Genomic DNA, 288,358 nt, shown 5'->3' on the forward strand with positions numbered 1-288,358 from the left:
GATTTATACATAAATGCCATTGAATATAATTGCTTTTTTCCCTCTAATTTATATAATCTCTAAGCACCTGGGCCAAACATGTTCCAAAGTCTTTAGTGCGATTAGACAGAGTTGGCAAAACACCTGCATTTGTACACCTGCCGGCAGTAAAACATAAGTGCAAATTGGACTTTTAAGACTGAGTTAAATCCTTAGTATCCCAGCATTTGAGCAACCATAAAAGTAACTATAAATGGCACGCAAAGGAATCAAGTTGTACAAAAAGCTTATTTTTGCTTCAGTGGGGCCATGAGAAAAGTATACACATAAAAGCAAGTATGATACAGACCTGCCCCTTTCTGTTCTTCTCACCCTTTTAGTTTTTATTTAAGTAAGGTAAGAAAGGGTGGACTAATTATCATAACCGAATCTAGAGAACACATTTCTGTTATTATTATTAAGACAAATAAAGGCATCTGAAGGTATCAATTGCTGTGAGGCCATATGAATAATAAAAATCATCAAAATTTCCGTGTAACTCCAGAAGAATCTCAAAACAAAGAGAAACTAATTTAGTCCTACCTTAATTGGAGGAAATTCAAGTGTAATTTCTTGCAGACTGTATTGAAATCACCGTGGTGTTTGGTGATTACCACATATATAACAGAGTTTCTGGGAAGGCTAATTGCTTCCAGCATTTGCATGCAAATTCAGCAACAGTAGAGCAATATCTGCGGTATCAGATGCAAAATGCTTAACCTGATGCTCAGTCGCCCGTTCATTGGGGAATTGTCATGCCAGATACTTACATTTATAAAGGAGAACACCTAATATATTTAAAGCATTATTCTGTTTCTTCAATGAATACCTCCGTATTCTCTGCTTTCTTTAACAGTGATTGTTTTTTAAGTAGACTTCTACTTTTTACCTCCTCACTTCCTAATCCTATCTTACACCTGCTGCCCTCCTTTGTCAGGAATTTTTCTGACAACAGTCATAAATGACCACCCTATTGACAAATTTTGAAACTATTTGTCCCTTTTGAAAGTTGTTTGTTCCTTTTGCTTTGGCACACCAATTATTCTCCTAGCACATCTCTGTTTCCTTGAAGGTTTGTCTTCTCTCATAATTCTTTAAACATTGTCCTCTTCCACACTTGTTTTGTGCCTCATGGTGACCTTCATCTTTGCTGATCACTCTCAAATGCAATTTTCATCAATAATGTACTAGAATTTTAGGTTTTCATATATGACAGTTTGAAGGTCATAGATCCTGGGAATATCCTCAGATATTTCTATCTCAATAAACATACTGTTATCAGACAGAGGTGGTAGATTATTTTGACCATTGCATTCAAGTGACCAATGCTGAGACACTGGGGTTTCAAAGAGAGAAAAAGTTTATTGGCTAGGCAGGAAGCAAGGATCAGATGGCCTATTGGTCCAAAAATCTCTTTCCCCAGACTGTGTAACTCTGAGAGTTTAATGGTATCAAAAGATGTGCAGAATTTAGGATAATGAGTACAATGGCCCCAGATGATATCATTAGAGGTTATTTAATTACTGAGCACATGCAGATTGATTCCCTACTTAGTCACAGGACACATGTAAGAAAGCAGCAGCCTTAATATGATGATGGGTAAGATTTTTAGTATTATAATGAGGCATAGGTGACTTATAGATTAAAGTCTAAGCTACTGCATCTGTCAGATGGACCTATTTTGGCTAGACTCAGTTTTGGTTATCAAGATAACTTTGGATGCAGGGTGGGTTAGTTCTGGGCTGACCCAAGGCCCTTCATTAATAAATTGTAAGGACTGTTTTTAGTGATCACAAGACTCTAACATAAAAAAAATCTGGATCAACAGAGTGAATGTTAGTCACAAGGTTTTGCAATCACAAGGGCACAAGATAAAGGCTATAAAACAATTATTAAAGATCAAGGCAGCTGGATTACTATTCAAAGATTTCAGGTATTTCCCTCTCTCTACTCCAATATACCAGAAAGTAAAACTGAATATCTATACAATAACTCAGTAATCATAATCATCCCTAAAATTCCAACTTCTCTGTTACAATATGATATAACTCAGCATCTTTTCTCTGAAATGTGTTTCTCTACCTTTGTTCTACTCTCCAGGATGTGGTATAAAACTCCACATACACTCAAAATTCTGAAACTTTGAAGTCACCCTAGATTTCTCTCTCAATCTTATTTCTAAACAGACACGGTCATTTGTTTTATAACCACCATTTCTTACTATATATACCTATATATTTACCTAGATACTGATTGACATTAAACAGGCCTCAATAATTGTGATTGAGTCTGCTAGCTTCATGCTCTTGTCTCTTTCAAATTCATCTTTCACAAATCAACCAAACTGAACTAAATAAGACAAAAATTTTGAACATAGTATTACTAAAAACAAACGAAGCACACACCCACATACACACCCATGAAAACATGTCCTACCATCTACAATGATGTTTCTAAAAGTGGGGTCCAGATCAACAGGACCAGAATCACTTGGGAACTTTGTCTGGAATGCAAATTCTTCAGTCACCCCTAAGAGCTACCAAACCAAAATCACTGGGGGCAGAGTCCAGAAATCTGTTTTACAAGCCTTCATTGTCATTCTAATGCCTTCTTAAGATCAAGAACCATATAAAATCTAAGACGCTGACTTTTGCTTCTTGAACCCAGCTTGTTTATTTTTTCTACCTTGAATAGCTTTCTTTCTTCCTTTAACTCATCTGAATACTGTAACTCAGTCTGTTAGAATTTGAACAGTTGTCCTCACTTCCACAACACCTTTCCTGAAACCCACTCTCTGGCCCCTGTACTCCTTTTAGACTGGGTCTATAGTGCTATAATTTCTTGATCCAAATATTCTGTTATCCATCATTTCTCTGTCCTCTAAATTACATGCTTTCTGGACAGAATGATGGTATGTTATTTATTTTAGCATTTCCGAAGTTCAAACACAGTGAAAATGATAGATGCTCAATAAGCAATTATAATAATATACAAAAAATAAGGAAGAAGAAAAAGAAAAAAGATGGATCTTGCTTCTTGGGACCTTGCATTCTTACCAAGAAAAAATTGCACGTATAATATGTGTATGCAATAGTGTGTATGTATATATTTATGTATAAATACAAGTGTACTAAGCTATTATCTCACAAAATTCATTATTTGTACTTTATAGGCTCTTGGAATAAGATGAACTTTTAGATTTTATTTCTGTACTTTCAAACTTAGATTAACACCAATGAAAATGACAAAAACATATTTAAATTATTAAGAAAGGAGGAATACTAAAGCAGTAACTCTAGGCATAATCTGATGTCAAAATACCTTCACAGACACCATTTCAAATGTAATATGGCCACATATCCTACTTTGTTCAACAGAAGAACACAAAAGATCTTGATATAGGAAAATGTTTGAAAGCTAAAGGAGTTATTCAGTAAAAAGGCAGAGCATTCATGAGAATTTATTGTTTTATTCATAAGAAAATTAGCAATGATCAATGAACATAAGGAGATTTATTGATTGGATAAAAATGGTGGGTATTCAGAGGTTGCTTAGAGGTACTGACTGTTGAAAAGAGGAAGCGTGCTTACAATTGCTCTAGTTTCCAAAGGTGCTTAAAGCAAATATCATGAAATGGTTCGTTTGGAATAATGGAAATTTATAAGATTGCTGTCTGATGCTGAGAAAATGTCTGATCAAGGTATCATCAAGGCAATGTTGCTTTGTTCCTGAAGACCAGCTGCAGGTGGCTCTTGGTTCCTTGCCACATATTAAGGTATGTGGCACTAGTTGGTCTCTCTTCTCTTCCAGGTTTTGTTGTTTGCAGTTTCTTGTTTCCATAGCTTTATCTCCCTCTCTTTGTATCCATTCTGTTTATGATGGACTCCTTTAATAGGACTAAGAATCATTCTAAATGAAGTGGATCACAGTTTAACTGAAGTGTCCTCATTAAAAGGTTCTAGTTACAATGAGTTTACACCCACAGGAATGGGTTAGATTTAGGTACATGCTTTTCTCGGGTGCACACAGCTTCAAACCACTGCACCAATTGACTGAGGTGAGTTAAGAAGAAGATAGGAGAGGAAAAAAAAAGACAGAAATTAATGAAAATTTTGCAACATTATTTTACTGACGGAGAAATTATAAACTGAATTTTTACAACTCAATAAGGAAAAGACACAATAAAATTTTAAAATGTGAGCAGGGAATTTGAATAGGCATTTCACAAAAGATGAAAATTCTAATGGCCTAAGGACTAATGAAAAGTGCCCAGTTTCATTACTAACAATAGAAAGAAAATTGAAACATCATTTGAATGCTAATACATAGACAGCAGTTGAGTAAAAACCCACAAGCCTGTTTCTTCATTGTGATCTGCCAATGTTTGGCAACCACATTGCTGAGGGAGAGTGGTCATGATTTCAATGCAGCACTATCTCTTTCAGTTGAAAGCATGCAATTCCAATTTTGCATATGTATCCTAAACACATTAATAGTAGCTTTATTTTTAGTAGTCCAAAGTGGGAAGAGGATTGCACATGACAATAAACACATAAATAATTTGCAGGATATTGCTTTTTTCTAAAATGAATGAAAAACTGAGAAGACTTCTCCTCACAATCACCATATTTATAAGTAATTCATAAATTATAAATCACATTGCACTAGAATTGTATTAAAATTAAACCAATTACTCCATTTAAAATTATAATTACAAAGAGAGCTGAAGGGAAGGCTCTATGATTAAGACAATGATTGGGAAAATCCCAGTTGGCACTGCGTTCAATCAACTGACACCACAAAGCCTCTTTAAGAGGAAAATAAATGTCAGAGAGGACTGTGTCATAGGCTAATAAGGGAAGTACTATCTGATCAACATAATGAAATAATAGGTGTATTTCCTCTCTCCAATATACCCAAAAGCCCTCATCCCCATTTCGCCCAATAAGTGCAATACAAAATAAAAATAGATTGCACATTAAATTTTATTTTCTCTATTTTATAATAGATTCACAAGATATTTATACTCTCCTTTCTAAAATAAAAGCTTAAATCAAGCATGAGGAACATGTTCTTTCGGAAGAAGGATCAAAAGTCATATAGCACCAGTTCCAAATATTATCCTGGATCCTGGTTTTGGTTTTGAATTAACCATTGTTTTTTAACTAATCATATCACACAGTTCTTATACTGTCAAGGAGATGATCTGTGCTGCCAAAATGTCACTATTTCTAATAAATAGCTTATTTTGGAATCACTTTTCTGTCTTAGAGAGGATGTTTTTAAGACCCAGATAAGGCAAGAAAACAGGGAAAAGAGAGAAAAGCAATTTCTTCTCTGTTCTTAAAAGGAAGCAATTAAAGATTTTTAAATCAATACAATATAGAAGTCACAGAGTCAAACCTCTATTATTGTGTAAGGAGGTTATAGTAAACATTAAGAGAAAAGAAAAAAGAAACTTCTAGGGAAAAAATAATGTTTTCGTCCAACATTTTGAGTTAAATTATCAGAAAATGAGTTTAATTCTTTAATATATTATAGAAGCCGTCTGAAGGTGAAAAGCAGTATTTTAAAAATACTGCTTTGAGTGGGTTTTAAAAGTCAAGGAGCTCTATCAAAGACTTAACAGCTTGAAATGTTAATAAGAAAATAAAATACAATTGAAGTAAATACTTTTTTTATATCACAGATTTCATAGGAAAAGGTGCTTCAAAAACAATTATGATTGCAGCATTCAAATAAAAATGATACAAGTTGGCAGACAGGGAGAACCTGTTAAAGTTGTAAAAAGACCATAAATAACTTTTGACAGCATGAGCAAAATGGCCTGAAATGATTAACAATAACATAAAGAGGTAAAACCTGGAGCAGGTCATTTATGTACTATGTTTGCTTATGCATGTTTGTGATTCTGGTGGGGGAGGACATTTTCCCCTCAAATATTTATGAAGACAAAAATGAACATTCTAATCATCTTAAATTATGCATTTCAACTTTAAATAAGCAGACATCAAGTAAGGTCCTTTCCCTTGGAGCAAAAACCTTTCAGATCCACAATTAGTTTTGGAACACCAGATCACATATTTGTCAGAGCTACCTTGGAAAAGCGGGGATGTGCCAACCCACATTTGGTGCATGAAATATCCATGGTCCATGTCCAGAGTACTTTGTAAACTTCATTTGAATTTTTGTTTTCTATTTCTCTCCTACTTGTCAGAATGAGTGGTTTGACATGGCAAACCTGAGGCATAAGAGATTTTAGGACTTATCCATTCCCCCAAGTTTATCTCTAGATCTAGTCTCTTTTCATTTTCCTAGTGATTTCCTGTACAATGCTTTCCCTATTTTCAAATATTTTAAAACTACAGAATTTTAAGACAAATTATCCAAGGTGAGAAATTTTAATGGCATATCTTTATGTGTATCATAGATTGTGGCACTCATGAAGTAAATGCATAATTTTGGAGCTTTGTTTCAACTTAATGAGGATTTGAATTAATGATAGTGAGAATAATTTTTAAAAATAAAAATGCATATATTTATAATCTAGTAGCTTGGACCTTATTTCTAGAAATATTTATACCTTTTTTTTACTGTACCATATTACAGTAAATGAAACAAAATACATTTTATATAAGCTTTATATATACATGTATGCACACTTACATTTATGTGTGTGTATGTGTTTGTAATTGAATACAGTTCAAGTGTTAATCATTTTGTCTTATTTTTTGAAGTGATTATTAAATTCTTTTGCTCATTTGTGTATTTTCCTCTTGTCTTTTAATTACTCTTATGTAGGTCTTTTTAAAATATATTCAAACAAGTAAAGTTAAAAGTTATACATGGGGTGAGGGAGGTTGCATGAGTATTTCAGTAGTAAAATTCTTAGCAATTGGACAGGTGTGTGGTTCTACTTGTGATCCACAGGGCACCTAAAGAGTGGAGTCCCATTGTTCTCTGAGGATCACGGCATTGACAAGGTAGAATTCTTACCTGCCATACGGCAGACCACAGTTCTATTCCCAGCCCATGCCACGCCCAACAAACAAACAAACATTGGGAACAAAATTGCTTATGACATACATATCACGAATCTCCCTCTGTAGTATATATTCATAGATATAGAAATATATAGATATGTAAAGATACATTTTAAAAAGTTATGCATGGGTTCTTAGGATGCAAGAAATGAGAAGGGAATTTAATACAATGCAGACTACCTTAGGAGGAATACTTCTGAGGAAAAGAGAGGGCTCCCAGGTGAAAGAAAGTATGCACGATAGGGTCTAATAGTCATTAAATAAAAAGGATCATGGTACTTTCTATTCTCCATTCTAAGGTGAATGTGCAAACCATATCATCAAAAGTTGGCCTAAGCCTTACCTCCACCTCCATCCAACAACATATCTAGCAGTTATTTCTGCTACAAAAAGTAAATAGTATTAATAACCATTGCCCAGTCCACTTTCTGCAGGTAACATCTGAGGCTTCATCAGTGTGCAGAATTATATCACATTGAGGCAATTGGACAAGTGTATGGTTTGACTCGTGATCCACGTGGCACCTAAAGAGTAGAGTCCCATTGTTCTCTGAGGATCACATCATTGATGAGCCATGGAATTTCTGGCCCCACTGGTAGCTTCCAGAAATGGGTTCTATGGGAGAAGTCCAACCTTGCTACTGAATCATTTCCCTTCCTCAACTCCAGTTGTGTCACTCAACTGATTTGCCACATCAGTAAAACATCAAATCAAAGCTGTGTGAAAGTGTCTTAGGAACTACATCTTACCATTCTCCACCCTTTATTTAGGTTAGATGTTACACTCAGACCAGTTTCCCTCGCAAATGTGTTCACCTTAGAGAGAGTTGTACACCATGTCTGAAGCTTGCAGAGTCCTACAGCTTAGTCCCATATGACTGTGGCTGTATCTCTTCCTTTTATGAGATAAAAGCTGATCCACGTCTCCTTCTTTAGCACCTGGACTGCCAGGTGCGTGTTTCTTATCTGTAGCCTGGGAGGACCCCCACCTTCACGTCTTTCCTGGTGTCTTTCATCAAGGTCATATTTTCTCCCCTCCTATGCCAACCCTATATATTATGCAGATAAAATATTCTAAATGTATTCCCAGGATCTATGAAACATTCCAAATATTAGAATCAAATAAATTAATCCAAAAGTTAGAATCAAATTTCAATTTTACGCTCACTCTGAACAATCAGTGGTCTAAATGTGGTTAAATGATTCAACAAAGGAAAATTTAGAAACAACTCAATTCCTCTACCATGTGAACAAATTAATAGTTGTCCTAAAATATTTTTTAAAAATGAATTCCAAAACACAATTTAGTACAATGGCCAAATGTCATTTTAAAAACATTAAAATTTTTCTGAGAACTATGAACACCTCATTCGAATGCCTTGTGTATATTTTAATTTAATCTTTAATGTAGATTTTATAATTTCTTAAATAAATTAGCAAATTTTTTGTCATACTCAGCATATCTAAGTCTAGCAACCTTCATTAGTACTTTTGTCATGTTTTTAAAATGTTATTTCTACATATTTTAAAAGAAAATTCCATTTAAAACCCTTAGCACTGTAATGCAATGTAATCATTATATGTATCAGGTATAAAATCAATGTTAATTTTAAAGGTGTGAAAGGTTAGCTTTATTTCCCTCTGGTTATTTATTCAACCTAAACAAGGTTTATTTACCAGTCAGGATGCAGTTTATGAACACTCATTTCAGACAATTTCCCATAGAATGTATGCCTCCTTTAATTTATAGGGTGTTTAAATTGGTATGTTTTCAATATTTTGAGAAATTATACATTTTTAATCCTTTTTCATACATTTTATACATTTTAGGGAATCATTGGTTATATGTGTGTTATTCAAAAAATTGGGGGGTGCATAGGCTGGGAATCATCATTCGAATTTTAATAAACATTTTTAAATGTTCAATAATCCAGTTAATCTTTTCAACTGATAGACATTTACATTCTCATGTTTAGAGAAAAGTCCAAGGGCTATGCATGTCACTATTATTTAAGAGCAATTCTATGTTTTGCAAATGAAATAAGTGGCAATATTGTATAAAGCACAGTACCCCAGTTATTTTATGATAAAAATGCTTTGGCTTGACTTCTGCTTCTGATTCAGATGTATAAAGATGCAACAGACACTTATTCCCATCGTAAGGAGAAGAAAAAATGGATAAAATAAAGATGGTATTTTCATTTGAGGCTACCAAAGACTGGTAGATGAAATAAAACCTTAATTAATTGAATTCCCAAGAAAGGCAAGCCTCTCTGGGTGACCAAAGAGTACCCAGTTTTGACAGCCCATGGCACCAGGACTGTGCCTGCATCCAGGCATAGAGGGGCTGTCAGGTGCCAAGAACCCATGCAAGACAAGAAGGAACAGATTGGGTTTCTCATGCATTGGGCACTGGAAAGACAGATCAGGGTCTGGAAGAGACAAATAAAAATACAAAAGGAAATAACTAAGTCTAACATCCCAAGCCCATTCCCAGAGAGTTTGCTGAGAAAAGACATTAATTTTTTTATAAAAAGGGGGGTTGAAAAGCATCCAAAAAGTCTTATGCTTTTTTTAGTTGTATCTGAAACTGTATACCCATCCCCTCTCAACTAAAACAATGTCAAAGGGCACAGCTACTCAGCAGTGACAAGGAAAGTTGGAATTGGGGCTAATCTGTCTACTCAACCTCACCTCAAATGAACTCTTTGGGGATTTTGAATGATGTTACAAGCTGCCATGCAGAAGGAAGAGCTTATATTCCGTGGGGAAGAAAAAAATTCTCACTTTACTCTCTTTTTATACATGATGTCCCAAATTTGAACAAAAGTTTATGAGAATTATGATGAAGCAGGGAAAAATGGCCTGGCCATAAACTAGAAAAAAATTATTATTAGTAGTAAAGCCACAGGTAACTCAAATATTGAAATTCACAAAGATATCAAAATAACTAACATAAACAGACCAAATAATTTTTAAGAAAAGAAATCTCAAAAAAGAAAAAATAAATTTAGGAGACAAATGATAAGTCTAAAAAATAAAGAAACATAAATACAGAACTGGGGCGGGCCGCGGTGGCTCAGCGGGCAAAGTGCTTGCCTGCTATGCCGGAGGACCTCGGTTCGACTCCCGGCCCCACCCCATGTAACAAAAAACGGAGAAACAGAATACAATAAAACAAGAAAATGTTTAAAAATGTTTCCCTTTCCTCCTTCCTTCCTTCCTTCTATCCTTCCTTCCTTCTCTCTGTCTTTCCTTTAAAAAAAAAAAAAAAAAAAAAAAAATAAATAAATACAGAACTGAAAAATATATAATGCATGACATCAAACAGGAGATTGCATAATGCTGAGAACAGACTGGAAATAATCACTGAACTTGATGACAGATATACAGAAATTATTCAAACTAAAAGTAGATAGGGGGCGGGCCGTGGTGGTTCAGCAGGCAGAGTTCTCACCGGTCATGCCAGAGACCCAGGTTCGATTCCCGGTGTCTGTACATGCAAAAAAAAGCAAATTGAAAAAAATATTTATTGCTTATTAAAATAAGCAGAGTATCAGTGATCTCTGGACAATTTGAATACTATGACATAGGTTTTATATGGGTCCAAGAAGATGTAAAAGAAAATGAGCAGAAAACATATGTAAAGAAATTGAAGTGTTGGAAGAAAAAATAAAGACTATCATCAGAATTTTCTATGGAGCAAAAGATCTCACAAAAAGAAAATTACAAAATATGTTTTCAGAACAATGAGATGATTTCATATACCCACACTACAAAAACAAAAATAAAAAATAAAAAAAAAAACGCACTCAAGGAATGTGAGGGGGAAATTGATACCAAAAGGAAACGCAGATCAATAAGAAGAAATGAAGAGTCCCAGAAATGATAAATGTATGGGTAAATATAAAATACACTTTTCCATTTCATAATTTCCATGAAAGAGGATCGATTCTTTAAATACAATAATTGCAATGTATTATGAGGTTAACATTACAGTAGAAATAAAACTAAGACAAAAATAACACAACAGATTAGAGTAAAAGAAAGAAAATGCAACTTTATGCCATTTATGTTAAGTAGTATAACCAGAGAACACTGTGATTAGCTAAAAATGAATATTGCAATCCCATTAGCAACAGTCAAATGAAAGTATACAAAGATTTATAGCTTAATATTGAATTGACTTTTAGTTGGAGAATGCAGACTGGAACATTTATGTGTTAATTTTTTTTGGTCTTCTTAGGGAACAGTGGTTCTCTTTGCATCCTCAATATTTGCATGATTTTAAAGCATATAAAATATTGATGTTTTGTGAAAAAATAGTGTATTTGATCTTGAAAACTTAATTTTTGTATAGCATTGGATGCTGCCATAATATTCTTTATAAAACAATCATCTAGAACAAGTAACCAATGTGCAGAGATTGAGATTTTATAATAGCTTTTGCATACTTTTCATTTTATATTTTCCACTGAGTTATAATAGTTAACACTTATATTCAAGGCTTTAGTCAACTTATTAGAGGTGTAATTAAAGGTATGCCTTGCTTGAATTACTGTAAGTTTTAAGCAATATTACAAATATCTTATTTTTCAACATATGAAGCAAGGCTGTCAATATTTATGGTGCAATTTATTAAACAAAATAAATTGAAAATAAGGTGAAAAAATCATTTTAAAGCTAAATTTAAGCTTTTCTCCATTGGAACCCTTCTTTTTAATGTGTTCTAAGTTAAAACAAAGTGCATTAATACTTTCTTAATAAAACTTATTAAACTAATGGTTTGTGAATCATGTGTTTTTTTGAAATCAGAGTGAATTTTTATTAGCATACCTCTCTCACTGCTTGCATTCCTACATGTTTTAGTGAATGGATTCAAAATGCTGTGGTTATAGATTTCATGAGCTCCCAGTATAGAATCTGCCTTTTTCTGCTGCAATCAGTAATGCAGGATTGCCTGTGAGGTTTAGGTAATGGTGTGACCATGAATCATTTCCATATTTTCACATCCCTGGTTCGTTTAGGGAATCAAACACTTGTTCTCCCACATATTTAATCCTATGGAGTTGAGCATCGTCGTTAATTGGTATTGTTGTAAAAGAAACAAACTTATTTCAATGTAAACAGAAGTGCCTTAGTGTGCCAGAGCAGCTATGACAAATACTACCCCTGCTTGGCTTTCAGGAATTCATTGACTAGTGGTTTGGGAAGTTCAAAGTCTAAAATTAAGGTGTCTATAAAGCTATGAATTCTCCAAAGCCTGAAATATTCTGATGATGGCAATCCTCAGTCACGTGGTGATCTTACACTCTGTCTTCTCCCACTTCCAATTTTTAGGTTGCCTACCACTGACTTCTGGTTTCTATTCACTGTGTCCCATCTGCTTCTGCCTTATAAGGACTACAGTCCTAGGGATGAAAGCCCAGCCTGATTCCATACGGCCTTGTCTAATAGTATCATTGAAGGTCCTATTCACAAATGAGTCCACACTTTAACTAATAATAACATCCTCATAAGTCCTATTTACAAACGGTTCATGCCCACAGGAGATGGTTTAGGATGTGAACGTGACTTTTTAGGGGATGTGATTCAATCCCCAAGAAAAAGTTAAGGCATTTGTATTAGTGAACATGACTAGTTCATTGATTGTTTATTATCCAAATGCCTACCTTAAAAGAGGTTCATTTAGGGGTAATAATTCATGAAAATTGCTATGGTTTATTCCCCAGGGAGCAATGTACCAATAAACTCAAAGCAAACTAAAATAAAACAGGTGAATATTAGTCACCAAATATTTAAAAAAATGTATTAAAATTCTTTCCCACGGTTTTGATAGCTTTGCAATATCTTCTTTTCTCTATTCTACACTCACAAGGGCAACACTTATTTTTGTTTAATTCTACACAGTTCAATTTCAGCTTTATGGTGTGGTAATATATAAAATAATGTTAAGCATTATAAATATATTATAACTCATGACTTTAAAATAACAATAAGAATTTTGGTAATGAATAGTGGTGAAGGGAGCACAATATGGTGAACATAATTTATAGCATTGAAATATACATCTGCATGTGATTAAAAGGGGAATTTAACATTTCCTTTTTAGATTGTATATATGGTAACTGAAAAAAATTAATATAATATCATGGAACCACACTACACAAATAGTGAGCTCTAAGTTAAATCATGGACTATAGTTAATACAATTATAAAAATCTGCTATCATCAGTTGTAACAAATGTTCCACATCAATGCAAGGTGTTAATAATAAGGTGATATATGAGAATCCTGTATTTTATGCATTATTCTATAAACCCTCAACTTCTCTAATTAAAAAAAAAATGACAGTAAGAAATGCTGGACAAGCAAAACAAACCAAAACAACCCAGACAGAACACTCTCAAGGAATCTAATATATGCGTGAAATATGTTTTCCCACATATTGAAAATGTCAAGCACAAATTGGGAGCATTTTCCTCATAAATACTTTAACATGTGCTAACCTATGTCTTGTGAAAGGGTCATGCTGAATTCGTGACAAGTGCCCTTGAAAGAACAGGATATTCAATGTTACTTTAAGAATGAATTGTGATCTGTTAATAATTCAACTCAAATATATTTTGAACTACCCTAAATACATTATCTGTTTATATCATTGAGATAATACCTGAGCCTCATATATTATTTATCACAGCATTTTTGAGTGGATAATTGCCTGAAGCATGATAAGAGTTTGAATGATAACTAAATATACTTTTGGAATAGTGATAGACAAAAGATTTCTCAGCCCACAGAAGTGTAGTATCAGCCTATTGGTGCAAATGCAGAAGAGTGATGAGACCACGGCAGATAAGAGACAAGGACAGATATTCCAGCTCATTCTGGTACAGCAAATCTATAGAATCTCCATATCTATATAGAAATTAAAATTTATTAATATTTTACATCAATAAATTCAAAAACAGGAAAGATTTCTGTATACATATTTTGCTAAACCTGACTCAAGGAGAAATGGAAAGTATGGATATTCTTATAACCATTAAACTTGAAGTAGATGTTCTTGAAATTGTGGTCTATATTCAAGAATGTGGGTGGGGAAAGGACAAGACATATCATGGTGGGTAATTTTACAGGCTATTCTCAAACTTCAAAAGGACAAATTACTTCAAACATAATATAAAATTTTCTATTGAAAATTTTATGAGCTAAGCTAAGCTAAACTACATGGGGAAAGTAGTAAAGCAACATGTGCCTATTTCACTTTTAAAAGAAATTTTAAAAATCTCTAATGAAAATAATCCCTGGTGATACATAGAATAAATGAAATAGAATGGCAGAATTTGGTTTAATCTCATGGATACAAGAGCGGGTTGACATTACTCGCTCCTGTATATGTAAAGTATATATGATTCACCTGATGGTTAAACAAATATATCAATAAGGGCACTAACAATAAGTGACAAATCAAATGCTCAGTATGTCCTGAGCGGTCTTCTAAAGCACTTTACATGATTTGTGTGATCTGCCAAGATCTGTGAGCAAGTACCAAATGGTCAGAGTTTTCAATGAAAAATACAGAGAACAGAAAGGAAGAAATGTTTGTGGGAATATTTTCAAATTGTGGGAGAATTTTCAAAATTATTGTGATGGTGTTGATCCAAAGATCCATTTAGCTGAGAAAACACTGAGCAAGAAAAAACCAAAACAAAATTAGGCACTAATGGTAAAACTGGAGAAAATGAAGATACCAAAGGTAAAAGAATATCTTAATGGAAGCTACAGGTTGGGTGAGAGGGCAATACCAACAGAGCCAAAGTGTTCCCAGAAGAATTATAAAAGTCTTAAAAAAAAAAAAAAGCACCATATTTAATAATTAATGAAAGAAAAGTGGAGAATACTGTCAAACTAGATTTTGTAACCAGTGAAATTATTTTCCAAAAGCTGGGATAATTAACTTGTAAAAAATCAGAAATAACAAAACAGAGAGAATTAATCCTAGATACAATACCCCTCCAAGTTATACCAAAATAATTTCTTCAGACTAATAGCATTTAAATCCACAAACATTAAAAAACTAGTAAATATCTGGAAAAATCAAGGCAAAATGACAATACATTCCAAGGCAACATAATAATGCATTGAAAAGTGTATAATATATATACACACACACACACACACACTCACAAAGAGTTTATGTAAATGAACTCATACTTTGATACTTTTTCTTCAATGTTTGAGATGTAGAATAATATTATTTGAAAATAGACTTTATTTAAATATGCATATTTTAATCTCTGAAGCAATCACTAAAACTTATGATAAAGAGATATAATTATTTCCAAAAGATGAAATAAATTGAAATAAAAAACAATACATTCACTGACAAACACAAAAAAGACAAACTGAAGAACAAAGATTATTTGGAGCAAGATGCAAGTAGAAAACACACATCAATATAATGAAATTAAACCCAACCATACTAATAATTGCATAAAGCTAAATGTATTAAATGATTTAAATTAAAAAATCCAGAAATTGCAATAACTGATAACAAATCCAAAGGCAACTTTATTCTGTTTATAAGAAATATATCTTAAATATAAAAATATAACAATAAAAGATTTTTAGGAATTCATGTATCAATAGAACTATAAGCATAAGGAAGCTCACTAAGCTATATCAATATCAATGAAGATTCAAAGCAAAGTGTATTGCCAGATTGTATTAGTTAGGGTTCTTCAAAGAAACAGAAGTAATAGAATGCAAATATGTGTGTTTGTGTGTGTGTGTGTGTGTAAAGATATATGTTATATAAGAAAGAGGCTCACATGCCCATGAGCCTGACAAGTCTGAACTCCTTCAAGCTGAGAATACTGATAAATGTGAAGTTGAAGTCCATAGTCTGAATTCCTTAGAGGAAGCTGGCTAGCAGGAAATTGTGGTAAGAGTCAATGCTAAAACTCAGGCAGAAATTCTTGCTTCTGACCTCTGACAACCTCAGTTCTGGCTTTTAAGACCTCCAAGGGATTGGATGAAGAGACTCCCACATATCTGAGGACAACCTCCTTTGTGGATTGTATACGCAACTAGCTGTAGAGGCAATCAACTGACCACTGATGCAGATCCTTTCAAAGAAATATCCTCACAGTAATAGCCAGGTCAATGTTTCCCCAAGCAGCTGGACACCACAACCTAGCCGATCTGACAAGTGAAATTATATATAATCAAGAGCTAAAAGGGATCATTTTATAATGACAAAAGTGCCAATGCTTTTTGACATAGCAGTCCTAAAGGTATGGTTTGTTCTTTTTGTTCCTTTTTAAAGAGCTTCAAAATACATGAATTAAAACAGCAACAAAAGTAGAGGGAACAATAGATATATCCACTATATTTTTATCATACCACAAACTCAGCAGCTTAAAATAGCAAACATTTATTATCACAAAGGTTTTGCATGTCAAGAGACTTGGGATGAACTGGTTAGGTTTTCTGCTTGGAGTAACATAATGGAGCTTAGATCTTTCAAGACAGCAAGAGAAGTCTCTGTCCAGTAAGGTATGACAAAGTCTTGCATGACAATATATAACCACAGAACTAATCATCTCATGAATTTTGTCTCATATAACATGACATAATCTAGAGAGTGAATTTGCCATCATATTCATAAGTCTTGTTTACACTTAAATGGTGGGAGAATGTATAGGATGTGTATACTATGGATGGGAGGGCAGGAGGCAATGTTCCAGTGGGCCATCTTGACCACAGTCAAGAATTAGGGAAGGACTTAACTGAGCAGCTCTCACTTGTGTTCTCACCTGTCGGCTGTGTCCTTGGACTGTGCCAGACACCCAAGATGGTTCACTCGCATAGCTGGATTTGGCACTAGATATTGGCTGGAAGCTCAGTGGGCACTGTAATCACACATGGACCTACCAGCATGGGGTGTCAGATACTTCCATGGGAACTAGCTTCTCTTGTACCAAGCACCTAATTAACTATATAGAGCAGAGTGGTCTCTTCTGACCTGACCTTGGAAATCAAGTGTCCTTTCATTCATAATTTATTGGCTATAGCAGTTCAGACCCATCCAGATTCCAGAGCAGGGGATTCTCATTGGGAGGTATGTTAGAGAGACTGGGGCCATGTTTTAAAATGACAGTAGGACTCTCAGTTATCAGGGCAGTCAGACAAGTTATTCAATCTCTATGAGACTCTCTATAAAGATGGTAATATTTAATAGAGCTCTAAGGAAATGAAAAATATAAAAATAAGTGGGACATACTACATATATATTGTTACATTTTTCATATTTGTCCTTTTCTATTCCACACTAATGGCATTCCGTTAAGTGGCTTAGCCTAGTTATACATCAAAAGAAGGTCTACAGGCTTTCTCTGAGAAGTGATTTGGGTAATGTGATAGTGGGCACTTATTCTTTAAAGAGTTTCAATTTTCAGATAGTTCATGTGCATGTAAGTTGAAAGTTATTTTACCTTGGTCATACAGGACCAGTTTATAAAAAGAAAAAACATTCCATGAGCCTGTGTGTGATGGTTATGTCTTGGTGTCAACTCAGGCAAGTGATGATGCCCAGTTATCTGATCAACAAAGCACTGTCATGACCATTGTTGCAAGAATATTTCATGGCTGGTTGGTAAACCAGAAGGCTGGTATAGTCAGTCATCAGTCAGTTGATTGCAGCTGTGGCTGATTAAATCTGTGATCAACTGATGCATGTCTTCCCAAAACGAGATAATCCAATCAGTTAAGACATTTAAAGAAGAAGAGAGACTTTTTTCACTGTTTCCTCAGCCAGCAAGCCTCTTCCATAGAGTTTGTCCAGATCTTTCATCAGAGCTGCCAACTTCTCATCCTGCCATATTTTTTGACACTTCCATCCCCACAACTGCACAAGACACCTTTATAAATATCATATTTACAGATATCACACGTTGACTCTGTATCTCTAGAGAACCCTGACTAATACAGCTTGGTACTGGGAGTGTTTCTTGAGAAACAGAACCCTAAAAATGCATTTTTTATGATTGATTTTCTACACTGATTAGACACAAAGGCACTATTGACTCTGTTTCCAAGAATCCAGTTGACAGTGAGAGTCCTTGGGGTGAGTTGGTAAAAGAGATATGCAAAACATCGCCATTAAATTTTGCTAATTGTTTACTTATATGAGGCAAGGCTGTGGGTGAGAGTGTTTTTGACATCTTTACAGAGTTTTTGGAATTAAGAGGTATAATGATGTTGGCTGTGTGATAGATACAGTAATGAGGAAAAGGGGTGAGGTGAAGGCTTCAAATTTGCAATTTAATAACTGTATGAATGATGTAAGAATTTCCATATGTGCCTTGAAAGAAAATCTAACTTCCTGTGTTTATAGACTTAAGTCTCTGAAAACCAGACACAGAGCCTTATAGTGCAAGTCACAAATTTACACTGTAAACTAAAATCTTAGCCTTGCAGTGTGTCTGTTATTAAGGTTTTTGATTGGAAAATGATGGGATCCTGAAATGTGGGATGGTAATATATGTCTTGATAAGGATGGTGATGGGGAAATGGAATCCCTGGAATCTGCTGAACTTTTGCTGGATAGACTTGTAATGGATTGCCCTGAGGAATGAGCTTCCCAACCAGCAGCCTGCCTTAAGGAAACAACTTCCTGGCTTCTATTCTCCCCAGAGGAGTCTACCATCCAATCCCCACCTAAAGAGATTAATGAGATTAATTTTTCAGTGCCTGCTAAACCAGTAACCATTTCCCTTGGGGAACAACCCTCATGCCTCTGTCTGGAGTGACTAACCCTGTTTTACCAGATGAAACTGCAACAGAATCCCCTGAGATAATTGACTTGAAAGACACTTCAATTTCTTTTCATGAACCATTACCACCACCCCTTTTTCTTCAAGACCTATAGCAAGACCAAAGTCCCAATAAGCGTTGAAAGGTGAGGTACAAAGTGTGACCCATAAGGAGGCATACTATACTCGAAAATAACTGTATGAGGCAGGCCAGGGCACTGCTTTTTCTATGACCACCTGGCCACCCCAGCCTGGGCTGACTCCTGGGAGCAGCAAGTGGAAAACAACGTGGTTCCCGAAAGACAATTAGCAAAGATGGGAGGCTGATCTCCCCTTTCTGGTGCACAAACACAGCATCATAGGCAGAGCTGAGACAACCTGCACCTGTGTTGTGCACAGTCACCATGAATTCCGTGAGCCCCAAGAGTAGAGTTGTAGGGGGCCGAATACTGTGCATGAGTGCCTGCACCTTGTGTGCATGAACCTACTGCCATGGCCAGTACTGGGGCTGAAAAGTAGTTCTTGAGGACCGGAATTCCAGAAAGGGAAGGCCAGGTCTACCAAGACAGATGTTGCTCAATCAGAGGTTGGTGGTCAGGCTGCTCATGGACACCAAGGGCTCCTATGTACAAATACTTCAGCTCTGTGCCTCCAACATCCAGAGCCATAGCTTCTGCAGGAAGATCTGGATATCCTGTTCTCAAACATCAATGATATCATCAATGTGAACAGAAGATGACAACATGATATGCAAGAGACAGAATCCATGGAAGAGAAACAAGTGTACCTAATTATAATAAGCGGCTACAATAATGAAAGAAGTGTAAAAAACTACAGAGGCAAACAAACAAACAAACAAACAAAACAACCAGAACAGATCAATATTCCTGGGGAAGCAACAGAGGAAGGGAAGTTTTCTCCTGGAAGTGTAACAATTGCTCAAAACGTGCCATTCTGAAAAGTGCACATTCCTAAAAATTGCCTTGCAAATCCAGGGCAAAGATCAGATGAAGAAGAGCTGAAAAAATATCTGGCAAGTTAAACATGAGCTATGATAAAAATATAGAATAAACTGGACTAAGGGTCAAAGAAGAGACTCAGCACAAAGGCAATCAGCAATAAAATCACAAACAAGAGAAAGAAACTGAATTTCAAGAGTAAACTCATCAAGATAATCAGATACTACATAGACATCATTAAAATAATCACAAGCAATACTAAGAAACAGGAAAGTATGGTCATGTCAAGGGAACAAATTAAAACTTGAAAGGAAAAATAACAGTAATAATAACAACAACAAAAAGAAAAGCAAAAAATAATAGAAAAATAATTTTAAAAGAAAATTAAAAAACAAAGCAAAACAAAAAAATGCAGAAGATAGACAGAATTTGGAAAAACTAATCAAAGAGGTTCAAACAAATCTCTTAAATTAATTCAAGGAGATTAAGGAAAATATGACTAATGAGGTAAAGGATATTAAGAAGACAATATTTGAGGATGAAGAAAAGTTTGAAAGTGTGAAAAGAAGCATAACTATAAATTATGGAGATAAAGGCACAATAGAAGAGATGAAAAATACACTGGAGGCATACAACAACAGATTTGAACAGGTGAAAGAAAGAATCAGTGAACTAGAAGAAAGGACAATCAAAATCTTAAAGACTGAAGAACAGATAGAAAAAAATGGAAACAATTGAGCAGTGTCACAAACACATGCATCATGGATACCTGAAAGGAGAAAAGAAGGGAAAGGGGCAGAAAGACTATTTGAGGAAATTATGGCTAAAAATTTCCCAATTCTTATGAAAGACATAAATATACACATAAAGAAGTGCAATGTATTCCAACCAGAATAAATACTAATAGACTTACTTCAAGGCACAACCTAATCAGATTACTAAAAGCCAAAGATAAAAAGAGAATACTGAAAGCAGCAAATGAAAATTATTTATAACCTCCAAGGTATCCTCAATAAGACAAATGAGTCCTCATCAGAAACCATGGACATGAGAAGGCATTTCTCAAATATGATATATTTAATGTACTGAAAGAAAAAATCTTCCAGCCAAAAAATTCTTTATCCAAAAATCTGTCTCTTTAAAAATGAGGGAGAGTGTAAATATTCTCAGATAAATAGAAAGAGTTCATCAACATGAGATCTGCCCTAATGTCAAAGAGGTTCTGCAGGCTGAAAGGAAAAGATAGGGGAAAGTGGCTTCTGGTGAAGTATGAAGAAATGAAGGTTATCAGTAAGGGTAACTAAATGGTTAAAAAAAGAAGTTCAACCCCTCCCAAAAAAAGAGAAAGACATGACATATGAAAACCAAAGGATACAATGGTGGGAGTAAGTACGGCCTTTTCAATAATGACATAGAAGATTAATGGATTAAATACCCCAATCACAAGACACATTGGCAGAATGAATAGCAAAGCATGATCCAACTATGTGCTGTTTACAAAAAATTCATCTGGACTCAAAGACACAAATAGTTTGAAATTTAATTTGGAAAAAGATATTGCTGCAAATAGCAACCAAAAGAGAGCTGGCATGTCTATATCAATATTATACAAAATAGAAATTAAATGCCAAACTGTTATGAGACAAAGAAAAACACTATATATTAATAAAAAGGTCAATCCACCAAGAAGAAATAACTACCACAAATGTTTATGCACCTAACCATGGTGCCCCCCCCCCCCCCCAATATATGAGGAAAACACTGGCCAAACTGAAGAAAGAGACTCAGTCTTGCTGCTGTCATTTCCCAGAGAATACTGAGCCCTGTCCATCTACCACAACCTACTCCAGACATAGAACATCGGGTCATGGATAAAAACGAGCTGGTGCAGAAGGCCAAACTGGCTGAGCAGGCTGAATAATAGGATGGCATGGCAGCCTGCATGATGTCTGTAACTGAGCAAGGAACTGAATTATCCAATGAGGAGCAGAATCTTCTTTCACTTGCTTGTAAAAATGTTGTAGGAGCTTATAGATCCTCTTGGAGGGCCATCTCAAGTATTGAGCAAAAGATGGAAGGTGCTGCAAAAACAACAACAACAAGCAACAACAACAAAAAAACAACAGATGGCTTGAGAATTCAAAGCAGAAGTTGAGACCAAGCTAAGAGATAGCTGCAATGATGTATGGTTACTTTTGGAAAAAGTTCTTGATCTCCAATCCTTCAGAGCAGAGAGCAAATTTTTCTATTTCAAAATGAAAGGAGACTGCTACAGTTCTTCAGCTGAGGTTGCTGATGGAGATTACAAGAAAGGGAATGTGGATCTGTCATGACAAGCCTACCAAGAAGCATTTGAAATCAGCAAAAAGGAAATGCAACCAACAAATCTTATCAGTTTGGGTCTAGCCTTTAACTTTTCTGTGTTCTTAGATTCTGAACTCCTGGGAGAAAACCTGCTCTCTCACAAAGATAGCTTTTAATAAAGCCATTGCTGAGTTTGATAGATTAAGACAGCACACTAATGATGCAATTACTGAGAGACAACTTGACATCGTGGACATGGGATACCCGAGGAGATGAAACAGGAGAAGGAGGGGAAAATTAACCAGCTTTCCAGCTTTTGTCTGCCTCATTCAAAAATTTACACAGTATACCATTTGTATCCATGCTGTCCCACAAATAGGCTTTTTAAAAAATTTATGACAGGTTTATGCTACTTCTACTTTAATTTGTGCATTTCCCATGTGTTTTTGTTTTTTTTTAAATTTTGCTTTTATTATTAGGAGAGTAGAGCCAGTTAACACTTAAAGTTATCTTTTTTTTATTTTGAGGTGGTCAATATAAGGTTGTGGAATTTTTATGCAAGTTATGAATCTTTGGCATAGTATTTCTGTACATTGTGGCTTCACAAAGGCCGGTGATAAAATGATTAACCATTTATAAGCAAAGAAAACTGCCTGCTGTGTATGGTTTGTAATGGTGGGTGATAAAATGGATAATTGGTTTTAGTCACAAGTGCAGTTATTGTAGGTATTTGAGTGATTGGAGCTCATTCAAAGCTGTTGTAGAAATAGATATCCCATGGATATTACATGTTGAACAATGTGTATCTGTGGAATACACAATCTCAGTGTGCACACATTTTAGCTTTGTTTATTATTTATTTTTTTGGTGCATGATCTGGGAATTGATCTCAGATCTCCCACGTGGCAGGTGAGCATTCTGCCACTGTACAACCTTGTACACCCAATGTACGCACCTTTAAATACAGCTGTAAGAGTTTTCCTTTAAACAAAGTCATGGCCCAGTTAACTCTGAAGAAGGGCAGAAATGGTTCACATTCCATTTTTTGTAAGTTACCTGCTGTTTGCTTTCAGTATTTTTGCTGTAGCCATTTTATTTGATTTAAATGTTTTAGGCAACCTAAGAACAAATTTACAAGTAACAACACGGTAAAAATAAGTTGTTTGATATTCATTACTTCATGTATATCAAGCACAGCAGTAAAACAAAAAAGTGCATGCATTTAACTTTAAAAAAAAGAAAAACATGAGTTCTCCAACCTATATAGACAGAAATCAGGGCAATATGTGTGGAAATGGATATTAAGGGTGTGGGATAATGATGGAAGGAATTTAAAGTTGGATCCAGCTGAATTTATTGATATGTACCCACTAGGTAGAGATGCTGCATTCAATATTGTAGCACAAGAGGTTAGAAAGGACATTAACAGTGCGTTTGGATGGTTGACTGAAACATAAATTCAAAGGTGACCATTATTAACTGATGTCAAAGTGCTAGAACAGCCCTGGTATAATGTAGGTGAGGGGAAACATAGGTTTAGAGAGATTGGAATGTTAGTGTTTATTTATGATGGAAGACCTGCTCACACACCCCAGGAATGTCCAGAGGACACATCTTTAACCAGAACTTTGAAAAATAAATTCATAAGACTAGCTTCATCATCCTTGAAGAATTCTGTAATTGACCTTCTCTGTAGGTCAAATATTACTGTAGGAACTGCTGTCACTGAGCTAGAACACAGTGGTGATGATCAAATCCCAAGTTGGGAGAAGCCACATGGTGACAGTTAATCACTGTAGACAAGGTGGGTATGGCTACCATAATGGATAGCAGACTCAAAGCAGCAGTCACAATAATGACTAGCAAAGACTTTTGGCATTGGCTAGTAGATCATTGGGTACCTAGAAGTAAAATAGATGAACAGTCTACTAAATTCTTGTTTGAGCTGCATAAGCAGAATTCCAGGTCAAGTGAACAGAAATCTTAACTTGAATTACAAAAAGAGAGTCATGACTCCTGTTCTAGTTTGCTGGCTGCCAGAATGCAACATACCAGAATGGCTTTTTAAAAAGGAGAATTTAATGAGTTGCTAGTTTACAGTTCTAAGGCCAAGAAAATGTCCCAGTTAAAGCAAGTCTATAGAAATGTCCAGTCTAAAGCATCCAGGAAATGATACCTTGGTCAAGAAGGCCGATGAAGTTCAGGGTTTCTCTCTCATCTGAGAAGACACATGGTGAACACAGTCATGGTTTCTCTCTCAGCTGGAAGGGCACATGGCGAGCAAGGTATCATCTGCTAGCTTCTTCTCCTGGCTTCCTGTTTCATGATGCTCCCTGGGAGACGTTTTCCTTCTTTGTCCCCAAAGGTTGCTGGCTGGTGGACTCTGCTTCTTGTGGCTTCTTGTTCTGCTCTGCGCTCTCTGAATCTCTTTCTCCAAAATGTTTCCTCTTTTATAGGACTCCAGTAAACCAATCAAGACCCACCCAAATGGGTGGAGACGTTATCATTTAATCCAATTTAACAACCACTCTTGACTAAATCATATCATCCAGGGAGAAGATCCAATCACAGTTGCAAACATACAGTATCGAACAGGAACTATTCTACCTTTATGAAATGGGATTTTGGTTAAAACATGGATTTTCTAGGGGCATACTTCCTTTCAAACCAGCACAGCCTCTTAATCAATTCTGAGGTTTGAGACAGTTTATAGACCCAGAGCCCCTTGAAAAAGGAGAGGGCTCAGTATACTCTTACACACCCCAAAATTTAAACTATTTACCTTCCTTTCAGCCTTCCCCAAGGACACTGATGGCCTTTTACTGAGGTGATAGTACATTGGGGAAAATAATTGATCAGATATTTTGCAGGTTATTAGACGCTGGCTCAGAAGTGACACTAATTCCAGAAGACACTAAAATGCACTCTGATCCACCAGTCAGAGTAGGGGCTTATGTAGGTCAGTGACCAATGGAGTTTTAGCTCAGGTTCATCTCACCTGAGCAGTGGGTCCCTGGACCCATTCTGTGGTTATTTCCCCAGTTCCAGAATGCATAATTGGAATCAACATAGTCAACAACTGGAAGAATCCCCATATTGGTTCTCTGACTTATGGAGAGATGGCTATTATGGTAGGAAAGGCCAAGTGGAACTTCCCCTACATAGCAAAATAGTGAAACAGAGGAAAAATCAGATTCCTGGAGGACTAGTAGAGATTAGTGTCACTCTTAAGGACTTGGAAGATGCAGAGGTAGTGATTCCCACCACATCCCTATTCAACTCTCCTATTTGGCCTGTGCAGAAAACAGATGGGACATGGAGGATGACAGTGGATTATTGTAAACTTAACCAGGTGGTGACTCCAATTGCAGCTACTCCATTGCTTGAGTAAATCAACACATTGCCTGGTACCTGGTATGCAGGTACTGATCTGGAAAATGCTTTTTTCTCAATAGGTGTCAGTAAGGAAGAACAAAAACAATTTACATTCAGCTGGCAAGGCCAGCAGTATGCCTTCACTGTCCTGCTTCAGGGCTGTATCAACTCTTCAGCCCTATGTGACAATCTTGTCCACAGTTAACGTGATCATTTCTCCCTCCCACAAGACATCACACCGATGCATTATACTGATGATATCATGTTGACTGGACATAGTGAGTAAGAGGTAGCAATTACTCTAGACTTGTTGGTAAGGTATTTGTGTGTCAGAGGATGGGAGACAAATCCAACAAAAATGCAAGGGACTTCCACCTCAGTGAAATTTCTAGATGTCCAGTGGTGTGGGGCATGTCGAGATATCCCTTCTAAGGTAAAGGATAAGCTGTACTCCAGCACTCCATCACAAAATGTACAGCAGCACTCCATCATAAAATGGATATGGTAAATAAGAGATAGGGCTCGAGCAGGTCCTGAAGGCACAAGTAAGTTACATAAGGAAGTGGCCCAAATACCCATGGCCCACATTCTTGCCATTTTACTTTCTTTTTCCAAAACCAGAGCTATGGCCTCTGGCAGAGTTCCTTACACTCGGACAGCTGCAGCACTACAACTCCTTTCTGAGATGTCCTTAAAGGATAGTGGTGAGGGGAAATCCTCCCAGTAGACAGAACTTTGACCAGTGCATCTGGTTGTCTCTTAGTGTTACCATACCCTGTGATTAAAGTAATGGAAAACTGCAACAATTCAATCCACGCAGGACTACCAATGGCCCAGAAATTTCAGGAATGAAGATTTGGGTCACCACACCTGGAAAAGAACCATGGCTTGCAGAAGGTATTGCTGAAGGCAAAGAGAACATGAAATGGGTAGTAGAAGAAGGTAATGATAAATATTAACTACGACCTTGTGACCCATTACAGAAATGAAGACTGTGAGAGTGTGAATATTTTCTCTCTGTTTTGTTATGAGAATGCTCATATTTCTACATAAGCAAATATCTTTTTTCCTTTTACCATATATGTTGTATTGTTCATGTTATAGCATGTAAGTTATAAAGAGTGAATGTTACCTAAAGACTTGCACCATATTCTGGAAAGATACACACTGTTACTGGCTGTACCCAGGATAGTTGAGTATTGTTAGGCAAAGCATATGTCTGTTATTTTGTTCTTTTTGGAAATTAACCATGTTTAAGGTGATGTGTATAGCTGCCAAATTAACAAGGGGTGGACTCTGATGGTTAGGTTCTGGTGTTAACTTGGCCAAGTAATGATGTCCAGTTGTCTCATCAGGCAAGCACTGGCTTAACCATTGCTGGAAGAATATTTAATGGCTGGTTGGTAAACTGGATGACTTGTGTATTAAATCATCAATCAGTTTATTGTAGCTGTGGCTGAATTATATCTGACATCAACTAACGCATGTCTCCCACAGATGAGGTAATCCAATGAATTGAACACTTTTAAGGAAGAAGAAAGACTTTTTCACTGTTTCTTCAGCCAGTGAGCCTCTCCTGTGGAGTCCGTCCAGGCACTTCATCAGAGATGCTAGCTTCTCAGGCTGACCCACAGATTTTGGATTCTTCCATCACTGTAGTTGCATGAGACACCTTTATAAATCTCATATTTGCAGATATTTTTTGTTGGTCCTGTTTTTCTAGAGAACCCTGAGTAATACACTGTGCAAACTTCAGAGACAATTTTCTAGTTTTCTTCATTGTTATCTACAGTGGAGGCCGGAAGTCACTCCATATCAAAATAATATTAAGCTCCCCTTTTAATACGATCTCATATCAAACAATACATTTCAACACTTATTCAATCATCATAATAAAGTACAAGAGGCTTGGAGTCCGTGCTGGTACAATTCATATATTTGATTGTGTACCGGTAAGAATTTCAAGTTGAAGTATTTAATTTTGTCTTTCTGTCATTTTTAAACTTTGAATCTACGCTTAACAGTGCTTCCTTTTCTCTTTTTTTAACTCTAATGATTTGACTAATATTTAGCCACTTCAATTTTATTACAAGAATAACTATTAGCAACTTAAGTAAGTATCATGTTAAAGAACTCCTTTAGATGTGTAGGCTTCCTTTCATTATTTCAAGTGAGGGACTTTTTTGAATTAAGAATTGATGGTGGCACTTTTATTCAGGGATATATAGTAGCAAGTGAAGTTAGTAATTTACTGCAATATGTATACAACTACAATGTTAATTTAGTTTTAATATTATAGTCCTAGATGTTTATGACCTTAATATGTTAATAAAATAATTCATATACATGTATATATAGTAATTTGAAACATATTTATAATCTACTGGTAGTTTATGAAAGAATATTTAAGTATGAAATGAACACAAATCTTAACATATACATTAACCTGCTTTTACTTGCCAAGTGAGAAAACATCCAAAATTCAAAAACACATTTTACACAACATGACACTTTTTAAGATATATAATTTAATGCTTCACACACAAATGATTTAGAAACTGTGAGTAGCTTAGACTTTATGTTGGGATTAAAAATGTTGTTTTTCTTTATTTCTTTTCAGCTCTATGGTTTTCTCTCAATGCAGCTCAGGTTCTACAAAGCTGTGACTGATAAACTCCTGAGATGGGTCACTCAAGAGAGATTCAGCTAACCTTCCTACAGTTCTTAAGATGTTTACTTTAGATGCTTTCAAGTGAGCACTTATGTGTTAGAACGGATAGAACCCTGGGCTCTAATAACTCAAAAAAGCTTTGACTTTCAGCCAAAGCTTTTTAGAGGATGTGTCTTCCCAAAATGCCAAATTCAGAATTGTCACTGCAAAAATTCATTGTTAAAGTTCAATTTGGTATTCAGAATAGAAAATAAGAATAAGTTTATCAATCTATCACAATGGCAAGAGAGATTTTCGTTATTATGTCTTCTTGGTATGAGCTCAGCTTAACACTTTTTGTAAATCTTCTCCTACCCCCAAGGTTATATAACCTTTTTATTCTGAATGCTAATAAGAATAAAACAAAATGTACCACTACCATTTTTTTTCACAAGTAACAACTGTTGAGAGGACGAATAACACTTAGAAACAATATCTGAGACCAACTAAATGGAATGGCTTAAAATTTTAAAAATCCATTGCAAATTGAAAATTATTACTGTCATATTTCTCATATATACCCATGCATATTTATCCTAGCATACCAGCTCCTGTAAATTAATTTATAAAGTCACCTAGAACAACTTCACTTGTTGCATGATGGAAGTCCACAAGCTAAAGTTATTTCTTTGGCTAATTATATTAGTCCTTGATTGCAATGATGAGTATCTGCTGTTACTTTGCAATGTAAATACTGATCATTCCACCTTACCACCTTAAATAACCTCTATTATCACTGTTCACAGTTAAAAGTCCCAATTCATTTATGTTGCACCAATTTTCTTAACCTGACCCACCACTCTGCATACTATACTACACAATTTACTGTTGTGTCCCACTGGATGTCTTATCTCAATATTGGCCAAAAATATTATCCAAATGTTTCAAAATTTTACTCTTACCCACAATGGCTTAGTTTGGAGGTATAAAAGGCAGATGGCAGTCAACCTACTGAGGAATAGTTTCTCTCGATCTAACGTCACCTTCAATATCCCTACATAACTTAAGTTCTTTTGGAACACAGAATGTCCCTTTTAAAAATCTGGACTTTCTTGACTTAGCAAATAAGGCAGTCAGCAAATTTAGCTGAGTATCTTCTCAGTGAAGATGCAAAAGGCTGGGCAGGCCTCGGTGGTTCAGCAGGCAGAGTTCTTGCCTGCCATGCCAGAGACCCGGGTTCGATTCCCGGTGCCTGCCCGTGCAAAAAATAAAAATAAAAATGCAAGGTGTCTCTAGTTGAGGGTTGACAGTTGGCTGTGGGCTGCAAGGTGCTTGTGACCTAACAAGAAGTCTGCATGATATTCGATGTTCCTGTGCTTGTCCAGTTCACTAATTTGAAATAAAAGATTTTATTGAAATTTTAAAATAGATATCTCACAATATTCTTACTGAACATTACATTTTTCAAATTTTTAAGAGTGCTAGAAGAACTGTATTTTTCAGTCCTTCTCCAGAACTTATTTTAATAAGAAGCTTTCCTCAGTTATATGAAATTGTTTAAATTTTGTTTAAATATATTAAATTTGATTTTTTCACTATTTATTTTATGTTACAAACAACGGACCAATTTTTGGAAAATTAATGATAGATGTCTTAATTTATAGTTGAATGACCATTATTTTATAGGCTAACTTTTCTGACAGTAAGTGTATACTGGTATAATTGGCAGCATTATTTTTTAGACAGTGTTGAATTTTATTTTATTTTAAATGATATTTTAAAGTCAGTGATAGAAAGCATTATTTACCACTACCTTTTACTTAAATACTAATATGTGTAGATAATAAATAAGATTTCAAGGTAACAAAATGAAAATTTGTAGTTGTTAGAAAATCATCTACTGGTTGCGTGATGTTAAAGAAGTAGGAAAATGTGATGCAAAACAATTAATTTTTAAAAAATGAATTTTATTGGATTAATGCTCTGGGACATGGAGTCAAGTCTGAAATAAAAGTTGACTTTATAAAAGTGACCTAAAATTTTTGCATAAAGTTTCATTAATATATTGAAGTTTTCCATAGGATAGATTAAATTATGTTTTCCATTATAATCACTCATTTTATTAGCTTACTCTTGTAAGAAAAGAAAATTATAGACTTATCATTTGAATTTTTCTCCCTCCATTATTAGAACTGGTAAAAGTCACAGTGCTATTGAAAAGCTCATAAAATGAAATGAAAAGTTATGACAAATATTCTCTGAGGAAAAACAAAATCAATTTTTGGGAAAAATTATTTTGTCAAATTGCATGATTGTTTTTGCATGATATTTATATTATAATATGGCAGGAAAAAGTTTATACCAAAAACTTTATATCAAAAATTTATAATTAAATGAAACCATTAACTTGCAATATTTGAACCAATGCTTCAAATGGTGGTTGTAAATTCTTGAGTAAAAATATTTACCAAATATTATCTTTACAAAGAAATTTAGGAGATATGGGATTTTCTTTTCTTTTGTAAGCTGTAATATAGCAATCACTCATTTGTGTGCTGGTATACCAGATACACATAGAACTAAGAGTCATCATTAGAAGAATACATGCATTTCTAGTGAAAACCATACATTATTTCATATAAATTGAGTAGCCAAAGATAAAAACTTATTCTTAGTTCTTGATTCATTTTTTGGCCAATTAAAACATGACTGCTGATTATGTAAGATTTCACTTCACTCTGAAAAAAAAGAAAAAAAGAAAAGAAAAGAAACAGAGTGAGAGTGATACAAATAAATGACTTTGCTCCAAATGAGATCTGCTGGCTTTCAAGGTGAATGCTCATACATGAGCTTTGAAATGATATGCTAAATAAAACTTCTGCTTTAATGACCACTTACTGCCAGTAACAATGTTTTATGTGATTTTAATATCTTCAAAATCTGGTATATCTCAGAGATATACCAGATAAGCATCTTGAGAGGTCTTCTAGGTGGACAATATTCCATGACAAAATTTGACCAGCTTCATACTGTTGGATGGTTAAAAGATAACCTAACTCATGTTTCTATTATAATACAGTTTACTAATATTGAATTCTGCACCCAAAACTTTATACTAAAACCACAGAGTAAATAATGTATACATTTATACAGTTGAGTGATTATTTATAATAAATTCCATTACAACGCAAAAGGTTTCCAAATAATGTACAGGATTCTATTTTCTGTTTTTTTAACTTCATTATTACTCATACATTTGTCATATTAATAAATGTTACTATAGAAAAGATTTTAGAGCCAGTAAAACAGCTCATGTAATAGGATGGAGATGTTCAGACTCGTATGTAGTTTAATGAAAACTCAGTAATCCCAACTCATCTGAAAACAGCCCTAAATTGCTGGAACCATAGAAGAGAGAATCCCTCTAGCTCAGAGTCCTATTATCCTGACATTGTAGATGAGGATAAGTTCATTTCAGTCACTGCTATGAGAGTTAGTCCATGCAAAAAAGGCAAAAATGTAAATACACACTACATCTATATTAATGTCATTTACTTGAGACATGTCCTAGGAACATTTATTTTCCTTATTAGTCAAACAAGTTTGTTAATACCTTAGACAAGTATTATTGAGAGGATACCATAAGAAAACAAATGTCAGCTGCAGGATCCTGCAAAGTGAAAGTATTCAATAGACTTCAGTCCTTTTCCCATTGAACCTCCATTTTCCTAATAAAAAGGAAAAACATCCATTTTAGGCAAAATGATCGTATCTTCTGGTAGAAAATAATGATTTGGGTATAGTGCAAGGATCTTCATTTAAGGATATTTTGATTTATGTACTGCAATGCTATCTAATTTTCTAGTACAAAATATAATTGAATATTATTATTGGATATTTAGAATGATCTTTGTGTAGGAGCACTGAGAATATATTTAACAATCTTTCTGCAGAATTACAGCTAAGTTAATTCTGTATATCCTCCTAGTTAAGTAGTTCAACATCTTATCTTGCATTTATTTATTTATTTTGTTGAACAGGCACTGGGAATCTCTGGCGTGGCAGAGCCATGGTGGCCCACCTGCAACATCTTACTTAGACAACCGGTCTTCAGGATTGGCTCATTATGAATTGTTCCAGGTTGTCATAATTTATTCAGGATCTATGAATATCTCCATATCTTCTTTATCCAGACTGCCCTTTGTTGGAACTGCGAGACACAGTGCTACCTTCATCCTCAGATTGATTCCCCTGTGTTTGTGGAATAGTCACCAGCAGCAAGCAAGGCATGTGGCATCCTTCTTGTCGCCAAGCAAGAAGAAAGTGAATGTTAGGCTTCCAAAATGTTTTTCCTGAGAGTAGGAAGACTTCCTCCCAAATCTCTATCAAACCTGTGTGCCTATAACTAGAATTGTGATACATACCATTTCATGATCGAATTCATGGCAGGGTAAATGATTAGTCATTAGAACAATCAGAACATTTCCTAAGAAGCAATGTTTTTATTCATCTCAACTCCTTAAATGTCTTGCAACTAGATACCAGTAAATAGATAGCTCATTGTTACAGTTCTACAAATTATTAAAATTGAAAAACTCACAATAAAGTGCTCAGAAGCTGTTTTAAAAGTGTGCTTTAGGTAAAGCAACACTCAGACTAAATTCAGAGTACAGATCTGAAAAGAAAATGTCTTTTCTGCATGAACTTAAATGGCAAAGTTACAGGAAAGAGACAAGATTTCAAGATTTCAAATGTTGCCAATCACTGTTTAACTTTCATCGTGATTTGAGTTTTACTGAACTCCTTCCTTGCCATCACCTAGGCAAATTAAACTAATGCACATGCAAAATTTACAGAAGAATTGTGACGGAATATATATTAAATAGTAAGTGGCCCTGGAGTATAACAGACAGGTTTCTCAAAACATGGTAGAATATACATAAATCATAAATGTGTGGTGATAGCTTTGTACACACATGCAAAAATGTCTTTTAGGGGACCAAAGAGCTGACTTTTGGGGTTTTGAATTATGTCTCCTGTAAAACATATGTCTGGTCCTGTATGTGTGATTATATTTTTGACATAACTATCAGTGAATTAAATATTCCTTTTTTCTTTGATCCCATCCTGGGAAATGATCAGGGAGTCTATAATATTTGTGCTGTTGAATATATATATATATATATATATATATATGGAGGGAAAGAGAAAAAAAGATATTAACACAGACACAATTGAATTTCTATTTCTTTCCATTGTAAAGCTAATATAATGACTATAGGAAATCTGTTCAAGTGACGTGAATGAACACTTGCATACTTGTATAGTTTCTTCCATATCAATTTTAAGATCTCTGATTATCTATAAACCATAAAACACTATGGCAGGCCATAATTTTAAATCCAAATTCCACAATGCCATTAAAAATTATGTAGTGAGTGTCCTTTATTCACCTTTACATTATTCTTATGAATATTAAACAACTTATTGTTTAATAACTTGTCTATCTAGAAAAGAGCTTTGGAATCTATTCAGTTGCAAATTGTTGTGAGGGAGACTAATTTTTATTTACAAATGGGTTCAGGGATATTATGTAAATTGCTTAGATACTTTTTAATTTGAAAGAAAAAAACAAGTAACAAAATATCAGGTTGTGGCTAAGTTGAAGGGCTCTAGCAAACGTTGACTGTTTTATTTTGAACTATTTTAATAGATTTTTAATGTGGTTTAGTCCATTTGTGTTTGGCTGAGTGTTTTGTTGGAGTTTTAATGTTTTTGTAGTTGTGGATTCAAAAAAAGAGGAAAAAGAAACCACTCTTATATTCCATTATTGGGGACTGAATCCTGGCCCACAAAAGGTATGTTCATGTCCCACCCCCTGGTCCTGTGGCTGTGAAGTTCTTTGTAAAGAGGTTCTTTGAAGATGCTTCTAGTTAAGGTGTGCCCAAACTGATCAAGGGTGGGCCTTAATCTAATAGCATTTAAGTTCTTAAAAGCAAAGGAAAACAGACAGGGAAGAGAAGCCACAATGGTGCAGCAAGAAACTAGAAATCAACAGAACTGGAAGAACAAGAGAAAATGCTGCATGTGCACTACCGTGTGATGGAAAAGCCAAGGAACCCTACAGAGTGTCACCCAGCCAGAAGATATCAATTTCAGGAGGAAGAAAGCCTTCTAGGCTCTGAAACCAGGAACCAATAAATTATTCTTATTAAGGCAACCCATTGCATAGCATTTGCTTTTGCAGCCTGTAAACTAATGAGTATTTTATCTCATTACCTCACTCTTATGCAAATACTGAGGAGTACAGAGGAGAATTTGGTCAAATATTGCTTTGCAATCATATCCAAATTTCAAATATTGTAGTAGCACTCTTGTGGCTATGTACTATACAATTGACTTTCTGTTGGTGTAACATATAATGCATCCCTTTTGTGTGTATTAACATTAAAGAACATCCTGACCAGCAGAGATTGAAAAAGATAGGTGTGTTTTGTTTTATTTTGTATTGATTTTATGTGGAGAATAAGTTAACACCAAATTGTTCCTAGAAAGAATTTTCAATGTTTCCTAGGAAATCCCATGGAATTAGAAATTAAAAATGCTTTAAAATAGACCAATTTGGGATTGCTTCTGCAATGTATCATATAGCCATAGGTTGTTAGTGTACGAACAATCTTGAGAATGATGATTGCTAAGGGGTTGGGATATGTTTAGAATAATCACAGGTGGCCATTGGTCTAAAGTGACAATGACTAGAGAAAGTGCATTACAACGCAGTTGTTCTTCATAATTCTTCCAGATATTTCACATATGCTATGGCTGTGCAAATTAGGTTTCTGTTCCCTTCTCTGTTGAACTGTTATGGTGAATGTAAAAACAATAGGCTTCAACAGAGGAAAACAGCAAATACGTTTTTATTTTAATTTGGAATTTATTGCTTCAGCTATGTTGACCCATTGTGATTGCATATGTAAAACATTGTCCTAATCATGGCTCACGTAATGCAGAGCTCAGTGGTAAAGAAAGTGTAGTAACCATCCCTCACACAATTTTTTATTTTTCCCAAATGACTTGACGCCATGCCCAGGTATTTAAGAAGAGAAAGAGTGCTGATTAAATCTAGTTGTCTGTATTTACTGGCATAATCTGACCAGTGGGCTAGAGACATTGCAGATACAGAAAGACCAGTTTCTGACCTAGACCAACTGTTGAAAGGTTAAACTATCCCGGTGACATATCTAGAGAAATCCTGGACTCATTCTGCCATTTTGGAACTTCATCAAGAGTGTGTGTTTCCAGATGTTGTGAAAACTTGTTGGAAAGATTAGGTGGGTGAATAACAGTATGATTTTGGTAAAACTATGGGTTGCCCAGTCTGCCAGTTCATGACCTAAGTCACATCTTTTAACTGTGCTACAGCTACCTGCCATAATCAAGCCCAAATGTCTGCTGAAATGGCCCCTATATCTGACTCATGGACCCAAATCCACAATGCAGTTACAGAATGTACTTTTGGTTAGAAAGTTGGAGTCTAGCACTAAAAGAATGATTTGTATGTAAGTTAGGACCTTTATACTATAGTTCAGGCATTGAATACATAGTGAAATACAGAGCTCTTTAGAATCTTTCTCTTTCCCTGTATACTCTCTTTATACCCCATAGTAATGATTCTGGTACTCCTTCATCAAAACCCCCTGACATTATACTAGAATAAAGAAATCCATATAAACAGAGAGTATATTACAGGCTTACCAGAGACTGGAGGGATGAGGGGAAGGGGGAATTATTGCTTGATAGGTGCAGAGTTTTTTGTTCGGAATAATGAAAAATTGGGGTAATGGATGGTAGCATAACATTGTGAATGTAATCACTACCACTGAAATGCGTATGTGAATGTGGTTTAAATGTGAAATTTTGAGTTGCATACATGTGTTCATACAGTTAACAAAAAACTGATAATTTTTTTTCTGCAATCCTGTTCTGTATAAATTTATCCTACTAATTAGCACTTTTTTTTCCCATTATTTATCTCACATGCCCCAGAGACTGTTGTGAAAGAGGGAAGTATGTCTTTGTGGATTGCATAAGATAAGAAATGAGTAAGCCAACCCAGTGTACTTATTAGTGAGGAAGAGAGATGAAAACTCTGAAAGATTCTTAAAATAATAATTTTGTCACAAATATTTTCATGAATGATTACATATTTAAAGTGTGTTACTCACAAACATATAAATTTCTGAATTTCAATATTGTGTTGAAGGTAAAGGAACAATATAATGTCTCAAAGAGGCGATAATGTTACCGATTTCTTAGAACTACCACATTTTATGTAATCAGGAAAATGCAGCTACCATGAAGTAGAGAAAATGTGCAAACCATCCCTCTTGGCAATCTGGAAGACAAAAGGGAGCAAATTGCAAATTTATTGAATATTAAGGCACAAACATTGCTAGTTATTATTCCTCAGGCTGAATAGTTTAATCAAAAATTCTACAAAAAATACATATATCCAAATGAATAATATATTGGATCATGGCTAAATCCAATGTTCCAAAGGAGAGCAGCTGACTGAGAGACTTAAAACACAGTTTTTACAAAATATTTTGTCACTTGGTCAATGAACCAAATCAGTTAGTCTAATGGATTCAATAATCTTAAGAGGGATTAATTAAGTAGGTAACTATTCATTATGAATTTAGAAATTTAACAATGACAAATTATTTTGGTAGCATTTTAATAGTGGTTGACAATTTGTAATAAATTCTCATAGAATTTATTATAGGAACATTAATCATGCACAGCTGTTTTACTCTTCATAGAGTGAAGAGAGTAATTCCATGTAAATTCATTCAAAAACAGTATCTCATATTCACAGGAGTGCTGATTGGATTAGGATACATTTTATAATGAGAAATATGATACTAGTTTTTCATTTGCTCCTAAATTCATTTCAAAATGATGAAACATCTTTCTTAGTGAAGCCCCAAATAAATCTCTGAAATACTAGAATGCTAATTTAAGTAGTATAGCACCAAATTTTACTTGTTATTAAATCATTCCATGCAAATTTTATTAATATGGAAGATCTCTTCGTGAATCATGAATTGGAATGTATTCCAACTTGGAGAAAGAAATGAGATTCACCCATAAGTACACAATTGCATTCTGAGGTTAATTACATGTTTGGCCCTGGGTGGGGATGAGTGGTGGGGAGTAATTCTTCTTCCTACTTAATATTCCTTCCCTAGCTCATAAACAAAGAGACTGTCACTTACCTCCCCAATTCTGGACTACTGGAAGAAACACTCTTAGCTTTCTGTCCCTTAAGCTCAGGCCTTTCTTCTGCACCTTAAATGAGGGGGCAGGTGGACAGTTTGATATGAAACTGACACACTGTGAGATTTGTTTCTCAAATGGATGGAGTTTATGTGCTTCCTGTCCAGGAAATCCTGCACTTTCTTTCAAACTTGCTGCAGTAGGGCTGATCAGTCAAGTAGGGCCACAGTTCCCTATCCACTCCCCCCTCCCTGCTGGTAACCGAACCTGTTAGGGACAAGAGCCTGTACTGGAAAAGCTGGGAAGCAGTTTTCCTGTCCTTGTCTTTTTCTCACTAGTTGTCTTCTACTATGCAGTAAGTGTCATAGAGATGTGGAATTTATAACTTTTGACCTCGAGTTTAAATGGTATCATTTTTTAGATAGTTCCATAATGAACTGGTTTTCCAAAATTAATTTGATATAGTCATAATTTTAGTTTTGAAGTTTTTTGTTTGTTTTTGTTTTTAGTAACATCAGGTTCACTTCCCCTTAAAATTCAGATAAAATTTATTCATGAATTCATCTGATCCACGTGAATTTTAATAGGCTAAAACCTTTTTTGGTTGCTAAATTACCTAATCCAGAGAATTGATAGTAGTGATTTTTATTTTGCTAAGAATATATGTAGTTATTTCCAAGTTTTCAAACATGCTGCCATGGACTTGACTATATTCGCATACAATTATTTATATTACTAAGCTTTATGTGGTTCACCTGCTTTCACATTCTCAATTTTGGTTATTTTCCTTCTTTCTCTCTCTGTCTCTCTCTCTCTTTCCCTCCCTCTTTCTCTCTTTCTCTCTCATGAAGTTTATTAGGAGTTTGATTAAATAATAGGTATATATAAACTAATATTTGTTGAGTGTGTCTATTCTAATATTTACTATTATATTTCATTCATTTCACAAATAGACCACATTAATTACTGTTTTCTTATTTCCTAAGGCAAGTTCTTCCTTTAGTTTCCATTTTTCTATAAGAATAAAAGCAGATAATACCATGCCTTTCTGATGACAAACTTCTGTGCTTAACTATGTTTAATGTGTATTTCTTTGGAAATGAAGGTTATGTAGAAATATGTCTCAACTTTCATATGGTTTAATTTTTGAGGTGTTAAAATTTTATTTTTTTCTAATTTTGTTATCACATTGTCATTTAAGGACATCAGAAAATGTGTAATGCAACTTATTACAATTTTCTTTTTTAGTCAATTACATGATCAATTTTTGTTAAAAATTAAAAATTTAATTCAAATTAATTTTTTAAAAAATTCATCATGTGTATGTATGAATGTGAATTCATAATGTTTATGTATATATATATATATTTGAATTTCAGTAAGTGTATTACTTAATTTCTACATTGTGTTTAGTTTTGTTCCTATTATATATTTTATTTACTGGTGTTTTGTACAATATTTGTAACTTTAGCAAGTCTTTCTTGTGTTCAATAACTTTTGTTTTTGTATTTACCTCTTATATTCAGGCACAAATACAAAGGAGATTTGTTTTTTTGATTTGGGAATTTTTTTTTTTTTTCCTTTTTACATGGGTAGGCTCTGGGAATCGAAACCAGGTCTCTAGAATGGCAGCCAAGAATTCTGCCTCTGCGCTGCCATTGCACCACCCTGGAGCTTTTTTTTTTTTTTTTTAACATAATTGAGAGTCTATTTCTTTAATTGGGATGCATTTTATTTTATTATTTCTATCCTGCTTTATGGTATTTTCTCTTTTAGATCATTGTTTTGTCTCTTTATTTTTCCTTTGTTTTTCCCATATGCTTGATCGGGTAGCTGTTCATTTAGTTTTTCCCCTTGTTTATTTAGAAAGGCTGCTTTATATTTGATTTCATAGTGACTATATTTTCATTCTTTGTTCTCATAATAAGCCAAACATAGCCATTCACTTGTTGGGGAAGAAGATATTCTTTGTTATCATCAAAAGACACGTTATTTATTCCACCAGGAAAGAATAATGCATTCCTAGTCCCCTGCCCCCAACACCGAAAAGGTGATAAATGTACATCAGGTTCATATTCTCCTCTTCACTGTTCTTCCCGGTTAAACTTTTGAAATCTTTTATACTGTCCCCTCCCATCCCTACACCAACGTCCCAGCGTCACTAAAAATTAAGCACTACTTAAAATTTTCCCTATTATATGCCCTGTATGTTTCAGGAAAACAAGTTGACACTTTTACTATGTTTTGCAAGGTAGTCACTGTTTTCAAATAGACATCTTTACTTATATGATCTCTCAACTCCTTCCATAATCTTTGCTATGTCAGTACCTCAAATGTAGACACCTATATCCGTTCAGGTGTTCAGACAAAATTTGGAGTCACCTTTCCATCTCTTTTCCAATATTCCACATCCAGTATGTCAGCCAATATGATTAGTTCTGCTTTAAAATCTATCCAGGTATTGACCATATGTCTCCACCTTCACTATTATCCTAGCCAGTGTTTGACCCCGTCTGTACTTCAGATGACTGTTTAGACTTATAGCACATTGGAGATGTTAGGAAAAATTGAATTTTTGTACTCAAAGATACATCAAAAAATCTATTTTTCTGAAGAAAGAACTGAACAAAAAATTGCACAAGTTTTACTTCCAGCAATGATGTAAAAAAAGGTACTGTATTCACTCTTCTTCTTCAAACAGCTAAAAATCTAAACAAAAATAAATGAATCATTTTAAGACATTGCAAAATCAAAGGCACAGACCACTGATCCCTTAAAAAAGTAGTCCCAAATAACCACCTTAAAAGAGTTTCAGCACTGGGAAAGGGAAGAAAACGAGCCTAATATTTTTGTAGATTTGAAGCGAGAGAATTCAGAGGCCAAATTGACATGACTTTTAATGCCAGAGTACGAGAGGAGTAAGTTGCAGAGAAAGTCATAACCAGAGATCTCTGGAAGGGTAGTATGATTAATTTTACATTTCAACTTAACTAAGTCATGGTACCCAGTTAATGAATCAAATACTAATCTTGAGGTTTCTTTGAGGATATTATGTAGATGTACTTAGCATCTACCATCAGTTTACTTTAAATAAAGTAGCAGATCTACAATATTGTGAGTGCCTCCTTCAATGAGTGCCTTAAGAACGAAAGAGATTTTTTTCTGACTCAAGTCTGCTACATAGATTTCTTCTTGAGTTTCCAGCCTGCTGTCCTGCCCTTTGGATTCAGGACATGTTAGGCTCCACAATTATGTGAGCCAATTCCTTAAAATAAATATATGCATATATTGTATATGTAGATGAGCATATATGCATATAAATGGATGTTTGCATGTGTACTATTTCTCTGAGGACCCTGACTGATACAGGGGGTCTCTAGGGTCTTTGAATAAGAACAGATCTGCACATTCGTATGAAGAAATTACCAACTGGGAGCAAAATAGCCATAAAAAGGGATTGGGCTGAGTAATCCCCTGGAGATGAGGCAGGACTTAGAATAGTCTTGTTCTCAGCAGAAAACAGAAAAGATTTCTTCATATACTTCATAATGGGCAAAGTCTTCACACAATTATTTGCTGAGTCTTCACCTAAAAGCTGCTCAGAACTGTCCTGGAAATTTAAAACAAACTTCAAAGATATCAAAGTGACTCCGAGAAACTTAAACAACTATCAAGAATTTCTACAATGAATGAACCATGTAGCCATATAAAGATCAAAGAGTAAACAACAGCGATAAATTAAAACCAAAGTAAGTGTAAATAAGTAAATACTAAAAGCGGAAATCAACGACATATGTCAGAAAAATAATAGAAAAAAACAGGAAATTGAAGGTCATTTTTGAAAATATCAATAAAACTGGCAAACATTTAGCCAAACTGACCAGGAAAAACAAGGGAGAATCAACAAATTATCAATACAAAGACTGTAAGAATATAAAACTCTAAAGATTACAGAAATGAAAAGAATAACAGTAATACACTGAGAAGTTTTGTAACTAAAATACAATTTAGATTAAATGGGCAAATTAATTGAAAGACATGTACTTTCAAATCTCAAGCTAAAAAACAATAGATGACAAGAATAATCATACACCTAATAAATGAATTAAATGTATAATTCAAAACCTTCCACCAAGAAACTCCAGATACATATAGCTTGCTTACGCAGTGACTTCTGCCTCTTCTATAAAAAAGAAATAATACCAAATTCTGTGTAAACTTTTCCAGAATAGAGGAGTAGAATAGAGTAGGTTAGAAAGAGTAGAAAATAAATGGAATGAAGTGGAATAAAATGAAATTGAAAAAACACTTCTTAAAGTATTCTATGAGGGTGTTTCCCTTTTCCCAAAACCAGATAAAAATACTTTAAGAACAGAAAACCACAAACCAAAGCCCACATACAAATAAGCATAAAAATCCTTAAAACATTTTATAAAATCCATTAATATATAAAATAGGATAGTCCATCATGACTAAATGTTATCCCTAAAATGCAAAAGTGGATTAAACCATATACTTCATGCAGAAAAAGGTTAAGAGAGAGAAAAGTAAACAAATAAGTAAGCACACACACCTACACACATTCAACTCAGTAGATCCAGGAAAACAATCAAAAACAGAAAATTAAATCCAGGAAAACAATCAAGAACAGAAAAAAATCAAAATCTACTCATGATAAAAACTCTGCAAATGTGGAGACAAACACACTTTCTCAACTTGATGTGTCAACTCTGTAAAATATTCAGCTAAACTCCTACCTAAATGGTAGAAGTCCAGATGCTTTTCTTCTTACGTGTGAAACAAGGTAAAGATGGTCACTTGTATATCTTATGTTTAATATTGTGCAAAAGGGTCTAGCTAAGGCAATGAGGCAAGAATGAGAATGAAATGCACACAGATCCAAAAAGAGGAATAAAGACTGTCTTTATTCAGAGATGACATGATCGTCTAGGAAGAAAATCTTCTAGTAGTTAAAAAAAAACTGCTAGAACTGAGAAGTGAGTTCAAATAGATCACAAGATACCTGGTAAATATACAAAAGCCAGTTGCATTTTTTTCTTTATTAGCATTGAACACACAGTGCAATTTTAAAATGATCTTTTCCAATATAATAAAAAAACATGAAACAATGAGAAAAAGTACACAAAATATTTTGTAGAACTATGCACTAATATCTATAATGATTTCCTGAAAAGATAAGGTAAAACCTAAATAATTGATTGGAAATCTGAAATTTTTTAAAGATGATAGCTCTCTCAAATTGAGCTATAGATATAATTCACTCACAATCACAATCACGGCAGTCTTTTCTGTGGAAATTAAAAATTGATTAGAAAATTTACATGGAAAGGCAGAGGGCTTGATATAGCCCAAACAATTAAATTTAAAAAATTAAAATTTGAAGACTTAACTGGCTTATTTCAGGACTTACACAGCTACAGTAACAAAAGAATATGGTATAGGCATAAAGATAGACATTAGATTACTGAAACATAATAAAGATTCTAAATATAGACTCATAGTATTTGAAAAAAAATTTTTAAATAGTTGCAAACACAATTTGATGGAGAAATGATAATCTTTGCAATACATGAGACTGGAATAATTGGATACTTAAACATTAAAAAACAACCTCAACTCTTATCCACACCATATGATAAAATTAATTTGAAATCAATCAAAGATATCAATATAAAAGTTAAAATTTAAAAACAAAAATATGGAGTGTGCAATATATGCTAACAATGAATAGTAGTTCACAATAAATAAGTGTTAATATATAAAATAGCATGAAATTTCCCAATCATTATGATAAATGAAAGAAGTCAGACGTAAAAGAGCATGGAATAATTATTTATGTGAATAAAGCTCTGGAAAAGGAAAATTAATTTCTGATGACATAGAGCAGATAAGTGGTTGTCTGGTGCTAGGTATAGAGGGCCTGGTGAAGCATAAAGAAGCACAGGGAAACTTTTGAGAGAAATGGAATTGTTCTGTATCTTACCTGTGATGATTTCACAGGTGTATATACCTGTCAAAACACATGAAATCTTACTAACAAATGCTTTGAATTGTACATAAATTAAATCTCAAAAATTCTATTAAAATAGATGTGTCAAAATCTTGAGGTATTAAAAAGTAAAAATTAAGAGAATATTTCTAAAATATTGCACATTTTATATATACAATCTGATCTTTTTTTTTGCATGGGCGGGCTCCAGGAATCAAACCTGGGTATCTGGCATGGCAGGTGAGAATTCTGTCACTGAGTCACCATCGCACCACCCAACAATCTTATTCTTAACTACTGATTTAATTAATTGAAGTTAATTTTTACTTTTAGTAAAAAGTCAAAAACTATTGAAAAATAAGAACACATGCATATAAACAAAAGGCAGACTATTCTGAGGGCCTATTTTCTTGATCTTTGAAATATATTACTGTGCATTTATCATGCAGCATGCCAGTGTTTACACTCACTATTCTTTCCTCTGGAATGCTTCTCCTCCCAGAAACCTGTAAACATACTCTTCAACCTGGACTTTGCTCAAACTGCTTCTTCTCTGATGTCCTCCCTCACCACTCTCTAAAAGAACATTCAGAAGCACTAACTGTACCCTTACTTTGCTTAATTTCCTTCATAGCACTCATCGACCCCTGACATGTTACATGATTTTCTAAGTTTTTTTTTTTTTTTTTAATTTCTCTCTCTCCCTCTCTCTCTCTCTCTCTCTCTCTACACTCCAAGAGAGCTGGAATTTTTTTTCTTTTTACTATTTCAGCCCCAGACAAGATTCAACATCCTTTCCTGCTGAAAACACATCAAAAGATAGGAATACAAGGGAACTTCCTTAAAATGATAGAGGGAATATATGAAAAACCCACAGCTAATATCATCCTCAATGGGGAAAAATTGAAAACTTTCCCCCTAAGATCAGGAACAAGACAAGGATGTCCACTATCACCACTATTATTCAACATTGTGTTGGAAGTTCTAGCCAGAGCAATTAGGCAAGAAAAAGAAATATAAGGCATCAAAATTGGAAAGGAAGAAGTAAAACTATCACTGTTTGCAGACGATATGATACTATATGTAGAAAACCCAGAAAAATCCACAACAAAATTACTAGAGCTAATAAATGAGTACAGCAAAGTAGCAGGCTACAAGATCAACATTAAAAAATCTGTAGCTTTTCTATACACTAGTAATGAACAAGCTGAGGCGGAAATCAAGAAACGAATCCCATTTACAATCGCAACTAAAAGAATAAAATATCTAGGAATAAATTTAACCAAAGAGATAAAAAACCTATATAAAGAAAACTACAAAAAACTGTTAAAAGAAATCACAGAAGACCTAAATAGATGGAAGGGCATACCGTGTTCATGGATTGGAAGACTAAATATAGTTAAGATGTCAATCCTACCTAAATTGATTTACAGATTCAATGCAATACCAATCAAAATCCCAACAACTTATTTTTCAGAAATAGAAAAACCAATAAGCAAATTTATCTGGAAGGGCAGGGTACCCCGAATTGCTAAAAACATCTTGAGGAAAAAAAACGAAGCTGGAGGTCTCACCCTGCCTGACTTTAAGGCATATTATGAAGCCACAGTGGTCAAAACAGCATGGTATTGGCATAAAGATAGATATATCGACCAATGGAATCAAATAGAGTGCTCAGATATAGACCCTCTCATCTATGGACATTTGATCTTTGATAAGGCAGTCAAGCCAACTCACCTGGGACAGAACAGTCTCTTCAATAAATGGTGCCTAGAGAACTGGATATCCATATGCAAAAGAATGAAAGAAGACCCATCTCTCACACCCTATACAAAAGTTAACTCAAAATGGATCAAAGATCTAAACATTAGGTCTAAGACCATAAAACAGTTAGAGGAAAATGTTGGGAGATATCTTATGGATCTTACAACTGGAGGTGGTTTTATGGACCTTAAACCTAAAGCAAGAACAATGAAGAAGGAACTAAATAAATGGGAGCTCCTCAAAATTAAACACTTTTGTGCATCAAAGAACTTCATCAAGAAAGTAGAAAGACAGCCTACACAATGGGAGACAATATTTGGAAACGACATATCAGATAAAGGTCTAGTATCCAGAATTTATAAAGAGATTATTCAACTCAACAACAAAAAGACAGCCAACCCAATTACAAAATGGGAAAAAGACTTAAACAGACACCTACCAGAAGAAGAAATACGGATGGCCAAGAGGCACATGAAGAGATGCTCAATGTCCCTGGCCATTAGAGAAATGCAAATCAAAACCACAATGAGATATCATCTCACACCCACCAGAATGACCATTATCAACAAAACAGAAAATGACAAGTGCTGGAGAGGATGCGGAGAAAGAGGCACACTTATCCACTGTTGGTGGGAATGTCAAAGGGTGCAACCACTGTGGAAGGCAGTTTGGCGGTTCCTCAAAAAGCTGAATATAGAATTGCCATACGACCCAGCAATACCATTGCTAGGTATCTACTCAAAGGACTTAAGGGCAAAGACACAAATGGACATTTGCACACCAATGTTTATAGCAGCATTATTTACAATTGCAAAGAGATGGAAACAGCCAAAATCTCCATCAACAGAAGAGTGGCTAAACAAACTGTGGTATATACATACGATGGAATATTATGCAGCTTTAAGACAAGATAAACTTATGAACCATGTAATAACATGGATGGACCTAGAGAATATTATGCTGAGTGAATCCAGCCAAAAACTAAAGGACAAATACTGTATGGTCCCACTGATGTGAACGGACATTCGAGAATAAACTTGAAATATGTCATTGGTAACAGAGTTCAGCAGGAGTTAGAAACAGGGTAAGACAATGGGTAATTGAAGCTGAAGGGATACAGACTGTGTAACAGGACTAGATACAAAAACTCAAAAATGGACAGCACAATAATACCTAATTGTAAAGTAATCATGTTAAAATACTGAATGAAGCTGCATCTGAGCTATAGGGTTTTTTTTGTTTTTGTTTGCTTGTTGGTTTGTTTGTTGTTGTTGTTTTTTACTATTACTACTACTTTTATTTCTTTTCTTTATATTAACATTTTATATCTTTTTCTGTTGTGTTGCTAGTTCCTCTAAACCGATGCAAATGTACTAAGAAACAATGATCATGCATCTATGTGATGATGTTAAGAATTACTGAGTGCATATGTAGAATGGTATGATTTCTAAATGTTGTGTTAATTTCTTTTTTTTTTCTTTCCGTTAATAAAAAAATAAAAAAAAAAAAGCATAGTAAATATTTAAGTACTTAAGAGTGAATACACTGTTTATTTTCTCCCTGTTTTTCCTTTTCTTTTTTCCTTTTCATTATTGTCGCCCAATTAGAAACGTTTTGGAATCATTTTTTGTTTGATTGGATATTCTTCATATAATACAGAGATAGATGAATGCTGAATTTGCTTATTTGTGCATTTGGCAGTCAGGGGTCTCGATAAAAACAGAACCAACAAGAGAGATCTGTAAACATGAGATTTATAAAAGTCTCTCATGCAACCGTAGGAATGAAAGAGTCCAAAATCTGTAGGGCAGGCTGTGAAGCTGGCAGTTCCCATGAAGTGCCCTTATAAACTCCACAGGAGAGGTTCATTGGCTGAAGAAGCACTGAGAGAGTCTCTGTTCTCCTTTAAAAGCCTTTAACTAATTAAATTATCTCATTGTGGGAAATTTGCCTTTGTTGATCGCAGATATAATCAGCCACAGATGCAATCAACTGACTGATGATTTAATACACCAGACCTCTGGTTTATCAACCAGCCATGAAATACCCTTGCAACCATGGCCAGGCCAGTGCTTATCTGACAAGACAACTGGAACTCATCACTTGGCTAAGTTGACACCAAAACCTAAACCACCACAATCCACCCCTTATCAACTTGCAGTTATGTGTCTCACCTAGAAACACGCTTAATCTCTAAATACAACACAATAACAGACATAAATTTTACCTAACAATGCTCAATTGTCCTGTGTACAACTGGAAACACACTACACCTCTCCAGAATAGGGTGCAAGTCCTTAGGTAACATTCACTGTTAATGTCATATCCTATGACTTAAATACTACAAAATGAACAATACAACTTATGTCATATGACAAGAGAAAAAGAAGATATTTCCTTATGGACAAATGCAAGATTCTCATGACAAATTGGAGGAAATAGTCATACAATCAACAGTCCTTATTTCTATAATGGTCATGTGGTCATATTTATCACTACCTTCCTCTACTATCCATTCCATGTTTCCTTTACCTTCAGCAAGCACTTCAGATGAATGTGATTTTTTTGCGAGGTAAGGTGACCAAAGCCTTCATTACTGAAGTTCTGGGCCATTGATAGTCCTGCCTGGATTGTATTGTTGCAATGTTCCATTGACTTTAATCACAGGGCATGATAATAGTAAGAGATGCCCTAGGGGATCTCCTGTATTCCAGGAAAACTCTTCTTTATCCCCATTGTGTAGTTACAGTCTATTTCCATTTTATAGTCAGAATCAATATCCCCAGGCAGAATAGTAATCCCCCTTCATGCCTGTTGATTCAGTGGCATAAGAAGCCCAAAGCGGCCAGGTGGCAGTCTTAATTTCCAGTTCAATGGAATCATTGTTCTGTCTCCTGGAAGGAGCACTCCTTTTGGGACTAAAACCTACAGACCAGCAGAGCTTAAGGTTTCAGAGATAGGAATAAAAAACTTTCCTGGTGGAACACTAAGTGTGATACTGAGTTGTACCACTCCCATTTCTACTCCTTGATTTCTGGACTGGTGACTCCTGACTGTTGGAGAAACAGCACCATAGAATTGACACTGATTCAGAACATACACAGCTTCCTGGAGAACACTGCCTCAGCTCTGCAAGGTATAGCTACCTAGTTGGCACCATAATTGGGTTTTCAAATGGCTATTCCACCAGTCTATCAATCCAGCTGCCTCTGGATGCTGGGGAAATATGGTAAGACCAGAGAATTCCATGAGCATGTGCCCATTCCCAAAATTCATTTGCTGTGAAATGGATTCCTTCATCAGAAGCACTACTGTGTAGAAAACCATGATAGTGGACAAGGCATTCTGTAAGTCCATGGATGTTAGTTTTTGTGGAACCATTCTGTGCAGGGAATGCAAATCCATATCCAGTTAAAACGAATCACTGCCGCTTCCATGTCGGAAATGGTCTAATGTAATCAACCTGTCACCAGGTAGCAGGCTGAGCACCTTGGGAATTGGTGCCATATTGGGAACTGTGTGTGGGTCTCCACTGCTAGCAAATTAGGCACTCAACAGTGGATGCAACCAGGTCAGCCTTGCTGAGTGAAAGTCCATGTTGCTGTGCCTGTGAATAACATCCATCCCTACCACCATACTCACTTTGTTCATGAACCCATTGGGAAATGGCAAGAGAGGCTTAAGAAAGAGGATGACTTGTATCCAGAGGGCAGGTCATCTTATCAATTTGATTATTAAAACCATCCTCTGCTGAAGTCACCTATTGGTGAGCATTCACATGGGACACAGATATCGTCATGTTCTTTCTCCACTCAGAAAGGCCTATCCACATATCTATTTCCCACACATTTTTGGCACCAATTTTCTAATCATGCTCCTTCTAAGTCTGTGACAATACAGCCAAACCATTAGCAACAGCCCAGGAGTCAGTATACAAACACACCTCTGGCCAGTTCTCTTCCAAACAAAATGAACAACCAGGTGCATTGTTTGAAGTTCTGACCACTGGGAAGATTTTCCCTCACCACTCTTCTTTAAGGACAAGCCAGAATGGGGTTGCAATACTGCAGCTCTCAACTTCTGGGTGGTCCCTGCATATCATGCACAACCACCTATAAACGAGGCCTGACTGTAAGGAACTCTCCAAGAAGCCATAACTCTGGTTTGGGAAGGGAAGGTAATGTGGCAAGTGTAGGGACTATGGGCATTTGTGCTACTTCCTCATGTGATTTTACTTGTGCCTTCAGGACCTGTTCGAGTCTTATCTCTAATATACCATTTCTACTTTATGATAGAGTGTTGTGCGTGCCCAATTTTATGGCTTGACGGGTCAGACAATACCCAGCTCATGACAGGCAACTTAGGTCTCATGTTAAACCTGGTGGCACATGGTTAAACATTTAGTCTCTACTAAATCTCAATAGCAGGCTAAAAGCTGTTACTCAAAAGGTGGGTAGTTATTTACAGCAGATGATAAAACTTTGTTCTAAAATCCTAAGGGTCTGCATTGTGATTTTCCTATAAGGACCTGTCAAAGGCTCCAGACAGCATCTCTATTTGCCACTGACACTCCAAGGACCATTGGATCTGCTGGATCACATGGTCCAAGTGGCAGGATAGCTTGCACAGCAGCCTGGAACTTTTGCAGAGCATCCTTTTGTTCTGGTTCCTATTTGAAACTAAAAGCTTTACTGGTCACTGGGTAAATGGGCTAGATGAGCAAGCCCAAATGAGGAATATGTCGTCTCCAAAATCAAAAGAAGCAAACTAGGTGTTGTGCCTGTTTTTCACTCAAAGGAAGGGCCAGATTCAATAACTTATCCTTCACAATATGTCCCACAACACTGGACACCTAGAAATTTCACAGAGGTGGATGACCCCTGTATTTTTGTTAGATTTATTTCCCATCCCCTGACCAATAAGACTACAGTAATTGCTACTCCTTACTCACTAGTTCCAATCAGCATGATATTATAATATAATGCAGCAGTGTGATGTCCTATGGGAGGAATGATCAGGGTCCCTGTGAACAAGATTGTGACTATAGGGTTGGAGAGTTGATATACCCCTGAGGCCAAACAGTGAAGGTAAACCACTGGCCTTACCAGGTGATTGCAAACTGTTTCTGGTGGTCCTGACTGTATTCTCAAAAAAAATACTTTTTTATTGAGAAAAAAATATTTGCCAGATTAGCTACATATCAGGCAGCGGGGGATGTACTGATTGCTCGAGTAATGATACCACATCTGGAACTGCAGCTGCAATTGGAGTCACCACCTGGTGAAGTTTATGATAATCCACTGTCATCCTCCAAGTTCCATCTGTTTTCTGCACAGGCCAAATAGGAGAGTTGAATGGGGATATAGTGGAAATCACCATCCCTGCATCCTTCAAGTCCTTAAGAGTGGCACTGATCTCTGCAATCTCTCCAGGAATCCAGTATTGCCTCTGATTCACTATTTTGCTGGGTAGGGGCAGTTCTAGTGGCTTCCACTTGGCCTTTCCTACCATCTTAGCTCTCATTCCGTGAGTCAGAAAACCAATGTGGGAATTCTGCCAGTTGCTGAGTATGTTGATTCCAATCTGAAACCTGGGAAATGATCACAGAATGGGTCCAGAGACCCATTGGGCCCATTGTGAGATATACCTGAGCTAAAACTCCACTGATCACATGGCCTCCACCAGCCCCTATTCTGACTGGTGGACAGAGTAATATTTTGTGTCTTCTGGAATTAGTGTCACCTCTGAGCCAGTATCTAATAATTCCTGAAATATCTGATCATTTCCTTTTCTCCAGTGCACAGTCATCGGGTAAATTTCCTTAGGTCTCCATGGGGAAGGCTGGAAATAAGGTTAACATTGTAAATTTTGAGCAGTGTAAAAGGGCCTGATTCCAAGCATACACAGCCTTCCCTTCAATTGAGGGGCTCCAGGTCTGTAAACTGTCTTAACTCTGGAAATTGATTAAGGGGCCATGACTCTCTGTTTTTCTAATTCAAGTTATACTTCTGTTCACTTGACCTAGAATTCTGCTTATACAGCTCAAACAAGAATTCAGTAGCCTTCCCATTTTTCTTTTACTTCTTGGTACTCCACGATCTATTAGCCAACACCACAAGTCTCTGAAAGTTAGATTATTTTGACCGCTGCTTTGAATCTGTTGCCCATTATGGTGGCCATGCCCACCTTGTCTATGGTGATTAACTTCCTCCACACAGCTTCTGCCAACTTGAGATCTGATCATCCATATTGTGTTTAAGGATCCCAGCTCAGTGACAGCAGTTTCTACAGTAATATCTGACTTACAGAGAAGGGCAACTACAGGAATGATAGAGCTAGTGCCATGAACTTATTTCACAAGGTTCTGGTGAAAGTTGTGCCCTCTATACATTCCTTGGGTATATGAGTAGGTCTTCCATGATAAATCCATTCTAACATTCCATTTCTCTAACCCTCTGCATCACTTCATCTACACTATATCAGAGCAGTTCAGGCATTTTGACCTCAGCTAACATCAGCCACCTTTTGATTCATGTTTCAGCAAACCATCCAAACAAACTGTCAATGCCCTTTGTAATCACTTGAGCTGCAACACTGAATGCAGAATCTCTGCTTACTGAGCCCATATCAATAAATTCAGTCTGATCAGGATTCTCCTCAGAATCCTCTGAGGAGACTGGAATCTGAGAAGTTGTTTCCTTCAAGGTAGGCCATTACAAGTTTATTTAGCAAATTTGAGCCTTTTCAGTTCATCCCTTTCCCTCATCACTGTATTCAGTTTATCTAACAACAAACAGCCAACACCATTATACTGCTTAATTCAACAAAAGTCCATAAAGATGTCAAAAACACTTTCACCCAGAGTTTTACCTTGTATAAGCAAAAAAATTTAGCAGAATCTAATGGTGATGAACTCCACAGAAGAGGCTCATGGCTGAAGATGCAGAGAAAGTATCTCTCTTATTCTTTAAAAGCTTTGTGCTGATTGGATTATCTGACTGTGGGAGTCCTGCCGAGGTTGATCCTAGATATAATCAGGGACAAATGGAATCAACTGACTGATGATTTAATACACCAGACTTCTGGTTTATCAATCAGTCACAAAATATCCTTGCAGCAATGGTGAGGCCAGGGCTTGCCTGACCAAACAGCTGGGCCTCATCACTTGGACAGGTTGACACCAGAACCTCACCATCACAGTGCATAACCTTGACTAATTTGCTTTTAACCTTCATATGTCAATTATATTTCTTTGGGTTTAAGATTCTTGAGTTACACTCCTTTTTTTCTCAATTGACTGTAGACCTTATTCCACTGTATTCTACTTTCCAGGGATAAAGGCACAAAGTATAATTCCAGTTTAAAATTTTATGTTTGTAAATTTTTATTTCATCTTGGAAACCTATAAAATATTGCCTTAATTCTAATAGTTCAGAATGGGGAAAATAGACATTTTCTTAATATTCAAGAATTTCAAGTACCAAATTTATTATGTCAGTTTATTCTATGAATTTGATTCATTGCCTCTTCTTTTAGCTTATAGTTAAATAAAATAGTGCAAGAAGAATAGTAACAACTTGGAAAATCCTTCAGTCAGGAAAGGTGCATTAGAGGTGAGCTGAGAAGCTTCACGCATTTGACACTTTGATTTTATTATTCCAGCAGTTACACATGGGGAAGGGAGACCATCAAAGTTGGTGCAATATTTTCAAAGATTTAATAAGCAAATTGGATAATTGTACTGGTTTGAGGCTATTTGTACCCTAGAAAAACACATTCATAAATGTAATCCATCATTGTTGGTGTTGCAAATAAGATATCTTCAAGATGTTATATCATTTAACATGCGGCCCCATCAGGATGGGTCTTAATCTTATTACTGGAGGCCTTTATAAGTACAAAGAGGATATCATAGGAAGCATACAGCTTAAACTCAATGGATCACAAAACCTAGAACCCAGAAGAGAAAGGAGAGGCCACCATTGCCATTGTCATGTGACAGAGAAGTCCAGGACTGAGGATTGCAGGCAGTCATCCCCAGAATGGCAGGCTTCATGAAGAAAGCATTGTCTTGAGGATATCTTGATTTGGGCTTTTTCTAGCCTCAAAATCATAAGCTAATAAATTCTTAAGCCAACCCATTGCATGGTATTTGTTTGAGTAGCCTAGGAAACTAAAACAGTGTTTGAGAGAATTCAACTGTCCATGGCAAATAGTTGCTATATCTGAAATCTGTTTTCTTTCTTTGCAGGGGATACAGTTCCAGACCTAGTTAAAAGCATGCCAGACTCATAAAAGAAAATATCTTACATGATTGATATTTGGTGAACATCCTGTGTGCCTGCAAAAATGAACAAAACTGTTCATATTTCATGAATATAAGTTACAATGTTCTCTTTCATTATGAAACAATAAATACACAGCTAAGCTTCCTCATAACTGACCTATTAGGGCCCTTAACTCTACTACTGGAATATAAAACCTCCCAAAAATATATTATTGTGTTATAACTGAGACTTAATATTAGCCCAAACTTGTGCTCAGTCATTCTTGCCAAATTGAAGACATTACTATAAAATTATACTCCTGATTTTAAACACAAGGTTCACAAATGACTTCATGTTCTCACATTTTGGGCTTGGCAGCAATTCCATTAAAGTAACCCTCATGTGGAGGTCAAATGCTGTTCAAATAATTTAATATCATTCTCTTTTCTTATTAGAAACTATAATTGATAAATGTTGAGATCTTCGAATGTATTATCTACTTTACATTTGTGGATCAATGAATATCTTAAATGCATAATTAGTTCTTACAGCAACAAGCATAATGCCAAATATATACTTATTTTTGGCCTAGCAACAAGCATAATGCCAAAAAATATAGACTTATTTTTGGCCCAGCAACAAGCATAATTCCAAAAATACAGACTTATTTTTGGCCTAGTAACAAGCATAATGCCAAATATATACTTATTTTTGGCCCAGCTTAATTCTTCTAATCAAATCCAGAGCTTTTTCCTCTCTAATAGAACATAAAACTTTTATTAATTCTTTTATTTATACATACGTGGTCCCTACATGAGTCTCAATACTCAACATTTCCTTGCCTTGAGAAAATGGGCTTTATATGCTCTCTGTATTTTGATTGCCAAACACAAAATAACAATTTGTACTGTTACCTATATTTTAGAAGATTGTATGCTTGCATTTTAGCTCTAAGAAAACCATTTATTATGAAGAATACCAATTTATTAAATAATTTTTTTCAGCAGAAAATTGAAATTTCTAGGCATTCTTCTGTTCTGAGCACTATTGACTTGCTGCCTTTGGTCTACCAGTCATCTGCAGCATAAGATTAAGAAAGGGAACTCACTGTTGTGATAAAGTTGTGACCACCAGCCTGAGGTTTATGGGGTCCAGTGATTTCATTGTTTTTTCATGTTTTGTTTGTGGCTGTGTTGGTCGGTATATTTGGGGTCATTTTACAGATTATCTAGAAAGAAAAAAATCCATCCTTCAAAAATCCCATCTGGTCAATTTTGCCTTGGTCAGTAAACACAATTCATTTATTTGGAACTCCAGACTTGGCTGCAGGGCATGTCTGTCATGGCATTGTGCTATTGTTACTTTGTCTGGCATCATAATTATGGACAATAGTGAACAGTACTCTAGAGCACTGGAGTGAACTATAAGTTTGGTGGCCCTCAATGAACTCTGAGTTCATACCCCTGAATTGTTACTTCCCACGTCAATTTCGGCCTTGGCATTGTGATTGGCTTTTGCCTTTAGAACACTAACAAAGGTAATATAAGAGGAAGCTTGATAAGCCTTGATGCTTTGGAGCTTGTTCTTTGGGAACATTCTTGATAGCCAGTTGTTTTGACAAAATGCCCATGTTACCACAGGCAGGAACTACAGAAATGATGGAGACAAACAAAGAGAAAAGAGAGACTCCAAGGAGAGAAATTCCAGCCTTCCATTAAAGTGTAAATTTATGAGCACATTTCATGTATTCCAGCAGAAGCCATTGCCTGAGGCTGCATGGAAGACACCAAGCAAGTCCAGTGTAAGGATCAGTCAACCCAAGAAGCATGAGAAAGAATAAAACTCTTCTTGTCTCAAAGCCACCAAACTTTGGAGTAGTTTGTTAAACAGCAATAATCGACTGGAATGAGTGGCATATCTGCAACTTCCAGATGCATATGAACCACCAGGGTATCATGATAAATTTCAGGTTATTATTCAGTGGTCTGGGGTTAAGGTCTGAGATTCTACATTTTTAACAAACTTTCAGATAAAGCCAGTGATGCTGTTCTGCATCACATATTGAGAAACAAGTTTCTAGAAAACAATACTTCATTGTACTTGATCTTTGCTGAAAATTTTTCTGGACATACCTTTGCATTAAGAACCCAAATAAATCTTATTTCAAAATTATCTTTACTATAGCAGTGAGCACTTTGAACATGCCATTCTTACGGAGAAATTTTCCAGTACGTGTTTATGTGTGTGTGTAACCCATGTTCTTGTTGCATAGAGAAATCAGCTGCTGAGGGATCATTTATTTTAAGGTTCAAATGGAATAGTTTGATCCCTAATACTTAACCATATCTGATGGTTCTCGGCAGGATTGAGATAAGGCTTTTTATTATAATCTCCTAGACCATCAATTTTCAGTCTCTGCTATGGAATTGACCTTATGGAAGTTGGCATCTAGTACACTACCTTCTTTACACAAAGCAGTGCTTCTACTCCTTCCTTTACCCATAAGTTTGATTAACACCCTACTTATTGATGCAATGGATTTTTACTGAAGTTTTAGAGTAACAGAGAATTCAGGGAACATCATAATAAATTTTAGCACTTAAAACTGAATATTGTACATTTCATACACAGGGATTTCTTGGTGGCCCTCTTCTCCCAATACCACTCAATTGCTGCTATCTTCATTCATTTCTCCTGGACTATGCACACATAAGCCTCCATCCCATTATTCCTGTTATTTTATTCACAAGATTAATCTTATTTTCTATCTATCAAAATGAGCCTCCTGATCTAAAGGTGTTGATCTGATTAATTTGCTGAAGCAGAGCACTTGTCATACAGATGATGATGATAAAGCCATATCAATAAATTTCACAGTGAATAGGCAACAAGTTTGCTGTTATTACAAAAACTGGAAAAAAATTTTAATGCTGTATGGTGGGGGAAACATTTCATTCTCTTTTCATGTGCACATCCTCTTACAGCAGCATCATCAGTTGAATTTTGTTTGCTTGTTTGTTCTGGTTTTTCATTTGCTTGTTTGCTTGTTTGTTTGTTTGGGAAGTGCATGAGCTGGGAATCGAACCCAGGTCTCCCGCATGGCAGGCAAGAATTCTACCATTGAACTACTCTTGCATCCCCCCTGGAAATGTGTTTTTAAGGATATTAAGTGAAGTAGTTGGACAGGGTAAGGCGGTACAAAGTCAAAGGAAAAAATTTCTGCATCTAAACACCATCTTCTCTCTTGCTTCCTGAATCTGAATAGGTTCCCTAAATATGGCTTTTTCCAGATTCTAAATCTGATGTATATTACAATAAATGACCATTTTATGCTAATTTATTTCAGATTTATTTTTCTCAAGTCATTATTCTGCAGTAATTAAAAGGAGAGGTTGAGGAAGTTACTGCAAGAACCCAGAATTGTTTCGTTCTAAATACTGCATTACATAATATAGTGCTACCTTCTTGTTCTTGAGACATAAGACCAAATTTCTACTCTCATTTGGTGATAAATTCTATTACCTGTAGCTGAGTATTATCTGATATATTAAAGAATGCAATATACCAGAAACCAAGGGTTAGTTTTTATAAAGGGGATGTATTAAGTTACAAGATACACTTCTAAGGCCATGACAATTTTCAAAGACACCAAGAAAAGGAGATCTCTCAAAAAAGGCCAATCATGTCCAGGGTTTCTCTGTCACATGAGAAGTAGATGGCAATGTCTGCGTCCTTCTCTCCAAACTTCTGGTTTCAAACAGCTTTCCCACATTCTGCATCTCCAAAAGTCTGTGTCTTTGTGGCTCGGAGCTCTTTCTCTCTCTGTGAGTTCTTTTAAGAACTCAGTAAACTAATTAAGAGCTACCTTGAATTGGCTGGATCACATTTTCATGTAAATAATCTAATCAAAAGTTCCTACCAACAAAGGGTGTGCCCCATTTCCATGGAAACAGCATAACTAAAACATCCCACCTAAACAATAGGTCTGCCCCCATAAGATTGGATTAGGGTTAAAAGAACGTGGCTTCTTTCTCTGGGGTACATATCTGTTTCAAGCCAGCACATGTACCATTGGCATGGTAATTATTATAATGAAGTGAGTATTACCAGTCAGCCTCAACTCCATACCATTAGTCTACCCATTCAACCTATTATCTAAGTTCTGGTATAAATCTCAAATACATGCATAGAAACAATGAAAATCTATTAATCTTGATCTTCTTCAGAATGTGTAATAATTTATCTTCAAGTTTGTCTAAAAGGTACTTCGGAAGGATATATAGAGAAACATTAGTTTAATACCTAGGTGTATTTATAATTTAAATTATGTACACTTTTAAATTATTTTAGGAATTCTAACCTTACACAGTCATATAAAATAATTATTTATAGCTTTAATAAGAAGACCCATGAATGGTAAAGCTGTGAAACCATTAGCTGTGAAAGGTAGGGCATTTGTTTTAAACAAAATTTTTATGAAAATTATCTGGGTCCAAAATTAGGGCACTTAAATGCTGCCTGAGCATGTTCCTTGCCAACAAAATTTCTGAATTTAAATTACTTATTCTTCCTCTGAACACTAAACAGAGAACAAGTATAACTTACCATAGAATTCATAACTCCTTTGTATTAGAGATGCATAGAACTCATTCATAAATGATACTGATAGAAAAAGAAATAGTTCTAAGATGAAACAGAGCATGGATTAATTCGTGCATATCATATGGACATAAAGCCATAGTAGCATAATCCTATGCCTCCAATTTCCCAGGACAATCCCTGTTTACAATTCTATTTCAAAACTGTCCAGGTTTGGATGATATTTGGCCACTCTATAAATAGTATGCAATTTATGTCTTGGTTTGCCAGACTCCAAAGATTGGGTTGGCTTTGACAACAGAAATTTATTGGCCCAAGGTTTCCAAAGCTGAACATTTTATGTCAAGGCATCTGCTAAACCATTCTTTTCCCCCAAAGTCTGCAGCATTCTGGTGCTGGCTTGATGCAATCCTTGAGATTCCTTGGCTTGCATCTCTGCCTCCTGTTACATGATGATCTCTTTCTTTTCCTGTCAGCTCTTCCAGTTTTCCATTGACTTCTAATTTCCTGCTCTTTACTCCTGTATGTGGCCTTCTCTGCATAAGGCTACTAATAATACGAATTAAGACACACCTTGATTTATTTGGCCACACCTAAAATAGTAATCTTCAAAAGATCCTATTTTGAAATATATTCAAACACACAGGAACACAGCAAAAGATTAAGGGCATTTCTTTCATTGAGGTACATATTTCAAAAAACCACAGTTCACATGAACTTTAATCAAGCTTGTAAACACAAATAATAAAAGGATATTGGGAAATAACCATCCTAGCTCTTTATAGAATGGTAAAAGAATGATGGGGGATTCAGAGAACAAAATCACCAGAACCATACTAAGGTAAGAAAAAGATGACTCCACTGTGGTAGCTATGTGTTTTTTTGTAGGTAAAAGTTACCATCTTTCTATGTACAATTTAAGTCATTTAATTTTCCAGCAATTGTCTGATTTAGGCTGTATTATAATTCTTATTTGGTGGAAGAGGAAACTGAGGCAAAAGACTTTAACCTGTCAGAATGATATAGTCCAAATTTTAGAAGTTTTAATATATACAATTATCTATAAGTTGGTATGCACGTGTGTGTACACTTCGTGTTGGATGGTGTGGAGTTTAAAGAAGAAGCTGTGGAATTTAAAGTGGTGAAAGGGATTTGGAATTAGAGAATGTGGATCTATTAGCTTTACTGAAGTATCTGTATCTCCAGTATCTTCTGCAATTTTATTTTTGTGGTGGAGGGGTGTTGGCATAGAGTAAATTTTATACAAATATCATCTGATTTTCTAATGTAGTTTTCAAAGTGTCTAAATCTAAACCCAAAATTAAGTTATCCACTCAAAGACTCTGAATTAGAGGCATAATGAGAAACAATTATAATTTCAAAATGACCTTTAATAATGATTAAGAATAATAACTTAGTATCTTTATTAGATATTTCACTGGAAACCACATAGACATAGCCATGGGCAATGATGTGAAAAAATAAACTAAATTAACAAGAAGGACTGGAGCATAGGGGAAAAGAGAGAAATACGTAGAATGAAGGGGCCAAGGAAAGCATTAAAAAGTGACCTTGACAGCCTTCAAAGAAAAAGCATGGCGTTAATTCTGCAGTTGGACTTCTCATATTGATCCCTCCAAAGAACACACAGATAATTTACAAACTTATCTATTTATAAATAACCATACTGAATCCTTAATTATTGCCTTGCTCTTTTTATGAAATATGTGTTGATGATCCAGATGATTAGTTACATGCAAATACTTTAACTCTTGCATTTGAAGACAAAACTTTAACATAATCAATTTGTTTATGATCCCTACAGAAACAACTCTTTTAAATATGTTTGTTTCTTTTGAGTATAACTAAATTTTATGTATAGGTATTTGTGTTAGTTTGCAAGCTGCCGGAATGTGGTATACCAGAACTGGAAAGGCTTTTAAAAAGGGGAACTTAATAAGTTACAAGTTGACAGTTCTAAGGAAATGAAAGTGTCCAAATAAAAACAACAACGAGAAGTTACCTTCACTCAACAAAGGCCGATTTGTCTGCAACACCTGTCAGCGAGGAAGCCACGTGGCTGGCATCTGCTGGTCCCTTGCTCTTAGGCTACACCACTTTCAGTCTCTGTCCATGTGCGGGTTCCTCACTTTGTTTCTCTGGAGCTGGCTTTCATCTCTTGGCTTCCCTTGGCTCTCTCCAGGTTGTGGCTTGCTTAACATCTCATGGTGACATCTTGCTGGATCCAACCATCTCCAAATATCTGTGTCTCTGTTCTCCATGTGTCAGAACTCTGTTCTGAAGTTTCTGTCAGCTCGTTCTCTTTGTTGGCTCTGTTGCTTCTGACTCTGTCCAAATATTTCCTCTTTTAAAGGATTCCAGTAAACTAATCAAGACCCACCTGGAATGGATGGAGTCACATCTCCATCTAAACCAAGGTCACACTCACAATTGGGTGTGTCACATCTCCATGGAGATAATCTAAAGTTTCCAACCTACCATATTGAATCAGGATTAAAAGAAACAGCTGCCTCCAAAAAATTGGATCAGGATTAAAATATGGCTTTTCTAGGGTACATGATACTTTCAAACAGGCACATATTGATCTTATCAATACTGGATTCAATGTATTCTAATTTATTTTTCTTCAATGACATTTACCTCTGTTTTTAAATCCAAAGATTTTGTGGAAAATTAAATTATGAATTATTATGAAAATATAAATTATAATTACATTATAATTTTGTATTAACCACAGTCTTCAGTTTCTGTAAACTAATGTTAAACATCCATAGATATCCCCAGGTGTCCAAGCCCCACCTATACAGTTGTTACTCCTAGATAACTTTGACCCCAGGTGCAGAGGTGCCACTTTCAACTATAACCAGCCAATCCCAAGCTGGCATGCCACTGCCCCACAGAAACCCCAACAAAGGCACTTTCTCAGCACCACTTGCTGTCTCTGCTGGAGACTGATCCCAGTATTTCCCCAAGTGGCCTTGAAAGCATGCTGCCCTCTCCCCAGAGAACTGTGTGTTAAATAGAGCTTCAGAACTCTTTCAGCCTTTCTGTCTTGATCTGTGTCTGGCCTTACCCTATCACACACACAAAAGGTAGCATGAACACAGGTATACACTGTTGTACTGAAACCGTCTCTTCAATATTTTATGTTTGATAAAGTATCTTGGAAGTACTAAATATTGTAAAGGTGCATGCTGGAATTTTTATTTGAAAACCATGAATGTAACCAAATGGATGTAGCAATTAGGAATAAACTAATAAAAGGGCTCATCTGACATTCTGCATACTAAGGTACTTATAATCTTATGGGTCATTATACTTCTGGTCATGGAAAGCTGCTATATAGTTTAATTAGATACATAAATCAAATAACATAATTCATTCTCACGGAAAACACAAATTAAATTTATTGCTAAGATGCTCAAGACTTCACCAATATTTTCTGAAATCACAACATATAAAGGACACGAGTTAGTAAGGTATCATCTAACTGTAGTTTTTTCTTTATCACAGATGTTGCTTATTTTCTTCATCACTTAGAAAAGGTATATACAAATAAATAATTAAAGAAGGAGATATTTTAGCACTATTTTTTTTTTTTTGAAAAAACAGCCTAAGTTTTGTTTGGTGGAAGTTTTTCACCTGGTTGCATTTTGTGAAGCAAAAAGTTAACATTAAATGTGTGCAATAGGACAAGAAATGACATAATTTCAGTGGTTAGTCTATCCATGTGAATCAATTTAAACAATTTCAGATTAAAATAGAAAAGATTATAAAATTAGAAATGCACTTTTTAATTTTTTTAAATTGTCTTTCTTATTCAATTATAGCACTTATATAGAAAGTATCCAAGTCATAAATATGCAATTCAGTGCATTTTCCCCAAATAAACTCACCTGTGTTGCCATTTCCTAGATCAAGTACCTGAAGAAGCACTGCTCATGGTCTACTCAAAAGCTAACCACAACCTTCTCCCTAAAGGTAACAACTTTATTTCCTTTGAATGGCACAATTTAATTTTGCTTAATTTTGATTATATTATTTGTCTGGCTTTTCTTTTCTCAGAATTACGTTTGAGAGATTTATATATAGCAGTATTTTGTTCATTTTAATTCTTGTGTAGAAAGAAATCCACTGTAATAACTTACTTTAATTTACTTATCAATTTTTACTTTTTAATGCTGCCATAAACTTATCTTTTAGTACAAATATGTCTTGCATATATATCAAAAATTAGAATTTCAGGACTATAGATACAAATATATTTAACTTTATCATATATGGGATACTATTCTGCCAAGTATCTATACAATTTATGCTTCCCCAACATTAGAGTGAGATTTCCATTTGCTCCACATCTTCACCCAAACTTGATTTTGTCAGTGATTGTTTTAATCAACATACTGAGGTATAATTTACACAACATGCATGCATGTTACAGGTGACGCTCAAAGATTTTTGACCAATTATATACCCAAGTAACCACCGCTGCAATAAGATATAAAAACTTTCCATCAGACATCAAATTCCTTATGACCTTTGCATTTAATCATCCCCTTCTCCTGTCCTAAGTAAGAGATCATTTATTTTCAGAATCCTGATTTTTTTTTTGTTGGATATCAAGCTTCATATATAATGGAACCATACTGTATGTATGTAATCTTCCTGCTTTTGTGACTGACTTGTTTTGCTCAGCATAATGTTTGCATATTATTCCACATTGTTGCATACATGCAATTCTTTCATTTTCACTGCAGAGTAGTATTCCATTGTCTGGGTATACCACAATTTACTCATCCATTTACCTGTGGATGGATAAGTTTAGGTGGCCCTAACAGTTTGGGCTGTTTTTGAGTTCTTGGCTATTATGAAAACCAAAAGCTTCAATAAATTATTGTGTACATGATTCTATGTGGACACAAGATTCTTTCCTCCCTTCCTTCCTCTGTCTCTCATTTCAGTGGTATAGCTAGGAGTAGAACTGCTTGCTGGACATATGGAACTGTAAAAATATAAAATATTGCCAAGCTATTTTGCAAACCGGCTGTGACATTTTATACATTTGCCAGGAAAGTATGAATTTCAGTTGTATAACTCTGAACGTGTCACTAAAGTGATATAGACAGGCTTTGTAATTTTAGCTACCTTGTGGGTAAGAAATGGTATTTTTTTATTATTTAAATTTGTATATGACTGAAGATATTGGACCTTGAAGATTTCAAGGGCATATTGGTTACTCAAATCTTCCTTTGTACAATATCTGTTTAAATCATTTGCCCAGTTTTAAAATATATATATATGTACACAATTCTTCTGTGAGAAACATATAGGAAAATTTTTTCTCCATGTCTGTGGTTTGCTTTTCTTAATGCTGTTTTGAACATCTTAAGCGTTTAATTTTAATGATTCTCCATTTGGTATGTGTTTTTCTTTTATGTTTAAGGCCTTTTGTGGTATAAGTAACTTTTGGGTAGTATACAGTCATGAAAATTTATCTGGTGATTTTTATATGTCTTAAAGGTTTCATTTTAAATTTAGATCTATAATCAATTTCAAATTCACTTTTTTGTGTATGGTTTGAGTTAGGGGGCTAGCTTTATTGTTTATATACCCAAACCTATCTGGCTTCAGCAATTTGCTGAAAAAAACCTTTTTGTCCACTGAATTACTTTGGTTTATAGATGAATTTGTGGATAAGTAATATCCTAAAAATAAATCTTCCAATCCATTACATGCTACATCTCTCCGTTTATTTAAATGGTTTTAAACTTCTCTCCAAAAACTTTTCCAATTTTCAATATCTATGATGGTCACATATTTAATTAATTATCTTCCTAAGCAATTTACATTTTTGATGTCATTGAAAACTGCAATTTCAAAACTAAGATTCTAATTGAATTTAATGGAACTTGGAATTAGAATTTATTTTATACATTCACATTTTATCTTTATTAATTCTAGTAGTTTGAGAGGGGTGATTCTTTAGAGTTTTTAGCACAAATAATCATGTTTTCTGTAAAAAAAGAAGTAATTTTATTTCTGCCTTTCAAGTTTTTTATTGTGTCTTTGCCTTATTGCCATGCTAGCATCTTCAATACTGTCATCCATTGATGATAGAGGACATTCTTTGTCTATGATGCATTCTTCAAAATTAAGTGTGATACCTGGTGTGGAATTGTCATAGATGCCTTTCATCAGACTAAGGTCATTACTTTATATTCCTAATATTCTGAGTATATATATCCTGCATGACAGTCAAACTTAATGAAATGTTTTTTTCCTGCATCTATTGAGAGGATACTTTGATTTGTCTCCTTTATTCTAATAAATAAAATACAGTGATAAATTTTCAAATGTTAGGCCAACATACAGCATTGTTAAACCAACGTTGCATTATTAGATACAATATATTGGTCCCATGAACTATCCTTTTACATGTATTTTTGTGCATGATTTGTGTTAGTTTCTTAAAGTTGTTGTGTTCGTGCTCAAGAAGGGCATGTGTTAGTAACTTGTTTTTTATGAAACTTTGTTTGGTTTTGTGCTAGAATATCTCTGACCCTCATATAATAAGTTAAAAAGCCTTTTTATTTTTCATTACTCTCCTAAAATATGTGTGCAAGATTAGTGCTATTTTTCCCTTAAATGTGTCATAGAATTCATCAGTTAATGTTTAAGTATCTCAAATATACAGATTTAATTTTGAATGAAATATCATTAATAGATACACAGCTGTTCAATTTTTAATGTTTCTTGTCTTAGTTTTGGCAAATTGTGTTTTTTCAAGAATTTTGACCATTTCATGAAAATTTTCAAAAAAATTGTGATGCAGAGTGTTTCATATTTTCATGATTCTATTGTTATCTCGGAAAGCTCTAATGGTGCTCCACCACTCTGATAATAGAGATTTATTTTCCCTTCTCTCTCTCTCTGTTTCCCTTTTTCTCTCTCCCTATGAGTGCATTTACTGGAGATTTAGGAGTTTTATTTTATTACTTAAAGCAATCAGTTTTTAGAATTGAATTTCTCTACTTCTTCATTTCCTATTTCATTGACTATCCCATTTATCTACATTATTTCTTTCCCTACTACTTAATTTGGATTTTATTTGCTTCTTTAAATACAAGCTGAGAATATTAATTTTAAACTTCTATTCTCTGGTAACATAAGGGTTTGAAGATATAATTTCCCTTTAAGAACTACTCCAAATATGGCTCACAAATTTGATGTGATATATACAGTATAAAGTAGTTTATTTTATAATTTTCTTGCTACTGCAGTTTAAATTATTTTATGATTTTCTTATTATTTCTTCTTTTGCCCATGATTATCTATGAAAGTTTTGCTTACTTTTCAGAGATTTGGGGATTTTTCCAATAGTCATTGTCAAATTACATACCCTGAATACATTAAATGCTTTTAAATTTATTGTCTTTTTAAATGGCTATGCATATGGTCTATCTTCCAGAACATTCCACGTGCACTTGAAATAAAATTAAGAAGTTGTTAGATAAAATGTTCTGTAATAGCTTCAATTAGCATATATTCAAGATCATGAATCATTTTTACTCCTGCTGTTAAACCTGCTCCAGGGTTAAGTGTGTATTTGAAGTATTTTAATTTAGTGCTTAAACGTCATTTTCTTATTTTATCCATTTCTCTCCTTATTGTGTTAACGTGTTCTTTAAATCTTTGGACATAATTCGTATTCGAGTCCTTTTCTGCTCGTTCTACTTTCTCTGCCATTTCTGGATCTATTTCAGTTGACTATTTTTTCTCCTTGATATGACTCATGTTTTCCTACTTCTTCTGGTTTACAATAATTTTGGTTTGGATGCTAGATGTTGTGATTATATAATTATTCAGTATCTTGGTTTTGTTAATTTTGTTTAAAGGATATTGGATTTTGCTCTGACAGACAAGTAATTTACTTGCAGACAGACTGATAGTTTTTAATTCTTTTTTCTTTTTTGTAGGTATGTTGTGTCGGATCTAGAGCACCCTTTACTCAAGTGTTTATCTTTACTCCTAAGGCGTGGTCTTTCTTTAGTCACTGGTAAATGTCTCAGCTGTTTAATGAGTTCTCTAGCTTGATTCATTCAAATTTTATACATCCATGACCCACATCAATTCTACTAGTTGTTTTAGGTTATGGTTACCTCTAGTTGTCTTTCCTCATTGGCTTTTGTTTTACTCTATGAAGTCACACCTTGTCCATGTACATCTTAGAAGTTAGCCGAGGACTCAAGCAATGTTAAATGAGAATTTAAGTGGTCCTTTTACTCCATAGTATCTTTCTGGTATTCTAACAAATTCTGGCTGCATCATTTTTAATTTAATACCTTCCTCCGTAATTCTGGATACTGAGCTTTCCTTGAGTTTCCTTACCTTGTTCTGGGTGATCCCATGTTGTATTTCATTTGTAACCTTTCTCTCAGGGACCAGTAGCCTGCACTTACTGTTGGCCAATGTCTGTTTTATATTATATTCTGTTTCTTATTTTGTTTCTTAATTCTAGCCATTGAAGTGAATGCTTTACTGAGGTCATTTTTCAGGGTTATTTTAGTTTGTATCTTCCCTGTGATTCTGTTGATAAGCGTTTTAATTTATTTATTCACCATTAAATATCTTCTTTTGTAAAATGCCTGTTAAAATCTTTTATCTATTTTTCTAGTACATTTTATGATTTCCCTTACTGATTTTAAGTGTTCTTTATGTAATTGGGTAAATATGCTAAAATAATCTACTAGAACTAAAAGTGAATACCAGAATTTTAACGCACGTTATACTGCCTTTTATCATCTGCTTCTGTGGCTTTGTATTCACATTTCTACATATTGAACATCGTCTACTTTAAAGATACTAACAGTCTAAAATAGTATTAAAATGAAATTTTAGTTATTATTGAATCCATCTGAGAGATACAGTAACTCTGTAAAACCCTTCTAATTTGCTTTGTCCTTGTATAGATGTGAGCATTTGAATACTATTGTACAAATATACCACTTATTTTTTATTAAACAATTCAAATATTAATGGAAAATCCTATGATATTACTTTCATTAATATATTCTTCCACAAGTTCCAACAAAATTTACATTATGTTCATACTGCCTTTCCCCTACTTTACTCTGAAAATATTTATCCTTCACACCTATAAATTTGTGCCATTGAATTTCTTCTTTCTTTCTAACTAATAAACCTAAAAAGAGTGACTGCAACTGTAGTCATTCTCAATTTCCTCCTCTAACATTTTAGTAGAAGTTCCACCGTTAATCTAGAACCAATCCTTGATCTCTGTGTTAAAAGATGGCTCTTACCCTTTCTCAACTATTAGACCCAAAATTAAATCATGGCTTCTCTGTATGTTTAACAACTTCCTTTCAACTAGATCTTTTTCAACAATATGTAAATACACCTAGCATGCTTTACTTAAAAATAAATAAATAGAAGAATCAATTTGCCAGAGATGTCTCCCTTTTCTTGAAACCCACAAATCATGACTGCTGTCAGCCCCTAACTCTTATACCCTGGGCAATCCAGTTTCTTGAATTTCTATTGAGTTGTGAAAAACATTATTAATATAAATGTAAATGGCCAGGTATTATAAAGGAAATGAAAATGCTTGTACTTAAACCTATTTTCGCCAAGTGCCAAATTCATTGATAGGATTGGAGAACTACCAGTTCAGTTAAAAATATATATGTTTCAGACATATAGTCAGACTAGAAGCATTTGAAGAAAAAAAACAAATCACCATGAATGAAATAAAGCAAGAAAGACATTTTTCCTATATAACTATTGAGGTCATGGAGGCCAGATTAGGTAGATGAGAAAGAGAACTAATATATTCTTTCCAAAATTACATTGAATGTAGGACAAAGAAAATGTTGGGTCAATTGTCATCATTGTTTCTGGAGGGATTGGCTGGGATCATGGAATTCTAATGAAGGAATAATATTAAAATCACAAAGCAATCTGACAGCATAAAAACTTTTATAAGTATTTGAGAGAAGAATGAAAGATCAATATTGAGTATCTGAGATACCATTATGACATTATGAGGAAGAAACATATAAAGAAAAAATACATATATAATTATTTTAGGCCCAAGGTCAGGTTGCCACATGCCATAAAAGAGCACTCTGATAAAAACAGAGTCAGCTATGGGAGGGAGCCAACCTGAGAATAGGCCTTTGTAACACTTAGGTTAGGTATCCATCCAACTGATAGGAGCATATGATCTAGAGCGAGCTTTCCTATTCAGAAAGAACCTGGAAATGTCACTGAAAAATAGATTAATTTTAGCAGACTCCCATTGCACTCACTTAATATATCTCACTTTGAAAAATCTGATATATTCTAGAATTGGTTATGGGAGGAATGAAGAACTTAAGGGAATACATTTTCCTTGGAAATGTACTCCTTATAAGTGGGTGGCACTCTGCCACAATGCGAAGTATATTCAATTTAACTCTAAAGTGACAGAAACTCATCTATCAAATGATATATGTAAATTAGGAGATTTAAAGTATTTCAGACATTCACTGGGTAGAGGAGAAAAAGACTTAAGTGAGGCATGCTCACTATTGCAGACACCTGAGTCTTTCATGTATAAGCATGTCTTAGATGTCATAGGAAAAAGAGGAAGTATTTATATAGTGGAAAATTCCTTCCAGTTCAATTAGTGCTGCTTTTGAGGACTACTGGATTCTGTACCGCTGAGGAGAGAAAAGGCTGGTATGTTTTTCTTGTCTACTGCTTTTTCCTCTGTTTGCCCACTGTCATGATCAGGTTCATGTGTCAACTTGGCCAAGTGATGTACCTGTTTGTCTGGTTGGGCAAGTGCTGGCCTGTCTGTTGCAATGAGGACATTTCACAGAATTAAATCATGGCCATATCAGCTGCATCCACAGCTGATTCCATCTGTAATCAGCCAACGGAATTGTCTTCTGCAATGAATGATGCTCAATCTAATCACTGGAAGCCTTTTAAGGAGGATTCAGAAGAGACAGGCTCTCTTCCTGCTTTGGCCAGCAAGCCTCTCCTGTGGAGTTCGTCCAGAGCCTCCATCGGAATCATCAGCCTCACAGCCTGCCCTGCAGATTTTGGACTCTGCGTTTCCGCGGTCACCTGAGACACTTATAGAAATTTTATATTTGTGAGTGCTTCCTGTTGATTCTGTTTCTCTAGAGAACCCTATTTAATACACCCACCTTTCCCCAAATATCAATGCTATTTTAATATACTTTTAAAAGTTTCCAGTAATAGGTGTTTGAATTGGTTGGGTTCCATCAGCATGGAGGGATTATTAATTTGATATGAATATATATAATGATAGTTACAGTAATATAATATGTACTTGATGATGATAATGAAGTATGGAAAGAAGAAAGAATGAATATCATGTGATTCTTAAAAACTATTTGGAAAAGCATTATTCTTTTCCATTCTTTCCTAAAAAACAAAGAGAGATTTTGCAATTGGCCTAAAATCAAACATAAAGTAACGGTGAAACTGATTATTAAAGTTTAGATATTCTGTTTTTTTTTTTTTTTTAATGAACATAATACCAGTTGTTAACAGGCAGGGCAACTGGGCAGAATCTGAAACATTTATATCAAACCAACAAGTCCTTCCATCTCTATTTTCATTTCCTCCACCTCCCAACTTTTATTTTTTTAATTTTTTTGTGAATATATTCTGGACCTCCTCAGAGCCTACTTGAATCTTGTATGATATCAGAATGGCACACTTGAGACAAGTTATTCCCAAAGAAAGTAAAATGCTTGTTGACTGCTTCCTACCCATCTAGATATCTTGCAACCTGCAGCTCTATGACATTGACCAGGCTGACTCACCAATTTATAGACTAATAATAACTTCTTTGTCAGGCAAGTCCTCAGCTTTCAGGTGACTTGAATCTTCAAGTTCAGGTCAATAGGAGTATACAAATAGAAATTTAATATGCTCTCTAATTTAAGGGAAGGGGTTTCACTGACTGAGATATGACCTGCAGTTCCCAAAGCAGGAAGAAATAGATGCATATCTATGTGATTCCTTTGTGAGCTGGAAGAGCCTTGAGGAGTCATCTAGGCTGAGAAGTGGTTCTCAACCTTCGAATGCATCAGAATCACTTGGAAGGTTTGTTAAATACAGATTTCTGGGTCCCACTTCAAAGTTTGTGATTCTGTAACTGTAGGGAAGGGCCAGAGATTTTGCATTTCTAACAAATCCAGGAGTTAACACTGATGCTGCAGGTCTGGGGGGCACTCTCTGAGGACCTCCCATCTAGATCCCTGCCCAGGCCACATCTCAGACCAATTAAATCAGAATTTCTGCGGTGGGACCTAGTAGTCATAATTTTCAAGTGATTCCAATATGCAGCCAATTTTGAGAGCCAGTTTATTTTCCAGGTGAGGAAACCGAGATTCCCTTGGTGGTGGCAGGAAAATGCCTAAACCCTGTGTTTTCTCTCTCCCAAAGAGTACTTTTTCATTTCCTTCATAAGACTGATTCTTAGTAAAAGTAAAGAGCTTCTATTTAGCAGACTGGGTTAAGTAAGTGTCACCAACAGGATTTAACAAGACAGCCTTTTATTTCAACACTCATTGTAAACATTGCCATATGTATTAGTTAGGGCTGTCTAGAGAAACAGAATCAACAGGGAACACTTGCAAAAAAAATTTATAAAAGTATCTCATGTGACCACAGGAATGCAGAGTCCAAAATCCACAGGGCAGGCTGTGAAGCTGACGACTCCGATGGATGGTCTGGATGAACTCCACAGGAGAGGCTCACCAGCAGAAGCAGGAATGGGGCCTGTCTCCTCTGAGTCCTCCTTAAAAGGCTTCTGTGTTACACATTCTGTGGCTCAGACTCAGGCCAGGGCTGCTGTCATCTCAAGGCTTGCTTGGGGAAGAATCCACTTCCAAGCTCATTCTCATGGCTGTTGGGAGCCTTCATGTCCTCGCTGACTGCTGGCCACAGATAAAAGTTCCTTGTCATGTGGACCTTTTCACAGGACAGCTCACAGTTTGACATGTGGATTCCTTTGGAATGAGTCAGTGAACAAGACTTAGATGCAGCTTCATTCAGTGTTTTAACCTATTACATTACAATTAGGTAGTATTGTGCTGACCATTTCTGAGTTTTTGTATCCAGTCTTGTTGCACAGTCTAAGTCCCTTCAGCTCCAATTACCCATTATCTTACCCTATTTCTAACTCCTGATGGTCTCTGTTACCAATGACATATTCCAAGTTTATTCTCTAATGTCGGTTCACATACAGTATTTGTCCTTTAGTTTTTGGCTAGTCTCACTCAGCATAATGTTCTCTAGGTCCATCCATGTTATTACATGCTTCATAAGTTTATTCTGTCTTAAAGCTGCATAATATTCCATCGTATGTATATACCACAGTTTGCTTAGCCACTCATCTGTTGATGGACATTTTGGCTGTTTCCATCTCTTTGCAATTGTAAATAATGCTGCTATAAACATTGGTGTGCAAATGTCCGTTTGTGTCTTTGCCCTTAAGTCCTCTGAGTAGATACCTAGCAATGGTATTGCTGGGTCATATGGCAATTCTATATTCAGCTTTTTGAGGAACCGCCAACTGCCTTCCACAGTGGTTGCACCATTTGACATTCCCACCAACAGTGGATAAGTGTGCTTCTTTCTCCACATCCTCTCCAGCACTTGTCATTTTCTGTTTTGTTGATAATGGCCATTCTGGTGGGTGTGAGATGATATCTCATTGTGGTTTTGATTTGGATTTCTCTAATGGCCAGGGACATTGAGCATCTCTTCATGTGCCTTTTGGCCATTTGTATTTCCTCTTCTGAGAGGTGTCTGTTCAAGTCTTTTTCCCATTTTGTAATTGGGTTGGCTGTCTTTTTGTTGTTGAGTTGAACAATCTCTTTATAAATTCTGGATACTAGACCTTTATCTGATATGTCATTTCCAAATATTGTCTCCCATTGTGTAGGCTGTCTTTCTACTTTCTTGATGAAGTTCTTTGATGCACAAAAGTGTTTAATTTTGAGGAGCTCCCATTTATTTCTTTCTTTCTTCAGTGCTCTTGCTTTAGGTGTAAGGTCCATAAAACCGCCTCCAATTGTAAGATTCATAAGATATCTCCCTATATTTTCCTCTCACTGTTTTATGGTCTTAGACCTAATGTTTAGATCTTTGATCCATTTTGAGTTAACTTTTGTATAGGGTGTGAGATACGGGTCCTCTTTCATTCTTTTGCATATGGATATCCAGTTCTCTAGGCACCATTTATTGAAGAGACTGTTCTGTCCCAGGTGAGTTGGCTTGACTGCCTTATCAAAGAACAAATGTCCATAGATGAGAGGGTCTATATCTGAGCACTCTATTTGATTCCATTGGTCGATATATCTATCTTTATGCCAGTACCATGCTGTTTTGACCACTGTGGCTTCATAATATGCCTTAAAGTCAGGCAGTGCAAGACCTCCAGCTTCGTTTTTTTTCCTCAAGATGTTTTTAGCAATTCGGGGCACCCTGCCCTTCCAGATAAATTTGCTTATTGGTTTTTCTATTTCTGAAAAATAAGTTGTTGGGATTTTGATTGGTATTGCGTTGAATCTGTAAATCAATTTAGGTAGAATTGACATCTTAACCATATTTAGTCTTCCAATCCATGAACACAGTATGCCCGTCCATCTATTTAGGTCTTCTGTGATTTCTTTTAACAGTTTTTTGTAGTTTTCTTTGTATAGGTCTTTTGTCTCTTTAGTTAAATTTATTCCTAAGTATTTTATTCTTCTAGTTGCAATTGTAAATGGGATTCGTTTCTTGATTTCCCCCTCAGCTTGTTCATTGCTAGTGTATAGAAACACTGCAGATTTTTGAATATTGATCTTGCAACCTGCTACTTTGCCGTACTCATTTATTAGCTCTAGTAGGTTTGCTGTGGATTTTTCAGGGTTTTTGACGTATAGTATCATATCATCTGCAAACAGTGATAGTTTTACTTCTTCCTTTCCAATTTTGATGCCTTGTATTTCTTTTTCTTGTCTAATTGCTCTGGCTAGAACCTTCAACACGATGTTGAATAACAGTGGTGATAGTGGACATCCTTGTCTTGTTCCTGATCTTAGGGGGAAAGTTTTCAACTTTTCCCCATTGAGGATGATATTAGCTGTGGGTTTTTCATATATTCCCTCTATCATTTTAAGGAGGTTCCCTTGTATTCCTATCCTTTGAAGTGTTTTCAACAGGAAAGGATGTTGAATCTTGTCAAATGCCTTCTCTGCATCAATTGAGATGATCGTGTGATTTTTCTGCTTTGATTTGTTGATATGGTGTATTACATTAATTGATTTTCTTATGTTGAACCATCCTTGCATACCTGGAATGAATCCTACTTGGTCATGATGTATAATTCTTTTAATGTGTTGCCGGATTTGATTTGCTAGATTTTGTTGAGAATTTTTGCATCTATATTCATTAGAGAGATTGGTCTGTACTTTTCTTTTTTTGTAATATCTTTGCCTGGTTTTGGTATGAGGGTGATGTTGGCTTCATAGAATGAATTAGGTAGCTTTCTCTCCACTTCAATTTTTTTGAAGAGTTTGAGCAGGGTTGGTACTAATTCTTTCTGAAATGTTTGGTAGTTTAGATATTCTAATTGCCAGTATGGCATCAACCCAATTAAACAATTTTATCTTTCTTTTTGTAATATCTTCATCATGGTTTTTATCAATTTCTGTCAATCACAATGCAGAAAGATCAGCATTTCTTTAGTGATTGAGCATAATCCAAATTTGTTTTTAAATATATTAAAAGTACCCAGTCTTGATTAGGTTTTGCCATCATAGCATTTCCTTTCCATGCAATAAAATCAATATAACTGCAATTAATTGGACTGTGATATGATTTAAAATATGATTCAGATCATTCTCTCCAGGTTACCTTGTGAGATTGCTATATAAACTAATTCAGCATGGTTAATGCATTATTTTTAATTTCATTCTAACTTTTTATAATAAATGATGTTTCACAATATAGAAGTAGTCTTAACTAGATTCCCAAATTTGAAATCGGACCCGTTTCATTTTCAGGAATAGGAAGGTAACAAAACTGACAATACCAGATTAATAATGTCTAAGCAATAAATATATAAATTATTTATACCTCTATATGATTTTCCATAAATCATAAGCTGGGTTAATTCATGATTGTGTTGTAAACAATATTCTTGTTAAAAGCAGAGCCCTCAGTGTTAATTTGATCTTGCCTTTGAGGAACTCCCTAGCTTCCATGCTTGGTAGCAGGAGGGCAGCAACAGCTGCAAAATCCTTTCTCTCAGGGGCGCGATGGTCAGTGTGCCGGGGTCTGTGCCCCCCAGCCAGTCTGCCTGTGGGTGTGGTGGTGGCCGGACCCCTCCTCACTAGAATGTGCCCATCGTGGTTGTGCTGTGGACCTGGCTTCTCAGCCTCCCACGATAAAGGCATGTTTTCTAGCCAGGTCTCCAGCCATCCCATCTCTTCAATGAGCTGCCAAACGCCCTTTCACTAATTCCTTCCCCAATTAATTCAAAAAGAGTTGATTTTCTATGGTGCACGAGTTTCTTTTGGTTGCCACAACAAATGTCACAAACTGGGGGGCTTCAAACCACAGAAATGTATCTGTGGTGTCCTAGGATCTCTGGAGGCTCTGGGGAGCGGCTGTCCTAGCTTCTTCCCACGTCTCTTGACTGTGGGTGTTCTATGGCCTGCGTATCACTGCACTCCGTATCACAACATGCCTCTGCCTCATGTTGCCTCCCCTGTTTGTTCGTCACTGTCTTCTCCTTACTCTCTTCAATCAGGGCACTTGTCATTGGCTTTAAGGTCTACCCAGATAATCGAGGATGATCTGATTTCAACATCTTTACATTAAATTCACCTGTTTTTTTCCATTTTCCAAATAAAATACTAATTTGGATGTAGACTACCTCTTTGGGGACACCATTCAATCCACTGCAGCTGTTAAAAATCCTTGACCTACAAACATCCTATTAGCAACTCTGTGACATGACATATTTCAAAATCCTTATATAAGGCTCATTTAAAATAGTGCATGCCATCACTGAAAAATTGCATCTCATATCCAACTTAAACACTCACTTTCTTAGCTTCTCATAACTTAAAACCAAGGTTGAAGGCTAAGCAAAAAATATAAAGCACCTGTCTTCAAACCAGCTTGTTTCTTCCACCGATGATTCATCAGTTTAATTTAAGCACTACCCCATAGTCGAGAACGGACTCATGTCACCTTATGGTTTTATAAGAACATTTACTACTTTATGCTAGACATGGGCTCATCAGCTGTCACCTGCGTGACAGATTAGACAGGTGCAAATATTTCTTTTGAGTTATGATCCTGTAAAAGTGAGACTTTATAATTGAAAAGCTGATAACTGTGACATGCAATTCTGGAAGACTGTTTAACATTTTTGGAGACAGCATCATTTGTAAATAAGGGGCATTTATTATTACAGACATCTTCAGGGAATACATTCATTACCCACTGACAAGCATACGTGGGTGGAGACAAAGGCTTAATTTATTAGCATTGTTTGCAAAATGTTATTTTTGTTATGTTATGTTCAAAAGTAGGTTAATGTAAACATATTCAATAAAAGTGCAATGACTGAATTAATTCAATTACTTCCTAACTTAGATTATGATTTTAGATAGAAACAGAGTGCAGGCTTGTAATTTCTTTCCTATGTTCAAAGATTTTAATGGTTTAGATGACTTCAGAAGTAAGATTTGCCAATCAGTAATTCTTTGGGTTGCACTATATTTATGTATTTTACCTTAATAAATGTTCAGACATTGTTCGAATGAATTACTAACATGAAAAAACCAAATATTGTTCAGAATTTGTTAGTTGATTTATTTTTCTGCACTTCAAATTTTCTGACTTTACAATAATTCCCAAATAACATCTGTGTGTTTTTTATCCTATTTTATTGAGATATATTCATACACTAAAGAAACCATCTGAAGTATACAATTACCAGCTCACTGTACCATCACATTATTATGCATACATCCCCATGATCAAATGTAGAACATTTTCATTACTCCAGAAAAGAAATAAAAAGAGAAAAGAAAGCCCTAATCCTCCCATACTCCTTATCTTCCTCTGTTATTGAACCATTTTACTGATGTGGTACGATTTTTACTGTTGATGAAAGAGTATTAAAGTATTATTGTTATTTAAAGTCCATTGTTTGCAATAGGTACATTTTCACATATACCTGTCTATTATTAATTATTTGTAATAGTGTCATACACTTGCTCTAGTTTATGAAAAAAGCTTCTTTTTATTTGTACGGTTAATCACAGGCATTGTCCATCACAAGATTCACTGTTTTATACATTTCCATATGTGTGTTTTAAAGATCCATTGTCTTTTGAATTTAGATCCATACATTCAGTATTTATTTTTAACTATTTTGAAAAATAAATTTTTGACTAGAAAATTAAAATCATCAATAAATACAGAGATATATTTTATGCTTGTGATCTTAGATTTTACTCAATCAAAAAATCAATCAGAAGTATGTTTAAACCTGAACTAGTGCCAGGTATTCTTCAAAGTGATGTGGCTATTCTATGGTATTTTAAAAAGGCAGTGATCCTTGTTTTCAGATAGATTACATCCTAGAGCTAGATGAAAGATAAGAAACACACTTGGAATTGCAAAATATGTATAGAACATTGAATGGAGATAAATGCTATGATGAAATGTGGAAAGGAACAGCAGAAGGGACTGTAGGTGGGAAATTTAAATGTATTAAACTGCATGAGCCTACGTGACAAGGTGTATTTGCTCCAGCCCTTGACGGAGCTAAGGATACCCACTCTGTGTGGGTATCTGAGACCTCCAAGTGTAGACGTCCTGAAAAAGGAGCATTGCTTAGCACATGAGAGGAAAGCAATGAGACTACCAGGGCTGGAGCCAGATGAGGCAGAGGGAGAGTGAGAGGAGAGGTAAGGTTAGAGTGTGAACAGGAAAGGGCAAGGATTGTGTCAAGGATGTAGATGTTACTCTTTGTGTATTGGGAAGGCACAGCTGAATATTCAGGTTAGTGACCTAATCTTTCTACTCTTTTACAGACTTATTTTGGCCACTGTGTAGACTGTAGACTGGGACTGGGGGGGAGTGGAAGGCGGAGAGCAGTGGCAAAGTTGTTTCAATTTACCAGGTAAGGAATGATAACCATATTGACTAAGATATTCAAGGTTGGATGACTGGAAGTGGCTGAATTCTGAATATAATTTTAAAGTATTTATTGACAAGGAGTTTTGCTGACAAGCTAACTGTAAGACGTGAGGGGAAAGAAAATGAGTAAGAAATGACTGCAATATTTTTGGTCCCAAGGACTAGAAAGATGAGTTGTGGTTCTTAATAATGGAAAGCTTGTAGGAGAAACTGTTTTGAGGAGTGTGTTCATGAGTTCATTTTAGATTTAGAATTATACAAGTATGTATGTATAAATCTATCAGTACCCTGCCACTGCATCTATCTTTACCTCTATTTCTACATCTATGAGTGCCTCTATAAATGTCTCTTTTCTCTATTTGCTTCTGTATCTCCAGCTCATAGCATGGTGTACAGACTTAGTGGAAAGCCTATAATTAATTATTTGTTGAACAAATATTGAATGCATAAGCACCATGTGTAATTAAGTTTTATAATAGTCCAAGATCAAATTATATAATCTTTGAGATACAGTTTCTTAATTTATAAAATTATAAATTAATAGTAGCAATGTTGTTTTTCTAAGGTTAGAATAATTGTATGATAAGCATTTGACAGAGCAGATAACCACTGCAATATCGGTATTACAAAATATATGTCATCTGAAGTGTATTATAATTGCATTACTCCATGCAAAAGTTGTGAGGTTACTGGGTCAGTTGTAAATGGGTTATTCTGAGGAAAAAACAAGCATAAAAATCTGGCAGGAAAAGGTACACTGAATTAATGAAAATACTTGTGCTTAAATACTTTGAAAATAGCTAAAAACAATACAATTGTGGTGTAAGCAATACATAAGCTATTACAGTTCATGTTACCAACTCCAATTGCAAGAAATTGAAACACTACACGTCAATTTTTCCTATTTTCAGGTAATATGAATTATAAATGACCAGGGCTTTATTGAAGCTGGATGGCAGCAATGTGGCAACTGAATAGAATAGGATATGTCCATTTATCTAGGAATTTAAAGGTGAAGATAATTTTGTATTTTAAATTATTCTATAGAACAGATCATTAAATCATTCTAACAGTACTTCCTTTACTCTAGTTAGTTCCAGGTTGTTCAATTTTTTATATCATCAAATGTTGCAAAATGAAAATTCACATGCCATTCCTACAAGCAATATTTACGTTTAGACTTTTAATTGTATGATTTATTGTAATTATTTTGAAAAATTTTGTTTGAGAGTTTCACTGCAGTCTATCTAGGCAGCCATCTCTGATGGAAAGGTGCCAAATTAAAAGGTTACTCTTTTTAGTACCTTAAGTTATTAACAACAGATAGTCAAGAGAGAATTCATTCAAATTTAGATAAAAAGATATAGATATTGATATATAGATATTACTGTGGAATAGAGTATTTTCTACTCCAGACGCTAAAGTGAATTGCAAATACATTCATAGTAAAGGAACAACTCTATCTAGCTACTTAGTGCACTTGAACATTTGAAAATGATATACTGTTATTAAATATAATCTTGTCATTTGAACTCATTAAAATACGCATAGTTCATAACCCGGACTTGATAAATCATTAATTTAAAGTGAATCACCGAGATCTTCTGCTACACCTAAATATTTTGATATGTTAAAGAAGAGTGGGGTTCATTAAGTTTTAGACTGCGGATCAAAGGAAAAATCCCATTTTCTTGCGAGAATTATGAGCTTTGCCACCCATGATTCATACCACAAATCTGAATTTGGGTCTACCTAGGTGCACTTTTTTTTACCTTAGATTACCATAAAACCTTAAAAATCACAACATTTTCCAAGATAGAATTTAAAATAAAGCCTTTGTGATAGGCTGAAGCTGTAATGTACCCAGAAAAGATCATGTTATTTTAATCCATTCTGGGGGTCTAGACCTATTGTAGGTAGGACCCTTTGATTAGGTATTTCACTTGAGGTATGACCCACCTCATTCAAGGAGAATCTTAAAGCTTTTACTGGAGTCCCTAATAAGAGGATAAAGGCATACAAAAATACCAGACAATTTCATAGAAAAAGCCCCAGAGAAGCTGAGACACAAGGACACACCCACAGAAGCTGAGAAAGAAAACAGCTAGAAGCTGGAAGCAGTGAAACTCAGAAGGAAAGGACCAGTAGATATTGCCATGGGAGAGAGGAGGGCAAGTTCACTAGTAACTGGTCTTCAGAGAAGTTATTGTCCTGTGATGCTTTAATTTAAACATTTTCATGGTCATAGACTTGTAAACTTGTAAGCTATTAAGTCCCTATTGTTGAAAACCAGTTCATTTCTGGTATTGTATTTTGTCTGTGTTAATAAACTAAAATAGCATCAGTTCTTAGCATTTAGTGAGTGGGTGCTTTTTCTCTCTCTGGTGTGTCCTCACAGCCTCCCTTAGATAATAAATACAATTGCCAAGTATTGCTGTGTCCAAAGAATTTCTAGGTGTTTATGGTAAGCAGAATTCTAATATGGCCCCCAAGTTTCCTGCCCACTGTTGTGCTCTCCATGTTTAACTCTTTCCTTGAGTATGAACATCACATATGAGTATCACTTCCTTGATTAGGTTCTTAGCTAGTCAACTTGAGTTGATCAAAATGAAGATTATCCTGTGTGGGCTTGGACAAAGATAATCTTCAAAACCAAATTATCTTCAAAAACTCAATAAAAATGTCTAATGTACATTCAAAGTATTAGGAAGGAGTTTAGCTAGAACATATAAATGTCATTATTAGCAGAAGGTTTTCAAATGCAAAGGTAATCTTGGAAAGCAGTGAAGGCAGGAAATATTTGCAAGGGCACAGAGCATTGAGCACGTGCTTTGGGAGTAAGGACACTGAGAGAGGGACACTGGTCCCGAATCTGACTGAGGTGCACCTCTGACCATCCTTCTTGGCTCCAAAGGGGAACAGCAAAACTGTCAGGATTCAAAGAATAGGCAATGTCATAACTTCCAAAGCAAGCCTAGTTTTCACTCCCAAGTGGGTGTGTTTCCAGATTTCAGCAAGCCCTCTGCAGAGGGATTTACTTTCAGCCTTGTAGAAGCAAATCAGGAAACTTAAGAGAATAGTGCCTCTGATAGGAAAAAAATCTAGTTTCACCAACGACTTGTGCAGGTATTATTTTCCATTTTAATATCACTTAGATGGGCATCACTGATATAGTACTGCTTCAGCATTTCTCTGACATCAGAGGAGTTCCTACATCTTTAAAGCTCTTCCATGCTTCACCAATATATTCTGCAGCTGCCCCTTTTCTTGAGAATTTCCTGTGAGAAATAGGAGCTGCTGTAGCAGATGTTTGGACTGCCCACCACCCCAAGCAGCCCACAGCCAATGAGGGCCTAACATGGGGGCCAAAGGCCATGGGTTGGCCTTAAGGTGGAGCTAAAGCTGTTGTGCAGTTTGTACTCCAGTGCTCTCTGTGGGATCAGGCTCCATCTGAGACCACATTCTTGCTTATTTGTTCTCCTGAACTAAATCGTGTTTCATACTACCCTCCTTTCTCAATGAAACAATTAAACAAGAATCTCCATCTCAGGCTCTACTAAAAACCCCCAATGCTATGATTTTATTGCATTAGAGCCCCTTTTGTATAAAACAATCCGTGGTTGATTTACCCTAAAGTCCATGGCACTTAAGCATTAGATCCCCTTACACACTTGACCCCTCTCAAAATCCTAAACTGAGTCACAAGACAGTGTTCAAACGGCCACATGGTTTTGTAAAATTTACAAAGGTAAAATATTTTGTGTTCTTCTTTTGAAAAGAGAACATCCCCAAAAAGAGTCAGTCTCCACAAAACATGTACCCTTGTGAAAAGAAAAGCTTGTTTTTCCCTTTAAATTGTAATCATCACATGTTAACATTTAGAATCACAATATAAGCCCTAGTGTCACCAATCTAAAGGAAATGATACTCAAATGCTAAAAAGTTAAGATTCAGATTCCCTTTTTCTAAGACTATTGTAAGTCTAGCTGATTATTTTTAATTTATGACCAGTTGAATAGAATTTTTTCTGTCAGAGGATAAATACTAATTGTTTCACATATGTGTTTCTTTAGACTTCACACAGAGGGGGAAATTGCCAACGAAATGCTATGCTTCCTGGACTAATGAAGCTGGAAGGCAGTGGGCCAGCCATTTCTGAAACCACTGTGAAATTTCTATTGTCACTATCTAATGACTGTCTCACACAAAAAAGATCAGAATCTGTGGTTAAATTGCCATGTGTTCTCCACCCAACTGAGATGGAGTTGTCTCATATCAATTTCTGAACTAAAATCATTGCAAAGTGTGCCTCTTAGTATATTTGGAGTGAAAAACCTTTGATATGGGAATATCACAGTTACATTAAATAATTTATATAATGTGATGTTAAAAACAAAGATAATTTAAATAGTATATGTAACAATTCAAAAATTAACAAGGGTCAATAAAGAGGTATATGTATTAATGCATTTAAGATTTACAGCTCATGGACAGAAAAGTGTATCACTAAAATTATCAAATGAACATGTGTACACACACACATACACACATATACAATCACTCATTCAGCTTATCATTGTAATAGTTAAATCCAATGGAGAAATTTAATTTGTCAAATAACAGTGATACATTATATTAATCTCATTTACTTGATTCCATTTTTCGATCAGGTGTTAAATAACAGGGCAGATTTTTTTCTAAGTTTGGTCATGGGAAAAAAGGATAATTCTGATTTTCTTAAAACTAAACCAGCTTCAAAAGTAAGAACTATAAAGAACTGCTTAAACATTTTATACAATGGTTTGCCTTCCATGTTAATAGATTTTATAAAGAAGCAAAAAAGTTTTCATGGTCAAATGAGTTTTGGAAATGGTAGAATAAAAATGTTAACTACATTCCCTTATTACATGATATCCCAGTAATTTAATCTTTATTGTATAAATCTCTAAAAGAATGAGTTCCATTATGTCATAGTCCTCAACTTGGGGACCATCTGTTGTATGGTGTTTTCTACATTCTATATATTTATTCATATGGAGTACTTCCAAGTCTGGATTATCATATCTAAATGTTGAAAATTTTTACTCTTTGGGTATAGTGTTACAATGTTAATGTCTCCATATTCTAGCTCCATTTTCTTTCTCCCTTCTGAACAAACCACCCTAAAATCTCAAGAGTAAATGCTGAGACCCACACCACTTTTTTTTCTCTTATTCCAGGCCTACTAGTCAGTACTGGGCAAATTATAAAGTTTTGGCATCATCCATGCTCAAAATTAACATTCTCAGTTTCTGTATGGCCACATCCCAATTTAAAAGAGAATTTATATTACCTGCCATAAAGGAAACATTCAAAGCTATTTCTGAAATGAATATAGTCTAGCCTGTGCAGAAAAGCTGGGAAAAAACCGAGTGCATGCCTTATATATTATTAAAATAAGGTTTCTTTCTTCAGTGGTCACTAGGATAACATCAACTACACAACCTCATCTACTGACAAGTTCTGATTTTGTTTTGATTCTTTGCAGGTGAATGCTTTCTAGTCCTATTGTAACTAAATTGCTCACATTACTTTGGAAAGAATGCCATAAAATGATTGGCAGTGAACGCCATCAGGCTGTCAAGGTGGAAACAAATATAATCAAACTATTGCTCAGTATTCCAGGAGCAAATTCCTATATAGGGCACTGGAAAATGGAAAACAACATTGAAGGAAAATAGAGTTATGTGAATGCTAGCTGATAAACTTATGGAGGCTCAAAAAACTTGTCCAGATTAAAAAAATACATATATTTCTCTAAGAAAAAAAAATATATAGAGAGAGAGATGCAGTGATGTAATTGACAAATTAACCTCCGATGATATGGCGTGCCACTTCCTTAAAAGTTACAGTAATTGGAGCCTCTTCATTTTACATATGTTCAATATATTGTCATTGCCCCCAAATATCAATTTTATATTCAATTTTAAGTAAGTTGAATTTTACTTAACACTTTTATAGAGTGATCATTTCAACATAAACATCATTAACAGAAAATATTTTTGTACCATTAGCCAAGGATGTAAACTTATGCATCTGTATAAACTCAAACCTTTTCATCACGAATAGGGGACCTTAATATATGCAAACTAAAAACAAAAATAATTCAGAAAATCAGGTGATGCTAGAGCAGAATTTAGAATGTGAGAATATGACCAAACTGTGTTACAAATGTGTGAATTAGCCTCACTGAAGTGGGTGAGGGAAAAAGTTGTGATTGAAGTGACATTGGAAAATTGTGGAAACTATAATGCTAACATCAAAAAGATCAATTCATAATGCTGTACTCTAGTGGATAGCAGTGTTCTGCATGGTTTTTAGTTTAACAATTCTGACACGGCTATACATGCGTTCTAGAGATAAACAATTAAGTAAATGGATGGCAGAAGGTAGAAGCTATTTTTTTTTTCAATTTTGTAGTGGGAATACAGCCAAGCAAGGGATCAAGGCAAGAATGATCCATGTGGCAATGGATTAGCATTGGGAACATCAAATACAAACTCATTTTTATTATTTTAGTATAGATACAGGTGGATATATATAGAAGTATAAATATATGTGTGTATGTATATAGGTTTATATAAAGTTGAGCATGTACACATGTATTTCCTTGCTCTTTCATCTTAGAAGGTCTGGAATTAATATAAGGAGTCTATGCCTGGATATGTCCATTGAATAAGGCATTATGGAACTGAAGAAAGATCACCGTCTGAAACACACTGAGCCTACTGTGAGAAGCATCCAAGTAAAGAGTTCACTAATCACCTGAATTCCACCAGCCCCTATTTCAATTGGTGGACCACATTGGAGGGTTGAATATATGGAAATTTCCATCCATTTAAACCCAGGATCTAGTAATCTTCCAGATGTCTGTGTACTTGCCTTTCACTAAAACATAATCCCTCTGATAAATGGCCACAGGGCTCTTGGGAAAGGTGAGGAAGAAGAGTTAGAGTTACATTTTTGCCTGTGAAGTGGGGTCTTTATTAAAAAAAACATCACTTTCCATTCATTCAATAAAAAGGTCTACAGATTTTCTCGAATTTGAAGTTAACAGAGGCCATTTTGTTTTCTGTTGTGAAGACTCAATGCAGACCTTGTTCATCAGACATAGAGTTTTGATAGTTTTGTGATTTTTTTTCATCTTAGACAAATCAAGTAAAACTTTAAGACTTCCCTTCTATTTCAGACTCAGGGCACAGAGATTGCCTCCAACAAAGATATCTATGGATTCTTAATATTATTTGTCAACTTCCCATTACTGTAATAATGTTTGCTTTGTCTCTGGTGGTCTCCTATCACCCTAAATGAATCCACTGAGCCCATTTCTCATCTCATTGGTCTACAAAGATCCACCATATGGATGTCTATGAATGCCAATGTTTCCTACTCCAGTGTTTTATTCAAAGCCTTGAAGAAAGGAATGTCTTCCAGAGTTTCTCATGGGACAAAGTAGGGAATGAATGGACAGGATAGATGTAATATATCTCCTCAATATTCCTATCTCAGTAATATTTTGAATTCCCTTCTCTAGAACAGAAGTCAGAAATTTTTCTTCCATAAAGGGGCAGAGGGCAAATGTTTTAAGACTTTAAGGTCACACGCAATTTTTATTGCAACTTTTTAACTCTGAAGGTGTAACATGGAAGCAGTCGTAGCCATTAATGAATGGTTATGGCTCTCTTTAATAAACTTATTTACAGAGGAGAGAATATGCTCATCCTTGCTCTAGACTATACAGGAAATTGATATCTGAATGTTAATTAATTTAGCTCACAATTGGGTCTAAGGTTCAGTCAAGAAGTCAAGTACTATTATAATCTTTTCTGATTGCTTGACCTAATACATGGTGTCCTAAACTTCTGATCAGTGCACCTATTTCAACACATTCATTATATTCCATAATTATGTTTCATATTCCTTTGTTTAAAATCTTTAGAATCGTTCTCCATAAATACCCCTGTTTTCTACTAATATAAGTTGAAAACTTTTGTAAAACTCTTGGGAGTTGGGTGTCATCAGGGGTCAGAATTTATACTTATCCCCCTACAGTTCAATGGGAGGTACTTCTAGTCATGGATATGGAGGTAATAAGAAGTATTAAGGGTATGTCAGGAGGAAACGAGTATTCTTTTTCAAGGACATTGTCCCAGGCAATCCCATCATAGAGACTTGAGGCTAATTTCCTTTAAAAGTGAGTAATTGAGGAACTGAAAATTCTGTTAAAAAGTGAAAGCAAGTAGGATTTGGAGGATCAAATTCATTGGACTTTGCTCATTCCAATTCTCAGGTTTCTAATACTTCCCAATATAATGCACTTAATCTAACAAAAGAAATCCGGGGAAGCTGTGAACTTAATTTTCCTTATAGTTCTTCTATAGTTGGATTGGATTTAATAGTCAGAAATCTTAACCTTGTGGATCAATAAAATAATGGGTTTCATCAGATAGTCATAGAAGCTTTCTAGTTCTTTACATGTCCCATGAGATTGAAACTGACAGCTTTGAGGTTGTTATAGTCTTTCTTTAAGTTTTCCAGTATGCTGAAAAGTCGCCATGCCATCTCAAAGTCCTTGTTCTCTGTTATTATTTTTTGTATGCTGTATGGCAGGGGTCACATTTCATTCTTTTTCCATATGAGCATCCCATTATTGCAGCAGAATTTGTTGGATTTTGTTTGTTTTTTCTTTCTTTTGCTTGCTTGCTTGTTTGTTTTGGGGGAAGTGCATGGGCCAGGGATAGAACCTGGATGTCTCACATGACAGCTGAGAACCACCCTTACATCCCCTCTTCTCTCTTATTATACCATAAAATTCTATTTCTGGAGATATTTCACCTCCCAAATATTGACATGTAAGGCCATTGACTACAGAAAATTACAGGTGATAATTTAAATAACTATGTTGTATTTTATTCCATGGAATACCAGTGTCCCATTTTAAACTAACAATGATGCATGTCCTTGGTACTGGTACTTTCTCATTTGCCATCCAATTTCTTCTGTGTCTTTGTGAGTTATTTAGATGTATTCTCTAAAAAGGAGACACAGTTTGCCCTCTGAGTATAGAGAGGCATGATTCAGTTAAAGAGTAACGGATGCCCTGGTTGGTTACGTAAATGATTGCAGTCCCCAAGAACCTCTGTGCACTAATCCATGGCAAGCTGGTCAGTTTTCCTGCCCCTGTCCATACCACGAAGTTTGTGGAATCAAATCATCATAGAGACAAAATTGCATTTCCTGGGTGGGCCGCGGTGGCTCAGCGGGCAAAGTGCTTGCCTGCCATGCCGGAGGACCTCGGTTCGATTCCCGGCCCCAGCCCATGTAAAAAACAAACAAACAAACAAAAAATACAATAAAAAACAAGAAAATGTTTAAAGATGTTTCCCTTTCTTCCTCCTTTCCTTCCTTCCATCCTTCCTTCCTTCTCTCTGTCTTTCCTTCCTTTAAAAAAAAAAAAAAAAAAAATTGCATTTCCTGTATTTTAAGTCAGCACTGAACACCATTTCTATTTTCCCAGATTCTAAAATAACTCCATTCAACTTTTCTCTCAGTTTTCATACCATCATTACAACTCTAAAATTAACTTTTCCCCGTCCAGCAAGGTGGTCTCTTAACCTAATATTGAGTGAATAATCACCTACTCGTTAATACAAATTATCTTTCAACGTAGAAAACTTGCCTGGAAATATCACCTTTAAACTCTTAATAGATGTTCATCTGATTTTTGATGTAGCAGAAAACATATTTGGGTCCTATAAAACCTTTGTGAGGACAGAAGAACCCATTGCTTACTTTGCTAAGTTTTTGGCAAACTGTCTTTAGTATTATTTCATCTCAGGTTCCCACCCAATTCCCTGGTACTCCACCAACACATTATCGACAAACAGAAGCACATTTCTAACACAAATCTCACACTCCCTCAAAGGACCTTCCTCTCATGTGTGTTTACTTTATACCAAAGATTTTTGAAAAATTAAATCTCTCACAACTCTATTGAATTAAGCTGCTCTTGTGGGAATGAATAGGACTGGGATTGTTGATTTTATACAGAATCTTCCATCTGTATATTTTATAGAGGTTAACTCTACACATATCCTTGAGATTAGCCTTGCCAACAGTGCATCTTTTGCAGTTTGGAAGAAAGTTTGTATAGTCTCAAATAGTTAGATGATCATAAAATTGTTAATTGACAGATAAGTCTAAAAAGGGAGGATGTAATTGTTAATGGTAATTTCCTCCAAACAAGGAACACAAACCTATCAGCCTAATAAAGAACCATTTTGATTTTCATTTTATTAAATAGTTCTCTAATTAGTTGTTTCAAATCGAAACATGTCAGAGAGAATACAATGTGCATGTTCCTAACTTCTCTTTATTATGTCTACACTTTCTTCGCAATTTGAAAATTAGTCATTTTGATTGCCTAACGTGGTTTTAATACCAAAAATAAAGTCAAGCAGCACTGAAGTAAGCTTCTTTGTAGGAAAGCATGATTTGATTGATCACAATTAGCATATATCATTTTGAAATATATGAACACTAAGTTCTTCAATGAATGACCTGGGAGGTAAGCAGCGATTATGGAAGAAACCTATAAGACCGTATTTCCCTATTAAGTCTCTTAATAAATGTCTTATTAATCTTCTACCAGCTTCCACGTAGAAGTGACATAATTTATAGAAGGAAATAAAACAATGTACACAAGAAAAGCGGCAACACATGCAGTGTTTATAATAACATAATTAAAAATAAATATCAATTATGTACTTTATGGCTATAACTTAATAGTAAAAGTAGCAATGCTTAAGAAATGGAGCCAAATTGCAGCCCTGCAAATCATGTAAGGTATTATATTAGAATTAGATTATGAAGAAAATGCAAGTGATAAAAGGTACTCAAATCAGAAATATGCAAAGCAATTTATGAAACACACCAGTAAGTAGGATTGGGTGATTTTTAAATAATACTGCATTATTTTATCTTTAGAGTTATTGTAGCAAGTTAGAAACTAAAGAAACACTACCGTGGTTCATACTCTTGAAAATAACAGAGGAATAATGAAGGTAGATTTTCACTTGAAATGCAAATCTACTTAAATAATAGAAATTTGTATTCCTTTGTATTCAATGTTAAATTATAAATTTTAAATTATGAGAAACATGGAAAAGGAAAAGGAAGAATGGAGACAATGGAGACAATTATTATACTCTAAAAAATATATGACACGAATAATGAAAATGTGGAGCTGTCATCTCACAACTGAGTGTGCTACAATAGACAGGAGCTTAAACCCTTGTCTTCCAGTAGTGTATTCTCTTTTTCCTAAGAATATCTTCAGCTTAATGGAGTTACATTATTTTAACCTCTGCTTATGCTAGTGAATTGAATATGAAATGTATTTTGTGTGTCATTTTCCTCGACACTTGGCAATAATAAATGCAACCACATAGAAGAAGTTGGTAGGTGATATATCCATAATAAACTGTTTAACATAGCATTTAATTTGCAATGGGCTCTTACTTCTCTTATTATTTACTTTAATAGTCAAGTAATATTTAATTTTAATTCGCATTCTTTCAAGCCGGGGTGTCATATGTAGATGTTGAAATTCCTTTAGTAATCTTTTGTGGCTTTTCTTATAAATTATTTCTTAACGAAACAATTGAAGGATATTCTAAAGATATTCAAATATTTCAGTCAAAAAATATCTCAAACCCCTACTCCCTAGTAATAAGTTATTTATTGATGATGTCTATTGAACATCTTTTATATTTAATTAAGTAATGGTCACCTTTAACAAACATTGTATGTTATTCTTTGGTGGGTTTACTATAGAAAGAAAAGATTTGAATGTCTCTTCTTTAAAGATTTTAATTAAGTTGTTCCTTATTTTTAAAATATATTAGAAAATTTCAAAATGTATTATCCAGAATTAACCAATTTCAAGCTGTTATTTGATTAATATTCTTTTCTAAAGGAATGCTAGCCATCTATCATCACCACCTTCTGGTTCTTAATAATTCCACAACTACAGGAGAAGCATCATCACAATCACTACCGCAATGGACTCTAACACCCAGCTTTCAGTTTAGCACACATAAATAAATGTATATATAGGTGGGTGCACCTATGTGCATATATGCATTTACACACATTAACATACATCCATATGCGAATACATATATGTAATGCATGTAGATATAATCTGACCTATAAATGCATGATTTAAGTCAATAGATTCTCTAATTTGAATCTCCTTTTTGCCCTCCAGAAGGCATTTGATAATGTCTTGACATATTTCTGATTGCCATGACTTGTAGGATGCATCTAGCACTACTGGGTCATTCAATGAGCCACCATAATTATGGGCATTAAATTGACATTTTTAATATTTACAGAAGAATTGGGCTCTGTCATTAGTGATGAGTTTGAAAAACCCCGCTCCAAGCTCATCATGGGAATACCCAAATCCCAGTGAAACAATATTGTATAGTCACTGTAAAATGTGAGTTACAATGTCTGAAATTTATAATGAAAACCTGAATGTAAAATTTGTTTGAAATCAACTAGTCTCAGTTTGCAAGGACTGCTGTAGCAAGTTAACACAAACTGGGTGCCTTGAAATAGCAGAAATGTTCCCAGGCCCAAATCAAGGTGCTGAAGGACCTTGGAAGGACCATGCTGCCTTCCAAGTCTGTAGGGAAATATCTGTCCCATGCTTCTTCTCACTTCTGGCAGACCTACGGAGTTCTTTGGTTTGTGACAGCATAACTCCAACTTTGCCTCTGTCATTTGACCATCTCCTCTCTCTGTCTTCAAATTAATTTTTCTAATAAGACACTAGTTTTACTGAATTACATCTACCCTTACTAATAACATCACTAAAGATCCTGTTTCCAAATAGTATCACATTCATGGAACTGGGGGTTAGGGCTTGAATATAGCTTTATGAGGGGCACAGTTCAATTGCTAACAATTAGTCTCCTTAATTTAAGCCTCATTACTATAATCTAGTTTCTTTTCTTCCCATATTTATATGTTTTGTGAGACTATCATATTTTTATTTCTCATAATATTTCTAGAAATGAATTCCAATTTCCTAAATGTCTGTAGGCGCACATATATTACCTTGAGTTGTGCTAGTCCAACTCTTCTGTAAACATTAAAAATGTCAATTTAATGCCCATAATTATGGTGGCTCATTGAATCACTGCTTGCCATTTCCTGTGACTTTAATGTACTAAAATAAATCATGCACTCACCATTCCAGGTGATTTTCAGCTCTTTCCACTAGTGTTGGAGAATGCGGTTCATCTCCACTGATGAAAGGATAATCACATGACTTGTATGGACAATTGACTAAGGGACAATGTAACAATCCTCAGCCAAGAGAGATATCATGTCTTTCTATTCTCTTGTTGTGCTCCTGCCATTTTCCATTAGAAGAGCACACTACAGTTAACTGCTGGGATGAAAGACACATGGAACAGAAATGAACCCAGAGACTGGAGCCCAATTCCTGAGATCTAGCCTGGCCCAGCCAAGCCACAGGATCCTCAACCCATTATCTAGAATTAAACACTTACTGTTTTAAGTTATGGTGTATTGAGTGAATGATATGGGTGAATAATAGATAGAAAGGCATTGGAAATGGGATGTTCTTCATGAACAAATTTTAAATGTTTGCAGTCTCCTTGGGAAGAGAGTGACTAAGGAAATTGAAAAAAGAGGGTAAAAAAATAGCAGTTTGTGTCAAGTAGTGGTAAACCAGTTAGGTAACTCCCATGTGGGGAAACTTTGGATGACCAAAAAATGTACCTGAGAAAATGACAGCATTTGGTAAAGAAATTTTAGCATAGAATGTTGATAGCAAGAGTTGGTTCCCATTAATTACATTTCTTAAATTACTACATGGAATACATGAGCTCAGAAATTTGAGAGGGGAAAAGGGAAATCAGAAATTGCAGTTAGAAAAAGAAAAGTATTTTCCTAAAAATAGAAGGCAAGATTCAAATACAGCCTCAGAAATAAGAGAAAAATCTCAGGCATTTTGATATGCCTTGGGGCAAAGACCAAATCAATATGTCATGTCCACTCCCTTTGTTAAAACTCCTAAAGGATTAAAATGATATCTGACAGATTATTTCAGGTGAGCAGAATGAATTTTAGAAAGATAAAGGATGTTCCCATTAGCTATAATTCCAACTAAAGTGAGTTGCTCTTCCCATATCCTTATCCACTAAATATTTTATTAACATGCATTTGGTTATTAACCATTATGTATACCAGCAAACTCCTGATAACTCTAACATTTCCATTCATATTTTTACAACTACTACTTTTTTTCCAGTTTAAAATAGTACAACTCCAAACTATATATAATTAAAACTATCAGTGCATCTAACCAAAATTTCAAGATGAACTCATCACAAATGAAGGGAAAATTATTTACTATAATCTAAAATTTCATAAAAATGATTTACTGCTGAGCTAATATTTAAATCAAAATAGTGAAAGACATTTTTGAACCAAATTGAGTTAACTTTCTCTAAGTGGTGGGAAAATGGAATATTTATTTTAAACTATATAAATATTAACTTATCAATGGAATCTCTTGAGTATGTCTAAGGCTCCTCCACACTTGGGACATATGTTTTACGGGGTGGATACAACTGCTACATTGGGGTGATTTTCACATAATTCAAAAATGTTTATAATATTACCATAGAACATGCTCAAATTGTGATATATTCTGGGAAATTAAAAAAAAAAATTGACTTCTTGTCTTAAGGATTGGCTACATATGGAGGTAGATGTTTCCTAAAGAGTAAATGAAAATCCTGCTTCAAAATAAAACAAATTAAGGAGTGTGCTAGGGTTGTTTCCATTTTCCTAAACTCCTTTATCCTATGAGGGAGAAAGCAAATAAATTCTCTCCAGTATTAAAGACTGATCTATCTGGGGAAAGAACTCCAAGCCAAGTTAAGGAGTTTTGGAAGCAGGATTTGCTATATTGTTGCCAAATTGCTCATGTCCTAAAATAAAATGCTAGGATTTGTTGATCTTGGATAAGCAATATAGTATCAACCACAGTTCATGTACATCCCATTCCATACTATAGTGGAAGATCTTAAACTCATTGAAGAAATATGTGGTTTTCAATAGACTGAAATATGATTGTCAGTGTTTCTTTATTAAGAAATTAAGGCATTTGAAGTTCATTAAGGTAAATAGCTACTGAAAACACTCCATAACAGCTGGGAATTCTGCCTTTTGTAGTCATACAACGTAGTTTTGCAAATATGTCATATTTTCATCTCTAAGTACATGCAAACATCTTGTGCTGACTGCTCCCAGCAGTCAGTGGATGTATTGTAGGAAGATCCTTTATTGGAATGTATCCAATCCTCCCCTTAGGATCAGACTGCAGTTATGCATGCTTGGAAGGCAGGCAACAAAGGTAGAGTGTCATTCTTATCATGTCACATCAAAGGCACGTGCCATCAACATGTCTTACCACTGAGGACACTTGTGGTGATTATTTTCTGCTGTAAAATTACTTTTTCCCTCTTTCCATTCTGTTCCTATTGGCAGGAAGTCACTACGTGTGGTCCACATTTACAGACTGGGGAGTTATGCTCTACCTCCTTGACAACTAAGTATCGTCACACGTTATCTGGAAATCTGCCCAAGATATTTGCTTTTTGCCCTGAGTTATTTATTTACACAGTCATTATTACATCAGTATGGACACAGAGCTATGTATTTTATACGCCTGGTTATAATATAATACTGCTCTATTTATTATTTCTCCCCAATTGTTCCAGCATTGACCTTTGGGAACTCTTTCATTTGGCTCCTGTTCTCCTGTGTCCCTTTGACAGAACTATCAATATGTTTTTATTTTGCTATTGTTGTTGTTGTTTTTATCACCTCCTTATTTTCTAGTATTGCAAGATGCTCCAGACCATCTTGAAATTTTTAACCCAATTCCAAGGAACCCCAGTTCCTTTTGTTGTAGAGATCTAGTCACTAGGTATTATATTCTTTTTTCATAGAATTTTTCAGAAATGATAGATGTTTATAATTTAATTACTTAATGTATTTATTAAATTTATCTTCACTTTAGAGACAAAGCTTTTACTTCTTCAGTATCCTCTAGTCAAGTTCTTGACATATATTATACTTGAAATTATCTCTCATATTAAAAATTGCAATGTTTATTTTAGACTTTGTTAATTTAAAAAATACAATTATCAGTCATACCATAATGCATATCTGAGTGATTAGTGAAATGCTATATGTGATCATATAAATACTGACGATATATTTAACTGAACAGAAAAATTTATAAAATATAATATGGAAGGCATTAAGTATCTAGAAAAACAGAATATCTTGCTATTTTGTCTTTATTTTTCTGTTTTTAAATGTCTTTTATATTGTGGCTGAAATTAGACAAAATTTGGAATTGTGGCTGAAATTAGAAAAAATTTGGAAATATGTATTTCTGATGTTGCATATATAGTAAATACATTATAAATTTTTAATCAACTCTCTGTTGTGTTTATTGTTGTGAATGATGCTACAAGGAAAATAAGTGAGTGCAGCCTAGCTTAATGGTTTTGAGGAGTTTTCTCTCATGCACTTTTTAAACTTTAGATGTGGAATAAAGAAGAGTGTATGGCTATTAGCTAATATAAACCTAATAAAGTGCTAAACCTTATAGAATATGGATGAGGTCAGTATCTGAAAAGATGGAGGGCCATATAATGCTTAAGGGTTACCTAATTCAATTAATTAATTTAACTATAATTGGTTACAAAATAAAATATATCTTGAAGCTAAAATAAAATTTGTTTAATTATTCAGAGCTATTCATTGGCTTAGAAAGTGCTAAAGAGTAAATATTTCATAAGTCTAGCTCATTGTTTTTTGATTAAATGCTGTATTAGGCATTGAATAGACTGTTACTTTTTAAATAAAATGTATTACATGTTATGGAACCATAGACTTACAGAATTAGATAAAAACAATTTTTGGCAATAATGAAATGCATTTTTAATCATCAAACGAGATATATATGACTCTTAGACACTCATAGGGGTAAATATTTGTTTCCTGTTATGTAATTTGATTATTTTACTGAGTTTCTTATCAAATATGTTAATTTTGTTACTAGAAATTAAGGCATTTGAGGTCCCTCAATTATTACTGATGCCGTTTTGGATTTTTAACTACTTTTACTAGGATCTCTTGTTTATTTTGATAAATGTAAATCTTTTCATTCATAGCAGTAAAACAACTAATCTTATATACTGTAACAAAAAGCAATACATTTTATAATTTAAAAACAGATGGTAATAAAAAACTAAAAGTGCAACATTCTAATTTCTCAGGATTCCCCTTAATGCCTCTCATTTACTTTGATTTTTTATTAAGATAAGTTATAAATAATATGAATTACCCCATAATATTTTGAAGTTCATGTGATTAATATAATAGAACTCGCTCTTTTGTTTTGATTTAACAACTAGTCTTATATTAGGTGAATAAATACACCTATAATTTGGGGGTTATAGTAGGTTAACTAGTTCTTGAGGTAACTGATTAAATTCATTTCTTTGTGAATAGAAACAAGAGTATAGATAGAAATATACATATACAGACACCTAGAAATGGAAGTAATAAAACAATCATTTTCATTATTAGCTTGTAGTAGCACAATATCACACACTTTTTAAACAAATGAACAAGAAATTATAATATAAAATATTATTTATAAATTCTAACTAATCCAATTTCAAAACAGATGACAGTTTCAAATATGTCTTGTACAATTTTTATGCATTATTAGCATAAATTAGGGGTCTGAAAATGTTTTCTTTAAGGGACCAGATAGTAAATATTTTCAACTTTGCAGGCCTTATGAGCTCTTTCACCTATGACTGCACAAGCAACCAGAAACAATGTAAATGAATGTCGAAACACATGATAGACTAGTTTTCTAATATGTTGTTGAAGATCATTATATGTTTCTTCATATTCTATAGGTAATATCCCACATAGGAATAAATAAAAACAATACATTGTCCTTTATTTTGTATTTTCTTTCCTTTTGTTTGATCTGATATCATTCTGTCTCATTGTGTATTTCTTTTCATTAATGCCAACATTTTTTGTGTATGTATGCTGTATGGTGGGGATCACATTTCTTTCTTTTTCCATGGGAGCACCCCATTATTGCAGCACCATTTGTTGAATTTTGTTTATTTGCTTGCTTGTTTTTGGGGGGGAAGTGCATAGGCTGGGAATCAAACCCAGGCGAGAATTCTACCACTGAACTACCCTTGCACCCCTATTAATGCCAACATTTTTAGTATAATGTCTCTTCTGTGAAACTCTCACACAGCATTTCCTTCTTTCTCCACAAGGAAAGTTGATACTTATGCTTTTGCCTTATATGAAGTAATATACAATAAGCATGGTTAAACTTGGAGAAGAGTTATAAAAAGTTCTACTGATCATGTTTATCTTCTTCAATTCTGTCCTTAGCACTAAAATCTATAATAAAATGATTCCACATTTACTTATTAATGTACATGAGTTTTTATTTATGAAATTAAAAAAATAAAATTATATCATATTTGGAAAAAATGAATTACTTGTATCACACTTTAAAACACAACACCTAGTGTCATGTACACCCTCCCCCTATCTAGAGGTAGATACAACAGAAGGACCAGAAGGGAGGGGGATCATCTTATTAGAGTTTGTGGAACATCAAGCATCCTTTCTTCTTAGAGCGCTCTACCCTCCCCTTCTTTAATATTGAGGGAACTCAGATGCTCTCTCCCACTTCTACTAAATCAGGGCCTATTGATCATCTCTTGTCTGAGAGAGCTCATCCATGGTTGTTCAGAATTCTCTATGCTGCAGCGATGAGGCATAGCATAGGGGCAGAGACAAGTAAGAGAGACAGTGGTCCTAGGGCAGCCAGCATTCTCAGTTTGCCAGGGCAAGGATAGAGGATTTCCTCTGAATCAGGCAGATGGCTCCAAGTGATTTTGTCTATAGCTTTCCCAAGAGGAACACTTGATGAGTGAGAATGCACTGAAGAAAGAGGTTGTGGGGTGGGTAGCCTGCCCGTGGAATGGACTGAAGCTGGCAGGAAGAGGTTAAGAGTCAACCAGGCCTCCTATCTTTGGAGGCCGTATAAAGCAAGTGAGAAGGCTCTCCCGTGAGCACCCATGGGATGGAGTCCTTTGGGTACCTGCCATACAGAAGGAAGTGACAGTATAGGAAGCGGTTTCAAGGGCTCTGACAAAGCCTTCAAGAAGCTCTTACTTCAAAACTTCGCTTTGTCTTATAATACATGCAGTTCTAGCAATATCTCATTGAAGAATTTTCAAATATGCTTTTCCACATATAGCTTAAACTGGGGAAAAGTGAAGATTTTCCACATTAACAAATATTATCATGAGTCCCTGACTAAATGCAGCTAACATATATTCTCTTTTTGAGGAATTACATTCAAAACAATTCTCTACAGAAATAAGACATTTTAAAAAAGAGTTTCATCATGTACATTTTTTGAAATCATATTCACTCGCTTCTTGGTATTTTTTTTAAATTTTGTGGAACATATGGCTTTTGAAAGGCAAAAAAAATATTGCTTTAAAAAAATACCATTTTAAAAATCATATGTTTGTGTGTGTGTGGTCCATAGAAAGACCATCAAAATGGTGATAACTTGCTTCTATATTTTAAATTGTGATTGCATGGACAAGTCACTTCACTTTTCAGAGGCTATATTCTCATGAAGGCATTGAAATATAGAAACGATATTTAATCTCTGGGGAAATCCCGTTTACATCTCCTGTCTCCCATTCCAGTGCTCCTGGAAAGTGTCCTGGAATCCACTGTGAAACTCTCTTAAGCACATTTCTTCATTAGGCAAGTGGTGGGTTTACAGAAAAATCATGCATAAAATACAGCATTGTACATTTTAATGACACGTGTATTGGAGTATGACTTTATTCTTATGTTTAATAAATTATTGAGTTTATTATCCATGTAGGATAGTGTCTGAAGCATAAACAGAATATAGTGATACAAGTCCCACTGATGGTTTTTATTCTATCTTAATTATTCTTAGAATGAAAAGAAATCTTTATTCTCCAAAATGAAATAAATATCAAAAAACAGCAAACCAAAGGAAATCCTTTCCTAAACAATTTCATATTTTTCAAACTCTGTCTTCCATAGAATCAGGAACACATAAAATAGAAGCTGTTTTCTACTAACCTGAATATTGTATGAGTATAACTACATATATACATTTATTGATTGCAAAATTAGACAAGTGCAGACCATGAACTACCTTAACCTCTACATTCAAATTTGAGGGAATTTCTGTGTAGTATATAGGTGCATATCACCTAAGGCCTTGCGGGACATAGTACAGAAATGTTTTACTTTGACAGGAATGGGGACCTCTGCTGGAAAGACTCTAAGTTGGTTCCTCCCTTCCCTGCCTTCTGATATATATGATTTTGTGTAATCCCCTCCTCTTTATTGTGAATGGGATTATGTGGCTTGTGAAATTCTTCTAAATAACAGAATACAGAAAATGCTGTCATTTCCATGATTGCACTACGTGGAATTACAGCATCTAATAGGTTCTGACCCTTGTAGATTTTGATGAAGCAGGTGACTGTGTTGAAGAGACCCACTTGGCAAGGAATTGAGAGTCGCCTCCCCCAAGCAGTCAGCTATGAGTTCCGGATGGACTTCTTGCTGATGGACAGCAAGAAACCAGGACTCTTAGTCACACAGGAGGCAAGGAACTTAGTTCTGCCAACAGCCACATAGCCTGGGTCTTTCTTCAATGAGCTTTGAGATGAGTCTGCAACCCCAGGCAACTCCAGGATTGCAGCCCCATGAGATCCTGAGGCAGGGCACCAAGCTAAGTAGCGTCTGGATGCCAGACCTACAGAAACTATGAGATAATAACTGAGTTGTTCACAGCTGATACATGCAAGGCAACCCCCCCCCCCCCCGCCGTGAGGTAACAGATTCTTAGCAAACATTTTAAGTAACTCCCCCCACCCATAACCTCCAGGAGGCCCTTGCAAAACCAAACCTGCCCCAGCTCACACAGCAGTCCCTTGATCATCCTTGCATCCATCCTCTGGCAGCTGCATTTCTATGATTGGTTCCCCTTATCCAATGTTCACCCACTGGTAGTTACAGCCCCGGTAGCTACAAGCTTGCCATAACTCTCCACTTAGCCTGCCAATTTCTCCCTCCCAAGCTAGACAATGAAAATCCACCACCTCTCTTTCCCTACTCTGGCCAACCATTCTATATAAGCTATACCCTTACTCCTGCTTAGAGCTGTTACATCTTAGTCATCAGCCTGCCCGCACATAGCCTCACAATAAAACTCCTTTGATAGACCCTTGGTCTCTTTTCCTTCCTCCCAGTTGAAAAAACAATCAATAAGTTTGTGGTATTTGTGTTGCAATAGACAAATAAATGTTGTAGGGTTTGGGCAGATGATTGTAAAGGATTGACTTATATTTTGAATTGATCACTCTGATTGCTGACTGGACTGTAGGCAGTATAGTGGCATTAGTAAAAAAAGAAATCAGTTCACATACTGATACATTAATTCAGGAATGGATTTTAGCTCAGACAAGTGTAAACAATAGACGTGCTGAGTAACCATCAAATTCTATATGTTTTTGAAGGAAGAGCTGGGAGGATTTTGGAGTGGTTAAGTGAGAGGTGTGAAAGAAAATGAAGAGTCAAAATCTTCATCCCAGGTAAGTATAAAGATGACAGTTGCCATTAATAGAGATGGAAAAAACCATATACAAGGTGTGTCATGATAGATTAGGATTACAGATTTGAGCATATGAAGTGTAAGATGTTTATTAGTCAGCTAGCGCTGTTGCAAATTTCCAGGTATATATACATGTTTGAAATTTAGACAAGAAGTCTAGTTTGGAGATATGAATTTGGGACTTATCAATATATAAATTGTATTTAAAGCATTAGGACTTTATGAGAGATGATCGCAGAAGTGATCAACTGAGAAGAAAGCAAAGGGAAAACAATCTAAGAACTGAGAGCTAGATACTTTAAAACGGTGGTCATTACAGAAAAACAGATAGTAAAGAGGTAAGAGGAATGTCCATGAAGTGAATCGAAAACCAACTATATGCTAATCCGGATGCCAAGAGAAGAAGTTCTACCAGTTGAAGGAATGATCAGCTGGTTAAATAAGACAGAAAGATTTGTTGTTTTGTTTTGTTTTTCTAACCAGATGCCATGTGTCCTCTATAGGGGCAGCCTTGATGGAGTCTGGGGTGAAGCTTAATTGTGCTTATGAGAAAAATGAATGAAGGTGTGGTGGTCTTGAGCTGCATGTACGCCAGAAAAAACTTGTTCTCAAACTTAATCCATTCTTGTGGGTGTGAATCTATGGAAGTAGGGATTTTTTATGAGGTTACTTCAGTCCTGATACAGTTGAGCCTAATCAGGATGGGTCTTAATTCTATTATGGCAGTCCTTTATAAAAGCATGAAATTTGGAAGAAAGAAAAAAAAGAAAAGAGAAAAAGCCACAGAGCTGACAGAAGCAGCACATCAAAATCCAGAAGACAACAGAGAGACCAAGAGATGTCACCATGTGCCTTGCCATCTGATGTGATATGCTAAGGACCAGAGATCTCTAGAAGTCAGTCCCAGAATGCCACAGTCTTTGGGGAAAGAGCATTGCCTTGATGACACCTTGATCTGAACTTTTCCCCATCCTCAAAGCCCATGAACCATTAAATTCCCATTGTTTAACACAGCCAATTGCAATTGTATATTTGCTTGAGCAGCCAAGGAAACCAGAAAGAGAACAGTTTTAGGATTTCAGACAATTTTTTTGAAATGTGCTATAAAAGAGATTAGGAAAAAGAAGTGATAAGTAAAAGGGGAAAGTGGAGTGAAGAGATTATTAGACTTTTTAAAGAATGGATTAGAAAAATAAAATATTTGTATGCTTACGTGAAAATTAAATAAGCAAGAGATAGAGAAAGTATTAACTCATAAGAAGAACTGAACTAATGATCATAATTTCCAGCTGTGGTCTTCCTCCTGCATTTCTAATCTTCTTGATGCATCAGAAATATATTTTTCTTCCCCTCTCTATCGGTTAATTGCTAAATTGCAGCCTTCACTCTTTTTTCTATGGGCTAGAGGGAGACTAACGCAATTATTTAAGAATATGCTTCTACCAGAATATCTGCCACTGAGGTTTCTCAATCATAGCGTGTGGCTGATTTATGTGTGTTTTTAATCTCCATCTACCATGATTATGACCATCACATTTCACTTCCCCATGAAATCTGTTCTTGGGAAAGTGAATCTTTCTCAGTTCTTTGTACAATTTTAATGCAGCAGTATACTATTTGCAGATTTCCCATCATCTAGCAACTTCATGGAGTAAATCAATAGGATAGCAAATTTGAAATGATGCATCATGTAAAGCATGTTAATAAAATATTTTCTGGCATATTTGCTTTACTGACCAAATTTGACTTTGCATTAGTTTATATCGCCCTGCATGTAACCCTATCAGATAGAAAGTAACCTGAATAGTTTTCCCAAGGTCAATAATTTATAGCAAATATATTCTCATAACGTGAAATATATAATGCAAAATGTTCATCTAGTTTTAATTTTATGAAATGGTATTGTTTTTTACTATGTGGGTGTGTGTTCATTTAATTGAGATTAAGGTAACATTTAGGTGTATTCATTGTTGAAGAATCCTTATTGTCTGAGAAAGTTTGGATTCTGAAAGAAAATAAGAACTTGGCTTGCTAAAGATTAATTTCTAGGGCCTTGAAGATAATGAGATGAATGGAATGGATTGATTATATCACCGGAGATGCAGTTTTGCTTAGACCTGTAACATCTGACTGGGCACTTTTGTTTTCACATGAGAAAAGTTTCAGTCAATACATGCTATGCTTTCATTTGCGCATGAGAGTGGCAGGCATTGCTCTAAGCATTTTACACATGTTAAATTATTTAACATTTACATCTATGAGTGTCTATTTGTATCTCCAAGAGGAAACTAAAACAATGCTGGTGGGTATTTAACCCCAAATCAATACAAACAGTAAATGCTGTCATTTGGGATTATAATTTAGGGAGTCTGTTTCTATATCACCCTGTATAATAATTTAAACACTTCTGCTTCCTAGCAGTCAACAATCAAATAACAGAATCTTTTCTTTCAGTCTCTCTCTCCTTCAACCCCTATCTAAAAGGGCTTCTTCTTTTTGAGTAGTTGTCTTATTCTGTACTATTGAGGAATACCTTCTCCAAGTTATTCCATAGAAAGATAGTTATTCTATTAAAATATTATCCTAGAGATGGAACCTTTTGGTATAGCTTGGGTCGTTACTGTTGCCAGGGAAATTCAGTCATGCACATATTTTATTCTGGGTTCTATAGTCGCTGTTATGACTAGGGAAAAAATAAATTTCGACTAACTTTCCACCCCACATGTACACATTAAAGTGGGACAGCAGCTGTTCTTCTAAAGAAGAGGGACAGACGAGAGAGAGAAATTAGAGAATAAACCCTAAGCATGTGAAACCTTTCCTATAAAATTTCAGATAGTTGCCAAAAGTGATTTAGTAGGTAATTTTTATGCAAATTAGTATTCTAACTCTAATTCCATGGTTCTTAGCTCTTTGAGCTTTTAGTGTTAGTGAAAGTCCATATTCTAAACAATTTCTTTCTGCCAGTCTATTTACACACTCAGAGGCCTTCCTTGATTTATTTTTCTTCTCCCTGCCGTTAGGGGATAATGGGGTTGGGTACTGTGTAATTTTCCATTTGTTATTCAACCCCAAAGGGTTAGGTAGAAATTGTTGCAACATATATCACTTGTAGCTGCTCCCTCTGGCCACAGGGACCTTTTCTTCCAGTTTTATCCAATGGACATTGTCTCTCCCAGTGAGGGGTCTGAGTCCAGAGTAACAGAAAAAAAAATGGCCATCCCCTGACTGTTTATTCTGATTAATTCTGAGATGTATTACTTTGTAAATATAGAAAAGTTACTATATTCCTTCTGACAACTCAAAGGGCATTTTTCTTTAAATTATATATATATATATATATAAAATTTTTTTATATATATAAAATTTTGTTTTGTTTTGTTTTCTTTACATGGGCAGGCTGCAGGAATCAAACCCAGGTCTCTGGCATGGCAGGTGAGAATTCTGCCACTGAGCCACCATTGCACCACCCTCTTTAATGTATTTTTAAAATTAAAGTTCCCAATTTAAGAATAATCTTCATTGGCAATTTCTTTTTCTTCATTCAGTTTTTTTAAAGTTGTTTTTTTTCTTTATCACCATAAAAATAATTCAGCATTATATTAAAAAGCACATAATAATTTCATTATCTATCTTAATCTACAGATATATTTCCAGAAGTTTACAGATAATTACTTGACCTGCAGTTATTTTCAAAATTCATTCCACTGGACTGAGCCCTTCGCACCATCCCCACTGCAGGAAGTTAACCACTCCTGACCATTTTGCTTTATTTTCTGAAATTTTAGCACCAAGACCTCAGTCTTCTTTCCAGCTCATATCTTAAAATCATTACCAGTGTTTCAAACTCCTTCTATGCAAACGGGGCTTACACCACCAAACCCATTCATTTCCTTGAATTATGTATCTCCATTTAAAATTCACTGTACTCTACCTTAGCTGCAAACTTTTATAGTTATTCTCAGAAGTATTACACACCAGAAACAGTGCTGCTTCCAAAATTCATTATTTGCTACCTTAATATAATCTATCAGCTTCCTATAACATTCCATGATATAATCCTATCAGAACAATTATTTAACTTCACTCTTTAAATTTTGTTTTGATTTCACCCATGACTTAGATCCTTAAAATAATAATCATTTATTTAGTGCACAAGGTTGAGAGCTGGCTGGTGTCCCTGGCCTCAGCTCAACCAGTTTGACTCTGCTGCATATGGCCTTTTACCTTCTAAACTTTTCACAAGACATCTGGAAAGGATTCTAAGTGCAGAAGCAGATACTGTCTTTTGGGATCAAAGTTTGGATGTGCCACAATGTCACTAACGCTGAATTTGTTTTTTCAAAGCCAGTCACAATATTGATGGGGGGGGGAGGTGCTAAAAAGTAGCATTGCAAAGGGATGTGAATGCAGGGAAGAAATTTGTGGTCATTCCTTTTTTTTTTTTTTCAGAAAACAAAAAACTATTGCCAGTCTTCTGACTACAATTTTCACATGTCTACCAGTGAGTTTTTCAGATACCTGAATCTCCTCTTATCAATGGCATTGTGTTTGAAGAAAATCATCTGATGATGTAGACCACCTCTAGATGTGGCTCTTCTCAATGTAGAAGCCTCTGATCAAAAATGACAAGTCATCACTCCTTGATCTTCAAAAGAAAACAAGGGCAGGATACGCAAGTGTCACCCCCATTCACAGAGGAAAAAAAGGGGAGGCATGAAACAGTGATTGGCACATAGCATTTCTGAAATTCCACTTGGCAAATGTCGCCTAGTCCTCTAACTAAAGAACATAATGGACCTTCATTAGAGCCCATTTGTGCTCCTGAGAATAGCTCCCCAGGCTATTAATATCTGGAGCTTTCTGGGACTAGCTCTGGCTTCATTGTTCTGTTATACTTCCTGGAAGGGATTACCTAATCCATTGCTTCTGAGCTGTTTTTTTTTCCCTTAAGAAATGGTTTGTGTGTGTATATAAACAACTTCTCTGTGTGCTTCCTTTTTAAATAAAGTTGGATCCCTGAAAACTTTTTGCATTTTGAGCTATTTCAGTCATTTCTAGTCTAAGTAAGTAGTGATTTTACTTCTATGCTTTTATAAAATCTTTGAATATGTGTGACTTAATTTGAGTGTATTTCACTTGTCAAAAGCCACATTAATAATTTATTTCTACATGGACTTCTCCATGCTTTAGGCATCCAAGCTTATGGAATATACACCTTAGAACTGAGAATATTTGTTGTCCAGTCTTGAATGTCTTACTCATTGCAAATAAGCACATCACCATACCTGTGATTTTATCTTTCTCTTCAAGTCTTGTTCCACTTCAAAATCTTTTATTGACTGAGCAAACTATATATGAAAACAATAGTTTGATCTCACAGTCTACAAAAAGGCCCTGTATATTCTATTGAAATTCAACCTTAAATCTCTAATTATTTCTTTAGCTCATGTTTCTCTTGCAATTCCTTATAAAACTCAGCTAAGTGCACTTAGCTGTTACTTTCAACATTCCACCTAGATTGATCATTAGCCAAAACCAATTACCTTAGTACATTTTATATCTTCTAAGTAAACACAAACCATAGTTTTGGGAGCTATTTCACTACTATAGGTACAATTTTTCCAGACTCCGATTACACTATCTTCACCAATTTTGCAGCCTTTGCTAATAATTTATTCATCATTTTTTCAGTCTCTACATACTATTTGATCTCAAAGCCAATTTCACATTTTTAGGATTTCTAATACTGATTTAGGTATCACCTAGATTTTGATGCATAACACACCACTCCAGAACTTAGTAACTTTAAACAAGGCCTTCAGATTTTGCTCACAGTTCTGTAGGTTGTCAATTTAGGGTGGGATCAGAAGATTTCTTCTGGACTAGCTTGATGCATTAGTTGCTAGAGCTGCTATGTTGAATGCTGTTAACCTGGTTGGCTTAGCAATAGGAACTTATTGGCTCACAGCTTTGAAGACCAGAAATCCAAAATTAAAGTATTAAAAATGCCCTGCTTTCTCTGAATTCTACAGCATTCTGATGGCAATCCTCTGTTTTATGGTGTTCTGTCTTGTAGGAGCCAAAGGTTAAAACAAGACCTGCAGAATTTGTTGGGAGCAGCTGGTGTTAAAGTGGTGGCAAGAAATTGAGGAGACAGTTACTTGCTTAATGGAGAAGAGTCTGGGAGACAGAGAATGTTTGTTTTGTCTTAGCCCCAGGTTCTTTGTGGTCATCTTAAGTAAGCACCCTGTATTCTCACCAGGCGCATGCATACTCTTTGTCACGTGAACCTTGCAGTATATAAGCAGGAACCAGTTAAGAATAAAGTTGTCTGATGTCTCTGGTCTGTTATCGCTGAGCTTCAGACCCCCTGAACCCATCTGTGTCTGCCTTTCATTCTGTCTTTCATTCTTTCCTTAATATCCTTCGAACTCCGTTTCATAGGAAGCAACACTCTCCTGGTTTCTCTGGCTTTTTGGGTCTACTGGCTTTCAGTTTGTATAGCAGGGTTAGAATTTGGCTTCCATAATAAAATTAGAATTGAACTCTATTACACATGTATGGAACTTTCTCACTGAAGAGGGTGGAGGGCGATGGTTCTGACCTAAATAAGTTTGGGAGTGAGTGGAGTCTATAAGGCCAAAGGCAAAAGTAAATCCACAAAAGCACTGTACTCTCTTTGATAAAGATTTTGTCCCTTAAAGTATGTGCTGATTATTCTCATACCTCTATACATGTATAAGAGAATTGTAAGTATTAGGTAAATAGATGGTAGATGGTGAGAACCAGGCTTCTCAATGTTGGAGTGGGTACTTACTGATGGAAGGGGCACTAAAATCACCCTTTTAATGGATTAGAGTTGGAGATATCAATATGAGCCCATATTTAACTTATTATAGATATAGATGGTGATATACAGAAAGGTTTATTGATATGTATATATATATAGGTTAGTTTACTCACATGCTTTTTTTGACACTATCAAATAAGAGGGCCTACAACCAGTGGCACTCCATTAGCAATGAGCACACCTACTACTCTCAATAAAAGGAAGCAGTGATCATTAGAGAAATGGCTGATTCTAGGACTGGGGAAAGATATATTCAAGATGACCCTGAAGTATCTAGCAATGTTAGATGGTAAGGAAATAGAAAACAATAAAATTTATAAATTAAATGATAGGGTATGTCAAATGCAGGAATCCCTGGAAGTGTACCCAAATGCCAAAGCTGGAATAATTTGAAAATCAATATAAATAAAAGAGCATTTGATTATAATCCAAAGTATAAAATACAATCCCATAATCATTGCTGATGTAAAAAAATATTATGCAAATAAATAAATTGGGGAGAAGCACTAGATCACCCATGCAAAAGAATGCCAAATAATTTATGTAGACACAGCTCCCTCAATAAGGGATAGAAAAATCTCCAGTCTTTCAATGCCAGCTATGATAAGGACTTCCTTCCTTAGATTACAATATAAATAGGGAATGGGAGTGAAGAATAACTTTAAGGGGGAGAAATCTGACAAACATTATCTCAGCCAGTTGATCAAATTCAATATATATATATTTTTAGCTTTATAAGATAAAATACCCGTATTTATTGTTCAGATAGCTCCCCCTACACATTGAGGAGCTTCATTAAGGGTAGCTGCCATCAGGGCTGCTACAAGGACACGTTTTTTATGGGGGTAATGAAAGATAGCTTCATAGACAGCACATCAAGCATAAGCCTAAAATGGTATTTTCCTGTTATGGAGGCTCCTGGTGCAGAGAACATGTTGGTGTGGCGCACAAGAGCCTTGCTTCTTAAATACAAGAAAAAATCATGAATGAATTTACTGGTTCTTCTCTGATACAGCCCGACAGTGTTCAATGAAGCATCCCTTTCCATTCCTGCCACAATTCTGGGTGAGGGGAGAAGAAAGGGATAGAAAGGTGCTAATATTTGGAAAAGCAAGCCTAGTTGTGCTGCAGTCTCCCCTTCCATTCTGCTGCTGGTTGTCGGTGTCTTCTTGGGAGCTGAGGCAGCTTTATGGGGGCAGGAAAGAGCCACCCACTAATCACCTCTTCTTGAAGCCATACTTTTTTGCATTCATAGAAGAGGTCAGTCTTGGAGCTCTCCAAATTGGCAGTCTTTGGGCAACCATCTCTATCCTGAATGGTGCACTCCTGACAATGATAAGCATCAGAGACTCGGGGACCCCCAAAGATCACATAGCACCCCTGGTAAAACTCTCGTTACACTCACCACATCTGCGCTACCTGGTGCAGGAATGCATGTAAGAATCACAGGTCACACACTCGCCATCACATTTTTCACACCGTCTTCCAATGGCAACACCAGCCTGATTATGGCAAAAGATCAAATCAGCAAATGCTTAGCTGTAGCATCCACTCAAGCCGCCAAATTCAATATTAACAGTCAAAAAATAGAATTTGATATGAAGCAATGGAAAGGCACTTTACTTTTGTGGTCTTCCTCCCCAAATCTGTAACCCCTTTTAATCACTATAAAAACATACGACAAATCCCAATAGAGGGACTAAGTATTTGGCCAGTGCTCCTCCAACTCTCAGGTCATCAAAAACCTGTAAAGTCTGCGGAACTGTCACAGCCCAAAGGAAGCTAAGAAGTCATGAGAAGTAAATATAATGTGGTTTTTTGAGAGCGCCTGGAAGAGTAAAAGACATAAGGTAAATCCAATGAAATATGAATAAACTGCGGGCTTTAATTAATAATAATGTATCAATTTTAACTCATCAAGTATAACAAATGGGCCATACTAGTATAAGATGGCAATAACTGGGTGAGGGTATATTAGGAACTCTACCATCTTCTCAATTTGTCTGCAAATTTTAGACTGTTCTAAAAATTAAGTCCATTAAAAAGACACAATGTGTCAGATGCCTGAGAGAAGCATCCTTACCATTTGCACATATGCATTATTATTAACATAATTTTTATGATCTTTCGTCTCAAAGTGCCCACAATGTCTCAAATAGCTCCAAAATGTACAGCAAGTGCAGACATAAAGATTTGTTGTAAGTCTATTCGATGCAAAGAAACAACCTTCCAATGTGTCTGTTCTGCTATGATGACCACGAGCAATACAAAGTAACTGGAACATTTTATCAGAGATGCTTAAGTATAATTTTCTGATAAAAGAAAAATAACCTGTGAAAATGCATATTAGTAAAACATTTTATTTCTTTCTAGCTTACTAAGGTCTTTGACACACCAAGTGGCCTCATAGTAGCCATAAATGCTTTTCAGATTAGAAATAAGAAACCCATTGTCCCTATAATGATTGGATGTTATTGTTAAATTTGAAATACAATAATGCTCTAAAGCAAAATACATGCTTAATTCCAGTACTTGCTATAGAGATTTCTAAAATATGCAGACACAATTAAATATAAAATGCTTTCAAACCACTTGTTCTCCACAGGAAAACACATCTGATAAATAACTAAAACCAGGCTCTAGCTCAAACTGATTTCGATTATATGTATTTATGTCTGTTTTTGTCCCATTTTGAACCTGAAATAAGTGTATATCCCCCCTTGCACTGCATTCCCATGTCTCAGACCTTATACCTCCATTGTCCTCTTTGACTTAAGAATTCAATAAATGTCCAATTTCCGCAAACTGTGTGGTTTATGATTTCACTTCTCGCCCTCAAAAGCCTGATACCAAGCTCCACTTTCTGATGACATTTTCACTAGAGATTTTGAGCCCACCTCCACTGAAGCATAGTTTAATGGACAAATACATGTTCTGAGGTTAAATAGCTCTGAGTTAAATCCTGATTTGCTATTCAAAGGACCTGTGTTTTAGAAAAAGTTAGTCAACTTTTTACAATAGTTTATTTTTTAAGTAAAAGTGAAGCTTTGCTTGATAATAATCTATCCATGCTGCCATCAACAAGCATTTCCTTTCCTTTTTTCCACTTCTTTTTTCACATGGACAGGCATCAGGAATCAAACCCAGGTCCTCGAGCATGGCAGGTAAGCATTCCTACCTGCTGAGCCACCATGGCCCACCCTTCTTTTCTCCACTTTCAATCTGTATCTTTCAATCCCAGAGCCTGAGTTGATCGCGCATTCACGTGTCATCGCTTTTGTTGCTGTTACTGCTCACAAGGTGTTAAGGATTGCCTAAGGGAACCACTGTGGTATTAAAAACACATAATTTCCAACCCAACCTTGTCTCTTTCCTTCAGGACCCCTTTAACTATCTCTCATTGTCCATCCAGCATATTCCAGGCATTTCCTATTATTGTCAATTTTCGAACATTTTGCTTATACTTTCTTTTTGGAGATGACCCTGCATTGCACTTTACTGGAAATTTAGAGGTCACCTAATGGGAAATCTTACAATTTGCTGCCTCTTTATCTAAAAATGTGTTTTAACCCATAATCAACTACATTAAAAAAGGCTGAGTGAGGAGAGGGAAGGGAACTCCAAAGTTTTCCGTATAAGCTTACCTCTACCGCTTATGGAACCTAACTCCAATATTTATTCTTTACCATGGAATCTGTTTGAAGATGTGAGTGTTTTCTAAATTTTATTCCTATATTCTTATGTTTAGAAGAGTGCTGGACACATAGCCACAATCTGATTTTTTAATGATACATGTAATTTTATTAATAATTAAACAGCTATGAAAATTATTTATGAAATTTTAGTGACAGGCCTGTAACTTTTTCTCTGTTCAGTCAAGAGTTAAATAATAAAAGGCTTGTTTTGCATATTCTGCTTTATCTCTTTCTTCATTAATAAGCTCCTTGAAATTACATTGTATAATCATTTCTGTTTAAACCTTAATATAGTAAGAATTTTTAATCTGTATTTTGTTTTTCCTATTCTATAAGAACTTCTTTCTCATAATGTTCTAAATAATAAATAATAAAGGGTTTTAAATATTTATATACTTTAACCTCTGCAGTTTCAAAAACATTTAATCTGAGTATACTACATATATTAACTAATAAGTATATCAATATCTGTCCATCTATCTATTATGGAAACATTTGAAAATATCATGTAGTGAAATTTATCTATCTTTTCATCTATAATTCTGTCTTTAAATATTTGAAAAGTGGTATGCATTAAATATCTACCAATATGATTTTTAAAAATTTTACATTACAGTGAAATTTTGAATTCACTAGGAATTTTTTTGTAGTTACAAATGATGCAGATGTAATTTTACTTTTGTCCAACTAGTTTAAATAGTTGTTTTTAAGATTAATTTTAAAAATTTCCAAAAATTATTGCATTATATATTATATAAAAGCATTTATATAATAATAATTTGGAAATTCTTCTATATTAATTCGCATCTAATACTGAGTTGGAGTACCTTCTTTCCATCATCATTAGGATGTAATAGAATATAAGATCTCATTGCTTCAATAGAGAGAAGCTGGACATTTAATTTCAATTCCAATGGGCAATCACAAACCACAAAATTTCATCTTTGACATATTAAAAACAGCTTCTTTAGTGGGTTGTATGTCTGACCACTAGATTCTTGCTATTTCTCAAACCACATTGCCAGGCTTTTCAAGCAGGTGCCATTAATTGTAGATAAGGATAAAATTGAAAGCCACAATAGCAGCAGGAAAGATAATTTCCATAAAAAAAAAATTAGCGTAATTAAGCAATCAAAATGCTATCAAAATACTATCAGAATATTTTGTTTGTACCTCTAAAATATTTTTCATGTTTTGATATTATACTCCTTGTCCAAATATTTGTAAGTGAATTGAATTTTCTGTTCCTGAGATGAAATATTGATTTGAGAGTTTTTCTATGCCTCATTATATTTTTATTTCATATTTTAAGAAAAGTGACATTTTTTAAAAAGTTTAAATATAAATTATATAAGCATATTATTAGAAAATAAAGTGCCAAATACCGATGCTTTACATTAACCAGATAAATAAAAGTCATAAAATATTAGGAATGCTAAAATAATCAAAACATCATATCTTTACCAGCTTCATTATATCTTGTTATTATAATCTGATGATATGCAAAGTTCATACATAACTACATAAAAAATAATGGAAGTATCTTGGACAAATGAACATTCATTAACTTTTTACTCAAACACATAAAATATACATAATCTTTTACTTTTTCCAGTTCCAATGAGTTAAGTGTACTCTAAACATATATCATTTAAGCACCTAGAAACAAATGCATGTTCCTTCTTCTTTCTTTATTGGAAATCGTCATAACTGTTTGTAATCATAGTAGCATATGAACAGAACACAGCATTTCTATTCTGAAACTTGAGTGTGTATATTGACTCTGTGTTTAGTACCTGTCTTTCATATTACATATGTGAGTTGTTGCATAGATATGTACTAATTTAATACTAAAATTATTTACTGGCCCCTGACTAATCTACAAGTCTCCTGATTCTATAGAATTGAGATTTTGCTGAGGTTGAGACCAAGTATCCCACAGAATGTGCATGTGGAGTAATAAAATGTTCAGCAATACAATTTAGTGTGCTTTTCTTTATTCAATGTTTGATGTTTCATTGCTGAACTAGAGAAATGAAATTTCCATAAAGCTTGTGAAATGCAATCTTATTTCAAAATCATTTGAAATGGGCACTACTACTCATATTAGGGCTGTTCACTTGAGAAGTAGAGGTCCCCACACAATGTTCTTTGGAGCACTATAAGTGTGAACACAGCAAAAATACCTGAAAGGCTTGGTTGTTATAAAAATTCTATCTCCACTCAAACAAAGCTCTGGAATCAAAATATTTGAGAGTAACAATAATGTATTCTTTTAGAAGAGTTTCTTTAAGACACACTCCACCAATCTAGGTAGCTATACTATACTCTTAGTTGTTACAGTGCTGGAATGCAATAGTCTAGAAACGGAATGACTTATTAAAAGGGAATTTATTAAGTTGCAAGTTTACAGTTCTAAGGCTATAAAAATGTCCAAACTAAGGCATCAAGGGAAAGATACCTTCACTCAAGAAAGGGCCAATGATGTTAGGGCCCTGTCAGCTGGGAAGACACATTGCAACATCTGGTAGCTTTCTCTCCAAGCTTCTTCAAATGGCTTCCCCAGGGGCTGTTTTCTTTCTACATCTCTAAAAGTCTCTGGGTGTGTCAACTCTGAAGCTTTTTCCAAAATGGTTCTTACTTAAGGAACTCTAGTCAGAGACCCACCTTGAATGGATAAGGACACATGTCCATGGAAACCATCTCATCAAAAGGTCCCACCCACATCTCCATGGAAACAACTTTGTCTGAAAGATCCCACCCAATAATATTGAATGAGAATTAAAGAACATGGCTTTTCTGGAGTACACAACAGTTTCAAACCAGCACATACTATACTATACTATACTATACTGTACTGTACTGTACTATACTACACTATACCATATTGTGTTTTATTATACTATACTGTACATTATACTATACCATAAACTACTATACTACACTACACTAAACTGCACTATACTATATTAACATCTCTGTTATATTTCAATATAAATGTTCCCCAAATGTCTATAAATTATAGTATGCTACATCTTAGTCATCATGTAACCTAATATTCAGAAGAAAGATGAAGAAAATGTACACAATATGCTTTCTGAGTATCTCTCATTTTCTTGATGAAATCATTGATGGTTAGGTTTTTGCTGCTTTAAAAAATCAACTGCTGGAGGTGCAAGAGTAGTTCAGTGGTAGAATTCTCACCTGCCATGCAGGGAACTGGGATTCAATTCCTGGCCCTTGAACTTCCCAAAAAACAAACAAAGAAAAAACCCACAAACAAAAATTCAACAAATGTGGCTGCGATAACAGGATACTTACATAGAAAAAGAATGAAATGTGACCCCAGGCATATAGCATACAAAAAAAAAAAAAAAACACTACTTATTTGGCTTTTGCTTTCTCTTTTAAAAGTTTTCAGTAAACTAATCAAGACCCACCTGAATGGGTGGAATCATACCTTCTTCTAATCAAAATTTAATACCCACAATTGAGCGAGTCACATCTCTGTGGAGATAATCTAATCAAGTCTCCAAACCAGAGTACTGAATAGAAATTAGAAGAAATGGCTGCCTTTACAAAATGCATCAGGATTAACACATGGCTTTTCTAGGCTACATAATCTTTTCAAACCAGCAAATCATTCGTTCTTTCTCTCTTTCTCTCTATCTCTCTATCCCTCTATCTATCTATCATCTTTCTATCTGTCATTTGTCATCTATCTATTTTGTAAACACTTGGATGTGGGTGGTACGCATCATGCTCCTAGAATACTTATTACTGATATGTACTTTTCCAAAGAAAAAAGATATTAATTTATGTAACCATCTGTTGATATTCACTTATGTAACCATTTATTGATGCCTTGATTTGGATACCTTCATGGCCACAGAATTGTAACCTTCTAAGTTAATAAATCCCCACTGTAAAAGCCATCCCTATTCTGGTATATTACATTTCATCAGCTTTAGCAAACTAAAACACCTTATACCCATGAGTATTGATTTTGCATTGTTTTGATTGTTATCAGAATAAAAATATTTGTACAATCAAAAGGAAAGACACATGCCTCAAATTATGCAACTCATTTTTTAATGCTCTTAAATATCAAAATGAGCATATATGTTTAACCGACCCCTGTATTCAAGGTTATATAATCTTATTATTCTACTGCATTAAGCAAAATGAAGTAAGGGGGTGTTCTCTTGCTTATTTACTGGTTTTAATGCAAAAGTAAAAGAAAAAGAAGGAGAGAGAGAGAGAAAATGAGAGAATGAGAAAAGCAGGAAGAAGTATTCAAACATACTAGTGAGCTGCAGATTTCCAAGAATCTAGAAGTAAAACTGAATTGTTATTAATGATAAAATAAAATGCAATTATTCCTCAATTTAAACTACTCTTGGGGAATCTGGAATCTTAGTATTTTAAATAGGCAAGTGAATCAGCCATTATTGCCTATATCCCTAAACATTCTCATCTTTTAAAAGTTCATGTATTCTGCAACTTTCCCTGGTTTTTTCCACTCTTTTATTTCTGGATCAGCTTCACAGCTCATTTACCTGCAATACGACATAATTGGCTTTCTCCTTGACATGTTCTGAACAATAAGATAGATATCTCTGCTTGTCCATTACACCAATTTTATGGCAGAAAAGCTCAATGTTTAAATTCTCATAGACAGGGAGAGCAATATATCTTTTGCTTTCAATAAATTTATTTTACATATTGGGGAAATCTGCTTTGGATTTAAAAAAAAGCTTTTCTCACCCACTTCCCTTGGGTATTGTTTCATCAATCATTTTGTGTTTTTCCTTCGCAATCCTAGGGTCTCATTCTAAGATTTTGGCCCTTCTGAAATGGCAAATCAAGCCCCAAATATCTGTCTTTTACTACTGGCTCCTAATTTCATTTTGCTTTCATTGCCCATTTCCTGTTCAAAGTAGTAGTCAATAAATGTCTCCAATTCCTTACTTCCATTCAATACACTCTTATAATGAAGGGGAGTTATGAGTTGGGAACCTCAGCACCTTTACCTCCTTGCTGCCATTCAGTATTTGATAGTCATGACTATGACCTCAGACTGTGAAATGTTCTTTTCAAATCCAATCTTTACATAGGCTCTAATCCTGGGTCATTCATGTCAAATTGAATCTTAAGCTATAAGTCTATCTCTGATTCCTATCCACCACAAATCACAACTTCATTTTTTTTCCATATATGCACCTCTTAGTATCACCTTCCATTTGCTAATTGATTGCTAACTCCAAAATCTCCACTTTCTGAGCTTCAGAGCTGAATTTTCAACCACCAACTGGAAATTTCTCTTCAAGTCCCTGCTATCACTAAATTATCATTTTGGGGGGAAGGGGGACATGATTTTGCACAAATTCTTTCTCCTGACTTCCCACCATGGTAAATAACACAGAGATGGTTACTTTTCTGTGGATGATCCCATATATCAGATACAAGTACTACCCCAATGATATCTCCCACATCTTGGCCTATCTGACATCCTTTGAGCACTCACCTATACTCATTCATTCAGCCATTCATTAATTTATTCACTTAGTAGGTCACTTATAAAATGTCTTTTCCCTCTTATGAGTTTATAATCTCTTTGTTATCAGTGTCTATTTTTTAACTCAATTTTTTAAAATGTAGCCTAATAGCTACTACCTCATTTAACAAAGGCAATTAATAAATATATTTGCATCTTCTACAATTTTAATCACAGAAACTTCCTTCCCTCCATTGGAAGACATTTTGTTTGTCTTTCTTTTAAGGTTAATATGACAAACTGAAAGCTCCATAAGAACGGAATACAAGAATCCACTGTTATGAGCCTTGAATAAATATTTAATTTATACATTGATGTAAATTTGATTTAATTTTTGTTAAACTATGCTATGGGTCTGTTCTAATGATAATACCAATTTTAACTCATTTAGCCTTCAAACCAATCTAATCATATAGTTATTATATTTCCTGAAATCAAGGTGAAGAAGCCCAGGCCCAGAGAGTCTAAGTATCTTGCCCCAAGTCACACAAGTGGTAAGGGGAGAAGCAGGTTGCAAACACTAGTAATTTAATTCCAGAGTCCTTGTCTTGGCCATTCTGACAAGGAATCTCATTCAGTCCAACCTTCTTCCTTCAAGTCTAGAATTTTTAAACATTAGAGAAGTTCATCGTTTTTCTCAACAAATTTAGAAAATCATTACAAGAATGATAGCTAATCCACTCAAGCTGATGAACAAAAATTATGTATGATGAAAAAGAACTGTTCATGTGTGTTTTGTAAGTCCTGTGTTTCTTACATCATTTCTTTCTCATTGCAATTTTAATGCTATTAAGTAAAATTAAATTCCAGTACTCTATACTCACATTTTAATCACAGTTATAAATATAACCAAAATAGTTACATTGTCAGTAACAATTTTAACAGCTTAAAATGAAACAGAAACAGGAATGAAAGAATGAAATGATTATTTCATTCACCAATATCATAATTAAAAGAGTCTATATGTCATTCATTATTCTCAGAATTGGACCAATCATGCTCTGGGAAAAAAACTTCAAATACACACATACACCGTCTTTGTTTTAATGATATTTCAGTTTCTTAGAACATAACCAAAAGCAGAATAGACTAATGAGTGAAAGTGCAGGTCACATGGAGAACCAGAATAATTTGCAGGTGTGTTTTAAAATTACACATGAAGGGGGTGGCGCAACAGTGGCCCGTTGGCAGAATTCTTGCCTGCCATGCCGGAGACCTAGGTTCAATTCCCGAAGGTTGCCCATGCCAAAAAAAAAAAAAAAATTACATGTGAAGTGTGTGCTTGAATCTACTTTATTCCTCATAAATAATAATAAAAGGATTAGGACTAGAAGAAGAAATTTAGCCATGGTAGAAATCACAAAGCAATTTCCATCTACACCTAAAAAATTTGTAAACTGGCATTTAGAATATTGGCCTTATTTTAATCAGAGAAATTTAAACTCAGTGTAATTTTAATGAATAGCTCACAGAAATATAGAGGATTTAAAGGCTTTCTCCCCATAAATCTTTCTATACCTCCATCCATCAATACTAATCTGTATAAATTATTCCTGCTACAAAGACCTGAAGCAAAAAACATGTTTTAATCAAGAATATTAAAGAAGAAGAAAAATATTCCTGATTTTAAACGATGATTATATTTATTGGAACTATTGTGTCCAAATTGGAATTGGACCTTTTTTTCAGGTGTAATCCCTTGATTACATAAAAGTATTGACTAAGTGAAATGTGTAAAATCAGTTATAGAGATTCATATTTAGATTTAAGTATATTAAATTTAATGAATAATGTATAATCTTTTAACTTCTTATAATTATCATATAGTTTCTCTGAGTAATGCATTCATAATTTACATCTGTGTGAAGCCACAAAGTCAAATATGCTGTTCTCTTCATTTGAAGGTGGCAGAATTGATAAAAATTATCAAAATATTTAGGACAAAATTATATGATCTGTCCATATCCGTTGAAATGGTAATTTAACAACCTCACCTACCTAAGCAATAAATATTTTTCAGAATTACAGACAGCAATAAAATTTGCTCATTTCTTCATTTATTCTGTTAAGAAATACTTCTTTATTAACTCTGTCTATGAAATATCTGTTGAAACAATCTCTTCCAAATAATAATATACATGTTAAATTTCCATGTCCAAAGCGTACACACTATATGCCTAATCTGTCCATTTCAAATATGACGTTTTTCCAATGTGAGTGTGTATGCAGGTGTTTGTGTTTATGTGTGTGTGTTACTGTTATATGCTCAATGTCAAAAAAATCAAGGCAATGAAAAGGGTACTACATTTGTTGTAATGACTGCCTATATATGAATCAATATGCACATAAAAACTGTTTTATGAGAAAAAAGTGATCATACTATACGTACAAGCTATGTGTAACTACTCCCTTACTCGTGAACATTTAGTTTATTTCGTAATTATTACTCTAAAAATTATTGCTGTAAGTAAAACACTGTATTATCAAGTTGTTCTTCAAAAGGAAGAAACCAACTTACTTTTCTAGCTACACCTTGCCTCTCCATACACCTTGCGCAATGCTAGATAGTTTCACCATTTTTCACTTTTAAGTATGCACACCTTTTCTTTACTATATTTAAAGTTCTTTGTCAAGTTTTCTCTTATAATGTTTCTATTTTTTGGTCTACTTTCTATATTAATAATCAATAGTTTTTAGTGTTTGTGAGATCTTTATAAGGACAACAGCAAAAAAATAAACATTGGGAAAGAAGCTCTTATTATGCAATAATTAATCCAGTAGCCAATTAATCACGTAAACACAAAACATAGAACCTATAAATACTATAAGATAGAGAGCTCACATTCTTTCTCTTTGCTAGGGTATTGGTGTGGCTACATAATAGTCATTTTTGAATCCTTCTCCATTTTTGTCACCCACGGCAGACTTGCTTCTCTACCCTACACTGCTCTTTTCTCATTCATGCCAATATTGTCCATTTTTGTATCAAGTGCTGGAATGATAAGTGTAAATTATTCTGATTCACCAATTTGTATCGTACATAGGCTTCATCATCTTTATGACTAATACATGCATTTTCCTTTAGTTCTAGATATATAAAATAATAACAATTGCAATGCTCTGAGTAGTCTTTCCTCGACTTTGAAAGAAATTTTGAGAAAGATTGGTTATTCCCTGAAACTTTCATGGAAAAAGACAAGGTAGATGTGCAATGAGAACTTAGAGTCTCACTGAATATAGAACAATCATTGACTGTATATTGTTTTCTGTCTCATTGTCTAAAACATTATCCACATCTGAACCTCCAGGGATTTTGTACTTAGTCTTTCAGTATCTACTTATATAAATACAGTGGAACTGCTCCCAACAGATTGGAGTTTATGAATAGGATTCAAAGAGGGTATTTAACACAGCCAGGACTCTTCCATGGCTAACATTGTTTGCATGACCTAAAAATAGTTAGATAGTTTTCATATTATCATTCTTTTTAATACACATTTCCATGCAATGGGGCGGGGCTAGAGGACAGACTGGGCTTTTCAGGGCTGGAAGAAGGAAAGGGGATCAGTGTGAGAGTTAGATCAGTGAGGTGATGGGGTAAAGTAATCCAGAGATTAAAATGCACTGATATTTCTTACCAATTTGTCCAAGTTAATTAAAACTGAAGATTCTGAGCTACATAATATACAAAAATAACAAAATTCTTTTTGTATAAAACACAAAATGACACTTAGTTGACAAATGATTATGTACACATCCTGCTCAGTTTTGGCAGTAAACAAATGGTGAGGAGAGTTAAATGAAGGAAGTTTTTCAAAGGTGTGAGAAAAGTCAACGTAAGACAGCAAGAAATAGTGAAGCAGGCAGCAGGAAGAAACCATTCTCCCTGTCTGAGAAGGCATAGGAGGCCTCGGTTTCCAGATAGAGAGCTGTAGCAGGGTGGGGGGAGCTGTCCCATAAGAACTGTGGTGACTCCCAACACAGGGTCCTGAGGGAGAGGGAACCAGGAGTAAATACCCTCCCTTATCTCATCTGCTGTCCATCTACCATCCCTCCCGTGGTGGTGTCTCCCATGGAGACCTGGAAAAAACTCAGAATTCAGTTCATGTAAACTTGAAAGATAAACCTCTAGGGGTACTGCATAGGGTGAAGAGAGGAGAAGGATACATCAGTAGAGACAAATGGAGCATATAAAATACAAGGGGGTTCTGGTTTACTGACAGTGAGGGTAGAACTAAACAGAGGGTCAAATGAGGTTGTATACCTCTATAGGCTCTTAAACTGACTCTTAGGTATACATACATACATATATATATTATATATATATATAATACTATATGAATTTATCATTACAATAAATAAAAAATCAGATGTCCCATGTTTCATGGTGAAGTTCTGGTGTGTTGGAAGATAAAAGTGTATTACGGTAAAAAATAATGAATAAAGAAATTGTTACATACATATTGTATGTCAATAAATGAATATTAGGATCTTAGAATTCATTGGCTAACTGCAGTGGGTGGCACAGTTACTATCTGTACTTAAATCATTCCAGAAATACTTTAAATGGCATGATTCTGCTCTCTGCTACCTCCTCCATAGAAGGAGCTATTGTGTCCAACAAAGGAATACGTGTGTGTGTTATATCTGATCTAAGAAAAGCTTAGTTCATAAACATGTGAACAACATCATTGAGAAGTACCCTAGAAGAGAACAAAGATTTATGTCGTTTCACCCAATAATAGACATCTAACTTAAGAGTCTGCAAGAACACCAATATGTTAGGAAAGATGTGAAACTCAACAATATGAAAGCTTTATATTTTCTCTGTCCTCAGCCATAACCAGGTTCAGTAACTAGGTCCACATAAATTCAGGGATAATTAGTCGTAAATGATAATTAGGCAATAGTGATCACAGATATGCAAATACACATAATTAAATTTCATGATGGAGAAACAAATGGGTTGTTTTAGAATGTGAATAATTTGGTCTATATCGAGAGCTACATTTCAATGAAAAGGAAAAGAAAACATAGCGTACATGGTGGTAAGAGGAGAGAAAGGAGAAAAAAATTACAATTCTTTCATCCCTTCACTTCTGAATGAAATCTTTACTGAGCCTTTGCCATGTATGTAGACCTATGGATTCTGCGAATATAAACAGAGACTAAAACAAGTCAAGGACTGCACTATGCTCTCATACCCGCAAATCTATACCTCATCACATGAGCACAAGTGTCTATAAACTTGGCACAGTGATAATTGGCTCTGGAGAACAAAGCTACAAGCATATCATTGTCAGTAGCATGGTTTTCTTGAAGAATTCTTGAAGAGGATGTAATTAATTAAGAAACTTCCAAGAAATTAGAGTTTCTTTGGTAAGAAGTCTTGTTAAGTAAGGAACAACAGCATTTGGGCATTTTCCCAGGTATGCTCACTCTGGGAAGAGAAGAAAGAGAATGCCATTCCTACACATCGTTCTCATCAGATACCTCCAGAACACCCTCTTTGTGGGGAAAAGGAGAGAGTGATGGAGAAGCCATAAGACTGGGTGTCCCTTATTACCAGAGTTGCTGTACCAAATCACCACAGACTCGTTGGCTTACAAAAGAGCAGGAATTTTTTGTCCCACCTTTTGGAGGTTTGAAGCTCCATCAGGAGGATCACACTTTCTCTGAAGTCTGTTGCATCCAGGTGAAGGCTTGCTGATATTCCATAACTCAATATTTACCTCCTTCACATGGCCATCTGTCTCCTGCCATCTCCTACTTCTGTGTCCACATTTTCCTTAGCTTATTAGGACACCAGTTATATTGGATTTGGTTTGACCTCACCTTAACTAATAAGATCTTCAAAGATTCCATTTCTAAATTCATTAATATTCACAGGACCAGGGGTTAGGACTTGAACATGTCCTTGGGGGGGGCATGATTTAATCCTCTTGAAAACATCCATCCCAAATACACTTGGAAACTGTTTATAAATACATCATAATCTCCATATTTTTATAAACATATGTTAGGATTGATGATTTTGGTTACAATTGAAATGAAATGTTGTGAATATCTTAACCAGTTATCTGAAATAGAAAATCTTTACCGTAAAAAGGAAATAAAATGGAATCCAGAAAATAATAGTTTTTAATGTATCACTACTTGATCCAAAAACCCAAAGACCAAAGACATGTCCTATACATGTTTTTCAAAAATTCCTGCCTTGTTTCATCTCTCTTTCATCTATTTTTTGGGGGGTTAAAGGTCTTAGCTACAGTTCAGAATACTCAATAAAGATTCATTATTTAATGAGACTATTTCAGGAAGCCACATATTATTAAAAGTATAAATCAAGTCTTAAAAATCCAGTTAAAGGGCGGTCACAGTGGCTCAGTAGGTAGAGTTCTTGCCTGTCGTGCCGGGGACCTGGGTTCAATTTCCAGTTTCTGTCCATGAGAAAAAAAAAAAAAAAAGAGAAAACAGCTAAAAGGATTTCTCTCCTAAAAGCACAATCAATTTATGCAATAATGTTAAACTAGAGTTTAACACTTTTGGAGTTAAAAAAAATACAGAAAGTGCTCATAGTCAAACTTGTAGTAATGAAAAAAAAATGGATAGGGGACTTATCCTATGAAAAATGGTTTTCATATGCTTTCTCTACTGTTGTTGCTTATTTTAACATTTCAGTATTGGAAATTTCCAAAACTCTAACACAAAAATTTGTAAGCTGAATTTCTGAAACAGAGGTTTCTCTGACACGGGTATGGTCCTTTGTATCAGGAATAGGGTGGTCTCCATGTGAGATAAATCAACTACAAATCCAAAAATGCCTGTGAGATAAACATGGACAAACTATCATTCTCTGCTCCAAAGTATCAGCTGCAAAATGCTGTGAGGCAGAGGATTCTCATGCAAATTAATCTAGCCAAGAAGATTGACTATAGATTCTTCACTTGCCTACCTCCTGTGGGGTTTCTCATTTTCTCCCTCTCTCTGTCCCTCCATTCCTTTCTTCCTTCTCTCCCTCCCTTCCCTTTCCTTCTTTCCTTGCTTTCTTGCTTCCTTCCTTCCATCCTTCCTTCCTCATCCTTCCTTTCCCTTTTCATCTTTCTTTCTTCCTTTCCTCTATCCTTCATTCATCCATCCTTCCTTCCTTTGCTTCTCTCTCCTCCTTTCTCCTCTCTTCTCTAATTTTTTTCTCTCTTTCTTGCTTGCTTTCTTTCTTGCTTGCTTTCTCTCTCTCTTTCTTTTTCTTAATTTTTAACTATTTTCTCTTCTTAAAATGCTGCTTTAGTTTCCTTTTATATCACAATATTTTATAGACATTTTGCTTTGCAACGATATCTTCCTTCAACTTGTTGCCTGAGGTGTTTTTCATTTATTTTTTTCCACATTTATTAAAAGGTATATTTCTTTTTGGTTTGACTCCTACCTCCCTAATATTTAAGATTTTGTTCAATATTGCTAAAAGTTTTCCAATTCTTTCTCTATTTGAAACTGTTAAATCATGTTTTCAATACTTGTACCTCTTTAACCATTTCTTTAAAATCTTTGGCCAAGATTTATGCAAATAGATTTTTTAAAAAATAGTGAACTCAATAAATGTTTCCCTGTCAGTATGAACATTATAAAAACTTTTCTGGCACAGAAACCACATATGCATGCACTTTGGCCTTATGGTTATAGGTGACTGGAATTAGTTTCTCTTCCTAGAGAGTTTGGGATTTGTATACTGAGAGATAGTTTTACTGAACTATGATATGCTCTAAATACAAACAGTCACAAATTCATTCAAGTTCCTTGAAGCATATTGTGGTATATACTAAGAGAGGAGTATTTTTCTTGCTTATTTACATCTTTTTCGACATTTCTTAACATTCTATTGTGTTTTTTTATCATCACAATCGACTTTTTTTTTTTCTTTTTTGTGAAAAATAGCATATACACAGAAAGCATTTTTTGACTTTTTCATTTACGGTTTTCGGCCTCTGGTATGCATCACACAGCTGAATGCAAGGCCACAAGCAAAATATCACCAAGGCAATAAAATTGTAATCTCAAAAGTAACAATCAAATAATCAATGCTTTCTTGAGCAACATTTGCTTTATTATAATTTTATATTATCATACTTATAGTATAAATTAAAACAGAAAGCCTGGAAGGTTTGAGAGTGTAATTCCTGGAGAAGAAAATAGGAAAATATTTGGATTGGCTCAGCTCTCTTTACATTTTGCTGTTTTTGTAGCAGCTTGATCATAGATTGTTCTGTGACACTCTTGCATAAGGAATTTTTTTTGTTTTCTGTCCTTTAAGTTTGTTTGTTGTTGTTGTTGTTTGTTTGTTTACATCTGGACCTAATTACCTTTTATTTAATTTATATCTAAATCTTTCTTTTTGCTACCACTATAACCTTTTTTCTCCCCTCTGGTCTCAATGTTCAATTCAATTCAATTCAAGTAAAGCAAAATAATCTTCAATAGCCATCATGTCCTGCCCAGACTTTTCTGCTGGTCTTCCCCAACTTCAGAATCTCACTTTCATCTCACTGCTCATAATGTTTTAACCTCTACAACCTCCTTCTTTTTCTTTGGGCTCAACTATGCACTTTCCTACCAGCTTTTTTTCTGGCTGTTCTCTCTGCCTTGAATGTCCTATGCCCAGATACCTGCGAGAATAACCCATACCTGCATCATAGTTTGAATGATGTCTGTTCCAATTTGAAACTATTATTTACCCCAAAAGCCATGTTTAATCCTGATCCAATCTTATGGGGGCAGCTGTTTCTTTTAAACCTGATTCAATATTGTAGGTCAGAAATTTTTTATTAAATAATATCCACCAGAGATGTGAGAGATGTGATGCGCCCAATTGTGGGTTTGACCTTTGATTAGTTGGATATGTAACTCCACCCATTCAAGGTGGGTCTTGATTAGTTTACTGGAGTTCTTTAATAGGGAAACATTTTGAAGAGACTTCAGATGCTGATGCTTGGAGAACAATTGCTTTGCAGCTGACAGAGATAAGAATGTTTGAAGACGTTTGGAGTGCTGACATAGAGAGCAGATGCCTCAGCACAGGCAGAGCCTAGCAGATGTCACCATGTAGCCTTCCATGAGATGTTAAGCAAGCCAAAACCCAGAGCTCTGTCCCTTAGTGAAGGCCCACAGATGCTTACAGTGGAAACCACTGGCATCAGAAGCTGGAAGCAATGAACAGTGACAAAGGACCAGCAGATGCAGCCACATGCCTTCCCAGTTGACAGAGGTGTTCTGGATAGTGTCAGTCTTTCTTGAATGATGGTAACCTCTTATTGGTGCCTATTGGTTTGGACATTTTCATGGCCTTAGAATATAAACTTGTAACTTATTAAATTCCCTATTTAAGAGCAGTTTCATTTCTCATGTATTGCATTTTGTCAAATTTAACAAATTAATACAAGAACTGACCACCTTAATTAATATTTTAGCTTCCATTGCCTTCTGTCTCTACTTTTTCGTTCCCTGAATAATATTTAATAGCATAGAATTTTGATAGTGATATTTTCTCAAAAGTGTATTGTGGTATCTACTCAAAGGACTTAAGGGCAAAGACACAAATGGACATTTGCATACCAATGTTTATAGCAGCGTTATTTACAATTGCAAAGAGATGGTGTATTAGTTAGGGTTCTCTAGAGAAACAGAATCAACAGGGAACACTTGCAAATATAAAATTTATGAAAGTGTCTCACGTGACCGTAGGAATGCAGAGTCCAAAATCCACAGGGCAGGCTACAAAGCTGATGACTCCAATGGATGGCCTGGATGAACTCCACAGGAGAGGCTTACCAGCCAAAGCAGAAATGCAACCTGTCTCCTCTGAGTCCTCCTTAAAAGGCTTCCCATGATTGGATTTAGCATCACTAATTGCAGAAGACACTCCCCTTTGGCTGATTACAAATGGAATCAGCTGTGGATGTAGCTGACGTGATCATGACCTAATCCTATGAAATGTCCTCATTGCAACAGACAGGCCAGCGCTTGCCCAATCAGATGAACAGGTACCACAACTTGGCCAAGTTGACACCTGTCCCTAACCATGACAGTCCACCCCTTGTCAACTTGGCACATATATATATATATATATATATATATATATATATATATCACCTTAGACCATACTTAATTTCCAAATGAAAACAAATAAGCACACATTTTTTCTTTTACCTGACAATACTCAACTGTCCTGCATATAACTGGAAACACATTAAATCTCTCCAGAATAGTGTGCAAATCCTTGGGCAACATTCATTCTTAAACTTGATATCTTACAACTTAAATAGTATAACACAAACAAAACAGCATTACAGTCCTCTTTTCTGTAACTGATCACGTGGTCGAAGTTCATATTTATCACTACCTTCTTCCACTACCCATTCCATGTTCCCTTGACCTAGAACTCTTTTGTTTATACAGCTCCAACAAGAATTTAGTAGGCTGCCCTTCTATTGTATTTCTAGGCACCCCATGATTTACTAGCCAATGCCACAAATCTCTGTGTGTCATATAATTTTGATGCCTCCTTTGAGTTTGTTGTCTATTATAATACCCACGTCTACCCTGTCTTTGGTGATTAAGTGCTGCCACCTGACTTCTGCCAACTCGGGATCCTGTCATCCCCATTGTGTTTAAGGATTCCAGCTCAGTGACAGCAGTTCCTACAGTAATATCTGACCTACAGAGAAGTGCAACCACAGAGCTCTTGAGGGATGATGGTGCTAGTCTCACAAATTTATTTCTCACTGTTCTGGTAAAAGGTGCATCCTCTGGACATTCCTGGGGTGTAAGAGTACGCTTTGCATGATAAATCCACTCTAACATCCCAATCTTTCTAAGCCTCTGGATCCCCTCATCTACATTATACCAGGGCAGTTCTGGCATTTCAACCTCAGGTAATGTTGGCCACCTTTTGATCCATGTTTCAACCAACCACCCAAACAAACTGTTAACACCTTTTCTAACTGCTCTAGCTATAACATTGAATGCAGAATCTCTGCTTAGTGGGCCCATATCAATAAATTCAGCCTGATCCAGCCTTATATTCCTCCCACCATTATCCCACACTCTTAAAATCCATTGCCACACATATTCCCCTGATTTTTGTCTATATAAATTGGAAAACTCACACAGTTCTTTTGGAGTATAACGTACCTCCTCATGTGTGATACTTTGTACCTCACCTTTAGGGGCCTGTTGGGACTTTAGTCTACTTATAGGTCTAGAAGAAATGAGGGGTGGTGGGGGTGGGTCATGAAAAGAATTAGAAATATCTTCCAAGCCATTTGCTTCAGGGCTTTCATTTGCAGTTTCATTTGGTGAAACAGGATTAATAACTCTAGGGCTAATCCCTTCAGGAGGAGGTTGGGTGGCCAATTCCTCAAGGCAGGCTGGAGGTGGGGCAGCTATGTCCTCAGGGCAGACTATTACAGGGTTATCTAAAGAAGGCTCAGCATGGTCTAGGGTTTCAACCTCACCCCCAACATCATTATCAATCCGTATGTCACCATCCCATTTTTCAGGGTCCCACTCCTTTCCAATCAATGCCCTCACTTTAAAGGCAGACACCATGCAAGACTGAGATTTCAGTTTACGTTGCAAAGTTGCTACTCTAACAATAAGATTCTGAGTCTGATTTTCAGAGATCTCAAGTCTACGGCTACAGGAAATAAAATTTTCCTTCAGGATACTCATAGAAACCTCTACATCTTTCAGACGGCACTTAAGCTTCTTGTTTGAAGCCTTAAGCCCATCCCTTTCACCCTTTAATGTAGACAGTGTATCTAACAGCAACCAACCAACATCTCTATAACTCTTATTTCTACAAAACTCTGTAAAGGTGTCAAAAACGTTACCCCCCAGAGTCTGGCTTCGTACAAGCGAAGCATTAGGAGAATCGAATGATGATATTTTGACTATCTCCTTTGCCAACTCAGTCCATGGATTGGGAGTGTCATTCTGATTACGGGAATCAGAGTCCTTAGTGTCTCTGAGCCCAGTCAGAGTAGAAAACCATTCATAAAAACCCATTTTTAAGATTCTGTTCCTTAAGAACCACTCCTGGTACCAAGATGTATTAGTTAGGGTTCTCTAGAGAAACAGAATCAACAGGGAACACTTGCAAATATAAAATTTATGAAAGTGTCTCACATGACCGTAGAAACGCAGAGTCCAAAATCCACAGGGCAGGCTGCGAAGCCGATGACTCCAATGGATGGCCTGGATGAACTCCACAGGAGAGGCTCACCAGCCAAAGCAGGAATGCAACCTGTCTCCTCTGAGTCCTCCTTAAAAGGCTTCCCATGATTGGATTTAGCATCACTAATTGCAGAAGACACTCCCCTTTGGCTGATTACAAATGGAATCAGCTGTGGATGTAGCTGACGTGATCATGACCTAATCCTATGAAATGTCCTCACTGCAACAGACAGGCCAGCGCTTGCCCAATCAGATGAACAGGTACCATAACTTGGCCAAGTTGACACCTGTCCCTAACCATGACAGGAAGAAATAGTCAACTATCAATAGTATAGTTGGATACTTCAATACGCCAATTTTAATTGTGGATAGAACAACAAGGCAGAAGATCAATAAAGAAATAGAATACTTGACCAAACTATAAACCAACTAGACCTAATATATGTCTATATAGCACTTCACCCAACAACAGCACAATATATGTTTTTACCTAGTATGCTAGGCCACAAAACAAACACTCATAAATTTTAAAGGATAGATCATATGCTGGGCCACAAAACAAACATTCATAAATTTTAAAGGATAGAAATAATACATACAACATATATGCGCTAACTACAATGGGATGAAATTAGATATTAGTATAAGAAATTAAAGATTTAAAGAAATTAAAGATTTAAATACACATTACCATATGGCCAATTGGCCAAAGAAATCAAAAGGGAAATTTGAAAATACTTTCAGATGGATGAATGTAAGGACACAGTGTGACAAAACTTATGGGATGCAGCTAAAGCAGTGCTTAAATGAAAATTTATAGCTCTGAATATCTATATTAAAGAAATAGGTTTCAAATCAGTAAGCCCAACCATTCACCTGAAGACACTGGAAAAGAACAGCAAACAAACCCAAGGCCACCAAAAAGGAAGAAATAATAAAGATCAGAGTGGAAATTAATTAAGTAGAGTATTTAAAAATGAGAGAAACTAATTAAACCAAAAGCTGGTTCATTTAAAACATCAACAAAACTGGCAAACTTTCAGTTAAATTGACTAAGAAAAAGAGAGAAAATTCCAAACGCTAGAATCAGAAATTAAAGAGAAGCATTACTACCAACCTTACAGAAATTAAAGTCTTATACAGGAATACTATAAATAACTGTATTACAGTACATCAGACAATTTTGATAAAATGGACAAATTCCTTAAAAAGAATCAACCAGACTCAAGAAGAAATAGACTATTTGCATAGACCTGTAACAAATAAAGAGAGTGAATTGGTAATCAAAGCACTACCCACAAAGAAATGCCTGGGGCCAGAGGGCATCACTGCTGAATTGTATCACACATTTAAAGAAACAGTTTCAATTTTTCAGAAACTCTTCAAAACAAACTCTTCAAAAGAACAGGAGGGAATATTTCCCAACTAATTCTAGGAGGCTGATATTTCTCTGATACCAAACCAGACAAATACATCCCAAGTAAGGAAAACTACAGACTAATATCTCTCATGTATATGAATGCAAAAATCACCAAAAAAAAAAAAATAATAACATGGCAAATTGAATCCAGAAACATGTGAAAAGAGTTATACACTATGACCAAGTGGGATTAATCCCATGTATGGAAGCTTGGTTTCATATTAAAAAATCAATTATTATGAGGTAAAAGTCAATTAATTCAACCATACCAATTGAATAAAAAGCAAAGAATACATGACCATCTAATAGACACATAAAAAAGCATTTGACAAAATCCAACATACTTTCAAGAGGTGATGAAAATGTCCTAATTGACTGTGGTGATGGTTGCACATATCTCTGAATACAGGGAAAAATATTGAATTGTACACTTGAAAAGAGTAAATTGTGTGGTATGTGAATTATATCTTATTAAAGCTGTTATTTTTTAAAAAGGAGGAAGACAAATGCAGTATGTTTCTACCCCAGGATTTCTCTATCATCCTGGAGTCCCTGAGAAGGTTAAGGAAATCTTACTTGTTTGTAGCTCTGAGACATGGTTTTGTGTCTGACATACCCAGCATAGAGCAGGTGCTTTACTTGAACCATTATAGCCAAGCATGCCAAGCATTCATTAAAACTGAAGAAGAAACTTCAAAAAGGCATATTTATATTTTAATATTAATATTCTCCAATTTCAGACGTATTTCCATGCATTTATCCAAAAAATATGACTTGCTACACACCTTTAAATACATTGATGAAATGTAAGCTTCTGAGGTAAGTTACATGCTCTGGCATGGGCAGGCTCCAGGAATCGAGCCCTGGTCTCCAGCTCAGCAGGTGAGAATTCTGCCACTGAACCACCACTGTACCACCCTGGTAAGAGATATTTTCATTCATGCTATTCATCAGTCTATTCCAAGCAAAGTGGACAGTGACTGGCATGGAAAGTATTTAACAAAGCAAAGTTATTTTTGGAAGAATAATTATTATTTGATACTGATTGGCCCAACCCCATTTATTTCGTTGATTTTTGTTCTCTTCTGTTCAAAACATTTATTCTATCCCTTCTCATCTTTTTTCTTCTCCCCTTAAGTCCTAAACTGTCCAACCTTTCTATCACCCTCCCCTGTTGAACTCTCCTCTCCACTTTGAAAGATTTGGTTTTCATATTTTCTTCCACTGAGTTTTGTGACTTCTGGGATTGCAAACCCATGTTTACACACTTTATTGTCCTCAGTCATTTTTGCTTATTTGGCAAATAACTGCTTTAAAAGCATAAGACCAAAGCAACTCTGAAATTTCTAGGTAGGAGGGATTTCTTGAGAAACTAGATATAAGAGGATCTTACAACTACATTTACATAACACCTTACCTAATATTGAGAAAAATAAACTTTTCACATGGAAGAATGAGGGGTCTGGAGATAATATGAAGAGGTCATACTTACTGCAAGCTACTCATTGAGACCCAGACTAGGCACTCTGTATATAAAAGTGATAAAGTCTCAGGAATTTTATTTACGATTCAAGGGAGTTGAGCCAAATGATCAATGATTTGGAGGTATACCATTTTAAAGGCTTAATTTCAAAAGAATTCTGTGCAAACTGTCCCAGGGGAAACAGAAGTAGGAGATTTGTGCAGGGAGATAGGGAAGAGTGCGAAAAATGGGAGAGAAAGATTTGTCCTCCAAGTCTGTTTCCATGGACTTAGTCTGATTTGTAGGACAGAGGGTTTGCTGAGGAAATCCTAGTACAGCTGTTTCCAAAAGGGGCTTTCAGAGAACCTAGACCAAGCATGCCTGCCTCAGGGCCCAAGGAGCAAGGCTGGGAGGAGGCACTGTCCACACTATGCCTCAGACAGCCCATGGCTCCAGCAGTCTGAAAAAGCCAGATGACACACTGTACCTATGTTCTCACAGATGGCACAAACCTGGGCCACGGGGTGCTATGGGGGACCCAGTGCAGGTGGACGAGGAGAACATACAGCACCTTGTACCAAACAGAAACTCTTTACCCATTCTGGCAACCCCAAGAGACTACACAGAGGCTGGAGAACCAACATATTACACTTCTGCAGAAAGTGCCAAAGGGCCATAAAAATTCCTGTTAAAGTTGATGAGATTTTAAATGTAATTCTATTGTGATATTTTCACATATCCTATAATTATCCAGAGTGTACCATCAGTGGTTCACAGTATCATCATATAGTTGTGCATTCATAACCACAATCAATTTCTGAACATTTTCATTACTCCAAAAAAATACATATAAGAATAAAAATAAAAATGAAAAAAAAACAGCGAAGACATCCCATACCCTGTATCTTCCCCTATTATTATTATTTTTTTTGTCCTTATTTTTGTAGCCATCTGTCTATACACTGGATAAAGTGAGTGTCAGTCACAAGGTTTTCACAATCACACGGGCACACTGTGAAACGGTCTTCAAGAATCAAGGCTACTGGAATACTGTTCAACAGCTTCAGGCATTTCCTTCTAGCTATTCTAATTCACTAAAAACTAAAAATGGATATCCATATAAAGTATAAGAATGATCTCCAGAATGACTTCTCAACTCTATTTGAAATCTCTCAGCCACTCATACTTTATCTTGTTTCATTGTTCTTCCCCTTTTTGGTGAAGTGACCTTTCTTAATCACACAATGCTAGGTCCAGGTTCCTCCCTGACAATCCTGTCCCAGGTGGCCAGAGACATTTACATCCCTGTGAGTCATGTCACGTGTAGGGGGGAGGCAGTGAGTTCACATACTGAGTTAGCTTAGAGAGAGAGGCCACATCTGAGCCACAAAAGAGGTTCTCTGGGAGTGACTGTTAGGGATCATTAAAAGTGAGCTTAGCTTCTCTTTTGCAGGAATAAGTTTCATAAGGGTAAGCCCCAAGATTGAGGGCTCAATCTGTTAGACTGCTGGTTCCTAGTGCTTGCAAGAATATCTAGAACTCTACAGGTGGAAAAGGTTAATATCTCCACATTTTTCCTAACTTCCTCAAGGAGACTTTGCAAATATTTTTTATCCATCTGGCTAAGATGTATCAGGGCATCACATTAACCTGTACACAACAACAAAATCTCACTCATAATTACAAGGTTCCATGTAATTAAGGTGCTCAAATAAATTGACAATGCAAGTTAAATTAGAATATAAATAAGTTCCTGAACGAACTACTTCAAAGGTATGAATCTTGTATGGAGTCAATAATAGAGGAGTATTGGGGGAAAAGTGCTATTGCATGAAATGACCTATAATTAACAGGAAGACATCAACAGTGCCACAGCAATATCGGGGATAAATAATTGTGGGGGGGGGGACAAGAGTTAGGGGGAGGTTTTGATTTGCTACTTGGTGACAGTGTGATTATCTGTTATTTTTCTCTTTGGGGCACTACAAATTGTCTAAAATTGGGAGTGTTGATGATTATACAACTAAGTGAGGATCCTGTAAAACACAGATTTTTTATGTTGGACATTATCCATGATGCCTAATGGATGGAGGTGCCTGAAATATTCATTGACTGAGAAGCTAAAAGGCAAACTGCGGTGGATAGATATGTTGGAAAGTTGTGTGGCTACAGAAAGGAGCCAAGTCATGTGGCATGCAATAAAGTGAATGAACCTTGGGGACATTATGTTGTACAAAATAAGCCAGAAACAAAAGAGCAAATATTGGATGGTTGCTTTTAGAGAATACTGATAAGTAAATTAGAGCCTAGATTGTAAGCTCATACAACAGTCACATTTAGTCCGCAGTTGTGTTATTTCTAGATTCTGAGATGCTGTGCTTTATGTGTATAACCTGGTACTTTCCTGGAACTTTGACTACCAGTGTGACACCTACAACTCAGAGTTGGAGTTCTGCAGCTCTGAAACTCAACATTGCTACATACAATAACTGTTAAAGAAACTGTAAAAGAGATCAGTCTTCAATTAGAGATAAGAACAAAGCTGATCTGGTTGGGGCTAAGGTAAATCAGAGTACAGGGCAAAGGAAGATATTGTCTGTATATTAGAGCTCCACCTGCTGTAAAAGACCAAAGGAAGCAAGGTTTCCTTTGGACAAAACTTAAATTTTCTGCAGCACACAGTCTGATTCAACCTGCCTGGATAGCTCATTTAAACAACCCAAAGACATGGAGCCCAGAATGGGAAAGAGGGCATGTAATTCCATATAGTTTAATGTAATACCCAGATACATCCCAGAGGATGGTGGGCAGATAGTTTGAAAGTATTGGCAAAGTCCCTTGAAGGAATAGAGAAAAAATAATGGAACTATTAAAGATTCCCACCTGGGAAACCCCTAATACTGTCTCATACATTGGGGACTCCCAAGTTAATCAGACAAAGCCCCTTGATCTTGAGGCTTGCTCTTAAGAAATTTATTTCTGTAGCAGAAAATCTAAGCCTGCCTGTAGTTATGACTAAGAGTTACTTCCAGAAAAAACTCTTGTTGCTCAGACGTGGTCACTCTCTTCTAAGCCCGACTCTGCAAGGAAAATCTTATCCCTTCCCCACCCTGACGTGGGACATGACATCCAGGGGTGAGAATCTCCATAGCAATGTGAGATATGACTCCCAGGGATGAGCCTGGCCCTGGTATCATGGGATTGACAATACCTTCCTGACCAAAAGGAGGAAAAGAAATGTAATAAAGTAAGGTATCAATGTCTAAGAGAGTTCAAATAGAGTCAAGAGGCTATTCTGGAGGTCACTCTTACACAACTTTAGTTAGATACTGCTGCCTATAATAGCTTGCCAAACCCCAACTAAAACCATCTCTGCCAATCCAAAAGAACATCTCAGGTGTTATATAAGATTTTCGAAAGATTCAATGAACTAAGGTAACTTTCCAGGAACCTACAACCCCCCAGTTCCTTGTATCAGGTAAGTCATGATATGCAGTGAGACCAGCCTCTCCAGAACATCAACTAGTTTCATCCCACCATCCCATGTTATCGACAGCCCCTTCAAACATGAAAAATTACAATGGGCATAGCCTCAATACTCGATAGAATGGGAGAAAAATCAAAGGTGATGGTGGAGTTATACAGAGAAGGTAGGGTCTGACAAATGGAAATGGTTGCTGAACATTATACTGATGTTTCCTTTAGTCCGTGGTATCTTTGAGCAACCAGAAGCAAAAACCTAAAATTGTGGAATTGTAACTCATACCAAACTCTGAAATGTGTTCCACAACTAATTGTTGTGATGTGCTTCACTGAAAAATGAATCTCTTCTGTTTCATATTTCATCCATGAAAAACCTGAAATATGGGCACTTTCACAGAATCAATAAAATTGAAATCTAAAGGAAAAAAGATACAAAAACTGTTCTTCTCTCCTAAACTCAGGATTGATGTCCTATCATTTAAAAACGATATGAAAAGAAGAAACAAACCAAAGAACAAGAAAATCTACTCTATACTTTCTATGTACTTTTACTTATCTGAGGTCTTAAAGTATATAAAAGCAGGCATGACACCACTCTGCCAAAACACACAGTATAATTGGTACAGTGCACTGCTATTAATTTTGAGTTAGGATATGACTGGTTAGTGTGGGGGGCACAAGAATGCTTCCATACCAAATGGAAGCATTTAGAGGACATTTATGAAAGGGATGCCTCTGTCTTTTGTTGGCAGGAGGATACATCCTGATGGAGAAAAGACCATAAGGAGACTCACCATTAGGAGCCAGGGCAAGAAATTCTTCTATGGGTTCCAGGCAGGCAACAGGCAGGGGTGAGGTCAGATGGGGGCCAGTATCACTTGGCATCCTGCAGTGTGGTCCAGCTCCATTTGAAAAGAGAAAATAAAGAAGGTCCAGGAACCCTATTTGAAACATATGAAGGTGAAATGAGATTCCCAGTGCTAAAAAAAACATGAACCAAGTCCATGTCCAAGGTGTTCAAGAAAATCTGAAACATATCTCCTCTTAGATGGATCTCCCCAGTGTTACCAGATCTCAATCATATCATCCTCTAGCCTACATCGGGGAAGAGCCTGTTCAATTCCTTCAATGTCACCTCAACGAAACCTAGAGGAAACCACTGGTTTCCACATAGATGGCTTGGCTAAGAACTGGTAACACACCTGACGTCTTTGTTACTAATCGTTGGGTAACAACACAGCACTAGGGAACCACTCAAGAAGCAGATGGTGGATACTGGGTGTTTGTGGCTCTGAAGGTTTTCTGACCAGGATCTTAGGTGGAATGTATCCTTGTCCACCAGTTGTGCCACAGCACAACTGAATGTGCCCTACATTCTTGCCTGGGAAAGGACTTGAACTACCTAAGCTCATGTCTAGGTAAGAGCCGGATGCCCTGGGATAAACACGCAAAACGTGCAAAAATCTCAACATTCATGGGGAAAAAACACACAACATGTAAAGAAATGAAATGTTCCCAAAGCCTTGAATACAAAGAAATAACCTTGATTTTTTATATAAATACATTGCGCCTTACACTTTCCAAAAACACTGAGCCCCAGCTACACTCAGACAACATACTCATGACTTCTTATCCCCAAATATCCACACCAGCACCACCTATCCACCCCTTTGAATACATATATCACATTTCCACCAACCCACTAAATACACATACGACCCTCAAACTATGAACTCATAGGAACACAATCACAAAAACCTGCACAATATAGGTCGTAGTCTGAATTTTTATATTCCCAAGGGGTCCGCAGATAACACACACAGAATACTGCATGTCCAGGACAACAAACAGCCACCTCTCCTCCACCCGCAATCAAGCACAAAACTTCCTCAGATACGGTCACTGAACCCTTACCCCAAGGAAGAACACACGTGTCTCTCACACTCCAGACACATCCCCCCAGAACCTCCACAGCTCAAGAATACCCCGATCAGACCAGGCCAGAGCCCCAATTCCACACAGGGCAGAGCACAGCAAAACTCAACCTCAACCTCTGCAAGTGAACGCAGAGATTAAATGGACATGCAAACATGCAACAAATTTAATAGCTGTAGCCGCATCTACAAATAATTTAAATATATACATCATTTAAAACAATTAAATATATACATACACACCATTTACCCTCACGCCATAAGCCAGTTCCCGCATGATGCGTTGGATCTTCATGCCTTAGAATGTCACGCAGGTTGCAATGGTGTCAGCCACCCCTTTCTTCGGCAGAACAGCGGTTTTCAAATGCGGAGGGTCTCACATCACTGGCATCAGCAGGAACGAACCTGCCCGGCACAGGGTCCATGCTTTGCCCCATTTCCCAGCGCACTTGAACCCCGGACCCCCCAAACCCCGTCAGCGCCGCGGGTCCGGTTCCCGCGCTCCTCGGGCCCACGGGGCGGCGCACGGCGGGAGCCTGAGGGCAGGACACGGCCTTGGGGAGCAGCTCCCGACGGACACGGAGGACACAGGACCCAAGAGCACATGCGACAGCGAGCTCCGGGCCACATTAGACAGCCTCGGGGCTCAGCAGCCATTCTCTGTCTCACACAAGCGGCATAAAAGCTCGTAGGAGCGACGGGACCGCGGTCAGAGGACGCACCTCGCGCCCCAGCCCCGAGGTCCACCGACGGGGACGCGCCCTCGTATGTGCGCATGCGCCTCTCTGCAGTGCTCTGCGCATGCGCCTCTCTGCAGGGACCGGTTCCCAACCGACTCAAGGGGCGGTTTGAGCGCGGGAGACCACGTGCCTAGAACACTGGAGGCCCCAGGCTGTGCGCATGCGCAGGGCGCAGGGGCGGGGCCTACCGGATATGCAAAAATGGATCTTCAGGAAGGGGCTGCCAGGCCTCTCCAGAGCAGGAGATGCCTTTCTCCAAAATCCTGCCTAGCATCTTTCCCTTTGTGAATGCATGTGTAGGAAGAGACCATTAGCGTTTTTTATAATTATGAAAGTGCAGGGCAATTCCATTCAATTAAAGAGTAAAACATTATTAATAATAATATAACAACTCAGTGAAATATTGTTAGAAGAGACCAGCCCTAAGGCAGTGTCCTCGGACGGGAAGGACTGTGTATGCTCGCCTGGACTGCGTTTATACAGTTCTTACTCCGTCCTTTAAAAACCACAGATACTTTCTTAGACTACCTGTATAGTATGCAATATATTTGGAAGATACTTAGGCTAAAATATTATTTGTTTACTGAGTTTTAAATTTAACTGGGAATGATGTGGGTTATTTTGTTAATTCTGTCAACCTTCTTAGGCACAATTCAAAATTGAAAGGAATTGTAGACCTATTCCTTTTACTAATCTAAGAAAACAATGGTCTTAACCAACCTACCAGTGCAAACACGGTAATTGCAGCAAAAATATGATAATGGAAATACAGAACAACACATTTTAATCATCAGAAATACAAGTCAAAAGTTATTTAAAATGATGTTCTATTGTACTTGCTTTTATTTATGAGAAACGAGGATGATATGCAGATAGCAGTCTAACATGCTGAATCTGTTCAGAAAATCCTGAATTCCAAAGTTGTTACCTTGTCTTCATCAATACACATGCAATACATTTCTCACATTCTATGTTCTAAATTTGATTCAGGAAATGATACTGTGCCCAAAGTGGCAAACCTACCACTACTATTGCAGAGCAGAGTCTGTTGACAGGCACCAAACTAGGTTTACATAAATGACTTGGGATAAATCTTGTGCTGTGTATCTGAGGGAAAAAATCCACAAAATGCTCTAACGAGGTACATGCCAATTGTGAAACCAAATTATTCTTTGAAAGGAACACCCACATTTTGTCCACCTGTAGGAGACCTTCAGTCAGTCTCCCCTCCCCCACTTCAAGCCCACCTGCCCTCTCCCCTCCCCCATTGTAGAATGTCTTGAGTCCTACATTCTAGCCCTGTTTAGATTCAAATTTTCCAACCTTTCCTTGGATTCCTGAGAATCTGCTGGAAGCAGGTCACTCTCTGAGTCCTGGAATTGACTCTGTGAATCGGGAATTGGATCCTGAAATTGAAACAGTGGTCTGTGTTCAAGCACACAGGAGGGATTTCAGAAGGAGGTAAGAATGTAGGATGGAGGCGTGTTATAAGAGTACTTTTTCAACTTCAAGAGCCATTCCTCAACTCTAGGGAAATTTCAAATTAACGCATCTTCTTGGACAAAAATTGAACTAACTAGAGGAAGGAGAAGGCACTTATTCAGTCAAGGACATCTCACCTGTAGAGTGGGGAGCAGGTTGGAAACCTGAGAAGTGCAGTTGAGGGTAGATCTCCTTGGAGGTAGATCTGGATGTGAGAACTACACCGCCTATATAGAAAGGATGGGAGCAGGCAGATTTAATCTCTCTAGAATGAAGAAAAGACACATGAAAAGTATAATAAAGAGCGGTGGAATTATGTTGTGTATTGGCACAGAGGCTTGCCTAGAACCTGTGCTATTTCTTTGGCCACCTGGAAATTCCTCAATGATTTTATTTTAAGGATAAGAAATGGAGTAAATAAGATCTCACAAGGTAGTCAGAAACAATGGTGTAAAATGAAAAGTGTTCAGGAGGTTATCTGTGTCTACATCTGCAGTGAAAGATTCTCATGGTGAGCTAGCCTGGAAGTTACTCTAATTGTCCCAACCCAGAGACTCTAAGCTCTTGCCAGACCAGAGACATCTTCTCTCTCACTCCAGGTACATGTTTTCTTTCATTCAAAAAGTTCAGGTCCATTGGATAGCTTCACCTAATAATAGAAGAAGTTGGGGATCCATAAATTTTTCTGAATTGTTCCCATTATGGAATCTGAGATCTTCAGAACCACATCAGCTGGTTCTTAACCTCATGAGGAACCCACAGGCCTTCATTTTACAGCTGAGATGAAGATGTTGGTTATATTCCATGAGTACTTCATGGTCATGGGTTGGAAATTGGGTGTTGTTGGCTCTTCAACTGAACATTCTATGAAAAAATGACTTATTTTCCACAAGTGAAATAAGAGTAACAAGGAATTAAGTAATGTTTTGTCTATTATTATTATTATCAACAACCCTAGAACAGCTTTGTGAGTCATTGTTCTCTTGTTCTGGCTCTCTTTGAGTACAGTCTGAGTGAGGATCCTGTGCACAGGAACGTTTTACAGACTTCAAAGCCCCCAAATGGTACCTGACTCATGCCTGGTGATGCCCCCAAATGGTACTGTGATCGTCCAGAAAATACAGGTTTCCCACAGACCATCCTCACACACTCAGTTTTCCCTATCATAACATTTGTATCAGTGTGGCAGGCTTGTGCAATGTATGAAACAATATTATTATACAATTAACTATAGTCCAAAGTTTACAAAGTTCATTGTGTTGTACAGTCTGGGGTCCTTACTTCTGTTGTTAAGGGCTCTAAGTAGAACGACAACTTAGTGTGCATAACTCCTTATCAATTTTAAATTGGAAAGTTTAAACCTCTGGAATTCTCTCCTTATACGCTTACTAATCATCTTTTATGGGTTCTGACTGACCCTCTCCAGCAATTGTTGGTTGTTACATGATTGATTCCTGGGGAAATCAAAATTCCCCATCCTGAAACAGAAATTCCTGATGGGTTGAGTTCAGGGAGCCGGCCTTGGCCCTGTGTAACCTGGGTTTGGTGGGAGCCGAGGAGTAACAGGCATATACCTGGGAAGGAGGTGTAAAGGGCATGGACTTCAGAAAGTTTTCCCTAGGCAGACTTCTTTTGTTGTTGAGAGGAAGAAAAGTATGAAAGATGATTAATAATGACAATCAGACAAAGGAAGATTGAGGAAAATATGGAAAACTGCTCTTTGGGAATCTACATTACTTGAACCTCCCATGGCGGACTAGAACTTACCCTATAGAACATCCCTTTATCTGCTCTTGAGTGCACTGAGGGGCATTTTTCCAAATAGCATGTGCCAAATTGGGTCTTCATCCTGCATCAGTCTTCGAAACTAGCCAGATAAGTGGTGGTGATTTCCTCAGTTAGGTGCTGTGATCCAGTGAAGTAAGAGCTCCATTCTTCTTGGCAGTCAGAGGTCTGGGAGTCCTGAACTGGGAAAAAGTTCTCCAATGGAAACACTGTCATCTGGATTTCTGGAACCTAAAATCACTAGGGGGACATTTGCTAACACTGCAGTTTCCCTGTCCACATGCCTGCTCACCTAATGAAGTTCACGCCTCTGATACCTCAAGGAGTAAAGGGGAATCCCTGATAGCATCAACATTTTAGCCTTTTTTTTACTAACCCATTCAAACATTTCCTTGTTTCTACAGAATCTTCAGTGCACTGGCCAGACGTGACCATGAAGCCTGGAGTCTCCCTGTATCCTTTCACTGCACAGCCCATTTCCCTGCCCCCTCCTGCCCCACCACACTCACTTCCCGGGGTGCAGCACCCACTGCCCATCCTGAATCCATCTTTCCCTCCTGGCACCTTTCTAGTGCAGCCTGCTTTACCCGGGACACTACTGGTGACAGGAAATGGGGGCCCTGTCACCAGTGGGCCTGGAGCTGACAGGGCCATTTTCCAAGTCTGGAACCAAGGGGGATCAACTGCAGCTCCACAAACTCAGACCTTTCTCCTTCCTCAGAACCCCCACATTTCGACTGCCTCAGGGATCCTTGCCAGGGGTGGTCAGCATCCGCCTCCCATGATCTTGACAGCTTCTACAGTGCAAACCATTAGACCTGACACTGCTGTGGGGGGCACCCAGGCTGCTGTGGGCGGTTGGTGGCCCAGCATTCCCCCTCAAGCTCCACCACCAGTTTCCCAGCTGACCCCCATTTTTCCTCCAGGAAATGCTTCATCTATGCCACAGGGGTCCTCCAGGGAGGGAGGCCCTGTGTCCACCCACATGAAGCCCTCACAGGATGACTCCCACAACCCGAACAGTGTTTACGAGAACTTCCGACGGTGGCAGCGCTACAAGTCCCTGGCCCGGATGCACTTCTGCCTTAGTCCTGATACTGAAGCTTTTTCCTGCTTTCTAATGTGAGTGTCTTCCACTCAGGGACAGATTGATTTTCTTGGAGTATTCTGATAAAGAGGCTTAGGGAATGGACAATAAGATTAGGGTATTAGGGAATAATTGAAGGAAGGTCATGAGGGAAAATGGACCTATTGAGAGCAGATATATTCTAAATACCTTACACAGGGATCCAAGTTTCACCTAATTGTCTAAATCTTGGGTCAGCTAAGGACTTTCTCAATGACATGGGCTCTGATTTACCTTTGGTTCTGGATATGTAATCCGGCTCCTCACACGTGCTGCTCTGGGTCTGCACTTCCCAAATCCTTTTCTACAGGACCTCCATCTCAGAATCACCTCTGAAGTTTCTTCAATTGCTCATCCTTTGGAACTCTGCAAATGGGTACCCAGGAAAAGCTTTTAATGTACCCTCAGGGGTCATTCCATACAAAAGAAAGTGAAGGCTCAGAGGCAAATCAGAGTCTCAAGCAAATGTCTTCCTTGAGCGTGGTTTTCCCAAACAGAACCCTCATATTGGTATTTTTATACAATCTCTGATAAGGGGAATGTAAGGTAGAAGTACTGAAAATCCTAGAGTAAACATTGGAAGGAGGACATGAAGGGACAGAGGGCAGAGCACAGGTGAGGGGGAAGGCGATGTGTGCAGGGTCTGGGCAGGGAAAGGAGGAGGTACAGGAAGAATATTAATGACATGGAGGATTTTAGCCCAGTGCTTCGATCCCTGGCCCGTCGGAAGCCCAATATGCCCCTGGAGGAGGGACTGCATAGAGCCGTGCAGGAATGGCAACACACGAGCAACTTTGACAGGATGATTTACTACGAGATGGCAGGAAAGTAAGTCAAAGGATCCTCATTATTTTGCAAGGGTTGGGTAGTGGGGTGCAATGGAAAATGATGAGGCAGGTTGTGATCAGGCAGTGTTGGTGGTCATTCGATCGGATGTTCATGGGATGGGGTGTTAAGTGAGGATTCCTGGGATATTGAGGGTACAACTCTTCTCTGCAGTAGCTTCCCCATTCATCTTTACTGCAGGCACTGTCCTCATCTCCATTTCCTAGCATGCTCAAACCTTCTCGGATAGTCATCTGCAGATGCCATGATACTGAAGGTCTAAGGATAAGTTTGGGTATAATTCCTGCAGATTCCTTGATTAAATTCAAGTTGTAGGGACTATTCAGTGGGTGACATGCTCTACCAGCTAGATCTAACTACCTCCATGGATAGGGACACAGATACTAGATGCATAGAACTTACAGGTCACCATCTCTTAGGAAATAGTGACCAGAAATCATTTCCAATATCCCAGAGGAGGCAAACTTGGAAGAGTTTGGTTAGGGGAAGCCAGGGACTCAGGCATCCTGTGCAAGGGTCCTTCAGCCCTTACCTCCATGTCCCATGTTAATCCCTTGGCTAAAACACAAAGCCATAGCAAACACATAAATACCGCCTCATTAACACCGTCCATTACCAATAATTTCCATCCTTCCAATAGGAAACATGTACATTTTACGTGGAAATTAAACCATAATGTTTGAATCCACAGTTCCCAGATCTTCACATATCATTTCTTGGTTTACTGGTCCAAATCTCTACATTCCAGGCTAGGATTCCTAGATCTAGGCACAGATCCTGATTTATGTACCATAATACATCCCAGACCCAACTTTTGAATGACAGCTCTTCACATCTAGGGTGTCAAAGCAGTGTTAGGGGTAAGGTCCACTGGCCTGTTTTAATTCAATATCCTATACAAACATTGTTTTGTCCCATTGGGTCCTAGCTGAGGAAGGTGCAGTGAAAATAATCAAAGCTATGTGTACATCCTTGAGCATCTACCATACCATGGAGGTTCATTTTCTTCATATCCTTCTTAAATTTTGGTGTGTTGTGCTGTAGGTGAAAGGATGACATAGTACCTCATGAGGTTCCCAGAATTGTGACTATTTCCCTGAGAGAATAGCCTTTCTTAAGAAGAACTTAACCATGAACTTGATAATCCATATAAAAAATTCATTGCCCTTTTTGTTTGTGCTGAACTCTGATACTCAGCTGCCAGTGGACTAAATTTCTTAGCAATTTTTGTGCCTTCTTCCATGCTAGGTTTATGGAGTTTGAGATTGAGGAAGAAAGTCAGATTGAGAAAGTGAAGGAGAGAAATCATTCCCATCGACCTCCCGTTCCAGCTCCTCCAAACCTTGATCTTCAGGTGCCCTCGGGCACTGTGGAAAGCCAACAGACAGGTATGGCTCACCTCATCCCAGCAGAAGACGAGGTCCAAATGGGCATAAAGGAGGTTAGGATTCGCATGTGCTACATTCCCTTCAAGATGCTGAATTTCATATTTCAAGCATTTGGGTTTCAAGAAAATCCCACCAGTGTTGCTTGGTTCTCAGCCACATTTTCTCATGAGCTTATCAATTTGGCAGATGTCATAACTACTCTCTCACCTTGACTGCCCATTAGGGGCACTATTTACATATTATGCTTAAGAACTTTGGGATTGATGAGGGGATATATCTTAGAATATTGACAGGCTCACCTTTCCTTGTACACTGACTCCCTCCAAGATATTTCATCACTGGTATCTTCCGTCATGTTTTATGTAGCTTTAGGTAATCTGACTCTCTATGGAGCCTTGCCAATGTCCCTAAAATATTGGTATCATGAACATGTGTTGGAAGATAAAAGATGGAGTCTCATGCAAACTTCTCTTCCTCATTTCTATCCTACTTTTAGTGCCTATTCCAAAGAAGTCAAGCCCTAAGGTGCAGGGTCCAAAAAAACAGCAACACAGGCACCGGCACAGTCTGAAGAAGAAGGCACCTGAGGAGATTCCACTTGAAGCCATAAAAGAGTATATTGACATCATGGATTGGCTGGAGGGAACTTTGCCCTCTGACTCTGAGAAGACAGAAGGGAAATGGGAAGGGGAAGATATGATCAGCACAGGAAGAGCATGAATGTATCCAGACCCAGAACTCCTGAGCTACTTGGACAAGCTGTGGGCAGAGGAAGACTTTATTACAAAGGTGGGCTGTGTCTATGGGTGTGGTGGCTAGCTGATTACCGAGTCTTGGCACTATCATCAAGTTAAGCTCTGTACTTCTGCCACAGGCCATTTTTACTGAGGTCTATTCCTTAGTTCCAGAGCAGTGGGTATGTGTGTATGTATGCGGTTTTTTTTGCATGTGTGTGTGGGTGTCTATGAGTGTGAAAATTTGTAGCTGGGGGTAATGATGGTCCAAAGCAATCACAGATTGTGGTGCTGCATCAGACTTGTTCTTTCAGCCTCCAGATGGAAATGTTATACTTATCAAGGATGCATTTCTTTTTCAGGTAGAGGCTGTCATTCACCCTCGATTCCTGAAGAATGCTTTCCCCTGGAGAAGATATAGATTTCTTGACCTAATAGAGAGCTGCAACAAGAGGAAGGACTCACTGCCACACAGGTAAACCTAGTGTTGAAAGGAACATCACAACATAAAATCCAGAAGACATCATCAATCACGACACTGCCTTGGGCATCATAGCTTCTTTAGAAAAATGGAGCAGATATGTGGGAAATGTGTGAACAATAGGTTGGAGCCTATGGATATAAGTGGAAAGGATGTAAGGGCTGATAATTTGAGAACAATGCACAGGAAGATGGGCATAATGAGCTATAGTCTCTGCACTTGAAATGTAGCTGCCTATTACCAAATGCAATCAGTTCCATAATTCACCCAGCCTCCTTATCTTACAAAATTGTGAGGACATAATTGTCTATTTTCCTTCCTCACAGCTGGCTGAGAAACGTCTTCTGGCCTTGAAAGATGGGGAGGGTGTGAAAGCCACCCCAAGTTATGACATACCCAGAATGGACTCGGTGACTTCCATGGGCGAGAAGAGCCATGGAACAGACTGCAGAGATGACTATGGCTCACTTCTAGGGGATAAAATTAATATTAACACCCCACAGTGTGATGGTAGAGGAGACAACAACCTGGATATCCCTAAGGACCTTGCTGTGTCTCAAAGAAGACAAGAATGTCCTTATATCATGACCACACAATTCATATCTCCTTGCAGTTCCCCTACTTTGGGAAGCAGAGATAAGGAATCTCATCAAGAAACATCCTCTGCAAGGGAAACTTCCAGGCCAGCAGACAGGTCCAGTGGAGATGAGGAAGAGGAGCTCCCAAGCCTTGCCTTTCTCTTGGCGCCTGGGTATCGCCTACTGCCATGGGCAAGTTTCAGGCATACTCACTCTAACTCCGGTCATCTCCCTACTAGAGCTCAAGGGGCCCAGCGAGCATCCCAGAATTTATCTTCTAAGAACAGAGGTCTCAGTCATACTCCATGTACTGCTGCCACTCCTCCAAGGAGAGCTGTTTCTGATAGGCCATCTTCTGCTGAAAAAACACCCCAACTAGTGACTGAGTCTGGGGTCCCTGGGAGGCTACTCTCAGCACTGAGTTTGGTTAGAAACACTCAACCTCAAAAAAGAAAGTGACCTTGTAAGTCATAGAGAGAAGAAGCACCATTGGAGAAAGTAGGAAGCAGTAAGAGCAAACTCTTCACATACCAGTCGTTTCATGTTGGGGTCCAAGAGTAGATTTTTCCTCTGGCCATACCAAAATGACCCACAGTGTTGCTTTCTCATGCCAGTGCTGCTCCCTGGAAATTCTAGAGTGTAAGGGGAGGGCTAGAAAGAGAGCCAAAGTTTTCTAAGATGGAAATGATCTCTTGGGTGGAGGATGAGGTGTGGTCCTTTTAGGTGAGAGGCATATAAATGCAATAAAGGTTGTTTGGGTGGAAAATGCTCTAAGTGCTGTAATATTCCCTAAACATCACTGATATATGTTGTATTCCATGAATATGTAACAGGAAACATGTGGCTGGCCACAGACTCTTTGGTTCCAAAGATGACAGGCTGAGTTATACATGTAGATTCCTCTGAAGACAGATTCACTTTCAGGCTTTCCCTGATAATTTTCAGTCTCCACTGATTTTTCCATCATCTCCTGCTCAGAAATTCTGAGTTATGTCCTGGTGTTTCTTCTGTGCTTTTTGGTAACAGACATGTCTCAAGGTATCCCTTTCTTTTTCCCCACACACAAGTCCTGGCTTAATTGTGTGTGGCCTTCTGTGGTCATCATGAAATTATCTGCGTATCTTAATAATTCATTATTGGGTGGCTGCTTTTTTGCCATTCAGATTCTTGGCCATTCAATAATTTCCTATAATTGGTCTAAACAAAATAAATTTTTTTAGGTTTGTATGTTCAGCTTCTCTGGAAGATGAAGACATCTGAGCTTCTATGATCCTCAGCACATCCAGGCGAACTTCTCTGTGGTGGTTTGAGCACAGATGGAGAAGACTGGCTCCCTGTGGACATGGCTATGTGTTTCAGACGCAGAATAGGAGATGACATCATTAGGATTCAGAGGGATTCCTAAATAAATAGTTGTAGCCAGCTATTTCTACCTTGTAATGAAGATGGACAAAAGAGAATAGGCTGAAAAGAGATTCATGATTTGTCTATCAAAGAAGTGTCTACATTAAACAGGGCATTGGTGGCCAGAGGTAACATTCCTTTGTGCATTTCTGTGGAGGAATGTGTTTTTTCCAGCTAGATGGGGATGGATGCATTTCCAGTGACCAAGGAGACTGATCTCAGGAGCCTATGGGATGTTTGAAGGATCATCCCACCAATACCGCTCCCTCTCTTTAGTAATTAATGATTGAAACTCATATTTTCAATAATTCAGTTAGAGATTTTTTTATTTGTATACTGTATGGCACGGGCCATATTTCATTCTTTTACTATGTGCATATATCCTTACTGCAGCACCATTGGTTGGATTTTTGTTGGGCTGGTTTTTTGGTTGTTTGCTTGCTTATTTGGGAAGTGCGTGAGAGAGGAAACAAATCCAGATCTCCTGCATGGCTGTTGAGAATTCTACCACTGTACTACCCCTTGTACCCCCTACAGATATTCATATGCATACCCTAATAGTTCCTATCACATAAGAGTAATATCAATTAGATTGTAAAAATGCCAAACAGGATCAGAATTGGATTGGACCTAAAGACCAGACTTTAGGTCCCGGTCTTCTCTGCATGTGCAGGATGGATGAGAGCCATGTGGGAGGGGGAGAAGGACTCAGGTGCTCAGTGAGCCCTTGCTTAACTCTTGAGGAGACCCATGGTCAGAGCCATGGGGTGGCCTAGGGATGGGGCCTTTGGCATCCAAGACTTGATTCTGGGGTCTGTGGATGGTCTAGGTGGGTGCTGGGCAGTCATGGTCTGTACCTGACCTCACTCAACAAGTAAAGGCCATATGAGAAAAAAAGAAAAAGTGCTGAGAGTAAGGTGGGACTGTGTACTCACTTGTCCCACTGAATGATCTGGTCCTCACCTTTTAATCTGCGGTTAACTCCTCAACATCAATTGTATGTGGTCCACCTCTCCAAACACTTCCTACCAGCCCTAACTGGCACACACTCATCATCCCTCAACAGAAAATTCCTGACACTCACACTTGTTCCTGCACAGCTAATGATTCCTTCTCCAAATTTAAATTCTGATCCATTCTCTTCTGCTGGTGTGGTTTCAGGAAAGATGAGATTCCCAGCATGTATCCCCTGGCACAGTTCACATGCAGAACTGTGGTCCCAGGGCAGAAGTAAAGTGAAGCTAAACCCATGCTTCTACCAAGAGGCCCCACTGCTTACTCCCAGCAAAGAGCTTGGGAAAGAAATGGCCACATGTCAGGACACACTGATACCACCTATATACTTCACATTTCTGTTCCACAGTTTTTTCTCCCACTATCTTCTTCTTCTGAGGTGAGCAGCATGCAGGAGTTGTCTACTCTTGATGATCTTCTGAGTAGTACAAATTTATACTTGGCCATGCTTTTCCTAGTTGATGACCACTCTCTGTTCCTAGAGGAGCTGTAACAAAGAGAAAGAGGGCTCACATGCTATGCCCCCTCTTAGACACAGTGTGATGCTCAGATGGACACCAAGCACCTGTTGTACAGAAGATTCTGTTGTACAGAAGCACTTGTACATTCGCGGTTCAGTATTCATCAGAAAATGGAGGCAACACAGAGTAGCTTAAGAAATTTCAGATAGAAAATGTATCCTCAAGGGAATTAGGTTCACCCATGTCCTATTCTGCTCTGCATCAAGGATGGGCATCATTGCAGTTACACACTGGGATGCAATGGTTGCTGTCGTATTCTCACACACCTGGCTGTCTCATGGCCCCTTACATCCTTATTTTGCATGAACTGTTGACAGGAGGTGGTCAATCCGTATGCTGCCCCACCCTGGTGCCATCCTGATGTTTAAATTCTTCCCAAGGAACTGCAGAGTTGGAACTGCATGAAGTCCCATCACTGTGTGACTCCACCCTGTCCACGATCTGACAATCAGGTATTGAGGGTGACTTGCAGTGCTGATCTGTCAAGGTCTCCCTGGCATATAATAGGTAAACACTCACTACTGAGATGCTGTTTGTTGGTCAGGTTTTCCAAGTCTTCTCTGGTAACACATGTAAAGTCAGGATTTGTGATGTGAAGGATTGATTATTCTCTTAATATGAACAGCAACTGAGGAAGCCATGGTGGGTGGCCCACTGTTTGCAGTCTGATTTCTGCTTGAGATTTATCAGTTCACACACTCATACACCCTACTGCCCACTAGACACACATCTCACGAGACACACTGTCTTCTTAGGGTTTACATCCAAATATATGCAAAGTTTACTTGGCACTTAGCAATTGTTTACTCCAATGAATTTTGAGGAAATAGCTCTTGGGGTTGGCTTAGGATTTGATATCCCACAGAGCTGATTTGTAAGGCTCCAAATTATGCAATTATGCAACGTTATATGTGTGATGGTGTGAAGCCGTATGTATCCCCAGAGAAGTTATATTCTTAAATTTCATCCATTCCTGTGGTTGTAGAAACATTGTGAGTCTTTTGGTGAGTGGGATCTTTTTTTTTAAGTGAGAAATATTTACACAATTATACTCCAACAATATTATACAATCAATGGCTCATAATATCATCATATAGTTGTGTATTCTTCACCATGATCATTTTAGGAATATTTTTATCACTTCAGAAAAAGAAAGAAAAAAGAAAAAGAAAGGGCCCATAGAGCCCATACTTCTTGGTCCACCTTTTCATTAGCCCACAATATTTCAATCTGACCCATTTTTACCCTTTAACACTCACTATTATTTATTTTTATTCTTATTTATACTCATCTGCCATATCCTGGTTAAAAGGAGCATCAGAAACAAGAGTTTCACAGTCTGACCCTCACATTCTAAAAGCTACATAGCTATGCAGTCTTCTTCAAGGATCAAGGCTACTGGGACACAGTTCAATAGTATTCAGGCACATCCCTCTAGTCATATCAACACACCATAAACTAAAAAGAGATGTCTTGACTCTGTCTGAAATCTCTCAGTCACTGAGACTTTATTTTATCTTATTTATATCTTCCTCAATTCAGTCAAGAAGCCTTTCTCATTCCCATGATGCTGGGTACTGGATCATCCCCAGTAATCATGTCCCAGGTTGCCAGGGAGATTTACACCCCTGAGAATCACATCCCGGAGAAGGGGTGGGCAGCGGGTTCATATGACAAGTTCGCTTAGAGAGCGAGGCCACATCTGAGCAACAAAATAGGTTCTCTGTAGGGTGATTTTTAGGCCTAATTATCAGTAAACTTATCTGCTCTTTTGCAGGAATAAGTTTCATAGGGGTGAGCCCCAAGATTGAGGGCTCAGCCTATTGAATTGGTTGTCCCCATTTCTTGCAACAATATCAGGAATTCCCCAGTTGGGGAAGTTGAATGTTTTTTCCTCTCTCTCCAGTCCTCCAAGGATCATTACACTGAAATACGTTTTTATTCTCTGCCCAAATTACTTTGGGATATACCAGGGCATCACACTATTCTGTACAAAGAAACAATATCTCTTGCCCTATTCTAGAGTCCATGAATTTATGGTGTTTAGCTATACTAACCATACAAGTTAAACTAGATATTATACTATCCAAAATATAAATTTTGCAGCACATAAAACAGCTCTCACTTTGTTCTTGCACAGAGGTTAAAATTTGAAAATAGGGGCCAAATCATCCTTCACCCAGTATACTGATTTACCTTGGTCCTATCAAATCAGCTTCATTCATATCTCTAGATAAAGTCTGATTATTCAGCTTAACAGTTTCTGAAAGGGGTAGGATGCAACTTTCATAGCTTCAGTGCTCTAATTCTGAGTCTCAAGTTTCACCTAAATACAGAAGATTTAGGTAACAACCACATTATATCCAATTGCTCAGTATCTCAGAATTCAGAAACATCAGTTACAATTCTTAAATATATGTGGCTACTGTAAGAGTTTACAATAGGCCCCAACACAATAACCCGTGACCTCAACTCCATTTCTCTGAGTTTGTATATTACAGTTAATCCATATGAGTGAGGCATGGCAATATTTGTCTTTTTCTGACATTTTATTCTACATACTCTTCTTAAGATTCTTTCACCTAGCTGCATGTCAGTAAGTGGGACCTTATGTTGAGACACGAACTACTTCATTTACGGTGGGTCTTAAACCTCTTACTGGAATCCTTTATAAGACACTAAGAGAAGGAAGGTGGGGTAATTGATAATATAATTCAATTCACATAAATAATACCACACTATAAATACAGATATATTATTAAGAGAGACAGAATAGATGTGAAATTGTACCAATTGTAAATTCCACTTACGAAAAATTCAGAATCTCACCTAAAGTGTTAAATGTGATAATGGTAGTTGTGCTTGGGCTTTAGTTATGGGAAGGGGAAAGGAAACAACTACAGAGTTGCCAGTAAACCAATGTCACTATGTGAAAATTTGTCAAGCTACACACTTATGTATTCTTATGTATATACGTCACTCTTCATTAAAAGATTAAAACACAGACTTCCGGAGAAGATGGCGGCTTAGTAAGACGCGCGGATCTTAGTTTCTTCTCCAGGACAGCTACTAGGGGAGTAGAAACGATACAGAACAGCGCCCAAAGCCACAACAGAGATAAAAAAAAGACAGCGTACCCCATCCTGGAACGGCTGGCTGGCTGAGAGAAGCCGCTCGGGTGAGATCGCCGAGGCGCGCGGGCTTCACCGGGCGGGGCGGCAAGCGGCTGGAGTCACTCCCTTCCCCCTTCCCGGGCCGGCTGGGAGAATTGGAGAGGCGGTCCCCTGAAACCGCAGCAGCTGGCGCCCACACCAGGCGCGGCCCCCCGGACCAACTGAGAGAATTGGATCGGAAATCCCCAGGCCGCGGAGAACGGTGACGGGTGGGGGAGGCCCCTTCCAAACCCGTGACTCCCCGGGAATGTGCACTCTCCCGGGCGGGCCGCTGCTGCTGGCGCCCTCCCGCCACGCTTGTCGCCCGGGCGACTAGGAAATTCGGACGGGTGCTTTCCCGGGCTGCGGCGGCCAGCAACCCTCCCTGCATTCGGACCCTGGGTCGACTCGAACTCTTCCAAGCCGCTTCGGCTAGCGAACCTCCCAGCCGGTGAGAGTTTTCCAAAGTTAAAGGTCCCACAGCACCTTTTACTGGTGGGACCCGCAGACAAACGTGTGCCACGAGCGCCACCTACTGGGCAAGATAAGAAAAACAGAACCCAGAGACTTCACAGAAAAATCTTCCAAACTTTTGGATCCAATACCCAGGGAAATCTGTCTAAATGCGCAGACGCCAACAGAAGATAACGGATCACGCTCAAAAAATTGAAAATATGGCCCAGTCAAAGGAACAAACCAATAGTTCAAATGAGATACAGGAGCTGAGACAACTAATGCTGAATATATGAACAGAAATGGAAAACCTCTTCAAAAACGAAATCGATAAATTAAGGGAGGACATGAAGAAGACATGGGCTGAACATAAAGAAGAAATAGAAAAACTGAAAAAACAAATCACAGAACTTATGGAAGTGAAGGACAAAGTAGAAAAGATAGAAAAAACAATGGATACCTACAATGATAGATTCAAAGAGACAGAAGATAGAATTAGTGATTTGGAGGATGGAACATCTGAATTCCAAAAACAAACAGAAACTATCAGGAAAAGAATGGAAAAATTTGAACAGGTTATCAGGGAACTCAAGGACAATATGAACCGCACAAATATACGTGTTGTGGGTGTCCCAGAAGGAGAAGAGAAGGGAAAAGGAGGAGAAAAACTAATGGAAGAAATTTTCACTGAAAATTTCCCAACTCTTATGAAAGACCTAAAATTACAGATCCAAGAAGTGCAGTGCACCCCAAAGAGATTAGACCCAAATAGGCATTCTCCAAGACACTTACTAGTTAGAATGTCAAAGGTCAAAGAGAAAGAGAGGATCTTGAAAGCAGCAAGAGAAAAGCAATCCATCACATACAAGGGAAACCCAATAAGACTATGTGTAGATTTCTCAGCAGAAACCATGGAGGCGAGAAGACAGTGGGATGATATATTTAAATTACTAAAAGAGAAAAACTGCCAACCAAGACTCCTATATCCAGCAAAATTGTCCTTCAAAAATGAGGGAGAAATTAAAACATTCTCAGACATAAAGTCACTGAGAGAATTTGTGACCAAGAGACCAGCTCTGCAAGAAATACTAAAGGGAGCACTAGAGTCAGAACCGAAAAGACAGAAGAGAGAGGTATGGAGAAGAGTGTAGAAAGAAGGAAAGTCAGATATGATATATATAATACAAAAGGCAAAATGGTAGAGGAAAATATTATCCAAACAATAATAACACTAAATGTTAATGGACTGAATTCCCCAATCAAAAGACATAGAATGGCAGAATGGATTAAAAAACAGGATCCTTCTGTATGCTGTCTACAGGAAACACATCTTAGACCCAAAGATAAACATAGGTTGAAAGTGAAAGGTTGGGAAAAGATATTTCATGCAAATAACAACCAGAAAATAGCAGGAGTGGCTATACTAATATCCAACAAGTTAGACTTCAAATGTAAAACAGTTAAAAGAGACAAAGAAGGACACTATATACTAATAAAAGAAACAATTAAACAAGAAGACATAACAATCATAAATATTTACGCACCAAACCAGAATGCCCCAAAATACGTGAGGAATACACTGCAAACACTGAAAAAGGAAATAGACACAAATACCATAATACTTGGAGACTTCAATTCCCCACTCTCATCAATGGACAGAACATCTAGACAGAGGATCAATAAAGAAATAGAGAATCTGAATATTACTATAAAGGAGCTAGACTTAACAGACATTTATAGGACATTACATCCCACAACAGCAGGATACACCTTTTTCTCAAGTGCTCATGGATCATTCTCAAAGATAGACCATATGCTGGGTCACAAAGCAAGTCTTAACAAATTTAAAAAGATTGAAATCATACACAACACTTTCTCAGATAATAAAGGAATGAAGTTGGAAATCAATAATAGGCGGAATGCCAGAAAATTCACAAATACGTGGAGGCTCAACAACACACTCTTAAACAACGAGTGGGTCAAAGAAGAAATTGCAAGAGAAATTAGTAAATACCTCGAGGCAAATGAAAATGAAAACACAACATATCAAAACTTATGGGATGCAGCAAAGGCAGTGCTAAGAGGGAAATTTATTGCCCTAAATGCCTATCTCAGAAAAGAAGAAAAGGCAAAAATGCAGGAATTAACTGTTCACTTGGAAGAACTGGAGAAAGAACAGCAAACTAATCCCAAAGCAAGCAAAAGGAAAGAAATAACAAAGATCAGAGCTGAAATAAATGAAATTGAAAACATGAAAACAATAGAGAAAATCAATAAGACCAGAAGTTGGTTCTATGAGAAAATCAATAAGATTGATGGGCCCTTAGCAAGATTGACAAAAAGAAGAAGAGAGAGTATGCAAATAAATAAGATCAGAAATGGAAGAGGAGACATAACTACTGACCTCACAGAAATAAAGGAGGTAATAACAGGATACTATGAACAACTTTACGCTAATAAATACAACAATTTAGAGGAAATGGACGGGTTCCTGGAAAGACATGAACAACCAACTTTGACTCAAGAAGAAATAGATGACCTCAACAAACCAATCACAAGTAAAGAAATTGAATTAGTCATTCAAAAGTTTCCTAAAAAGAAAAGTCCAGGACCAGATGGCTTCACATGTGAATTCTACCAAACGTTCCCGAAAGAATTAGTAACAACTCTCCTCAAACTCTTCAAAAAAATTGAAGTGGAGGGAAAACTACCTAATTCATTCTATGAAGCCAACATCATAGAACATTCATAGAGAATTCATTAGAATTCTCTAATGAATATAGATGCAAAAATCCTCAATAAAATTCTAGCAAATCGTATCCAACAACACATTAAAAGAATTATACATCATGACCAAGTAGGATTCATCCCAGGTATGCAAGGATGGTTCAACATAAGAAAATCAACTAATGTAATACACCATATCAACAAATCAAAGCAGAAAAATCACATGATCATCTCAATTGATGCAGAGAAGGCATTTGACAAGATTCAACATCCTTTCCTGTTGAAAACACTTCAAAGGATAGGAATACAAGGGAACTTCCTTAAAATGATAGAGGGAATGTATGAAAAACCCACAGCTAATATCATCCTCAATGGGGAAAAATTGAAAACTTTCCCCCTAAGATCAGGAACAAGACAAGGATGTCCACTATCACCACTATTATTCAACATTGTGTTGGAGGTTCTAGCCAGAGCAATTAGACAAGAAAAAGAAATACAAGGCATCAAAATTGGAAAAGAAGAAGTAAAACTATCACTGTTTGCAGATGATATACTATACGTCGAAAACCCGGAAAAATCCACAACAAAACTACTAGAGCTAATAAATGAGTACAGCAAAGTAGCAGGTTACAAGATCAACATTCAAAAATCTGTAGCATTTCTATACACTAGTAATGAACAAGCTGAGGGGGAAATCAAGAAACGAATCCCATTTACAATTGCAACTAAAAGAATAAAATACCTAGGAATAAATTTAACTAAAGAGACAAAAAACCTATATAAAGAAAATTACAAAAAACTGTTAAAAGAAATCACAGAAGACCTAAATAGATGGAAGGGCATACCGTGTTCATGGATTGGAAGACTAAATATAGTTAAGATGTCAATCCTACCTAAATTGATTTACAGATTCAATGCAATACCAATCAAAATCCCAACAACTTATTTTTCAGAAATAGAAAAACCAATAAGCAAATTTATCTGGAAGGGCAGGGTGCCCCGAATTGCTAAAAACATCTTGCGGAAAAAAAACGAAGCTGGAGGTCTCACCCTGCCTGACTTTAAGGCATATTATGAAGCCACAGTGGTCAAAACAGCATGGTATTGGCATAAAGATAGATATATCGACCAATGGAATCAAATAGAGTGCTCAGATATAGACCCTCTCATCTATGGACATTTGATCTTTGATAAGGCAGTCAAGCCAACTTACCTGGGACAGAACAGTCTCTTCAATAAATGGTGCCTAGAGAACTGGATATCCATATGCAAAAGAATGAAAGAGGACCCGTATCTCACACCCTATACAAAAGTTAACTCAAAATGGATCAAAGATCTAAACATTAGGTCTAAGACCATAAAACAGTTAGAGGAAAATGTTGGGAGATATCTTATGGATCTTACAACTGGAGGCGGTGTTATGGACCTTAAACCTAAAGCAAGAGCATTGAAGAAGGAAATAAATAAATGGGAGCTCCTCAAAATTAAACACTTTTGTGCATCAAAGAACTTCATCAAGAAAGTAGAAAGACAGCCTACACAATGGGAGACAATATTTGTAAACGGCATATCAGATAAAGTTCTAGTATCCAGAATTTATAAAGAGATTGTTCATCTCAACAACAAAAAGACAGCCAACCCAATAACAAAATGGGAAAAAGACTTGAACAGACACCTATCAGAAGAGGAAATACAAATGGCCAAGAGGCACATGAAGAGATGCTCAATGTCCCTGGCCATTAGAGAAATGCAAATCAAAACCACAATGAGATATCATCTCACACCCACCAGAACGGCCATTATCAACAAAACAGAAAATGACAAGTGCTGGAGAGGATGCGGAGAAAGAGGCACACTTATCCACTGTTGGTGGGAATGTCAAATGGTGCAACCACTGTGAAAGGCAGTTTGGCGGTTCCTCAAAAAGCTGAATATAGAATTGCCATACGACCCAGCAATACCATTGCTGGGAATATACTCAAAGGACTTAAGGGCAAAGACACAAACGGACATTTGCACACCAATGTTTATAGCAGCGTTATTTACAATTGCAAAGAGATGGAAACAGCCGAAATCTCCATCAACAGAAGAGTGGCTAAACAAACTGTGGTATATACATACGATGGAATACTATGCAGCTTTAAGACAAGATAAACTTATGAAGCATGTAATAACATGGATGGACCTAGAGAACATTATGCTGAGTGAGTCTAGCCAAAAACTAAAGGACAAATACTGTATGGTCCCACTGATGTGAACAGACATTCAAGAATAAATTTGGAATATGTCCTTGATAACAGAGTCCAGCAGGAGGTAGAAATAGGGTAAGATAATGGGCAATTGGACTTGAAGGGATACAGACTGTGCAACAGGACTAGATTCAAAAACTCAAAAATGGACAGCACAATAATACCTAATTGTAAAGTAATCTTGTTAAAACACTGAATGAAGCTGCATCTGAGCTATAGGTTTTTGTTTTGTTTTGTTTTGTTTTGTTTTGACTTTACTATTATTACTTTTATTTTGTCTCTATATTAACATTCTGTATCTTTTTCGGTTATGTTGCTAGTTTTTCTAAACCAATGCAAATGTACTAAGAAATGATGATCATGCATCTATGTGATGATGTTAAGAATTACTGATTGCATATGTAGAATGGTATGATTTCTAAATGTTGGGTTAATTTCTTTTTTTCCATTAATTAAAAAAAAAAAGAGAGAAGGGGTAATTGGAGCTGAAGGGATACAGACTGTACAACGGGACTGGATATAAAAACTCAGAAATGGACAGCACAATACTACCCAATTGTAATGCAATTATGTTAAAACACTGAATGAAGCTGCATGTGAGGTATAGGTTTTTTTTTTCTTTCAATTAATGTTTTAATTCTTATTCTGTTGTCTTTTTATTTTTTTATTTCTTTTTCTAAATCGATGCAAATGTACTAAGAAATGATGAATATGCAACTATGTGATGTTATTAAGAATTACTGATTGTACGTGTAGAATGGAATGATTTCTAATTGTTTTGTTAATTCTTTTTTTAATTAATAAAAAAAAAAAGAAGGAATGGTCGGCAAAACAATAAAAAGTGTTAAATATGTAGGTTTACCTAAACAAACACTGACTGTATTTGGTAAGAACAGTGAGAGTCTGTGGTATTTGAACTAAAATCCATTTAAAGAATTTAAAAATAGATAAATACAGATTATATAATCTAAAGAACAGAGACAAAAAAGATGAACAGCGCCTCAAGAAAATTAGTGTACCAGCATATGTATAACAGGAGTAGCAAAAGGAGAGGAAAAACTATTTTTAAAAAAATGATTGAAAACTCCCCTAAATTCATGAAATATACGAATCTACATGCACAAGAAGTTCAAAAACCCAAGTATAATAAAGGCAAAGAGATCCACAAACAACACATCATAATTAAAAATTTCTCCCTTAATGCTTGTATAATTTCTATATTAAGAGTTGAGAATATTTTACTTTTATTTTCAGTTTTCATTATAACAGTAATAGTTGTTGATAATAGGGAGGAGCAGATTATTCTTCTACAATTAGTAAAAAACAAACAAAAACTCCTTATCTAATTGGAGTATTTCCTGAAACATTTAGCTATTTAGTCCTTTTTTTTTGCTCCTATACATGCTACTTTTTAAAAGCTCTTATAGTATTAGATCTGTAATATTCTAATATACTACAGTTGAGTATAAGAGCAAAATAATCTCTCATTCCTTCACTTATAGGTCAAATATCATTTTCAGAAGTTACTGTCATACCCAAGCCTCCAAGATATGTAGTATTGCATCTGATTTGCTGAACAAACGCCCAAGGAAAGTAATAGCAATTCAAATGTTTAACCTAAACTCTAAATCTGATTTCATGTGTTATCATCTATAGGATGGGTAAGTCTCAAATGATGTAATGATTTAAAAAGTCTCTAGGGGGTGCAAGGGTAGTTCAGTGGTAGAATTCTTACCAGCCATGCCAGAGACTCAGGTGCGATTCCCAGCCCTTGCACTTCCCAAACAAACAGGCAAACCAATAGAAAAAAAAAGAAAGAAACAAACAAACAAAAATCAACAAATAGTGCTACAATATGGGGATACTCACATGGGAAAAGAATGAAATGTGACCCCCACCATACACCATACAAAAAAAAAAAGAATTTATAGAGACTATCATTTGTTTATTAAGGATTAGAAATGCAGTCTCTCTTGGAGAATAGATCATGGAGTCCTTGATATGTTAATTAAACTTTTGCCCCATTATATTTATTTTCAATGGCAAAGAAATTATTCAAAAGTATAACTTCTGAATTAATAAAGAACTTTGCCACTACAAACATTAATATATATCCATCAAAAAATGAATGTTTCAAAGATTATATGATAATTATGGGTGATTGCTTTTAATATCTAACCATTTCCTATAATGCTAATAAAATAATAAAATAAGTTATTTTAGAGAAGTTTGTTTATGTAACATGACATCCATGTCAGAAGGAAAATTTTGAATCACAATACCTCAAGGCAGATCCACAGAAATGATATTTTATTTTGTGGTGATTTTGTTTCTTTCCAGGTCATAATTGGGTAAATGTCAAGAAAGAAAATGCCTCTAAGTAAAATACAATGCACATTAACTCAAGGAATTACATGAAAAATGCCAACTTGCTGTTTTTCTAACTTGGATAACAGGCTTGCTTAAGGGTACTGAAAGCAGAAATGGTATTACATGTTGTCAAGAGGGCAGAACTTGTTGAAACGAGCTGCTTCATAAAAGAGAAACAGTAATATTTTACTTATGAAAATAGCCATATGAACAGGGAAAACAGATTTTTTTTTGTAAACTCAAGTATCACAACATATTTTTACCTTTACAGTTGTATTTTCAGATGTCATAAGAGAATAATTATTTTAAACTTGAGTCATATCAGTACTAGTTTAATTTTATTTTTAGTTCAGAATACTTGTGCTTCCTAATTTTCTTGTTGCCAGAAACTAAGCAATCATGAGTAATTTGTTAATAATTTAACTTTTGAGACCAGGAAGGAAAGGGAAATGTTCTATATTGGGAACTTAAGAAAGACAGATATGAGAGGTACTTGGGAACACCTATTTAAGGCAGTCGATAAATAACTGGATATTGGTCATGAGACTGTCTCGGGACCTAGATTTACTCCCATGCATCCTCCGGAAAAATAAGGAAAATGATTGTCTCTTTCTCTAAGATAGCAAATACGATAAGGTTTTAGGGCAAAGGGTAGGTTAAGGTGTTTACAAAACAAGCAGGGGGGATAATCATACAATACCTCAACATGCAAATCTGGAGCACAAGGAGACAGATATGGGAAGGAAATGATATCAGAGAGTAATTGAAGAGAGTGAGAAAGAGAAAGGGAGAGAGAGAACATTTAGATTGCAATTGGCTCAAAGAAAGAAACAGTTCGAATCTGTATTATAATGTAAGATGTAGTCTTAGATGTCACATAAATTATTCCTTCACAGTAGAGTTGAAGAACCTGAGAAAACAGATATTTGATATAACATCAGGACGGACATACACGATGGATAAGGAAGGTGAGGATGTTGAGAGCACTGGACAAAGGCTGTTGACTATAAAGAATAAAGGGTCCTGGGCTGTATGGGAAAGGTAATAAGTAACTTTGAAATCAGCAGCCCAAGAGAAAATGGAAGGGTAAAGAGATTCTAGTCTTGGCGAGCTTGAAGAATGTTTTAATGGGAAATAAGGACATGTTAGTTGTGGAAAGATAGATCTTGTGAGATGATAACTCTCTCTCTTGTTACATAAAGTGCTAGAGAAAGAGCATTTGATCCCAATTATTAGAAAGTGAGCAGGAACGTTGTATCTGAGTCCATGGTTTGAGGTCATTGCTAACAATTACCTGTTGAAGTAATTTTCAGCAGAGCTGCTGTTGAAAGGCTTTTGCACATTCAACCATCTAAAGGCAGAAAGGATTATCACCTGTTTTTCACTTCCTTCTGGTCTTGCCAGTGAAATGCAGTCAGAAATAATGACGGTGATGGGAGGTGAAAAGCTGAGGGCTTCTCCCTCCAATGAGCAGAGAAGAGGGAATTTGAGGGACCATTCTTCTCATTAGAATATAGACAAGAAAATGTTTTCCTTAGAAGAGTTCAAGAGGTCAAGACATTTGTGGGCATCTTATTATATATGCCAAGGATGTGGAGAGGACGAATGTCAGTCAAATAGTAAACTGCTCAGTGAATGGTAGTGAGTAATCCAGAATTTCTGTTGTGTGTGTGTGTGTGTGTGTGTGTCAACTAGAAAATAAAGAGTGTAGAGTTTGTAACAATATCCATAAACAAAAACAAAAATTAATTTCAAAGGAAAGTGGAAAAATAATCGTTGGGAGAGGGCAAGGCAGAACAACTTTGCCCAGGCTCCGAGGTGAGTAATTTAACGAGAAGCTTGACTGGAGAAATAAAGAGCGCGGCATGAGTAAGAGGCAGTTTTGAGGAGACTGTCCTCAACATTCCAAGTGACATTTTTTTTTTACACGGGCAGGCACCTGGAAGCGAACCCAGGTTCATGGCACGACAGGCGAGAACTCTGCCACTGTGCCACCACTGCCCTCCGAGTGACATCTTTAAGATCTCAGGTGATGTCAAATGCCTGACCAATTAACACACATCAACTTAAGTTCAGTTACCAGGTCAGTAATTGCTGAGTAGCTGCTCACATGTCTCTATGAAGAACTGCCTTTGTCAGTTAAGAGATAGGTTATCTGGCTTATGGAATGAACTCAAGTATTGGACTCACCATCGCTTAGAGAAATCCCCCCCCAACTTCAGACTGAGATGTTGGCATGACTTACAGCACACTGGAAAACTGGCCTTTGAAAGGAATTATTCCCATATAGTTGATACAGCAATTATAGAAATATCTGTGCACTAGGTCACGCTGGGCTGCTTTCTTTCCTTCATTCCCATAATTTCCAATAACGACACCTTTTAAATATTTTGAAACTGTCTTCTCTTCTCCATTTCTACCATATTCCTTCTGTTAGTTTCCTCATGATATCCCACCTGGGTTACTGCAAGGGATTACTGACTATCTCTCACCCCACATTTTCCTGTATTCCAGACAATCCTACTCTACCTCCCCATTATTACGAACCTAGTTAGTAACCCTCTCCTGAGATGAGCAATTCCATAGAAAGAAACAGTGACATGGTAGATTCTGAAAAGAACATGGCTGGATGGATGGCCAGTGACTGCAAAGATGAAAACCTCTTTTCTAACCATTTTAACCCTCCTCATGTCCCTTTGGATCAATTTTCTCATATCTAAATCCTTATCACCAACCCCTACTCTTTAGCAATCCTAATAAAGGATAGGGGAGGTTCATCTGTAACTATCCTAGAATAATTTCTTGAAAAAAAAAGGAAATTCTAAGAATATTCTCCTTGTCTAGTAGTTTATCCCTGAAGAGGCAGATTTAAGAAATACTACTTTTAAAGGAGATAAGAAGATAAATACTTGAGATGGGCAAAACTGCATACATAAAATAAAAATAACATGATGAATAACAAAGCTTTTATTTATTTATTTACTTTTATGTTCCGTCTCTGATCACATGCTTTCTGAAAATAGTTTAATAGCAGGCCAAATAAATGAAGAGAAAGAGTGATAGGAAATAAAATGATAAAATGAAATATGTATATGAGTTGGCTTTTGATCTGTAATAATCTTCCCCCAAATGTAATAGATTAAAACAATAAATATTCATTTATCTTCCAGTTTTTATGGGCAGTTCTGACATGAGCTAAACTCAGCTGATCTCCTCTTGGCTCAACATCTGCAGTAGGTTGACAGGTCAATTGAGGCCAACTGGTCAGTATGATCTCACTCCCGTTGTCAAGAGGTTGGCTGGCTGTCATACAGGGTAAAAGGCATGACTGGACCATGTGTCATTCATCAACCAAAAGAACATCCCGGTCTTTTTCATATAATTGCAAGATCCCAACAGAAGTAGGAAGCTTTCAAAATCCCAGCTTATATCATGTTTGCTTCTGCTTCATTGGCCAAAGCAAGTCCGCAGTCAGTGTGAAGGGGAAGTACCAAAGGTGTACTTTCATTTAAATAGCATCAAATAATATGTTACATAGGAATGCATTTATCTTGTGTAAGTCTTCTACTCTAGAAACTACAAAACATAGATTAGGGAAATTAAAGATTGAAATAAAGGGAGACATGTACTGTGCTGATGGTTAGGAAAGATTCAATGATATAAAATGTAAATTCTCTCTAAAATTATCTACAGAAAAATAATCTATAGAGTTAACATAATCCTAATCAGAAACAGAAAAATAACCATAAAGTTAACATAATCCTAATCATAAACCTAGCATATTATTACTTTGCTGTACTTTGAAAACTGTTAAATTTTTTAACGTGAAATCAAAGATCCTATAACGTCCTAAGCAAACCTGAAAGAACACACTTGTAAAGTTTACATTACCTGACTTCAAGAGTTGTCGTAACTTTATACCAATCAAGAATGTGAAGCATTGACATGAAAAGTGGCTCAATAGAAAGGAATAAAGACTACAGGTTTTGTATGTTATGATCTTATATGATCACTTGTAATTTGATGAAGATTTCAAAGCAATCCAAGAGTCTTTTCAGCAAATGTTGCTGTAAAAACAGGATAGTCATACGTAATAAAATGAAAATTAACCCGTACCTCACAACATACATAAAAACTAATTCAAAATGGCTCAAGCACCTAAACTTAAAAGATACAGCAATAATGTTTTCAGATGAAAATTAGCTTAGAAGAACATCACCATAATTTGGAGTAAACAAAGTTTTCGCAGCCGGATACAGAGTATGGTAAACTAAATAAAGGAAGATAGCTAAGATGTCATCAAAAGTAAACACTTAACTACGGGAACCATGGCTCAGAGATGTCCTGACAGGGGCACTTGCTCTCCCCTTAGTCATAATTTCACAACACCCATTATTCCTTGTATGACTTCTTGACTCACATGCAACCACTCAGTCACTAATTCTGTAAATGATATAACTGAGCATAAAAACCAGCCTGAATGGAACTAAGAAAATCTCTAACTTCAGCTGTGAAAGCAGCAAGGAAACCTGAGGACTTCTACTGGTGAAGAAGAGAACATCTATGGTCAAGCTTTCCTAACTGAAAGAATGCCAAAAAGGAGGGAAATGGATAAAATTACATGGAGAAACCCTCACAGACCCATCAGAGAACAAAAACCCATGCTTAAGCTCCTCTTTGAGCTCCATCTAAATTGCTTTATCTCTTGAAATATGAAATGTTCACAAGGAAGCTGCCCAGCCAGAAAATCAGTCCCCGGTCTTTGATTCGATTCATAATAAAGCCCACCTGCCCTTAACCCACCCCTATAAAAATGAAAACACTCCTCTGATCAATAGGAGTCAAGGTAGCTTCCTGTTTATGTTCATAAAAAATAGTTTGCCATTTCTAGAAGCGTTAATGCTGCTTCCACTTTTGCAACTGCTCAAGCCTCCTTAATGCAGCAAAACATTTTGTGTCCCAAATAAAATGCTATAATCTGCAAAAACAAATACTTTTTCTCATCAAAAGATACCACTAAGAAAATGAGTAGGCAAGCTACATTCTGAGAGGAAATATATTCATAGCAAATATCTAAAAAGGACTATTTTCTAGGATATATAAATTAATTAATTATAAAAAGACATGTAACCTCTCAAAGGGGGCAAACGTGAAGAGGCACCTCACTAAAAATATTAACCAATAAACACTTGAAAAGATGCTCGACACTATTGGCTACCAAGGAAATAAAATTTAAAATGATAACATAAATCTACCGGAAATGCTAAAATTAAAAAAATAATAACTTTGAAAGTACCAAAACCTGAAAAGTGTGGAACAACCAGAACTTTTATCCACTGTTAGTGGAAATGTTAAATGATACATAATTTATGGGGAAAAAATCCTGTCAGTATCTTATAACACTAAATATAAACCTTCCACATGACCCAGAAATCCTACTTCTGAGTTTAATGTTGGCATAGAAACTTGTTTGGGGATGCTTGACCCATCTTTATTTTTTTGTAATTTAAAATTTGGAAACAATCCTAATGTCAATCAATGAATAAATATAGTGAAATATTATTTGACCATAACAATGAACAAATTGCTGATACCTAATAACATGCATAAAATTTAAAATATCATGATGAATTAAGAATCCTCCAACTTTGCAATTAGCATTGTATTTTCTTTTCACATTTCAACATTTGCATACCTGATTTACTAATGGAAACTCCAGTCACGACATAACCTGTGGCTCTGAACTGAGACACCAGTTGCCATTTCAAAAATTTTTAGTGACACTGGAAGCAACAGAACATTTTATTTTTCTTTTCTGAGTGTTACTTTTCTATGCATTAAATTTTCTATCAGAAAAAAACTTAAATTTCATGTCATCAAAGTCTTAGGTCATCCAGGTAAATTGCTGGTAAATGGTCTCTTCATCCCAAAGGTATCTCAGCATTTTCTTTGTATTTAATGGCAGTCTATATGTGTTATTTTTTATACAAGTACTTATCAAGCATCTCCATTTAAACTAAAAGTTGAAGTGCAACAGCCTTATTTACATTTGCATTTATACTATCTCCTCCACAATGATTTCACTTACGAAAGTGTGAGTTTTTAAAATAGTTATACCAAATAGTATGCATCTACCCTAATGCCCTGACATTTTAAGCACATGAATACGTGATATATGAATGGATGGTGAGATTCCAGCAAATATTTGTTGAATGAATGGATTAATGATAAATTCACCAACAATTTATGTCTGGCTCATGTGTATTCTGTATGTTCCTAGTTCATGTATATTCTATAGTCCCATGGCCTATATGGTTAAAAAGCTCTAGAATATGTTTAAAACTAATAAAAATTTTTTAAAAAGAATGAAAGAAATTGAACACATAATTTACATCACATCCATAATGAAGTTAAAGTTCAAAAATAGAAAATGATGCATTTGTTTTTAAATCTTTGAATAACTAGTTTACATTGAGAGTTGCAGTTGTTGAAAAAAATAACTTATGAAAAATTTCTTCCAAAGAGTTGACCACTTTGTATTTTTTTTCTGAGATGCTGGCTTCTGTTTATTGATTTGTTTTACATCATGAGAAGGGAGGTTCTATTCTCTTTTATTTCCAATGTGCATCCCATTTCATAATGTATATCTGTTAAATGTTTACCTGGGGTAGATAGATACTGTGCTTGCTAAATGCTGGGAAAAGGAGATGAACGCAGACACAACATCTTCTCTGTAGGAAATTGTGTTCTTGTTAGTTAGTAAGATATTTAAATAGTGACTCTTCCAAGTATTATATGTAGTATAAGTCCAATATATAAAAGCATATTTGTATATTTGTGGTAGGCAGAATCCTAAAATCTGTCCCCCAGATTCCCACCAAATTTCCTACCCTAATCCCCAGGATTATTAAAAAAAAATATATATATAGTGGACAGCCACGGTGGCTCAGCAGGTTCTCGCCTTCCATGCCGGAGACCCAGGTTCCATTCCCAGTGCCTGTCCATGCGAAAAAAACCAAAAACCACATACTACACATTTCAGGCAGGATCCTACCCACTTGTCACAAAACCAAATGTTTTCAAGATCAAAGAGATAATGTGTGAAATGAAAGGGATAGCCCAATAGGGATATGGGGAGTCTATGCAAGCTGGTGAGTGCAAGACTCCTGCCAAGGCATTTTCAAATCCAATTTTATGAACAAGGGTTTAGCCAAACAAAACACCTTTGAAGGACTCAGCTTTTGGTGGTAATATTCCTTATGAAATGAAGGTGAATTATACCATAGAGTATTACAATATATAATATATTTTCTGATATCAACATTTAATAGTTTATGATAAGCTGTTTTATGATATAATTTATGATAAAGTAATAATTTATATCATAAAATAAATTATGGAATATTAATAATTACCTTTACTTTTCTACCAGCTCAACCTATTGCACCTGTCCACCCTTATTTTGAACTTCATGATACATTGTGAATAAATTTTCAAATAAACGTGTTTAATTAATTTCTTTGGAGGATTAATCTTAACCAGAGACATCAAAACTAGTATATTTCATGATACCTATTGTTTTAGTTCGTAAGCTGCCAGAATGTGATATACCAGAAATGGAACAGCTCTTAAAAACAGAATTTAATAAGTTACAAGTTTACAGTTCTAAGCCTATAAGAATGTCCAAACTAAGGCATTCAGAAAAATATACCTTAATTCAAAGCAGGCAAGTGGGTCAGGAACACTGTGCCAGCTGGGAAGGCATGCTGGTCCCTTGCTTCTGGGACCTGTTGCTTTCAGCCTCTGTTCCTGTGGGGGTTCCTCACTTCACTTCTCCAGGGCTGGATTTTCATTTCTTGGCTTCCCTTGGCTCTCTCTAGGTTCTTGTTTGCTTAACATCTCCTGCTGATGTCTACTGGGCTCCAATTATCTACAAACATCTTTGTCCCTGTTCTCTAAGTGCTGGCATCTGTGTCAGCTCTCTTCTGAAGTTCTGTTGGCTCTGTCATTTCTGAGATTTTTACAAAATGTTTCTCCTTTTAAAGACTCTAGTAAATTAATCAAGACTCTTCTGGAATGGGTGGCATCACATCTCCATCTAATCAGAAGTTTACATCCACAATTGGGCATATCTCATCTCTGTGGAGATAATCTAATCAAATGTTTCTGCTAGGCAGTGTAGAATTAGAATTAAAATAAATGGCTGCTCCCACACGTTTGGGTCAGGTTAAAACATGGCTTTTCTGGAGTATGTAATATTTTCCAACCAGCATACCTATGCATGCACTTTCCTTTTCAGTTTCAAATTTCAATATCTCCATAACATCCTTTTATCTCTGCTACTGCTAACCAGATATCATGAAAATTGCAACAACAAAAAATCCTCAGGATATTGAATAGTGACATGAATACTGTTTCATTGAATGAATATTGAAATGAATGTATTTCCTTATGAAAGCTGATAATTCCACTCACCTACATCCATTGTTTGGGTGCCATTAATGGACTCTTGGAAAACTCCTTTATAATATGTTTCTGGGTGAAACAAATGTTTATGTCTTTTTTTAAATGTGTTTTTATTATACAGAAAGTTGCATAATCTAACACTGAGTGATTGCCTGTCATGGGCCATGGCCAACAAATTTTCTAGGAGCTCCATATGAGGCAATATAGACCATAAAACACATGGAACAATAAAAATTATAAATAAATAAATAAATAAATAACAAAAATGAATAAATTTTATAGCTATGCAACCCAAAGCCATATAATGTGTCTTCTAAGCTTTAGAGTCCAGTGTCTTTGGGGCCTTGCTTAAAACTGAAGCAGAATCTTGCAACTAACAGTCAATATAGCATAGTAATAGCTGGAAAGAGGAACTTCTCTCAGTTGGAACTTAACTATCTGTATAATTAATTCCTTATTGCACATGCTAATCTGATTTATTGGTTAACATTAAAACAAACATCTGTCTAATTCAGAATTTAATTCTTGCAAGTTTGAGTCTCTTCTTTTAAAAAGCCATAAAAAATGTGAGAATGATAGAGGGAGGAGGGCTGGGGACATAAATGAAATCAGAAAGAAAGATAGATGGTAAAGATCAAGATGGTATAATCTAGGAATGCCTAGCATGTATAATAATAGTGAAATGTACAATGTACAAATTTTAAAAATGTTTTTGCATGAGGAAGAACAAAGGAATGTCATTACTGCAATGTGCTGAAAATAGATGGTACTTAGTAGTTTAAAATTTCAATTAATGTATGAGACTAAAGCAAAAAATGTTTATTTGTTACAAAATTTATATTTTGACTAGAGCATTTCCTAATATAACTCATGTAGATAGTTTGATTGAATGTCATAAGTACTTGGAATCTCAGGTAGGACATGAGATTTTGTTAGTTTGTCCAAAGTGATCCCCCGATGAATCCCAGAGTGACTTGATCAGTGACTAGAAAAGTGTTTGCAAGCCCCCTTCGGGGAATGGTGAGAGTGGGGAGAAATTCAAATTCCCCAAGTTGAATAACTGATATTCTCACAAGCAGTGTGGACAACCAAAGCTATAGGCTGAGCCCCCAGTCTTGGGGGTTGTTCATATGAAACTTAACCCCACAAAGGATATGTCAAGTCTACTTAAAATTTAGGCCTAAGAGTCACCCCCAAGAGAGCCTCTTTTGTTGCTCAGATGTGGCCTCTCTCTCCAGCCAACATGACGAGCAGTCTCACCATCCTCCCCTTCTCTGCGTGGGACATGACTCCCAGGGGTGTGGACCTTCCTGGCAATGTGGTACAGAGATCCTGGAATGAGCTGAGACTCAGCAGCAAGGGACTGAGAAAAACCCTAGAATGAGCTGAGAATTAACATCAAGGGATTGAGAGAACCTTCTCGACCAAAGGGAGAAGAGTGAAAGGAGACTAAGTGTCAATGGCTGAGAGATTCCAAACAGAGTTGAGAGGTTATCCTGGAGGTTATTCTTATGCATTAAGTAGATATCACCTTGTTGTTCAAGATGTAGCAGAGAGGCTGGAGGGAACTGCCTGAAAATGTGGAGCTGTGTTCCAGTAGCCATGTTTCTTGATGATGATTGAACAATGATATAGCTTTCACAATGAGACTCTGTGAATGTGAAAACCTTGTGTCTGATGCTCCTTTTAGCTACTATATCAACAGAAGAGTAGAACATACGGAATAAAAATAAATAATAGGGGGAACAAATGTTAAAATAAATTTAGTTTGAAATGCTAGTGGTAAATGAAAGCGAGGGGTAAGGGGTATGGTATGTATAATCTTTTTTTTCTCTGTTATTGTTTTATTTCTTTTTCTGTTGTCTTTTTATTTCTTTTTCTAAATCGATGCAAATGTTCTAAGAAATGATGAATATGCAACTATGTGATGATATTAAGAATTACTGATTGTATATGTAGAATGGAATGATATCTTAATGTTTTGTTTATTTTTTTAATTAATAAAAAAAGTTAAAAAAAAAGTATCTATACATTTAAGAATGCCTATACACTCAAACATGAAAATTCTCAGTTTTACCATTATTGCAATTGTTGCTAAAATTGTGTAAAATATCTCTCTGCAATTCTTCATGATATCATTTTGACTATGGAGTATATTGAATATGGTTATCTAAACCTCCTAAAATAGCAAAGAGTCACCATTTGGTTCTCACTTTATTTGGGGGGAGGAAGGAAGACTATAATTTTCAATAGTTTTCCCCTTGCATGTCTTGAAAATGATTGAAACTATGTTGGAGTATTGAATAAAAGGTTGTGTTATTTTCCTAAGTTCCTCTCCTTTGCCTCAATCTATTTTTCATTGGGGGGGGGATTTTAATTGGTATTGCATTGACTCTGTAAATCAATTTAGGTAGAATTGACATCTTAACTATATTTAGTCTTCCCATCCATGAACACAAACTTTTAATAATTCAAAATTGTTTGGGATGAAAGCAAATGTCCCATCATAGGAAACTTATTTCTCATTACTTAAATACTTATTTAACAAATTGCTTAAATTTATCTTCTGTACAGAGTATACTTTGATTTACCTGGTTCTGTGCTAGATTGCTCATAAATTATCATTGAACTTTCTATTCCATTGTCTTTCCTCCTACTTGTCCATTTCAGGACTGAACTCAATTATCAATACACTAACAACATAGCACTTTGTTTTGACTTCTACAGCACTGAATTGGTAAGACCATAATCAGTGTCTCTTCCACCCCTCTGAATATAGAACCTTATCTGTGGGGGGTTACAAACTTCAAAATAAGTATTCAAACACTAAGGAACTAAATTTTAATCTAGGAAAGTTCTTGTACAGGATCTACTAATGGAAGGTAAACACTATACGCTCTAGCAACTCTGCTAATTACCATCCTAGTTGCATTAAGGATACATAGGATTGATACAGATTCACAAAAGAATAGAATATTAGAAAGTGGGAAGGCCAGTAAAATCATCTATCTCAAGGTATTAATTTTTTTAGAGATTTTCATTGTGAAATACAACACACATAATAAGAGCAATAAATTTCCAAGTACATTTTAACAAGTGGTTATAGAACAAATTACAAAGTCTGTTAGGAGTTACAGTTCCACAATTTCATGTTTTTCCTTACAGCTGCTCCAAGACACTGGAGGCTAAAAGAAATATCAATTTAATGATTCAGTAGTCATGCTTATTTGTTGATCTTATCTTCTCTGTTATAATTCCTCCACCAACTTTGATCTTTCTTCCCGTCTGTTGGGACATTTTGACTATGCCCACTCTAACTTTTTCATGTTGAAAAGGGGTGTCGATGATGTAAGATAAAAGGATGAAACTAGTTAATGTTCTTGGAGAGGCTAGCCCACTGGGTTTCAGGACTTATCTGCCTTAGGAAATATCTGGAGGTTATAGGTCTCTGGAAAGTAAACTTAGATTGTAAAAACCTTTGTAGAATCTTATTTAGAGCCCTACATGTTTGTTAGGGTTAACAGGAATGATGTTGGTTGGGGGTTGTCAAACCATGGCAATTAGTAATATCTAGCTGAAGCCTGTATGAGAGCAGACTCCAGTAGAGCCTCTGGGCTTTAATTGAACTCTCTTAACCACTGATATCTTATTTTGTTACATTTTTCCCCTTTTGGTCAGGAAGACATTGTTGCTCCCTCAGTGCTAGGGTTAGGCTTATCTCTAGGAGTCATGCCCCACATTGCCAGTGAGATTTTAAACCCTGGATGTCAGATCTCATGTACGGGGGTAGATAATGATTTTCCTTGCAGAGTTGGGCTTAGAGAGAGGGAGGCCACATCTGAGCAACAAAAGAGAATCTTTTGTAAGTAACCTAAGGCATAATTATAGGTAGAATTAGTTTCTCTTTTATAAAAATAAGTTTTGTAAGAGCAAGCCTCAAGATCAAGGGCTTGGCCTATTAACTTGGGAGTCCTTAATGTTTGAGAGAGTATCAGGCAGTTCCCAGGTGGGAAGGCTTAATAGTTCATTTTTTTCTCCAGTTCCTCAAGGGATGATGCCAATAATTTTTGATTATCTGCCCAACATACTCTGGGATGTATCTGGGTATTACATTAAGCTATAGAGAATTATAAGCCCTTCCACTCACCCCTGAGGGTTGTCCCCTGAGTCGTGTGCTGTGTGCTCTGTGTCTGTGTGACTGACTCAGTACGGCCGCTTACCCCCAGCCATCAGCTAACCAGCCATCAGCTACCCAACAAGTGTATTATTGGGTATTATTATTACTATTATTGACTCTGAAAAAGATTCAAACATTGAAGCAGCTCATGCACGAACTTATTTATATTTGTGGTGTTAATTTTTTCAATCATATTCACCTTTGATATGGCAATATTATTTTTAACCTCAATTCTGGGCTCCATGTATTCGGATTGTTTAAAGAACTATCCAGGCAGGTTGAGTTAGATTGTATGCTACAAAAAAATTAAGGTTTTCGACAAAATAAACCTTTGTTCCTCTGGTCTCATATAGTAGGTGAAGATCTAAAATACAGACAATATCTTCCTTTGCCCTGCATTCTGATTTATGTTAGACCCAACCATATTGGCTTTATTCTTATCTCTAATTGAAGCCTGATTTCTTTTTTTGGTTTCTTTAATAGTTGTATGTGGCAGTACTGACATTCAGAGCCACAGAACTCCAACTCAGAGTATTAGGTGTCACACAGGTACCCAAGGTTCCTGGGAAATACCAGGTTATCCATATATAATATATAGCACTGCATCTCAGAATATAGAAATAACATAGCTCCAGAATAAAAATGACTGCTATATGATCTTACAATCTCAGCCCAAATTTTCTTAGAAGTATTTTCTAAAAGCAGACCATACAATATTTGTTCTTTTGTTTCTGGCTTATTCTGCACCATATCATGTCCCCAAGGTTCACTGGCTTTGTTGCATGCCTCATGACTTCATTCCTTTCTGTAGCCACCCAAAATCCCATCACATGTATATACCACAGGTTGCCTTTCTGCTCCCAGTCAGTGTGCCCTTTGACCATCTCCATCCATCAGGCATCATGAATAATGTCCGAAATAAGCAATCTGTCTTACTGTATCCTCATTTAGTTTTACAACCATCCAAACTTCCAACTTTAAACAATTTTCATTGCTCCAAAGAGAAAATAGCAGATAAGCACACCCTCACCAAGTGGCAAATCCAAACATCCCCTCCACTCTGTCCCCACTCCCCCCACTCCACAATTACTCTCCATGGTATTGCTGTGGTTCTGTTGATACTTTCTATCAACTGTTGCCCGTATCATGCAATAGTAGCTTTCTCCCCACACCCCTCTATTACTGACTCTGAAAAAGATTCACACATTGAAGCAGCTCATGCACAAACTTATTTATATTTGTGGTGTTAATCTGTGGGATAAATGGCTCGATACAACCTCATTCAATCATATTCACCTTCGATATGGCAATACTATTTTTAACCTCAATAATGAACTACAATCACTTCTATTAGTTCGCTTGCATTTAAGCTCAACCTCATTAAGTAACTTTTCACCCATCTCTAGCTTCTGTTTATCTCTTGGTCTGCTGTATTTTACTTTACAAGCCTCTGAGTTTAACTTTACCAGGTTTATAATAGTGAAATCATATGGTATCTATCCTTTGCTGTCTGGCTTATTTCGCTCAGCATTATGTCCTCAAGGATCAACCATGTTGTTGTATGATTCAGGTCTCATTTCATCTTACTGCCGCATAATATTCCACTGCATGTACAAATCACATTCTCTTTATCCACTCATCTTTTGATGGGCACGTGCATTGTTTCCATCTTTTAGCAATTGCGAGTAATGCCACTATGAACATCAGCGGGTAAGTGTCTGTTTGTGTCACTGTTTTCAGCTCTTCTGGGTATATAGTAGTGATAAAGCCAGATCACAGGCTACTCAATATTTAGCTTTCTCAAGAGCCACCAAACTGTCTTCCACAGTACCGGTAATATTATACACACCCACCAGCAGTGAATAAGTGCTCTAATTTCTCCATGTCTTCTCTAACATTTGAGATTTCATGTTTATTTAATACAAGCCATTCTTATGGGTGTGAGATGATAGGTCATTGTAGTCTTGATTTGCATTTCCCTTATAACTAATGAGGATGAGCATCTTTTCATGTGTTCTTTAGCCATTCATATTTTCTCTTTGGAAAAATGTCTATTCATGTCTTTTGCCCATTTTATAATTAGGTTGTTTGTTCCTCTGATGTTGAATGTGTTATTTCTTTATGGATTCAAGATATCAAACCTTTACCTAATATGTTGTTTCCAAATATTTTCTTCTATTGAATTGGCTGCTTCTTTACCTTTCTAATAAAGTCTTTGAGATGCAGAAGCATTTGATTTTGAGGAGTTCTCATTTATCTACTTTTTTTCCTTGCTTGTGCTTTGGGGGCAAAGTTTAAGAAACTACCTCCTTGAAGATATTTATCTCAACTTTCTTCTAGGAGTTTTATGGTACTGGCTCTTATATTTAGTCTTTGATCCACTTTGAGTTAATTTTTGTGTAGGGTGTAAGATAAGCATCCCCTTTCATTCTTTTGGCTATTGATATCCATTTCTCCCATGCCCATTTATTGAAAAGACTATCCTGTCCCAGATTAGTGGATTTGGGGGCTTGTCAAAGATCAATTGACCATAGATTTGGTGGTCTATCTCTGCGTTCTCAATTTGATTCCATCTATTTTTGTGCCAGTACCATGCTATTTTGTCCACTGTGGCTTTATAATAAACTTTAAAAATCAGAAATTTTTAGGCCTCCTACCTCGTTCTTTTTCTTAAGGATATTTTTAGCAGTTCAAGTTCTCTTTCTCTTCCAAATAAATTTGATAACAAGCTTTTCCAAGCTTTCAAAGTAGGTTGTTAGAATTTTGACTGGCATTGCATTTGAATCTGTAGATCAATTTAGGTAGAACTGACATCTTAACTACATTAAACTTCCTATCCATGAGCAATGTCTTTCCACCTATTTAGATCTTCTTTGATTTCTTTTAGCAATGTTTTGTAGTTTTCTGTGCACAGGTCCTTTACATTTTGATTAAGTTTATTCCTAGATACTTGATTCTTTTAGTTGCTATTTTGAATGGAATTTTTCTCTTAATTGTCTCCTCAGTTCAATCTTTACTTGTATATAGAAACATTACTACTGATTGTGGACATTAATATTATATCCTGCCAGTTTGCCAAATTGTTGATTAGCTCAAGTAGTTTTGTCGAAAATTTCTCAGGATTTTCCAAATATAAGATCATGTTATCTGAAAATAATGTAAGGTTTACTACCTTCTTTCGGATTTGGATGCTTTTATTTCTTTTTCCTTCCAGATTGCTCTCACTAGAACTTCTAGTACAATGTTGAATAATAGTGGTGATAGAGGGCATACTTATCTCGTTCCCAATCTTAGGTGGGAATGCTTTTTATCTCTCACCAATAAACATGATGTAAGCTATGGCTGTTTCATAAATGCCCTTTATGATATTGCTTTCATCAGAAAAGAGTGCTAAATTGTGTTGAATGCTTTCTCAGCATCAGTCATGATGATCATGTGGTTTTTCTCTTTCAATTTTTTTTAATGTGCTGTATCACATTGATTGACTTACGTATGTGAAATCCCCCTTGCATTCCTGGTATAACCCCTCCCCTCCTTTGTAATCATGTTTAATTCTTTTAATGTGTCATTTGATTGGGTTTTCTGGTCTTTTGTTGATAGTTTTTTCATCTACTTTCATTGGGGAAATTGTTTTGTAGTTTTGTTTTCCTGAAGTGTCTTGATCTGGTTTTTGTATTAGAATGATGTTTGCTTCATAAAATGAGTTAGGTAGTGCTCCTTTTTCCTCTCAGCACTGCCTTTCCGCATCTCATAACTTCTGATGTGTTGTATTCTCATTTTCATTCATGTCCAGATATTTACCAATTTTTCTAGCAATTTCTTCTTTGATTAACTGATTGTTAAGAGTGTATTCTTTAATCTCCATATATTTGTGAAAGTTCTGGTTCTTTGGTGATTATTGATTTACAGCTTCAATCTGTTGTGGTAAAAGAAAGTGCTTTAAATAATTTCAATCTTTTTAAATTTATTAAGATCTGTTTTGTGTCCCAGCATATGATCTACCCTGGACAGCATTCCATGTGTGCTAGAGAAGAATGTATATTCTAGTATTTTGGCATGTAACAATCTTTATATGTCTGTTAGGTCTAATTCATTTATCCTTTTGTTTATGTTCTCTATTTTCTCCCTGATCCTCTGTCTTGTTGTTCTATCTATAGAGGAAAGTGGTATATAGAAGTCTTCCACTATTATTGTTGAAACATCTTGCTTCCTTCAGCTTTGCCCATGATTTCCTCATGTACTTTGGAGCTCCTTGATGGGGAGCATAAACATTTATCATTATTATTTCTTCTCGGTGAATTGTCCCTTTTATTCATATATAGTGTCCTTCCTTGCCTCTTATGACATTTTTATATTCAGACTCTATTTTGTTTGATATTGATATAGCTACTCCTGCTTTCTTTTGGTTACAGCTTGAATGGAACATCTATCTCCATTCTTTCGTTTTCAATCTATTTGTTTCCTTGAGTCTGAGGTGAATATTTTGTTAGCAGCATATAGATTGATCATATTTTAAAATCCATTCTGCCCATACGTATCTTTTAATTGGTGGGTTTAGTCCATTAACATTCACAGTTATTAGTGTAATAATGGCAGGTCTTGGACTACCATCCTATCCTTTGGTTTTAGTTGTCAGATCTATATATTCATTTCCCTCTTTTTCTTTTTATTCTTTAAGTTACCCTTACTTTATTCCTCAATTTTGTGCCCTCCTGCAGACCTCCCTCTTCTGTCTTTTTTTTTTCTGCCATCAAGAACTTCCTTTAATATTTTTTGTAGGGCAGCTCTATGTTGATAAATTCTCTCAGCCTTTGTTTGTCTATGAAAATTTTAATCTGTCTCTCATTTTTGTAAGAGAATAAAGAAAATTTTGGCTGCAAGTCTTCATCTTTCCTAATCTTAAATATATCATACCACAGCCTTATTGTCTCCATCATGCCTGCTGTGTAGTCCAAACTCAGTCTTATATGGTTTCCCTTTTATGTGGTGAATGACTTTTATCTTGCTGCTTTCAAGACTTTCTGCTTCTCTTCAGTATTTGACAGTTTGATTAGTATGTGTCTTGGAGTAGGCCTACTTGAATTTATTGTATTTGGAGTTCATTGGGATTCTTTGACTTGCATATTTATGTCTTGTATAAGGGTTGGGAAATTTTCCCCCATTATCTCTTCAACAAATCTTCCTAGCCTTATACTTTTTTCTTCTTTTTCTGGGATACTGATGGTTCTTAAATTTGTACATTTCATGTTGTCCATCATTTCCCTGGGATCCAATTCAAATTTTTCCATCTTTCAAGTCATTTGTTATTTTGTGCACTTAAGTTCAATTTTCCTCTCTTCTAGATCACTAATTATTTCTTCTGCCTCTTCAAATTTTGTGTTATGTGTCTCTAGCATATTTTTAATTTGATCTAGAGTATCTTCCATCTCTGTAAGGTCTGCTATTTTTCTATTTATTTTTTCTAATTCTTCTTTATGCTCTTATAGTGTCTTCTTGAAATCCTTTATGTTATTAGCGAACCCATTGAATTTACTTAGAAGAGTTGTATGAAACTCTTTGATTAATGGATATAAATTCTGTGTCTTCTCTAGTGTTTGAATTTGATCATTTGACTGGGCCATATCTGCCTAAATATTCCTGTGCTTTGCAATTTTTTGCTGCCTTCAAGGCATTTAATTATCTTGATAAGGTTATTTTGAAAGTTGATTTCTTTCACTCATCAAAGGTTTTGTATTTTCTTGGTGTACACTGAAGACCCCCTTTTGCACTTGGTTTGTCAGTAATTCCCCACAAAATCATGGCCCAGACCTCATGCAAGGGATGTAACTGTACTAGAGTACTGTTAAAAGCTTGGTAGACAGGCAGTGTGCCAGACTGCACTTTTAGCTTCTTCATAGCAAATAGAAATCTTGGGCCACCTCTTCCCACAGCCCCACCTCTCCCCAGTTGTAGCAGCCAGCTGAGCTGGATGGAGACCAAGTGCAAACCAAACCCAGGGCTGGGAGGTGGGTAGTGTGCATCTCAGCAGAGACACCACTTATAGGCCCACTGGGTCTGCTGGACTCCAGCCTCCACTTGGAATAATCCCGAGCTGTGAGACTGGGTATTACAGCTGCCTTTGTCCACAATCAACCTGGACATGGCTGAGAGCTCATGGTTCTATGTGGCTCATGGCTCGCAGCTTGGTGTGTGGCTTGCAGTTCAGTGCATGGCTCAGTATGCTTCCTTGTCCCTGCCTTTCTGTTAATACACACCTGAAATCTCCAGGCCTCTGCTGACAAAGGGAAGTGGTTTCAAGACCCAGTGAGTCTCTTTCACCTGTCAGTTGTCAGATAAGCTCTGCTCTGTGTCTCCCCCTCCTCCCAGGGGGAGGGCCCCCAAGTCTATACCACAGACCAGGTGTCCAGAGTGACCTTTCTCCAGAGTTGGGATTATACACTGTGTACTGGCTAAATGGACTCTGTACAGGGAAAGCAAATCTGCTGGCTTCCAGGTTCCACATGGACGCTCCCAACTGTGGAGCTGTGAAGGAAGATCTCCCAAGCTAGCGTGGGGATAGGCTGGAGGGTCAGGGCCTTACACTGCTTTGGTCCTGCACTTTCCTGCTTGCCACCACTTATCCCTGGTGACATCACAGCCGAGTGCACTCACCCCATTATCTCCATCCAGTTCCTCCGATTTTTCATCAATGACGTCCCTAGATAGTATAGAAGATACTGTCTGGTCACTTACACTCTGAATCTGCAATCCTGGTTAATTTTCTACCACTGCTTTCATTGTTCCACAGGGCAGGGGTGAACTCAGCCTATCATATTTTACCATCTGCCTTGAGGCATTAATTTTAAAGAAAATGGAGAAGAGAGAGGAGAGTAAACTGTCAAAGAGAGCAAATAATAAAGAGCCCAAGTCTAGAGTATCAGGTTAGTCCAGAACTCCATTTTTCATAAATAGGCTTTATTAGTCCTGATGATTCTATTTATTTAACCCCTGTGATTCTAGAGACAAAATCATGTCACAATACCTTTTAAAATTTCAATAATAATTGTGTAATAATATATAAGATACATTAATTCAATTAATTTATAATAATGTATTAAACAGGGTTTATTTTTATTGACACATTTTTGGATTTCTTGATATCTAGTTTATACTTTGTTCCAAGATAGCCAGACCTAAAATATTTATTGCCTCAAGAGCATGCAACCTCCTGCTGACATGAATTCTGTCCATGCAAAGATAGAACTAATTAATTCTTATTAAAAATTGCCTAAGGAAAAGAAAATATGTCATGAGTGTTTTCTGAAAAATCCCCAAGAAACAAAAATAATTCTGATGATAGGACATATGCTGCAAAGCAATATTGGGTACATTTTTCTTAGTTTCAAGGCTTCACATGTATATTCCACTTACGAAAACCACCACTTCATCTTATTTTATACACAGTCATCAACGCTTATAAAGAATCATCCTAATATTTCTAGGCAGACACTAAGTAGTCACAAATGAATTTCGTCCATTGTTGGCAATTTTTGTAGATTCTTTCTCTACATTTTGCCTAATAAATTAAGGGCTACTAGTATAAGTGTTGAGGCTTGGAAGATAACCATAGCAGAAATGGGAGGTAAATTTGGAGCCTCTCTATAGGTTCAGACAGAAAATAAAATCAGCGAAAGCCCATTCTGTCTAAGAAGATGTTTTAAGTACAACCTCCAAAACAGAGGGAATTTTTGCCATGTTGGCAATTCCAGCTTCTTAGACCCATTGTCTGCTCTAAGACTACACATAATCAAGAGAGCCTATCCATTTTTCTTATGTGAAATTCCATTCATCTTTCTGATTCACAAACATGGGTGAGCTGTGGATGAAATCTGCAACAGTTATTTATAATGTTCAACACGGTCTTTCATCCAAAATTATCAACTGGCAATTGCTATTATCATGCAGCAGACAAAGAAATGTCAAATATGAATAACTCAGGAAATCACGCACTTAAAATTATTCTAACTCGTTTCATCAGATTCAAGAAAATATAAACCGAGAAAAGCATAACACATTCTCCTAAAAAAAGTATGGAAACGCAAAAGAGGCTGCAGTATTAAAAGTCACATTATTGCCACATTTGCATCACGATAGCAGTTTTAGAACTTGATAACAAAGAATAAGAATGGAAGAATTTCATTTTAAAGGTGGGTGTATTAGTTAGGATTCTCTAGAGAAATAAAATCAACAGGGAACACTCACAAATACAAAATTTATAAAAGTGTCTCACATGACTGTGGGAATGCACAGTCCAAAATCCACAGGACAGGCTGTGAAGCCAACGATTCTGATGGAGGGTCTGGATGAACTCTGCAGGGAGAGGCTTGCCAGCCAAAACAGAAAGAGAGGACTATCTCTTCTGAATCCTCCTTAAAAGGCTTCCACTGATTAGACTGAGCATCACTCATGGCAGAAGACACTCCCCTTGGATGATTACAAGTGGAATCAGCTGTGGATGCTGCTGACGTGGTCATGATTTAATTCTATGCAATGTCCTCATCGCAACAGACAGGCCAGCACTTGCCCAACCAGACAAACAGGTACCATCACAGGCCAAGTTGATGCATGAACCTGACCATGACAGTGGGATACAATTTTTCTGATCTGGTAAAAAGTCTTCATGCTCTAAATGTTCCATGTTCTAAAGGACCAGAGTTACTATGCCATATGAACAAGAAAAGACTGATATTTAGATACATTTCTGTTGAAATTTTCACCCATAATAGTAAAGAGGAAAACCATAGGAGGACTAAGATTTAGGGACATAAATTTCAAAACTACTTTTAGATGACATTTAAAACCATAAGTCTAGATGAGATTACCTAGAGAAATTATACAGAAAAAGAAAAGTAACTAGTCTGTGTTTGGACTCTGAAAATTCAGAGGTTGAAACTCTAAAAGAGAATCATCCAAGAAAACTGATAAATAAAGCGGAAGTAAACCAAGATTAAGTAATTTGGTGGTTTGGAGCTCTGTACTCCAGTTAAAACAAAATCACTTTCTCCAGCTTAATAAATTTCTAAGGGTCTGAAACCTTTGTAAATAGGACCTTTTGTTGAGGTTACTTCAGTCACAGTGTTCTTCTTTCAGGATGGATCTTAATCCTATTACTGGAGTTCTTTATTAGCAGAATGAAATTCAGACAGAGAGAAAGGTACAGAGAAAACAACAAGAGCCAAAAGTCAACAGAATATGAAAGAACAGAAAGAATCGAGCAGAGGCCAATGTGTGCATTATCACATGACAGGAAAAGCAAGGACTAAGGATCCCTGGCAGCCAGCACAAGAATTTGTCTTCAGGGAGAAAGCATCACCTGTTGATGACTTAATTTGCATTTCTAGCCTCAGAACTGTGAGCCAATAAATTCCCATTTTTAAGACAACCCTTTATATGGTATTTGCTTCAGCAACCAGGAAACTAAGACAGTTTTTGGTATTACAATTTCAAATACCAAAACAGGTCAAGTGGCTTTAGAATTGGGTAATGGATAGAGACTGGAAGCATTCTGAGGTGTTTGATAGAAAAAACTTAGATTGCTTACATCTAAAAATATACTAAATAAAAGTTGTGGCATGATAAGCCTAATGTTATTTCTAGTGGTTCTTCATTAAACATTTTGACAAAGATAGTGCTTTATAAATGTTCCTATAATCCCCAGATTTTCTTGTAGATAGGTTGGGATCATGAAATTAATTCTGGCCAATAGACTATACCAATTCATAACAATGTCACTTCTAAGAAGAAGCAGTTAAAAGTCTGTTTATTTTTCATCCCTTTCATTTTCTGCTAATAAATCCTTAGAACCATATTTTGAGATGGCAGTACCAGGAGTTAGAAGGCATGTGAGCATCTGAGCCATCACTTGGAGGAGTATCTTCATGAAGGATGGAAAAGAAAATTCCAACTCTTTTTCTGACTACAAGAGAGACAGTTTAAATGTAGAGATGCAAATAGGATGAGAATTAGTGGATGAAAATATGTAGCATTAATTTTCTATTGCTCTGCCACAAAATATCAAAAACAATATCTTAAAGCAACCCATTTATTATCTCACACTTTCTATGGGTCAGAAGTTCAACCACAACTAAGCTGGGTTTTTCCTTTGTGTCTAACAAAGTTACAATCATAAATGTCATGCTGGAATGGGTTCTTAGCTGGAGGCTGAGGTAGCGAAGCGACCACTTTCCAGTTTGCATGGAGGTGGTAGCATTCTAATTCTCATTGAAATAGAATGGCTTTCATTTCAGCTTCTTTCTTCAAAACCAGGAAGTGGGGAGAGACTGTGAATCTAGCAAAATGGGTGCTACAGTCTCATAAATCATATGTACAAAATAAGGAACAGTCTCACCTTAGCTGCATTCTTTTGGTTGGAAGTTGTTTCAATTTGCTAACATTGTTGGAATTCAATATACCAGAAATGGGTTGACTTTTCTAAAGAGGATTTATTAAGTTACAAGTTTACAGTTCTAAGGACATAGAAATGTCCAAACAAAAGCATCCAGAGAAAGATATCTTGACTCGAGGAAGGCCTACCGCATCCAGAACACCTCTGCTAGCTGGAAGGCCCATGATTAGCATCTACTCACCCTTTGGCTTCTAGTTTTGAACGACATTCCTGGGGTTGTTTTCTTTCTGCGTTTCCGAAGGTCTCTCTCTCTGTTGGTTCTCAGTTTTCACCACAATGGTTCTCTCTTAAAGGACTCCAACAAACAGATTGAGACCCACTTTGAGTGGGAAAAGACACATCTCTGTGGAAATCACCTAATTCAATGTTTCACCCACAATTAGATGGTCACGTCTTCATGGAAACAACTTAATCAAAAAGATCCCACCCTACAATATTGAACTCAGGATTAAAGAGCATGACTTTTCTGGGGTACACAACATTTTCAAAACAGCACAGAAGCCAACGAAAGTATACATCCACATTCAAGTGAAGAGGATTACACAAAGATGTAAATATGTAAAATCTGCTCATCCCAAAGATATAACATCAGAAAAAAATAGACTTCCAGAGAGTGAGTATCACCAGAGTAAAAGAGAGATATATCACAATGATACTCCATGAAATGGTCAAGATTACAGGAAAACCATAAATATATATGTACCTGTCATAGCTTGCCAGGCTGCTGTGAGAAATATGGCACAATGTGTAGGCATAAACGCAAGAACTTATTGGCTTATGGTTTTCAAATTATAAGCAATCCAAAATTAAGATACCAGAAAGACATGCTTGTACTGCAACTTATCTGTCTGTAACAATCCTTGGGGCTCCTTGCTTTGTATCACCTCCTTCCATAGCATGGGGATTTTTTTGTTTGTTTGCTTCTAGCTTTGAATCTTCCATGTTTCCTGTATAAGGCCTACAGTAATGTGGATTAAGGACCATCCTGATTCAATTAGGTACATCTTAACTGAAAATAAGATCTTCAAAAGATCCTGTTTATAAATGGGCTCAGATCCACAGAAATACAGATTAAAATTAAGTTTATATTTTCTTCTGAGTGTGCTGGCTTGAGACTATTATGTATCCCAGAAAAGCTATGTTGTTTTAATCCAATCCTGTGAGCGCAGACATATTGTAGGGGGGACCTTTGGATTAAGTTGTTTCCATGGTGATGTGACACACCCAATTTAAGTGGGTTTTAATACTTTTACTGGAGCCCTGTCTGAAAAGAATAATAGGAAAAAAAACATAGAGATCAGAGCTGACTAAGAGAGCAGAGAGAGGAAACCAAGTGACAGACATTTGGAGATGCAGAGGGAGAGTGGCCCAAAAGATGCCAGAAGGTGAGAGAGCCACTGGAAACCAGAAGCCAGGAGAGAAAGGCCAGTAAATGTTACCCTGTGATTTTTCATTTGACAGGGAAACGCCAAACTTGATTGACCTTTCTTGAGTGAAGGTATCCTGTTGTTAATGCCTTAATTTGGACATTTTTGTGGACTTAAAACTATAAATATGTAACGTAATAAATCCCCCTGTGTTAATTTGTAAGCTGCCAGAATATGATGTACAAGAATTGGAACAGCTTTAAAAAAAAGGAATTCATTAAGTTGCAAGTTTACAATTCTAAGACTGTGAAAACGTCCAAATTGAGGCAAATCTATAAAAATGTCTAAATTAAGGCATCCATGGAAAGGTACCTTCATTCAATAAGGCCAGTGATGTTTGGGGTTTCTCTCTCAGCTGAAAAGGCACATGGTGATGCCTGCCAGCTTTCTCTCTAGGCTTCTTCAACGGCTTCCCAAGGGCTCTGTCTATTTTATTGGCTCTGTCAGTTCTGGTGTCTCTGTTGGTTCTGTCTTTTCCGAAGTTTCTCTCAAAAATGTTTCCTCTTTTAGAGAAGTCCAGTAAGTGAAACAAGACCCACCTGGAATGGGTGGAGTCACATGTCTGTACAACCAGTTTAAGAAGCAAATGGCTTCTTCCAGGCCCCTCCCTCATCCACTACCCTCAGCAATCTGGGCCCACCAGGCACTCCATTTCAGTTTCCTAATGCTACCAGAATGTAATATACCAGAAATGGGTTGGCTTTTCAAAGGGGATTTATTAGGCTACAAATTTACAGTTCTAAGCCCATGAAAATGTCCAAATTACAGCATTCAGAGAAAGATACCTTGATAAAGAAAGACTGCTGGCGTCTGGGATATTTATGTCAGCTGGCATCTGCTGGTCCTTACCCTCAGTTAGTTGCTTTCAGCTTCTGATCCCAGTGACTTTCTAAGCATCTTTGGGTTCTCACTTAGCTTCTCTGAGGCAAACCCTGGATTTCATCTCTTAGCTTAGCATATCCAAATGTCTGTGTCTTCTCCAAAATCTCCTTCTCTTAAAAAATTCCAGTAAGCAGATTAAGACCCACCTTGAATAGGCAGGGCCACTTCTCCATGGAAACAACCTAATAAAAGGTGCTACCCTACCTCACATAATTGGAATAAAAAAGCATGGCTTTTCTGGGGATACATAACAGTTTCAAAAAAGCACACACTCCCTTTGTGGGTCTCCCTGGTCTTTTTCTGTGTGGAAACATTAACTTGGTAAACTCATCTTTTGCATGAGCCTCCCCCTCCCAGAATGTTCCTTCAAAGCAAAAGCTGTTTGAAATAGGGAAAGCAGTGTAAAAAAATATTGAGATCAGTGGCCTAGGGCATATATTTATCTGAATTCATTCAGTCCTCCAGTTAACACTGATTAGGCTAAGTAAACTTCTAAAGCTAAAGATTAAATAGTGAACAAGAAAAAGTTCCTGTTCTCCAGGAGCTTGGATTCCATGCAACTTACCATGTGCTAAGCATAAGTATTTTAATACCCAATCACATGTGTAGCAGCCATCAACCTAGTGAACAATCAATATACATGATAGTTTTTGTGAGGAATTGAGGTTGCCATGATTGCAACCAATTCTCTATCTTTTAGTACCCGTAAATTAGGATTTGTGCTCATTTATTTGAGCAGCAGATTATCTGGATTTAATTTTCCTTGTTCAATTGATTATATGCTTTTCCCTGAAATTGGTGTGGCATTTTCATGGTTATTTTGAGAAATTGGATTGTCTAATGGGAAGAGGCACATTGTAATCATGTTACTGAACTTTTGTCTTAATATTTATTTCCAAAGTGATTTTTACAAAACCACCTGACATACAAATACAGAATCTGATTTTCTTTCATGGCCCTCAAATGCCATGTTATTTCAGGTCTCCTACCCAAAATCATATTCATATTTTGAGCCCAAAATGTGTAATTTTAAAATAGGAAGTTGTCTGCAAAAGAATGTGAACTAAATATGTATATATTTAAATATATAAAGTTTCTTTCTTTGTTTGCCTTTCTTTTCATTCAAAAATTTTTCATTCTGGAGCATCCTAGACAGCTTTCTTTTTCTCAATTGTATTGAGTAGAGAAGAGGAGGACAAGAATCATATGTGGGTCAAGACATACTGAATTAATAAAGACAAAGGGGAGGGTAAGAATTATATATTAGGGTTGGTGGTTAGAAACATTACAGAAATTATATAAAGGGTTTTGAGGTTAGAAAGAGGATGCTTTTAAGGCCAATATATTGTTTTAAGATGAGATTTTATAGACTCTAGAATCAATTTGCTCTCATTTAGCACATAAAAGACATGGCCTAAAGGATGCAGATCAAATGGGTTCAATATGTTAAAGGAACTCACTCATCTGTGGTAGCAGAATCTGAAGGCTTGATCATTAATGGTGGGTCAGAAAGAAGGAAAATGAAGGACTCACCTACAGACAATTGTGAAAAATTGAATAGAGAAAAGAAGCAGGAAAATGTAACTGTCAGAATTTTGCACTAATTTTCCCTATTCCATGTCTTGGTCTAGAGATAAAAATGTTTATTAAATAAGAGAAAGGCATATCAAAAGCAGAGGTGTACCCTTGCTTTGGATTCTGAGTAGGTATTTTTGGAGGAACCCACTGTATAGAGATTCCACATAGATACGGTTTAATCCAACTTAGTGCAGAAATAGAAGAGGCCGAATAGATGAAGAAAGCAATTGTCAGAAAAGCTTCAGGTTCACATGGTATGGGCAATGAGTTGAGCAAGGTTACACACATAAAACTTTACATATGTTCTCCCAGGCCAAGGGCTGAATGAATGGAGAACGTGACCCAGACTCTAAGATCTGAAGCCCAGAAAAAAATTCTTGAGGGACAGCTGAATCTTAAATGGTATACTATCAGTGGTCCTACAGAGTCTTGCTGGACCCCAAAGACAGACCAACAACCCCGGATGCAACTCTAGTCAGGAGGAAATGGGACATTGCCTAGGAAATTAAAGAAACTCAAGACACAATGTAGTCAGTCCAACAGACAAATATGTGACATTTACTTTGCACATTCAAACATTAGTGAAACTTATTTGTCACTCTACCATTTATTTAAGAAAAAAAAATACACTTAGAACCAACAAAAATGGATAGCTTAGTTACCTTAACCATAGACATATTTAATTAAGAATCCATATAATCATTGTAAAACCTGTGTTTGTGCAGTAAGTTTCATAAATCAATTTAAAATTAAGGTAACAAGGAAAAAATAATTCTTCCATAGATAAGTTTTTAAATTCTAAATATTAAACACTAACTTAGATACCATTTGAACAGCTGTCAAAACTGTGAATGTTTCCAAAATACCAAGTAGAAAGTTCTTACAAATATCTGCATTGCCATAGTAATGACCTCTGTTACTAAATATTTTCCTGATTTCAGGAAAATATGAAGATACAAATATTTATTTATGCATTTAACATGTGGAACTCTTAACCACCTACAATGGATATCTTAGTTTATGCATAGGCATATTTAAAAAAATCTAAATTAAATTTTAAAAAAATTTAAAAATTGTGTCTTGAGTTTATTTTAATTTCCTGGGCAATGTCCCATTTCCTCCTGACTAGAGTTGCATCCGTGGTTGTTGGTCTGTCTCTGGGGTCCAGCAAGACTCTGTAGGACCACTGATAGTATACCAATTAAGATTCAGCTATCCGTCAAGAACTTTTTCTGGGCTTCAGACCTTAGAGTCTGGGTCACGTTCTCCATTCATCCAGCCCTTGGCCTGGGAGAACATATGTAAAGTTTTATGTGTGTAACCTTGCTCAACTCATTGCCCATACCATGTGAACCTGAAGCTTTTCTGACAATTGCCTAAGTAATCATCATAAAGCCTGTTTGAGCAATATATTTCATAAACCAATTTAAAACTAAAGCAAGGAAGGAGAAAAATCTATAGATACAGCTACCAGAGTTTCTTAAATTCTAAATATGAAACACTATCTTAAATACCATTTTATTAACTATCAAACTGTATGCATTCTCAAAATATCAAGTAAAAAGTTATTACAACATCAACTTTGCTTTGGTTCCTCATTCATATTTGATTCCATAATCAACCAAAAATATGCTTTTTTTTCTTTAAAAGTATGGAATGCTTCACAAATTTCCATGTCATCCTTGCACAGGGGCCATCTTAATTTTACCTGTATCATTTTAATTCCAGTATACATGCCAACGAAGTAAGCGCTAAAGGAAAAAAAAAATTTAATTACAAGAGGCCAGATATTAGAGTACAATTCATGATAAAAGAAACAATATCATGATTCCCAATTTTGATTAATAAATAATATGAGGTTAAGATGCACAATGGAAACAATCTTTAAAATAAAATGTCTTGGAGATACAGGTGTATATGAGAACCATTGTTTGAGGTATATACACAGTCCTGTCAAAGTAAAGATGCTGGTTTAACTCCTGGGAGGCTCAGAGTGGGGAAACCATTACAGAAGAAATAGGGTATGATTTTGTTATATAATCTGTAGTTCAAAGGGTGTAGAAAAGAGGAATGAAGACTTCAGGAAGAAGAAACTGTAGAACTCTGAGGTGTACAAAAGCATCCAATATTCTTGAACTGGCTGGAAGATGGTGCGGTATCTGTCAGTGTGGTAGAAGAAAAGAGTGGAAAGATTGGGGCAAGGCAGAATAAGATTGTACAATTTTTCAATGCCTTGGGTACTATTGCATTGAGATTATGATAAAAAAACGTGTAGGTCTAATTTAGAGAAACAGATGAGTGAATGTGTGTTTGTGTGTGTGGATATGCATGTTTTAGATAGCTGTGGCAGTTGTGTGCAGTATAAAATGAATAAGAGCGAGCCTGAAGCTGGGATTTGAAGACAGAATGAAAACCAAAATAATTTAGGTAATTTAATAATAGAACATCCCAAAGAAAACCTCAAATTTTAATGTTGCTGGATTAATTTTGTGAATCATATAAATAAAAGGGATCAGATTGGTTTCCCTGTCTCCATATTGCTGTGCTTCTTTTCCTTGCTCTTACTGCCTGTGCATATTTACTACCCTCATATTTGGTCCTTTTTCTGTTTACTCATTTTATATTTAATGCAATAAAATTTTTGTAAAATAATCCGGTTATGCCCAGGTATTTCCACTCTTCATGCTGCAGTGTCAACAATTTATTCAAATGCTGAATGGCACCTGTTCAATTCACTATTACTGAAGCAAGCATAAGATTGCTATCAAGCAAGTTTTGATTTGTAATTCAGAGTCATGGGAAAAAGATAATACAGTTCAGAGAATGGATGCAAGTAAAGAATCACATCTTAAATACATGTTTGTATGCTCAAACCTGAAATGGTTCTCCAAGGAAATTCTTTCATATGAATTCATGATGGAACTTCCTGCTATAAGTTTATTAAGGATTTGCATGATAGTACTGCAAACCTATTACTGCCAACCTCACACACATTTTACAGAATAAGTACACCGTAAACATCCAGGGAGAACATGCTGGCCTAACACTGCATACCACTGATAAATCACATACAGCTGCAATAATGACCAGTCAGACTCATCATTGAAAAAATAGACTATTGTTTTAGAAAATATGATAATTTCCTAATTTATATGATTTAAATAAATAAATATTTAAGTTATTATACCCTACGTTAAATGAATACAAACACACTTCAGCCTATTCTAATTTCTTACCTGATACATAGATTATGCTACTGTTTCTCTGACTGTACTGCAAAGCACTAACAAAAGCACTCAAGAAATATTAAATGAAAAAACAAATACTCAAAAATTTGTTAAATATTCTTACATGTGCCAGTAGTATTGTTCGTTCATCTGTGTACTAATTCATTCATTCAACTAGCAAAAGTATTGAGTGGTACCGTGCTGGAAACTGTATATACAACATTGGACGAAGCAGTAGAAATGCAATTTAACCAGGGAGCAAGCAGTACTCAAATATAATACATATACAGTATATCAGCTGGTGGTCACTACTAAGGAAATGGAAGACAGAGCAGGAAAATGAGATATGGACTGTGTGTGTGTGTGTGTGTGTGTGTTTGGGTGGGGAAGAGCATTACAATTTTAAATAAAGGAAACCTGACTGAAATATGACCTTTAAGTATGACCTTAAGGTGGAGACAGAGCCTTATGAATTTCTGGAAAAGAGCATTCCAGGCAGAGGATAACAAACGCAAAGATCCTGCAGTGAAAGGTTGCCTGGTGAACAGCCAAGACAGCAAAATTGCCAGTACGGTTTGAGCAGAGTAAGGAAGGAAGAGAACAGTGATGTTTTGATAAATCAACTCTCAAAAAATAAATAAATGAATAAATAAATAAATAAACAAATGTATATATTTTTAACCTACCTGATTTTCAGTATTTGCCAGTTTCCATAGTGGTTGATGTTAAGCTTTCAACATGACATGTTGGAATGAGATCCATGTAGTCGGCTCCGATGCTCCCGGGCTGATGGTTCCAGCACCCCTGGAAAAGAGGGTTAAGCGGGAAGACCAAGAAGCAAGGGCCGAGTCAGGCAGGGCATGAGATAATGGAAAGGTTTCTCAGTCATTCAAAGGGTCTTGATTTTTCTTCAACTGGGAATGGCTGGTTAAACGTCTGCATAATTCATCAAATATATATTTTGGAAGTATATAAAGAATAAAAAAACCAGAATCTACACGTGAAAAAATCCCTTCTAATTAAATCTAAAAGAACTTGTGAAAATTGAATAAATTTCAGATATATAATTTTAAATGCCATATGCAGAGCCAGATTAAAGGGTGAGTCATTCAGGGAACAATTATAGGAGACATGAAAATAAGGTGCCAGCTAATGCAAAGTTTTTCAAAAGTAATTTTTATTAGAGAATAGGTGTGTTTACAGATCAATTATGCATAAAATTCAGTTTTTAATTATAACATTTTAAGGAACTCATTTTCCTCCCTTTGTCACCACTAATTTTTTTTCTTTTTTTCGGGGGGGTCCAGGAATCGAACGCGGGTTTCCCTCATGGAAGGAGAGCATTCTACCACTGAATGACCTGCCACCACTAAATTTTTATTGAACTAATATTTAAATGATATTGAATGCAAAAACGAAACAAGGTTTAGCTTGCCTTCCTTGGTAGGAAATGTGTTGTGCTGAATGTCATCTACACGTCATTTTTATATCCTATTCATTTCCAAGAGTGACTAATCTGTATATTTAGCCTTTGATTAAATGTACTTGTCATATTAAACTCCAGATACTCCTCATTATTTGGTAGTAACAGTAAAGGGTATCATCCTAAGTGAGTAACTTTCTCTCTCAGCTCCTCAAATAAACAGACACACCCCCTTGAATTCTGTTTTTTTTTCTTAGAGGAAAATGGTATATTTTTTTCCAAGGTCACATCATCTATTTGTGCTCTGCATTAATTAACTTACCATTTGCCCAGGGACCTTTATCCATCTCTGAGATTAACAATCCACCCTTCAACATGACCCAAATATAACTATTATCAAATCACCATGATATTGATAAAGATTTTTCCCCGTGTTCTATAAATCTAAAACTGTCTCTTTCTCTTCATGACCAAAATAGAGCTTTTGATTCAACGTGTTCATCTCTTATCACTCCCCATATAAATTTCATTTGTCTTCCAGTCCATTATCTGCTTATTCTCTGGACTTAGTTACCAAGTATCTTCTAAATCTCAGATTCACTGAGGAATTTTCATAATCTATCTTAAATTATCACTTGGTAGCATTTCATCCACTTGACTGCCTTCACTTTCTAATTCCTTTCATGATCATGATTTTTTACCTATTTTTATCTTTTTCATCTAGATCATTTCTTTTCTGATTATTTTTCCAAACTCTTTTCCCTTTTCAAACCCTTAAACGCAGTATTCTCTAGGGCTGCATTCACTGTCTTACTCTTCTCATATTGTCCATGAACTCTTGATATAAACAGAACTTTACTTATGCTTAAGCCTATCTAAATATTTAATGTATATATTCATTGCTGATATCTTCTATATATCCTGACCTTATTTTTTTTCTTTTTTTTAAAACTTTTTTTAATTAAAAAAATTCACAAACAAAACATTAAGATATCATTCCATTCTACATATACAATCAATAATTCTTAATATCATCACATAGTTGCATATTCATCATTTCTTAATACATTTGCATCGATTTAGAAAAAAGAAATAAAAAGACAACAGAAAAAAAAATAAAATGATAATAAAGAAAAAAAAGACTATACATACCATACCCCTTACCCCTCGCTTTCATTTACCACTAGCATTTCAAACTGAATTTATTTTAACATTTGTTCCCCCATTATTTATTTTTATTCCGTATGTTCTACTCTTCTGTTGATAAAGTAGCTAAAAGGAGCATCAGACATAAGGTTTTCACATTCACAGAGTCTCATTGTGAAAGCTATATCATTGTTCAATCATCATCAAGAAACATGGCTGCTGGAACACAGCACTACATTTTCAGGCAGTTCCCTCCAGCCTCTCCGCTACATCTTGAACAACAAGGTGATATCTACTTAATGCATAAGAATAACCACCAGGATAACCTCTCAACTCTGTTTGGAATCTTTCAGCCATTGACACTTAGTCTCATTTTACTCTTCCCCCTTTTGGTCGAGAAGTTTCTCTCAATCCCTTGATGTTAATTCTCAGCTCATTCTAGAGTTTTTCTCAGCCCCTTGATGCTGAGTCTCAGCTCATTCCAGGATCTCTGTTACACGTTGCCAGGAAGGTACACACCCCTGGGAGTCATGTCCCATGCAGAGAAGGGGAGGGTGGTGAGACTGCTCATCGTGTTGGCTGGAGAGAGAGGCCACATCTGAGCCACAAAAGAGGCTCTCTTGGGGGTGACTCTTAGGCCTAAATTTTAAGTAGACTTGAACTATCCTTTGTGGGGTTAAGTTTCATATGAACAAACCCCAAGACTGGGGGCTCAGCCTATAGCTTTGGTTGTCCACACCACTTGTGAAAGTATCAAGAATTCAACTTGGGGAAGTTGAATTTCTCCCTGTTCTCACCATTCCCCGAAGGGGGCTTGCAAATACTTTTCCAGTCACTGATCAAATCATTCTGGGATTCATCGGGGGATCACTCTGGACAAACCAACAAAATCTCATGTGCTACCTGAGATTCCAAGCACTTATGACATTCAATCAAACTATCTACATGAGTTATATTAGGAAATGCTCTAGTCAAAATCTAAATTTTGTAACAAATAAACATTTTTTACTTTAGTCTCACACATAAGGTGACATTTTAAAGTATTAATTATCATCTATTTTCAACACCCTGCAATAATGACATTCTTTTGTTCTTCCTCATGCCAAAACATTTTTAAAATTTGTACATTGTACATTTCACTATTATTATACACTCTAGGCATTCCTAGATTATACCATCTCGATCTTTAACATCTATCTTTCTTTCTGATTTCATTTATGTTCCCAGCCCTCCTCCCTCTATCGTTCTCACATGCAGCTTTATTCAGTGTTTTAACATAATTACATTACAGTTAGGTAGTATTGTGCTGTCCATTTCTGAGTTTTTGTAGTCAGTCCTGTTGCACAGTCTGTATCCCTTCAGCTCCAGTTACCCACTATCTTACCCTATTTCTATCTCCTGATGGTCTCTGTTACCAACAACATATTCCAAGTTTATTCACTAATGTCACTTCATATCAGTGAGACCATACAGTATTTGTCCTATCTTTTGAGAATGATCCACGAGCACTTGAGAAAAAGGTGTATCCTGCTGTTGTGGGGTGTAATGTCCTATAAATGTCTGTTAAGTCTAGCTCATTTATTGTAATATTCAAATTCTCTGTTTCTTTATTGATCCTCTGTCTAGATGTTCTGTCCATTGATGAGAGTGGGGAATTGCAGTCTCCAACTATTATGGTAGATGTGTCTATTTCCATTTTCAGTATTTGCAGTGTTTGCCTCACGTATTTTGGGGCATTCTGGTTCAGTGCATAAATAGTTATGATTGTTATGTCTTCTTGTTGAATTGTTCCTTTTATTAGTAGATAGTATCCTTCTTTGTCTCTTTTAACTGTTTTACATTTGAAGTCTAATTTGTTGGATATTAGTATAGCTACTCCTGCTCTTTTCTGGTTGTTATTTGCATGAAATATCTTTTCCCAACCTTTCACTTTCAACCTATGTTTATCTTTGGGTCTAAGATATGTTTCTTGTAGACAGCATATAGAAGGATGTTGTTTTTAAGTCCATTCTGCCAGTCTATGTCTTTTGATTGGGAAGTTCAGTCCATTAACATTTAGTGTTATTACTGTTTGGGTAGTACTTTCCTCTACCATTTTGCCTTTTGTATTTTATATGTCATATCTAAATTTCCATTCTTTCTACACTCTTCTCCACACCTCTCTCTTCTGTCTTTTTGTATCTGTCTCTAGTGCTCCCTTTAGTATTTCTTGCAGAGCTGGTCTCTTGGTCACAAATTCTCTCAGTGACTTTTTGTCTGAAAATGTTTTAATTTATCCCTCATTTTTGAAGGACAATTTTGCTGGATGAAGAATTCTTGGTTGGCAGTTTTTCTCTTTTAGTAATTTAAATATATCATCCCACTGTCTTCTCGCCTCCATGGTTTCTGCTGAGAAATCTACACATAGTCTTATTGGGTTTCCCTTGTATGTAATGGATTGCTTTTCTCTTGCTGCTTTCAAGATCCTCTCTTTCTCTTTGACCTCTGACATTCTAACTAGTAAGTGTCTTGGAGAACGCCTATTTGGGTCTAATCTCTTTGGGGTGCGCTGCACTTCTTGGATCTGTAATTTTAGGTCTTTCATCAGAGTTGGGAAATTTTCAGTGATAATTTCTTCTATTAGTTTTTCTCCTCCTTTTCCCTTCTCTTCTCCTTCTGGGACACCCACAACACATGTATTTGTGCACTTCATATTATCATTCAATTCCCTGAGTCCCTGCTCATAGTTTTCCATTCTTTTCCCTATAGTTTCTGTTTCTTTTTGAATTTCAGATGTTCCATCCTCCAGTTCACTAACACTAACCTCTGTCTTTTGAAATCTACCATCGTAGGTTTCCATTGTTTTTTTCATCTCTTCTACTGTATCTTTCATTCCCATAAGTTCTGTGATTTGTTTTTTCAGACTCTCCATTTCTTCTTTTTGTTCGTTCCTTGCCTTCTTCATGTCCTCCCTCAATTCATTGATTTGGTTTTTGATGAGGTTTTCCATTTCTGTTCATATATTCTGAATTAGTTGTTTCAGTTCCTGTATCTCATTTGAACTATTGGTTTGTTCCTTTGACTGGGCCATATCTTCAATTTTCCTGGTATGATTTGTTATTTTTTGCTGGTGTCTAGACATTTAATTACCTTTATTAGTTTCTTCTGGAGATTGCTTTCACTTATCTTACTTAGGGTTTTCTTGCTAGATGAGTTTGTTGTCTATCTGTTCTTTGACCTTCAGTTCAGCTTTCTCTGGGCCTCTAGCTTAAGTTTTATTTAACAGAGGGTAAATTTTCAGTTCTTGTTTTCTTGTTTCTTATCCTGCTTGTAAGGTGCCTTTTCCTTCCTCACCCTTAGGAGGGTCTACATAGGTATTACAGACTCCAGTCGGGTTTTTCTGAACTAAACTGGCCTCCTTTCGGGGGGGAAGGAGTCACCTGCATCAGTTTTCCCTGAGGGTGAGACCCAGCAGGTTGAAAGACTTTCCTGTGAAGTCTCTGGGCTCTGTTTTTCTTATGCTACCCAGTATGTGGCACTTGTCTGTCTGCGGGTCCCACCAGCAAAAGATGTTGTGGTTCCTTTAACTTTGGAAGGCTCTCCCTGCTGGGGGCATGGTGGAGACAGAGGAGAATTTGTAGGCTGGTTTTAATGGCTTCAAATTGCCAAGCCCTGGGGTCTGAATTCCTTGAGAGAGGAATTCCACCTGAGTTGGGCTTCGCCTCTCCCCTGGGGAACAGGTAGGAGACAGCCCTGAAAGCAGTCTGTTTCTGCCTATGCCTAGGGCAGTTGCAGCCCGACTAGTCCCACCGCTGAATCCAGAGGCAGCCAAGCCTCCATAGAAATGGCCACAAAACTTCCGTTTCATCCCCTTTTCTCTTTTTCAGTTAGCCCAATAAGCGACCTCCGCCTTGACCAGTTTCGCCTGAGCTGGGGGGCCTATTTTTAGTAGTCAGAATTTGTTTATTAATGCCACAATTGGTGTTTGGTTGGACTCAGTCCCTGCTAATGTTAGTGTCTCTTTCCTTTCCCTTTGGGAAGCCGCCTGTGGGGGAGGGTCTCCAGGCGCCGGCCGCCGCAGCTTGGGGAACTCACGGTTCCGGAGACTTGCAGCCGGTCCACCTGGTCCAGACTGGGGTACGCTGTGTGTCTGGTCACTATCATGGCTCTGGGAGCTGTTCTGTACTGTTTCTGGTTATTTAGTAGTTGTTCTGGAGGACGAACTAAAATGCACACATTGCTAAGCCGCCATCTTGGCCCCTCTGAACCTTGTTTTTAATAGCTTACAAAATATACCTACTTGAAAGTCCAATAAGAAACAATACTAAATTTAAAATGTTTTTCTTTAAGTTTATTCTTCCATCTCTACCCCTAATTTTGACCAACAGTTCAAACATTCATTTGGTATGAAAACCTTTAATCTATTTTTATTCTAAAATGTTTCCTCTGTCTCTTTGACACACCAATTAACCCATCAAATATTTTTTATTTCTACTTCAATGTTTGAAATCTATCCTTGCTTTCTCAACATGGCATTGCCTTAATTTGAACCCCATCATTTTTTTCTCTCTTGATGCAAAGAATGGATTCTTGGCTGGAAATAATGGAATCCTAGCTGGTCCTTATTTTTCCAACTTAACCACTATATCCAGTGATTATACATTAAATCTCTTACAATATGACTAGAAAAATATACCAAACAAAAAGAAATGTATTTACAATAAATAAATTCTTCAGCTTAGTAAGCACCACCATTTGTGATATGGATCGAATCTCCTCAGCTCAGATATTAATCATTTCCCACATACCTTCATTCTTAGGAAACTTAACTGCCTGAATTTCTGAAAGGCACTGTTTTATTGCTGTTTCCTTTGTTTAAGGAACACATTCTTCCCCCACTTACCTAAACCTCATTTACATAAGTAAAAGAAAAAAAGAATGGATACTTGAGTACCATATTCAAATAAAGGACTATTCATATTTATAATAGGAGAAATGCAGAATCATTGCTTCATATAAGGAAAATGCTGAAAACTTTGAAAATATATTTAAGAAATTAAATACCATTAGCTTAAACTTGCAGAATGAACGGAAGTGATATAATAGAACATAAAACAAAAGGATAAATGTCTACTTAAAAGAAGAAAATACCTGTATTTTAAGAACAAAGGCTTACTGAGACTAAGATACTAAAACAAAGCCAAACAATTCCTACAAATATTGAGATTAAAATCTTGAACTTCAAAAATGTAAAAAAATAGCCATCCAACAGGAAAAATAAGTTTATCTATACTGAATAAAATAGTGAAAGATTAAGTCTTTTAGTAAATTAAGGAAAAAAATCATGTATATTCTCTTTCTTGAAATTGAAGACACCCCACCTGAAAAACATTCATCAGAAGTTTGTTTCAAAACACAACTTTGAAGGAAAATGGGGAACTTTTTAAACCGAAGCTGGGTTTGATATATGCATTATTGGAGAACTGATCGCAAGCAACAGAGTCATTAACTGGATTGGTTTCTACAATGCAGGCTTAATAGCTCATTTAACAGTAACCTGGGGGGGGGGAAGCTGGAAGTAAAAATTGTCTGATTCAGTTACACATTGATGCTATCTAGTTTCAGAGATGTCATAAATGTCATAATTGTAAGGTAACTGCAGAAGTTCCAGGCATCATAATCCAAGCATGATGACATCAGTGAAGAATAAGGATATTTCTACCTGTGTGTTTTAATTTGTAAGGAACAACTTTCTCAAATGCCCTCCCAAGAGATGAATGCGTAGGGTCCCTTTACCCAAGATTGAGTTGCATGTCAGGTGAAACCAATCATTTGCAACAGGGACACAGCATGATTGACAGTTTGGTGCTAAACAGAAATCACCTTCATTGACTGAATGGGAAAGAATATTCTCAACAAAACTGGAGCTTTGCCAGTCAAGATATGAAGTCTGGGCAAGAGATGAAACAACTGCTCCACAGTGAAAATATCTCAAAAATACAAGTAGGTTAGAAAAACATAAAAGAAAAATGATGTTAGGAAAATAAATGGCAAGGAATTCCCTTCAAAATGTACACATGATTTAATAAATGAATATGATTGCTGAATATCTCTTTTAGTCTCCAGTATCTTGGAACAGCTAGAAGTAAAAACCTAAAATTGTGTAATTATAACCCACGTCAAACTCTAAAATATGTTCTACAACTAAGTGTGGTGCTGTGCTTTGAAATTTATTGCTTTTTTGAAAATAAGTTATTTTACACAAGAAAGAAAGATAAAGAGCAATTGTGATGATAAAAAAATATTTAAGCCCTTTAGCCTCCTACGTTCTGAAGCAGCCAGAAGTAAAAATCTGAGAGGATTGTGTGGTAGCCTGTGGTAGTTAGATTCAGTTGTCAACTTGGCCAGGTGAAGGTGCCTAGTTCTGTTGCTGTGGACATGAGCCAATGGTACATGAACCTCATCTGTTGCTGATTTACACTTGCAGTAGGCTAGGAGGCATTCCTGCTGCAATGAATGATGTTTGACTTAATTGGCTGGTGCTTAAATGAGAGAGTACAATGTAGCACAGCCCAAGCAGCTCAGCATACCTCATCTCAGCAGTCACAGTTCAGCCCAGGCCTTTGGAGATGTAGAAAGGAATCACCCCAGGCAAAGTTGTTGGAACCCAGAGGCCTGGAGAGAAGGCCAGCAGAGACCATCCTGTGCCTTCCCACATAAGAAAGAATCTCCCAGTTGAAAGTTAGCTGCCTTTCTTCTGAAAAACTAACAAAATAAATCCCCTTCTATTAAAAACCAAGCCATCTCTGGTGTGTTGCATTCCAGCAGTTAGCAAACTAGAACAGATTTGGTACCAGAGAGTGGGGTGCTGCTGCGGTTTGCAAATACCAGACATGTTGGAACAGTTTTTGGATGGCTAAGGGGAAGATTTTGGAAGAACGGTGAAGAGAATGATGGAGAAGTCCTGGAGCGCTTGAAGAGACTGTTGGTGTAAATGGAACCACTGCCAGTCTGGACAAAGGGGACACAAAAGGGACAAATTGGAGTTTGCAGAGTGAGAACCATGGAAGTTTGGGTCTGAAGACAAGGAACATCAGCCAGGAGAGTGGACCCACCCATATACATGGAGAGGATGAGTTTACCCTGAAGGGTGAGGATGAGTCTCCCACCTTGTTGCAGTGGAAGAGTCATGCAGCCTCAGGCCTTGAAAAGGTGTAGCATGCTCCTTGGGGGACTGGGGAGAGCCTGGCTGCCACCACATGGAGGTGTTGAGCATGTGCCCTGTAAATGGCAGAGAGCCTGGGGTGGCCCTGATGCCTAGAGAGGATGGAGCTGAGAAAAAGGTGGTCTCCTCAATATTCCCTGAGGTTGATTCGGAAAGAGGTGGGCCACTGCAGAGGCCCTCGGAATGGGTGGGACTGCCACTTTCTAAAGCTGAAGGATGAATGACTTTCAGACTTTGAAATCCAATGGTGTTTGCCCTGCAGGTTTTACATCTGTGTTTCTTCCAATTTCTCCCTATGGAAATGAAAATTGTCCCTCCTTTGCATATTGGCACCAGACAACTTGTTTTGAGATTCACAGGTCCACAGCCTGAAGAGAATTTTTTTGCACCTTAATATTGTTTAAGGTGATGCGAGTAGTTGCCAAGTTGACAAGGGGTGGACATGTGGTAATTAGATTCAGTTGTCAACTTGCCCAGGTGGAGGCGCCTAGTTCTGTTGCTGTGGACATGAGCCAATGGTATGTGAACCTCATCTGTTGCTGATTTACGTCTGCAGTCAGCTAGGAGGCGTGCCTGCTGCAATGAATGATGTTTGACTTAATTGGCTGGTGCTTAAATGAGAGAGCACAACATAGCACAGCCCAAACTGCTTGGCATATCTCATCTCAGCCCTCGCAGTTCAGCCCAGGCCTTTGAAGATGCAGAAAAGAATCATCCTGGGGAGAGTTGTTGGAACCCAGAGGCCTGGAGAGAAGGCCAACAGAGATCATCCTGTGCCTTCCCAAGTAAGAAAGAAACTCAGTTGAAAGTTAGCTGCCTTTCCTCTGAAGAACAAACAAAATAAATCCCCTTTTATTAAACACCAATCCATCCCTGGTGTATTGCATTCCAGCAGCTAGCAAACTAGAACATAGCCCATGACAAACTCTGGGATCTGTCCTGTAACTACTTGTTGAAGAGTGCTTTGAAAGCTATTGCTTTTTTACTTTCTTTGCTTTGTATATATATATATAGTTATATACAATTAAAAAATTAAAAAATAAAAGATAACAACTCTCCCCCTGCCAAAAAAAAAGAGTAAATTTCCAAGGTGAACTCTAAATATAAGTACAGGTAATATTGCAGTGATATGCTTCTACTTCACCAATTGTGAGGACAATGAAAGAAATGACCGAGAAATTCAAATTCCTAACAACAGGAATAAAGGACAAAATGCTAGGGAAAGCATTAATTCAACTAGAAATATATAAACAATCCTAAAATATATTTAAATATATAGGATTTTTAGAAATGAATGAAATCTTCTTGTAAATATTTACATGATTCTTGAGGCAAGGCTTTAGAACATTGCTAAAACTAATTTGTTCCTGGGTTGTGATAATTGTCAACAAGGCAAAAGTTTGTCACCTGTTTAAGCTATTGAAAATTTCCCGACCAATATTTAAAAAAAAAAAAATAAATAAATAAATAAAACAAAAAACATACACATGCACAGAAGAAAAACTACCTAACAGTTACAAGATAAGCAAACGGAATTATGAGTGGAACCACTGGAAAAGAGAAAAATGGTTTGCCCATGATAGTTTTGTCAAAAATACAAAAGATTCAAACTAAATCAAAGTAAAGGTAATAAGAAGCTTCCTTACATGATTAATTATATTATTAGGATATAAAATAGTATACCCGAATTTAACTTGGAACTCTTTATCAACAATTTTAAACATTATAACTATTTAATACGGTGTGTATATATACACAGTCTATGTAAAACCAAAAACTGTGAAACAAAATCAATCATAAAAATCTTTACAGAAAGGAATGAGTGAGATAAAGTTGCTATACTTTAAACAGGGTTAATATTAAAAGCAAAAAACAAATACCTTATTTGGAAGTGTACTATTTTTGTGGGAGGCTGAATAAAAGTTTTCATAGATGTCTACCCAGAACCTGTGAATATGTCACCATAACATGAGAAAAGGGACTTTGTAGATGTGATTATGTTAAGGAGCTCATGATGAGGAAACAATCCTGGATCAATCTGTCCCAGTGTAACCACAAAGGTCCTTTTAGGAAGGATATGGGAAGATTGCAATCAGAGGGAAAAAGTGAGAATGAAAACAGTGGTGAGAGGGGAGGGAAGATGCTATGCTGCTGGCTGTGAAGACCAGGTAAGGGACCTCAAACCAAGTGTGCTGGTTTGAAAGGATTTATGCACCATAGAAAAGCCATGTTTTATTCCTAATCAAGCTTATAGGAGCCGTTATTTCTTCTAATCCTTATTCAGTACTGTAGGTTGGAAACTCGATTAGTTTATTTCCATGGAGATGTGACTCACCCAGCTATGGGTATTAACCATTTGAATAGAGGAAGATGTGACTCCACCCATTCCAGGTGGGTCTTGATTACTTTACTGGAATCTTTTAAAAGAGGAAGCGTTTTGGAGAAACCTTGAGAATGATGGGAGAGCAACAGAGCAGTCAGGAGACACCTGGAGAACTACAGAGGACACCAGCCAGTGACTTTTGGAGATGAAAGAGCTCCCCTGGGGGAACTTCATGAAGCAAGAAGCCTAGAAAGGAAGCTAGAACACGTTGCCATATTCGCCATGTGAACTTTCCATGGAGAGAGAAACTTGGAACTTCATCAGCATTTCTTGGGTGAAGATAACCTCTTGTTGGTGCCTTAATTGGGACATTTTTATAGACTTGCTTTAATTGGGACATTTTATTGGCCTTAGAACTGTGAACGAGCAACTTACTAAATTCCCCTTTTTATTATTAAATTCCCCTTTTTAAAAGCTATTCATTTCAGGTATACTGCATTCTGGTTGCTAGCAAACTAGAACACCAAGGGATGTAGGGAGCCTCTATGAGCTGGAGAAGGACAGAAAATGGATTGTTCCCTCAGAACTTCTGAGATGAACCAGCCCTGCAAAAACCTTGACTGTAGCCCAGGGAGACCTATTATGGACTTCCAACCTCAAAAAAGATACAAAATTGCTGTTGTTTGAAGTCACTAAATTTTTTATAGCAGCAATAGGAGATTAATCCAGACATCATTTTGAATCTGAAATCAGACAGCCACATTTCAAAATTAGAGAGAGACATAGCATTTTTACTTTATGTACAACTTGCTATGGGGGTAGAAGAATTTCTTTATAAAAATGATATATTTGGGTGCTCCTTAAAAAATACATTTGTTGTTTATTGTTAGTTAGCAGAATTTCTACGAATCAATTATGTAGTATTTCACTGTCAGAATTTTGGTGGCAGAAAACTTTCTCCTGTTTTAATGTACTTGTGAGCCTATTGCAGTTAGGTTAAAATAGAAATCGTGATAGTAATGGGAATTTCAGAATGCATTTAGCTTCCTTTGTTGCTTTTTTTTTCAATTTTTTATTCTATTATTATAAAATCTTAGCCTTTAATGCACAAGAGCCCTTTTTCTTACTGAGTTACATCAATGTAATTCTCGCTACCAATTATTAAGAAAAATAAAAGGAAATGAGCCTATATGCGAATTTCCAAAGTGTATTTGGAGATTATGATTGACCTGATTTAGGAAAAGTATATTGCTTAAGTTCACTGTACTCATTCAGACCAAATCTACAGAGAGCAGTTGTTTAATCAACTGTGCTTGGCTGAAGCGCCTGCCCAGGTTTCTAAACAAGGCATTCTCTCATTGTCTTTTAGAGAGCAGGCAGACTCCTTGGTCCTTTGGGGAATTATCTTTTGAAGTGGATGTGGCAGCAGCACTGAGGTATGGAATTAAATGGAGGGAAGGATGACAAGTTAAGAAAAAAAAATGGAAACAGAAAAATGCTCTCAAGATAAAGCAGCTAGAACCATGCCACAGTTGGAATTGAAAGGAGAATGGTGGTGCTAGAATTCTTTGGAGGTTTTTTTTTCTTTGCCCTTTAATGATAGATGGCAATAGGAAAAGCGGTCTTAGGCAATGTACTTTTGCCAAAGTTAAATATCACTAAACGCAATAAATGTAGAAAGCTATCTATTATTTATTTGCAGCATCAGGAATTCATTGACAAATGAACATAACCTGACTGCAGATGTGAAGTTAACAATGTTTCCATTTCAATAAAAAGCTATCTTAGAACAGGTTGGCAGTAGGGTACCCAAGGGTAAGGAGCTATAAATATGTAACCATTGTTTACTTGCAATGCAAATACACTCTTAAAACTTTTAACATCACTTTTTTATGCCATTAAGCTTTGTTCTGGGAAGAAAGATTTCCATCTGGGAGCTCTTCAAACAGATTAAATATACAAACACACACCAAAGCACAGCTATCCTTCTCTTCATTTTATACAAGGAAAGGCAGAGCTTGTTTATAGATCAAAATGGCAATAAAGACAAATAGACAACAATGGACTTCTGAGCTGTGAGGGAGTAGTTAACTAATGAGTACTTATCACTTAGTCTCCAGAGACTACAGGTGAACATCCGGAAATGTTCTAGAGAGATTAAAGTAAATAAATCAGAGTGATAGGATGTTTCTTATCAAAAGCAACTGACATTTAGAATACGTTACAAATTTTCTTACACTTTTAAAGGGAAATTATTTTGTAACCAGAAATCATATGTTCAGGCACAGGAACAATCCCAGTCAAGGCAAAATAAATAATTTCTGAACTATGGAGGGAATCATAAAATTTACCTTAAGGGTATCTTTACTGAGGCAACCAAAAGAAAATTTTAAAAATTGAGAATGTCCTTGTAAATATTTTTTTAATGAAGACAAATTCCTCACTTGTCTAAAATTTATATGACCTTAAAATCCATTTTCCAAGTTCTAAGATCAAATGAAAGGGCTTTTATTTGGTGATTAATATCATAAAGTATAAAATAATAACTGGAAATTTTTATTTATAAGCTAAAGCAACCCCATATATTATTTAAAGGGACTACGAAAGGCATTTAGAAAGTCAAAAAACAGACAAACAAAAACTTAGAAAAAAATTACAGTTTTGAGCACCTGATAGCATACATGGCAAGGAGCCTTATTTAAATTTGAAACTTGGAATTCTCTTACGTTTCTTCTCTACTTGATTTTATAGGAAATAATATGCTGTTAGCAAGTACCATGGCATTTTTACTCCCAGCCTTTGGATTCAGGTTGCCTGAGCTTTTGATACAATTCTGTCATTTAAGTGCATGAATTTTACAAGTCTCTTAAATATTTTGTGGTATTTTCCTCATCTTTAAATCAGTATTAGTTTGAATACTGCTCTATTTCCTAGGTTATAGAGCTTTTTGGGAGGGGCAATTCCAGGCCACCTAGAGTGAGGGAAAAGGGCAAATGAGGCAGGAAATTACGAAATTAAATATAAAAGTTGGTGACTTGAAAACTGATCACATCTCACAGGAAACCATACCTGGTTGCTTGTCCACACCTAGAATTACCAGATAAAACAAGATGGCTAGTTAAATATTAATCAGATGAACAATATATATTTTTTTGTTTTAGTGTAAGTATGGCCAGGTCAACTTTGGGAAATATTTATTTTAAAATATCATCATCATTTATCTGAAATTCAACCTTAATCAACCATCCTGTATTTTTAGTTGTTATTCCTGGTAACCCTAGGCATGTGAAATGTCTTGCAGATTTATTCTATAGAATGTTAAAACTCTTGCACTTCTGTCCGGAATGTTACCAGTTTCCTCTGGTTGAGAAATTCTGGAGGTGTCAGTTGTACTTCATCCAGTCCAGATGTGATAGAAATGAACAGAACCTCCAGGGGTCTGTCAGAGGATCCTGAGTGCTGGAACCTTTCTGATCCTTTTATTGGCAAGCAAAGAGGACGTCAGGCCAGAATCCAAGTTAGAAGAGGTTGAGATTGTTGACAGGTTAGATTAATTGATAGGACAGGCCAGCAATATCTTGGCAAAATAGCTGACATCCCAGAGGTAGTTGGGACCAAATACACCTGGGCAGTGCATAAATTTGCTTGGATTTAAGTAGCTACTTGAGTTTCGTTGTCATGAGTATTAGATGAGAAAAGCATATGAAGCACTGCACATGATGTGTGGCACACAGCTAAGCCAACAAATGTTATTATCGTTACACAGTCATAGTATCATAAGTATAGTGCATGTATTTTTATTTTTCACAAAAAAAATCAATAGGGATTTCTCTGTATATTTGGCTTTAGTTAAGTAACAGAATATAAATATATGAGTAAAAGCAGCATTGGATAGATCAGTAGTCAAGAAATGAAGATGCTGGTTTTGAAGTGTAGAAACTAATATGGTATTGTCAAATCCCTCATAACGAAAAGGCAGAAGATTCTTTAAGGTCATTTATCTCTAAATAAATTCTAAATTAAAATCTAAAATTTAACAGTTAAATAAAACAGACAAGTGTAATTAATTATACAGCATATTGGAAGCAGGAATTAAAGCAAATATAAGTGCCATGATTTCCCCATTAAATATGTCATTTGACATTGTTCAAAATGGACAATCTAGTAATAAAGGAACAGGTATGTCATTTAAAAAAATAGGGGTATATTTGGAGAGTAGATTGGCAAATAAAACATGGCTTTGCATATTACTGTATTTATTTTTTGCTATTCTTTACTAGAGGATTGTTATTTGTTTTATGCTTCTTATATTAATATCTATAAATTGAATAAAATTTAATATTGATTTCAAATTTTAGTGGCATTCAGGAAGGGGTATAATTTATTTTTAAACGTCATCATCATTGCATGGAATACAATGGCACATTGTATTTTTAAGATGGCACATTTTATTTATAATCAACAAATCTCTCTCTCTTATTTCCTACTCTAGAATAATATTATTCAGAAGTTGACCACAAACTATGATTTAGGTATGTCTACCCTTAATCTTTTTTCTCCTAAGTGCAGCGTGGGGTCTGTTACTCTGTTACTTGGCCAAATGAAAAGAAAAGGAGGAAGCATTACCATAGATACATATCCCACACTCTTGCTTGTTTTCTATGTTCTGTGTAATTTCTACAAGCCTACAGCATGAATCAAGCCTGAAATATGTTAGCTAACAAAACATTAGAATCTTTAATTTTATTACATATGTATTTGATCATTGTTTCTATTCATCTCAAGTGTATTATCTAGTTATTACAAATTAATACCTCATTTTAGGAGAGGGTTATGGTTTGAATTGCGTTCCCCCAAAAATGACATGTTCAAACCCTAATCCTTGGTTCTGTAATTATGGAAGGATTTGGAAATAGGGTCTTTGACAATGTCCTTATCTACTGATGAGGCCAAACTGGCTTAGCATGGACCAGAGTCCTTATAAGGAGAGGAAATGTGGACACATTTGGTAGGACATGGAGGGAAAGAAAAGACCATATGATGGAGGCATAGTTGGAGTTATGCTACAAACCAAGGAACCTCATGGACCGTAGGCCACCACCAGAGCTCCTCAGAGTACAGAGGGAATGTGGCACTGCCAACACCTTGATTCATACTTCTGTCCTCCAAAACCATGAGTCAATAAACCTCAGCTGTTTTTTCAGCCATGCAGTGTACTTTGTTAAATACTTTGTTAGGCAGCCGTAGCAAACTAATACAGAGAATCTAAGCTTGAAACTTTAAATTTCTGGTACTTACTGGGCTATTTTCTTTTTTACATGAGGTCTTAATATTTCTGACATATTTTCCCAATTAATTGAAGCATGGGCCAGGCTATTCTGGAAGACAGCCACCCAAATCTTAGAGTTGCCTCCTGGTCTCTCTGTTCTGATTAATGATGAACTTGACAAAAATCTCAACTCATCATTATTTTATCTATTCTAAAATTTGAAGTCCCAGAAAAAAAGATTTGTACTGGACTGGAGGAAGAGATACCTGGAGCCACACCAACAGGTAAAATTCAGCAAGAACTTTTAACAAATTGTAGCAAGAACTTTTAACAAATTGTAGACAGCCGAGTGCTCTGCTTTGTCAAAGCTACTGGAATGCAGTATACCAGAAATAGATAGACTTTTTATAAGAGAATATATTATATTGAAAATTTATAGCCCTAATGCCATAAAAATGTCCAAACTAAGGCATCACAAAAGCATACCCTCAGTGAAGAAAAGCTGATGGTATCTAGGGGTTGCTTTGTTACATGGGAAAGCATATGGCCATATCTGTTGGCCCTCCTCTCCTGGGTTGGTTTCACAATGGCTCTCTCAGCTTCAGTGGGTCCTTCTCGCTTCTCCTGAGGCATTTTCTTTCTCTTGTCTCTCGGCTTTGAGCTCTCCCCAGAATGTCTCTCTCTTAAAGGGCTCCAGCAAGGGAATTATGACCCACTTAGAATGGGCTGTGTCACATCTCAATGGAAACATCTAATCAAAAATTCTCACCCTACAATAGTTCTGCACCCTAAGGATTGGATTAAAATAACATGCCTTTTCTGGGGTATGTAACACATTCAAACCAACAAAATGAGTGTGGCTGAATGGGAAACTACCTCCTGTGGCAAACTACCACCACAAACACCATTAAGACATTATGCCCATGACAAAGCACCACGACCAATCCCCCACTTGTTCCAGGAGATGCTGTCCACAAATGCTCTGTTCCTCACATTGGGCAATCCTTCCATATTCCATATTTGAGATGCCCCAACCCTGCTCACTTGCTCTCCCATAGCCCACTAAGGATGCCAAGGGAGCCTGAAGACCTTTCACGAGAAAGTCTCACCTCTTTCCAAATTCTACCTTAATAGACCATTTGCCATAGACTGTCTCAGTATTTTCTCTTTTCACTATAACACATACCCTCCTTTCTAATACTTTTGAAACCCTGCTGATACCAAGGTAACAAATGGCTCCCTTTGATGCAAGTTTATGAATAAACAGCCTTTTCTCATTTTGTCTCAGACTTAGTTTTATTGTTGACAGTATAGAAGCCCGTGGGAGCCAGACCGTGAGAAAAGTTTAACCCTCTCTGTAGGGTATTCTCCACACACCTGCACAGGATGCTCAAGAGAAAGATTAGGACAGGGAATGAAAGCAGATAAAACCTTCCTCATGGTGCAGGCCCGGGAAAAGGGCACAGCTACTCCTGCAGGCCTGGGAGGGGTGACACTGTTACCGGTGCAGGAAGGACCCAGAGCACCATTGGGCCTGGTCACTATAGAAAAAAGGAGGAGTTACAAAGATGGCTGTGTCAAGGAAGAGGTGAAGACCTATAGGCTTGGAACACGGAAGCAAAAAACTACCAAAGCTTTATGCACAGGAGACAGGCAGAAAGAGTTTTGTGTGCAGAATGTGATGCCATTCTATGTCACTTATTGTGAGGCAGCAACAGGAAATTCTCTCCTGAACAGTCATTTGCCAGAATCACAAGGCAGAGTTTGCTGCCATGGGTGGGGGAGGGGAGTGTCATGTGTGAGTCCCAGAGAAACTTCCAGACCTCGACCCATAGAGACAGGGCCTGAATAAGACTGAGCTCACCACCTCCTTTCCCTCAGAATCTAATACATTTTGAGAGTGAGAAAATATACAGAATTTTTTTTAAAAGAGAAGGGCATATTAATGTTGACTGAAAGAATCTGCAATATCTTCACGCAGAGCATGCATGATATTTGAATATGGCCTGAATACAAGTGATATTTTAGCACTTGTGTGTGGAGGAAAGACATTGCAGTTTAAGAGAAAAGCCAGAAGAAATCATAGGAGGTAAGTTTTAGAAGGATTTTAAGTTAGCACAGTTATATGATTTTATAAAGATATAAAATCTACTGGTAGTAGTGTACTCTGACCCACATAGGTTTTCACTCTCTATGTCCAGAAATAAAAGTAGCTCTAAAGACTGCGTGAAAACACACATGAATAATTCTTTCTTCACGTGTCACCTAATTGACAGACCGGATATCAAGATAAACATTTGACTAAACTATTTCCTAAGTTTTAACATTTGAGAGCAACCAAATCAGTTCATAACGAAGGAAACTTGGCTCCTGGAAAACATAAATTTTCCTGTTCAAACAAAGAAATAATTCTCCAAACATTGTGGGGCAATTAAAGCATCTCAAAGTCAGGAACAATAAAGAGCCACAAAACAGTGACTTTATGTGGCAACACTAGTTAGGTACAGTTAATTTCCTGGAAACTTAAAAGCTTTATCTTGTCACTTGGTGCTAGGGCTCATATAAATCAGGAAAATTCTCCCCTAATGATGACCGTGCCTTCTTTACAATATCATTTTGTCATTCAGGAAATCCATGATCTCTCACTGTCTTTATTTTTTTTCATTTTTTAAATTTTTATCACAAATTCTCTGCTATTGTCCACTATTGTGGTTAGAAAAATGGGGTTTCGCTCAGAACTATGTCATAAGTGTGTGTTGTGCAGCACAGATCCCAAGACACTGAAGAATTGGGCTGGCCAGCAGTGACATAACTGTCTCCAAGGAGGCTTGGGGCTACCTGTGCTATTACTGAAACATTTTCCTAATGTGGTTGTATAAAACTGACCTACAAATAAAGTCAACAAGCACACAAAATTAAGGACCCTACTTAAAAATGTAGAAGCATTATCACATGTTTATTCTTTACAGACATATAAAGTTTCATTATTTTAACTATTTTTAGACACTATTAAGTAATCCTTGTACAATATTCTCAGCAACACATCCTCTTTCTTCCAAGCCCACAATACAATTTCAATAAACAAATTTAGGAGCATATCTTGTGTTTATACTGCTCACATACTTGATTATTGGAAAAATATTAAAACAGTACTAGTGGCAGTAAAAAATTGATAATAGTACTCCGGGTAATTCATGCACGTGTTCAATAATTTTAAATTATTATGTGTTTATTATTCATTTTAGTTATTAGTTGTTAATTTATTACCTTGGGTAAATAAGTAAACAAATTTGATTCTTTATAAAATAATTATCCAAACACTGCAATACTGTAAGTATCATTACCTATCATGCAACTAAAAATAAATTATATATTGGAGAAGTTAATGAATACAATTCATTCCCTATATTGTTCTTTACTCTGCAATATAATTTTTTCCAACTTTTAGAATGCTTTAATCAACAGAATGGAGGTATGCAAATGAATTTTCAAATATAATCAGTGCTTCAAAGAGTGAGATCTAACATGCAAATGTCCACTCCTCACAATGAGAACCAGTCAGATGGAGGAAGGCAAACATTTAAATCAGAGTGTGGAGGCAGGATGCATGTGAGAGAGAAAGAGCTCTGGGACTGAATTATCCAAACAAGGCCCAGGGAATCTGGAAGTTGAAAAATTTTATGTTTCTTTAACATAAAATTATGTTTAAAAACTCAAGTTGTTTGAGGCACTATGGCAATTACTTTATAACCATTCATTTTTTTTCTGTTTTCTGAATTCTGCTTTTGAACTTGACTTTGTTGTTTGAGATATTAGTATGCCATTGTAATTTGCTTTTAAAATTATTGGTGGATAATGTGTTAACGTACTGTAGCATCTCTAAGGGAAATCTCCATTGCCTTTTCTACTGATAATTGTGGGTCTACCTCAATTCAATTACTATTAAATTGCGTTCTGATGATTTAATTAAATTTATGTCCTCTTCAGAGCATCACAAGCCTCCTAGGGAAGGGAATCTGCGTTATATTTTATTTATGTTTTAAAGGTCCTAGCAAACTAAATATTCCATGGCAGTCAAAGGTAATTATTGTTGATGGATATCTATGAGGCAGTATTTTTCAAATGAAATAAATAATTGCCTATATTTTTCATGCATTTTAAATCAAATATGTTATATTTAACTATCCAGTCAAATAGTCCTTGAATTGCTATTGTGTCCCATTAAATATCAGAAGTTCTACCAGATTTTGTAGTGCAAGTGCCATGACAGTTAGACTGTATTATGCTGTTATCATCTTAAGATGTCAACATTGCATAATATTGTGCCTTGAGTAACTTTTTGTGGTACCGTGCTCTGTGTTATGACTGGCGCCTGGCACAAAGGAGGACAGAGCCTCCCCGGGTTTCTCACATCCTCATATCCTACAGCTTAGTATCATAGTGTTATTCATCTCCAATCTCCACAGAATTCTGAGCTCTCTCCCCATTCCAGACATAGCAGACACCCACTGTTGCTCTTTGTGACCAAATACCATGTTTGTCCTAAACCACCAGTTAGGGCCCAGGGAATCTGGAAGTTGGACGTATCAGTTGAGCTTGTTTCCAATTCAAGATCTTGGATTGGATTCTGGAATGGGGGAAATTTTTCTGTGAGAACATTAATCAGATAATGAATAACAATTGGAATGAGGACTGTAGGTGCTATAATAGATTGGCATCAATATTGAATTCCCTAACTTGATAATTTTATCATGGTCTGTAAGTAATACCCTTATTCTTAAGAAATGCACACTGCAATATAGAAAATCAGTTCCCGTCTATAACTTTATCTCAAATTATTTAGAACATAAATTGTGGGTGTCTGCAAGTATGTAGAAAAAGAAAAAATGAAAAGCAAATGAAGCAAAATGGTAAAAATTGGTCAATGTATATATTTTTGAAAATAACTCATGTTTGATTTAAGAAGCAACAAATAAATATGGCAAACTAAAACATTACAAAATTATTTTAAAAATTTGTGTTGCAAAATGCATACTTCATGATACAATTATTTAAAATCTAAGTGCATGCCCATTAAATCTATATTTAGATTTAAATTATTAATTAAAAAGCGTGTAGGATTTTAAAATAAAGTTTACAATTGATTTGCTCTGAAGGAGGACCACAAAATTTTACATTTTATCTTTACTTATATTAAAACTACTTTTGGGTGGGCCATGGTGGCTCAGCAGGCAAGAATTCTTGCCTGCCATGTCAGAAAGCTGGGTTTGATTCCTGGTGCCTGCTCATGCACACAAAATAAAACAATGCAAAACAAAAAAAAAAAAAAAAAAAAAAAACCCCTACTTTTGCTATGCTGTAATCTACCAAAATTGTCTCCAGTTTTCTGCTCTTTAAACCAAATATGAAAAGCAAGAGCGCTGAAGGAAATGAAGACCAGAAATGAAAATTACAGTTTTTAATTATTTTTAAAAAAATCCTCCATTCCCCAAACACAGCACAAATGAAGACGGGCTGCCAAGTTCAATGAATATTAGATCAGACTGAGAATGGATATAATAAGTATTTTGCATCCCAGGCAGAAAAATTTTTTTTTTTCCAAATTAGGAAAATAGCCCAGCCTGGGAGGCAAAATCCCATGTCTGAAAGAAGATTGTCCTGACTCCAGGAGTCTCCCTGTATGAACCTGAACCACACAAATGAATCCTTCCCGTAGGAGACGAATAGGCAAGTTTCAGTCTATTAAGGACAAAGACCCGCTTGAAAAGCAGTAGCTAATTAATTGCGACACCACAAATATACACACATGCACCCATGCACACTACTGGTAAAGACAAAGCTTCTGAATAAACCAATATGATGCCTAAATTATCTGGATCATTCAGTGTCTCTTGCCTACATTCTTTCACCGAAAATTGCTGCTTCTGTATAGGCACACAGAGATGAAGGTAAATTGAACTAACTTTCAAAACATTGAAAAAAATAATGTAGAAGGAACATTAAAAATAAATGAAGAATGTAAGAGTCATTTTTCCTATAAGTAGGTAAAAATTATGTCTAAAAAGAATTCAGAACAAAAATTCAAAGAGTTTGAAAAGAGTTCCGGATGCCAAATCTGATTTATAAGGATAAATGAAGAAAGGTCAACAAAGAAAATGAAAAATAAACTTCATGATCTAAATGAAGATATAAAAGAAAACAATAAAGTCACAAAAAAAGAAATCAGCAAAACAACAATAAAAGGCAACAACACAGTAGAGATACTGTGTAAATCTAAGAAGTAAAAGATTAGGTTTCCTAAATGCTCCCAAAGAATATAAACTTAAGCTACAGGAACAGAGAATAGACATAATTATACCAGAATTATCTGCAGTAACAAAATGATTAGAATTGTAAAATATTTAAGTAATAAAAAGAAAAAGCATTGTATGATTAAATATTAAATTTTAAACATTAAAACTGCTTCAAAATGAATTTTGTGATCAAAGGTACACTAGACAAATAGAATAATAAAAGGAAAGTTTGTATTTTAACAGCAGAGAACCTTAAATTATAGGCAAACTCAATAAATAAGAAAACAAAGGGCCCATAAATGTTGAAATCTAGAATAAATATCCAATAGTAATAAATATGCATGTGCCAAATAACATAGTATGCACATTCAGGAGGGTACAGGCAAAATTAATTCAACACCTTCAGTTCATGGTACATAATATAAAGTAAACATTAAAGAATAATAGCAATATATATCAAACACCAAATTACCGTAGAACCATAGAAAGTAATATTTTCATTCAAGAGCGGAATATATATTTGACTAGCTAACAAGGGAATGTAAAGGAAAACTGCATGAAATATGAAAAGAATGGTGGACAAAGGAACATTGAATGGGTTTCTCAATTATATGTAAATAAATATATCAACCTAAATATAATGGAAGGAGGATTTTAGAGAAATATATTTACCATGAATCTCAAGACAGAAGTATAAAATTTTAACTGACCATTTATGATGCTATAAAATGAGAAAAGTGTAGATGAAATGAAAGAGAAATAGTCAATACATCTCCGAAAAAAACTAAAGAGAATAAAAAATATGGTAGCTGACCTGCTGTGTATATTCTCTATCATATAACAACTTTGTGAAACTTTAACATGTTAAAACACAACTCTTATATAAACTCATAATTTTGTAAGTCAGAAGTCTGGTACTGCAAGCCTTGCTTATTAGTTTTGGTACTGCAAGTCTTGCTTATTAGTTTTCAATCAAGTTGAAATCAAGGCTGGGTTCTTGTCTGGAGGTTCTGGAAAAAAGTCTACTCTCAAACTCATTGGTAGAAGAATTCAATTCTGTGATATTGTAGGAACAATGCCTGTTTTTCTTGCTGGCTCTCAGTTGTCACACTCAGCTCTTGGAGGCTCCTGAAGTCCTCGCCTCATGGCCCCATCTCCAAGTAGGCAATTGTACATTGGGTATTTATTTTGGTCATTCTCTCTCTCTCTTGCTCTGTTTTACTCTCTTTGGCTCCCAGAACCATATTTAAAGAGGTCATGTGATTAGGTCAGGCCTATCCAGATAACCTCCTGATTTTAAGGTAAATGTATTATGTTCCTTAATTACCTCTGCAAATTCCCTAGAGCAATATTAGTTTTTGATTGGATCATTAGAAGATATGTGGCAGGAAACTCGTGTTTTCTTAGAAATCTCCCTAGCATGCCTACAGGATATCAGAACAATTCTTAACTTACAGTAATTAAAAAGTGTTTTATTGGTGATATGAAAAGTATAAAAATCAATGAAAAAGTAGAGCATCTATAACATAATACATATTTTGCATCTGAATAAAAAAACAGAAAACAAAATAGGTATTAAATTTTAGGTGAAAAAGTAAGATCCCAATTTTATTCTATGTACTAAATAAATTCCAGCTTGAATAGCATACAATATAAAATATTAATATCATAATATGTAATAGCATGATAAAAACAGAAGAGAAAGGATGATAGATTTTATTGCATCAACAATTAAGTCTATGGAAAGCTTAAAAGTAACATATTTTTAATTTTAAACTGGGAGAAACTATAAGTAAAACATGTAAAATTACTATCACTAAAATTGAGAGATACCCTAGAAATCAATAAACAAATGGTAAAGTATCCAATGGCAAAAAAGTGTCCAAATTTAAATTTGAAAAATAATGAAATATTTTAACAATCTTATTGCTAGAGGTGAACTTACTGATAATATATGGTACTTGCAAGACTTGGGGGAATCCAACATTCACATACGTTTCTGCAGGAGATATATTTTTAATTAAAATATAAAGAAAACAAAATTTAAAATAAACATTACCATCTATCAAATGATTCATCTTCTAACTCTGTATTTTACAGAACTATTTACACAGGAATTCATGAAAAGTAATGTCCATTTTTGCATTTTTTATAATTGTGAACAAACAAGGAAATCTCAAGAAGTCATTGGGGAAATGTTAAATGAATTATTTTTTATCTGTGTTGATTTGGAACTGCACGTATCCCAGAAAATCATATTCTTAAAACTAATTCATTCTTGTGGGACTAAACCTATGGTAAACCAGATAAGGTTACTTCAATTAAGGCATGGCCCAGGGTGGGTCTTAATCCTCTTACTTGAGTCTTTTTTAAGAGAATGTAATTCAAAGAGAGAGAAAGCCTGGAAGCAAGAAGCTAAAACCAACAAAACTTGGAAGAGAAGGAGACCAGCACTTGCCATGTGGCAGAGGAGCTGAGGTTTTCCAAGAGCCAGTCCTTAGGAAGAAGGCATGGCCTTGATGATGCCTGGATTGGGACATTTTTCTCAGCTTCAAGACTGTAGGCTTGTAAGTTAATGAACTCCCATTGATAAATCCAACCCACTTCATGATACCTGCTTTGAGCAACCTAGGAAACTAAAACACGGTCCATGTTCTGCAATACTAAGAAGTGAAGAAGAAACAATGGTGCCTGCGTAGTTGGATATAAAATCATGTCTACTATATATAAATGAATAAAAGGAGAAGAAATATTTAGAGAATGACCTACATGTGTTTGCGTTTATAAGGATGCATAAAAATGTTTTATCCAGGAGAGCAGAAGTGGAGAAAATGAATACTTTTGTTTTGTCTTTTTCAATTTAGACCTTTGATCCTTTTACAAAAAGAAAACAAAAATGTGCGAAAAAGAAAAGCATGTAAATCAACATTTATTTGCAAACTAGGGCAGAGTAGAAATTTGCAAAATATGGAAAAACATAGCTTACCAGCAGGTTCAGTAAATGCATCATAATAAAAATCTTATTTTCATTACTGTTGGAAAGAATTATTTGCGTGTCTTTAGAATAGGAAAGAGTAGGAAACTTCATGTTAGATGTTTTGGGGAAAAGAGATCAATATAATGTTGAAGTCAGGATTACAAATTATGTATGTTACTAAAACAGTTTAATACTCATTTTCCATACAGAAAAACCCTTATGTCAGGCCACTGTGCAATTAAACATTTTAATATCTTTTAAAATAATTCATCATTTACTTATATATTTTTACAAAATTAAATTTTGTAAATAATGCTTTCTCAGATTTCTACCTGGCATTATAATCCTTCTATCATTTCTCATTAGCTTGATGACTTAAAATAGGTTTTTGTCCTCTGGTATACAACATTCAGGTCACATAAATAAAGATCTTTAAAGAGGGAATTTCATTGTTGTTTGAAATCATTTTAGCTTCAAAATAAAATTGGAAAGCTTTTATTAAAAGCTTCAAAATAAAATTGGAAAGCAAAATAAAATTGAAAATCAACTGATAACAGATGATTAACCTTAATCAAATTCTGGCTCAACATTTGAGATCTAATATGTTCAATTTTAATTAAGGTGTATTTTGAAGTTTGGATGTATTTCATTTCACTAATTTTAACCATCATGCATCAATGGAAACAGTGAGAAGTTAAATTTTGCATACAAAGTGTTCAAGGGAAAATGCAAAGAAAATTGATATTTGCTTTGATTTATTTGTCCTTAAGAATCAATTAGCGGGCGGGCCACGGTGGCTCAACGGGCAATAATACTTGCCTGCCATGCCAGAGGACCCAGGTTTGATTCCCAGTGCCTGCCCATGTTAAAAAAAAAAAAAGAATCAATTAGCAAGTTCTCATATGCTTAATTGTGTTATTTTCAATGAACCAAGCAGAGACTTTTCAATTGATATGGTATACCTAAGAAGGTCATCAGAAAAGATACAATGAAAAGAATCATATTACCATAAAACAAAATTATAGACTGACCATATATTTAATAGGCATTTTCATTGACAGGCTAGGTTTCTAAAGACCAGGCTCATCACTATGGAAAACTATGCTGCAATGTAGGTTTGTTTTCTATGATTGACAAAATATATCTGCTTTATGAACTTTTTAAGATCATCAGAGTTTATATGTAGAAACTTGATTCATATCTATAAAAAATAGTGAAACAATTATCAACTTCCTTTAAGTAAATCTGTAAAAAATAGGATCTATTTGTAATAATTACTAAACATACCAAGTCATGCTTTGAAAAAGTTTGCAAATCTGTTATCTTTCAGGTTCTGGTTATTGGTTTTCTATTCTTTGCATCTCTATGTCAGACTGTGCTCCTATTGAAAAATTCTGATATGTAAATATGATGGCAGTATTACATAATTGTAATGATATTATGATGCCATAAATGTTAGGAAAATCCTGGAATACTCTTTCCATAGGAAATGGAATAACCGATACCAGTTTAGTTTTTGAATTGAAGCTAATATATTTGGGTTGTTTGTTTTATGAACCTACTACTTATTTTCCACCATGATCAGTCACAAGTATTGTATCCAAATAGGATAAGAAGAGATAAGTTACCAGCTTGTGTTGATTTGAAAATACTATGTACCTTGGAAAAGCCATGTTTTATTCCTCATCTAATCTTGTGGGACTGGCCATTTTTTTAATCCTGATTCAATACTGTAGGTTGGAAAATTTGATTAGAGTATCTCTACAGAGGTGTGGCACACACAATGGTGGCTATGACCTGTGATTAGATGGAGATGTGGCTCCACCCATTCCTGGTGGGTTTTGATTGGTTTACTGGAATCCTTGAAAAGAGGATACATTTGGAGAGAGTTAGAAGCAACAGACATGATAGAGCTAAGAGAAGCTTCAGAGCAGAGCTCTGAGAGAAACTTCAGAGGAGACCCAGATGCTGACACTTGGAGAACAGAGACACAGATGTTTGGAGATGGTTAGAGCCCAACAGATATCGCCATGAGATGTTAAGCAAGCCAAAACCTGGAGAGAGCCAAGGGATGAAGGCCAGTCCCAGAGAAGCAAAGTGAGGAACCCCCACAGGAACAGAGACTGAAAGCAAAGGAGCCCAGGGGCAGGGACCAGCAGATGCCAGCTGCATGACTATCCAGCTTACAGAGGTGTTCCTGACCCATCAGCTTTTCTGGATGCCTCAGTGTAGACATTTTTACGGGCTTATAACTGTAAACTGTAACTTACTAAATTCCCCTTTTAAAAAGGTGTTCCATTTCTAATATATCACATTATGGCAAGCAGCTTGTCAACTAAACAGCTTTTGGTGCCAGAGAAATGGGGTGCTGCTGCAGATTGCAAGTACTAAACATGTCAGAAAGGTTTTTTTAAAATAGATAAGGGGAAGATTTTGGAAGAATTTTGAGGAGCTTCATAAAGAGGGCCTAGGAGTGCTTTGAAGTAACTGCTGGTAGAAAGGTGGAATCTGAAGTTAATTCCATTGAAAACTGGGAGGAAGGCATTCTTTGTAAATGAAAGGCAGAATTTGAGAGTAACTAACTTGCATATTTAGCAGAAGAAATTTGCAAACTAAATGTGGAAAATGCAGTCTGGCTGCTCCTTGAAGCTTACAATAAAATGCAAGAGGAAAGAGATAAGTTGAGGACCTAACTGCTGGATACAAAGAAAACAGAAATTGATGTTCTGGAAAATGCGGGGCTTCTAAAAGGTGACACCCCAGTGAATAGGACCCCACATGGATTTATCCAAATAGGGATGTAGTCAGTCATTAAAGAAGAAGTGAAGACGTCAGATCAAGTTATCCCAAAAGGATTTGTGGAAAGTTCTTTTGTCTGATGGGCATGAGCCCAGCATACTGCATAGAAAACCAACAAGAAAACTGTGGGATCTGTATAAATGGAACCACTGCCAGTCTGGACTAAACAGGATAGAAAAGGGACAAATTCAGGAGAAAATGGCTTCAGAGGCAGAACCATGGAAGATATAGTCTGGAGCCAGGAAACCTTGGGCCTGGAGAATGGACCTATCCATACACATGGAGAGGGTGAGTTTGCCCTGAAAACAGAAGGGAGCCCTCCCACATCATTGCTCAGGAAGATTTGTGTGACCTCAGGCCTTGTAGAGGGTGAAATGCATAAAGCAGGGATTAGGGGGAGCCTGGCTGCCATCCCATTGTTCTGGAGTTGTCCCAGAAATGGCAGAGATCTCAGGTGCTGCCTCATTATATGGAGAGGGTGGAGCTGAGAAAATTGTGGTTCCTCCAACAAACTCCAGTGTTACAACACACCCCAGCATTTGTAGAGGGAGCAAGACTACTGTGTAGGCCCTTGGAAAGGATGGGATTGACAGTTTCTAAAGCCTTGAGGATAAATGACTCTCAGCCTTTGAAATCCAATTGAATTTGGCCTTAAAGTTTTTGGAACTGTATGGGTCCAGTGACCTCTGTGTGCCTTCCAATTTCTCCCTATGGAAATGGGTACATGTATCCTATGGTTGTCCTTCCTTTCATGTTGGCAGCAGATAACATATTCTGAGTTTTACAGGTCCAGAGCCAAGGGAGAATTTATTGCCTCAGGACAGACCATGCCTGCAGCTGATGTTGATGAAATTTTGTACTGGTTTTAACTTTGTTTTGTAATTATATTGTTGCTGAAATGTTTTAAGACTTTGTGATATTGTAATATGATGAATGTATTTTTTATATGGAAAAAAACATGTATTTTTCAAGTTCCAGAAGACAGAATGTGCCTGTTTGAAAAATATTATGTATCCCAGAAAAGCCATGATCCTGAAAAAATCTTGATCCAATCTTGTGGAATTAACCCTGATTCAATACTGCAGGTTAGAAACTTTGATTACATTGTCTCCACAGAAATGTGAGATGCCCAATTGTGGGTGTGATTTATGATTAGGCAGAGATGTGACTCTTCCCATTCCAAGTAGGTCTTGATTAATTTATCGGAATTCTTTAAAACAGGCAACATTTGGGTGAGAGTCAGAAATGACAGAAATGAGAAAGCTAACAGAAATTTCAGAGTAGTGCTGACACAGATGGGGATGCTTGTAGAACACAGACACAGATGTTTGGAGATCTTGGAGCCCAGTAGATGATGCTATCAGATGTTAAGCAAGCCAGAACCTGGAGAGAGTCATGGGAAGCTCAGAGATGAAACCCAGCCCCAGTGAAACAAAGTGAGGAACCCCCTCAGAAACAGAGAAAAAGCAACAGAGCCCAGGAGCAAGGAACCAGTAGATGCCACACGTGACTATCCAGCTGACAGAGGTGTTCCTGACCTATCGACCTTCCTTTAGTTAAGTTATTTTTCCCTGGATGCCTTAGTTTGGACATTTTTATAAGCTTACAACTGTAAACTTGCAATTTATTAAACTCCCCTTTAAAAAATTGTTCTAATTCTGGTATATAACATTCTGGCTGCTTGCAAAGCAATGCAAAGCTGATGTAGCAAAGTTATGCTTTCTTTTTAAAATCTAATAAACTCTCTTAGTCTAATGGGCATCATTTTTTCTCATTACTTTAATGAACTAGGCAAGGGTTGTATCATGCTAACAGATATTCTGCTTATTTTAAGGAAAATAAGCCAAAGGAAGTACACAAAGGTAATATAAAAAACGGTTACAAACTATAAAACCCTCTACTCTACTTGACATGTATTTTATTCAAAACTTTTCTATATAAAGCTCTTTAAATTGGTGGTGCTAAGCTTTCCATTTTTCAAATAACTCACAAAACTAATTTAAAGGGTGAGTATTTCTTTCATCAATCTGTTCAAGTTTTATGAATTTTTAAATGTATTAGAGAAAAAAAGAATATGAATAATATTCATGAAATTAAATACATTTTATTTTCCAGGGGGGGAGGGGAAGGGGCATCTTTTATGTACAAGTTTGTATTTCCCCAGTGGAAATATGTAATATGGAAGCAAAATTTTTTGTTTTGGGAAAGGTGGTATAATGATGGAAAAAATAATACTAATTGCAAAAAGAGAACAAAATACAGTGAATATTTTTATTTGCTTATATAATCAGTAATTAAACTATTGAGAAAATAAGTCGTGAGTGACTTATAACTCTTTAAGTAAAATATTCTAAATTCTACCACATGCAGAATAATTTCCATTGCATAAGTACGGTGAGTCACACATATATTGTTTGAATAACTTTATGAACATAGACTTAACTTTTTATGATGTTAGCACATTCTCTTGTTAGATAATTCTTGTTTTAAAGACTATTTATATGTTTTGCCTAAATAAGCCTTCCATTGATCCTAATTTAAAGTTTTTTCTTCCCTATGACTGCCCTTCACATTCATAGAGACATTAGGACCAAACTCATAAACACATTTCTCCAAATATGTCCATTTCCATGATTGATTTCTCTGTAGAATCTAATTATGGCCCCTGTTACCATTCTTCATTTACTCCCATATAATTTACAAGCATTTATCACCAGTTAAATTTAATACCCTAGTTGTGATCCAAGTAAGGTAATTTTGTTTTATTTATTTATTTTTTTGCATGGGCAGGCACTGGGAATCGAACCTGTGAGAACTCTTCCTGCTGTGGCCCCCCTGGTAATTCTCTATTTTTACATGTGTAAAACATCTAGTCCTCTAAGGAGTAACTGTATTACTTAATAAAAGTAACACCTTAATAAAAAAGGTGATTAAAAGTGCTTTTAAGTAACTCAAAATGTTAGATAAATCTATAATATAAACTGTGGCTCATGGCTGTTTTGTAGATAGTTATTGAAAAGAAGATATTTTGGTTCCCTAAAATTTTGCTCCAGTTATAACTTTGGACAACATCTTAATATATTTTTGTTTAAAAGTGGTAAAAACATTCATTAGGAGATGTGGATATTTTGCCATAGGAAGAAATCAACATATGTTAAGTGTAGTCAAGGATGTTTGATTAGAAGAGAAAAACTCGTTATTATCAACTAATAATATGCTCTCATATTTTTCTTTAATATGAATCAAATCAGTGCTTTACCACTAATGAAAGCAACACAGCCACCAGGTAAATATCATTGCTTGTTTTTTGTAAACTATTCAGAGTAAAATCTGGAATGTATTAACTACTCAAAATGGAGGGAGCTATGGTACAGGGGTTCTTAGCCTGGGGCCCAGGGACGCTCAAGGTGGTCATGAATAAAAATCAGGAGGCCCCTTATATGACAAAGAGAAAAAAATGCAACTTTGCTTTTCATGTATTTCTAACTGCAATTTAGCATCCATTTTAATGCAAGCAGCAAGTCACAGTACTATCAGCAGTAATTTTGAATTGCCACTGAAAGAATCACAGGCATTGTTATATCATATATGATGAATTCCAGATATCACAAAATATCATGCATGTACATCACTCCTTCAAAAATTGCACAGGACTATCTATCACCATAATAATGAAAAGCACATATAATCTATGTAGCACAATTTAAAAGGTTATATTTTAGCATAGGTATCATTTGTTTCCTTTAAAATACTATGCATCTTGTGTTGTCCATTTAAAAAGGCTGTTTTGAGTAAAGATCTGTTTCAGTTTCCTGAATGCTAAGACAAACAGCATATAATGGGTTGGCTTAACAACCAGAATTTGCTGGATCATCTGCTGTAAACCAATAAATGTAGATCCAAATTCTAAGAGTCACTCAATAATTAATTGAACAATATTTACTCTGAACAATATTTACTCTGAACCTGGTATCTCTTTCTTTTCTCTAAAACACACACTTTCTTTTCTTGGATTTGTATGATTGCAATATATATATATATATATATATATATATATACACACACAAACACATATATGCATATACACACATATAAACATATATACTATGTAAACTAATATATATGTACATATACATATATAAAAATCTAGGATATATATATATGTATATAATGTGTGTCTAATGTCTACTCTCAGCCTTTTCAAAGACAGGTAATATACTTTTTCTGTGTCAAACATACTTATCAGCAAGTTATTTATATTCAAGTAAACCCAGTAACTGTTTAGTTGACTATTAAAATATGTTGCTGACATGAATCTCTGTTTCCTCTACATCTTGTTTCAGGTTCTCCATTATTAAAGTCCATATGCTCCAGAAGTACTAAACCCTGAGTTATGTGAGACCTGTTATTGTGAAGAGAAAAAGGCATGGGGTAGATACAGAGAAATTGGATTTGCTAAATAATTTAAACTCAGTGCAAAATGTGAAATATTTTAATATTGTTGAATCTTGAAATTAAAAATTAGGAAGTAGAATTTAAGTGCATTTTGGCTGCACATAAAAGAATACCTAGAAAAAAAAAAAGAATACCTAGATTCTAATGGCTTAAATAAATTCCTATTGCACACACACACACATTCAAAGGTATTAGGAGTACAGCATCAACTCTATGCTAGGCAGCCACCTACCGCTGGAAACAATTATCAAGAATTTTCTCTTAATACTCTTCCACTCTTAGTGTTGGAACAGTCACTTCATTTTGACAACGGTATTCTGTAGTTCTAGTCATCATGGCATCAGAATGGGTAGAATGAAGAAGAAATTGGCATGTTATACCAATATCTCTGTCTAGAAATTTAATATTGCTTCAGAGACTTTCAGTAGAATTTATCTTATGACTTACTGCCTACAGTACTGTCATATGGCCAATCTAGCTACTAAGGAGAATGACAAAGCAAGTAATTAATATTTCAGTCTCTGCTGGATCCAGGCCAAAGACAAATGGCTTGGTAATAAAATTGGTATACTTAGTCATAATGTCTGTCAAGTGAGCTTAAACAGTGGTTATGTCACATCGGGCCATTCATTGAGCATCCAGAACTATGGCTACTTTATTTACAAAAGCAATATCCAGGATGCAGTCACTAAGGAAAAATATAAAGCCATTAGTTCTAGAGGTAAACCACACTGAGGTGGATGCAGGCAAGCAACATAATTCAATCGTAGATTGCTTCATTCTCTTCAAAATTATCCCTGGCTTTCACACGTTTGTACTGCCATAGGAAATTTTGTTTTGAATGGTTATTGATAAATGACACAGTATTGGGAATTGAACCATGGTCCTGATAAAAGGCATCCTTAAATCTGAATCTGTGTTCCTGTGGGTGTGACCCTCATTCACAAATAAAACCTTTGAAGATATTTTTATTAGTTAAGATATGGACTCATTTGTGAATAAGCTCTTCAAAGATCGTATTTAGATGATCTTTGAACCAGGGTAGGCCTTAGCCCACGTGGATGGAGCCCTTGTATGCAAAGGAAATTCAGACACAAAAGTTAGCAGAAGCCAGAAGTCAGTGGAAACAGAAGTTTCAGACACAAGGAGAGAGAGTTCTCCATAGAACTGAAGATGATTGGAAAGTTACAGACTCCAGGAGAAAGCAACTCCTGTCAAGACCAGAATACTTTTTCCTTCCAGCCTCCAAAACCATAAGACAATAAATTCCTGTTAAGATAACCCATTGTGTGGTAATTGTCATGGAAACCTTTGTGGACTAAGACACAAAGGAAAAGAATCTTATTAGTCAGCACAGATTTGTCCTTCAATTACTTCTGATTTGGGAAACTAACTTCATATGTGTTTATTCGTGTGAGTATGCATGTGCGGCATATGTGTGTGTGCTTTGGCAGGATGAGAATAAATAAGAATGTATTAATATTCCTCATGTAATAGAAATATAAATGTTGCTCATAGATGCCTTCTTACTTTTTGGGGGGAGTGCATGGTCCAGGAATCAAACCTGGGTCTCCCACATAGATGGCGAGCATTCTACCACTGAGCTGCCAGTGCACCCTAGATGCCCTTTTATAAAACTAAAACATATTTGCTGTCAATTCTAGTTGATATGATATTAAAATAATTTACTGCTTCAACATTTTTTTAAATTTTTATATTTGAAATTTTATTTAATGACGTGTACTTTCCCCTGATCAATTCTCTAAAGTTACATCTATTTATTGTCACATAGCTACAATACACTTTTAATGGAGATGAATTAATTCTGTAATTTGTCTAGTGAAATGATAGTATCCTTAAATTATTACTTTAGGAGACTCCAAGTAAACATTTTTTAGATATGCATAGTCTATTCATGCATGATGTAATGAAATAACAATAAGACATTCTCTCACCGATGCTATTCAAATGACCAGACAGGATGAACTAGTTGGGGCTAAGCCATTTTTAAAGTGCTGATTTAACTGTTGATGTCAGCTCTTAAAACTAGGTCTGGCATATTACAGGCATGCAGTCAATATTTGCTAAATGAATAAAATAAACTCAGATAAGCCAAAAAATATGCACTGAAATATCCTCAATATCATCAAGTAATGCAATGTTTTGAACATAACAATCTACTGTGATTTTATCCCACAGTGATTGAGATGCAATCTGCAAAACCAATTATTCATAGAGAGCCTCTCACCTGTTCTGAGAGTGACCCTACCTAGAGACTATTCAAGCGTAACATTTAAAAATTGTGTTCATCTATTGGTCAGATAATTGTGAAATAAAACTGGATTAAATAGAGGTGTTTCTTCTGTCCTGGGCATAAAATCCATCTGTTTATTGCCAGCCCACAGCTGGCTCTATGGCCATCCCTCATTTGCTCGGTGATTAGTGGCAGGTGGCTTTCATGCTCAAGCAGCTCGCTCACGCTCCTGGCAACAGAAGGTAGAATGGGCAGGGAAAAGAAAGCACCTCCTAAGGGAGTCAGCCCCTTTGAAAGGTATTTCCCTAGAAGCCCCAGGCAATGGCATTCACTCACATTTTACTGGGTACAACTAGAGGAAGATTCCTTAGAAAACGTAGCCTTTCAATGGGATATAAATGCTATTCTAAATAAAATTAGGATTCTATTACTAAAAAGGACAGAAAATAGACATTGGGTGGCAACTAGTCCACTATGCTTTGCACCCCACCTTGAGGAAAAGCGAGCAGGCTGGTAGTAGGATATACATTTTGATGGGGTGGTACTTGAACTGAAAAATCCAGGATGTTTTCCATAGAAAAGTGAACAACATAGGGGGCAGTAAGTTCTTTAGAAGTAGTTAAAACAACTGCTGTACATAAGGCCACCAGATTTGATTGAGCAGATACAGGGGACAAAGAAAATAAACACATTGGTTCATAATGTGGGAATTCATAGTAAAGATTTCACAAAATAAGGTGACTATTGTGGAAATATTGGAGGTGTTCAGATGTATCGATTTCATGGTGAGTTATTAGACTAGAATTCTTTGCCAACCTGTTATATTTGTTAACTTATTATTTACCATGTATGAAATCAATGTCTGGTTAAGAAGAGGGGCCAAGCACTGCCTGCAGTGACTGATTCTTCTTGGTATTCATAGGACAGTATTTTATGGAATTGTTGAATAACTTATCAATCTAATGTTTTGTGAAACTCATCACTTTCATGGAAATATGAAGAACAAATGTAAAAGCAACTGAAATTTCTAATGAAAATGAAATAATTGCTCAATTAACATGATTTCTACCTTATTACACTTCCATTTCAAAGCCATTTCATGTTTGATTCAAATATTTGTAATTAAAACACTATTACATAAACTGAAATTACTTCCATTTTATATTGATTCATTTTAATTACATTGCTTTGCTAGTTTTTTCAGAAAGGGAGAAAAACTTTCCTGAATATGTCGCGGTATCTTGAAATTTGGATTCTGCCAGTAAACATGTCTTGTGCATTTAATTTATTCAAGGCCTCACATCAACGCTGCAAACTTCAGCTACTCCATTAATAATCATTTTATATTGAGGATGATTATTCTAAAAGTTGTGTTATCTATGCATTTGCATTATAGAAGATTTACCAAACTTCATGGTAGTTTCTAGACGAAAAAATATAACTTTATTTTATTATGAAAGTCCAATAACTTCGAACATTTAATTTTTCATGAAATTAGGAAAAATTACATACTTGTGAAAACTTTAAACACCTTTCAAACTTCAAAATTATTTTAAAACCTCAAATGCATCTTTGTAAAGAACAAATATTTCTTAATAAATTTTGGATACATTTAAAAGAATTTAAGTTCATGAATTCCCATGAAAAATAGAATATGCTATTATTGTTTGAGAATATTTTAATCATTTCAATTCTTTGTTTTGTTAGTTTCCAATCCTTTCCTTGCCCTTTTCCTGTTTTGTTTTAGGAAATTATATGCAATGTCTTCACTACTTATGCTATGGATTTTCCCCTCAGGAGCTGAAATATATTTTTAAAAGTTAACAGTACATTATTGCTTTATGGTACCATTGAATTGCTTTTGATTTTCGTCTCGCTAGCATTTTTTCTTTACAATTAGCCCCCAATGCACTGTATTTTATCTTTATTTCTTTTACTTCTACTTGCTTCTTCCATTGGAATTTTATTATGTTTGTTTTCTAACCTATGGGTTCACATAAAAAGAGACATCTTTTATTGAACTTATATTCAGAGTGGCTAAGAGAATGTCAGTAATTCTGAGGGAATGATAATCCAGAGGATACAATGATATACCACTTTAGCATAGAAATAAGGAAATTCAACCTTCTCTACCTTTACCACCATAATGCATTTTTTTTTTTAAAAAGTAAGTCTTATTAGTTCTCTAAAACAAACAAATTTTTACAGGAACTACAAAATCCAGGAGAAAGAAATATTGGTCCCAAGTTATAAACAAATAAAAAATATAGGGTGGGCCACTGTGGCTCAGCAGGAGAGTTTTCACCTGCCATGCCAGAGATCCGGGTTCAATTCCCAGTGCTTGCCCATGAAACACACACACACACACACACATATTCTCTGTATATATATAGAAAGGAACTTTTACATGAAATTTTCAGTAAGATACTTTTATAAAGTATTCGTCAATCTCCAGGGTTTTGTCTAATCATGTCCCGTGTGAGCATGGTCACATATTCTCTGAATCCTTCTCTATGGCAATAGAAATATCCTTCCAGAATTGAATTCTTATTCTGGAATGAATATTAAAATAGAAATCTGATCATATCTCCTTGTTTTTTCCTTACACTAATTGTGTTTTTAGTAAAACTCCAAAAAAGACTGAACAGTAGCCTGTTGTAAAACACCTAAATCATAGTAATGCTCAAGAATATTAGAAGAATCCAATAAAGAATTTTTGAAAAAGATAAGTTAAGGTTTTATTTTTTCCTTCTGAAGACAAAAGGAACCTTTTTAATATCGAAAGTTTCTGGGCTACTCAGTGCACTGAGAGCAGCCTCAATGAGAAAATGCATCTCTTAGAACATAAGTAATATATAAAAGAGCAAAGATTAGAGCCTTGAGTTATTCAGACTGTGAAGCACAGATTTAACAGCCTCCTACTTTAGAAACAATTGAGAGCAAAGTAAAATTTAATGCCCAAAGAGTACATGTTAGATGCCCACAGAAAATGTCCTTCTTGTTATTTTCGTAGACCAAGCACATACTTCAAAATGAAACAGTCATTCTAAGTTACTGATTCCAAAAATTTTAAATCAGTTAAAAAACAAACCACACTCTCAGGATCAAATGTGAAAGAAGAGACATCTCAGATTTCATGTAGCAAAACTCTATCACTGTGTCAACCAGAGACAAAGACAAGAGAATTCTCACCTTTGGAAGGGTTGTTAAAGCAGCCAGTTCAAAATCTTAATGGTCTTGATTCTTATTTTGTTTCTATTTTATTCCAGACATAATACTTATGTTGTGGTTATTTCTATAAATTGAAGAATGTGCTGTTATAGTTCCTTCACTTTTTTCCTGTCAGGCTATTTAGTATTTTATTTTATTACGATAAAGAATTCAGTCTGAAAAGGGAGAGTTCAAAATAATGATGGTTGGTATGTTAATGTAACACTTGTTGTGAATAAATGGAATGTGGGTCTGATTAATGACCTCTTCTATAAAGGATTCATTTTAACTCTTCTTCCATCTCTGCATACTTTTCCTTTGGTTCCAAATTGCACAATAGATTTCATATAGTCATAATATACTTTTGGTAGTTTAAAAGCAAATGAAGACTATAAATTGAGACAAATCTAATCCATTCTATATACATATTTTCCTATCAATATTAATACAGTCTGATGAATTTCAAAATATGAGGTAAGACTTTGCCTATGTTAAGTATTGTACATTGTATAACCACCTTAAGGAGGCTATGGAAGCACATATAATAAATTGTATTGCTATCTCCTAAGCACATGTAATAAATCACATTGCTGTTTCTACCTCTAAACATCTGCATATTTACACTGAATGGAATTTAAAAAAAGTACTTATCCTCATCAATATAGCATTTCAGCAAGATAATTACAAAGCTATTGAGGTTTTGATATTTTATATTAGGAAAGTTATACAGGAGAAAATCTGTAAGTGTTAACATATTCAAAACGGAATTTAAGGCTTTAACCATACCAGTCATCAGCAACATGAGCTTCCCTGTCCTGTGTGTCATCCTTTGGGGAGCACATCTCAGTGTCTCATAGCCTGATATTTGTGGTCAACACTTCTCCTTGGACAATGACTATCCTGTAGGGTATGAATAGGTCACTCATGTGGAGGTGAGAGTCAGAGAGATCCAGGGCAAACTTTCTGCATAACTGTCCAATTTCTATAATCTTTATTGGTTGTATCTGCTTTGTAAATCTCCAGAGAAGCATATATTCTCAAGACTTTCTTAAAATTATCTGATCATCATTTTTTTCCAGGACCTCAATTAGCATTCCAACATTCACTACTGTTGGAAATGTAACTTTTGAAGGCATATCAAATTATTTCTTTTCCTACTAGCATCAACATACATCGAAAGAATATTGAAATTCAGGGGTGTTTCTCTCCTGTAATATCTTGCTCCAAGACTCAAAAAAAAAAATCAGGAACATATTATCAAATAGTCTTCTCAGGATATAGCAACCATTATTATTGGATAACCATTCCATGCCCATTTCTATGTGGCTTACATATTCCATACGTTATCACTCTTATAAGCTATATTATACATAGATATATATATTTTAGCATAGGCAGGCACTGGGAATCAAACCCAGGTCTCCAGCATGGCAGGCTAGAGCTTTGCCACTGAGCCACCATTGCCCTACAAGCTATTGTAGTATACACTTTTATTTTATGAACCTATAGGAAAGAAAAAAAATCTGTTGGATAGAAGTATACATGCATCTCAGGAATCATTCTTGCAGAATCTTGTACAAATCTTTAAGGGAGTCAGTGTTGATAACAATAGCAGTAGATTTGAAGTAACATAAAGGTCTAGGGATGTGAATAAGAAACATGTGGTACATAATGTACAAGGCTGGGCAGAAGAAACAATGAAATAGATGAATCTACAGCAATAAGCATTAATCTTTAAATCATACTGTTGAGTATAATATATAAGGAACAATGTGATCTACAGCATAAAACAACATATGTAAATTTTTTTAAATAGCTGCATGCACAGACTCACATTTCATGTTGAGAAGAATGATTACCTTATGAAGAAAATTAAAACCTTATAACATAAAAATATATGACCTTAATGATTTTTATCAAGCTTTTAAGAATGTTTTCCACTGGGGAAAATTTTGACATTTCATCTCACAAAGAATTAATTTCTTTAAAACATGGGATTCCATAAACTGAAGGTAAAATATCCCCAACTCAATATTAAACTTAGCGAGAAAGAGTTCACAGTAAAAAAAAAAACAAAGAGCTCGGATTCTTATGAACTATTTTAAGCATCCCTCATAAAAAGATAAATTAAAATTTGAAATAAAAAAGAAAAGCACTGCTTTTTTTAAAGATAGCCTTGTAGTATCTCCTAAAATATCACATTACATTAGAAACTCAATGATATTTGCTCATTTCAAAATCTTTTATGATTTTTCCTGACACAAAAAGTGATCTATATCAGAGATTGGTAAGCTTTCCTGTAAACAGCAAATAGAGCGTATTTTAGAATCTTCTGGCCATGTATTCTCTGTTACGGCTATATAGCTCTGCCATTGCAGTGTGAGAGAAGCCATAGACAATACCTATATTAATTGAGCATAGTTGTTTTTCAATAAAATTTTACTCGCATAATACACAGCAAGTGGGATTTGGTCCATAGGTGGTAATTGACTGTCCCCTAAACTATTGTGTTTTCTTCGAACATATTACTAAACAACATGTTAAAGTTAATTCTACACTGGACCACCAAACAAGTCAAATATGATAAATTAAAACATTTGAAAAGTCTTTTATGGGCATCCATCACCAAAATTCAGTACATCTCTACTCAAGACACTAAAACAATTGCAGCAACCTTATGGGGTAGAAAATTCAATCATTTCAGTGATATAGTCAGAATTATGTTATTATTTGAATTAACAAAATGAAAATAAGGATATTCAGTTTAAATTTATCTAATTCAAGTCTTAGGTATTTTATTCAATTATTTAGTTAATTATAATGAAATCACATATTTTTTAGTTATTCCTTAACTTTCTATGAAAACCACTTCAATTTGCAGCTCAATTTGCTAAATTCATTTTAACTTTGCACAATTTCCAGTTATGTTTCAAAGATAATACATAATTTATCCTTCCTCTTAAAGGAGTATAACTTACTTTGACTCTGCTTTTGTTTCATTGGGAAAATATTACTCATTATAGACTCAGTCAAGCGTTCAAATTCAAAGCAAATTTTTAGAACATATACTCATTCAGATAGAAGACGTTTTGAGGACGATAAGACCAGGATTCTGGCTCATTGGTACTCTTAATTTGATTTAGAAAGTGAGACCACTTGACATAGAAATAGGATAATAATAGACGATTTAATGATGAGATAATCCAATGGACTAATTTTTAAAATTATAAACAGAGTGAGCTTAATTTGGAGGAGGCCTGGGTTATGTGCCTTATAGAATTTTTATAATATTCCGATTCAATGCAGATCTGTATCTATTTTTAAATCTTATCGCATTAATACTGAGAGCTAGTCAAAGCCATGTTTTTTAACCCCATGTTTTTTGTTTTTTTTTTTTAACATGGGCATTCACCGGGAAATGAACCCGGGTCCTCTGGCATGGCAAGCGAGCATTCTTGCTTGCTGAACCATGTGGCCCGCCCAATCCCATGTTTTAAAAGATCAAATTCAGATTCACAAAGCCTGAAAATCAAAAACCTAACATGTAGCATATTTATGTCTTCTGCAATATTTCAATGATAGTGTTCTGATTTGATGTCTACCGCAATTCTTATCTGCTTCCTTTCTGGGCTGGAAAAAAATTGAATGATTTGAAGAATGATTCAATGGACAAAGTAATTTTTTGTTGTTTTTATTCTTTTGCTTGGGCAGGCACAGGGACTTGAACCCAGGTTTCCAGCATTGCAGGTGAGAACTCTGCCTGCTAAGCTACGGCGGCCTGCCTTTTTTTTTTTCCAAAGTTCCAAAAAGAATATTAGAACTTAGTTAACTTTCAGGGATGTTTCAGGAAAACATCCCTGCCCAGATTACAAGAATCAAGGCACTTGTTGATTAACTCAGCTTCCAAAGCAATATCCGTGAAGATAAAATCATAGCCTAATTATCCAAAACTGCTTGGGTAAAAGAATTTCTTCACATAGTTTGTGTGACAGGACATAATAATGCTGTTTTTAATAACATGTGTCACACTCCTTAGACAGTCTATCTCATTTCCAGTGAAAATTCCAATGAAACATAGAAGATGAAACTCATGAAATTTTTTTTAAAGAATGAGTACTCATTACCAAAACCACCTTTAATAGAAATAATATTATAATATTAATATATGAAGATGACATTTCAAAAACTACATATAAAAATTGAAAGCAACCAACAAAGTGTAGGGATTATTATTTTAATATCATAAACAGTCCCTAGCAGAGTGTCTGGCCACAGGAACTACTTGATGTATTTAAGTGGAGTGAATAAATAAAATGAGAAATATTTATCATTTAATGTTAATTGGAGACGAAAAGAATATGACATTTTGAATATGATCTTAAATTTGGAAGGAAACAATGTAAGAAAAGGAAGAGGGAGAAGAAAGGAAGGGGAGAAGGGAAAATGGAAGGAGGGAGGGGGGACGGGGGGGAGGAGGGAGGGAAGAGGGAGAAGAGCAAGTTGAAGAAAAGAAAACATGCACAGGAAAGACACAAAGAAATAAAACAAAATACCAAAAATTGAAATTCTCTACCACGGCAATAAAAAGTACTTTCACTTTCTTTCTTATGGTCTTTGGATTTCTCATATTTTCAACAATTATTTTACTTTTAAAATCTAAAACAAAAGTACACCCAACTCTCAAAATCACACGATGATTTTTTTCCATGTTTTAAATGAAAAGCTGATTCAGTGTTGTAAGGAGAATAGTAAATAACTCAGGACCAGCACTAATTATTTGACAGGATTCTAGGTGCTTAGGCACTTCATTCAGTTTAATTTTGAAAATTTCATTAGAAGGGAAGTTTTGACTACAAAAAAAAATGTAAAAGGAATTGGTCTCTACCTCTGTTGTTCAGTAAATAAATGCCATTTTTTATTCCATTTGCTGGCATTTTCCCATGCATTTAAAGGAACACCACAGCGGTTCTTGTTATATTGATTTTATAACCTTGAAGATGTTTTAATGTGGAATAAAGCAAACATTTATTAACCAGTTGTCACTTTCACAGTAGATACGGAGTGTTTAAAATGCTGTTTGTTAAGCCTGGTTGTTTCTGATTTTCTAAAGTATGTCATTTAAGAATTCAATTTGTTTTATTATATCATATTTTAGGGTGTTTATCTGAAACCAATGTTTACCTATGTCTGCACATGGAAGGAAAAATGAAGGACCTTTTACATGAACAGTTACAATGGAAATAAAGGAAGAAAAGGTAGAGTTAGACATACATAAAGGATACATTAAAAGTGAAACTTTGAAGAGACAAGTCAAATAAATTTTTCTGATTTATAAGTGTTCTAACATAATAGTGATCTAAGAAATCCTTTCCTAATCCCATCTTTGCTTTTTTCTTCTTTTATCTTATTTCTGCCTAACTCAAGTAGAAGAGCCCTCTCCCATTCCACAGGTGACATGAGTGAAAGATGTTCTGTGCCTACATTTGAACAGAACCTGATAGGGTGGAAAAAGTATTAAAATCAGTCCTCACATAGTGAAATTGATTAAAAATATATATATTTTTCTACCTTATAAAAAGAAAACGCATACAGGTGAAGCTGTAATTCACCTCTATCATCAAATGTAATTGGGGATACCAAAATAGTTGGCCCTACCCAATTCTATCATAGAACATGGAAAAATTAGATCAGATGTATGGAATTTGACCCTGAAGAACATTTTTGGTGCCCCAAGTAATGATTGAGAGTTGAAAGAGTGAATTTCATTCTTGCTCCATGGACTGGATAATTGAAACTAATTCAAAATTCTGCATGGGAGATAACTTTCTGAAAACATTCAATAAACACATTTTTATCTCTCCCATGTGAACCAGGCACCCAAGCTGGATTTCACAACATTTCACATTGTACCCCAGGGAAAAAGATAGGGCTAATGTCCCTTTGGCAATGCAGAGGATACGTCAGGCCAGAGCAGCTGTGAACATGATGGCAGGGAAATCACAATGGCAGATAGAGCAAACATACAAACAAATTTCTCCAAACTATGGTCCTAGATGGTATAACTATAAGGTTGAAACAAACATGAGGCATAGAGGAGGTGAGAGACTGAGAGTCCCTCTCCTCCTCTACTCCCACCCCTCACTCACACATGCACATTTTCCATCTCCCATCTGCCCTGTACAACTATAGTAATGTCACATGCACCAGAATCCTGGCCATATTCAGGAGAAATAGGCCTTGATTCGGACTCCGAGCACAGAAAATTGTCCATGGATTTGGATTCCCTATGGCTAAGAAAATATCTAGATGCCCTCACCTGACCCCAGGCTTGGTAAAGAGATCCAGAAGATACCTATTATGCTGATTGAGAAACTTACCAGGGAGGTGTCCCTGGCAGGGTTTGAGTGACATTGTAGCTAGGGCGTGAAGGTCAGCATTTAGGACTAGGTCCAAGCCAACGGTGCAGATGGCTCCATGGCGAGAGAGAGATGACAAGAGGAAAACTGGAAGACAACCTTTCCGAAAGGCTCAAGAGTAAATTATTGAAATGGACCGACTTTATTGAACTATATACTTTTCTGTCCTATAACCAGTGAGGTGGGAATATGAGGAGGAGTGCAGACAAGTAACCAAACATTAAAAGCTACATTTGCACACTACAATTGTTTCTCAGGGAAATCCTGGCTGATAATTTTCTTGGAAATAAAATCTCAAATCCTGCCAATGGAGGATGTGATAGAAATGCTGAGGATGGGACAAAATTTAATAATCTTAATTGCGAATGTGATGTAAAGCATGTAGCTATGAACTTCAATTTCTAATACTGTGGATTTAATGAAGCTGTGTTACGAAACGGGTCAAGCCCCTTCTATGGTCACCAACATTTTTCCTAACAGAATAAGGCCAGTTTTCTGAGCAATCTTTGAAGAAGACTAAAAGAAAATGTTTCTTATTGAATCTTAGTGTTCATGAAGTATATTTTCTTGTAACAAATCTCTGGTAGAACACAATGGATAATTTATTTTTCTCAAAAAGACATGACTATCAGCATATAAAACAAAAAGGACTGAAGGAGAAAATAAAAGAGTTGACTTTTTTTTCTCATGAAAGTAAATATAATATCTTTCAGTATCCATACAGAAGAACAATTTCATGGATGATGTTGATTCAGAAAAATCTGCATATATATATATATATATATATATATATATATATATATATATATATTTCTGCACTTTTCAATTGTTTAGAAGACTGAAATGACTATTATGAATATATCAGGATCCCAGAATCTGACCTTACCTATGGTATCATTTCATGAAAACTGTTTTAACTTAATAACCAATGAATCCTTTTTCTTCTAGAATCTTTTGTATGTAGCATTTCATAATGATCATTTAGAATTTTGACATCATTGGAAAATACATAAAAAGAAAACAAAATAATAAGGACTATAGACATTTTATTCATCTGGTGTGTATGTGTTTTCTGGAGATTTTGCAGTCATAAATAAAGGTTAAATGATATATGCCATGCATAATTTTTCTCTGCTCCCCACTATACTTGACCTTCCTAAACTTTTGGATAGTACATGAAGATTGAATATTTGAAAAACTAATACTTTTGTTTCAAGTATGGCAGTAAACAAAAGGTAAAACAGATCAGAGAATCAAACCATAATCCATTAAACTATGTCTGCTTGAAATGAAAGAATTTGCCAGTGTAACTTAATAAACTTTAGCATTTTGTGTTGATAGAGTATTTTGACAAATGTACATATATGGAGATGCATAATGCCTTTAAGCAGAGGGTAAAATGTTGCTTCTGTATATCGTTACCACCTTGTCTCTAACATTCAGTATTTTGTTGAAAATTCTTTTGCCAGAGGTTGTGAAAATTTTGAAGGGACCCCAAAAGCAACATAAAAGAATAAAGCCATAAAGTGAATAAAAATGAAAAGAACATTTTATTGTGCTGAGAGTTTGCAACATACTCTTCAAAATTCATATCAAAAAAGAAGCTGATTTTACATTTATCAGTATGTTCCCAAACTCTACCCCTAAAGAGAAATAATTCCAAAATGTCTGCTTTTTTCCTTTGTTTTCTGTTTGTTGTAGGTACAAATTTGGCAGGGATTGATGATGTGATAAGAACACATAATTTCACACAGGATGCAATGAATTTCAAATCTGGCAATGACAGTTACAGTTTTTGAACTTTGGTACAAACAGTTTCCTCATTATTAATGGAAACAATAATATATTTTTTTGGATTACTGAGAGTTCAAAAGTAAATTATGTACAAATGCTTGCTACTCAAATGCAAATAAATGATTGCTTCTTTTATCTGATTAGATCTCCTCCTTGGGAGAGAGGTGATTTTTGCCTTCTTTCCACATCAGAATCAAAGGAGAGATTTAAACAATTCAGATATCTGGATCCAAACTCTAATTACTGACTCACTTGGTTTTGGGTAGGCTTGGAATGTATATATAAATAATATTAATATGTATGGTTGTGTGTATATAATATAAATGTGTAGGTACATGCATATTTTTGTTATATATTTATACATATGTACATAATTTTATTGAAATAAATTACAGTGAAAAAATCTATGCAACCATGACCAGCATCAAAACACATTACAAAACAGGCACCCCAGAGCTCCACCCTGTGCGTGCCCCTTTCCAGGAGCAGCACCTAGGGACAGCCACTACTCAGATGACAAATAACAGAGAATAGTTTTGCCCACTTTTGAACTTGACATATGTGGAATTATGTTGTATATTCTGTTTTGTGTCTGGAAACCATCACTCAACACTGTCTATGAGATTCATTCATGGGGTCCAGTACAGATGCAGATAATTCAATATAATTGCAAAATAGTAATCTATTTGGGGAATGTATCACAAGTTCTATGTGGTTTATACCTAATGACAATAGGGCTGTGCTGGTTTGAAACTGCCATGTGTGGCAGAAAAGCCATGTTCTTTAATCATTCAGTATTGCTGAGTGGGATCGTATTTATTGTTTCTGTAGAGATGTGACCCACCCAATTCTGAGTGTTAAGTTTTGATTAGATGGTTTTCATGAAGATGTGACTCCACCCATGCAAGGTTGGGTTGCTTACTGGAGCTTTTTAAGAAGGAACCATCTTGGAAAAAGCTCAGTACCAACAGAGCCCACATAGCCAGAAACCTTTGTAGATACAGAAGGAAAACACCCTGGAGGAGCTTCATGAAATGGAGAAAAACAGCAGGCATTGCCATGTGCTGTCTGCTGAGAGAGAAACACTGAACTTCATCAGCCCTTTCTCTGGAGTCAAGGTATCTTTCTCTGCATGCTTTACTTTGGACATTTCTATGGCCTTAGAACTGTAAATTGCAAATTAGTAAATTCTCTCTTTAAAAGTCATTCCATTTCTGGTTTATTGTATTCCATCAACTTTAACAAACTAAAACAAGGGCTAATAGTTATTAGGCTGCCGTACATAGAAGTACATATTTGTTGTCATTGTTTTATTTGTGTGAACATACATCTACCGGGTTTTTCCTAGGAGTGGAATTGGAAGATATAGGATTTATTTAAGATGGGATCTAGTAAGCGCTGACAAGTTACCAAATGAGTTTATCAATTTGCATTCACAGCAGCATCTTATGGGAGTTCCAGTGGCTTTTTTTTGTCAAGTCTTGCATTTTTCATATTTTAGTGATCATTGGGAAGGACAAGTTGAAACTACAATATGATACCAAAATTAGGAAATGAAAAACTAATCACTTTTTCAACTTTTACTGTTCATTTGCATGATTTTTAAAGTATTTATTCAATTCTGTTTGTCTAGTTCTCCTCTGGTTTTGGCTGAGACTTTTATTTCTAATTTATAGAAGAATTTTTTTAAAGTCTGGGCATTAGTATTCTCTCAGAGAGATGTATCATCAGTATCTTAATGTCTGATAACTGCCAATTTATTCTTTAATCTTAATCTCTTAATGTTTCTGTATGGATTGTAGAATAAGCTTATCAGTTTCTACTGAAATCAAACAAACGGAAACAAATACCTATAGTATATTTATTTGGATTGTGTAGAATTTATACAACAGTTCAGGAATAATTAACATCATTACAATATGCAGTTGTCTAATGCTTCAAAATCTTATATCCTTCCATTTATTTAGGCATTGCTTAATTTATCTAAATAGTGATTGCATTATTTTTTTTTAATTATTGAGTTCTTGCTCATATGCAGTTAGCATCATTCCTAAATATTTAATACTTTTAATAAGGTCCCAGGATATAATTCACTTGCTATACAATTTACTTATTTAAATTGTGCAATTCGTTGGTTTGGGTTGTATTAATAGATGCCATAACTATTGTGGCATCTAAAATCCCCTAGGACCCAAACACGCAGCTGCAACCACCACCCACACTACCCACACACCTTATCCAAAACTCACAGGTGTTCCCAAATTATAAGCTAACCACCTCCCTGCCCTTGGACTCCCAGGCCCTTTCACATTTTCTACATATTTTCTGTAAACTAACCAGTCCTTGACTCTCTAAGGAAATCTACTAACCTCTGAAACTGGATCAAAATGAAAATACAAGCCCATGGGTCCCTCTTGCTCAGCTGTGTGCTCCCCATCTGCTGATTGAGCCCTTCTGAGCCACATCCCATTGACACCCCATTGCACCCCTTAAGAAATCCTTTCTCTTTCCCAGACCTGTGAATAACAATTACCTTTTATTATGCATGAAGGCCTCCTTTGCCAACTGTGACACTCTGAGCTCCTCCTGAACTCAAATTTAAAATCCACCTTAAGTAATTCAAAACAACAGAGTTACACAACTGACTTCCAATTAATTTTAGAACATTTTATTACTCCAAAAAGAAACCCTACATCCATTGGCATTCATGCCACATTTCCTTCCAACTCTGTACTAAACCTAAGGCAACAACTAATCTACTCTCATTCTGTATAGAGTGCCTATTTGGGGCATTTCATATAAACGAGATCATAAAATATATGATCTTTTTAGAAGAACTTTTTTTAACTTAGCATAATATTTTCAAGATTCATTCATGTTGGAGCAAGTATCAGTATCTCCTTCCTTTTTATTAATAAATAATATCCCATTGTGTGGATATATGATGTTTTATTTATCCATTCATCAAGTTACAGTCATTAAGACTATCTCTACTATTTGATTATTAGGAATAATACTGCTACAAACATTCTTACTTATTAAGTGTAATTGTTGGGTAACATGATATTTATACACTTAACCTTTTGAAGAATGACCACACTATTTTTAAAGTAGCTATTTTACTTTATAATACCATAGTTAATTTAAGGAGGTTCCAATCTCTACATTCTGACACTTATTATTTGTCTTTTGATTATAACCATCGTTGTGGGTTTAAAGTTATCACTCTGTGGTTTTGATTTGCCTTTCCCTAAAGACTAATGGTGTACAAATTCCCATGTGCTTATCAGTCATTTGTACATCTTTGTAGAAATACTCATTCAGATTATTTACCTATTTGTAATTGGTTCATTTATCATATTGCATTTTAAGTGTTTTTATATATTCAAGATATACTATTTGCAAATGTTTTCTTCCATTCTGTGGCTATCTTTTCGCTATTCTAATTATGGTGTTGAAGCACTAAAGTTTGTGATTTTGAGAAGTCTAATTTACCTGCACGTTCTTTTGTGGCTTGTACATTTAGTGTCAAATCTAAGAAGAATTTGCCTTACCCAAGATATTAAAGGTTTAGGCCTATGTTTTCTACTAAAAGTTTAACAATTTTGCTTTTACATATAGGTTTTGATTCAGTATGAGTTAATTTTTGTGCGTTGTGTTATGTATAGGTCCAACTTCATTCTTTACATGTAGATATGCAGTTTTCCTAGGACTATGGTTCAAAAGACTATTGTTTATTTCTTAACTGAACTGACTTGATACTCTTGTTGAAGGTCAATTGATCATCAATGTAAAAGTTTCTTTCTGGAGTTTCAATTTTATTTTATTGATCTAAATGTTTATGTCTCAGTACAGTTGCCCTGATTACTATAACCTTGAAGTAATTTTGCAATTGTGAAGAGTGAGTTTTCCAAATTTGTTCTTCTTTTTCAAACTTTCCTGGGTTTCTTGAATTGCCATATGAATTTTAGAATCACGTTGTTAATTTGTGAGGAAAAGACAGCTGAGATTTTTGATAGAGATGCTATTGAATTTGTAGGCCAATTTGAGAGTGTTTGTCATCATAACAATATCAAGGCTTCTAATCCATGAATATGGATCTCCTTCAATTTATCTAGGCATTGTTATTGTCTTTCAACAATTTCTGTAGCTTTAGAATATAAATTTGCATTTCTTTTGTTAAATGTATCCCTAACTTTTTAATTCTGTTTGATATTGCTGCAAATATAATTACATTCTTAATTTCATTTTAGTTGTTCGTTGAAAGTATACAAATATACAATTTAGTTTAGTACTTTGTTATTTCATATTGTTTTTATATGTTGATCTCTTGTTCTACAAACTTGCTAAATTCATTTATTAGTTATAATATTTTTGTAGGTATTCCTTAGGATTATCTATTTGAAATTTTATAATCTGCAAATAAAGACAGTTTTACCTTTCATTTCCAATTTCAATGCCTTTGTTACATTTCCTTGCCCTGTTGCCAGGGAGAGAACCTCCAGTAAAATGTTGAATGGAAATATCAAGAACGGATTTCCCTGTCTTGTTTCTGTTCTTGTACAGAAAGCATTTAAAGTTTCACTATTAAAATGATGTTAGCTGTGGTCTTTTCATTGATGCCCTCTATTAGGTTGAAGAAGTGCCCTTCTAGTCCTGATTTGTTGACTGCCTTTATGATAAAGGGACGTTAGATTTTGTCAGTTGCTTTATCAGGATCCATTAAGATGATAGTGCGGTTTGGGTCCAATATGTTATTGATATTGTATATTATTGCAATTGATAGTCAGGTGTTAATATTGTAGTCCTGGGATAAATCACACTTGGTCATGGTGAATAATTATTTTATTTGATGTTAGATTTGTTTCTAGCATTTTATTGAGGTTATTTGTGTTTATTTTCATAAATGATTCTTATATGTGTTTTTATTTTCTTGTGATGTCTTTGACTGGTCTTGATACTGGGGTCACCTTATAGAATGGATTATGAATTTATCACTCATCTATTTTTGCAAGATTTTGAAAGGATTTGTTATTTTTAAATGTTTTTCAGAATTCATTATTATACGCATCTGGGTTTGGCTTTTCACTATGGGATGCTTATAAATGATTTATTCAATCTGTTTGTTATAGGTCTTCTTGAGTCATTTTTGGTACGCTATGTAATTATAGGAATTTGTCTATTTCATCTAAATTATCTAATTTTTTGACACACCATTGTCAAAAGTATTCTCTTAAAATCTTTTTTTTTCTCTGTGGTTGCTAATGATGTTTCTACTTTCATTACTGATTTTAGTAATTTGAGTGTTGTCAAACAAAAACAAATCTGGACTTTTATACAGAAATATATTATTCAAAAAGACTATTGCAATAGAAGAGTACTCTGACCTCAGAATCTGCAAGCTTTCAAGAGTAAACAGAAAACGTTTTTATTTTATAGGAAGACATAAACAGTTTAGGCGGCTGTAAATTTAACCATTGATTAGTGTTCTATGTCATTCCAGATGACTGGGGATGAGAAAGACAATACCACCGGGGGCTAAATTGTTGGATTTTTTACATTACCAGTGAAATGAATATCTCAATCACTTGAAAAAAAAACAGCGAAATCTGCCATGTGGAAAATGCTTGTTCTAACAAAAGTTTAACAATATTTTAGTAATTTAATAACATGAGCACTTTTACAGTGGAACATTTCATAGCAGTTGCATGCTCTTAAGACAATTTGTATACCCTTAGGATAATGGTCTTAGGGATTTGAAGAAACTTTATTAATTACTTTTTTCTTTTTTAAACTTTCACCAGTTATGGTTATGTCCACAGGCAAGAAGTTTCATGGAGCGTCTTACCCCATTATTCTGGAAGTTGTCCCTCTATTTGTTTTTATGCTATTATGTATAGTATATTTTTAAACTCATTTTCTGTACATTAGATGCTATTCATTGATTTCTGTGTCTCATTCTGGTATCCAGCAACCTTGATAAATTCACCAGTTCATGCAAATATGTTTTATGTAGATTGTTTTGGAGTTTCATTAACACATTTCCTCTTGCCATTTATTCTTTGTCTTTTCTTACTACACTAACTAATATCTCCAATACAATGCCGCATAGAATAATTATAATTGGCATCCTTCTTTTATTCTGTATCTCAGAGGAAAGAAACACTTTCTAAAATTCATTATTGGTATGTTGTTTGCACTAGCATCTATTTAATAGTTTCTTCAAATTGAGTGCTCCTCTATTTTTGGATTGCTGAGACGTTGTGTGATAAATGAACATTAAATGTCATCAACTGCATTTTCTGCATCTATTGAAGTGAAAATGTGATTTTTTTCTCTTACATGTGAATGATGTCAATTTATTTTTAAATATTAAACCACCCTTTAAATCTTCAACTCCATCATATTTTATTTTTTATTATATAATGTAAAGATGAATTAAATTTTTCTATATTTTGTTTAAGATATTTGTATTATGTGCGCATCCTTCATTAACCTCCAGTTTTCCTTCTTGGAAATGCCCTTGTCAAAATTGTATCCAACTTACATCCACCAAAATTTAAAAAGTCACAAAATATTTCTCCCATTACAAATTTCTCTGAGATTTTGTAAAATATTGGCCACATTTCTTTCTTCAAAGATTGGAAGACACTAATGAGACTGTTGAGCTTAGAAATTTTTATTGTTGTTCAAAGATTTTATCAACTGGAAATTTTAAATAGACTTCCTACTTTTCTTCTGTTAATATTGAAAGTTGTATCTAACAAGGAATGTGACAACTTACTTCAAATTGTCAAAATTTATTGCCATTAATTTGCTCATAAACTCTCTGGCCTTCTCTTTGATGTCTGTTTTATCTACAGAGATGTTCCTTTTTTCATTTCTGCTATACATATAATGTTTTATTTCTTTTCAGCTTTTCTTGACATTTATCAATTTGAATGATATTTTCAAAGAACCAAATGAATTTCTCTGTTGTGTATGTTTTAACTTTTAACTCCACTTATCCTTATTATTTGCTTTATTTAGTCATTGCTACTATGTACATTTAAGGTGAAAACTTTTTTGACATATATATTGCTTTGTTATTCAATTCAAAATACTCTCTAACTGATATTTTATTTTCTTATTTTGGTCCACATATGATATAAAAATATATGGTTTAGTGTCAGCAGTGTTCAGATAATTACTAGTATCTCTTTCTTATTGTTAATTTTTAGGTTAAATTCTTTGTAATCATAGAACATGCTCTGAATGATGATAAAACGTATAATTTTTCTTGACACTTTCTTTACATTCCAATATGTAGTCAATTTTGGTAAATGTGCCTGTGTGCTTAAAAAGAATGTAATTCTGTCATTAATGGGTACAGTGTTTTATATATGTCAAAATTTTAAATTTTGTTGACAATATTGTCCAGATAGTCTATTTATTTGTATATGTATCTATGTATGCTTATTTCATAAAACCCTTGTGAAAATTATTTCCTGAAATTTTGGTTAGTGTTTTTTCCCATTTCTCCATTTTTCTATTAACTTTTGCTTTATGTAATTTGAAGTCATATTACTGTGTGTAAAGAGATTTCAAATGCTGATATTTTGATGCTAAATTAGGCCTTCTTTTGCTAATTTTAACTTTATGCTTTATTCCTCAATGCCATTTTATTTAATGCTATTTCTAGCTTGCCATGCTTTCTTTTGGCCACAGTTAGCATGCTATTCCATTTTCTACCTTGGGTATTTTCTTTCTTTCATGGTTTCAAATTTAAAATGAATCGCTTGCCAGCATTATTTAGTTGCATTTTTATTGGTTTTAATCCAGTCTCTCAGCACTGTTTTTACTTGCAATAGATTTCCAATATATAATATGAGACGTTTATAAAACTAGGATTTTTATCATTTACCCATCTTTTCTAATTGTATCATTATTACCAGTCATTTATTGCAACTTCCTTTATCCCTTTGAATGGAAAAGCCAGTTATCATAGTGTTTGAAAGACTTCATATGTGGTTCTGCATAAAACCACAGCTGAGAATCATTGATAAAAAGCATAAAAAACATATAGATATTACCCCTAAAAAAAAACCATGTGTAGGGTGGGCCACAGTGGCACAGCAGGCAGAGTTCTCACCTGCCATACTGGAGACCTGGGATCAATTCCTGGTGCTTGCCATGCAAAAAAAAAAAAAAAAAAAAATATATATATATATATATATATATATATATATATATATATATATATACACATCGATATTGCACATCTCACACATTAATGAATAGCCACTTCTTCAGAATTTATGCTGCCACCAGAGATTAGACTGCTCCCTGATAGGGGGAGAATTTGTTTCTTAGAAAGAGTTTGATAGTTGTCACAGAAACTGAAAACGACCAGAGGTGATTAGATATTATCGAGGAATAATTCATCAAAATTTAGCCTGGGAATGCTTACCCAAAACTATTCCCTTCGTATACTCCATAGTCTTAAGAATTTATAATCCCTAAGACCTAACATACATTGAAATTGTTTAAGATTTCAAATACAGCAGAGCCATCTGGCTATTTTTCTGTAATGCATATGAAGATTTTGAAATTTGGTATTCCATACTCCTTGAACATAAAGATCTTATCTTTCCACAAAATGTTGCTATTTTATGCATTATGGATTTATTTGCATGAGTTTTTATTTTTAAATATATTGCATTAAAATTTTATTTATCTTTAGATCTGCAGTTTTGATACCTACTGACATTTTGTGCCCAAAGCAAGTGATTCACTTGTCTTACCCGAATCTCATATCTGTGACTGAGAAGTTTCTCAAATCACTTGAAGAGAATGAACTAAATATTCCTATCAACTCTGTTTATGCACATGGATAATGTAGTATAGAAATTATTGGCTGATATATTGATAATGCATAAATGTTCTCTGATCAAAAATAGATGTCAGGGTGGACAATTGTGGCTCAGTGGCAGAGTTCTCGCCTGCCATGCCGGAGACCCGGGTTCCATTCCCAGTACCTGCCCATGCAAAAAAAAAAATAGATGTCAATTGTCCTTAATTAAAGAAAAATTCACTGCACAAATGTTAAATGGCTTCATTTATAGTATTAAAATTAATATAGAATGAGTATATGTGTACACACACATGCAGAGAGACTCATGGTGGCAGGCAGAAGTTTAAGATGGTCCCAATATTCTCATCCCTTTGTTATATATCATGTGGTGCATGATTTCCTTCCTTGGAGTGTAGGTGGGACCTGTGACTATGACAAGGTAGCCACTCCCTGAATACTTAACATTGGACAACATGCCTTTGTAGGAAATACCAGACAGGTTTTCCTGCTGACTTTGAAGAAGTAAGCTTCACGGTGGGAGAGGTCCTTTTGGCAAGGATCTGACAGTGGTCCTTCTGAATCAAGAGCTGCTCCTTGCTGACAATCTGCAAGAAAACTGGACCTCAGTCCTAAAACTTCAAGAAACTGAATTCCACCCCCCCCCCCAAAAAAAACCTTGCTGAACCTTGATTTCAGCTTTGTGAGACCCTGAGCAAAGGATCTAGCTAACCTATTCCCTGGCTCCTGAACTCCAGAAAATCAACAGCTAATAAAAGGTGTTGATTAAGCTGCTAATTTTGTAGTAATATAGTCATGTAACATGTGACTTCCCTTGTTTCATTATATGAAATATAAGATTTAAAGATTATTGAATGATCCAGTCTACCCTTTTATTAAGGTTAATATTAACAGTTTATTAAGTGAAGAGTTGACGATGATGTGGTAAATGTCATTAATTTGACTGTTGATGTCTTTCATGCTGATTGTCAAAACATTGTAGGGTGGGGGAGCACAGGTAGTTTAGTGGTTAGAATGCCCACCTTTCATGTGGGAGACCCAGGTTCGATTCCCGGACCATGCACCCAAAAAATATATATATATTGTTAGGCATGCATGTGAGAGACAGAGAAATGGAGTCAGAGCACACATCTGGATATTCATTCACTCAGAATCTGTTTCCTCTCACTATAAAGGGGCCATTCAATGTCAAAGCACTGATTGAAGATTGAAGCACTTAACATGGCTTAGGAACTAACATGGCAGCCTTTATTATTAATAAAATTTATACTTTTGCCTTATAAACAAGTTGAATTTTAGTACGAATGTCTTCATATCTGTAACTGCACACACATGAACTGTTTCATATTGGTCGTGTTTGGAGGAATATAGATAATTCTATAATAAAAGCTTTGAGATATAAATTATTTTAAGCAAATATTCACAATTCCCAAGCACTAATTAGGCCAGTGTTTTGTCTAGATCCTCAAATTTACATCTAAATTAGTACCAATTTAAACAAAGAAAAAATGCCATGAAATATGAAATGAATTCAACATTTCACATGAAATTTTTTTGAAGAATAAACATGATAGATGTAGGCTAATCAGACAGATTTACTGAAATATGTAAATGCCAGTCCTGCTTGATTGTTCTTTGATTTCACATGACCAGTGAAAATATCAAATATTCTTGTTCAATTGCATCTTAATTTTTGGCTCATACAGAATTGTGTTTCAAAAATCAATTAAATGATTGCTTTCTAAAATGTTCACCAGTAATCTCTGCTTTCATCTTTTTGATAAGCACACTGAATTTCCAGTTCAGTATATATATTATTGTTTTGGTGTCACTCAAAGCCCCTCATTCATTCATCTTTAACCCAAGAATGGAGAGTTCAGCTACAGTACCAGGCTGTTGGAATTTATGGTGTGAAGATGGATTAGTTGCATCTCATCTTGGAATGGCATTGAAATTTATTCACCCTTACAAGCATCTTTATTTGCTTACAAATTTGAACCAGGAGCATTTTTCTTCTTTGGCAACAGGGAGAATGAAATACAGCAATAACGATAATGTGCTGGCACTGTCTGTTGTTTATACACCAAGAAACACAGCCTCTTCTCCTGAAGAAATGGTCATCATAGGCTTCTAGAATTTCAGAGGAAAACTAACTGCATTATATTTTATAGCCATTTTTCATCTTCATAAAGATATAAAATATTGAACCTTTGGGTTGATTTCCCAAAATCCAAGTACTGTGCATTCCAAAGGATTTCCCCATTACATTTTTGTTTCAAAAAATCCTTTGGAATTATGGCCTTACCCTTTCATATATTTTCTTTGAATTTCTTCTGACTTACACATACTACAACTGAAAATTTTTACAAAGAAAATTTTTACATTTTCTTTGTAAAAATTTAAATGGCAACAGAACCTCGAGTAAATTGGCAAGTTCAACAATCTCACCAATCTCGGGCACTCATCCCCCAGGAGTAACACCTGTATTGAATTTGGGATCCAGATATTTTTGATAAGACAACATCCATATGTGAATATAAACTCAAACAAAGAAGTACATGTTTTATAGAGGCTGTTTTGGTATTTGATATTGATGGCACCAGACTCTGCATTTTGGCTTGTAGAAATTTTCAAACCTATTATTAATTATTTGACTATTTAGTCAGTTTAAAATAATATTTCTGTTTAATTTATCTCTTACCTAGGAATGGACCTTGGATGGTTTCCAGGTAATATTTCCCATCATTGTGGGTATAATTTTAAACACATATAAATATTTTTGTATTTGGAATCCTAGAGTTGGAATCTCTGGTTGTGAAGATTTATGCATTTAAAATATTAATATTTATCTTCAAATTGCCTAGGAAACAAGAATTTGTTCATGTACAAACCCACTGACATTCTATGATATTTTCATTTCCCTCAAATGTTGCCAACACTAAGCATCATTAAGCTTATTTAAAATGTTTGTGATATGATGGATTAGAGCTTCATTTTATATTTTTAATTTACTGGAATGTGGTGCTCATTAGTATCATTTTCATATATTTATTGGTGTTGGTACTGATTTTAAGTAATTTACTCATGTATAACTTCATTTTTGCCTAACTATAATATATTATTTTCTCCTGTGCCTGAAATGTTTCACTATTTATTCTGTAACTTAATGATCTGTTTTCCTTCAATGGTGATCTTAGACATTCTTTGCTCACAACTTTACCAAACCATCCAACCCAATCAAAACATTGGATCAATGTTCTTATAAAACTCAAATACATTCCTCAATTTTAATGTCTCCTCTTTCTCCACTGTCCCATACTTAGTTCACATTGTTTTTATCTTTTCCGCCTCTCCCCACCTGTCACCTCTACCCTGTCCATGCTCTCTGGAAATTATCATCTAAACTCAGGAATTATGGCAAGATGATATCATAAACTTTTATCTTGAATACTTATCCCTACTCCTGATTTCCAATGAAATTATCAAAAGATGCTTTTGCCGTTCCAAGAATTTCCATATTTTTTGCCACATGTAATGCAGGAAGGATCATACACATGCAAGCATAGTCCTCCAGTTCTTTTTTCACTTTTTTTCTGAAAGTTCAATGTGACCGGGACACTTCTAAAGAAAGTTCAGGTAGACCCCCTAATTTTGTAACAATGCTTCAGTTTAAGGGGTCTGGATGGAAGGAAGACAAGGCCTTAGAGAAGTTGGTGGGCACTTCTGTTTCCTCCAATTACCTAATAGCCAATGGAGTGGCTTTTAATTCAAACTTACAGTTGGACCACATGGTTATTACATGCAGAAGGAGAGGGGCTGTCTCCCAATAATATTAAACTTCCCAGGTTAAAACAAGGAACAATATTTTGCCTGATGTCTTAAGAGACTTTTAGAGTTGGATATAGAGATAAATGACAGTAATTTATGATAGGGGGAGTAATGGCTGAATGGAATATATTCTCCATGGTGATTATAATGATTAGAAAATATTTTGATTCTACTCTTGGGCACAAGTTAAAATCGTCTGTCCTACCTGCTTTGAAGTAAGATATGTGTTGTGACTTATGGGCAAAGGAAGTATGAGTGACAGTGATATGAATCACTCCCAGGCAGTAGCTTTGCCCATGGCATGTTTTACCACAGAATTACAGAAGAAATCTTTGAAGGACAGGATGAGTTGGTTGGCTTTCCATCAGCCTGGGTCCCTGGAATCAGCAGAGTCCTTTGTCAGCCATTAGCACTAGACATTTGTATGAGAGTGCAACGAACCATAAACACTAAATGCTGTAAGGATTTGGGTGCCAATTTGCCCAATGTATTTCCTTCCTGAAATATTAATTTATACAATTGAGAACATATTACGGTTAGGTAAAATGCATAAATTTCAAGAATGTGGAGGCATGGAACAAAATAAAAAAAGAAATCATAATAAAAAAAGATAAACATGACTGATTTCTGTTAAATGGTTAAAATTTATTAAAATTGAAAAAACACTGTAAATGTATATGCTGCCATATTTATCATATATGTGTGTGTGTTCTCATGCGTGCACTTGCTTGGTCATCCTGTTTGTAACTTTATAAAATATTAAACACAGTAATCTAGTTTTAATAGCACAGATTTTATCAACATATCACCTCTAAACTTAGATGTAATTAAAGAAATAATGAAAGAGAACTAAATTTATATTTTAATTAGGAGTCAACCACTACATCCCAATTAGAACAGCTAAACTTCAAACCAACTGACAAAACCAAGTACTGGTGAGTGTGTGAAGCAACCGGAATCATTGCTTCTGGTTGATATTGATATTAGGAATCATTGATATTAGGAATTCATAATGGTATGGCCACTATGGAATACAATTTGGAAGTTCCTTACAAAGCTTAAAGTGTTTCTAGCCTATGATTCAGTGAAAAAATACAGAAAAATAGGTTAAAATAAAGACCATGCCAAAAGAGAATCATAATATTCAAAAACATTTAAAAATCATATTCTATAGCAAAAAACTTGATTATATGAAATTAAACTTTAATGCATAGATTCAGTATCAGACTGGAAACAACATAAAATCATATCATTGAATTTAGCAATGAAAGGAAACTTTCCAAAATGATGTGAGCAAAATGACTTAAGTGATAGGAGAACTGTTTCAACCCACCTCTTGGGGGGTTTGGATTACAGTAGCCTGAAGACCAAAGGGCTCTCCAGACACAAAGTTAGACATGAAATTTATTGGGACGTACAAACAGGAGAGGATTCTTCCCGATGCAGCTAGTTGGGAAATGAAGTTAGTGCTCCACAAAGGGGCAGGGAGTACATGGGCTTATAAGGGTTTATGACAAGTGTGTGAGAAAAGAGTTCCAGCACGATCTCATGACACAGGGGTTTGGAGGTTTGTTATCAATAGCGATGAAGGGAGGTGAGCTTCAGTGCGTTGTTTACAATACCACCTGTACATTCTTTCCCCCTAAGGAGTCTTAATGACCTTTGATGTGCATCCAGGTCATAGAGGTGGCTCCATACAATGACCCTGTCACAGGATGGAGGGGAATCCCAGGTCCTGGATACCCCAAGAGTGCACCATAAGTTTTTAATATGTAGGAGAAGACAAGAGTGAGCTTTGATCTAGGTGGTGTTACACAGATATAAATACGTTGAAAACTCATGTCACTGAACACTGTATTACATCACAAACACAAGAAAAATAGACTGTGCATTTAATTGACCTGAGTCATTTTCGTTATAAGTAATAAAATATTTGCCAGCACTAGACTAGGTCATTGCTATCTGTCATGGTTAGGGACAGGTGTCAACTTGGGCAAGTTGTGGTACCTGTTCATCTGATTGGGCAAGCGCTGGCCTGTCTGATGCAATGTGGACATTTCATAGGATTAGGTCATGATCACGTCAGCTACATCCACAGCTGATTCCGTTTGGTAATCAGCCAAAGGGGAGTGTCTTCTGCAATTAGTGATGCTAAATGCAATCATGGGAAGCCTTTTAAGGAGGACTCAGAGGAGACAGGTCCCATTCCTGCTTCAGCTGGTGAGCCTCTCCTGTGGAGTTCATCCAGGCCATCCATCAGAGTCATTGGCTTCGCAGCCTGCCCTGTGGATTTTGGACTCTGCGTTCCTACGGTCATGTGAGACACTTTCATAAATTTTATATTTGCAAGTGTTCCCTGTTGATTCTGTTTCTCTAGAGAACCCTAACTAATACATCTTGGTACCGGGAGTGGTTCTTAAGGAACAGAATCTTAAAAATGGGTTTTTATGAATGGTTTTCTACTCTGACTGGACTCAGAGACACTAAGGACTCTGATTCCCATAATCAGAATGACACTCCCAATCCATGGACTGAGTTGGCAAAGGAGATAGTCAAAATATAATCATTCGATTCTCCTAATACTTCGCTTGTATGAAGCCAGACTCTGGGGGATAATGTTTTTGACACCTTTACAGAGTTTTGTAGAAATAAGAGTTATAGAGATGTTGGTTGGTTATTGTTAGATACACTGTCTACATTAAAGGGTGAAAGGGATGGGCTTAAGGCTTCAAACGAGAAGCTTAAGTGCCGTCTGAAAGATGTAGAGGTTTCTATGAGTATCCTAAAGGAAAATCTTCAGGAATTGGCCACCCAACCTCCTCCTGAAGGGATTAGCCCTAGAGTTATTAATCCTGTTTCACCAGATGAAACTGCAAATGAAAGCTCTGAAGCAAATGGCTTGGAAGATATTTCTAATTCTTTTCATGACCCACCCCCACCACCCCTCATTTCTTCTAGACCTATAACTAGAATAACGTCCCAACAGGTCCCTATGGGGGAGAAACCTGTTACACTGCCACAAATTTATACTGTTAACCTTCCTCTAAGTCTTCCCCAAGGAGACCGACGGCCTTTTACCAGGGTAACAGTGCATTGGGGAAAAGGAAATGATCAGATATTTCGGGGATTATTAGGCACTGGTTCAGAAGTGACATTAATTCCAGGGGACCCAAAACGTCACTCTGGACTACCAGTCAGAGTGGGGGCTTATGGAGGCCAGGTGATCAATGGAGTTTTAGCTCAGGTCCATCTCACAGTGGGTCCAGTGGGCCCCTGGGCCCATCCTGTAGTTATTTCCCCAGTTCCAGAATGTATAATTGGCATAGACATACTGAGCAACTGGCAGAATCCCCACGTTGGTTCTCCAACTCGTGCAGTGAGGGCTGTTATGGTGGGAAAGGCCAAGTGGAAGCCACTAGAACTGCCCCTACGCGGCAAAATAGTAAATCAAAAGGAATACCATATTCCTGGAGGGATTGCAGAGATTACTGCCCAACTCTTAAGGACTTAAAAGATGCAGGGGTGGTGATTCCCACCACATCCCCATTCAACTGTCCCATTTGGTCTGTGCAGAAAACAGATGGGTCTTGGAGAATGACAGTGGATTATCGTAAACTCAACCAGGTGGTAACTCCAATTGCAGCTGCTGTTCCCTATGTATTATCATTGCTTGAGCAAATCAATACATCCCATGGTACCTGGTATGCAGCTATTGATCTGGCAAATGCTTTTTTCTCAATAGCTATTAGTAAGGACCATTAGAAACAGTTTGCTTTCAGCTGGCAAGGTCAGCAATATACTTTCACTGTCCTACCTCAGGGGTATATCAACTCTCCAGCCCTATGTCATAATCTTGTTCGCAGAGACCTTGATCGTTTCTCCCTCCCACAAGACATCATACTGGTCCATTATATTGATGATATCATGTTGATTGTACCTAGTGAGCAAGAAGTAGCAACTACTCTAGATTTACTGGTAAGGCATTTGCGTGTCAGAGGATGGGAGATAAATCCAACAAAAATACAGGGGCCTTCCACCTCAGTAAAATTTCTAGGTGTCCAGTGGTGTGGGGTATGTCGAGATATCCCTTATAAGGTGAAGGATAAATTGCTGCATCTGGCCCCTCCCACAACCAAAAAAGAGGCACAATGCCTAGTTGGTCTATTTGGATTTTGGTGACAACATATTCCTCATCTGGGTGTGCTACTCTGTCCCATTTATCGAGTGACCAGAAAAGCTGCTAATTTTGAGTGGGGACCTGAACAAGAGGAGGCTCTGCAACAGGTCCAGGCTGCTGTGCAAGCTGCTCTGCCACTTGGGCCATATGATCCAGCAGATCCAATGGTGCTGGAAGTGTCAGTGGCAAATAGAGATGCTGTCTGGAGCCTTTGGCAGGCCCCTATAGGAGAATCATAACGCAGACCCTTAGGATTTTGGAGCAAAGCCTTACCATCTGCTGCAGATAACTACTCTCCTTTTGAGAAACAGCTTTTGGCCTGCTACTGGGCCTTAGTAGAGACTGAATGTTTAACCATGGGCCACCAAGTTACCATGAGACCTGAGTTTCCTATCATGAGTTGGGTGTTGTCTGACCCACCAAGCCATAAAGTTGGGAGTGCACAGCAGTACTCTATTGTAAAGTGGAAATGGTATATACGAGATAGAGCCAGAGCAGGTCCTGAAAGCACAAGTAAGTTACATGAAGAAGTGGCACAAATGCCCATGGTTTCCACTCCTGCTGTCACATTACCTTCTCTTTCCCAGACCAGAGCTATGCCCTCTTGGGGAGTTCCTTACAGTGAATTGACTGAGGAAGGGAAAACTCGGGCCTGGTTTACAGATGGTTCAGCACGATATGCAGGTACCACCCGAAAGTGGACAGCTGCAGCATTACAACTCCTTTCTGGGGTGTCCTTGAAGGACAGTGGTGAGGGGAAATCCTCCCAGTGGGCAGAACTTCGAGCAGTGCACCTGGTTGTCCATTTTGCTTGGAAGGAAAACTGGCCAGAGGTGCATTTGTATACTGACTCATGGGCTGTTGCTAATCGTTTGGCTGGATGGTCAGGGACTTGGAAAGACCATAATTGGAAAATTGGTGACAAAGAGGTCTGGGGAAGAAGTATGTGGATAGACCTTTCTGAGTGGGCTAAAAACATGAAGATATTTGTGTCCCATGTGAATGCACACCAGAGGGTGACTTCAGCAGAGGAAGATTTTAATAATCAAGTGGATAAGATGACCCATTCTATGGATACCAGTCAGCCTCTTTCCCCAGCAACTCCTGTCATTGCCCAATGGGCTCATGAACAAAGTGGTCATGGTGGTAGGAATGGAGGTTATGCATGGGCTCAGCAACATGGACTTCCACTCACCAAGGCTGACCTGGCTACAGCCACTGCTGAGTGCCCAATCTGCCAGCAGCAGAGACCCACACTCAGCCCCCGATATGGCACCATTCCCCGAGGTGACCAGCCAGCTACATGGTGGCAGGTTGATTATATTGGACCACTCCCTTCATGGAAGGGGCAGCGATTTGTTCTAACTGGAATAGACACATACTCTGGATATGGGTTTGCTTTCCCTGCACGCAATGCTTCTGCCAAAACTACTATCCATGGGCTTACAGAATGCCTTATCCATCATCTTGGTATTCCACATAGCATTGCTTCGGATCAAGGAACACACTTCACAGCAAATGAAGTGCGGGAATGGGCACATGCTCATGAATTCTCTGGTCTTACCATGTTCCCCATCATCCAGAAGCAGCTGGATTGATAGAACGGTGGAATGGCCTTTTGAAAACTCAATTACGGTGCCAACTAGGTGGCAAAAACTTGAAAGGCTGGGGTAATGTTCTCCAGGAAGCTGTGTATGCTCTGAATCAGCGTCCGCTGTATGGTGCTGTTTCTCCCATAGCCAGGATCCATGGGTCCAGGAGCCAAGGGGTGGAAATTGGTGTGGTGCCACTCACTATTACTCCTAGTGATCCGCTAGGAAAATTTTTGCTTCCTGTCCCTGCTACCCTGAGTTCTGCTGGTCTACAGGTTTTAGTTCCAAAATGGGGTGTGCTTTCTCCAGGAGAAACAACAGTGATACCACTGAACTGGAAGTTAAGATTGCCACCTGGTCACTTTGGGCTACTTATGCCGCTGGATCAACACACCAAGAAGGGGATTACATTATTGTCTGGGGTAATTGACCCTGACTATCAGAAGGAAGTAGGACTGCAACTACATAATGGAGGTAAAGAAGAGTTTTCTTGGAATATAGGAGATCCCCTGGGGCATCTATTAGTACTACCATGCCCTGTGATTAAAATCAATGGAAAACTGCAACAGCACAATCCAGGCAGGACCACTAATGGCTCTGAGACTTCAGGAATGAAGGTTTGGGTCACCCCACCAGCCAAAGAACCACGGCCAGCTGAAGTGCTTGCTGAGGGGAAAGGGAACATGGAATGGGTAGTGGAAGAAGGTAGTGATAAATATGAACTTCGACCACGTGATCAGTTACAGAAACAAGGACTGTAATGCTGTTTTGTTCGTGTTATACTATTTAAGTTGTAAGATATCAAGTTTAAGAATGAATGTTGCCCAAGGATTTGCACCCTATTCTGGAGACATTTAGTGTGTTTCCAGTTATATGCAGGACAGTTGAGTATTGTCAGGTAAAAGAAAAAATGTGTACTTATTTGTTTTCATTTGGAAATTAAGTATGGTCTAAGGTGATGTATATATATATATATATATATATATATAGGTGCCAAGTTGACAAGGGGTGGACTGTCATGGTTAGGGACAGGTGTCAACTTGGCCAAGTTGTGGTACCTGTTCATCTGATTGGGCAAGCGCTGGCCTGTCTGTTGCAATGAGGACATTTCATAGGATTACGCCATGATCACGTCAGCTACATCCACAGCTGATTCCATTTGGTAATCAGCCAAAGGGGAGTGACTTCTGCAATTAGTGATGCTAAGTGCAATCATGGGAAGCCTTTTAAGGAGAACTCAGAGGAGACAGGTCCCATTCCTGCTTCAGCTGGTGAGCCTCTCCTGTGGAGTTCATCCAGGCCATCCATCGGAGTCATTGGCTTCGCAACCTGCCCTGTGGATTTTGGACTCTGCGTTCCTACGGTCATGTGAGACACTTTCATAAATTTTATATTTGCAAGTGTTCCCTGTTGATTCTGTTTCTCTAGAGAACCCTAACTAATACACTGTCATTGTATAATATGTTATAGAATTTCCATACAATGAAACAAAAGTAAAGTAGGCAGAATATATGCTATAAACGGATCTCAAAATTAGGTCTTGAAGCAATGAATACAAGCATTGAAAGCTGAAAAAAATCAAATAAACTCCTGGAGGAATTACTTCGTGTTTAATTGCCTTCCCATTTAAAGAAGTTTATACTTTGTCGTTAGGGCACTGACTAGCATAAGCTTCAGGCATGAGTGACATAATCTTTTCTACATTTCAGAAAGATCACCTTGTTATAGATGAGGGGTGGAATTTGGAAAAGAATGGAGGCAGGTGAAGAAGTTAGAAGATCATGTGCTTAATTAAATTGAGATTTAACAATGACCAAAATGAAGTCAATAACTATGGGGATGATAAAAAGTGGAAAAAAATGAGAAATAATGAGAAATTGGACTAAATTATTTTTTGTTATTCATTATTGGAAATGAGGAAGGTATAGTAAAATCAAAACCTCCCTCTTGTTTGCTCAGGCATTTAGAAGATGACATCTTCATTCATAAAGATGCATCAAAGAAAAAAATGGTTTAAAGGAAAGTATAATGAATTAAATATGGGCATAACAAGCTTGAGAAGCTTGGCTAAATATAAAAGACATGTTTGTGAATAGTAGGCTATCCTGTTGCTCAGGAGAAATTTCTTCTGATCTAAATATGGATATAAAGGAGCAATTAAAATAGATGTAATATTAATAATAACAAATAACAATCAATAGAAACCAAGTTCTGTTCCATGTGCTTTACATATCTCAATTTCACTTAAACTCTACCACAAGCCAATGAGGTGGCTAAAGATGTTTGATTCCTATTTGAAAGAAGAAATCCTGAGACTCAAAGGCTTAAGTGACTGGCCCCAAATCACACATCTACTAATTAATGAGCCTAGGTAATCTTCAGCAGAGCCTAGGCTCTGAAACATAAGATTTTATACCTCTTAAATGCTGATAATTGTAATAATGGGAAGAGAGGAAAATTTCTAGAATGAGAATAAACTGACCCAAAGACCAAGCCTTATGGAAAAATCAACATTAAAAATATTAGCAGAGAAAAGGAAACTGTGAAAGGATTGAAATGAAGCCACCAGGAATGCAGGAGTGGAGTGAAGGACCATAGTATCTGAGAGCTAAGTTACTCGAGAAAGGTATGCAGGTTAATAGAGTAAATGCCTCCAAAAGTGAAATGGAAATAGGAAAACAGAATAGGGACCATGTTTAGCAATAGAGAAGATCACTGATGAACTTGGTTTGAGAGCTGTTCCAGAGTGAGACATTAGCCAGTTTAAGCAGCAGAAGAAAAAAGATTTAGGTGGGAACCCAAAAGTAGTGACTTGCTTTTTTATTAATTTGAAATGCAATCTTGAAGAAATCAGTTAATATTTTCAAGTTCTGGACATTATTGAATCCCCAATGAATTATTGATCCCCAGTGTTCTAACAGTCTATTCTCATGCTATAAAAATGCAAATTTATTCTTAGTACTCTAAAAATGCACTTTATTCATAGTGCAAGAGTCAAAATATTTTCTTCACAAAGGCATATCTCGGATTGGAGGTCAGACCTTGGAGATTGGAGGTCACACCTTGGGGATGATGCTTACATCACTTCACATCACATTAGGAAACACAAACAAATTGGTGCTTTAAGAAAAAATATGATTGCTTTATTTCTTTCTCCCCAATATTTGCCAAATTTCATGGTAAATAAAACCTATACATGCATAACAGATAACCTTGTTACACGATGTCTTCTTTTGAAGATAAAAACTAAGAAAATTATAATGTAGACCCGAGAAGAATAAATAAAATAGCAAATTTGCTAGTGATAGTTGTGATACTACATTGGAATTCAGCATTGAATAAAATATTTTTCAGCAACAGTCTTATGTTTCAAAGGTAGGCAAACCCAGATCACTTCAAAAAAATATTTTGCAGACCTACCAGTTGCAAAATACTGTTCCATGTACTTGCCTGTATCACAGAACTAGAAAGAAGAAGCAGACATGAAGCAAACAAATATAAAAAAAAAAGTGACAAGAAACTTAATAGAGGTTTACATATTATGCTATGGATTAGAAACCCATCTACTTGTGGAAGGTTGTTGAGAAGTTTCTCCAAAAATTGTAAGATGCTTTACAGTGTATAAAATCATTTCACCTGCACTATCTGCCTGTGAACACAGCTTTCTTGACTTAATATAAGCCAGCAACAAAAGTTTGTTGCACCGGTTTGCAGTTTGAAGCCCAGAGGTATTTTAGGATCACTTAGACATTTTTCCCCCAATCTCAGAAGACCCTCGTAGGCAGCTGCTGCTCCTGTTTTCATTGATGATAGCTGCAATGGCCAAAAGCTTCCTCTAGTACCTACATATTCATAATATTATGCTCTTTGCAACTGACTGTCAGCATCATGCCAGAGTGATTTAATTTCCGATGTAATCCTGTAGGATTGCTTGTTTGCCTTTTCCCCAAATTTGCTAATGAAAAAAAATCTGTCTTTCCAGATTTTGTTATATAATCATGCTTCTAAGACAACATTATAAACCATATCATGTAATAAATCATATCATTTTATACCAAGGTTGCTTCTGTAGATAAACTCAGAGAAATGAATGGGTATGTGTTTATTTTCATGCAACAATAAAAGGTAAACCATACAATAAACTTACCATCTCTTGCATACTCAATTATACACTGCTGAGAAGTGGAGGTGGAGGAAGACTGATAAAAATCAATTATATTTAATGTACATTTAAATTGCTTTCTTATCCTGATTGAATTTTCACACATCCAGAAATATTAACTTACTTTCACAAGTTAATTTGTGTTGTGTGGATCCAGACTCCTGGATGCTATGATGTAACAAACTTGGTACCTTACTATTATTGTTCAAACAATTCCCTTGGCTATGCTTTAACTGTAGAATATAGATACGGTATTGATCTCTAACTTGTGGTGACTCTTCTTCAACTCATTGTGAAGTCAATGAGTAGAAATATTAACATAGTACTTATGATAGCAGGCTGGGAAACTGTCATGTTTATAACAAGGTCTTGAAAGCAATTCATGCAAATTGCAATGCAATTTGTCATCTCTTAATCTTATGTGCTTTGCTGTGGGCAAAGAGCCTACAACAGGGTTACTGACAGACCACATAAAAAAAAAAACAAAAATATCATAAACACAATATTGAGGAGCAGGGTATATTGGGAAGAAGAAAAAATTGGAGAATCAAAGAATAAAAGCATATAGAGTTTGACAAACATGTTTAACTGAAAACGATTGCAGCCTTCTAAAAAACTAGGAAAATAAAGATAAATCACAATAGCTGCTGGGCAGATTAAATAAAATGTTAAAAATAAGGAGAAAACAATGTTTTCAACATAAAAGAAACGACCCAAAGAATTATGTGTACTGAAAAAAAAAAAGCAGAGGATTATCTTTTCACCTTTGAGATTAAAATAAATGAGAAGGCTTTTTAAAAAATATTTTTAACGTTTTTTATTATGAAATGTAATATGCAGTGACGTGATGAATTTCAAAGTATGGTTTAACAATTGGCCATAGCATAAATTTCAAAGTACAATATTACTTACCGTTCCACAATTACAGGTATTCTCTTCTAGCTGTTCTACTACGCTAGAGACTAACAAGAAACACCAATTTAGTGATCAATAGTCACAATCAACTGGTAAATCTAACATTCTCTGTTACAACTCCTCCCTCTCATTTGATCCTTCTCCCAGTGTTCAGGGATATTTAGGTAGTGGCCATTCTAACTTGGCCATGTTGAAAAGGTATGTCAACATTATGGAGTAGGGAGATGCAACTAGTTGATGTTCTTGGGGAAACTGTTACCTATGGATTTCAGAATGTATCTAGCACAGGAACAATCTGGACATTCCAAATTTCTGAAAAATAAACTTATTGAGTGAAACTTTAATAGTGCCTTAGATGGAGCCCTGGGTATTTTTTAGGGTTTTCAGAAATACTGTTGGTTGGGATTTGGCATATTGTGGCAATTAGCAATAGCTAGTTGACACTTGTATACCAGCAACCTCCAAAATAGCTTCTCGACTCTATGTGAAGTCTCTTGACCACTTATACCTCATTTTGTTACATTTATTTTCCCCCTTCTGGCCAGGTAGGTATTGTCAATTCCATGACTCCAGAGTTAGGCTCATCCCTGAGAGTTATGCCCCACATTGCCAGGGAGATTTATACTCCTGGATATAATGTTCCAATGGGGCAAGGGTCATGAATTTATGTGGAGTGGACTTATAGAGAAAGAGGCCACATTTGAGCAACAAAAGATGTTCTGTAAGAGTGACTCAGGAACAATTACAAGTAGTTCCATACTTTTTCTCCAATCCTTCGATGTACTTTGCCAATACTTTGTAATTATTTGCCCAACATACTTCAGAATGTATCAGGTCATTACATTAAGCTGTAAAGAATTATAAGATCTCATTCCCAATTCTAGGCTACATGTGTTTAGGTTGTTTAATGAACTAGACAGACAGATTAAGTTAGATTTTGTTCTACAGCAAATTTAAGTTTGGGGCAAAATGTACATCTTCCTTTGGTCTCATACAGTGGCTGAAGCTCTGAAAATAGACGACATCATCCTTTACCCTTCATCCAATATTCTGACTTATCTTAGTCCTAACCAGATCATCTTCATTATTATCTCTGAAGTCTGATCTCATTTTTGGCTTCGTTAAACGTTGCTGTATGAAACAGTGCTGACTTTCAGAGCTTCAGAATTCCAAATCCAAGTCACAGGTGTCACACAGGTACCCAAAGCTCTAGGGAAATGCCAGGTTATACACATAGATCACAGCATCTCAGAATTTAGAAATAAGACCTAAAGCTCAAGAATAAATATGACAGCTGTAAGAGCTTACAAACTAGACTCTAATTTTCTTATTAGTATTTTACTGAAAGAGACCATGCCTGTTCTTTTGTTTCTGGCTTATTTTGCTGAACATAACGTCCTCAAGTTTCATTCACCTCATTGTATGCCTGAAGACTTCAATGCTTTCTGTAGCTGTACATTATTCCATCGTATGTATATACCACTGTTCGCCCTTCTGCTTCTCAGTCTGTTTTTGAACAGGCTAGATCAATAAACCATTTATCTGTATACAGTGCAATTAAGCCAGGAACTTATATATTTGAAACAATATTACACTGCAGTTGATTGTGATTTTTGGGTCATCTCTGTGTGTTCTGAAAAAATTGGGCAGCAAATGGTAGAAAGTATTATTGCCTGTAAAATGCAATGCAAGTACCTGAAGTATGCAAAATTAGATTTCTTTGTAATGTGAGTGGAAGATAGACTGGTGAGCTCTCTGGTGTAGGAATCTTTCCCTCTTCTTTTTTTTCTTAATCCCAGTAATGATATAAACTTCTAGAATTTTTAGGTAGTAATGATGGGACTGTGTCTTCCTACTAAACCCTAGCTTGTCTAGCTTGTTCCTTAAAACAGCTATACATATAGGTGTGTTTTGTGAATAAGTCTTCCAAATAGAACTTCAACAAAAGTACCAGTATGTCCCACAAACCATCAGAAAAAAGTTCTGAGTTAAGAAATCTGAAAATAAGGGTGTCATGGTCAGCTTCATGTGTGAACTTTGGCCAAGTGGTGGTACCTGTTTGTCTGGTTGGGCAAGTGCTAGTCTGTCTGTTGTGATGAGGACATTTCATAGAATTAGATCATGATCAAGTCAGCTGCATCCACAGCTGGTTCCATTTGTAATCAGCCAAAGGGGAGTGTCTTCTGCAATGAGTGATGCTCAGTTTAATCACTGGAAGCCTTTTAAGGAGGATTCAGAAGAGACAGGCTCTCTTCCTGCTTTGCCCTGGGACCCTCTCCTGTGGAGTTCATCCAGACCCTCCATTGGAATCCTAAGCTTCACAGCCTGCCCTGTGTATTTTGGAGTCTGTGTTCCCGCAGTCACGTGAGACACTTTTATAAATTTTATATTTGCTGATGATTCTGTTTCTCTAGAGAACCCTAACTAATACAAAGGGTAAAGATGCTATGAGAAAAGTCATGGTCTTGGATACTAAGAAATGTGCCACTCCTCCCAGCCTCTTGCTTCTTCTAATTTTATTTTTTGAAGTTTAGGGTTATAAACACTATACCATCCTCAAGTAGGTGTTAGAATATTTCGATAATATTATGCATTTTTCAGGTTGATGAATTAATTAATTTGTACTATTTCTACAGTATTAAGAAAACCTGCAGATGGGATGTATTTCTTATTCATGTTGTTGATATTTTTATAGCGAAACAATCCAAGAAGAGGTTACTTATGACATATGGTATAGAGATTTTACCATAGAAATAAGCGTGACTAGTTTTATGTTATTTACCCTCAAATCATAACTCATGGTCATTTGAGCATCAATTATACAAGCAGTCTTTCACCAAAGCATCTGTACTTACTGTGTGCTTCGTTCTCTGGGTACCAGAGGATAATAAATGTGCTTTGCAAATGTTGCTATTGTTGTGTTTGTTGTTGGTATTAGTATTGTTAGGCTCATCATATCATGTTGCTGCTTTTCACCTCCCTAGAATTTTCGTTACTTCTTATCCAATAGAATGCATTTAGAACATCAGGAGCGACACCCCAGGTAGAATTCTCTCTTACTAATCTTCCTAAGGAAACATAACATGTCTGGGTATTGCTGTTTTAAAAGCCATCAAAAAAGTAGATGGGTCTGAATCTCATTCCCCCACCCCTCCTATGCATGAATCATATCTCATGGTAGAGAGTTATCAGTTTCTCTGTAGTTCTCACGTAGTTTACCTGTATAGCAATTGCTATTTGCTTCTTGAACAACTAATTTTAGAATTACATGGGATACAATGATGAACAAAGCCCAGTTCCTGTTCCTCTTATAACAGCATCCCATAGGCAGCTGTGCTACCCCACACATGGCTGCATACTTCAGGTATGTCTGCTTGAAATAAGTATAGTAGGAACACAGGCTCGAGACCAACAGAAGCCTTCAGCAAGTGACTGCTTTGTTACTTACAGAGCACAAGAGGTACAAAAGAGCAGTGAAAAGAGCCCATCATAACAAGTCTCCTGGAGAAGACAACTCTCAACTTCTAATTGGTGGAAAGCAACTTTGCCCATCCTATTTTGTGTGGGGATGGGGAAGGCCAATCTTGGCCATTTGAATGTTGAGAATTTATAGTCCTGCCACCAAGAATTCCTGCCCAGATACTGTTAAATATCTGGGGCCGGTTTTATCTGGTTGGCTTCTGGATTAAGGGTATAGTCCAGCCATTTCATTATACCTAACACCCACCCTGGGCTGTGAAATGGAAACATCTTTACACAGTAGAAGAGGGGCTCACACCAAATCCAAGGGTTTTCCTTCATGGTCTGGCAAATAGCCTATGGCCTGATGTGCTGTAAAGAAGTTATGGTGATAGGGCTGGAATAATTGTCTCTTAATAAGTTTACTTTAATTTCCTGTATGATGATCTATTTCCTACAAGTCCAGATGATATGGATCTCCCAATCCCCAAACTGACATCTATGTTTTATCTACTACTTACTTGAAATAACAACTAAATTTTTAGCACAATTAAAAAACCAATAGGGCAACAGTTTCAGGAGTTCAGGATAGAAAAATAATGACTACGGTACACGCAAAAGAAAACTAGACATGAGGTCAGAAGCTTGCAACCAAGGTTATGATAATGGCTCTGCAAGTTGGATAAGTCACCTGAAATTTTGGGTCCACACTTTATCCCATAAAATGACATCACTTTTACAAAACTTTAATGTTTTTACTGAAAAGAAAGCATGACAGTCTATTACAAGCTATTGCAGAAAAATGCAAAAGAATGTTTCTGTTATTTGCAGAAAAAAATGTTTTAAATTTTAACTAAGTCCACTATATTAATTTTTTTTATTATAGACTGAGATTTTGATGCTGTATCTGTTATCAATCCTCCTTGTGTTGGACCCTTAAAACAGGTCTCTTTCGTGGTGTTGCTAGAATCAATTGAATGAACCAGATTCAGTGAAGCAAAACAGAACTTTATTCTTTGGCCGAAGAATTGAGACTGGTGGGCTCGTGTTCAAAAGGCATCTTCTCCCAAAAAGGAGGTGAGTGTATTTTTTATATAGAATGGGAATGTACCTGCAGGTGGCTGATGCAAGCATGCAAGAGGATTGATTTTGAGCATGCATGGTCCTTGGTCATGGTAGAACATAGTTTTACATGCATTGCATGTTCAAAAAATGGCATTGAATTCCTTCCTAGAGGAATTGTGGCTTCCTAGAAGATTGTGGGCTTCATGTGCAAGCTCCAGGAAAGGGGTTTCCATGGCTGTGGAAATGCAGGAACTTGTGGTCAGCATCAAGATAGGTTCTTGTTATTTCGTTGGCTGGGGACTTTGTGGTTCACCACAGAGTTTTGGGGTAGTAGCTACAACAGGTGCAGTTCTCAGTGGGCTTCTTTTAGATGTTTTCTTGCTGTATATTTTTGGAATAAGTACAAGTTAAGCAGAGACAAAATTTAGATGGAACAACTTTGGTTTTTCATGCAACTTTATCCAGGTAACAGATCTAAAAACTCATCACTAAACTCAGTAGATTTTTATTTTGCATGGGCAGGCACTAAACCCAATAGATTTTATCCTATGTTTTATAACTCCAAAATTTTATAGTTCTTCATTGTATATTTAAATCTAGGATCTATTTTCAGTTACTTTTTATGCATGAAAGTTGTAAGTTTGTGTCTCTATTTTTCAGTTTTTGTTTTATTTTGTATTTGTTTCTTTGCTTGTTTGTTTGCTATGAAATGAAATAAAATTCAATCTAGATTGGAAAGGAAGAAGTAAAGTGTTTCCTATTTGCAAAAGGCATGATTCTATATACAGGTAATACTAAAATATAAACATCAATTCTTAGAGGTAATAAAGGAATTTAGCAAAGTGGCAGGGTACAAGATCAACATCCCCAAATTCATAGTGTTTAAATACACAAGCAATGAACAATCAAGAGAAGAAATCAAGGAAAAATTCCATTCAAAATATCAGCTAAAAGAATCACATAACTAGGCATAAAGGTAACCAAGGATGTAATGGACTTATACACAGAAAACAACAAAACATTGTTAAAAGAAGTCAAAGGTGACCTAAATAAATAGGACATTCCTTGTTCATAGATCAGAAAACTAAATATTATTGAAATGTCATTCCTATCAAAAGCAATTTACAGATTCAATACAATCTTAATCAAAATTCCAACAAATTTTTGCAAAATTTATCTTTGCAAAAATAGAAAAAACAGTTGTAAATTTTATATTGATAGACTAAAGCCAGCTTTAAAACTAAAAATGAAATTTGAACACCTACACATCCCAATCTTAAAACTTAATACAAAGCCCTGGCAATCAAAACAGCATGGTTCTGACATAACGACAGACATACAGACCAGTGAAATCCAACTGAGAACTCAGAAATCAACCCTCATATTTATAGCCAACTGATTTCTGACAAGGTGACAAAGACCAAAGTTGGGAAAGAGTAGACTCTGCAACAAATGGTGCAGGGAAAATTGGATCTCCATTTACAAAATAAAGAATTAGAACTCCTATCTCATACCTTTTACAGAAATCAACTCAAAATGGATTAAAGAGCTAAATATAAGATCCAGAACTATAGAATCACAGGCAAGCACCTTCAGGAACTTGTGTTAGGCAATGGTTCATAGACTTTAATGCAAAACACAAGCAACAAAAGAGAAAAAGTAGGTAAATGGGACCTCATCAAAATTAAAAACTTTTATCCCTCAAAGGACTTAATCATAAAATGAAATTCTTTCAAGCTTTCTTTTTGACCCATATGTTCTTGAGAAATATCCTTTCTTAAAAAAGTTCCAGCTATTTGGAGATTTTGCAATTTGCTTTCTGTCATTGGTTCTACTTTAATTCTATTGCTGTCTGATGACATTTTTCACATGAATCCTACACTTTTAAATTTGTTAAGTTGTGGTCTATCTTCATGAATCTTACATGCGAACTTCAGAAAAATGTGTCTTCTGTTGTTGTTGCATGAAGTAGACTATAAATATCCACTAAGTCAATTAATAATGCCCTTTAGGTTTTCAGTATCCTTGATGATTTTATGCCTTCTTAATTACTGACAGAGTAAGGTTGAAATATCCAACTGTATAAATGGGATTTTTTTTTTTTACTTCTACTTTAAGTTCTATCATTTTTGCCTTATGCATTTTGACACATTTTATTAAGTGCATCACGGCTAAGGATTGATATACCTTTGTGAAGGATTGATCATTTTATTATCATGTAATGACTCTATCTCATGATTTTCTTTGTTCTACAATATTCTTTATCTGAATTACTGCAAACACTTTTTCATTCATTTTAGCATAATGTATTGTTCTACATCCATGTATTTTAACTTATATGTGTCTTAATATTTAATGCACTTTTCTTGTAGACAACATATAGATGGGTTTACATTTTTATCCATTCTGAAACTTGCTGGCTTTAACTGGTATATTTAGCCATTCACATTTATATTATTGATACAGTTGAATTAATGTAAAACGTGTTTATAACTTGTTTCTTCCCATTGCATTTGCTGTTTCTTTTTGTCTTTTTTCCAACTTCACTGATTTTTTATGAGACTTACCTATAACTTCATGTTACATTTATGCTTAACAAGTTAATTATAATTCTTTACAAAAAATTAGCCGTTGCCCTAGAGTTTACATTATACATTTATAAGTAGCTAAATCCACTTAAAATAAGTTTTACCATGAATTTTCCACTTCATGTTTAGCATAGGCGCCTTACAGTAGAGTAGTACCAATTCTTCCTCTCAGCCTTTCTAACACTGTTGTCATTTGTTTCTCTTATTCACATGCTGTAATGACCGAATAGATTGTTAATATTATTTTTAAAGGGCTATTTATAGATCAATTAAGAATAAGAAATTTAAAATAATGTATCTCCATTTATTCCTCCAATTCTCTCCTACATGGAGATAGGTTATTTTCTTTCTACTTTAGGAAGTTATTTTATTATTTCTTATAAGGAAGTGCTGTTAACAGTGGTTCTTTCTTTTCTGTCTTTGGGAAAGTCTTTTTGTTCCTCCTTCATTTCTGAAGAATTATGTAAATGCATACGATTCAAGGCTGATGCTTTTTTTCTTTCTTTCAATACTTTTAACATTTATCTGCATTCATTCTCACTTGATTGATTTCTGATGAGACGTTCACTCTAATTCTTATCCTTGTTTCTCTGAAGATAAGGTGTTATTTTATTTTATTCCCTTCTGGCTGCTTTCAAACAATTTCTCCTTACCTTTGGTTTTCTATAGTTTAAATAAAATGTACTTCTCTGCATGTGTTTTCTGTTAAAGGTGTTTTTATTTTAATTTTCAACCCAACTTTGTGATCTCTGAATTTTCTGGATCTGTGATTTAATATCACTTATTAATTTTGGAAAGATCTGTCATTATTCCCTGTTTTAATTTCGTAGGCTGTTTCAGTAAAGCATTTCAGTAAATACCATGACATTGATTGGCTTAATTTATTAGCTTTTAGTTCGAGGCTGGGAAAATGTCCAAACCATCATCAAAATGTATCATCAAGGCAATTCTTTCTTCCTGAGACCAGTTTCTAGTGACCCCTGGCTCCTCTGCCACATCTCACATGGTAAGCACAGGGTGGCATCTCCTGGTCTCTCACTTCTCTTCCAGTTTCATTGATTTCAGCTTCTTATTCTCATAACTTTCTCTTTATCTGTCTGCATTTCATTCTCTTATGAAGAATCCCCAGTAATGGGATTAAGGCCTATCCTGTGAAATGCCTTAACTGAAATAACCTCACCAAAAGGTCCTGCATATAATGGGCTCATACTCACAAGAACGGATCGATTTTAAGAATATGTGTTTTTGTTTGTTTTTTACTACACACAAATTCAAACCACTTCACAACTTCAAATATTTCTTCTGCTTTCTTCTGTTTCTTTCTTCTTTACCTCCAATTATGCAGCTGTTAGATATTTTTAAATTACCGCATAGGGCTTGGATCTGTTCTGGCTTTCTTGTTCTGTTGTCTGTTTTATTTGTTGGGAGTTTTATTGTTGTTCTTTTTTCTTTTTATATCTCAGTTTGGAAAGTTTCTACTGACCTATCATCAAGATTATTCTTTCCTTAGCTAATGTCCCATTAAAGACATTCTATTTTTCTGTGCAAACAGAAAATGCCAAATTTCTAGCATTTATTTTCAATTCTATTTTTTAGAATTTCCATCCCTGTGCTTATATTTGCCATCTATTCTTCAATGTTACCTGCATTTTCCATATCAGAGACCTTAATATATTAATCATACTTAATTTAAACTTCCTGCCTGATAATTCCATCTAATAAGGATTAGAAGAAATGGCTGCCTTCACAAAATGAGATTAGGATTAAAACATGGCTTTTCTAGGGTACATACATCATTTCAAACCAGCACACCTTGGATGGAAGACCTGTCTCAAAAACGAAATGTAAGGAGAGGAATAAATCATCCCAATCTTGTCTAGTTGAAATAATCTACACAAAGAGCAGAAATCATGTATGAGAAAAATGGCAGAGAAACAGAGATGTGGTGACATTTAAAAATTGAAGGACAGCACAGATGACTTAAGGAATGACCCATCTGAAAACCAGAATTCCGAAATATGTTTCTGCATATTTTGCATTGTTGTGAGCTGTCCATAGAAGGAGTCTGAAACAGGGAAGAGACCCTCTCATTTCGGGCGTGTTTGTCATACAGGAATTGTGATCTCGTCTTTTGTATTGAGTTTTTGCAAGGAATGCCGCGTATTCAGTGCAAACCAAACTTTTGTTTACTGCCTTATCACTGAAATCCGAATTACCATCTTGTCAAAAGTTACTAGAGTCTTCGAGGTAGCAGTAAAGAAAGTTTTCATTTTCCAGAGACAGGGAAGTCACAGTTCTCAGAAGTTGTCAGATGTAAATCATGTGCCATATTATAAAAGAGAGTTTAATATGCTGTCAGATTTTAAATTTGGGAGAAAATGCTCCTGTCTGGGACTTTTAACTTAGATGAGTTTTGAGAAATTAATGACACTTGGGAAGTATTTTATTGACAATTTAACGATTGAGTTCTTCATCTTATTCTGCTAAGGGCAGGAATTTGAAGGTGAGAATAACGTCACCAATGTTAAAAACATCTTGATCAGCTTGAAAGGCAAGTTATTTCAAGCCTGTGTCTTTCTGGAAATATTTTGTAAAGTCAGTTTAAGTCTAGACCACATTGCTCTTTTTCAGGTATTGTAGGAGATCACTGGCATTGTTGAAAAAGAAATTGAATTGCACAGCTGAGGTTTCATAAGAAATTATTATTCCAAATATCCTGTTTTGTTGTTGTATTGTAAGCTACTCACTTTGTTTCATTTTTGTTTGTCGATGTATTATAACAAATATATTCTCAATATGGCAGAGGGATAAATTAGGAGCTGTAAATCCCATCAATGAGTGATAGTAACATCAAATTTAAATTTACCTAAAATAACCTGGCAACTCTGTGTTTAGATACAAAATCCAGGAGCTAAAATTTATCCCCAAACCACTCAATAATTTAAGCTGATGTTTCATCTATGAATAAATCAAAGTTGCTTTGTAAAATTTAAAGCTGATGAGTTCCAAGTTTACTACTTGGCTTTAGCAGTCACATGCCATCTCCAGTACTGATCACCACTATAATATCTAGGAAAGAACAAATACCCAAGGATTCTGAAAAACAAGCAAAGGCAGGGAAATTTTGGAGGGAAATAATAACTTGGGAAAGAGACTCACAAGGGGATGAGTCCTTTGTCTCCTTCTCTCTGGCTTTGCCTCATGGATGGACTCCAGTGATGGAGCAGTGTAGCATATAGGCTGTTAAAACTTTGATAGAAACATGTCTTCTGATCAGAGGAACCAGAGAAAGGGCAGCTGTGAGCAAGTAAGTGAGGAAGGGACAGAGCCAAAGAAGTGAACCTCATAATTCTGGTGTAACCACCCAGATGTTTCAACTTGACTTCGGAATCATGCAGGTGCAAGACAGGCTGAATCCAGCACCACAAAGTCTAAATCACTTGACAGAGATTTGAAACCCATGCATCAGTCTCAGCTCAAACCTTGAACCATATAGGCAAGGGATACCTCAAATCAGCATAGCAAGGGGCTAGAAAACCAAACAGAGATTGGAATTAACTGCACAAGCTGCAATTTAATCCCTAGGCCATGCATTCAAAGGGCGGAAACCAAAGCAGCATTGAAAAGGCTGAACTGAACTGAGATTTGAACTACTCATACAACCTTGACTGAACCCATGCATAGGACAGACTCAGCACAGTGTTGTAAAGACTTAGAGAAGTTAAATGAAATTTGGACTGGTCACAGAACGTGAGACAGAACATATAGTCTGATACTAACTGGATTGATGGCTCACTTAAAAAATAATAAATATAATAATAAACATTCTACCACAGATTATAATAGATCTATGATTATGCACAGTATAACATTTCCATTGCCCAATGTGATTTATTCTCAAGAGAAAGAGAAGCAACAAATGCCAATCCCTTAAAGTTGGAAATATCAGACAAAGACTTCAAAGCAGATATTAAGACTGTTTTGTTTGACAAACAGTAAATCCGAATTGTGATAAATACCACAGCAGATCTCAGTGGGAAAATAGAGTTCACTAAAAACAAATGAATGGAAATTTGGGAAATATAAATTACAATATTTAAAATAAAAAAATCACCCCAACTCAATAGCACAATGGAAAGATACAGGAAAAAATCACTGAACTTGAAGATAGATTAACAGAAATTATCCAATCAGGAACATAGAAAATACATTAAAATAAACAAACAAATAGAACAAATTCAGTGACTTATTAGAAAATATCAAAGGGTCTAATAAAAATTTAGAGTGGAGAATGAGAAGAACAGGGCAAACATATTGAGAATACGCACTATATGGAGAAATAACAAATGAAAATTTCCCAACTATTTTTTAAGGCATAGGTTCATAGATCAAAAACACAATGCTCCCCAAACCAAGTAATTTGAAAGAAATACCATATTTAGATCAACTAAAATCAAGTCTCTGTAAATGTGAGATAAAGAAGATAAAATGAAAGAAATAGAGAAAATGACATTAAACATAAATAGTAACAAAAATTCCAATAATAGTATACATTTCAGGTTAGAAACCATGGAAACCAGAAGTCAGTGGAAAAACTATTTAAAGTGCTAAAAATTAGATGAAATAACTTATCTATAATTATTCTATAGTTATTTATTAAGAATTAATTATTCTATATTTTATATTAATTAATATTAATATTAATGATTCTATAATTATCATAATAACTATATTTAGCCTTTGTATCCATGAGCAGGATAGGAAGAATATTAATTCTGCTCATGGATAGGAAGGCTAAATATAGTTATGATGATAATTCTACTCAAACTGATCTACAGATTCAATACAGTACCAATTAAAATTCCAACAACTTGCTTTGAATATTTCTATATTCAAATACATTCTAACGTAATTCTATAGTCAGCAAAAATTTCTTTCAGGAATAAAAGCAAAATAAAACATTTTCATATGACGATAAAGTATAAGAATTTGGTCTCAGAAAATGCGATCTACAAGAAACACAAAAGAATGTTCAATAGACCAAAGGGAAAGCACACTACAGAGAAAGCATGGTATTCAAGGCTGAAGGAGAACATCGAAAATAGTAAATATCTAAAATAAATAAAGGATTTTTAAAAAAATTATTTAGTCCTTTAAAATGCACATGACTGTTTAGAGTGGTGCAGTGGTAAAATTCTTGCCTGCCACGCAGGAGACCTGGGTTCAATTCCAGATGCCTGCCCATGCAAAGAAAAAAAAAAAAAAAAAATACATGAAGACAAATTTGGAAGAATTAAAAAGAAAAGTGACAATTTAAAAATTATAGCAGTAGATATTATTACCTCTTTCTCAGAAATTGAATTAACTGGAAAGGAAATCAGTAAGGACAAAGAAGATACGCACAGTCATATCACTCACATTGACTGACTTGATATTTCTAGAATACCACATACAGCAATTGCAGAATCTACATTCTTTTCAGTGCACATGATATGTCAAATGCATCAAAGATGATCATAAGCTGAAATACAAAGCAGGTCTTGATAATTTATTGGATCAAAATTAGATTGTCTTCTTTAATTGCAATGCAGTAAAATTAGAAAACAATAACAAAGAGATATCTGAAGAAAATCTCATGTATCTGGAAATTAAGTACACTTCTAAATAATGTATAGGTCAATGTTAAAATTCCATAAAAAGTTAGAAAATAGTTTACATTTAATTACAATGGAAATACAAGTATCAAAAATACATGACCCATGGAATAAAATAATTAATGTGCAAAAATCAGTAACATTTTTATACACAAGCAATGACCTAACTGAGGAGTCAGAAAAGGAAAGAATTCCATTCAAAATAGTAACTAAAAGAATCAAGTACTTAGGAATTAACTTAACTAGGAATGTAAAGGACGTGTACACAGATAACTAAATAACATTGCAATAACGATCAAAGAAGATCTAAATAGGTAGCAAAATATTTTCTGCTCATGGATAAGAAGGCTAAATATAGTTATGATGATAATTCTACCCAAATTGATCTACAGATTCAACACAGTACCAATTAAAATTCCAACAACCTACTTTGAAGACTTGGAAAACCTAGTCACCAAATTCATCTGGAAAGGAAAGAGACCCCAAATAGCTAAAAGCTTCCTAAAAAAGATGAATGAATAGGGAGGATTAACACTCCCTGACTTTAAAACCTAGTCAAAACTGTATAATACTGGAGCAACGATAGAAGTACCGACCAATGGAATAGAATCAAGGCTGTAGAAATTGATTACCAAATCTACAGTGAACTGATTTTTGACAAAACCCCCAAATCCACAAACTGGGATAAAATAGTCTTTTCAATAAATGGGCATGGAAGAACTGGATATAAATAGCCAAAAGAATGAAAGGGGAATCCTACCTTACACCCTATACAAAAATTCACTGAAGGTGGATCAAATACCTAAATATAAGAACCAGCACCATAAAGCTTCTAGAATAAAATGTAAGGAAACATCTTCAAGACCTAGTAATAGGAGGTAACTTCCTAAACTTTACACCCAAAGCACAAGCAACAAAAGAAAAAAATAGATAAATGGGAGCTCCTCAAAATCAAATGCTTCTACACCTCAAAAGACTTGGTCAAAAAGGTGAAGAGGCCAATTCAATGGGAGAAAATATTTGGAAATCACATATCAGAGAAAGGTTTGATGTCCTGTATACACAAAGAAATCATACATCTCAACAACAAAAGAACAAACAACCAATTATAAAATGGGCCAAAGATATGAACAGGCATTTTTCTAAAGAGTAAATACAGATGGTTCAAAAGCACATGAAGAGATGCTCATTTTCAACGGCTATAAAAGAAATGCAAAAGACTACAATAAGATACTACCTCACAGCTATATTAATGGCCAGATATGGGTGAACGGTTAGCTAATGAAGTTGAACTCCAATGTAAGGGAATAGATACAAGTGAAGGCAGTTCTCTACTAGGTATAAAAGCAATATTACCATATTAAAGATGAACTTGTTTGAAAGGGTTGTATAGACCTATGTGTCCCACTGATTAAAACTAGAAACGTAAATTAATTCTTGCAAGAACTACTTCAAAGGTATAATTCGTGTACAAAGAGTCTTTAAGTCCAGGGTACAGGGGGAAAACTGCTAATACGCATGCTATGGGCTATGTTTATAACGAAAACATCAGCACTACCTCAGCAACAGTAGAGGTAAATAATGGGGAGAGGGACAAGAGTTAACTGGAGGTTTGGAGTTCCTATCTGGTGAGGGTGAGTTCAGTGGTTATCTTTCTCTTGGGAACAATGACGTGTCTAAAATTGAGATTGTTGATGAACTGTGGGCTTTGAGCACTGTACCTGATGCCTGATGAATGCAGGTGGTTGAACGATGCACTAACTGAGAAGTAGATTGGTGAATGATGGTGTAGACGTATAATCGAATGTTGTACTGCTATAAAAAGGAATGAAGTCGTGAGGTATACAACAATGTGAATGAATGTGAAGGACATTTGGTGAAACAAAATAAGCCAGAAATGAAAGAACAATTATCGTATGGTCTCCTTTAGAAAATGCTTATAAGAAAACAGGGGCCTTGATTGCAAGCTTTTATAGCAGACACATTAAGTCCAGAGTGGCAATTATTGTGTCTGGATTTTGAGAGATTGATATATATATATATAATGACATGTTTACATATGTGTAAAGCCTGGTGTTTAGAGTTAAGAATGAAGCCTATCAGGTCAGGGTTAAAGTAATTCAGAACACGGGGGTAAGGAAAACATTGTCTGTATTTTAGAACCACACATATTGTCTGAGACCAAAGGAAAAAAAGTTTATTTGATCTGGAACCTAAATTTTCTGTAGCATGTAATCTAACTCAACCTATCAGTATAGCTCAGTTGAACAACTGAAACACAGAGAGCCCAGAATAAGAAAAAGGTCCTCTAATCCTGTATAGCTTAATGCGATGCCTGTATGCATCCTAGAGTATATTAAGCAGATAATCAAAAACTACTGGCAAAGTCCCTTGAGGATGGTAGAAAAAATATAGAACTATTAAACTTCACTATCAGGGAATCCCCTGATACTTTGTCAATAGGCCAAGTCCTTGATCTTGATGCTTAGTCTTGTGAAGCTTATGTAGGGAGCAGAGAAACTTAGCCTGTCTATAGGTATACCTAAGAGTTACTTCTGGAGAACCTCTTTTGTTGCTTAGATGTTGCCTCACTCAGTCTAAGCCCAACTCTGAAAGTGGAATCATTGTCTTCCCCACTATGTGGGAATGACATCCAAGTGTGAAAGTCTCCGTGGCAGTGCGGGACAGGACAATGAATCCAGATCTGACACAGTGGGATCAACAATTCCACCCTGACCAAAAGGGGGAAAAGAAATGTAACTAATAAAGTATCAGTGGCAGAGAGAGTTCAAATAGAGTTGAGAGGCTGCTCTGGAGGTTGCTCTTATGCAAGCTTCAGTTAGACATTGCTACTTAACATAACTTGCCAAACCCCAACCAGAACCATACCAGCCAATCTTAAAGAATCCCTAGGGCATGCACTAGAGTTACTTTCCAGAAACCTACAACCTCCAGATTGGTCCCTGGACCAGATAAATCCTGAAACTTAGAGGGTCTAGACTCTCCAGAACAACAGATAGTTCCATCTCCCTTCCCCATATTATTGACAGCCCCTTCCAACATGAAAAAGTTAGAATGGCCATAGCCCAAACACCCCAAAAGAGAGGGATAGAAAGATCAAAGGTGATGGTCGAGTCATACAGAGAAGATAGGTATGAACAAATAAATATGAATGCTGAATCATTAAATTGATGTCTCTTTTAGTCTCCAGTATCTTAGAGCAGTTAGAAGTAAAAACCTAAAATTGTGGAATTGTAACCAATACCAAATTCTGAAATATATTCTCCAACTAATTGTGGTGCTGTGATTTAAAATGTATTGCTTTTTTGTATATATGCTTTTTTAACAAAAAGAAAAAAATCAATTTTTTGTGATGATAAAAAAATATTTATTCCTTCTAGCATCCTGTATTCTGGAGCATATAGAAGAACAAATCTGAGAGGATCGTATGGTAGCCCATGACAAACTCTGGGATCTGTCCTGTAACTAGTTGTGGAAGAGTGTTTTGAAAATTATCGCTTTTTTCTTTCTTTGCTTTGTATACACGTTATATTATACAATAAAAAAGTTTTTAAAAAGCGAAATAGGGCAACACATGCAAAAATGTGCCCCTGTTAAATCAGAGCATAGCAAGAAACTGTTACTGACTGAATTCTACCCCCCTAAAAATGTATGGTCAAGTCCTACTCCCTAGTCCCAGGAATGTGACTTTATTTGGAAATAAGACCTTTGAAGATGTAATTAGTGAAGAAGAGGCCAAAATGCACCAGGTTGGACCCTAATTCAATATGACTGGTATCCTTAAAAGAAAAGGGAAATGGGGACATAAGGACACATCAATAAAAAGAGAAGGCCACATGAAGATGGAAACATTAAGAAGGCCTTGTGAAGATGGAGGTAAGATTATAGTAATGCCTCTACAAAGCAGGGAACATAAAAATTGCCAGAAAAATTCCAGAAGCTGGAAGAGGCATGAAATAATTATCTCCTACAGTTTTCAGAGGGGCACAGTCTTGCCTCAATCTTGATTTCGGACTTCTATAGCCCCCAAAATGTGAGATGAGAAACTTCTGTCATTTTAAGCCACCTGGTCTGTGGTACATTGTTATGGCAGATGCAAGAAACTAAAAGATAATTTTATTTTGTTTTTTTGCAAGAGGGGTGTGCATGGTCTGGGAATCAAACCCGGGTCTCCTGCATGGAAGGGGAGCATTCTACCACTGAACTACTGTGCAACCTAAAATAATTTTTGAACTGTAAATAATTGCATTAGGCAAGAAAGAATCTAAAATCAATGACCTACATTTCCACCTAAAGAGTCTAGAAAAATCAGAGAAAGAGAATAAAACATTAAAGATAGAGCAAAAGTCAATACAACATAAAATAGAGGAAAAAATAAATTAAAAAAATCAAAATGTGGCACTATGAGAAATAAAATCACCACAGATCCTAGAGGTATTGAAAGGACAATAATAAAATAAAATAAATTATTGAATGCCTACAAATTCAGGAACCTAGGTGAAATTGAGATATTTCTTGAAAAAATATTACTTACCAAATTTATATAAGAAGCAGAAAATGTAAACAGAACTATGTCTAATAAAAACATAACATATTATTAACAAAAATTCTCCCCCTAGGAAAACTCTAGGCCCAGAGTGCATCACTGGTGAAATCCATGAAACACCGAATGAAGAATATAGCAATTAATGTTATTTGTTTTGGCTTTATGTTTTATGTAACTTTTTGAAAATATAAGAAAATGAATCATTCCCCAAATGGTTTTATGAAACCAGCATATTACTTATACCAACATCTGATGAAAGCATCACAAAAAGGAGAAAGAAAAGAAAGGAATGGAAAGAAATATGAGAAAAAAAAAAAGAAAGGAAATAATAGTCCATCAAATCACTCATTTAACAAATATTAGCAAATTGAATCCAACACTATATACAAAAGATAGCACATCATGGCCCAACAAGTTATATCTCAGGAATGCAAAACTGTTTAATATTTGAAAAAACTCAACTAATGCATTTAGCATAAAATTAACAGAATCATGGAGAAAAAATTATAATCACATTCATTCATGATTTTAAAATAATTCTGAGAAAACTAAAATAGTAAGAAATACCTTCAATCTGACAAAAATTATTTGAGAAAATTCTACAGCTGATGTAATATATAATGGTGCAAGATTAGTTTATCTCTCCTATTATCTGGAAAAGATACAGCATTTTAATGGAGATGCTAGCTATCAAAAGGCAATAAATCCAAATAAAATCCATAAAATTCACAAATAATAAAATAAAATTCTCAATCTTTATATCATTTATTTACATATAAAATTCCAGAAATCTGTAAATACATTTCAAGAACTAAGAAATAAATTCAGCAAGGATACAATGTTCATATGCAAAAATCGATTATATTTTTATATACTAGCATTGGACAATAGGAAAATAATTTAATAATTTCATTTATTTAAATTTTAATAATTTAAAAAATTAAATTTACAGTAGTGTTCTAGTTTGCAAGCTGCCAGAATGTGAGATACCAGAAATGGAATGGCTTTTAAAAAGGAGAATTTATTAATTGCAAATTTACAGTCCTAAGGCCATGCAAATGTCCAAATTAAAGCAAGATTATAGAAATGTCCAATCCTAGGCATCCAGGGAAAGATTCCTTGGTCAAGAACGTGGATGATGTTCAGGGTGTCTCTCTCAATTGGAAAGGCACATGGCGAACATGGTGACATCTACTAGCTTTCTCTCCAGGCTTCTTGTTTCATGAGGCTCCTTCGGGGGTGTTTTCCTTCTTCATCTCCAAAGGTCTCTTGCTGCATAGGCTCTAAAGCTTTTTCTAAAATGGTTCCTCTTAAACGGCTCCAGTAAGCAACCCCACCTTGAATGGATGGAGACACATCTCCATGGAAACCATGTAATCAAAAGTTACCACCCACAACTGAATGGCTCACTTTGCCTTGTAGACAATCAACACACTCCACCCAGCAACACTGACTGAGGATTAAAGAACGTGGCTTCTGGGGTGCACAGCAGTTTCAAACGAGCACGGGTGGCATCAAAAACTAAAATAAAATAACCAAATGTAACATCCCCAGAGTTTTACATTAAAAATTGAAAACAATGCTAGGAAAAAATTAAGGAAGGTCTACATTAATAGAAAAAATATACTATGTTCATGTTTTCAAATATGTAAATATTTTTAAGATGTCATTTCTTCATGAACACATCTACTATTAAAAACAATCCCAATCAAATTCCTACATGTTTTCCATGGAAATTGATAAGTTCTATCTAAACTTCATAAGGCTTAAACTTAAGAACTCTCAACTAAGAGAAATAGGTTTCAAAAATTTTTTTGCAAAACGTACCCTTCCTATTTTTAATATTCACTATAAATCAAAAGCCAAAACGATTTTTTGTGAAAAAACCTTTTTTCGTATCAAGTTGATCATATGGGTTTTTTCCTTCATTCTGTTAATGTGGTGTATTACATTAGTTGATTTTCTTATGTTGAACTAACCTTGCACACCACAGATTAAATTTCACTTCATCATGTTGTTTTCTCATTATATATTGTTTTTCTTGCTTTGAATTCATCTCTATTTCTTTATCTGTACTTGTACACAATCCTATTTTCTATTTTTTTTTTTTTTGCATGGGAGGGTACCAGAAATCAAACCCAGGTCTCCAGTATGGCAGGCGAGAACTTTGCCTGCTGAGCCACCATGGCCTGCCCCCACAATCCTATTTTTACTGTTTTGATTATTTTCCTTTTATCTCCCTATACAAATCTAGCTTTTACTTTCTATTATTCTTTTCTTCTCACCATCTAAATCCTGTTGTTACAACTATTAGTAAACCACTATATACCACATTTCTATGATATTTAAAATTCTCAGACTAATTATAAATATCTTAATATTATTATCATCATATCACAGATGGGGTAATGATGTCTGGAAGAGATAATTTTCATAATTTTCCATAGGATGTAAATAGTCATGCTATGATTAAACCAAGACATTTTCAATCCCAGAGCAATGCTCATTTATACTCTCTTGCTGCTGAAATCCTGGTCTTTTACTGAACTCTGACAACCTCCTTACACTCCCATGGCTCCATTAGTTTAGAAATCCTGGTAGTAGTTCCCCACTTGATTGGCTAGAGTATCACCTCTTTTTGTTGACTTCGAGTGAAGAGGCATACTTCTTTGTAGATTTTTCATATAATGAGAGTCATTATCATATATTAGAACTATTCAACTGGGGAAATCAACTACAGTTTTCACCTGGTAGAGTTGAAACACTTTAAAAAACACAGTTTCCTGGTGCCTGACCATGAAAAAGAAAGAAAAAGAAACACAGTAAATGTAGAATACCAGAGTTTTCAGCTCACTATCATAAAATAGCCATTTTGAAGACCTCTGAACAAAAGCATGACAATGCACCCCATAATAGATTGGAACTATGCCTTTAACAGTATAAGACAACTTTGTGGTAATATTATCTTCTATAGTTAACGAATAATGATAAGAATACATATATCTTTAAAGTTTTTCCTGGAAAACTGCAAGTGGCAAGTATTTTTTTAAATAAAATACAAGCATTGCTATAAAACTGCTTTACAGCCATTGTGGAGATTAAAGAAGGCATTGTTTCAAAGTTTCACAGTAATAAATTTAAAAACCTGTTTTCAAATGCATATGTTTTATTGATTTATAAACTTTCAATAATTTGATTCTCAAATTTAAAATCACATGACATCTTCTAAAATTATTGATTCTATAACCATTCTATAACTATTAATATTTAAATTAGTAAATCGTATGAACATGAATGTCAGATTGTCTAATCTTAATTAAATAATATATGTCTCCAAATGACTTTTATTCTAAAATTTAAGAAAATACAAATAAATTCTAAGTGAAGTTTATATTAACTTTGGTTCTAAGCCCTGTCCATAATAAGCAGAACATTGGCTTCTGTCATAGACATGAGCTACTAAAGATGTGTGCTGATTACCATTATAGTTGCTGTCTTTTGCTATTATCACCCTCATATTTGAGATCTGCTGCATTATTATAAAGCACCAACAGTCATTTTTTGCAACCATATCAAATTAGTGTAAAGGCAGAATTTTCAAACTTCCTTTTAAATATTTTTTGCTTTCACTGTAACCAGTCATAGATTTTTGTAAAGAAATTTCCAATTGCTCCATGTAGTTCTTTTTCAGGAGTATAACAGGAGAATATTTTATTCAGCTTAAATTTGTGCATACACTCCCTGTATAAATTGGATTATTTCGTCATCTGTGCCATTCATTTCTTGTACAAATTCCTCCAAATTTCTGTAGTCAAACACGTAATCATCAGTGTTAGTATCTTTTTTTTGAAGGTGTGATAATAATGATATGGTTCAGTTTAGTTCATCTAAACTGTGTGTGATATTCTGCATTAAATTGTAATACTTATTCTACTGAAGAATTCATTCATGGCTGTATTAAAGTATGATGCACTGGGCATGTCACAGAATACAATGAACTCAAAGTAGTTGGTAGGACAAGGAACATTCTGGAGATTCAGTGGATACGCTTGAGATCTAGTGTATTCAATGGGCATTCTTTCTAAAAGCTACAACTGCATGCTGAATATATTTTTCAAAGCCTGTGCATATGTACTTGAGTATGTGTGGGTACATTAGCATTGCCCTCAATTTATCAAGCATGAAAACCACCCTCTAAGAAAGTGTCTAGCAAGGTTGATACAACTATGAGATTGTCTGCCATTACCATGGCAAAAGAAAGTGTCAGATGAAGTAGGGAGTACAAAAATGTCCATCATTAGATAAATTAACTTACACTGGAAGGACTTCATGAGGAGAGGTTGGATTAGATAGAATGCAGGCGTTTGAAGAAGAACTAGATATAGTCTCCTAAATAAGAATGTATCTGCCTTTCTATTGTGACTCTCTGCAGAAAGTTCTTACCCTAAATGAGAGTATACTGCAGTTCAACCATGGAAAAGCAATGTTTTAATATAAAACAGGATGTGCTGATGTGCAGACTTTTGGGAATCAAGTAGACCTGGATGCTGACCAGACAGACTTAATTCTGGCAAGGCTTGTTTCTCCAGGAACTTCTCTCTTTTTCTTTTCTCTCTTTTCTGTCCAGAGGAAAAAAAAATCAAAATATTTGAAATGTTTTCATTTTCCATCTGCTGAAACAAATACCATTTGGTTTGTACAATAGGAATTTATGGGAGAGTAGTAGCTGGGAGAGAGGTATCTGGGACTGACTGCCAGCAACCCTCAGGCCTTTTGATTTTTCTGTTATGATCATGCACATGGCAAAGTCTTCTTCTTTCTCTTCTGGATTCCCTTGACTTCTGGTGTCTTGTTTCTCCCAGTGGCTTCTTTTTTTGGTGTCTACTATAAAGCCCTCAGGATTAAGACCCAGCCTGACTCAGTCGGGCTGCACTTTAACTGAAGTAAGCTCATCAAAATGTCTCACTTATAATAAATCCATGTCCATGAGAAATGGATTAAGATTAAGTACATTATTTCTGGGGTGCATAACTCCAAACCAGCATATAAAGATTGTTATTATGTTTATAAAAACAGCAAATCAGTATACAACGAAATCATCAACGTTGTCAAATATTATTTTACTGATTTGGAAGGCTTTGTTGAGTTTCTTTGTTTGCATACTTGAATGTTGAACAGTTGTCTTAAAGCATAATTATCTGTGTGTGGAAATTAAGAGCCAAAATGGGATATAAAAGAAGCCCATTCATTTAGAATAATTCATTGTGACAAGACCTCTGGTCTTGAAATAAGGCATACCACTTAAGGATGGAAAACTAGCATTGTATCCAACTCCAAATATGAGCAAACTTGAACACAGTCATGCCTCTTCCTTTCCCAGGCTTTACACTCAGCTGGTGTTCCCGCATTTCACACTGTACACTGAGGCAGACAGGGATGAGTATGCCTGAGGAATACAGAAAACAAAGCATGAACTGTGTGAGGTTTCCCCAACTACTCACAACTTATACTTACACTCCACCTTTTGGTCTTATTTTCATCATATTTGTCCTCAAATTCCACATCCTAAGCTTTATATTAAATCTTGTCACTTCAGCATTTGATGTTGGAAAAACTCTTTTGTATGTTAGTGGATAATTGCCACCTTCTCAAATCTACTCCCTCTTCTGACATAATGCCCTCTTACTCTTGGGAAATGATCTGATATCATCCAAATGTACCTGATGTGGGGCAGAGCTGCCTCCTTGTGAGTTAATTTCTAAGCATTTCTATTCTAATGTCTATGTAATTATGGATGTAAAGGAATTTCCATCTTTTTACTCATTAGAGTAAAATAAGTCATCAGAAATTGTTTGAGAGACTAACCAGCTTGCTTATAAGACTAGCCAGCTTTATAAGATATGAAGTCATTTTTGGTAGTTTAATATTGCCACTGGAAAAAGTCATAGTAGGATCTATTGCTAGTTATCAGTTTTAAAGGATTGTGGGGAAAGCTAACAAGTTCAAATATCACCTATTTTGTCTCAGAAGCAAGTTCAACTTAATTAAAAGCAATAAACTATCTTTCAAAAATATAATGGATTTTCCAGGATTTATTTACTACATTTTTTTGATGAATGAATGCTGACTTCTGCTTACATTTCACTGTTTCAGATTTATAAATAGACTTTCAACAGGCTGAATGATTCACTTCAGCAAGTCAGCATGACTACTCTGTACCAATAAGACCATGGGAGAGTGCTTTTTTCTAGAATTTGGAGATGGATGATCCAAAATATATAACAGTTCTGATCTCATCTAAATAAATCAAAGGTTCCTAATCCTTGAATACCAGAGTTTGGGATACAGTGACATCATTTCAAATGTGATAAAATGCAATTCATCAAGTCTAAAATAAAAATAGTCTTGGCATCTTCTATCTTACAATGTATTTTAAAAGGGTATAATGGTCATTATTGCTGAAAAAAAAGTCACAACTCTCTGTTGTTTATTACATCCTTTAATAATTTGTTGCCAAAGAAACAACTGACAGAAATCACTGAGCCAGAACTGACGGTTTGTCAGTTCCAACTGCTCAGTGGGAAAAGAGCAAACAGACACAATCCATCGGAGACCACACAACTCTAGTTATCCACGATTTAATGATTTATAAAATGTTTTCAAAAATCATCCAAATGTGTGCTTACTTACTGTAAATTAGGACAAAAAATGCCCTTCAGTTTCCTTAATTTAAGTGATGAATGTGTCATTCAAATGTCTGGGGAGAAAGTAAGGAAAATAAATGTATTCTCCTAATTACTTTCCCTGAACTTTTCATTAGAGAAGACACTTGTAATCAATTGAAAAGAGCTTTGTTCTGTTATTTAACTTAAAAAAAAAAGTAGCGTTTATATTTAATTACATTTACATAATCTTCTTCCCTGAGAATCTTAAATTTTCATTAAGAATTTCACCAAATAGACCCCAGATAGCTTTGACAACGCCTAGATTGAGAGGATTACAATTAATCATGCTTCAATAAAAACAAGCCTTCAGTTTGTAAATATCACCAACCAAAGTCTAATAATTGTTTTCAACTCAAAGAGGAAAGAGATATCCTTTTCTCTGAAATTATAGTTCTCCTTATTCATTATTGCTCTTATGCCAGAATTACTAAACCTTCCAAATATCTGTACGTTTCTAGGCATGACACTGTAATAAGTGGTTCTGATGATTTAGATAAAAATGCATACATGTATGCAGCTGATTGAGTAGAATTATTATATTCACTCAAATAATTATTTTTAATGGCCTATTAGAAAGTAGTCAGATCTTAAGGGATTTTTTTAGTTTATTCGTCATATTCTCTGTTTTACATAATAATCGGGCTTTTCATCTTTAAAAAAAATTCTGATCAATATACAATTTTGTGTCGATCAGTTCATAATGACTCAACCTGAGAATTTACCAGTGGAGATTGATGCTGTGACTATTTCATAGTTTGTTTCCATGATGACAGAGCATTCTAAACTAAAATTAACAAGCGCTAGATCCATTTCCCTAAAACGTATTGAGAAGACGCTATTCAGTGGGATATTTGAAAAAACATTTAGCATCTTATTAGTATAAAATCTCATCAAAATCTATGATAAATGACTATTTGAGGGAAAACATGGCATTACTAAATTTTTCTTCAGTTAAAGAGAATTATATATTTATATAAGATATAACATGTCATTATATATATAAATTATGGATTTACACATATGCATAAATATCTCAAGGTACAGAGTAGACAAATTTTGTATATAGATTAAATCTATTGACTGTTATTATTTGGACTTTAAGGAACGGTTTTGAATTTCAGTGACACATGCAAGATCATAATTGTTAACATATTTTCATGCATCATATTAAGAGTTTCTATTTTACTACACATAAACCCAAGGTCATAAATATCATTTCACTGAGAGAAGATTTAGTTTGGTTGATTACATGGGCTACTTTAAATAGAATTTTTAAAGAAGTTTAAAACAAAGTTTGAGTGTTGCCACTAGGATTTACTATTTGTTCTTTGTTGGATCATATTTAACATGTTTACCACCACTATTACTTCAGTGTAGATTTATATATGAAAATCATTTTAATTGTATTTTTAGGAAAAATGTCAACAATGAGAGTTTTTACTACATATCTGCTTATAACTCTAAATCTGCATCTGAAATTATGAATTCTTTCCCCTTGACAACTATCTTTCTTATTAGAAATCTCACAGATACCTCCATGAGTCCTCAAATTTAACCTGCTTTGAAAGGATAGTCTTCTTAAACTTACAAAAGAATCATCTCATCTCATTCTCTGTGGCTTCTGGCTAGTGTATCCGCTAGCTCATCATACAGTATTCCATTGCTGAATCATCTTAGATCCACTTTCTCCTTTAGTTCCTAAAGCCAAACATGAAATTATCCAAGAGATTTTTTCTTTGAGATATTTTCAGATTCATTCTCTCTTTTATTCTCATTACCAAAAATTATCACAAGGAAGCACTGTGTTTGAAGTGCTAGAAGCAAACGTATGATACAGATGGCATGGAGTTTAATGGATGAGTGAATGCTTTTCGGAGAACTAGAGAAATATGTATTTAGAAAAAGTGGGACTTGAGAAGAATTAAGATGGAAAAAGAGAAAGGATACATAAACTAGAAGAAATGTGTTTTTCTTGCTGTGTTAGTGACAACAAACATGGCTATAAACATTCATTCGGAAAATAAAGTGCAGGGTGAAAAAACAACCCTAACTTATTGAAGTGGAGGGCTACACCTCAACAGTGAAACTGGCACCGGCATTCTTGGTCTTAATGCATTTTCCACCATTATTTGTCAAGAATGCATGATCCGCTGCTACCGTCAGCCAAGTCTGTGCAGAAAAATAGACAAAATGTCAACAGTACCTGAATAGCTCACAAAACTGCTGCACACCTTTATATGCCAATAAATTGGCTTGATTCAGGGGAAATATCAGTGGAAAATTTAATGAAGTGCCTGAAGAGTGAGAAGTCATATTTTCTTAAAAAAAAAAAAAGTAGTCTGCAGCTCAAGACATTTCAAGGTTTTAATAGTAATGAACTGATTTTAGTTTCAAAATGTTTCCAATACTTTTAGAAAGTTGTACCATTAAGAGTAGTATTCTAAAGATAAATCTTTGTTAGAGACAATCAGAATGAAGTTTTAGAATAAGATTTCTTCAGTAAATGAGGAACATAACTTTTACTTACCAAAGAAATGGGAAAATAGTCTCCACATGAAGTAGACTTCACTTAAGACTCCTCTTAGGAAAGAGTCATATAAACTGGGAATGCTTTAATAGTCACAAGAAAAAAATTGATTACTTTATTAAATTTACACAGATTTGAGTTATGAAAATTGTATTATGAAAATCCCTATCCACATCTTTGTTTAATAAAAAATTGAAATTATTGCTCTTGCAAACAGAAAATCAATCCACTGACAATGTATTTGAAATAGCAGTCAGAAAAGCACCAGAATAAACATATGGAAGAACATTTCTCTCTTGGCACAAGAATTCCAAGGTATGGGTCATCTTCTCCATCCATGAATGACCCTCTTACCTTGTAAAATGCATTCAGTCTAACTGTATTATTCCATTAAAGTTTTCTATAAGTAGTGATACAAGTGCAGCCTTAACCACTAAATTATTTTGAGAATTATAAGAGTTTAGTGTGGCGAAAATCCCAGACAAACTGCAAAATCCATCTATCTGATCTGCCTCTAATACAAAGTTACTGTATTGTTGTAACATTGTCTTCAACCTCTTTTACATTGTGAAATATAGTATACAAGTAAAAGTATAAATAAAGATGTATATCTTAAAGAATTATAATTAGGTTAAAATACGCCTTAAATGTATACTTGGTATAACCTTTTGCCCTTCCATCATAATATCTCTGCAAATACTCGAGATTGTAACTACTTCTTGTATTTGTATTTGTACTTCTTGTGAAATTGTGATAAACATTTTCTTGCTTGGCTTTCTAATTTTATTATACTTACATGTATCCCAACTATATATATAATTCAGTTTGTTTTGTTTTGAAACTTCATAAAAATGTAAACAAAACTTTTTTTCTGTGACATTCTCATGTTCATTGAATATTGCTTTGAGATCCAGCCATGTTCATGTTTATCTATTGTTCATTTATGGTTAATGTCTTAAGTTCTCCCACTGTGTACATTTATCTCCATTTATTCATATATTGTTCTTTTTTTGGATATTTTGAAATTATGAGCAATAGTCTTGTGTCCTGGTACATATTAACCCACAAGTCCTTATGTTATATTCATTGAGATGAATATGTTATCTTAGATGTGCTTCAACTTACCTGAAAATGATAAATTGTTCCCTTAAGTGTGTGAGCATTATTGTTGTCATTATCTAAGAGCATCTACTTTTCTAAGTATTTTCCTAGCATTGTTCTTGTCAGTTATTTAACTTTTGGCCAATGCGGGATGGGTATGAAATACTATCCCATTGTTATTTTAACTTGATATCCTCAATTATCAATAGCACTGACCTTTTTTTTATTTTTCTAATGTGTACGAGCTATTTCGATGTCTTCACTGAGCATCTATTCATTTCTTCATCATAAATACACTGAGAAAGACTTAAAATTCTGGATTTTGTTTTCCTTTAACTTGCATCAAAACAAATAATATTGGCAAACTCATCACCAATAATAGAGCTGGTTTCAAATAATAAAATTACATTGAAATAAAGGACAATGCCTAGGCAGAGTGAGTAAAGCTGAAATG

At 35.8% G+C, this 288,358-nt stretch overlaps 2 protein-coding genes, 3 long non-coding RNA genes and 1 other non-coding gene across 13 annotated transcripts; 4 read left to right on the forward strand and 2 right to left on the reverse strand.

Annotated features, from left to right (window-relative positions):
• Nucleotides 1-33,353: 33,353 nt before the first annotated feature.
• LOC143647165 (uncharacterized) lies at nt 33,354-136,695 on the reverse strand. 3 transcript variants are annotated; one of them, XR_013157889.1, is made up of 6 exons: nt 136,602-136,695; nt 136,123-136,284; nt 134,740-134,886; nt 107,520-107,602; nt 103,769-103,895; nt 33,354-36,562 (listed from the first exon to the last, which is right to left on the reverse strand). It is a non-coding gene; the product is annotated as an uncharacterized LOC143647165 (long non-coding RNA). The 3 variants fall into 3 exon arrangements; XR_013157887.1 differs by having other exon boundaries at nt 107,506-107,602; XR_013157888.1 differs by lacking the exon at nt 103,769-103,895 and having other exon boundaries at nt 107,506-107,602.
• On the forward strand, nt 57,445-81,664 carry LOC143647164 (uncharacterized). 2 transcript variants are annotated; one of them, XR_013157886.1, is made up of 5 exons: nt 57,445-57,583; nt 62,023-62,088; nt 77,253-77,341; nt 78,270-78,370; nt 81,432-81,664. It is a non-coding gene; the product is annotated as an uncharacterized LOC143647164 (long non-coding RNA). The 2 variants fall into 2 exon arrangements; XR_013157885.1 differs by lacking the exon at nt 78,270-78,370.
• A 1,210-nt stretch (nt 136,696-137,905) lies between the features above and the next one.
• On the forward strand, nt 137,906-143,966 carry LOC143645708 (NUT family member 2G-like). The gene is made up of 5 exons (XM_077114904.1): nt 137,906-138,080; nt 140,291-141,008; nt 141,712-141,840; nt 143,107-143,246; nt 143,743-143,966. The coding sequence occupies exons 2-5, from the start codon at nt 140,320-140,322 to the stop codon at nt 143,964-143,966; spliced, it is 1,182 nt and encodes a 393-aa protein (XP_076971019.1). The 5' UTR covers nt 137,906-138,080; nt 140,291-140,319.
• Nucleotides 143,967-144,425: 459 nt separating this feature from the next.
• LOC143646126 (NUT family member 1-like) lies at nt 144,426-145,937 on the forward strand. The gene is made up of 2 exons (XM_077115117.1): nt 144,426-144,455; nt 144,788-145,937. Exon 2 carries the CDS (start codon nt 144,863-144,865, stop codon nt 145,496-145,498), a length of 636 nt encoding a protein of 211 aa, XP_076971232.1. The 5' UTR covers nt 144,426-144,455; nt 144,788-144,862; the 3' UTR covers nt 145,499-145,937.
• Nucleotides 145,938-187,548: 41,611 nt separating this feature from the next.
• On the reverse strand, nt 187,549-187,653 carry LOC143647484 (U6 spliceosomal RNA). The gene has a single exon (XR_013158108.1). It is a non-coding gene; the product is annotated as a U6 spliceosomal RNA (small nuclear RNA).
• Nucleotides 187,654-197,378: 9,725 nt separating this feature from the next.
• LOC143646127 (uncharacterized) lies at nt 197,379-224,285 on the forward strand. Of its 5 annotated transcripts, XR_013157307.1 has the most exons (8): nt 197,379-197,681; nt 202,596-202,662; nt 205,719-205,758; nt 206,720-206,779; nt 208,477-208,584; nt 221,355-221,402; nt 221,816-221,850; nt 222,908-224,285. It is a non-coding gene; the product is annotated as an uncharacterized LOC143646127 (long non-coding RNA). The 5 variants fall into 5 exon arrangements; XR_013157306.1 differs by lacking the exon at nt 205,719-205,758 and having other exon boundaries at nt 206,550-206,779; XR_013157308.1 differs by lacking the exon at nt 205,719-205,758 and having other exon boundaries at nt 206,589-206,779.
• Nucleotides 224,286-288,358: the final 64,073 nt, after the last annotated feature.

The sequence above is a fragment of the Tamandua tetradactyla genome, chromosome 9 (assembly GCF_023851605.1).
Source record: "Tamandua tetradactyla isolate mTamTet1 chromosome 9, mTamTet1.pri, whole genome shotgun sequence".
In the NCBI taxonomy this organism is placed as follows: domain Eukaryota; kingdom Metazoa; phylum Chordata; class Mammalia; order Pilosa; family Myrmecophagidae; genus Tamandua; species Tamandua tetradactyla.

Bases quoted from the DNA above. Each gene is read 5' to 3' on its own strand.
- LOC143645708 (XM_077114904.1), top strand. From the start codon at position 140,320: ATGAAGCCTGGAGTCTCCCTGTATCCTTTCACTGCACAGCCCATTTCC. The intron at 141,009-141,711 runs GTGAGTGTCTTC...GGAGGATTTTAG, and splicing joins GCTTTTTCCTGCTTTCTAAT to CCCAGTGCTTCGATCCCTGG. The intron at 143,247-143,742 runs GTATGGCTCACC...TCCTACTTTTAG, and splicing joins TGTGGAAAGCCAACAGACAG to TGCCTATTCCAAAGAAGTCA.
- LOC143646126 (XM_077115117.1), top strand. From the start codon at position 144,863: ATGGACTCGGTGACTTCCATGGGCGAGAAGAGCCATGGAACAGACTGC.